General features: G+C 47.0%; 2 long non-coding RNA genes and 1 other non-coding gene across 3 annotated transcripts in view; all 3 read left to right on the plus strand.

Annotated features, from left to right (window-relative positions):
• LOC139279477 (uncharacterized) overlaps positions 1–35,305 on the plus strand; it is a 152,971-nt gene extending 117,666 nt beyond the window's left edge. The window contains exon 4 of the long non-coding RNA XR_011596481.1: positions 35,153–35,305. This is a non-coding gene — a long non-coding RNA (uncharacterized lncRNA). The remainder of the gene's footprint in view (positions 1–35,152) is intronic.
• Positions 35,306–52,961: 17,656 nt separating this feature from the next.
• LOC139279478 (uncharacterized) lies at positions 52,962–184,572 on the plus strand. The gene is made up of 3 exons (XR_011596482.1): positions 52,962–53,228; positions 183,395–183,459; positions 184,027–184,572. It is a non-coding gene; the product is annotated as an uncharacterized lncRNA (long non-coding RNA).
• Positions 184,573–196,090: 11,518 nt separating this feature from the next.
• LOC139280378 (U2 spliceosomal RNA) lies at positions 196,091–196,287 on the plus strand. The gene has a single exon (XR_011596660.1). It is a non-coding gene; the product is annotated as a U2 spliceosomal RNA (small nuclear RNA).
• The last annotated feature ends 92,071 nt before the right edge of the window (positions 196,288–288,358 follow it).

Raw genomic sequence — 288,358 nt, forward strand, 5'->3', positions numbered from 1 at the left:
CACTCTTTTCCGTTTTATATATCTGTAAAAGCTTTTACTATCTGTTTTTATGTTTTGCGCCAGTTTACTTTCGTAATCTATCTTTCCTTTCATTATTGCTTTCTTAGTCATTCTTTGCTGTTGTTTAAAATTTTCCCATTCTTCTAATTTCGCACTAACCTTGGCCACCTTATACGCATTGGTTTTTAATTTGATACTCTCCTTTATCTCCTTGGTTATCCACGGCTGGTTATTCTCTTACCGCCCTTCTTTTTCACTGGAATATATTTTTGTTGCGCATTATGAAAGAGCTCCTTAAAAGTCCTCCACTCTTCCTCAATTGTGCCAACGTTTAGTCCTTGTTTCCAGTCTACTTTAGCCAACTCTGCCCTCATCCCACTGTAGTCCCCTTTGTTTAAGCATAGTACGCTCGTTTCTGACACAACTTCCTCATCCTCAATCTGTATTACAAATTCAACCATATTGTGATCACTCATTCCGAGAGGATCTTTTACGAGGAGATCGTTTATTTTTCCTGTCTCGTTACACAGGACCAGATCCAAAATGGCTTGCTCCCTTGTAGGCTCTGTTACATACTGTTCTAAGAAACAATCCCGTATGCATTCTATGAATTCCTCCTCAAGGCTACCCCGTGCGATTTGATTTGACCAATCGATATGTACGTTAAAATCCCCCATGATTACTGCCGTTCCTTTTTCACATGCCTCCATTATTCCCTGATTATTGCCCGCCCCACCATGAAGTTATTATTTGGGGGCCTATAAACTACGCCGACCAGTGACTTTTTCCCCTTACTATCTCTAATCTCCACCCACAATGATTCAACATTTTGTTCATTGGAGCCAATATCATCCCTCACAACTGCCCTGATATCATCCTTTATTAACATAGCTACCCCACCTCCTTTCCCTTCTTGCCTATCTTTCTGAATCGTCAGATACCCCTGTATGTTTAATTCCCAGTCTTGGCCACCTTGCAACCTTGTTTCTGTAATGGCCACCAAATCATACCCATTTGTAATGATTTGTGCCGTCAACTCATTTACTTTATTTCTAATGCTGCGTGCATTTAGGTAGAGTGTTTTCATCCTAGTTTTTAAACCATGATTTTTAGTTTTTACCCCTCCTGCAGCCCTTTTATATTCAGTGGCCCTTTTTATTTCTTGCCTTTGGTTTCTCTGCCCTCCACTTTTACTCATCTCTTTTCTGTCTTTTGTTTTTGTCTCCTTTTTGTTTCCCTCTGTCTCCCTGTATTGGTTCCCATCCCCCTGCCATATTAGTTTACCTCCTCACCAACAGCACGAGCAAACACTCCCCCTAGGACATTGGTTCCGTTCCTGCCCAAGTGCAGACCGTCCGGTTTGTACTGGTCCCACCTCCCCCAGAACCTGTTCCAATGCCCCACGAATTTGAATCCCTCCCTGGTGCACCACTGCTCAAGCCACGTATTCATCTGTGCTAACCTGCGATTCCTACTCTGACTAGCACGTGGCACTGGTAGCAATCCCGAGATTACTACTTTTGAGGTCCTACTTTTTAATTTAACTCCTAGCTCCTTAAATTCGTCTCGTAGGACCTTATCCCTTTTTTTTACCTATGTCGTTGGTACCAACGTGCACCACGACAACTGGCTGTTCTCCCTCCCTTTTCAGAATGTCCTGCACTTGCTTGGAGACATCTTTGACCCTTGCACTAGGGAGGCAACATACCATCCTGAAGTCTCGATTGCGGCCGCAGAAACGCCTATCTATTCCCCTTATGATTGAATCCCCTATCACTATCGCTCTCCCACTCTTTTTTATGCCCTCCTGTACAACAGAGCCAGCCACGGTGCCATGAACTTGGCTGCTGTTGCTCTCCCCTAATGAGTCATCTCCCTCAACAGCACTCAAAACAGTGTATCTGTTTTGCAGGGGGATGACCAGATAGGACCCCTGCACTACCTTCTTTGTACTATTCTTCCTGCTGGTCTTCCATTCCCTAGCTGGCTGTGGATCCTTCTCATGCAATAAGACCAACTCACTACACGTACCACTTATGTCATTCTCAGCATCGTGGATGCTCCAGAGTGAATCCACCCTCAGCTCCAATTCCGCAACGCGGTCCATCAGCAGATGGAGGCGGACACACTTCTTACACACATAGTCGTCAGGGACACCGGAAGCGTCCCCGAGTTCCCACATGGCACAGGAGGAGTACATCACGTGACCGAGCTCTCCTGCCATGACTTAACCCTTAGATACCATTAAATTGGTAATAACAATGTTACAGTTTACTTACTGATATAAAAATAAAAAGAAAAGCTACTCATCAATCACCAGCCAACCACTTACCTCATTGGCTGTGACGTCACCTTTTGATTCCTTTCTACTTCTTTTTTGCTTTCTCTCCCGCTGTAGCTGCACCGGTACGCCTTTATAGGCTGCTCCGACGCTGCTCCCACCTCTCGCCAACTGCCGCTGACCCTCGAGCTCCCGCTGGGCCTTTATAGGCCGCTCCGACACTGCTCCCGCCTCTCGCCAACTGCCGCTGACTCTCGAGCTCCTGCTGGGCCTTTATAGGCCGCTCCGACGCTGCTCCCACCTCTCGCCAACTGCCGCTGACTCTCAAGCTCCCGCTGGGCCTTTTATAGGCCGCTCCGATGCTGCTCCCACCTCTTGCCAACTGCCGCTGACTCTCAAGCTCCCGCTGGGCCTTTTATAGGCCGCTCCGACGCTGCTCCCACCTCTTGCCAACTGCCGCTGACTCTCGAGCTCCCGCTGGGCCTTTTATAGGCCGCTCCGACGCTGCTCCCACCTCTCGCCAACTGCCGCTGACTCTCGAGCTCCTGCTGGGCCTTTTATGAAGTCCTCCATTATTCCCTTGATTATTGTCCGCCCCACCGTGAAGTTATTATTTGAGGGCTTATAAACTACGCCCACTAGTGACTTTTTCCCCTTACTATCTCTAATCTCCACCCACAATGATTCAACATTTTGTTCATTACAGCCAATATCGTCTCTCACAACTGCCCTGATATCATCCTTTATTAACAGAGCTACCCCACCTCCTTTCCCTTCTTGTCTATCTTGCCGAATTGTCAGATACCCCTGTATGTTTAATTCCCAGTCTTGGCCACCCTGCAACCACGTTTCTATAATGGCCACCAAATCATACCCATTTGTAATGATTTGTGCCGTCAACTCATTTACTTTGTTTTGAATGCTGCGTGCGTTTATGTAAAGTGTTTTAATACTAGGTTTTAAACCATGATTTTTAGTTTTGACCCCTCCTGCAGCCCCTTTATATTCATACATATTGTCCCTGCCTATCACCTTGTGGTTTACACTTACCCCAGTGCTACTCTGCTCTGTTGCCACCTGCCTTTTGCATTCTTTCTTGGGGTTCTGTTCATCTGAGCTCTCACCCACTCTAACTAGCTCAGAGCCCTCTCCTGGGTTCCCATCCCGCTGCCAAGCTAATTTAAAGCCTTCCCAACCGCACTATCAAAACCACCTGCGAGAACATTGGTCCCGTCTCTGTTGAGGTGTAACCTGTCCGACTTGTACAGGTCCCACCTACCCCAGAAGCGGTCCCAATTGTTCAGGAAACTAAAGCCCTCCCTCCTACACCAATGCCCCAGCCACGTATTTATCTGACTTGCCTTCCTATTTCTACCCTCACTAGTGCGTGGCACTGGCAGTAATCCCGAGATTACCACTTTTGAGGCCCTGGCTTTCAATCTTACTCCTAGCTCCCTAAACTCAGCTTTCAGGACCTCACCCCTCTTTCTACCTATGTCGTTGGTACCAATGTGGACCACAACCACTGGCTGTTCCCCTTCCCTCCCCAGAATGCCCTGCAGTCGTTCAGTGACATCATTGACCCTTGCAACACACCATCCTGATGTCATTCTGCGGCGAGTGTCTCACCTCCTGACTCCCCAAAGCCTTTCCACCATCTACAAGGCACAAGCTAGGAGTGTGATGGAATACTCTCCACTTGCCTGGATGAGAACAGCTCCAACAATACTCAAGAAACTCGGCACCATCCAGGACAAAGCAGCGCACTTGATTGGCACCCCATCCACCACCTTAAACATTCACTCTCTCCACCACCGGCCTACCGTGGCTGCAGTGTGTACCATCTACAAGATGCACTGCAGCAACTCATCAAGTCTCCTATGACCGCACCTCCTAAACCTGCCACCTCTACCACCTAGAAGGTCCAGGGCAGCAGAAGCATGGGAGTACCATCACCTGTAATTTCCCCTCCAAGTTACACACCACCCTGACTTGGAAATATATCGGCAACCCTTCTTCGTCGCTGGGTCAAAATTCTGGAACTCGTTCCTTAACAGCACTGTGGGAGTACCACCACCTTCTCAAGGGCAATTAGGGATGGTCAATAAATGCTGACCTTGCCAGCGACGGCAACATCCCAGGAACAAAAAAAAAGACTGATTGGCCTATAGTTACTAGGTTTATCCCTCCCCTTTTTTGAACAGGGGTGTAACATTTGCAATCCTCCAGTCCTCTGGCACCACTCCAATATCCAAGGAGGATTGGAAAATTTTGGTCAGAACTTCTTCTATTTCCACCCTAGCTTCCCTCAGCAACCTAGGATGCATCCCATCTGGACCGGGTGACTTGTTAACTTTTGAGTGTGCCAACCTATTTAGCACCACTTTTCTATGTATTTTTATGCTATCCAATATCTCTATTCCGTATTCCTCTATCGCAACATTAACTTCATCCTCTTGTTTTGTGAAGACAGATGCAAAATACTCATTCAGTACCTCAGTCAAGCCCTCTGCTTTTTGTCCCTAATCCACCATCCCTATGGCTATCCTTTTACTTCATGCTCTACAAACTGACACCAGATTCCTAAGATTGATGGTAGAAAACCTTCTAGTGCTCATTAATCATTTTGTCTCTCTTAGGGTCCAAAATCTGGTCTCTTGATACACGCCGTGCATAAGCACAGCTCTGGTTACTGTGTCTTTATAAGGATTCTCATTAAAAATTGGTTGCTGATATTTAAGAATAATTCATTTGTTACCACAGTCAGGGGATTTGATAACTTAACCACATGGACAGCAGACTGCAGAGTTATATTAATCCTGCCAGAGCTGTGCCTATTACATGGTCATTAGTTCTGCTCAAGCACATTGAGTGTTCTCTTGAGAACTTTTCATAATTGTAAAAATCAAATGATATTTAAAAGAAACAAATACTTATCTCGGCTTATGTACCACACATGGATTATTTTGGAGTGACTATTTTTAACCTGGAGTGTATGATGGTGCCTCATGATTGTATTTTTGACTGACTCAACATTCTGACACAAATATAATAACTTACTTACTTGGGATCTGGCAAATCGCTGCACTTGTGATGTCGAGGTGCTTGCTACCTATGGCTCATAGCCAAGTTCTTGTTCGTGTTACTTGCCGCATTATTTCACCTCTATCACCTTTCCGTATTGGCCACGAGTGTGTGAATCCTGGAGACACAACTGCCAGTGCAGCTGAGCATCGTGTGACATGCAGACTGCACGGGGTGGAGGTGGGGTGGTGAGAGGTTGCAGCGTTCTGATTTCCTGCATTCGCTCGGTTACCTGGAGGATGTTGCTCAAATTCTGGCAGCATGTGAATGGATAAAGCAGCAGAGGCAATATTTGCATTGCCTCATTTGATATTTTACAAAATCTGTAAAAATGCATTGACAATTACTGGCTCGTGATGACTTTGACCAAATCATTTGCTTAAACTACCCACTGATTGATCATACCTGCTCAACATGTGGGACACAATTATAAAGAGGGTTAAACACTATTACGGGTTGGAAATTTGGTCGCGCCTCTGTTGCGGCATTAACCCGGGTAAAGCGGTAAATGTTACGCCGGGAAATGGTTTGCGTCTCCAGCTGCAAAATTCAACAGCTGGGCCCTGAGTGTGGAGCGGAGCGCTAAGGGAGGCGTTCCACACCTCTCTTCAGGTGCTAGGCCCGCTGAGCAAATGAAAATCCCGAGATAGACAGCCGGCCTCGGAGCGCCCTAAGAGAGGCAGCCGTGGGAAAAAAACACCACAAACATTCCCAATACTTTACTGATGCCACATCCGCATTATTCACAAAAATAAAAAAATTAAAAAACAATGACATTTACCTGAGTTTGACATTCCTTCCCTCACTGCGGCTGCTGCAGCTCAGACCGCCAGCTTTCACAGGCGGTCCCACTAGGGCACTAATACAGTCAGGCAGAGTCGGCATGGTTTTATGAAAGGGAAATCATGTTTGACAAATTTGTTGGAGTTCTTTGAGGATGTAATGAGCAGGGTGGATAAGGGGGAACCAGTGGATGTGGTGTATTTGGATTTCCAGAAGGCATTCAGTAAGGTCCCATATAAAAGGCTCCTGCACAAGATGAAAGTTCATGGGGTTGGGGGTAATATATTAGCATGGATAGAGGATTGGCTAACTAACAGAAAACAGAGAGTCGGGATAAATCGGTCATTTTCCGGTTGGAAAACAGTAACTAGTGGGGTGCCGCAGGGATCGGTGCTGGGGCCTCAACTATTTTTCAATCTATATTAATGATTTGGATGAAGGGACCGAGTGTAATGTAGCCAAGTTTTCTGATGATACAAAGATGGGGGGGTGGAAAGCAAGTTGTGAGGAAGACACAAAAAAGCTGCAAAGGGATATAGACAGGCTAAGTGAGTGGGCAAACATTTGGCAGATGGAGTACACTGTGGGAAAATGTGAGGTTTGGCAGGAAAAATAAAGAAGCAAATTAATGGCGCTGAAATTCTGGCCTCCCTAGATCCATACGGAATATGTACGGACCCGGGAAGGCCTCGTAAAAGCCGTTCCTTGGCGCGCAATGTGCATGCGCCGAAAACCGCTTTTTGAATCTGTCAAGTTTCTGGTTTGACAGATCTCACACATCTCGGGGAGAAGGACATTCCCGTGGGAGAGATTGGGCTATTTGCCCATCTCTTGTCCAGCGAATGTCCTTAAAACTTTTGCGCCTGGTAAAAGCAGGCACTTGGCCTACTTTTACCAGCGTAAGAGTTTTAAAACATATAAAAATAAAATTTAAACATACATATTTATGTTAAAAACCCTGCCCGCTCATGTAATTTTATTTTAAATCATAATTAAAACTTTTTTAAAAATCGGCAAATATTTTTTTTTCAAAACCATTTCTATCAACTTTAATTTCTATAATGTATTTATGTGATGTATTTTTTTTAATACTTTATGTAATGTTTGGGTGTTTGGGGGTGTTTCTCATTCATAGTCATAGGAGTTTCGGACTTACAAAACTTGTATAACTATGATTGAGAAATTACTTTACCGTGATTGGGTGTCCAGGCCCACTATGGATGTCTCAACGTAAACGCATGGAATCCTTGGCTTTATAAATAGAGGCATAGAGTACAAAAGCAAGGAAGTTATGTTAAACCATTATAAAGCACTGGTTATGCTTCAGCTGGTGTATTGTGGCCAATTCTGGGCACCACACTTTAGGACTGATGTCGAGGCCTTAGAGAGGGTGTAGAGGAGATTGACAAGAATGGTGCAAGGGATGAAATACTTCAGTTATGCAGAGATTAGACAAACTGGGGTTGTTCTCCTTAGAGTAGAGAAGGTTAAAGGGAGTTTTGATAGAGTTGTTCAAAATCATAAAGGGTTTTGATAGAGTAAATAAGGAGAAACGGTTTCCAGTGGCAGGAGGGTCGGTAACCAGAGGACACAGATTTAAGGTAATTGCCAAAAGAACCAGGGAATCTTTTTTATGCTGCGAGTTGTCATGATCTGGAATGCGCTGCCTGAAAGGGTGGTGGAAGCAGATTCAGTTGTAACTTTTCCAAAGGGAATTGGATAAATACTTGAAAAGGAAAAAATTGCAGGGCTATGGGGAAAGAGCAGGGGAGTGGGGGCTAATTGAACAGCTCTTTCAAAGAGCCAGCACAGGCACGATGGGCCGAATGTATCATTCTATGAATCTGCATTAGACCTACAGTATAGTTGGAGCATATAATAGTGACAAGTTGCTTTTTACATTTGTAATTTATAAGATGATAAATAGCACATACCCATTTGCTGGGAAAAACATTTGATGTCAACATTTTAGTGCGAGAAATACTGAGTGAATACATACTTCAGAAGATAATTTTTTATGCATCAAGTTTTTTTTGTCAGTCTGCTGCTTACGTATCGAAAATAAATCCATCAACTTTTCTTTATTGGCGCACTTTTAGAGCACAACATTGATGAAAGCAGCATCACCCCATGTCTCCTAATAGTTCGTTTGATCCTCCAATAGTGGGGCCTGCCTTAGAAGATCAAAGGATGGACTGATTGCAGCATTAGAAGGACGAGCACTGTATCTGTCAGTGGCCCGTTGCTTTCAATGCAAGAGAGTATGGAAACCTTGTATTCCATCAACCTTCTTTTGTGAAACACTTTCAGCACAATGGAGCGTTGCTGCACTAATGCACATGGCTGAAGAGTCGATAACCAGAGGGCACAGATTTAAGGTGACTGGCAAAAGAACCAGAGGCGACATGAGGAAAAACCTTTTTACGCAACTATTGGTTAGGATAGGGTGGTGGGCACAGATCCAATGGTAGTTCTCAAAAGGGATTGGATAAATATTTGAAGGAAAAAAATTGCAAGGATATTGGAAAAGAATGGGGGAGTGGGACTAACTGGATCGCTCTTCGAAAAAGCGGATTCGATGGGCCGAATGGCCCCTCCTTCTGTGATGTACTATTCTATGATGCTATGGAATGGGTCAGTCAAGGATTGATCCCCCACTCTCCTCACCTCCACAACCTGAGCCATTGTTGGGGGGGAGTGTCGTCTAATAATAGGTTACAATGATAATGTATTACTTCTGGAGGCATGTGACAGCTGTGGCTTAGTGGTAGCACTCTCGCTTCAGAAGGTTGTGGCTTCAAAACCCATCTCTTAGACTTGAGCACAAATTCTAGGCTGACACTTCAGTGCAGTGCTGAGGGAATGGTTCACTGTCGGAGGTGCCGTCTTTTGGATAGGATGCTAAATCGAGGCCCCGTCTGCTCTCTCAGGTGGACATTAAAGATCCCGTGGCACTATTTCGAAGCAGAGCAGTGGAGTTTTCCCCGGTGTCTTGGCCAATATTTACCCCAAACAGATTACCTGACCATTATCTCATTGCTGTTTGTGGGACCTTGCTGGGTTCAAATTTGCTGCTGTGTTTCCCACATTACCACAGTGACTGCACTTCAATAATACTTCTTTGGCTGTAAATGCTCCTCATGCTATCCCTCTGTGTCCCATCCATTTCTCAGTGCCAACTCTACGGGCTGGATTTTTGGCTTTGCCGTTTTCCGGGCGAAAATGGAGGCTGGGCGGGAAATTTAGCGCCTGCTTAACGTTTGCGCTTTGTGGAGCACTCTTGTCATTTGGGCCACGCAGCGCAAAGGGAGGCGTTGCAATAGTTCTGCGGCGCAAAAACAGGAACCTCGGCAACTTTAGTGCCTTGGGAGGGAGAAAAAAAAATTCACAAAAACATTCAAAAACATTGGCAACACTCTTGCCATACAAATCACTGCAAAATAAAACTGCAACTTACCTTTTTTGCAGTTTATGCACCTCACCGCCGCCGGCAGAGCTTTGCGTTTTCCCTGGCAGCCGTTGTGGGGCGCGTTTTGGGACGTACGGGTCGGGTGCGAGTCTAAACTTCTGCCGGTGTCACAATGCGAGCCGTTACACACGGGGCACAGCTCTCCCCAGCGGTGCTTCTAAGTGCCGCAGCAAAACCCGACCCAGGAATCGCGCCCGGACTCAAATCAGCTGACCACCCCATATTTCACCACGGAGGGTCAAAACCCGGCGAAAAGCAGATCGCAAATGACCCGAAAATCCAGCCCATCTTTTAGTTTGCTTTTTAGTTGATTGCCAACAACCAAACCCCTGCCCCCAACAGACCCATCCATACGCAGCCAATGACTGGAGATGGCGTTAAACCCACTCGCTCCCTCCTGGCACATTTCCTTCCCATCCCAGACACCCAGTTTTCCAAAGTTTAAGGATCAACCCCCCACATTTGTATCCTTTGTTCACTTCCCCAGGATAAAGTGATTAAAATAGATTCCAAAAAATTAGCAGAATCAAATAATAATAATAATTAACAGTATCATATTATAGGCGGTCCCTCGAACGAGTTCACAGATGTTTCAATGAAGGACCCGATGTTCCAGTCCTGAACTCCAATTGAGGGGGTGGAAGATGCCTGTGCATGGATTTTTTTAACATGTGGTGACCATTGCACACCAGCCACCACACGGGCTTGACCGAACTAGGCCTTTATCCAGTGGCAAGGGTTAACCAAGACGACTTGAGACCTGCTCTGCTGCACGAACCTAGTGCGCACACATAACGCAGTGTGGGCTGGCCCGTGCTGCCCCTTGGCCCTCGGCTCTTCTGGGCCCCGTACCCTCATTTGCCGCGCCTCTGCCACGATCTCTCGCCGCTCCTCCGCCACAAAAACAATCACCGCAACTACGCCACGATCTCTCACCGCTCCTATGCCACAATCTCTTGCTGCACCTATGTCACAAACTCTCGCTGCTCATTGGCCCTGACCTTCGCACTCCTCTGTACCTGGGCCCCGCCGATGTTCTTGCCCATGCTCCAAAACGGCGACAAATAGATATCAAGAGCAAGGAGCTAAAAGTTAGGAGCTGCTTCATTGATTCTGATGATTCAAGCAAAGTGGCCGGAGAGAGTCTTAGCCCCTTCCTCAATTGGCTGTGCATCATCGACAGGCCCACCCCCCAATCTGATCTAGCTGTCAGTGCCTATTTACACTGGAGCGAGGGAGCCAAGAGGAGATTTCATTGCGGTTTTCAAAATTACGAAGGTGTTCTGGTTGAGGAGTCAATGAAGAGGGGACAACAAATTAAAATGATCACCAGGAGTGAGAAGCGAGGTTGGGAGAAATCCCTAAAGTTGTTTGGAGCATGGACTGCTTTGCCACAGGGAATGGCTGAGGCAGGGACCAGTGCATCTTTTAAGGAAAAGTTGGATAAACATTTGAGACAGAGGAAGACACTTGCTGGTCAGATTGCAGCGGCTCACAGAGGCTGCCTATAGTCTGTGGGCCGGAGATTGGACACTAAGACTACTGGGTCGGTGATCCCAGCCAGCTCTGCCTTAACTTGTTCTGACATGTATTTGTATTATTAATTAAATAATGTTCCCATCCATCATGCCCCCACCCTCTGGGCTGAACCTTCACGTCCAAACATCATGTCCTCGCATCGGCATCAAGAAAGAAAGAAAGAATTTGCATTTTTTTAGCACCTTTCTCGCCCTCAGGCCGTCCCAAAGCGCTTCACAGCCAATTAAGTACTTTTTTAAAAAAGTGTAGTCGCTGTTATAATGTAGGAAATGTGGCAGCCAATTTGAGCACAGCATGCTCCCATAAACAGCAGTAAGATAATGTTTTTTTTAAAGTGATGTTGATTGAAGGATAAATATTGGATGAATTAGAACTTCGCTGCTCTTCTTCCAGTAGTGGCTGTGGGATCTTTCACGTCCATCCCAAGAGAACAGACGTCGCCTCAGTTTAAACGTCCGAAAGACAACTCAATATGTGGCTCACCCATCCACCTGGCTCTTCTTCAAGCACCAACCCTGCTCCAACTCCAGGCTCATTTGGGGGTTTGGCACAACTTGGGCTAACTTCACGTGCACTGGATAGGGCCCAGTCCATACAGTCATCTCTGATCGATGTCGGCCGGTGGTCCGCCTTGTGACTGAAGATGAAAGTCTCAAGCGGGGGACGCTCTGGTTGCTGCCTCGATGGTGTAGAGTGGGTTAAGGGGTTAAGGCCTCTCGCCAACTAGTCCCTGCAATCCCAGTCAACAACATCGGATGAAGCCCCGGTACCAACTTGTACCGAGGCCTCCCAGGATAAAGAAGATGAGTCCTCCTCTGGCACCAGCTGGCTCGGAGGTGTCCGTGCCGACTGGTGCCAGAATCAGGCTGGTTCCCTCAAGCGCCGCCAGCTACTGTTGGTGAGCCCATCACCAGAGGTATCTATCGTCGCTTCTGGTGACACCAACCCAGCCCTGAGACATTGGTCTCCAGTTGGCGCCAGCTCATTTGGGGGCCCCACCCTCGGGGGCCTCGATCCCATTCAGGGTCACCTATGCTGCAGGTGACTTCCACTTTGGTGAGGGCAGTCGCAGGTTTCCATTCACTTTTATAGATCTGTGACCACCACCACCACTGCGGACCCACTTTCAGCCATTCCCTACAACCCCGGGGTGGGGGGGAGGGGGTTGGTGGCATTCAGGTTTAAGGCCTCTCACTCCCGGGGGTGGGGGGGGGAGGGGAGTACCTGTGCCTCAGTGCCCCCTCCCCCAGGATGCAGGGGCTCAGGTCTCGAGGGTTTAACTCGATCGGTGCTTGTATTCATGAGCTCGTAGCTGATATAGCCGCCCTCGTCTCTGTTCCCAGGATCTCGCTTTCAACCTTCCCTGTTGGTTGAGTGCGAGGAAGCTGCCCGGAAGCCTCCCACCTTCGAAAGCTAAATTGGGAGCCGGAGTTGGAGCACAATCTCCAGTTGTTGAGGCTTTCTCGTTTATTCGACACAAGGTTCTGAAACTGTGAGTTCCGGAATTCCCTTTACTTGGGCGGAGGAGGGTGTGGAGGGGAGTTGAGTCTTTTCTTGGGGTTGTGCAAAGACCTCAGGCATCGACCTTTGTTGATTCCTCCTACCAATTCCCAGTTATGGCCAAGGTAGACAGCGTTCATAGTGCCTACACCACCCTGCCTTACACCTTGCATTTTGCAGATCCAGCAGGCGAACTTCAGTCATGAAAGCATCAGAAGGAAGGAACCGGCCCAGGAAACTAGGCTGTTCCACCTACCAGAATCCACGTGTGAGATCTGGCAGACCTTCCTGCAGGGTTTGGCGAATATTCAAATTCCCTGCCACCAAATGCACTGGAGTTAATGGCCCGGAGGCGAGTCCCTGCCACAGACTGAAGACTCCCTTCAGACAGCATCACTGCAGCAGCGGTCTGTGTGCATGTCCTCAATGTAGGAGCAGACTCTATCGTCCAATGGATCTTGTATCATCACTTAGCTTGGCCTCGCACCTTGGGGTTCCTTCTGGAGCTGCAGTAGCAACTACTGGTGCTAAGGGCTTCTTTGGCGAATAAATGGAGGAGCTGCTGCAGGGCTACAAAATCTCCAGCAGAACCTTCAGGAATTCCTGGATTAGCTCCCACCCTCACACTTTGTAGCTTAGCCCGCCCCATATCTACCAGCCCTTCAGGGACTGCAGCTGTTTCATGGCTTTAGAGGACTGCAATGTCCTTTGCACCACGCCAGCACATCATTCCAGATTAGGACCTGGAATGCAGGAAGTTCGCAACAACTAACCTTCGAGACCCTGTCCAGTTCCACCTCTCCAAGCAGCGATGATGCCTGGATAGCCCACCACAGAGTTGGGAGGGTGGGCCATTTCCTGTACTTCCCTGTGGATGCTTGGGTCCAGGAGACCAGAAGTAGTGAGTATCCTCTGCATTTGCATCTTGAGTCTCCATGTTTTTTTTTAACAACATGGTTTGGTTTGACCATCAGAGCAACCATCTACTAGTGGGCATCCTGGCAGGTGACATCATGGTCTTCTACCATCCACACTTTGGCCCCAAGTTTCCACACGCGGCAAAACAGACGCCCCTCCGAGCTGGGCGCCCGTTTTTCGCGCCGAAAACGGTGCCTGAAAAAAAACGCGCTATTCTCGAGCGCTTTGCAGCTCGATGTCTGCTTGGCGCGGCGCCCAGGGGCGGAGCCTACCACTCGCGCCAATTTTGTAAGTAGGAGGGGGCGGGTACCATTTAAATGAGTTTTTTTCGTGCCGGCAACCCTGCGCGTGCGCGTTGGAGCGTTCGCGCACGCGCAGTGTGAAGGAAACATTGGCACTCAGCCATTTTAAAAAGTGCTGCTGAAAAAGTGAAAATTTGTTTATTGAACCCTTGCAAAGGCTTGTATTTTAATTTTCTTGATATTTCTGTGTGTGAGGGTGAGGGAGTGCATTCTGTAATTAAAGATAGACTGTGATAAACGGAACACATGCACTTGTTTGAGACTATTCAAATTCTTTGTAGCTGTTCAATGTTTAACATTTTTTAATAAAACCACATTGCCCTTCCATGATCAGCACTGAGGCTTCTTGCAGCTTTCTCCCCCTGCCGTCGGTTGGGCCTGTCGGGAACGGCTGCCTGAACTTCTGAGGCTTCCTGCAGCCTTCTCACTGCCTCCCCTCTCCCCCCCCGCCGTCGGGAACAGCTGCCTCAACTTCTGAGGCTTCCTGCAGCCTTCTCACTGCCTCCCCTCTCCCCCCTCCTGCCGTCGGGAACGGCTGCTTGAACTTCTGAGGCTTCCTGCAGCCTTCTCACTGCCTCCCTCCCTCCCCCTGCCGTCGGTCCGTCGGGAACGGCTGCCTGAAAGGCCTGCCTGAAGCACTTTCACACAGGTAGGAACATGGTTTATTTAATCTTTTCTTTGCTTATAAATTTTTATTCAGGTTGGATTTATTTGTATAATATTTGTATAAGTATAACTAAGGATTTATTGTAGAATGTAATGACTTCCCTTCCCCTCCCCCCCCCCCCCCCACCTCGTTCCTGACGCCTAATTTGTAACCTGCGCCTGATTTTTTAATGTGTAGACAAGGTTTTTTCAAGCCGACAAAAATCTTCACTTGCTTCATTCTAAGTTAGTTTGGAGTACGTTTTCACTGTGGAAACTTTCAAATCAGGCGTCAGTGGCCGGACACGCCCCCTTTTGAAAAAATAATTCTGTTCAAACGTGAAACTGTTCTACCTGACTCGAACTGCAGAAAACTTAAATGTGGAGAATTCCGATTTCTAAGATACTCCGTTCTCCACCAGTTGCTCCTAAAAATCAGGAGCAAATCATGTGGAAATTTGGGGCCTAAGAGTTAGTGATAATCCAGAAGGCTCAACTGTTGGAACTCCGCCAGTAATGTTTCCAACAGGTCTCCTTTGTCACAGCATCTGAACGAGAGCTGGTGGTCCTGAGAGCACAGTGTTCTCCAGGCATTGGTGCTACAGCCATCAGGCTCTTCAGCTAATGCTTTGACCTATGTGTGGGGGCCACATTCAGGATGAATGGGTTTCTAGGCCAATAGACATGGATGAGTTCACTTGGCATTTCAATAGGCTTGAAGTGTGAACAGTGCAATAGTTCACGTTCAGACTCAGTGCGGGGCATGTCAGTGTGTCTCCAGACAGACAATGGCCCTGAAATCCCGCGGGCGCTCGACAGAAAATGGTTAAAAAGATGCGCACTTACCTGTTCCTGCTGCGCCCACCAGCGATCCCGGTCCTGAGGCCCTCTCTCCCTGCGCATCGGAGCGCGTGCACGTCGGGACGTCCGTAAGCTGGAGCTGGAGTCACATGGCACTGGGCAGCCAATCCAGGTACAGTATAAGTAGGAGTTCTCATTATTATGATTGAGAAACAACCCTCCTAAACACCCAAACACAACTAAAAAATAGAAAAAATACATCACATGGTTAAGATTAATTTAAATTAAAGTTAATAAATGTCTTAGAAAAAATAAATATTTTTCCAATTTTTAAAAAAGTTTTTAAATTATGGTTTAAAATAAACTTACCTTAGTGGGCAGGGTTTTTAACATTAAAATGTGTTTTTAAAATGTTATTTTACTATGTTTTTGTATGTTTTAAAACTCTTATGCTGGTAAAAGTAGGCTATACACCTGCTTTTATCAGGCGCAAGAGTTTTCAGGAAATTTGCTGGGCAAGATATGGATAAATGCCGCAATCTTGCCCATGCAAATGTCCTCGCTCCCGAGATGCGGAGGATCCGTCAAGCCAGAGCTTGACAGATCAGAAAAGCCGGTTTTCGGCGCGTGCGCATTGTGTGCCGATAACCAGTTTTTGCGATGCCTTCCCGGGTCCGTACACACTCCGTACACACTCCGTACGGACCTGGGGAGGCTGGGGTTTCTGCCCCATTATGACAGCATGTCTACAAACAAGGTGGTAATATTTTCTGGTATCTGATCTCCAGTCCTACCATCCGTTCCATTTCAAATAACCACATTGCATCCAATCCCTTCATCATTGAAAAACACATCAATCATATCCCCTCTCAGCCTGCACTTCAGAAAATGAAGATAACCCAACTCTCACGGCTCATCCTCATAACTCCAAGCTCAAAGTTTTGGAATCCTCCTGTCATCATCCCCTTCGACATCCTCTCCAACGCCTCAATATCCTTCATCAAGTGCGGGATCCAAAACAATGGAACAATACAGCACAGAAGGTGGCCATTCGGCCCATCGTGCCTGTGCCAGCTCTTTGAAAGAGCTGTCCAATTAGTCCCGCTCCCCCAGCTCTTATTATTGAATCTGCTTCCACCACCGTTTCAGGCAGGGGCATTCCAGATCACAACAACTCGCGACCTAAAGTTTTATTTCCCCCGTCACCTCTGGTTCTTTTGCCAATTACCTTAAATCTGTGACCTCCGATTATCGACCCTTCTGCTCGTGGAAACAGTTCCTCCTTATTTAGTCTATCAATCAATTAAATATTCAGACAAATTTAACAGAAAAAGAAGAGTCGGGGAGGTTCAACTTAATGAGAAACCTCTTCAATTGTTTAATTCTAGAAAGGATACTAATGATAGTCTGGGAATGACTGCTATTGGATGGACACTGAATGTGTCTGCATTATGATCCATTCTCTGCTATTTTATTTGAACTTGTTTAAAATAAACAGATTAGCACCTAATTAAAATAACGGAGAAAGGATTGTCATCCAAACACGGTCATCATTTCATCCACCAATGTCGCCAACAGTAATTTCTGAGCTGGTGACATACTCTGAGCGAGTGAAATCTAATTGTTATTAAAGAACACCAGCAGAACATTTGTTTCATTCCCAGGTCGTAAAGGTACCAGGCAAACATTGTTTTTGGAACTTTAGTGTAAGATTGCAGTATCATCATCAACATCACCTCAAAGTCCCCCTCCAGGTCACACGCCATCCCAACTTGGACCTGTATCGACCTTCCTTCATCGCCACCGGCCCAGAGTCCTGGAACTCCCTCCCTAACAACATTGCGGGAGCTCCTTTACCCCACGGACTGCAGGGGCTCAAGAAGAAGGCTCACCACCAACATCTCAAGGGGGGCTAGGGATGGGCATCGACTGCCAGCCTTGCCAGCGATGCCCATATATTGAGAAGGAATAGGAAAGCAAAAATATTCCGGGAAAGATCTTTTATCAGACTAGTGGAATTGAAATATAGTTACATATCTCACAGGCTTCCTTTGCATTGCATGCTTTTGAATTCACTAAGTGTTGGGCGCAATTGTATTGCAATTGTTTTATCCGGGATGTAGTTCATGGCGAGTTCTCACTGTTTACAGGAGCTCTGCTTTCGTCCAAAGGTGATGGACGACAAGATGCCAAACCATGTTAAACCCCATCAATCAGTCACACAAGGGACAATGTATCACTTGTACATCACAATATGGTGATGAAAATTGATTGATTTCTGACTCTCCTCTCTTCCGATTAAAGATGTTGGGGTAAGTTTATAACCTTCACCACCTGGGCAGGAAAATGTCTAACTAACGGCACTCGTACAGGGTTAGTTCATCAGCTCCCTTGAATCAGAGTGCACCTTAGTTCAGAAGACTGCTTTTCATTGACAAGGTGCGATGATGTGATGAGAAAGACGGTGCCATCTCTCAAAGATATATATATATATCGGTTATAAATGCCTTATTTTAAAAAAAACCATTCGGTTCAATCTGGCCAACAACCATCAAATGTGCTGCAAGGCAGGCAGTGGAACCTGACTAAAATCAAAGCAAGTAAATACTTTAAACACGAGCATCACCATGACTACACTCGGCAGCATGTCAGTGTCCTGTGCACGTTACAGGAAGAACAGCAGATATAGCAGAGCATCAACAACAACCATGTTGTTATGCCTTTAATGTAGTAAAACGTCCGAAGGTACTTCACAGGAGCGATTATCAAACAAAAACCCGACGCTGAGCCACATAAGGAGATATTAGGACCAAAAGCTTGGCAAAGAGGTAACATCTTCAAGGAGGAGAGAAGGGTTGAGATGCGGAGCGGTTTAGGGAGGGAATTTTAGGGCTTAGGGCCGAGGCAGCTGAAGGCACTGCCGCCAATGGTAAAAATCAGAGAGTTTGTGGCGGGAACCGAAGACAAGGGCTTTGGTTCTTCCAATATTTAGTTGGAGGAAATTTCTGCTCGTCCAGTACTAGATGTCGAACAAGAAGCGTGACAAATCAGAAGCAGTGGCAAGATCGAGAGAGGTGGTGGTGAGGTAGAGCTGGGTGTCATCAGCGTAGAATCATAGAATAGAATCATAGAATGGTTACAGCACAGAAGGAGGCCATTCGGCCCATCGAGCCCGTGCAGTCTCTCTGTAAGAGCACTTCAGTTAATCCCATTCCCCCGCCCTTTCCCTGTCGCACTGCAAATTTTTTTCCGTCAGGTATTTATCTAATTCCCTTTTGAAAGTCACGATTGAATTTGCCTCCACCACCCTTTCAGCCAGTGCATTCCAGATCCTAACCTTTGGTTCTTCTGCCAATCACCTCAAACCTGTGTCCTCTGGTTCTCAACCTTTCCGCCAATGGGAACAGTTTCTCTCTATCTACTCTGTCTAGACCCCTCATGATTTTGAACACCTCTATCAAGTCTCCTCTCAACCCGCTCTGCTCCAAGGAGAACAACCCCAGCTTCTCTCGTCTATCAACGTAACTGAAGTCCCTCATCCCTGGAATCATTCTTGTAAATCTTTTCTGCCCCTTCTCTAAAGCCTTCACATCCTTCCTAAAGTGTGGTGCCCAGAATTGGACACAATACTCCAGTTGTGGTTGAACCAGTGTTTTATAAAGGTTCATCATAACTTCCTTGATTTTGTACTCTATGCCTCTATTTATAAAGCCCAGGATCCCGTATGCTTTTTTAAACACTTTCTCAACCTGCCCTGCCACCTTCAATGATTTGTGCACACATACTCTCTGTACATGTGGAACCTGACATGTTTTTGGATGATGTCGCCGGGGGGTGCGGGGTGGGGGGGGCGGCGGCAGCATGTGGCCGTCAACTGTACCAGATCGCAAGTGTCACTTACTCAGATTCTCCTATTTAGTTCCACAACTTCCACCTGCATGGTTACCTCGCAGCGCTAGTTTGACACTCTCTTGATGTTGCACTGCCTTCTGTGAGATTCCTGGAACATTTCTCACTCCACCATTTACACTAGTATTTTCTGTACCCTTGCTATTTTCCTTCTGGGTAACTGTCATGTCCCAGCATGGTTGGAAGCAGTCGCTAGCGGAGAGGGTGACCTTAGCTGGGCAAGGACTTGGAATGTTCAGTGCTTTGTGATAGTAGAGACACAGTTTTTAGTTAACTCTCGGCATACCCTTGCTAAGCCCATTTGGGGCTTCCTAAACCTTTGCTTTTCCCAACCTACGTGTCTATGTTTTTCTGGGCTTAGCTAAGTGCGCTATAAAGAAAGAAAGATTTGCATTTATATAGCGCCCTTCATGACCACCGAATGTTTCAAAGAGCCTTACAGCGAATTAAGTACTTTTTGGAGTGCAGTCACTGTTGTAATGTGGGAAATACGGCAGCCAACTTACGCACAGCAAGCTCCCACAAACAGTAATATGATAATGACCAGATAATCTGTTTTTGCTATGTTGATTGAAGGATAAATATTGGTCAGGACACCGGGGAGAACTCCCTTGCTCTTCCTCAAAATAGTGCCGTGGGATCTTTTATGCCCATCTGAGAGTGCAGACAAGACCTCGGTTTAATGTCTCATCCACAAGACAGCACTTTCAACAGTGCAGCAGTCCCTCAGCACTGCATGGGAGTGTCAGCCTAGATTTATGTGCTCAAGTCTCTGGAATGGGACTTGAACCCACAACCTTCTGACTCAGAGGTGAATGTGCTACCCACTGAGCCACAGCTGGCATTGTTTGTGTCAAAATGTTGACTCCATGTTCAACGGAGACTCTCGCTGTGTGGATTTTTTGGTTTGGAGACATGGGCCAGGAATTTCCTTCCAGCTGCTCCCGCTGCGGAACTTCATTGGACGCACCATTTACACACGTAAGAAGGGTTTCGCCCTACTTCCTGCGACAGAGCGGGAGTGGCTCCGAGAAGATTCCCAGCCACGGTGATGCATTTCCGCAGCTGTGGATTGTAACCTCGCTGCTGTATTTGAGGCTTTTCAGACCAGCAGGCCGCTTTCGGGTCTTCGGTTGTCACCTTGATGACATTAGCTGGCGAGTTCTTGGTGAACTAGCGCACACAGGAACCACATGTGTAGGTTGTCCAGGTGGACGGATTGGTAGGATGCATCCAACATAAAGGCCCCCATATTAGTGGCCTTACTGCATACTGCCACCTGCTGCCACTGAGTTTTCCTGCCGTTTTCCTCTCGCTCCCAGTTTCCACTTGGGCTGAAGTGGGCGGGAGGGGAGCACCGCCGGGAACTGCCCGCTGATGTCCTCTGGCGGCCAAGTCGTGTAAGTGGCCTCCCGCCCGCCGAGATGCCAGATTGGTGCGGGCGGGAATCGGTGCTAGCAGAGGGAAGGACCGCTGTGTGGAGGCTGTTCTTATCCCAACAGTAGGTATGAAGACCTGCAAAAAAAGGTTAGTGAACATCTTTTATATTTTTTTTACAGCGAATTACCTGGATGGGGTCCCCTGAAGATGTTCGGGTGAGTTTTTTTTTCGTGATGTTTTTACTTTTCAGGTCTTCCACCCTCCTTGGGCCCGACTCCATCCTTGGCGGCACTTGGGCGGCAAGCTCTTTTGCCGCCGAGATTGAGAACTCCCACCCACTGCTGCCCAGACTGACTGCATAAGCCGTTACTTTGCCATCGGGCAGAACTGCCACCTCTTTTAGAGGAATCTTCCTGGCAAAGTACCACCCAGTTAGTAGGCGGTCCTTTGGGCGGCAAATGGGCGGGCCTTACAGCTCATGAAAACTGGGACCAAAGAACCAACAGTTCATCACTGACCCAACAACAGAGTCCTTGGCCTCGACCTCCCTTGAAGACAGTGGACAGTACTCAGCCCAATCTGCACAGGGCACGGATGCTGTGACCACCGGCTCCACCAGTGGAAGGTGAGGTATTACGTATGTAACTATATAATGTTTGCCACCAGAGGGCGCAACTGTTGGAGTCCTAATGGTCACCTGCACACACGTGCAGGGCCAGTATAAAAGGTTGGCTGCCATGTTGTTTAGGCACTCTGGAGTTCTAATAAAGCAGACTAAGGTCACACTAAGTTTAGCTGTACTCAGCCTCGTGAAGTTCTTCTATACATAATATGAGGGACGACCCGAAGTGTGACTGTGGCCCTGAGTCCCAGACCATGGAGCACGTCACATCAACCTATCCACTGAGTTCTGTTGCGGGAGGTCCCTCATTTCTCCATTTGGCATCTCAGGAGGTCATCAAATGGAGAGCGAAACAAGACATCCCATAATAAGCTTTTCCTGTCATATGAAACAACTGTATTTGAGGATCTAATGTGGTGAAAAAAATGTAACTTAAAAATACGTCAGGTTTTTAAAGAAAGAATTTCATCAAAGAAAGTCTGTTGCTTTATTTCTGGTCATTGTATTTCCATTCTGATCCCTCCTTTTTCGGGGGAAGTTGAGTGAAACTTATTTCAGAATTCTCAGTCAGTATCATTAAGCAATGTCTTCAGGTTTAACATCTGGAATGTGAGATCATGAAAGCCTCCTGTGAGTTTATTGAAGGCGGAGGTGTTGAATGAGCACTGTGAGTTCTCAGCACCAATAGGAACACAAGATGGAAAAATACTGTTGAAAAAAATGATAAGTATAATTTATACTCTCATCAGAGATATGCACCAGTGTTCTTCCCATCCTGTGGCACAGTAGAAATAGCCTCCCCTGGATCTTTTTCTAATTAGAAATAAATAAAAAACATAAGAAACATAAGAAATAGGAGCAGGAGTAGGCCATTTGTTCCATCTAGCCTGCTCTGCCATTCAATAAGATCATAGCTGATCTGATCATGGACTCAGCTCCACTTCCCTGCTCGCTCCCGTAACCCTTTATTCCCTTATCTCTCAAAAATCTGTCTATCTCCGCCTTAACTATATTCAATTACCCAGCCTCCACAGCTCTCTGGGGCAGAGAATTCCATAGATTTACAACCCTCTGAGAGAAGAAATGTCTCCTCATCTCAGTTTTAAATGGGTGGTCCCTTATTCTAAGACTATGTCCCCTAGTTTTAGTTACCCCTATGAGTGGAAATATCCTCTCTGCATCCACCTTGTCGAGTCTCCTCATTATCTTACGTTTCAATTAGATCAACTCTCATTCATTTGAACTCCAATGTATATAGATAGGCCCAACCTACTCAACCTATCCTCAAAAGTCAACCCCCTCATCTCTGGAATCAACCTAGTGAACCTTCTCTGAACAGCCTCCAATGCAAGTATATCCTTCCTTAAATACGGAGACCAAAACTGTATGCAGTGCTCCAGGTGTGGCCTCACCAATACCCTGTACAGTTGTAACAGGACTTCTCTGCTTTTATACTCTATCCCCCTTGCAATAAAGGGCAACATTCCATTTGCCTTCCTGATTACTAGCTGTACCTGCATACTAACTTTTTGTGTTTCATGCACAAGGACCCCCAGGTCTCTCTGTACTGCAGCACTTTGCAATTTTTCTCCATTTAAATTATAATTTGCTTTTCTATTTTTTCTGCCAAAGCGGATAACCTCACATTTTCCCACATGGTACTCCCACCTGCCAAACTTTTGCCCACTCATTTAGCCTGTCTATATCCCTTTGCAGATTTTTTATGTCCTCACAATTTGTTTTCCCACCCATCTTTGCATCATCAGCAAACTTGGCTACATTATGCTCTGTCCCTTCATCCAAGTCATTAATATAGATTGAAAATAGTTGAGGACCCAGCACCGATCCTTGCGGCACCCCATTTTTTTACTGTTTGCCAACTGAAAAATGACCCGTTTAACCCAACTCTCCGTTTTCTGTTCGTTAGTCAATCCTCTATCCATGCAATATATTATCCCCAACCCCATGAACTTTTATCTTGTGCAGTAACCTTTTATGTGGCACCTTATCGAATGCCTTTTGGAAATCCAAATACACCACATCCACTGGTTCCCCCTTATTCACCCTGTTCGTTACATCCTCAAAGAACTCCAGCAAATTGGTCAAACATGATTTCCCTTTCAGCAAACCATGCTGACTCTGCTTGATTGAATCTTGCTTTTCCAAATGTCCTGTTACTGCTTCCTCAATAATGGACTCCAGCATTTTCCCAACGACAGATGTTAGGCTAACTGGTCTATAGTCTCCTGCTTTTTGTCTGCTTCCTTTTTTAAATAGGGGCTTTACATTTGCGGTTTTCCAATCTACTGGGACCACTCCAGAATCCAAGGAATTTTGTTAGATTACAACCAATGCATCCACTATCTCTGCAGCCACTTCTCTTAAGACTCTAGGATGTAAGGCATCAGGTCCAGGGGATTTGTCCGCCTTTAATCCCATTATTTTGCCTAGTACTACTTCATTAGTGATAGTGATTGTATTAAGTTCCTCCCTACCCATAGCCCCCTGATTATCCACTATTGGGATATTTTTAATATCTTCTACCGTGAAGACCGATACAAAATATTTGTTCAACGTCTCTGCCATTTCCCCGTTCTCCAATATTAATTCCCCAGCCTCATCCTCCAGGGGACCAACATTTACTTTAGCCACTCTTTTCCTTTTTATGTACCTGTAGAAAATCTTACTATTTGTTTTTATATTTTGTGCTAGTTTACGTTCATAATCTATCTTCCCTCTCTTAATCATTTTTTTAGTCATTCTCTTCTGGCTTAAAAAAATCCCAATCCTCTGGCCTCCCACTATTCTTGGCCACATTGTTTTCAATTTGATACCCTCCCTTATTTCCTTAGTTAGCCACACGATGGTTATCCTGTCTCTTACAGTCTTTCCTTCTCAGTGGGATATATTTTTGTTGCTAGTTATGAAATATCTCCTTAAATGTCTGCCACTGCTCATCAACTGTCCCATTCTTTAGTCTATTTTCCCCATCCACCTTAGCCAATTCTGCCCTCATACTTTTGTAGTCTCCTTTATTTAAGCTTAGGACCCTGGTTTGAGAACCAACTTTCTCACCCTCCAACTGAATTTGAAATTCAATCATATTATGGTCACTCATTCCTAAAGGATCTTTTACTATAAGATCATTTATTAATCCTGCCTCATTACACAGTACTAGATCTAAGATAGCCTGCTCCCTGGTAGGTTTCACAACGTACTGTTCAAGGAAACTATCCCGGATATACTCTATGAACTCCTCCTCAAGGCTACCCTGGCCAATTTGCTTTGTCCAATCAATATGAATGTTAAAATCACCCATGATTATTGCCGTTCCTTTATTATAAGCCTCTATTATTTCTTGATTTATACTCTGTCCAACAGTGTAGCTACTGTTAGGGGCCTATAGACTATGCTCACCTGTGACTTTTTCTCTTTATTATTCATTATCTCCACCCAAACTGATTCAACATCTTGATCCTCTGAGCTAATATCGTTTCTCACTAATGCACTGATCCCATCCTTTATTAACAGTGCTACCCCACCAACTTTTCTTTACTGTCTGTCCTTCTGAATTGTTAAATACCCCTGAATATTTAGTTCCCAGCCTTGGTCACCTTGCAACCATATCTCTGTAATGGCTATCAGATCATACCCATTTGCATCTATTTGTGCCGTTAACTCATCTATTTTGTTACGAATGCTACGTGCATTTAGACAAAGAGCTTTTAAATTTGTTTTTTTACCCTTTTTTCCTGCTTGTTTCCTCTGCTCTTCAAACTCACTTTCTACATTTTTGCTTTCTAATTCCAACTTTACTCCCCTCCCTACTGAATCTATTTTCAGGTCCCCATCCCCCTGCCAAGCTAGTTTAAACCCTCCCCAACAGCACTAGCAACTCCGCCTCACCCCCCCCCCATCCCCCGCCCCTGCAAGGATATTGGTCCTGGCTCTGTTGAGGTGCAACCCGTCTGGCTTGTACAAGTGCCACTGCCCCCAGAAGCAGTTCCAATGCCTCAGGAATATAAAGCCCTCCCTAATGCACCAATTCTCCAGCCACGCATTCACTTGCTCTATCCTCTTATTTCTGTACTCACTAGCTCGTGGCACCGGGAGTAATCCGGAGATTGCTACCTTTGAGGTCCTGCTTTTAATCTCTCTCCTAGCTCCTTAAACTCTGTCTGCAGGACCTCATCCCTCTTTCTACCCATGTCATTGGTCCAGATATGGACCACGACCTCTGGCTATTCACCCTCCCCCCCAGAATGCCCTGCAGCCGCTCGGTGACATCCTTGACCCTGGCACCAGGGAGGCAACATACCATCCTGGAGTCATGTCTGCAGCCGCAGAAACACCTGTCTGCTCCCCTGAGTATTGAATACCCTACCACTATAGCTCTTCCATTCTTCTTCCTCCCGCCCTGTGCAGCTGAGCCACCCATGGTGCCGTGGTCTTGGCTCTGGCTGCACGCCCCAGAGGCACCGTCGCCCCCACCGGAACTCAGAAGAGATTGCTGGTTGGAGAGCGAGATGTATTTGGGGACTCCTGCACTGCTGCCTAGTCCTCCTCTTCTGTCTGGCGGTCACCCACTTCCTCTCTGCCTGCACACTCTTAAGCTGTGGGGTGAGTACCTCTTAGAAACGTGCTATCCACGTAGATCTCAGTCTCGAGGATGCACCGCAGTGACCCCAGGCGCCGCTCAAGCTCCAAAACACGGAGCTTGAGTTGGTGCAGCTGGAGACACCTCCTGCACATATGGTTGTCCCGGCTGCGCGAAGCATCCAGGACTTTCCATATGCCACAGGATGTGCAATCCATGGAACTGAGCTGCTCTGCCACCCTCCAGTCGCACTCGCAACTATCAAGCAAAAATAAACTCTAAACCTTAGCAAACCACACCCAGCAACTGCTCAGCAATCAGCTGATTTAACTAACCTTTATTTAAAGACTAAGTACTAATTTTGTCATGTATCTTACATTATTATATATAACTGTATCCTAACATGCTATACATGACTGTAATAAGATATGACCTGTAACCACCAGCATACCTTACCACCAGGGGTGCACTTGCAAGGGACAGGTATATAAGGACAGGTCTCAGGCAAATGCAGCATTCCAGAGCTGTGAAATAAAGGTGCAGGTCCAGAGTGACCTTGACTTCACTACATGCCTCGTGTGAATCTGTACTGAGGGGACAGGACTTTACAGTGGCGACGAGTTACGGGATTACAGAATCCACAGAATGGCGAACAACGGATCAGATGAAAAGTACAATGCGGGAGACAATTGGGAGGACTTTATAGAAAGGCTCCAGCAAAGCTTTGTAACCAAAGACTGGTTAGAAGACGACAAAGCAGACAAGAGAAGAGCCCATCTCTTTACCAGCTGTGGCTCGAAAACATACGCTTTAATGAAGGATTTGCTGCCACCCGAGAAACCAGCAAGCAAGTCGTTTGAAGAATTGAGCACACTGGTAAGAGACCACCTGAAGCCAGCGAGCAGCCTACACATGGCCAGACACAGGTTCTACAACTGCAGACGCTGTGTGGGCAAGGGCATACTCGATTTCGTGGCGGAACTTCGGAGGTTGGCTAGTTTATGTGAGTTCGCCGATGAACTGAGGAGAGAAATGCTGAGAGACTTTTTCTTTGAAGGAATAGGCCACGCAGGCATATTCCGAAAGCTCATAGAGACCAAGAACCTGACCTTAGAGGCAGCAGCACTGGTTGCACAGACAATCTTGGCAGGGGAAGAAGAAACGAGGTTGATTTACAATGCAGGTACGACAACTAACGAAATATCGGAACAAGGAGTTCACAGCATGAAACAAGCTGCTACCCCCACACACAGACAAAAGCGGGAGAGCAGGCTCTCGACAGCAGGCAGTGGCGCCAGAAGCCATCAAGGGCCACAGGAACGGCCGTTCACACCTCATCAACCCACAATGCGAGCAATCAACTACAAACTGAGAGAAGCTCAAGGGAGATCAGCCAGGCTCAGCTCATTCTTTGGAAACAATGGAAGCAGTCTGTGCTGGAGGTGTGGGGGTGGGCACTCGTCAAGGGGATGTCGATTTCAGGAACTGTGAATATACAGGGCATTTGGCTCGCATGTGCAAAAAAACGGCAGCTCGGTTGGTATATGAATCGGATGGGTCGGAAAGCGGACCAGAAGATGGTGGGGACAGTACCCGGGACACCGATGTACAGCGGGTCAACACGATCAATGGCCGCTGCTCCTACAACAGGACGCCTCCTATAATGATGAGGGTCCTACTCAACGGGATACCTGTCAACATGGAGCTGGATACAGGAGCGCGTCAATCTCTCATGGGTGCTCAACAATTTGAACAACTGTAGCCGCATAAAAGAGACAGACCAAAACGCACAAGGGTCGACACCAAACTAAGGACCTATACCAAAGAAATCGTACCAGTCCTTGGCAGCGCCATGCTCTCCGTCACACACAAAGGGACAGTGAACCGACTTCCCTTGTGGATTGTCCCCGGAGACACCCCAGCACTACTGAGGAGAAGCTGGCTGGCAGAACTAAACTGGAAATGGGATGATGTCCATGCCATGTCGTTAGAGGAATGGACCTCCTGCTCAACAGTTATAAAGCGATTTGAACATCTCTTTCAGCCAGGTGTGGGCACTTTCAAAGGGGCCAAAGTCAAAATCTACATCACACAGGATGCTAGACCGGTCCATCACAAGGCCAGAGCTGTACCCTATGTGATGAGAGAAAAGATTGAACACGAACTAGACAGGCTTCTGCAAGAAGGCATTATATCACCTGTGGAATTAGCGACTAGGCAAGTCCCATCGTCCCAGTCATGAAGCCTGATGGATCCATACGAATCTGTGGGGACTACAAATCTATCATAAACAGAGTCTCCCTATAGGACCAGTATCTGCTGCCCAGAGCGGAGGACTTATTTGCCACATTGGCTGGAGGTAAACTTTTCTCAAAACTAGACCTCACATCTGTGCATATGATGCAAGAATTGACCGAGGAATCCAAGCTACTCATCACCATCAACACACATCGAGGCATTTTCATGTACAATCGATGCCCATTCGGCATCAGGTTGGCAGCTGCCATATTCCAGCGCAACATGGAGAGTCTGCTCAAGTCCATCCCGGGGACGGTTGTATTTCAAGATGGCATACTTATCACGGGCAGGGACACCGACTCCCATCTCCGTAATTTGGAGGAAGTACTAAAGCGGTTGGATCGGGTAGGCCTACGAGTTAATCCAAGTGCCTGTTTCTCGCACCCGAAGTTGAATTTTTGGGCAGAAGGATTGCCGCTGATGGAATCCACCCAACAGAGTCCAAAACAGAAGCAATTTGCCTGGCACCCAGGCCCCGGAATGTCTCAGAACTGCACGCCTTTCTCGGGCTACTCAATTACTTTGGGAACTTTATGCAGAGCTTAAGCACACTGCTGGAGCCTCTCCACATGCTACTCAGGAAGGGCTGCGATTGGTTTTGGGGGGACGCCCAGGAACGCGCCTTCAATAAGGCACGCAACCTTCTGTGTTCCAACAGTGTTTTGACTTTCTTTGATCCAGGTAAAAAGCTAGTTCTCACATGCGATGCGTCAGCATATGGGGTCGGGTGCATTTTACAACATGTCAATAATGCGGGAAAATTACAACCCATAGCTTATGCCACCAGGTCACTTTCGCGGGCGGAGCGCGGGTACGGAATGGTTGAGAAGGAGACGCTCGCGTGCGTGTACGGTATCAAAAAGATGCACCAATACCTTTTCGGGGTCAAGTTCGCGTTAGAAACTGACCACAAGCCCCTCATGTCCCTCCTATCCGAGAGCAAGGCAATAAACGCCAACGTCTTGGTGCGAATTCAACGGTGGGCACTCATGCTGGCGTCCTACGACTATACCATAAGGCACAGACCAGGCACAGACAACTTTGCCAACGCGCTCAGCAGGCTACCCCTGGCGACCACGGAAGGGTCTGACGAACAGGACTGTGAGATAGTAATTGCAATCACTGCCTTTGAGTCCACAGGTTCGCCCATGATGGCTCGCCAAATCAGAGCCTGGACGGCCAGTGACCCCACGTTATCCTTAGTAAAAAGGTGTGTCCTAACCGGTGACTGGGCAGAGGCTCGCGATGCCTGCCCCGAGGAATTCAAACCTTTTCACAGGCGCATGCATGAGCTATCACTACAAGCGGACTGCCTGATGTGGGGCAGCCGAGTAGTCATCCCTCTGCGAGGCAGAGAGGCATTTGTCTGGGAGTTCCACTGCGAGCACCCGGGGATCGTTCTCATGAAGGCCATAGCCAGATCCCACGTCTGGTGGCCTGGTATTGATGCGGACTTGGAGCTCTACGTCCGACGGTGCACCATTTGTGCCCAACTCAGCAATGCCCCCAGGGAGGGTCCCCTGAGCCCCTGGCCCTGGCCTACCAAACCGTGGTCGCAGGTGCACGTAGACTATGCGGGCCCATTCATGGGCAAAATGTTCCTCGTAGTTGTAGATGCATTCCAAAGTGGATCGAATGCACCATTTTAAACTCGCCCACAACCTCCACCACTGTGGAGAGCCTCGCAACCATGTTTGCAATGCACGGAATCCCTGACATATTGGTCAGTGACAATGGTCCGTGCTTCACCAGCGCAGAAGTCCAAGATTTTATAATTGACCACGGCATAAATCACGTCAAGACGGCACCGTTCAAGTCGGCCTCCAACGGCCAGGCGGAGAGAGCAGTGCAAATCATTAAACAAGGCATGCTTAAAATCCAAGGTCCTACGCTGCAGGGTCGCCTGTCGTGACTGCTGCTGGCATACAGATCTCGTCCGCACTCACTGACTGGGATTCCCCCCACGCAACTGTTGATGAAAAGGACTTTAAAAACAAGGCTCTCATTAATCCTCCCAGACATGCACGAAATCATTGAGGCAAAGCGCCGTAAGCTGACTGAGTACCATGACAGAAATTCGAGGGGGAGATGGAATGAGATAGGGGACAAAGTGTTTGTACTAAACTATGGCAGCGGTCCCAAATGGCTTGCAGGGACAGTAACGAGCAAGGAAGGAAACAGGCTACTGGTAGTACAAATGGACAATGGCCAAACCTGCCGGAGGCATGTAGACCAAATCAAAAGCAGATTTACCAACAACACTGCGGAACCAGAGGCAGACCACAATGTGGAACTCACACCACACCACACCACACCTGGTGGACAGACAGAGGGAACAATCTGAGGAAAGGGCAATCCCAACAGACAGCCCAGGTGAGTCAACAACAATCACACCAATCGAAACAGACAGCCCAGGCGAGATACCAGCAACCACACCCAAAGAAAAACAGACACTAAGGCAAACAACTGAACCACAACTCAGACGCTCCATGCGAGAGCGTAGACCACCTGAGAGACTGAACCTATAAAGCCAATAAGACCTTGGGGGAGGGTGATGTCATGTATCTTACATTATTATATATAACTGTATCCTAACATGCTATACATGACTGTAATAAGATATGACCTGTAACCACCAGCATACTTTACCACCAGGGGTGCACTTGCAAGAGACAGGTATATAAGGACAGGTCTCAGGCAAGTGCAGCATTCCAGAGCTGTGAAATAAAGGTGCAGGTCCAGAGTAACCTTGACATGCCTCGTGTGAATCTATACTGAGGGAACAGGACTTTACAACTTTAATAGAGAAAAAAAAAACACGCACCAATCAGCTACTTCCCTTGTGCCAACGCCACTTTTAAACTCGGACGTCTCTTTTGAATGTTGCCTGTTGAGCCTTGCCTTTTAAGCCTCCGCCTCCGTTCCCGCTGCTGTTCCCACGCAGGTCCATTGCCTCTGTGAAATATCACTTACCTATTTTTAATTTTTAAATGAATCTTCCCCTCTTCTCTGAATACCCACTCTTTACAAATGCCCGAATAAACCACTCTGTTTAACTCCACTCTGTTTAAGATCGCTCTGTGCAGATACAGCCTGCTTTAAAATTTGACCTGCCTTCCCCAAACCCGGCTGAATTCCTCTTGGATCCCAGCCTGCGGTCAAAACAAAATGAAGAGAGAAGAGATTTAAAAACTAACAATCACTGAGAGTGCTATGACAGGAGAATGACAGCACAAATTGAGCTTTACTCGCACATACAATGACTGTGAGTTATTCTTATTGGTGTGCAGAAAGCAATTCCACTATTGGTTCTATGAAAACTATGTTAAAATAAATTTTAAAAGACTTTCATTTGTATAGCGCCTTTCATGACCTCAGGACGTCCCAAAGTGCTTTACAGCCTGTGAAGTACTTTTAAAATGTAGTCACTGTTGTAATCCCGATACTAGACTCCTGAAACAAGCACTCTGCTCGTCACGGCAGGCGAGTCCCAGGAGGGCAGAGAAGCGTTTCAAGGACACCCTCAAAGCCTCCTTGAAAAAGTGTAACATCCCCACCGACTCTTGGGAATCCCTGGCCCAAGACCACTCAAACTGGAGGAGAAGCATCCGAGAAGGCACCGATCACTTTGAGTCTCTTCGATGGGAGCACGCAGAACCCAAGTACAAACAGCGGAAGGAGTGTATGACAACCTAAGCACCCGTCCTTCCAATTACTATCTGCTCCACCTGTGACAGAGACTTTAGGTTCTGCATTGGTCTCATCAGCCACCTTAGAACTCATTTTAGTGTGGAAGCAAGTCTTCCTCGACTCCGGGAGACTGCGTAAGAAGAAGAAGTAGGAAGTGTGGTGGCCAATTTGCACACAACAAGTTCCCACACACAGCAATATGATAATGACCAGCTAATCTATTTTTGTTATGTTGATTGAGGGATGAATATTGGCCAGGACACCATCATTAGTGTTGTAGAGATTCATGTTGTATCCAAGGGCTCAGTCCCGGCACTGGCTCACAGCCTCTAGTTAATGGAAGATGTGCTGCAACATCAGCTGTAAACTGGAAATGCTTCAGCATATTCAATAAGGAAGATCAGGCAAATGGAAGGGCAGGGAATCATATCTCCATAAGATGTTGCATAATGAAAAGACCTTATCTTCAGCTCACCAGAAGGACTGGTCTCGATTCTACACCGCACAGTTCTCAGATAGATTCCAACTCTGGTGGAAAATTGTCCATCTTTCTTCCATCAACACCAATCCTGTTGAGAAGGGCAGAGTCCACCATCACGTTTTTGTTAATAAGGCAAGGTTGTTGAGCACCAGATTGGTTGAAAAGCCACCTGAAAAGCGCAATCAAGCACCGAAAGCCTAAGGATACAATCAGCCAAATTCCTGCAAGATATCTCAGAATACCATAAAGAGCCCCTGAAGGGTTTTGGCTAATGTACTTTGCTACAGGGTAGGGATTGGTGCTATTTCAGGCCAGGCCAGGATCCAGGAAATTGGGTAAGGATTCATCGCTTTAGGGAGTGGGTGGGAGCAGGTATTGCGACATGGTGTATCGTCAGGAGAAAAGACTCCTAACTTCAGAAGGAAGAGGGTTGGAAGATTTGATTATTATTACATCCATTTGAGAGAGCAGACATCTCTTGGTTTAACATCTCATCCAAAAGACGGCACCCTGACAGTGCAGCAATTCATCAGCACTGCACTGGAGTATCAGCCTAGATTTTTTGTGCGCAAGTCTCTGGAATGGGACTTGAGCCCACAACATTCTGACTCAGAGGCGAGGGTGCCACCCACTGAGCCACAGCTGACACTGTGCAGGATTTGTTGGATATAATGCCATGATATGGGAACATTGGATTGTGTTTTGCTTTTCGTGTTCTAATCAGCTATTGAGAGATTTGGCTTCTGCTGGCTGGGATCATCACTCATTACAGAACAGTGCAACATTTCATAGAAACATAGAAACATAGAAAATAGGTGCAGGAGCAGGCCATTCAGCCCTTCTAGCCTGCACCGCCATTCAATGAGTTCATGGCTGAACATGAAACTTCAGTACCCCCTTCCTGCTTTCTCGCCATAACCCTTGATCCCCCGAGTAGTAAGGACTTCATCTAACTCCCTTTTGAATATATTTAGTGAATTGGCCTCAACTACTTTCTGTGGTAGAGAATTCCACAGGTTCACCACTCTCTGGGTGAAGAAGTTTCTCCTCATCTCGGTCCTAAATGGCTTACCCCTTATCCTCAGACTGTGACCCCTGGTTCTGGACTTCCCCAACATTGGGAACATTCTTCCTGCATCTAACCTGTCTAAACCCGTCAGAATTTTAAACGTTTCTATGAGGTCCCCTCTCATTCTTCTGAACTCCAGTGAATACAAGCCCAGTTGATCCAGTCTTTCTTGATAGGTCAGGTAAAGGAATGCTCAAGTTCTCCTGATTACAGTAAGGTATTGCAATTGAGCACATAAATCTAGGCTGACACTCCAGTGCAGTGCTGAGGGAGTGTTGCACAGTTGGAGGTGCCGTCTTTCGGATGAGACGTTAAACCGAGGCTCCGTCTGCTCTCTCAGGTGGACGTAAAAGATCCCATGGCAGTATTTCGAAGAAGAACAGGGGAATTATCCACGGTGTCCTGGCCAATATTAATCCCTCAATCAACATAACCAAAACATTTTATCTGGTCATTATATTATTGCTGTTTGTGGGAGCTTTTTGTGCACAAATTGGCTGCCGTGTTTCCTACATTACAGCAGTGATACCACTCCAAAAATACTTCATTGGCTGTAAAGCACTTTGAGACATCGGGTGGTCGTGAAAGGCGCTATATAAATCCAAGTGTTTTTATTTTTCATATTGCACTACAAGATGCCATTTCAAATCAGTCACAAGGATTAAAGATACCTCTTTGACATGTTGCATTCTTGAAGTACTAATCAAATGCAAAAGTTATGTTGCATTCCTTTATGCCGTGCAACATAGAATCATAGAAGTTTACAGCACAGAAGGAAGCCATTCAGCCCACCATGTCTATGTCAGCCCTCTGAAGGAGCTATCCAATTAGTCCCATCCCCCTGATCTTTCCCTGTACCCTTTACTATTTTTCTTTTTCAAATATTTATCAATTTTCTTTTTAAAACTCTTAAGGCTAGAAATTTGGGTATTAGTGATTTCGCCCGTTTCCGGTCGATAATCGTGGAGTCTTTTTTAGCGCCAGGGTAGCGATGTCGCTGGAAAATTTGCCAAACGGTGATCAGCGATAGCGATAGCGTTAATCTGGCCTTTCACGATCGAATTTGTGCGCCGGAGCCGAATTTTGCAGAAAAAAAACGCACCTTCTGCACATGCGCAAATTTTTTCCCCCGATTTTGTTTCCTCCGATTTTTTTCTTCTTCCCGCAATTCTGGTCAGTCAGGGAGTGCTCGTGCATGCACAGTACATTCAGGGCCGAAGGAGGTACTTTTCACACACCAAGCAGCCACGATGGAAGGGGACTCCAACAGGCAGAGAGCCCAAAAGTTTAGCTATGCAGCAAACGAGGCCCTGATTGCAGCTGTGCAAAGCAGATGGGGGTAATTTAATAGGAGGGGTGCTGGTAAACTCCTCCCAGCTATGCAAAGGCGTTTGTTGACCAGTGTGGCTGAGGAGGTTTCCTCAGTCGATAATACCAAGAGGGACCATCAACAATGTAGGAAAATGTTCCATGACCACAGAGGGTCGTGAGAGTATGTAATATTTTTATTCATGTACTCGTTCATTGCGTAAATTGTAAGTTTGACACATGTGTTATAGTGTTGCACCTTATTTGCCATGAATGATCGTTACACATTATTAAGAGTGCTTTTTGACAAATTAAAAGATGTTTATGCACTTTGATGTCTTTCTCATGAATCAGTGCCATTAAACAGAGGACTGTATTAAATGCACACAGTATGGTATAAGTGCTTTGATGGTTATCTATGTGTGCCACAAGAGCAGAAGGGCCGTCTGGTAATTGTCCAATTGTCATCTTTGCAGGCAAAGTTGTCACCTAACCGCAGGGCGCAGCGGCGCACAGACGATGGTCCACCCCGGACAATGCCATTAACGGACCTGGAGGAACGCGTGACAGCTCTGATCAGTGCCTCAGGGAGGTCAGCTACCCATGGGGATGCTGAGCCCCTGTTCGAAACTGAGGGTAAGTCCTGAAATATTCCCGGGCTGCATTGGGGCAATGTGATGCAGTGTCTGTGGGCTAGGGTTGGTGCAATATGATGCAGCGTCTCTGGACTAGGGTTGGGGCAATGTCATGCAGCGTCTACATATAATGCAGTAGTGGCAGTCCTTCAAATGAGCCTGTGAAAAGTGACCTTCCTCATGTCATCCTGTCCCCTCCCTTGTTGCTAACCACTCGTCTGTTGTTTTCTATTTCCAGATGAGGAGACATCCGATCTGCCAATGGAAGCCTCCACCTCAGCCTATCCTGTGGGGGTGCAGGAGGGGACCACGAAGAGAGCGAGGACAAGGAACCTCCATGGGAGGAGGAAATTCAGGAAGCTATTCCAGAGGGGGGAGGGGGGATGCAATCGACACCTCTTTTAGCTGCGGCCAGTAGTTCTGACGAGGAAGAAACATTCTTGGGCTTTGAGCAATCCGAGGCCCCCGGTCCAAGTAGCTTGCAGCAATGCACTCCTAGGGTTGAATCCCATATGGCGTCTCTCCAGTGGGTGAGTTGGCAAAATTGGTCTGCTGACAGACAGGCGGACGCACACCTGGACATGGTGGGACTGTCCAGGGAGAGCATCCAGCTCAGCCGACAGCTCCTGGAGGCCTTGGGTGCTTTTCCCCCAAGCATTGTGGCGGCACTATCGGCGGACACAAGGGAGGACATGTCACAGATTGTCGCGGCTGTCAATGACCATGCCCAATTGAAGGTCTCGACATTTGGCACTGCAGTCCCCAGTATCATAGCACCAGACCCACATCACCTGTGCGTGGCGAGGCCGAGCAAGAGGCTCGCCACTCAGAAGCCAGGCCTTCCACACCCCGAGCTTCTCCAGGGGATCCACATATGCCATTGTCTATCCCCCTTTTAGAGCAGAAGTCTGGCCGTGTTGCTGCACAACGTCTTGGTACCACCTTGGGCATGGTCAGGGCACGAGGGAGAGGAGTTAGGACAGAGTTGGGGGAGGGAGGAGGGGCCGCAGGTAAAAGACGTTCGGTGCAGGGGTTGTTCTTTCATTGTTTTGTTGTTGTTGCTGTTTTATAAAAGTTTCGCAATTCTGTTACGTTATTAAAAGTTCACAATAATGTTTAATACATTTTATTGCAGTTTCAAAATTACATTTACAATGTTTAATAAATCTTATTCAAATTACTGTGTGTTAAACACATTATTTTGTTCACCTTAACCATTCCTGTGTAGTGTCTCATTTGCAGAATAAGTGGGGGAATAATCAACATGGTGGGATAAAGTGGGCAGGCAATGGTGAAGCGTGCCGTTCACTGTTCAAGCAAAGCGATGAATTATGAGCTGCTGATGTAAGGCTTTTGCAGCGGCGAAAGCTCCATGAAGCTTCCCCTGTGGTGGTGGGAGTGGTGGCATGGGTTCACTGCCAGGCTCCTCGTCTTCCTTCTGCTCCTCTGCCCCCGCCCCCCTCCTCTCTCTCCTGAGGTGGTTGTGCAGTCCCCAGTGGCAAATCCTGTCCCCTCATGATGGCTAAGTTGTGTAGCATGCAGGACACCACACTGAACTCAGAGACCCGCTGAGCAGAGTACTGCAGGGGACCTCCAGAGTGATCCAGGCATCGGAAGTGCTTCTTGAGCACTCCAATTGTCTTTTCGACGATGCGTGTGGCTATATGGAGGACAGACGCACCAACGTCAGTGTTCTCGATCAGGCCAACATCCCCAGCATTGAAGCACTGACAACACTCGACCAGCTCTGTTGGGCGGGTCACATTGTTCGCATGCCTGACACAAGACTACCAAAACAAGCGCTCTACTCGGAACACCTACACGGCAAGCGAACCCCAGGTGGGCAGAGGAAACATTTCAAGGACACCCTAAAGCCTCCTTGATTAAGTGCAACATCCCCATCGACACCTGGGAGTCCCTGGCCAAAGACCGCCCTATGTGGAGGATAGAGCATCCGGGAGGGCGCTGAGCACCTCGGGTCTCGTCGTCGTGAGCATGCAGAAATCAAGTGCAGGCTGCGGAAAGAGTGTGCGGCAAACCAGACTCCCCACCCACTCTTTCCTCCAATGACTGTCTGTCCCACCTGTGACAGAGACTGTAGTCCCATATTGGACTGTTCAGTCACCTGAGAACTCACTTTTAGAGTGGAAGCAAGTCTTCCTTGATTTTGAGGGACTGCCTGATGTTGCAAGATGGAGCATATATCCCCTGCTGATGCCTGAAAGGAGCCGGAGGCATAGAAGGAAAGTGCCACAGTCACCTTCACCTCGATGGGCAGTGCAGTACTGTTGCAGCTGGTAGGCTGTAGGTCTGCCTTTATGAGCCGGCATATCTCTGTGACCACCTCTTTTCGGAAGTGCAGCCTTCGAACGCACTGTGCCTCAGACCACTGCAGGTATGAGCGCTGTTCCCTGTAAACTCGTGGGGGGTAAGACCTCCTCCCATATGTCTGCGAGTTCTTCGATTACGCTCAAAATACTCTTGAATAAGCCTTCTTCCAGCGCGATGCTGCATAGAAAAAGCAGCCAGGAATAATGGCAGAGATATTATAGCCCCCATTCTTTTAAATGTCCTTAAATATCCTTAAAAATGAACCATGAACTCACATAAAGCTCACTGTCTAAAACGCAGCCTTCCCTCCAAATCCTTTTATGCAATGAACTTCTGCTCCGTTTTTCAAAATAGCGTCATTAGCACTGCTTGTCCCCTGGATCCGACCTGGTAAGACGTGACTTTTTCGAGCATGATTTTGGGCTGGCCATAAAAATGGCGACATCAGTGAATTTTCTGCCCCCGGTGATAGCTAAGCATTGCACGCCGATTGACGTCATAAAAACGGCAAAAAAAAGGCCGGCAAAACTTTTAGCGCCAGCACAAAACCGCTGTCAAATTTTCTGCCCAGGCGCTAAATTTTGTGAGACGTTTAGCACCAAAAAAAAAACTTTTCAGCTTCGCATGGCGCTAAATGGGCGCAAACCCGCTGCATTTCTAGCCCTTATGTTCCTACCATTGGTTCTGAAAGGGTGTTCGGTGTCTAAAAAACGCTCTCTGCAAATAATTTCTCCCTTTGTCCTTTTGTTGATGATCTTAGATTTATACCTCTCTACTTACTGACCAGTGGTAACAGTTTATCCCTATTTGATTGCAAACCATGACTAATAGGGTGCCACAGGGATCAGTGCTGGGTCCTCAACTATTTACAATCTATATTAATGACTTGGATGAAGGGACTGAGTGTAATGTAGCCAAGTTTGCTGATGATACGAAGATGGGTGGGAAAGCAAATTGTGAAGAGGACACAAAAAATCTGCAAAGAGATATAGACAGACTAAGTGAGTGGGCAAAAATTTGGCAGTTGGAGTATAACGTGAGAAAATATGAGGTTATCCACTTTGACAGAAAAAAATTGAAAAGTAAATTATAATTTAAATGGAGAAAAATTGCAAAGTGCTGCAGTACAGAGGAACCTGGGGGTCCTTATGCATGAAACACAAAAGGTTAGTCTGCAGGTACAGCAAGTGATCAGGAAGGCAAATGGAATGTTGGCCTTTATTGCAAGGATGATAGAATATAAAAGCAGAGAAGTCCTTTTGTGTTTCATGCATAAGGACCCCCAGGTTCCTCTGTACTGCAGCACTTTGCAATTTTTCTCCATTTAAATTATAATTTACTTTTCAATTTTTTTGGTGTCTTGTATTTAAGGAGGGATATACTTGCATTGGAGGCTGTTCAGAGAAGGTTCACTAGATTGATTCTGGAGATGAGGGGGTTGACTTATGAGGGTAGGTTGAGTAGCTTGAGCCTATACTCATTGGAGTTCAGAAGAATGAGAAGTGATCCTATCGAAACATATAAGCTAATGAGGGGGCTCGACAAGGTGGATGCAGAGAGGATATTTCCACTCATAGGGGAAATTAAAACTAGGGGACATAGTCTCAGAATAAGCGGCCACCCATTTAAAACTGAGAAGAGGAGGAATTTCTTCTCTCAGAGGGTTGTAAATCAATGGAATTCTCTGTCTCAGAGAGCTGTGGAGGCTGGGTCATTGAATATATTTAAGGCGGAGATAGACAGATTTTTGAGCAATAAGGGAATAAAGAGTTATGGGGAGTGGGCAGGGAAGTGGAGCTGAGCCCATGATCAGATCAGCCATGATCTTATTAAATGGCGAAGCAGACTCGATGGGCCAAATATCCTACTCCTGCTCCTATTTCTTATGTTCTTATGTTAATTTATCCTACTTTTGAGCACCTCTATCAGCCTGTCTCTGTTCAAAAGCCTCCGGTGAGACAAGTTAAATTGCTATTTGAGTAATAATCAATGAGGAGCGGGATAAATATTTACCATTCAAGCAATTAGTTTAGCAGAGGAATATGCCACTACCTCAGTAATACCATACAACACTGGAAGGCTAAGCATTGATTCCTGTTCTCTGACAGGTGATGCCTGGGCTCCTGAGCCAAGCCAGCATTTTCTTGTTTCCTTGTTTGGCACTCCTGTCAAGCTTTGCTACTTCACATGTTTGAAGCATTTAAGCACTTTTTTCCTTACATCTCAGTGAAGCAACTTGGGTCATTTTTCTATGTTAAAGAAGTATTTGTGATTTAAAAAAAAAATAAGCCTTGGGTTTTTCTTTAAAAAGAAAAAAATAAAGACTTGCATTTAAATAGTGCCTTTCATGACCCCAAAAGCACTCTGGAGTGTAGTCACTGTTGTAATATAGGAAATGCAGCTACCAAGTTGCGCACAGCAAGCTCCCACAAATGGCAATGTGATAACGACCAGATAATTTGTTTTAGTGATATTGATTGAAGGATAAATATTGGTCAGGACACCGGGGATAACTCTCCTGCTCTTCTTTAAAATAGTGCCATAGGATCTTTTATGTCCACGTGAGAGAGCAGTTTAATGTCTCATCCGAAAAATGTTACTCTCCCTCAGCACTGCACTGAAGTGTCAGCCTATATTTATGTGTTCAAGTCTCTGGGGTGAAATTTGAACCCACAACCTTGTGACTGAGAGGCAAGCATGCTACCCACTGAGCCATGGTGACCTAGGGATAATGGTAAAAACCCATGAGAGGTAAAAGGTTAAAACCTACCCTGACTTTGGCATAAAAGAATAAAAACCGTTTGGTTATTGATCTTAAATGTGGCACTGACACATCTTGTTAATTTAGAGCTCGGCTTGTGTGGAGTGACTATAACCCATATCCATTCTGAGCTGCTCAAATTGTAGTTAAATAATTAAAACCCAGACGCTCATTTCCTGATAGGTTTCATTATTTAATCTAAAGCATAGTTGTTGCAGTCTATTGGTTGGTGGTCTATTGACCCTGCAGCCGGAACCTAACCTTGCATACGTGAGTTGCCTCTATCCAAACCCAAAGGTAATCATTTTACACTGTTGTTGGACGTTTGCTATCACTACTTGTTACGTTCGGTCATATATCGTCTTGCCAACAGAGGAAATGGTGTGAATAATCTGCCAAAGAATCGGCCAAACGGATAATTTGATCGGAGGACTGAATCGCGCAATCTGCCTGTGCTCGCATTGAACCCACCCTCGTTGTTCATGTGTACAGATGACACTTGGCACACTTGCTGTTGGAACCAGGGAGTGTAATAAGAAAGCAATTGGCTCTTTAATTACAGTGGCTCAGAATGGACCTGGGCTGCAGTCACTCCGAACACAAGTGGAGAGCAAGCAATTTGATGATGAAACCTGTCAGGAAATGAGCGTCAGGGTTTTAATTATTTTAGCTTTGTGTGGTACTGACAAGTCGATCTCTAAATTAACAAGAGGTGTCGGTGCCACTTTTAACATCAATCACCAAAAGGTTTTTTAATCTTTTATGCCAAAGTCAAGACCCTTTACATCAATCCCCATCCCCTCCTGTCCTCTAGGCATTTTTGTTTGCTAACTTGGGACATTGGAACCGGTTCTGGGGGAGGTGGGACTAGTACAAACCGGACGGTCTGCACCTAGGCAGGACTGGAACCAATGTCCTAGGAGGAGTGTTTGCTACTGCTGTTGGGGATGAGTTACACGAATATGGCAGGGGGATGGGAACCAATGCAGGGAGACAGAGGGAAACAAAATGGAGACAGAAGCAAAAGACAGAAAGGATTTGAGTAAAAGTGGAGGGCAGAGAAACCCAAGGCAAAAAACAAAAAGTGCCACTGTACAGCAAAATTCTAAAGGGTCAAAGTGTAATAAAAAGGCAAGCCTGAAAGCTCAGTGCCTCAATGCGAGGAGTATTCGGAACCCAGGAGAGGGCTCTGAGCTAGTTAGAGTGGGTGAGAGCTCAGATGAACAAGACCCCAAGAAAGAATGCAAAAGGCAGGAGGCAACAGAGCAGAGTAACACTGGATTAAGTGTAAACCACAAGGTGATAGGAAAGGACAATATGTATGAATATAAAGGGGCTGCAGGAGGGGTCAAAACTAAAAATCATGGTTTAAAAACTAGTATTAAAACACTCTACCTAAATGCACGTAAATGAGTTGACGGCTCAAATCATTACAAATGGGTATGATTTGGTGGCCATTACTGAAACGTGGTTGCAGGGTGGCCAAGACTGGGAATTAAACATACAGGGGTATCTGACAATTCGGCAAGATAGACAAGAAGGGAAAGGAGGTGGGGTAGCTCTGTTAATAAAGGATGATATCAGGGCAGTTGTGAGAGACGATATTGGCTCTAATGAACAAAATGTTGAATCATTGTGGGTAGAGATTAGAGATAGTAAGGGGAAAAAGTCACTGGTGAGCGTAGTTTATAGGCCCCCAAATAATAACTTCATGGTGGGGCGGACAATAATCAAGGGAATAATGGAGGCATGTGAAAAAGGAACAGCAGTAATCATGGGGGATCTTAACCTACATATCGATTGGTCAAATCAAATCGCACAGGGTAGCCTTGAGGAGGAATTCATAGAATGCATACGGCATTGTTTCTTAGAACAGTATGTTACAGAACCTACAAGGGAGCAAGCTATCTTAGATCTGGTCCTGTGTAATGAGACAGGAATAATAAAGGATCTCCTAGTAAAAGATCCTCTTGGAATGAGTGATCACAGTATGGTTGAATTTGTAATACAGATTGAGGGTGAGGAAGTAGTGTCTCAAACCAGCGTACTATGCTTAAACAAAGGGGACTACAGTGGGATGAGGGCAGAGTTGGCTAAAGTAGACTGGGAACACAGACTAAACGGTGGCACAATTGAGGAACAGTGGAGGACTTTTAAGGAGCTCTTTCATAGTGCTCAACAAAAATATATTCCAGTGAAAAAGAAGGGTGGTAAGAGAAGGGATAACCAGCCGTGGATAACCAAGGAAATAAAGGAGAGTATCAAATTAAAAACCAATGCGTATAAGGTGGCCAAAGTTAGTGGGAAACTAGAAGATTGGGAAAATTTTAAACGACAGCAAAGAATGACTAAGAAAGCAATAAAGAAAGGAAAGATAGATTACGAAAGTAAACTTGCACAAAACATAAAAACAGATAGTAAAAGCTTTTACCGATATATAAGATGGAAAAGAGTGACTAAAGTAAATGTTGGTCCCTTAGAAGATGAGAAGGGGGATTTATAATGGGAAATGTGGAAATGGCTGAGACCTTAAACAAATATTTTGCTTCGGTCTTCACAGTGGAAGACACAAAAACCATGCCAAAATTGCTGGTCACGGGAATGTGGGAAGAGAGGACCTTGAGATAATCACTATCACTAGGGGGGTAGTGCTGGACAGGCTAATGGGACTCAAGGTAGACAAGTCCCCTGGTCCTGATTAAATGCATCCCAGGGTATTAAAAGAGATGGCGGAAGTTATAGCAGATGCATTTGTTATAATCTACCAAAATTCTCTGGACTCTGGGGAGGTACCAGCGGATTGGAGAGCAGCTAATCTAATGCCTCTGTTTAAAAAATGGGGCAGGCAGAAGGCAGGTAACTATAGGCCGGTTAGTTTAACATCTGTAGTGGGGAAAATGCTTGAAACTATCATTTAGGAAGAAATAGCGGGACATCTAGATAGCAATAGTGCAATCAAGCAGACGCAGCATGGATTCATGAAAGGGAAATCATGTTTAACTAACTTACTAGAATTCTTTGAGGATATAACGAGCATGGTGGATAGAGGTGTACCGATTTCCAAAAGGCATTCGATAAGCTGCCATACAAAAGGTTACTGCAGAAGATAAAGGTACGCGGAGTCAGAGGAAATGTATTAGCATGGATTGTGAATTGGCTGGCTAATAGAAAGCAGAGAGTTGGGATAAATGGGTCCTTTTCGGGTTGGAAATCGGTGGTTAGTGGTGTGCCAGAGGGATCGGTGCTGGGACCACAACTGTTTACAATATACATAGATGACCTGGAAGAGGGGACAGAGTGTAGTGTAACAAAATTTGCAGATGACACAAAGATTAGTGGGAAAGCGAGTTGTGTAGAGGACACAGAGAGGCTGCAAAGAGGTTTAGATAGATTAAGTGAATGGGCTAAGGTGTGGCAGATGGAACTCAATGTCGGAAAATGTGAGGTCATCCACCTTGGAAAAAAAAGCAGTAAAAGGGAATATTATTTGAATGGGGAGAAATTACAACAGTAAAAGGGAATATTATTTGAATGGGGAGAAATTACAACACGCTGCGGTGCAGAGGGACCTGGGGGTCCTTGTGCATGAATCCCCAAAAGTTAGTTTGCAGGTGCAGCAGGTAATCAGGAAGGCGAATGGAATGTTGGCCTTCATTGCGAGAGGGATGGAGTACAAAAGCAGGGAGGTCCTGCTGCAACTGTACAGGGTATTGGTGAGGCCGCACCTGGAGTACTGCGTACAGTTTTGGTCACCTTACTTAAGGAAGGATATACTAGCTTTGGAGGGGGTACAGAGACGATTCACTAGGCTGATTCCGGAGATGAGGGGGTTACCTTATGATGATAGATTGAGTAGACTAGGTCTTTACTCGTTGGAGTTCAGAAGGATGAGGGGTGATCTTATGGAAACATTTAAAATAATGAAAGGGATAGACAAGATAGAGGCAGAGAGGTTGTTTCCACTGGTCGGGGAGACTAGAACTAGGGGGCACAACCTCAAAATACGGGGGAGCCAATTTAAAACCGAGTTGAGAAGGAATTTCTTCTCCCAGAGGGTTGTGAATCTGTGGAATTCTCTGCCCAAGGAAGTAGTTGAGGCTAGCTCATTGAATGTATTCAAATCACAGATAGATAGATTTTTAACCACTAAGGGAATTAAGGGTTATGGGGAGTGGGCGGGTAAGTGGAGCTGAGTCCACGGCCAGATCAGCCATGATCTTGTTGAATGGCAGAGCAGGCTCGAGGGGCGAGATGGCCTACTCCTCCTAATTCTTATGTTCTTATGTTAACTTGCAATAACCCAGAAACAGAGGTCTTTCCTTCAGAATGGACAAGACAAGTTTGGATAGATTGCACTCTCTTCAATATTGAAAAAGAAAAAACTTGCATTTATATCGCACCTTTCATGACCTCGGGATGTCACAAAGCGTTTTACAGCCACTGAAGTACTTTTTCGAACGGTAGTCACTGCTGTAATGTGGGAAACATGGCAGCCAACGTGTGCACAGCAAGCATCCACAAACTGCAATGTGATAATGACTAGATGATCTGTTTTTATGATGTTGGTCGAGGGATAAACATTGGCCCAGGACACCAGGGAGAACTCCCCGGCTTGTCCTCAAAATCCTATCATAGGATCATTAATGACCACCTGAGAAAGTAGACGGGGCCTCGGTTTTAACTTCTCAATATCTCATCCAAAAGGTGGCACCTCCGACAGTGCAGCACTCCCTCAGCATTGCACTGGGAATGTCGGCCTGGATTATATGCTCAAGTCTCTGAAGTGGGACGTGAGCCCACGACCTTCTGACTTCAGAGGCGAGTGAGCCACCCACTGAGCCACGGCTAAATTCTTCCTCGGTGAGACGTTTATATCTGTGAATGAACTGCAATCTTTTGCAAACTCATTATTTTTGGCCTCCTTTTGATGTTATATCCCATCCTGTCAGCACGGCCGGTGCAGACCTGGGCCGGAATGTCTGTCTTCACCAGAGGCTGCTGGCTTTGTTTGCAAAGGCGTGACTACGATCAGTGCCAGATTAAGGCTGTGAGGGGCCTAAGGGTAATAGGAGGGAAGGGCCTACAGGCTCAATTGTCCCCAGTTATCTGCGCCGATTTTTTGGCACGTGCTGCTTTTTTTGGCATAAATTAAAATATCCAAGTTTCCCCAAAGTTTCTGCACCAGTGTAACTCAGTTAGTTACGAATTTTTTAGGTTTGTTTTTTTTGCATCATAGGGGACCTGATGTCTGCGTCAGTTTTTCAGATTTATGCAAGTTTGAATAACGTGCAATTTCCTTTGGATGGCGAATGTGACCCCTCCCAAAAAACCTTCTGGGCACTTAAGAAAAACCAGCGCACGTTAAAAATCGGCACAGAAAGACGCCATTGTTTTTAGGTGAAGTTTTGGAGAGAGTCAAGAAGACATTGGACATCAATCATGAAGCTTAATTTTTTTCAAACTCAAAATGGAGAAAATGGAAGTCTAATGCAATTCTTTAATTTTGGATTGTTTTCAAAGTGCCATGCCACCACCGAACGTCTCCTCACCAGGCTCGAGGGTGGAGTGTCGGCTGGCAGAATCGCTCCCTCGCCTGGACACAGGGTTCAAAAGAAGCCCGGGGAGGTGGGCTGGAAGCCAAATTGAATAGACGAGAAGCCTTACACTATGCAGCAGCTTCAAAAGAAGCCCGGGGGTTGGTGGGGGGTGGGGGGGTGCAGGGTGAGAGATCGGTGTTGGCCGACCCCCTGTAGCCGGGTGAGGGAGCGATTCTGCCTCGAGCCCGGTGAGGAGACGTTCGGTCTGTGGTGTGGTGGTACTTTGAAAAAAATCTAAAATGAAAGAATTGCATTCGACTTCATTGCCCCAAATGTCATTGAATGCCTAGCTTCCCGTTCTAAGCAAGCCAATTGTGCATGCGCAGACCAGGGTGTGGTCCATACTAGGGCGTCAACCTTGGGGAGAGAGACAGAAAGGAGAGACGCTTTAACTCCTTTGTCCTGCTGTTTTGAGCTTCTTGCAAAGGTACAATTTAATCATGGGGGCACTGACAATGCCATATCGTGCAAGCCTTCTGCATGATGGTGCTGCGGAGTATTGGACAGCTTTCTTGCTCTTTTTGCCACATTGCTTTAAACGTTGAATTACACACACTCATTTGTAGTAATGGCAGGATCAGGTTTTATTTAAACATTCATACTATACAAATCCAGTTGAAAGTTACTGAGATACTTCACAAGGCAGCTTTCTGCTTGTTCCAATTTCCAGTGGCTGCTTGTTAGACCTTCCGAATTTCCAGTGTCTCATGTCTAATGTCTAATGTCCCTCTCATCTCTTATATCAAAAAAGCCTTTGAACTCTCGTTCCCTTGCATAGTACATACAGATAATTAACATACAAACGATGTCATGAATTACTGTACACAAACCAGGCGATTGGCAGAGGAGTTTCTTTGATTCCATGATACATACAAATAATGAACATACAGATAAATGATCAGCTACCCATTATCCTGGAACCAAGTCTCACTGCTTCAATCGACTCTCACCATGAAGGACTGTGAACTCACAGGTGATCAGAATGCTCCACCTCACACTCAACAGCTCCCCGCTCAAGTGGAACTAAACTACAGGACCAGTGGGAACCTGTTCAACATTCGCCGTCTCCAGGCCAGGTCCAAGACCACCCCAACCTCTGTTGTCGAGCTACAGTACGCGGACGATGCCTGTATCTGCGCACATACAGAGGCTGAACTCCAGGACATAGTCGACGTATTTACTGAGGCGTACAAAAGCATGGGCTTTACGCTAAACATCCGTAAGACAAAGGTCCTTCACCAGCCTGTCCTCACTGCACAGCACCGCCCCCCCAGTCATCAAGATCCACGGCGCGGCCCTGGACAATGTGGACTATTTCCCATACCTCAGGAGCCTCTTATCAACAAGATCAGCCATTGACGACGAGATTCATCACTGCCTCCTGTGCACCAGTGCAGCCTTTGGGCACCTGAGGAAAAGATTGTTTGAAGACCAGACCCTCAAACTGCCACCAAGCTCATGGTCTACAGGGCTGTAGTAATACCTGCCCTCCTGTATGGCTCAGAGACACGGACCATGTACAGCAGACATCTCAAGTCGCTGGAGAGATACCACCAATGATGTCTCCGCAAGATCCTACAAATCCCCTGGGAGGATAGATGCACCAACAACAGCGTGCTCGGCCAGGCCAACATCCCCAGCATTGAAGCACTGACCACACTTGATCAGCTTTGCTGAGCAGACCACATTGTTCGCATGCCTGACACGAGACTCCCAAAGCAAGTGCTCTACTCGGAACTCCTTCACAGCAAACGAGCCAAAGGTGGGCAGAGGAAACGTTACAAGGACACCCTCAAAGCCTCCCTGATAAAGTGCAACATCCCCACTGACACCTGGGAGTCCCTGGCCATAGACCGCCCTAGGTGGAGAAAGTGGATCCAGGAGGGCACTGAGCACCTCGAGTCTCATCGCCGAGAGTGTGCAGAAATCAAGCGCAGGCAACGGAAAGAGCATGCGGTAAACCAGCCCCACCCACCCCTTCCCTCAACGCCTATCTGCCCCACCTGTGACAGAGACTGTGGTTCTCGTATTGGACTGTTCAGCCACCTAAGAATTCATGTTAAGAGTGGAAACAAATCCTCCTCGATTCTGAGGGACTGCCTATGATGATGATGATCAGATATTTGAATGGCTAAATGGCTCCATACCGTCGAGCAGCCTGTTTTGATCCAAACTTACATCTTCAACTTTGAACGTTTTCGATTTTCCAGACTGCGCTGAAGCAAAGAGTTTCAACAATACGGGCTTTCGTTCCCACATTCCCGCGATTCTTCCCTTTGTCTCTCTCTGCCAGGCCATATCTGGGTAACATTTGTGGGGCCATTTGAGCTCGTTCAACAGCATTTTCCAGTTGTCGTCTTTCTTTTTGAATGTGCCATCCATAGTAAATCAAAATGACCAACACAATCGACTGAAACTGCACCAGCAGAAGGACAGGGTGTATCATTGTGTTCATCACACCAGTAGCCGTCGGGCTCCATCCGAACAATGACTCCCACCAGCTTACATGTCCAATCTGATCCAAAGTTGTGAGAACGTTCTCAATTTCCACAGTGTGATGGTTAATGTCCACAACAATTGCTTGATTCAAACTCAGTAGCTGTTGAAATCTTCTACTCCACTTCTGCAACTCCTTCCAAATAGCAGCACGATTAGGGTCAAAGTAGGGTTGCTGCAGATTCAGATTCTCAGGCTGGCAGTTTAAAGTCCATTGGTCTGTGATCACCTTGTGTCAATAGAATTGTACATTACCACACTTCACAATTAGAAGAGATCATTTAGAGCAATAAGATCCAACCTCCAGACGCATATATATATTTCTAGCTGGTCATTAGTAACAACAAAACCGTTGCAAGGACACACATCATGTACACATAATCGGCCAAACCCCATATCCACAATTAGAGATTTGTTTAACCGCCGAACTTCAACATTGCATGAGATAGATCGTTCCATACAAGATTAATATATCTTTACTATACAGTACAAATGCACACGAGGCCCATACTAGAGAGAAGGTCAGTCTGTGACCTGTCCTTTATTAGCCAGCACTGAAGTGATGAAGGTGGGTGGAGCTTCCCCTTTTATACCTGAAAGTCCAGGTTAGGAGTGTCTCCCACAAGTTCACCACCTAGTGGTCAGTGTTCTCACGGTGTATAACTTAGGTCAGTTTATACCTGGATTACAATGACAGTTGAATACATGACATCAGCTCCCCCCAAAGTCTTATTGGGATCACAGGTTAAGTCTCTCGGGTGGTTTACACTCCCTTGTTGAGCGCCTGATTTGGGGCTCTGGTTGTTGGGCGATGCTCTGAGTGTCTGCTGTTTGCGGTGCCTCAGGCCTGTCCGGACTGCCCACAGTGACTGGGCTGTCCTCCACTTGGCTCCGGTGTTCAGTCACCTGTGGTGGAGTGAACTCTACATCGTGTTCCCCTCTTTGGCAATCACAGTGCCTGCTAGCCATTTGGGCCCTGCAGCGTAGTTGAGGACAAAGACAGGGTCATTGACATCAATACATCATGCCCTCGCATTCCCGTCATGGTAGTCACATTGTGACCGGCGCATATTCTCAACAATTTCTTTCATGGTGGGGTGTATGAGGGATAACCTGGTTTTGAGCGTCCTTTTCATAGCAGCTCTGTGCGTGGAACTCCTGTGAGCGAGTGTGGTCGGGATCTATTGGCCAACAGGAGGCATGATAAGCGGCTTTGTAGGGAACCTCCTTGGATTCTGAGCATCCCCTGTTTGATTATCTGCACTGCTCGTTCCGCCTGGCTGTTTGAGGCCGGCTTGAATGGTGCCGTTCTGACATGGTTGATACCATTTCCTGCCATGAAGTCCTGGAACTCAATGCTTGTAAAGCACGGGCCATTGTCGCTGACCAAGACGTCCGGTAGACCATGGGTAGCGAACATTGCCCGTAGACTTTCTACTGTCGCAGAGGATGTGCTTGAATTGAGAATGTCACATTTGATCCATTTGGAGTAGGCGGCTACTACAACCAAAAACATTTTTCCCATGAAAGGACCTGCGTAGTCCACATGGATGCGTGACCATGGCTTGGCGGGCCAGGACCAGGGGCTAAGGGGGGCTTCCTTGGGCGCATTGCCCAGCTGGGCACATGTGTTGCACCTGGGAACACAAAGTTCTGCATCTATCCCTGGCCACCAAACGTGTGACCTGGCAATTGCCTTCATCATGACAATGCCTGGGTGCTCATTGTGGAGTTCTCTGATGAACATCTCTCTGCCCATCTCAGCAGCATGCTCGGTTGTCCCCTCGATGGTGGCTAGTGAGAGCCTGCTGAGTACATTGGCGCAGTTTTCAGTGCCCGGTCTGTGCTGAATTGTATAGTCATAGGCGGCTAATGTGAGTGCCCACCTCTGTATGCGGGCCGACGCATTTGCATTTATGGCATTGTTGTTGGCCAAAAGGGACGTTAGGGGTTTGTGATCTGTCTCCAGCTCAAATTTCCTGCCATACTGGTGCATTTTTTTTACTGCATATCCACATGCAAGCGCTTCCTTTTCTACCATCCTGTAGCCCCTTTCTGCCTGGGACAGACTTCTGGAGGCATAAGCTACCGGCTGTAACTGACCATTGGCGTTAACATGCTGCAACACACACCCGACCCCATAGGATGACGCATCGCACGTTAAAACAAGTTTCTTACATGGGTCATATAGCGTTAACAGATTGTTGGAGCATAACAAATTGCGTGCTCTATCAAAAGCCCTTTCCTGGCTGTCCCCCCCAGACCCATTCATGGCCTTTGCGTAGGAGCACATGTAGCGGCTCTAACAACGTGCTCAATTTGGGAAGAAAGTTACCAAAATAGTTCAGGAGCCCCAGGAACGAATGCAGCTCCGTCGTGTTACGGGGTCTGGGTGCTCTCTGGATCGCTTCCATTTTGGAAGCAGTAGTTCTGATCCCGTCTGCTGCTACCCTCATCCCCAGGAATTCTACCTCTGGAGCTAGGAAGACGCACTTCGCCTTTTTCAGTTGCAGACCTACCCAGTCCGGTCTGTGTAGCACCTCCTCCAGGTTGTGGAGGTGTTCTTCAGTATCGTAACCCATGATGAGGATGTCATCTTGAAAAACCACCATCCTTGGAATCAACTTGAGGAGACTTTCCATGTTTCGTTGAAAGATCGCGGCAGTCGAGCGAATCCCAAACAGACATCTGTTGTACTCAAACAACCCCTTGTGTGTCGTGATGGTGGTCAGCTTCTTCGACTCACTCGCCAGCTTCTCGGTCATGTAAGCTGAGGTCAGGTCCAATTTTGAAAAAAGTTTGCCACCGGATAGCGTTGCAAAGAGGCCCTCTGCTCTTGGTAGTGGGTACTGGTCTTGAAGTGACACCTGATTGATGGTGGCCTTGTAATTTCCCCCAGTGTCCAATTGGCCTGGTAGGGCTTACATCGGGCCCGTCCTCCTCGTACATGAACTTGGCTGCAGGCTTCCTGCACATACGCGCCAAGTGTCTGCTGACGTTGCAATTTCTGCAGGTATATTGCTGATACCCGTAAGCTCTGGCTGTGTGTTTGCCTCCACACCTCCAACATGAGCCGTTGTTGGAAACAAAAGGTCCATTACCAGTCGATCATCTCTGACTGTCTCTGTAACTGTCCTTAAACGCACCATTGACAGTTGTTGATATGTGGTGTATGTAGCACACAAATCACTAACTCCACACGGTCTGGTGTTAATCTAACTACTGTGACCTTTGTCCTTTATTGTTCAGCTCCAGAGTGCCTCTCAGGTGTGGTGGTCAGCCTTTTATCTTGCCTGTTGCAGGTACTTCCAGGTTTCCTACCACAGTGCCCTCTGTGGTGTACCATTGTGCTTATATTACATTTAAGGTACCAGGACGATACATCAATACATAACATCACACTTGCCCCCCCACCAGGACGCAGGACGACGATACACACATCAATACATAACATCACACTTGTCCAACGGAAGGCAGGTAGGCATAGACAGTGCGTTAGTATGGTACATGTTATCTTGTACATTAAATAGTTATTGACTGGTAATGGATCCCTGATTTCCTTGTTAGCTCTTATCATTAATTGTACTTCATATCTATTATTTTACACAAATACAGTGGCCATTCAGCATTAAAATATTAATTCTTATTATAAATTCGCCATCTCATATTAACATAGCTCATTTTAGATGCGCTCTGCCTTACAGAAGTCCTTTGTGGGGACCACCACATGGTAAGGCCCTTTTAAGACTCCCGGGTGTATTTCCTTTTTAAGGTGCCATCTTTAATGCAGGAGGATTCCACGAGGCTTCTCCTTGGGCGCTGCCATCTTTGATGCTCTGCTGCTCTGAACACGATGCCGCCTCCATCTTGCTCTCCGCCGCTCTGGATGCCCTCCGCCGTCGCAGCCTCCTCTCCCCTCCGCTGCCACCTGACTTGCCGCCTCTCCTGTGGCCGTCGTGGCCTCTCCAGCGGCCGCACTTGCTGTCTCCCCCGCGGCCTCTGTAGCGGCCTCCCCTGCGGTCGCCGTGGCCGCCGACCTCCAGCTGCTGCCGCCACCCGACTCTCCCTCTGCGTGGGCCCCTCCGATCCGCTGGCCATCCTGGATCCCTCGCACCTCGCCGGCTCACTCCCCCTCCCCCACTAGGCCCCTCTCTGCAGGGCTGCTTGCCTGTGGGTGCTGGGGCTGCAGGATCTCGGTGTGAGGTCCAGGCCTGGGACTTCCCTGGGGGGGGATTGAGGCTGCAGCTCCAGCTCGGTCGGCGCTGCTCTCTGGGGACCCGGGGCACGGCAGCACCCCGGGGAGCAGCAGCCTGTGGAGTGGTGAAGTCTTCCCAGCTCCCACGGACCGTCCCCATCCACCTCCGGCCGAGGAGTGTCGGCCCATCGCCTGCGATGACCCACAAAGGTAAACCGTGCGTCTCGTCCCCGTGGGATACCTGCACCTCCGCTCTGCCAAGAACAGGTATTAGTTCCCTGGTGTAGGTACGCAGCTTCACCGTGACTGGGACCAGCTTGGGTCGTGCAGCTGGGTTAATCCACAGTTTATCAAAAGTTCTCCAATTCATTAACGACGGACCCGAGCCCGTGTCCACTTCCATACTCACAGGGACTCCGTTGATTTTTACTTCCCTTATCACTGGGGCCGAATCGACGGTACACGTGTACAGTCCCAACACTTCATCTTCTTCTACCTGCTCCTTGCTGGATCATTCCCCATCTCCTCAGTTACATGGTGAGTCCGATTTCTTTTACACATACGCTGAAGGTGGCCTTTAACGTGGCAGGTATTGCACGTGTAATCCGCAAACCTGCACCGGTGAGCCCCATGGCTTCCTCCACAACGCCAGCATGGTGCTGCTTGATTGGCCCCCCTCGGCGGACTCTGAGTTCCAGGACCCCGAGGTCCGTGCTCTCTGCCCCGGGCAGAGCCACGTTCTGCAGTTTTGTCCGTGGTGGGCGTTATCCTGTGGACAGTGCCTGCCGGGTTCGAGACTGTGTGGATCATTTGCTTGGTGCTGCAAGTCGAGGTCATATATGTCCGGCTGATGGTGATGGCCTTTGTCAGGGTGACTGTGGGTTCCGTGGCTAGCAGCTTGTGAAGGAGGCCCTCGTGGCCAATCCCCATAACAAAAACGTCCCGCAAAGCCTCGTCAAGGTGTGTGCCAAAATCACGCGGCGCCGCGAGTCTCCTGAGGTCCGCAGCATATTTGGTGATATCCTGGCCCTCGGGTCTGCAGTGATGGTAAAATTTGTATCTGGCCGTGAGGATGCTCTCCTTCGGTTTCAATTGGTCACGAATGAGTTCAGTCAGCTCCTCGTATGACTTGTCCCTGACGCTCCCGGGTGCCAGCAAATCCCTGACGAGACAGTAAACCTCATCTCCACAACTGGAGAGCAATATCGCCTTATGCTTCTCTCTCAGTGCGTTCGTGTGCCCCATCAGGTCGTTTGCTGTGAAGTAGTACTCGAACCTTTCCGTAAAGGCTTCCCAATCATTGCCCACGGTAAAATCCTTTAGCGAGCCCAGAGTAGCCATGGTTACGTGGAGTTCGTCCGCTCCCTTGTCGCCAATGTGGAGTATGTAGCACACAAATCACTGACTCCACACGGTCTGGTGTAAGTCTAACTGCTGTGACCTTCGTCCTTTATTGTTCAGCTCCAGAGTGCCTCCCAGGTGTGGTGGTCAGCCTTTTATATTGCCTGTTGCAGGTACTTCCAGGTTTCCTACCACAGCGCCCTCTATGGTGTACCATTGTGCTTATATTACATTTAAGGTACCAGGACGATACACACATCAATACGTAACAGTTGATGGCCCCATTAGTGGCCGCATTGTCCCTTGCGATGGCATGAATCGCCGTTCAATGAGCCATTGTCTCTGTTGAACTCCCCCTTTGGGTTCGACTACATGCTCGGGCACGTCTGTTTGCCTGGAGAACTGTGTGCCACGTTAACAATGTTGACTCCCTGTCCATTTGCTGCATTTAAACCAAGATTTTTGTCAAACATCATTCTGGTCTCTTCCTCCCCCGAGATACATGTCTGGGCCATCAAAGCCGCCGTTTCCAGGGTCAAGTCTTTGGTCTCAATCAGTTTCCTGAAAACCCCAGCGTGCCCAATGCCCTCAATAAAAAAGTCTCGCAGCATCTCCGCTCTGCATGCATCTGGGAACTTACATAGGCTCGCCAGTCGCTGGAGGTCTGCCACGAAGTCTGGAACGCTTTGCCCTTCTCGCCGCCGGTGTGTGTAAAACCAGTGTCTCACCATGTGCATGCTGCTCGCCGGTTTATTGTGTTCCCCGACCAACTTACTGAGCTCTTCAAAAGCCTTGTCCGCCGGCTTCTCTGGTGCTAGAAGGTCCTTCATCAGGGAGTACGTCCTGGATCCACAAACCGTCAGGAGATGAGCCCTGCGGTTGTCGGCCGAATCCTGTCCCAGCCATTTCTTAGTGATGAAACTTTGCTGTAGTCTCTCAATAAAATCGTCCCAATCATCACCAACACAGTACCTCTCATCTGTGCTGCTAGTGGCCATGCTCGCGTGGTTTAAATCCCAGTTTCTCATCGTCAATAATATGTCCTTATTATACAGTACAAATGCATACGAGGCCCATAGTAGAGAGAAGGTCACTCTGTGACCAGTCCTTTATTAGCCAGCACTGAAGTGATGAAGGTGGGTGGAGCTTCCCCTTTTATACCTGAAAGTCCAGGTTAGGAGTGTCTCCCACAAGTTCACCACCTAGTAGTCAGTGTTCTCACGGTGTACAACTTAGGTCAGTTTATACCTGGATTACAATGACAGTTGAATACATGACAAAGATGTTAAATTTCCATATCCAATTTTCCTTAAGCCAACTTTCAATTTTTGATGTTTTCTACTGAATTCCATGTTGTTTACATTCAGAAATTTAAACTCGCAATCGATGTCTTCGACCAAGTCTGTTGCCCTCTGCACAGTTTTTAACTATTTTCTCTGCTTTATGGGAGAAGTGTAACAAATAGAGTAAAAGGTGATGGAAATGCTGAATAGTCAGTCGCGAGTCCTAGTCCTTCTTTCAGTTCACCCTTCGGAACTGCTGTAATTTCCTCTCTCAACATTTGCAATGATCCAACTTCTATTTCGCATCCCTTTAAATCATATTTATTACTCCCACATTTGAGCTTTACACTGACCATCTCATCAGTTGTGAGACAGCCTATTCCTACAGAAACTTTAAATGCTTCGAAACAAGCTTCTCCCACTGCTTTCATCTCTGACTGTTCAGTAACAGCTCCTGGTGCGTCTGGGGTGATGGGGTACTGTCTCTGAAGAGCGGAATCCCCTTCCTCCAGGACCACCTCAACCTTCATGTGTCCGGCAGGCCCTGTGTCAATTTCCCGCTGCCCTTCCACACAGACCTTGATAAGGGTATGGCCACTCCTATCCTGAAATAAGGGTCCTAAAGTGTTGGGGTACAAATCTATGTCAAAGAAAAGACTCGAGACACCTGTCTGCTTTAAGTGGGAAAACACACAAGTTTAATATACGTATTTGTAGACGTGGCCACGTCGGAGATCTGTGCTTAGGTTCTGCAACCCATAACCCCAGATACTCCCTGACTGGCCCAGAGTGGCCCATATTTAAGTTTGCAAACTACAAATGCGTGCGTCATCAAGGTTACAGCAGAAGCATAGGCACATTCTGCAACAAGGTACATGAGACCCTGAGGCCATTGCTTAAACATTCAGTTCCCCTTTATCAGCAGAAAAACAAGCAGATATCAGTAAGAAAAAATGTACAGCTGTGTGCCCCCTCCATCTGTTTCTTAGGGTCAGCGGATGTTGGAGTCTAAATACTTTTTTTTCTCTCTGCCAGGCAGCTGAATTCTGCTTGACCATTTTTCCTTCCCCATAAGGCCTTACATTAGGTTCATAGCAGGAATAGCCAAAAAATCCCACTACAATATCCCTCCTTTTGATCCTTGGCTAGCCCAATTGATCACCTTTGTCACTCCAGTTCTCATTTCCCCCGCCCCTGCTGTGGTGATCAGCCGCTTGGTTGGGGAGAACTGAGATCCAGAAATTTCCGAATTAAATTCCTGTAATCAATCATTTCTTTACCTCCAATGTGGTAGTCCACGCTCGCTTCTTTGCCCTGCGGCGTTGAAAAGAAGTGCAACACATAAACAAGTATCCCAATGCCAGAACCAATTGTATAGCCACTAACATGTGTGAGATTATTCGTATCCATGGGTGTATATTCACATTCAGTTCCCAGTTCCACGCCTTCTCATACCATGGCGTATATTGAAGGCCTTTTGCAATATCTTTGTTCAATATACATAGCTCCTGTTTGATAATGTGGTATCGTTTTATGCTTGCCAGCAGGGGGTCTTTTATATCCTCAGGTCCTCTGGCAGGTGAGGTATTGGGGCAGCCAGTTTACTTTCGTATTGGTATAAATCTTGTTTAATTTCAACGGTCAGGTTCAGGGTAATAGTTTCTCGAGCATGGATATACGTCATTTCCAATCATTACCGGTAGCCACGGGGTGAAACAAAAGTTGGGGTTAGGGATGTTACACTGATAAATACCATAGTCATAAATTAGTTGGTTGGTTACCAGTATTCCCCTTTTCCACGGTAGGCTGAGTGAGTGGGTTCTGACTCTGATGAGCTTATTTCTAAGACACATCCATTTGTCCTATTAAATCCGTACTCGTCCTTACTCCCCCAACCCACTGGATGTGGACATATCATTAGGCTTCCTACCCTGCGGCACCCTGATAATGAGACTCCTCTCATGGTTCTGTTCCGTTTGATCGCATATTGATCCATTGGGTAATACCGCATGTAGTTCTCATGCCGGATTAGCCCCAAGTTCTCTGCCTCATACTGGGGATATGGTCTAGACTCCCCCTTTCCCATTACCGGAATCATTAGGACCATCCCCACCAGGGCAGAATGGGAATCGTTGCATCTGCCTGTGGCTGGAAAGACTCTTGTCATTCCTTTCATAGTGCACACGTCCAGTGATCCTGGGTCCTGTGCTAGGCAGAACAGATTGGTGCTATTAATCCAGTCCGGGACTTCGCCCCTGTGTATTTAGTCCAGGTCTTTCCTGACCTACCCGATCATCCATCCCCCGTAAGCGTGGCAGAGGTCTCACTGAACCTCTTACTTTTCTGTATTATATTCTTGGTCAATCAGGTGATTAATGGTGGCAGCGTGGCCCTCCAGGACTATAATCCCTTTAACTAAGCTCCCCGCTGTCCCATCTCCTTCTCTAGTGAGGTCCTTGGTGTTTCCTGTCCCTTCCTGTAGCAGAACCCTGACTGTGTCTTTGACCCGCTCCGTTTGTTCCTCTAGAGTTTGTATATCTAGGGCATTAACGAAGGACATTCCCGTGTTTACTCCTGTCAGGATATCATTGCCCAAACCCCTTTTAAGCCTACGTGTCTGGCTTGTCTTGAAAGGGTCTCGATACTTGGATGCCCCTGAGGCATCTCGATAGTCTCCCAATATCTCCTGCAGCATAGGGGTGAATAGCGCCCATACTTTTGGGTCACACTTTTCTGGCAGTCCTAAATTGGTTACATTTACTATTATGGGCAAAACTTCATGGTATACATTCTCATACAGCATTATTCCCTCCGATCTCTATACCAGACCGTTTGCGGGCCCTTTCGTTTGGGTGGGGCAATAGTTAGGGAGTGGGTCCCCCAGGGCCCTCCCCCACTGCAGGTATGGATATTCTGGGGTAAATGCTTTGTATCGCTTGACTCTCTACATTTCGAATCTGCTGACTCTACTACCTTGTCCGTACACGATATCTTAACCTCATTCTCCGCATTTCCAGGGTGTAATTGTACTGTTTGCCAGCGCAAGCTCGTATGTACCTTTATTTCAAGCTTATCATCAGTCCACTTTAACCATACTCTTCGGTCCCCACAGAAATGAACTTTCGATTATTTCCAACACAACTCTTCCCCCACCCCCGCTATCATCAACCCATGTAGTCCCAAAAAAACCTTCCGTGTTGTCTCTCTCCCCCGAGGGGGTTACGCCAGTCAATAGTTGTCATATCGTGCGAGTGTTCCTGTGGTTCTGTTTTCGTCGCGTCGTCCGCAGGAGCTGTCGTTGGGCACTGTTTTCGTTTAATATTATTATAAGAGCACAATTGTTTGGTGCGGTGATGTTTCTGGGGTCGTCACATCCATTTGGGCAGTGTTCCTTGCCACACTGGGTAGACACGAGAGGTCCTAAGACCAACATCCCAACGAAGAGTTCTAGCAGGTTCTCCATGATCTAGTTAAACTGAATAAGGTTTTAGTTGGGACCAATGTTTCCACCGTCCTATCCAGTGCATATCTACACAAGCGCACGTATCCCCACTTAATAGGACCTCGTAGAGTCCTGACCACCGCGGTGCAAATCCCGTTCTTCCTGGCAGGTCCTTAACCATTACTCTGTCCCCTACTTGAGGGGGATCCACCGGGGACTCCCACTCCTCTTGTTCGTCTCGACCTGCCTGGCGTTCTCTCACCTCCCGCCGCATCCCTTAAGCTGTTTGCATAACTCCATCACATACCTCCTAATCTGATCCCGCAGAGGGCCCACATCAGATCCTCCTGTAATTATACCTTCCGGTAATCGCATCACTCGCCCAGTCATAAGCTCATATGGGGTTAATCCCATCATTCGGTTAGGAGTTGCCCTTAGTCTCATCAGGCTAGCCGGTAGCAACTCCACCCAGGTCTGTGCAGTCTCTTGGATGGCTTTTGACAGAGCTGTCTTTATCTCTTCCAGCTTATTTATCTTAGCTTCTAACTCTTGAATTTGTTTTGTTTGAGTATCTATCTGTCCTCTGTAGCAGGCGAGTATTATTACATAGACTTTTGTCGTTTTATTTTTATTCTGACTATTTCCTCTGTCTGTCAGGTGAGTCTTCTTTCTTTTATTAAGAAATCCAAATTAATAATATCCAATATAAAACAGCTGTCAATAGAAAGGGTTAACTCCTTTACAGGTTTGTAAGAAGGCCTGACGTCGTTATGTGACTTCGCAAAATCATCCGAAAATTTCTTTCCCATGTCTTTGTGCCTTCAAAACTTGCTTAGAAATTAGGAATCTGTTAAAACAGCAGAAATCATTCATAAAGTTGTCATAATAAAACCTTCTCATCGGGAAAGACAGCATTTTAGATTAAACTCCAATTTCTCTAAACTTCCAATTCAAATACTTGCCAAAGATTTTTTCATTGATTTAAGACGAGACCACACCTTTTTAATAGCTGTTTACTGAAATCCAATTTTCCCACAAGCTATATGCATTCCAGGATTTCGTTTTTACGGCCGCGTCCACTGGGCAAATCTTGTGTTTTATTTCTCTCGGCACAAACTCTAAACTTCCATGCCGGTTCCATCTTTTTTAAGAATTCTCTAATTCCCAGTTTTTTTTCCTTCCTTTGCTGAGTTCACATTAACTTAGATTTATTCCCCTTTTGAATCCGAACTGAATAATTTATTTTTGATGACCTTCCTCTTTTCCACAGGTAAACAGCTTTGTTTCTCTTTCTCGGCACAAAACTTCTGTGTCGAGTTTAACTCATAAGTTTTTATATTTAAACCAATATCTTTTTCACAGCCAATTTAAATTGCCTTTCTTCAAATTAGGTTTTGTATTTTGATGGTCTTCCTCCAGTCCATTTTCCTAAAGATCTTTGTTTCTCTTTCTAGCAGTTGCAGCTTTCAAGGTCACGTTTTTATCTTTTGATAAAAACACGCTGTCCTTTGTAAATTCAATGTGTTATTCCATCATTTTTCTTTTCTTTTATTAATTTTCCATTTCCCTTAGCTTCTTTATTTCTGCCCTTGCCTGTTTTAATTCCTCGATTTTTGGTTTCAATTTACGACTGCGTTGCAGAAATTGCCATACTATTATTACTCCCGCTTTCTGAGCGCGTTTGTTTTTCTGCTTTTGCCACCAGGTCTTTTGGTCGGTGAAATCCTTCTCTGGATCTCATCTGTCCTTCAGCATCTTGTCGATTAAGCCCTTCTCGTCGTCTGCATAGAATCTAATATGGGTGCCTTCTTCACCCCAGTCTAATTCTTTCCCCGACACCATTCTGTGATCCCACTACTGGCGGTCCCACCACACTGACCCCTTCATGCGACTTTCATCCTGCCCCAAGATTTCCCTGTTCATCTAACTTTTGCTTAAAATTACTAACAACAGTGTCTCTAACTTATAATTACTTTATGGTACCAGTTCTTAAAATTGTGTCTTACCTGCTCAGCAGATCTCATTTGATTCGGATCTGTGCCCGAGATTGACCGTTGACTTCCGGGCCACCGAATTTGTGAGTGGTATTTAAAAGTTACTCACTATTGTTGTGACCCCTCCACCGTGGTCTCACCCATGCCACAAAATCCTGCCGACTACGTCAAATGTTGGGGTACAAATCTACGTCAAAGAACAAGACTCGAGACATCCGTCTGCTTTAAGTGGGAAAACACACAAGTAATATACGTATTTGTAGACATGGCCACGTTGGAGATCTGTGCTTAGGTTCTGCAACCCATAATCCCAGATACTCCCCGACTGGCCCAGAGTGGCCAATATTTAAGTTTGCAAACTACAAATGTGTGCGTCATCAAGGTTACAGCCGAAGCATAGGCACATTCTGCAACAAGGTACATGAGACCCTGAGGCCATTGTTTAAACATTCCGTTCCCCTTTATCAGCAGAAAAACAAGCAGATATCAGTAAGAAGAAATGTACAGCTGTGTGCCCCCTCCATCTGTTTCTTATCTGACTCAAGGTCAGCGGATGTTGGAATCTAAATACTTTTTTTCTCTCTGCCAGGCAGCTGAATTCTGCTTGACCAGTTTTCCTTCCCCATAAGGCCTTACATTAGGTTCATAGCAGGAATAGCCAAAAAATCCCACTACATAAAGAAACGACAAGTGTGGTTGAGACGCGGCATCCCGAAAGCAATCCTCCCTCACCTGCGGAATCTACCCCGACTTCACCAATTGAACTGAGGTATCATTCCTGTCTGTGACTCTAGCTTCTCTTTCCTGATTCTTCAATTTTTCTTTCAACTTTTCCAATTCTTTAGCCAAACTATCCCTGTCCTCTATCAACTGATTGTCGGGATCCAGGCGCCATCTGGTCCTGCTCCTTTTATGCGACTCCTCGCGGGATTCATCCACTCAGGCCCGTCTGCCTTCCATCACTGCAACCCCTGTCTCACTTCCATGACTGAAATTCCTACAGCTCTCTGATACAAGCTTTCTACCCTTGCCAACCATTTATCAAAACTATCGTCCCCGCCCCAGGCATCTACTTCCAGAACTACTGAAGTGTATAGAAGAGTCAAAATAATATCTCTATGTATATCATCCCTGTTGTTATATATGTAAACACTACCAATGTGTAAGACTTGCCACCAGGGGGCACACCTGTGGGAGACCCAAGGGTCACCTGCACATCCTGGGCAAGCAGGTATAAAAGGCAGACTACCATACTGCCTTCTGACTCTGGAGTTACAATAAAGAGACCAAGGTCGCACCAGTTTGAGCTGAAGGTGCACAGTCTTGTGGAGTTATTCTAAACGTAACAATTGGCGATGAGTAACAGATCACAAACTTTCACGCAGTTATGGCTGCCGTTGGTATTCTTGAGAGATTTGTTGAGGCTGATGATTGGGAAGCCTTCATTAAGCGTCTTTATCAGTACTTCGTGGTCAACGAGCTGGAAAAGGAAGAAACCACAGTCAAACGCAGGGTGATTCTCCTCACCGTTTGCGGGTTCATGATATATGGCCTCATCAAAAATCTGCCAGCACCGATGGAACCAACGGAGAAGACATATGAAGAGCTGTGCATGCTGGTTCGGGAACACCTCAAGCCAAAGGAGAGCATCTTGATGACTAGGTATCGCTTTTATATGCACCACTGCTCCGAGGGCCAGGACGTGTGAGCTATGTCACCGACCTAAGACGCCTTGCGGGACCATGCGTATTTGCTGGATTTTTGGGGGAAGTGTTGCGGGACTTTGTCGTGCTTGGAATCGGCCATAAGGTCATTCTTCGCAAACTGCTGTCTGCCGAGTCCCTAGATCTGAGCAAGGCCATCACGATAGCCCAGGCTTTTATGTCCACAAAGATAACACAAAACAGATATCATTGCAGCATCGGAACTCATCGGCAAGCACTGTGCATAAAATAATGCCTTCAGCAGGCAGAACTGTACATGGCAGGGCCTACACGCCCGCAGAGGCCAGACCTAGGATGACTCGGAGCCAACCGTGGGGCATGAATGCGAATCCATTAGCACCATGTTGGCATTCCGGGGGTAATCATCGAGCTCATCAATGTCGATTCAAGCACTACGTGTGCAAGGGCTGTGGAACAATGGGGCACCTCCAGCGAATGTGCAAACTTGCTGCGACTCACCACGTGGCAGAGTCGGCAGAAGATGACCGATCCGGCGCGGAGCACGCTGAACGAGCAGGAGAGGCAACTCAACCTGAGGATGAAGAGGAAGTGTGTGGGATATACACCTTCACCACCAAAAGCCCTCCGATAATGTTAAAAGTTAAACTTAATGGCATTCCAGTCTCCATGGAATGGGACATGGGGGCGAGTCAATCAATTATGAACCAGAAGGCTTTCGAAAGGCTGTGGGGCGACAGAGCACAATGACCCAAGCTGATCCCGATTCAGGCAAAGCTGTGCATCTACACCAAGGAACTGATACCAGTTATTAGTAGAGCAGACATAAGAGTATCCCATGTGGGAGTGGTGCACGATTTACCACTGTAGATTGTTTCAGGTGATGGGCCAATGCTGCTTGGTATAAGGTGGATGGAGAAGATTTGATGGAACTGATAAGACCTCTATGTAGCTTCTCCGGTGAATGACGTCTCCCTTGCTCAAAGGCTGAACAAGCCCCCATCTTCAGCTGAACCAGGCATCGAAGTGCAGATCCATTTGCAGATCCCCGGGCACAGGCCGCTCATCACGAGCACGAGGAGGTAAAAATCAACCAAGCAGCAGTACAGGCGCGGTACCCACCACCCAAAGCCAATGACCTCGTCACGACGAGGGAAGAGGCTCCAGGTCGACCAAGCAGAATGGGACTTCAGCCGAAACTATCCAAATGTGTCTTCCCAACTCCAGAAGCAAAATCCCTGAGTCGGCATCACGGACACGGACGAGAGTGCATCCAGACCATGGGATGAGAGTGCATCCAGACCATGGGACGAAAGTGCGTCCAGACCATGGGATGTCGCTGCAACAAAACAGAGGCATGTGTTGCCCAGCAAGGAAGACGACTGGGCTTGGGGCAAAGGTAAAGGGGCGGCCACTGAGAAGGCCAATAAGTTCCAATAAGTTGTTTACACTGTGTAACCGATGTGCGTGTCCATTCGTGGCAAATTATGTATTATCATATGGGGTCGGGGGTACCTTACAACACCAACCGGTCGTATATGTATCTCACAGTTTTTGGAGAGCAGAAGCACCATTATCAATGCTTTGTCTCGAATAGCTCTAACACCGTCTGTGTACTGTAATATGATACACCACGGGCCAGGCACTGAGAACGGCGCTGATGCCTTCAGTTGGCTAACGTTGCCCAGCAGCGGGGTGGAAACGGCGCAGCCCACAGACCTGCTTGTTGTTATGGAAGTGCTAGAAAGCGAGGGGTCAACCGTAATGGCTCTCCAGACTAGGACCTGCACCAGCCAGGATCCCACGTTACTGCCTGCTAACGGCGAACCTCTAGACGGGATGTTGCAGCTTATCTATCGCAAAGACGTAATGCTCATCCCATCAGATTGGCCCCTATGGGGCAACCCTGCAACGTTGCAAAGAAAGGCAGGGAGGCTACCCACAGTTGGTGGTCCCGGGCCTCCATACCATGTCCCAGGATCCACGGGGACCCCGTGGTCTCCCGCCACTACTGAAAGTCTCAAGACCGTATCTGCCATCCTTGGCTTGCCGGATCTTAGAGACTGCGACAATAGTCCGGAGCGGGCAGCTCAAATCATAAAGCCGAGCACTACACGTGACACGGTAGACTCCCCACAGACCCGGCTATCCCGGGTGCTATGCAGTCACCGGGCTGAATCACTCAGAACTGGGCCTTCCGTATGCTATCAGCAGAGAATGCACCATGATCGTACGGCTCCGCCACGCGACATCAGAATAAATGATGTAGACCATGATCATGGCCCCAGATGGGCTGCTAGCACTGTATTAGCCAAAGAGAGGAATGGAGTGTTTGTGTTGAAAATGGAGTGTTTGTTGTGAAACCATGTAATGGGCAAACGTAAAAAGCATTTGGACCAGACCAAACTGCGAACTACAGGTAACCAGGAACCACTGGAAAGGACCTGGCCTCCAGCGACCTACCAACACAATCGACCTCGCTGTCAACCGCGTGGATGAACCCACCATGCTCGACAGTCCGATCAGACCAGCCACGTGGCCATGCAGCAATGATCCGATCGACTCACCCATGCCAGGACTTCAACTCAGGTGATCAACCCGGAATGCAGAGTCCCGGATCACCTCAACTTGTAAATAACTTGTACATAAGACTTTGGGGGTGAATGATGTTATGTATGTAAACACTACCAATGTGTAAGACTTGCCACCAGGGGGCGCACATGTGGGAGACCCAACGGTCACCTGCACACCCTGGGCAAGCAGGTATAAAAGGCAGTCTACCACGCTGCCTCCTGACTCTGGAGTTACAATAAAGAGACCAAGGTCACAACAGTTTGAGCTGAAGATGCACAGTCTTGTGGAGTTATTCTAAAGATAACACCCGTAATGGCTGATATCAGACCAATTACTTCCCAAACATTTACATAACTGGAATATACATTCCCCCACTTCCCCTGGTAATAATGCAAGGCGCTTTATTAACTGTGGCCCTCAGTGAGCACCAAAGATTGCAGCTATTATTCTACCAAGTAGGGACATGGAAGTTGTTTCAAAACCTACTACCTTTCCCTGATGATTCCATAAAACTCGCAGAATCATGTGAACCCTCCGTTTCTCTGATATGTTCCCTGACTGCCACCATCCCAGAATATTACACCACCATTGGGCAAACTTATTAAGATTCTGAAACAGTGCCCACTTTACTAAGGATAGCTCTCATGCCCTGTAACTTTACCCCTCATCGTTCATACCAGGAATCCCCAAAACCACTTAAGGTTGTGTTTCCTTTACGAGCTCCATAGGGAGTAGAGGAATCATGATCCTGCTCTCGCCTTGTCCACCTGAACATGCTTCCTCCACTCTCCGCATTACCGGAAGGTCGTGTGTAATGTTGCGGGGTGTGAAGCGTCTGAGGAACCGAAGACGCATCTAACTGCTCTGCCTCCGTACCCAATGTTGCCATGCCAACCACACTGGTTCAAGGCTCCGAAGTCAGAGAAGACAAAGGAGGTGCGGTAGGCAACGGTGAGCATTCTCCCGGTTCCTTAATCCCCTTTTCAACTCTCAGACCCGGGGATACTGGGAATACCACCTGGCTTTATCAATTGCTGTCCCGAATACCACCATCTGCTGTAGCTTAGATATTCCTTCCTCTAGATCTTGATTACGGTTCTGTTCATCAGCAAGATGCTGATCCAGCGTCAGAACAGTCCTGGCTGCTCCGAATGCCTGAAATCGCCAATTCTCTACTTCTTTACTCACTGCTGTTAGCTGCTCTCTGAGTTCTGAGACTTCCCTATCTCTAGCCTTAGCCTCTTCTCCTAACTTTTGAATCCCCGGCATTAGACACTGCAACACTAATGCTTTTCTCTTTCTATCATTTTTTTACCCAAACACTTCAATCTTTTTTACCTGGACACTCTCCACTAAGGACCACCATGCCTCTCTCCATCCCCCTATCATACTTTCCTGCCCTATCCCGTAAGGTCCTTCTTTCAACTCAATCCACTCATTAAGAAATGACCGGACCTCATCTGGAATATTTCCTGATCCTCCCATTACTAACTGGAGATCCCTTAAGTCACTAAGAGAATGCTCACCCCTTGAACTGATGTGTCGAACAGCTCAGCCAACAAACTTTTGAAAATCATGTCGGGGTCACCAAGTGTTGGACAGCTTTATTGCTCTTTTCGCTTCATTGCTTTAAATGTCGACTTACACACACACTCAGTTGCAGTAATGGCAGGATCAGGTCTTTTATTTAAACATTCCAGCGGCTGCTTGTGAGACACACACCTTCTGAATTTCCAGTGTCTCGTGTCTAGGGTCCCAAACAGCCTTCCCTCTCATCTCTTATATCAAAAAAGCCTTTGAACTCTCGTTTCCTTGTATCATCATCATCATAGGCAGTCCCTCGGAATTAAGGAAGACTTGCTTCCACTCCTGAAGTGAGTTCTTTGTTGGCTGAACAGTCCAATACGAGAGCAACAGACCCTGTCACAGGTGGGACAGATAGTCGTTGAGGGAAGGGGTGGGTGGGACTGGTTTGCCACATAGAAACATAGAAACATAGAAAATAGGTGCAGGAGCAGGCCATTCAGCCCTTCTAGCCTGCATCGCCATTCAATGAGTTCATGGCTGAACATGAAACTTCAGTACCCCCTTCCTGCTTTCTCGCCATAACCCTTGATCCCCCGAGTAGTAAGGACTTCATCGAACTCTCTTTTGAATATATTTAGTGAATTGGCCTCAACTACTTTCTGTGGTAGAGAATTCCACAGGTTCACCACTCTCTGGGTGAAGAAGTTTCTCCTCATCTCGGTCCTAAATGGCTTACCCCTTATCCTCAGACTGTGACCCCTGGTTCTGGACTTCCCCAACATTGGGAACATTCTTCCTGCATCTAATCTAAACCCGTCAGAATTTTAAACGTTTCCATGAGGTCCCCTCTCATTCTTCTGAACTCCAGTGAATACAAGCCCAGTTGATCCAGTCTTTCTTGATAGGTCAGTCCCGCCATCCCGGGAATCAGTCTGGTGAATCTTCGCTGCACTCCCTCAATAGCAAGAATGTCCTTCCTCAAGTTAGGAGACCAAAACTGTACACAATACTCCAGGTGTGGCCTCACCAAGGCCCTGTACAACTGTAGCAACACCTCCCTGCCCCTGTATTCAAATCCCCTCGCTATGAAGGCCAACATGCCATTTGCTTTCTTAACCGCCTGCTGTACTTGCATGCTAACCTTCAATGACTGATGTACCATGACACCCAGGTCTCGTTGCACCTTCCCTTTTCCTAATCTGTCACCATTCAGATAATAGTCTGTCTCTCTGTTTTTACCACCAAAGTGGATAACCTCACATTTATCCACATTATACTTCATCTGCCATGCATTTGCCCACTCACCTAACCTATCCAAGTCACTCTGCAGCCTAATAGCATCCTCCTCGCAGCTCACACTGCCACCCAACTTAGTGTCATCCGCAAATTTGGAGATTCTGCATTTAATCCCCTCGTCTAAATCATTAATGTACAATGTAAACAGCTGGGGCCCCAGCACAGAACCTTGCGGTACCCCACTATTCACTGCCTGCCATTCTGAAAAGTACCCGTTTACTCCTACTCTTTGCTTCCTGTCTGACAACCAGTTCTCAATCCACGTCAGCACACTACCCCCAATCCCATGTGCTTTAACTTTGCACATTAATCTCTTGTGTGGGACCTTGTCGAAAGCCTTCTGAAAGTCCAAATATACCACATCAACTGGTTCTCCTTTGTCCACTTTACTGGAAACATCCTCAAAAAATTCCAGAAGATTTGTCAAGCATGATTTCCCTTTCACAAATCCATGCTGACTTGGACCTATCATGTCACCATTTTCCAGATGCACTGCTATGACATCCTTAATAATTGATTCCATCATTTTACCCACTACTGAGGTCAGGCTGACCGGTCTATAATTCCCTGTTTTCTCTCTGCCTCCTTTTTTAAAAAGTGGGGTTACATTGGCTTCCCTCCACTCCATAGGAACTGATCCAGAGTCAATGGAATGTTGGAAAATGACTGTCAATGCATCCACTATTTCCAAGGCCACCTCCTTAAGTACTCTGGGATGCAGTCCATCAGGCCCTGGGGATTTATCGGCCTTCAATCCCATCAATTTCCCCAACACAATTTCCCAACTAATAAAGATTTCCCTCAGTTCCCCCTCCTTACTAGACCCTCTGACCCTTTTATATCCGGAAGGTTGTTTGTATCCTCCTTAGTGAATACCGAACCAAAGTACTTGTTCAATTGGTCTGCCATTTCTTTGTTCCCCGTTATGACTTCCCCTGATTCTGACTGCAGGGGACCTACGTTTGTCTTTACTAACCTTTTTCTCTTTACATACCTATAGAAACTTTTGCAATCCGCCTTAATGTTCCCTGCAAGCTTCTTCTCGTACTCCATTTTCCCTGCCCTAATCAAACCCTTTGTCCTCCTCTGCTGAGTTCTAAATTTCTCCCAGTCCCCAGGTTCGCTGCTATTTCTGGCCAATTTGTATGCCACTTCCTTGGCTTTAATACTATCCCTGATTTCCCTTGATAGCCACGGTTGAGCCACCTTCCCTTTTTTATTTTTACGCCAGACAGGAATGTACAATTGTTGTAATTCATCCATGCGGTCTCTAAATGTCTGCCATTGCCCATCCACAGTCAACCCCCTAAGTATCATTCGCCAATCTATCCTAGCTAATTCACGCCTCATACCTTCAAAGTTACCCTTCTTTAAGTTCTGGACCATGGTCTCTGAATTTACTGTTTCATTCTCCATCCTAATGCAGAATTCCACCATATTATGGTCACTCTTCCCCGAGGGGCCTCGCACAATGAGATTGCTAATTAATCCTCTCTCATTACACAACACCCAGTCTAAGATGGCCTCCCCCCTAGTTGGTTCCTCAACATATTGGTCTAGAAAACCATCCCTTATGCACTCCAGGAAATCCTCCTCCACCGTATTGCTTCCAGTTTGGCTAGCCCAATCTATGTGCATATTAAAGTCACCCATTATAACTGCTGCACCTTTATTGCATGCACCCCTAATTTCTTGTTTGATGCCCTCCCGAACATCCCTATTACTGTTTGGAGGTCTGTACACAACTCCTCCCAACGTTTTTTGCCCTTTGGTGTTCTGCAGCTCTACCCATATAGATTCCACATCATCCAAGCTAATGTCTTTCCTAACTATTGCATTAATCTCCTCTTTAACCAGCAATGCTACCCCACCTCCTTTTCCTTTTATTCTATCCTTCCTGAATGTTGAATACCCCTGATCATCCTGGAGCCACGTCTCCGTAATCCCAATCACATCACATTTGTTAACATCTATTTGCACAATTAATTCATCCACCTTATTGCGGATAGTCCTTGCATTAAGATACAAAGCCTTCAGGCTTGTTTTTTTAACACCCTTTGTCCTTTTAGAATTTTGCTGTACAGTGGCCCTTTTTGTTCTTTGCCTTGGGTTTCTCTGCCCTCCACTTTTCCTCATCTCCTTTCTGTCTTTTGCTTTTGCCTCCTTTTTGTTTCCCTCTGTCTCCCTGCATTGGTTCCCATCCCCCTGCCATATTAGTTTAAATCCTCCCCAACAGCACTAGCAAACACTCCCCCTAGGACATTGGTTCTGGTCCTGCCCAGGTGCAGACTGTCCGGTTTGTACTGGTCCCACCTCCCCCAGAACCGGTCCCAATGCCCCAGGAATTTGAATCCCTCCCTGCTGCACCACTGCTCAAGCCACGTATTCATCTGCGCTATCCTGCGATTCCTACTCTGACTATCATGTGGCACTGGTAGCAATCCCGAGATTACTACTTTTGAGGTCCTACTTTTTAATTTAGCTCCTAGCTCCTTAAATTCGTTTCGTAGGACCTCATCCCTTTTTTTACCTATGTCGTTGGTACCAATGTGCACCACGACAACTGGCTGTTCTCCCTCCCATTTCAGAATGTCCTGCACCCGCTCCGAGACATCCTTGACCCTTGCACCAGGGAGGCAACATACCATCCTGGAGTCTCGGTCGCGGCCGCAGAAACGCCTATCTATTCCCCTCACCATTGAATCCCCTATCACTATTGCTCTCCCACTCTTTTTCTTGCTCTCCTGTGCAGCAGAGCCACCCACGGTGCCATGAACGTGGTTGCTGCTGCCCTCCCCTGATGAGTCATTCCCCTCAACAGTACTCAAAACGGTGTATCTGTTTTGCAGGGGGATGACCACAGGGGACCCCTGCACTACCTTCCTTGCACTACTCTTCCGGCTGGTCTTCCATTCCCTATCTGGCTGTGGACCCTTTCCCTGCGGTAAGACCAACTCGCTACACGTGATGCTCACGTCATTCTCAGCATCGTGGATGCTCCAGAGTGAATCCACCCTCAGCTCCAATTCCGTAACGCGGACCGTCAGGAGCTTGAGGTGGATACACTTCCCGCACACGTAGTCGTCAGGGACACCGGAAGCGTCCCTGAGTTCCCACATGGTACAGGAGGAGCATAACACCCGACCGAGCTCTCCTGCCATGACTTAACCCTTAGATACACTTAAATTGGTAATAACAATGTTAAACGTTACTGACTAATATAAGAAGAAAAAGAAAAACTACTCACCAATCACCAGCCAATCACTTACCCCCTAGGCTGTGACGTCACCTTTGTTTGTTTCTTTGCCTTCTCCCTGTAGCTGCACCGGCACGCCTCTCGCCGACCCCGGACTCGCGCTGCTCCGAGCTCCCGCCTCCTCGACTGACTGCTCGAACTGCTCGACTCCCGCTGGCCTTTATAGGCCTCTCGCCGACCCCGGACTCGCGCTGCTCCGAGCTCCCGCCTCCTCGACTGACTGCTCTTTCTGCTGTCTGCGCTTGATTTCTGCTTGCTCTCGATGATGAGACTCGAGGTGCTCAGCTCCCTCCCAGATGCACTTCCTCACTTAGGGCGGTCTTTGGCCAGGAACTCCCAGGTGTCAGTAGGGATGTTGCACTTTATCAGGGAGGCTTTGAGGGTGTCCTTGTAATCTTTCCGCTGCCCATCTTTAGCTCGTTTGCCATGAAGGAACTCTGAGTAGAGCACTTGCTTTGGGAGTCTCGTGTCTGGCATGCGAACTATGTGGCCTGCCCAGCGGAGCTGATCAAGTGTGGTCAGTGCTTCAATGCTGGGGATGTTGGCCTGGACGAGGACGCTAATGTTGGTGCACCTGTCCTCTCAGGGGATTTGTAGGATCTTGTGGAGACATCGTTGGTGGTATTTCTCCAGCGACTTGAGGTGTCTACTGTACATGGTCCATGTCTCTGAGCCATACAGGAGGGCGGGTATTACTACAGCCCTGTAGACCATACAGTAGCCCTGTAGAACACAGTATATTCAGATAATTAACATACAGACGATGTCATGAAGTACTGTACACAAACCAGGTGATCGTCAGAGGTGTTTCTTTGATTCCATGCATAGATAGTAGTGATGATACATACAGATAAAGAACATACAGATAAATGACCAGCTACCCATTATCCTGGAATCAAGTCTCACTGCTTCAATTGACTCCCACCATGAAGGACTGTAAACACACAGGTGATCAGATAGACACATTTGAATGACTAAATGGCTCCATATCATCGAGCAGCCTGTTTTGATCCAAACATCCTATGTTTTGAACCAAACTTACATCTTCAACTTTTAACCCTTTGGATTTCTCCAGACTGCGCTGAAGTGTTTCAGAATTACGGGCCTTCACTTCCACACGGAGGAGACGATTGATTTGTGTCATCGCATGAGGAACCTCAGAGCACGTAGGAGGCCTTACCCACGTCGGGTATATCGAGACAGGCGTTCAGACCTGCACCTGAGTGCTGCAGACTGTGTGAGAAGGCTGGGTTTCCGCAAAGAGGTTGTCACCGAGATCTGCGAGTTAGTAAAAGCAGACCTGCAACCTAGAAGCGCCAGAAGGACTTTGTCAGTTGAAGTGAAGGCTACAGCTGCACTTTAATTCTATGCATCTGGATCATTCCAGGCCACAACTGGGGATGTATGCACCATTTCTCAACGTGCAACAACACATCTGCATTCAGCAGATAACTGCTGCACTATATGCCTGGAGGAATGACTACATAAAGTTTCCCATGACCGCACAGGCATTGCGTGAAAGGGCTGTGGGCTTCTCCAGGATTGCTGCCTTCCCAAAGGTACAGGGCTGCATTGATTGTACCCACATCGCCTTGCGAGCACCTTTGGAGGATTCCGAGATGTACAGGAACAGAAAAGGCTTCCACTTCGTGGATGTGCAGCTTGTCTGTGACAACATGTCAGTTGATGCAAGATACCCTGGGAGCACCCATGATGCGTTCATCCTACATGAGAGCACAATATCTGCCATGTTTCAGCAGCAGCCAGAAGGGCCGAGCTGGCTGCTGGGAGACAAAGGGTACGGCCTCGCCACCTGGCTCATGACGCCCCTATGCGTAGCCTGGACTGAAGCTAACCAGGAATACAACATGTCGCAAATTGCGATATGCAGCATAATAGAGAGGACCATTGGCATCTTGAAGCAGCGTTTCTGATACCTGGATCATTCCAGAGGCTCCCCTGAGATTGTTGGTCAGTTCACTGTTGTGTGCTGCATGCTGCATAACTTAGCCATCATGAGGCAGCAGCACCTGGTAGTAGAAGACCCACCTGAGGTGAGAGTGGCTGATGATTAGGAGGAAGATGCAGATGACAAGGAGGAGGGGGAGGACGAGGAAGTCATGCAACTAATGAACCCGGAGCACGACAGCAGAGGAGGGCAGGCCATCGTGCCACTTTAACGATTGCTTGAGCCTTGCTCCAGCAGCTCATCCGTGAGCACTTTACTGCCTGAAGGCTCAGCAGCATCTATCCCAAATGGACCATGTTTACTGTTTGGACCTGTTCCGTAATGTTGTGATGTGTTAATGGAACAAATAATGGAAATGATTCAGTTATAATTTAAAATATATTTTATTCAAAAGTTTAACACTTGTTTGCACTTAACTTTAATAAAAATATTCGTTTTTCAAACTTTAAAATTTTCAGTTAAGATCACTTACAAACCTTAAGCTCGCTTACAAACTTTAAGATCACTTACAAATTCTAAGATCACTTAAAAACTTTTAGATCACTTATAAACTTTTAAACTTGTAAATTTACATAACTTACAAAAAACTTTTAATTTGAGAACAGTTACAACAGTAACAACAATAATAACAACAACAACAGCAGCAGCAAAGAAAGGCTGCACCCATCTCTCCTCCACCTTATTCTAAGACAGCCCGCTGCGCTTGATCTTGGTGATGCCACCCCTGCCCACAGGCAGTAGCACAGCATTTATCGGGTTGGTACCAAGCTTATTCTTTTGAGTATCTCGGGTAATGCGCACTTCTTGATGGGGGGGGGGTGTGGGCAGGCAGTAATGTGGAGGGCCTGGCTTGGGCCTCTTCAGATTGGAGTGGGAGTGGCAGTTGATTGTGTTAATGGCCGTGAGGTCTGGGCGTGTTCCTTTATTGCAGCAGCTACCTGCGACATTTCCTCCCTCATGTGCCCCGACAGTGTGTCAACTACCTGGAACATTCCCTCATGTTCGCCGACAGTATCTCAGCTACCTGTAACATGCCCTCCCTCATGTTCACTGACAGCACATCAGCTACCTGTGACATTCCCTCCTTCATGTGCACCGACATTGTATCTGCTGTCTGCGACATTCCCTCCCTCATGTGCCCAGACAGTGTTCCCATTTCTCATGAGAGTGTTGTTACTTCTCCTGACAGTCCCAATACCTCATCACCCACCCCACTGATGGTGTCCGGGAGTGATCATGTAAGGTCAATGCTCTCCGCACTCATTGCCATCATCTGAACCAAATCTGTTAGATCCTGCACCTCAGGAGAGCACTATCAAGCTCTCCTTCTCTTCCTGACCCTGGATGTGGCTCGCTGCATCGCCTCGGATGGTGGGTCCCTGGATGTGCCTCACTGTACCCCACTGGAATCCCCAGCCTCGGACTGTGAGACACCATGGAATGTCCCAACACTCGTACCAAACAGGAAAGGGCCGCACCTGCAACTCCTCTAGAGTGAGTGCAAGAGTGGGGGCTTCATCCATCCCCTCCCCATGCCACTCCCCCTCCCCCACCCCACCCCCTCACCTCCATGCTCTTGGTCTGGAAGATGGGATTGTAAGATGTTCTCTTCAGACTCGACAAATGGTTAGCAGCAAAGGAGGGGGCAGGGTGGCATGAGTAGGCACACACAGCGCAGGCAGCAGGCTGATTTGAAGGACAACGATGAATGATAGCACATTGAATCAACCGAAGCTTAGTACTTAACATTTAGCAAAGCCAGACTGCTGTGGAATTTGCAGGCTCTACCCTCTCCCTTTAGTGTGGGCCCAGGTTATGCAGTGGCGGTTGTTTTTCTCCAGGCAGGACCCATCAAAGCAGTGACCCTCTCTTCCAAGGGTGTCAGTGGGTCCAGATTTGCCGGGCCTCCTCCTTTTCAAGTTCTTTCCCTTTTGTTGTGTGCCACCTTCCTCTGCAAAAATGAAAATATTACTTTTTAGAGAGCGTGTCTATCTGCTGGGTGGGACATATACAGATGGTCACATTTACGATTGCAATTTCAGTGAATAAATGGAAATATTACTTACACTAACTATTTGACCAAGGTCCTGCCACTTTTTGCACTGGCCTCCAGACCTCGGGGTGGTCACCATTGCACAGTAATCTTCTGCAAGTTGGTTCCAGCATTTCTTCATTTCTTTTGGTGAAACTTTTATATGACCTCTGCTGGTGTCCAGCTCGTGCCATCTGTCCTCAATTACAGTAACCAGTGCCTCCACTTCATCCTGTGAGAAATTCTTGGTCCTTGAGCCGTGTTGCATCTTGTATTGCAGCCCCGATTTTTCCACTGAGAATTAAAGTTCTCACACACAACTGGCTCTTTAAAAATGGCCGAATGCAGACCGGGAGCTGTACTGGGCATGCCCATAGTAGTCACGTAAAAAACGTAATTTTTTTCTGCGCATGTGCAGAAGGAGGGGAAGGGCATAGTTTTTTCGGTGCAGATATTAGGCGCCATCTCCTGAAGCTAAAGGACAGACTGCGCGCGCCAATTTAAAAAATAGAACGGGAAAACTTGCTAGTTATTTTTTTTGAGTAGTCGGGTCCAAAAAAAAACGGTCCTAACTCTTGCAATACGCAAAAAAACAGCATTGAGGAAAATTGAGCCTTATATATGGACTATATATTGCATACAATTCATAAAATCATCAAACAAATATAATTATATATTTATTCAAATTCAACAACAAACAAAAATCAAAGCTACGTACATTAAAAAAACAGCTTACAGTTCAAGCAGAGATTGGTTTCTTCCTTGCTTAAACTGCGGTATCAACCAAAATATTCTCTGACTACGTCTCTTCAAACAAAGATTGTTTTTTTCCTGGCCTTAGATGTGGCAAAGTTCGGAATAATATCATCAAAATTTAAAGGCCTGACAATTTTGCTCTCACTGCTCAAAAGAGACAAAGCAGCGAGAGGCTCCTGATTCATGGTGGATCGTTAAACATTTATTATCCTTTTGAGAAGAGAGAAGGAATGTTCTCCACTACAATTAGTGACCATTAATGACAAATACAGCCGTAATGCAGTTTGTACATTTGGGAAACATTCTGTCACATTGGATTCAATGATTACACGGTACATCCAAATAGACCTACTCTCATCCTCTTTTCTTTCTATATTTGAGAAGGTTGAAAATTCAACAAATTGGAGAAAATCTTTAGTAAAATCTACGGGGAGATCATCTGGATATTTCTGACATAAGCGTCTGATACCTTCACTGACTTGGGAGCTTGACATATTATGTGAATAATTTGCTAGGACACTAAAGGTCTTGTCAATATCGGCATAGGCCTTGATTCGATATTCTGATGCACTCTTCAGTTTGTCAATGATTGTGAGGAATGTATTAACTCTGAAGGCTTCCTTGTCACTGAATATGTGTGAAGTTACTCATCACATGTCTTTCGTTTTTTGCGACGTTTGGCTGATTTATACTCCTGGTTTGCTGTCGTTGCAAACCCCCCGAGCCTCGTACTCATCAAAACTGTCCCGCATTTGTTGACAAACTGTTGCAAGACTCCTCAGTAAGTTTACAGTAGTGGAAAGGTCAATTTAGGCATTTTGCAAACTTAGACTACATCTGTTGAATGGTTGAAGTATAATCACTCCAGACTTCACACACAATACCAGTCTCCAAGTTATGCATTGCATCTCTCAGTATCTTTGCATCTTTTCTTGTTGTTGGCTTCTGAGGTTCATCATCTTTGATTCTCTCCTGATGTCTAACCTAGATCTAGCCTTATACAGCTTAAATTTGTGCCCCCTGATCCTGCCTAATTTATTTAATTGAACTAAACGGTCAGCTGGAACACTGTCTATTCCCTTCATTATCTTATAAACCTCCATCATAACCCCCTAAGTCTATGCTGCTCTAAGATAAAGAGTCCCAACTTTTTTAACCTATCTTGCTAACTAAGATGCTTTAGACTTGGAATTACACTGGTGGCCCTCTTCTGTACCCTTTCCAGAGCCTCAATCTCACCCACCATGTGAGGAGACCAAAACTGGACACAGTATTCCAAGTGCGGCCTGACGAAGGTCTTGTACAGTATGCCTCATCTTATACTCAATTGTCCTATGGATACACCCCAACACCCTATTTGCTCCAGCTATCACTGCATGACATTGCTCATGTACCTTTAAGGATGTATGCACTAGAATGCCCAAATCTCTTTCTACTTCCACCATCTTTAATGGCTTTCCCTGGAGAGGGTATGCATGTTGAGCATTTGCACTTGCTCAAGTATGTGCTCAAGTCTCTGGAATGGGAACAATCTGTTTACTCTTTGAGTTGCTTCTCTCAGTTGGGATGGGTGGACTCTTAGTAGTCAGATTGTAAGATATTAACACTATTTTTGCTGGTTGGTAAGTCTATCCCTATAGCGCTGATCGCAGCAACATGCACACAAAGCGTGCAAGTGCAGAATAGTTTTGCATAGTTTCGGTTTCCTTAATTCACTTCCAAATTTTACTTACAGTGAGCAGAAACAGCAGAGCGGTCAGGTAGAAGGGAAATCTATTGAATGACAATAACTCCACCATTGGCGGTCGTGCCTTCAGCTGCCTAGGTCCTAAACTCTGGAACTCCCTCCCTAAACCTCTCTGCCTCTCTACCTCTCTCTCCTCCTTGAAGACGCTCCTTAAAACCTACCTCTTTGACCAAGCTTTTGGTCACCTTATCCTACTATCTCCTTATGTGGCTCAGTGTAAAATTTTGTCTGATAACGCTCCTATGGATCACTTGGAATGGTAATGGTGCTATATAACTTCATGTTCTTGTTGTTGTTGGAGACATTATCAGTTACGTACGGCCGTGATCAGCTCATTTTGCTTTCTGCCACATGTGTTTCTGGAGTTTTCCTGCAGTACAAAGAAAGATACAAAAAGTTGCATTTCTATAGCACCTTTCACAACCTCAGGACGTCCCAAAAGCATTTCACAGGCAATGAAGAACTTTAAGTTACTGTTGTAATGTAGGAAATGTGGCAGCCATTTTGTGTACAGCAAGTTCCGACAAACAGCAATGTGGTAATGACCGGATAATCTGTTTTTAGTGATGTTGGTTGAGGCATAAATGTTGGCCAGGACACCGGCAAGAACTCCCATGCTCTTTGAAATCGTGGACATGGGGGGCCAGAAACTGCCCTCCACCCGAAACATGGTGGTCGCACCACTGTTGGCCGTCTGTTACCACTGATATGATTGCGGTGGTAATAAGATTGAAATTGCCCTTTTTGTTGTCATAAACGGAGTGGAGTCTTAATTCCTGGTGGTAATGGCTGTTTTCAGTGGTGTGGTGTTGGCACTGCGAAATTCCCCTCTTATCCATTTGATGCAAAATCATCGTGCTCACGATGCAGCTGCACCCTGGCCTTCTTAGAGGGCAGGTTTTGCCACTGTTTCTCGAGTTGGTCTTGCACAGGCTGGCCGCTGCCCTGGAAGCTCAGAATGCTCTCATGCACTCTGGGCCACAGGGCACGGAGCGCCTGACTGCTGCCATCCCTGATTGCTTCCAGAGTGTGGCTGCTGTCATGCAGTGCCAGCTGGAGACTACGCGAGATCTGACTGCTGCCATTGTGGCTGTGTCCACGAAGGTCCACCGGGGGCCTAAGGGTTTCACCACACCCTGCCGACCTGTGCTCCGGTAGCTTGGTGGGGGAGGTGGGGGTCTTGCTCCGGGGGCGGGGGGGGGTGTGTGGCGCTGGCTCCTCATACCAGGATATTGATGTTGGCTCTCCGGCTCACATCAGCCCTGAGCCAATAGGTGCCATTGCATAATTGCTGCCAACCATGGCTTCCCCCCAGCCACTTGCGACTGAAGGCGCATGGGAGGATGTGGCCCAGTCTTCAGCCGGCCCTTCCAGGGCGGGAGCGTCCGAGAAGGACATCTGCAGCTTCACCCGCACACACGCAGCCGCCTTCCCAAAGCCATGAGGCAGCCACAGGGGAGACACTGCGGCGTAGTGTAAGGATAGGTCTGTGTAAGAGGGGTAAGAAGGACTTGGACAAGGGTGATAATGGATAATGTAAGCGTTTTTGAGACCCATTGTTTGGGCTGCAATAAATGTTTATTTAGTGTTTGGAATTTGTGATCAGGTCTCTCATGACAGTGTGCGGGAATGATGTGTGAGCGGGCTCACAGGTTGGGCCATGGAAATAGTCAGCTGCAGGCTGGTGCTGCCCAGTATCTGGCTCCACTGCAGGCTGCCTCCTGGGCTGCTCGCCCTTTATCTGCTGGAGGTGGTTGGTGAACCTGACTCTCCGCCTTGGGGGAAGCCCTTGCTGAGGGGCTTCGTGTGCCAGCTCTCTTGCTTGCCCTCTGTGGCCATCTCCCGCTCCCTCTCCATCATGCTCCACAATGATGCATGCGGCCTTTGCCCACTGCCCCAGCATCCCTTGCCCCTGGCGCCGTCTTCTCATCCATGCCTCGGCGGTACGCACAATACGCAGGAGGCTTTGGCCTGCAAGCACCGCCCCCATCTCAAAACCCTCCACAAGCCCAGCCTCCTCGAAGTGGCCTTCTTGCTCTGCAGGTGGAAGGCACCTCCAGCATTGGCAAAGCAGTGCGCACTGTAGCCTAGCAGTGCGCACTGTAGCCTTGCAATGCTACTTAAAAAACACAACTGAGTTGCTGACAATAAATCTAACTAAATCACCAATCCTTTGAGCCATTCCAACGGTGCTCCACTTGCGAAATCCTACTCTTGGCACCGCCGAGCAGCCGGGCGACTTCTTAAGTGCTTCTGGTCCGGGACCTAGGCGGTGAGCGGAGTGCTGTCAATCACCGCCACGGAAGTGGGGAGGGGAAGAAGTGCGGAGCTGCAGATCGCCGCTAAGACACGTCAGGGTAAAACTATCGCAGTGGCCATTTCACGAAACCTCGGCAGCCGCTGGACCTCGCAGCATGACCGCCGAGGTTGAGGTGCAAACGGGCTTTTCTCAGAGGGGCAATTTCGACCCTGAGATATTTTACATCAAACCTGAGAGAGCAGACAGGGCCCCGGTTTAACATCTCATCAGAAAGACGGCACCTCTGACAGTACAGCGCTCCCTCAGCACTGCGCTGGAATGTTGGCCTGCAGTATGTGCTCAAGTCCCTGGAGTGGGGCTTGAACCCACAACCTTCTGACTCAGAGGGTGAGAGTGCTACCCACTGAGCCACAGCTGGCACAGGGAGGATCGGTGAAGCAGCAGCTGGCAGATTTGAATGTAGAACCTGGACTGGATGCCACCATAAAGCTGGTCTAATGATGAAATTGCTGTTGGTGTTATTTACATTTCAAAGCAGCTTTAACAGTCATTAGGACTGTGTTACTGTGCGGTAATATCTAAGAAGGGATATATTCACAAACGTACACAGACTGCAGTCAACGTCAATGAACCATACACTAATTCACTTGGAATTCGTCAAGATAAATATTTGGACCACATACAGAGGCCAGGTGAGGATTAATTGACATGCTGTCCTGGTTCTCACTCTGAATCTAGTATGCTCAAGGGGGAGTTTACCCCTTGGTCTAATCCATGCTGTCATGCTCAGATAATCCGAGGGCAATTTGAGAAGTTTATGTTAATGTAGCCTTGAAGATCGTCTCTGTCCATTAATTAGCAGATTCAGTGGCAGATGGAAAGGCGCGAGTTTGTTTCTCAGCTGTTCATAATTAACATTTGCATTTCAAAGGGAAAAGGCACATGAAATAATTATGGCTCAGCGCTTTGATGTGATAAGTTTATTGTGTCAACTCACAACCATTTAACTCGTGAAGCTCTCCTGGAACACAGAGCTGAGGTGACATCTCATTGCAGTTGTCAATCCTCCAGGAATGAAAGATTAATCTCCAGGACACTGCCATGAGCAACACCTCAGAGAAAAATTATTGGGACATCTGCATAGAGGGAGTGCAACGAAGGTTCACTGGACTGGTTCCTGGGATAAGGGGATTACTTCATGAGGAGAGATTGAGCAGACTAGGCTGATATTCCCAAGAGTTTGGAAGAATGAGAGGTGATCTCATTGAAACATACAACATTCTTTCAGGGCTTGACAGGGTAGATGCAGGGAGGATGTTTCCCCTGGCTGGGGAGTCTAGAGCCAGGGGTCACAGTCTCAGAATAAGGGGTCGGCCATTTAGGACTGAGATGAGGAGAAATTTCTTCACTTACAGGTTTGTGAATCTTTGGAATTCTCTAGCCCAGAGAGCTGTGGATGCTCAGTCATTTAATATATTCAAGACAGAGATCAATAGCTTTTAGGGCACAAAGTGAATTAAGGGATATAGAGATAGTGCAGGAAGGTGGAATTGAGGTGAAGATCAGCCATGATCTTTGAATGCTTTTGTTTATTAGTTATTAAAATATCGAACATGGGGGAAGAAAAGGCTGCTTGAGTGACGGTCAAGAATCAGGTTGATAATGAAGAAGAAAGCTGCGGGTAATTGGCACTCCGATTGGCCGTGGGACGGCGGTGCGTCATGACGATGAACGTGTCGGTTGACCAATGGCAGGAGCGTGGGGGCGGGGAAGTTGGAGGCAGCAGGTCAAATGGTGACACCACCAACAATAAGTCCAACCAGAGTGACTTGGCAACCAAGGCGGTTTGTTTCTGACATGCTCCAGAGTTTAACCGCCGCAATTGAAATATATAAAAAATAAACCGCACGGGGTAGAAATTTGGTCAGGGCCTGTTTTTTGGGACCAGTTTCGGCGCTAGGCAACCAGTGCCCACCTGATATCGAAAAGCCCAAGGATCGATGGAAATTAGTCCTCAGGCCTCACCATTACGTCTCCACAGCAGCTCGCCCGTGCCAACAGATAAGCAGGTAAGGGGAGAGATTACTATTTTTAAATGGAAAGGCTTGCATTTATATAGTATCTTTCACAACGTCCCAAAGCGCTTTACAATTAAATACTTTTGAAGTGTAGTCACTGTTGTAATGTAGAATACGTGGCAGCCAATTTGTGCACAGCAAGCTCTCACAAACAGTAACGTGATAATAACCAGATAATTTGTTTTTTGTTTAATGATGTCGATTGATAGGTAAATATTGGCGCGGACACCAGGGGGATAACTCCCCTGCTCCTCTTTCAAATAGTGCCATGAGAGAGTAGACAGGGCCTCGGTTTGACATCTCATCAGAAAGACCTCACCTCTGACAGTGCAGCACTCCCAACAATTCAACGCCAGCTCTAACAGCATCGCAGTATTTTGCTTTTGTTTCATTGTTTAATTCACTGGCTCTTCTCTTCCAGGAATGCCCACCTTGAAGAAGTTCTGCTCTTCTCTCCGACAGGGTTTACGTTTGTCTCTTTTACCTTGTTACATCTCTAACTTTTTCCAGTTTTGATGAAAGTTCATCACCTGAAATGTTAACTCTGTTTTTCTCTCCACAGATGTTTCCGGCCCGCTGAGTATTTCCAGCATTTTCTGTTCTTCTTACAAACAATAGTATTTGTTTCATTGGTATAGATATGTGAAGTTTATTTGAAGAGAAGGGCAGTACTAGAAAAGGCATTCTTTTCCTTTGTGGTTTTACATGTTCATGGGATCCAGGGCAAAGTGGCAAGTTGGATCCAAAATTGGCTCAGAGGCAGGAAGCAAAGGGTAATGGTTGATGGGTGTTTTTGTGACTGGAAGGCTGTATCCAGTAGGGTTCTGCAGGGCTCAGTGCTGGGTCCCTTGCTTTTTGTAGTATATATCAGTGACTTGGACTTAAATGTTGGAGGTATGATTAAGAAGTTTGTAGATGACACTAAAATAGTCTATGTGGTTGATAATGAAGGAGAATGCTGCGGACTGCAGGAAGATATCAATGTACTGGTCAGGTGGATCGAACAGTGGCAAATGGAATTCAATCTGGATAAGTGTGAGGTAATGCATTTGGGGAAGTCTAACAAGGCAAGGGAATACACATTAAATGGTACGACACTGAAAAGTGTAGAGGAACAAAGGGACCTTGGAGTGCAGGTCCACAGATCCCTGAAGGTAGCAGGCCAGGTAGATAAAGTGGTCAAGAAGGCATATGGAATACTTGCCTTTACTAGCCGAGGCAAGAAATACAAGAGCAAGGACGTTATGCTTGAACTGTATAAAACACGGGTTAGGCCACAGCTGGAGTACTGTGTGCAGTTCTGGTCACCACATTACAGGAAAGATGTGATTGCACTGGAAAGGGTACAGAGGGGATTTACAAGAATGTTGCCTGGACTGGCGAATTTTAGCTATGAGGAAAGATTGGAGATGCTGGGCCTGTTTTATTTGGAACAAAGGAGGCTGAGGGGAGACCTGATTGAGGTGTATAAAATTATGAGGGGCCTGAATAGAGTGGATTGGAAAAACTTGTTTCCCTTGGCAAGAGGTCAACAACCAGGGGGCATAGATTTAAAGTAATTGGGGGAAGGTATAGAGGAGATATGAAGGGAAATGTCTTCACCCAGAGGTGGGGGTCTGGAACTCACTGCCTGAAAGGGTGGTAAAGGAAGAAAGCCTCACTACATTTAAAAAAATACTGTAACCTACAAGGCTACGGACCAAGAGCTGAAAAGTGGGATTAGGCTGGATAGCTCTTGGTCGGCCGGCATGGACACGATGGGCCGAAATGGCCTCCTTCTGTGCTGTAAATTTCTATGGTTCTATGATCAAATTAATGAACCTCTCTGCACACTCCTTTCAATTTCCAGTGTCAGTATCAAGCTCTCCTGTGTAAATTATAGGAGGAGTTCGGTTTTGGGGTACAACGGGCGTCATTTTAACTTTGGGGGCCAGTGTAAAATGGGCAATACTGGATCAACTGTCCCATTATACACCTCCCCCCATTTTCCTTACTGCTGACTTCAATCAGAAGAGATTTATAACGGGAAGAAGATCATATATAACGGTTTTTCACTGTTGTTAAAAAGTGAAAATTACCCCGATCACCTCCATTCTGCCCCAATAATGTACCTTGACCACAAACTCAGAGGATCATCTCCCAACTAGACCAGTGAAGTTCTCAGTCTCCCGCAGCAGCCATCATCATGGCCTCTCTGAGCGAGGAAGTTCCAATTTAATACCAATTAGCGCAGTCATTTTAGATTCTTATAATAAGTAAATGACACCTCTGTCCCCCCATTAACACATGCATCAGTTGCTTACTCAATTACTGGTAAAACTCAGCAGCCGATATTTTATCACCTTTGCTTTTTGTGGGAGCCTGCTGCTACAAATGAGTTTTTGAAGCAGTTTTTGTACTGCTATTTTATTCTGTTCACTTAACTTGCAGCGGGTTCACTGTGGGGTCATAGAGGGATTTATTGGTCCAAGCGCATCAAGAGCTGAAATGGTATTATCGCAAGGCAATGTCAAAACCCGCGAGGTTCAGTTCAGCAAAGAAAAATTGCCATAAGATATCAGTCTCCTGTGGCTGTACACAGGTGGACTTGAGACCAAGGGTAGTCTTCAGGTGTGTTGAGTTTATATGTAATATGGCCATATATCACTACTGCCCTTACATGAAGGTATTGTAGGATAGTGTCAAGTCAGTGACCCTTTACATCTGGTATATATGAGAACTAGGTAGCAATAATCGTAGAATCATAGAATCATAGAAATTTACCGTACAGAAGGAGGCCATTTCGGCCCATCATGTCAGGGCCGGTCGAACAAGAGCTCTCCAGCCGAATCCAACTTTCCAGCTCTTGATCCGTAGCCGTGTAGGTTACGCATTTCAAGTGCACATCCAAGTATTTTTTAAATGTGGTGAGGGTTTCTGCCTCTACCACCCTTTCAGGCAGTGAGTTCCAGACCCCCACCACCCTCTGGGTGAAGAAATTTCCCCTCATTTCTCCTCTAAACCTACCCCCAATTACTTTAAATCTATGCCTCCTGGTTGTTGACCCCTTTATCTACTCTAACCAGGCCCCTCATAATTTTATACACCTCAATCAGGTCTCCCCTTAGCCTCCTCTCTTCCAAAGAAAATAGACTCAGCATCTCCAATCTTTCTTCATAGCCAAAATTTTCCAGTCCAGGTAACATTTTTGTAAATCTCCTCTGCACCCTTTCCAGTGCAATCACATCCTTCCTGTAATGTGGTGAAAGAACTGCACACAGAACTCCAGCTGTGGCCTAACCAGTGTTTTATACAATTCAAGCATAACCTCCTTGCTCTTGTATTCCATGCCTCGACTAATAAAGGCAAGTATTCCATATGTCTTCTTAACCACCTTATCTACCTGGCCTGCTATCTTCAGAGATCTGTGGACTTGTACTCCAAGGTCCCTTTGTTCCTCTACACTTTTCAGTGTCGTACCATTTAATGTGTACTCCCTTGCCTTGTTAGACCTCCCCAGATGCATTACCTCATATTTATCTGGATTGAATTCCATTTGCCACTGTTCTACCCACCTGATATCTTCCTGTAGTCCGCAGCTTTTTGTTCATTATCAACCACACGGCCTATTTTAGTGTCATCTACAAACTTCTTAACCACACCCCCAACATTTAAGTCATTGCTATTGTAGTGGAGTATTTAAAATAAACACTCGACACCAGGACTGGGTTCGAAGACTCAAACAATCTTTATTTGCACCGGTGGGGAGACCGCCTGCTCTCTGTCTGTAGCCAGGCTTCTCCGCCGATACAAAGTTCCAAGCAATCTTTTATACACTTAATCATGCATGTCCTGTCTCGTGCATGATCCCTTTATGCCGTTTAATTGGTACAAAGCCAGCATGCACAGTTGCTGATTGACTAATTCCCTTTCGCGTCACATAATCATTCGCCTATGTTTCATGCCAGATGGAGTTTCCCCAACATGTTACTTCTGACCCCTTGTTCTGGTTATCTGCCTCTCTGGGCCTCCTGTGGTTCAGCAGTTTGGCTGACCACTACAAAAGCCTAATTAGCTCTTTTGGGGGACACGGGATGTGACCTAAGTCTCAAAATATTCCAGGAAATCTCAGCAGGTCAGGCAGCATCTGTGGAGAGGAAGCAGAGTTAACGTTTCGGGTCAATGACTCTGCTTCGTCTCCACAGATGCTGCCTGACCTGCTGAGATTTCCAATATTTTCTGTTTTTCTTCCAGATTCCAGCATCTGCAGTATTTTGCTTTTGTCTCAAAATATTCCAGGGTGCTCGGATAACAATTTTCGCTGTTCCACAATTAAAGTCTTTGCTTTTCTTTTCCTCTGCTTCTTCCTGTATATCACACATGCCCCAATTCCTCATCCAGCAGCTAACCCTAACTGTATAACCACCAACACATGAGAGAGTATATGAATCAATGGATGGATATTAACATTCATTCCCCAATCCCATACATGTTCCCACCATTGAGTGTCTTTCAGGGTTTCTTCAATGTCCTTCAAATGCTGTATTGAACCTTCCAGAATCTCATGATAGTGTCGTACACTTTTCTCAGTGTCCTTTTTCAATTGCGTCAAGTGTTCTTTGAGACGGGGAATGTCTTGCCAAGTTGGTATCTCATACTGTTCCATTTCATCATCCCATCCTGGGTTGTTTAAAGTGATATTCTTGACACGTTCCTCTCTTTGTGGGAATAGGTATCGATGGCCTATTTTGACCACAGTTTTAGGCGTAAAACAGAAATTAGGTTGTAGGATCGCATATTCAGCACCACCATGCTCGTACTTATTCTCTTTGATAGATATGCAGTATGTCCCGTCATCCCGGGCTGCCACCTCAGTCCCTCCATGACTAAGGGGACTAATCTCCAATGTACAATTAACCGTCTGAGTGAACCCGCACGTTGTGCGTTGCCATCCTTCCATGGGGTGCGCGCACACTATCACATCCAAATATTGAGTGCAACAATCAGTATGCACTCCTTGGAATGTGCCACTTAGTTTTACTGAATAAGGGGGAATATCGTGGAATTGTACCCAGGATTGACCTTGTATTTCGCCTATATTCTGTACTGAGAACAGAGGTTCGGCCTCCGCGCCCTCTATCTGTGGGATAGCTGGAACCATACCTATCAGTTTCAATTCTCTGGTAATACAATTACCAGATTGGAGATAAGAACACTTGTGTTGTCTTCCAACATCGCAGAGGGTAATACCGTCCTGAGTCCATTTGGACAACTGCTCATTACTTATCCAATCGTGTATTATATGATGTTGGATAATCCATAGTAACCACGTGCCGTACATTGCACATGAGTTCTTTATGTGTTTATTGGGTTAAATCATTTAGTCGTGCATTTATCTTATTGATAGTTTGGGCATGAGGCTCTCGGATTTCCTCGACTTGCAACATTTGTCTAGCGACCTCGTTTCCGACAATCAGGAAGTTAGATCATTTCCCTTTTGTAGAAAGATTCTTAAATGTTGGGCTATGTTTGGAATTTCTTGGTCTACACTGGCTATGTCAAATGTGTTAACAGTTGCCACTGCCGCCGCATACCAATAGTGTGTGTCAGTTATTGTTAGACAATAGATAATATGAAAACCACACATCATCCATGGTTCATTGTTGGACTATCTCGATCAAATGTACCGTAAGTTTCACCTCAGCGTCTAGCCATTGTCACTCTCTTCCTCATCTCACTTAATGCCCATTGTACTTGGTCCTCAATTGGCCCAATTGATTATCCAAATTCATTATATCTTCCCTTTGGCAGTTACATTTTTAACTCCTTTTTTACAGTGATATTTACATGCCTATGTAAATAAACACTGAATGAAACTAACGCACCAAGTCTCACAGTTTGGACTGAGGTAAAACAAAACATTCCCGTCAAGGTACAATAAAGCCGATCACTCTCCCTGAATTCAGTGCAGGTTGCACTGACCCTCTGCCAAAATCCCTTGATCATTCTCCCATGTAGCTACACTGTTTTAGGCTTACACCACCCAGGTAGTCCCACTTTGGTCAGATTCAATATTACAGGTACCACTTCGTGATGCACATCATGATACAATATCATCTGAGTTGGGATTATCATTAGCTCATTTGTTGGCCCTGGGATGTGTTTATGACAAACAAATTGCTTTTTCCACAAATCTGTTTATTCATTGGAGAAGGAGCCTTTGGATGAGTCTTTTTTGAACACTACTACTTGTACAACTGCGCTCCCGTCCTTGCATCCCTTGATATAATGGACGGTTACAGAGGTATGATTACTATGCCACTGGAAAAGTACCCCTATCCTGTCCCTACTTCTACCATTCACGATATGTCTCTTACTACTTCGTGAGATTGGAGGGGTTTGCAAGGCATGTCTGTGGACAGGAGATGGTTCCAGGTCTGGGACCAGAGGAAATTCTTCCAGCTCCCGTGTCCTGTCCACTTCCATTTGGATCATACTGTACTTAATTAGGTGGGGGTATCCCATTAGACACCCCTTTTTCTTCCTCCCCCTGGAGAGGACGAATCCAGCTCCCCATGTTCATAACGGTTTCTTCTTGCCTCGGTACCTGCTGGTGAACTAAAAAAACTTAAACTAATTAATATAAAACTATTTATTTCTCTTAGGTAACCGGACTGTGTATACCATGGGGCTAGCTTTCTCAACAAGATTATACGGTCCCTTGTACCAGAGTTCAAAACTTCCACCCTGGCATAGTTTTGTTCCAATACCTGGCTCCCCACCGCCCACTCCTATATCAATCCCCAATTTATAGGGGCCAGATGTAGTCGGTTACGGTGGTGTGCCCTCCTGATCCCTCAGGCACAATCCGCTAACCCCGTTAAACAACATTGCTTCTTCCCGATGGTCACCTACCTAAAACAAAAGAAACAGAGAATCCCTGGTGACTCTGCTTAAGAGCCCAAGGAGTTAATTTGTAACACGATCCTAAAATTCCTTCTACCCCAGGAGCAAATATTCTCTTCAAATTAAGAACATTTCCAATATTCAAAAGGTATCGCCCACTGAATTAAAATAGAGACCACAGCTGCCTGTGAAAAAGTCGACAAAAACAGACACCATCAATCAATGTCAACTTCAGTCATACAGCTTGCAGCCTTTCCAGTTTAACTTTCCAGGTAAAAAAACTTTTACTTTTGTAAAGTCTCTGTGTTTTTACTCTTAAAATAAAAATTCAGGAAAACACCTTTACACACAACAATAGCATTTCATCCTATTCTCCCCAGTTACACATTGGTCAGAATTTTTAAAAACAATACCAAGTCCAATCTTAAACTTCTCAATGCCACCTGAAAAACATAGAAACATAGAAAATAGGTGCAGGAGTAGGCCATTCGGCCCTTCGAGCCTGCACCACCATTCAATAAGATCATGGCTGATCATTCCCTCAGTACCCCTTTCCTGCTTTCTCTCCATACCCCTTGATCCCTTTAGCCGTAAGGGGGGTGGGGGGGTGGGGTGGGGGGATCTACAGTGACACAAAGGAACATGCCTTCCCAAAAATTTTAAACACCAAAGAAAAATACCAGAACAGTAAGAAAGAAACATGATCTTCCCTTTTCTCCTTTTTAATGAGTCATAACTATCCATTATTCCTTAAACCAGTTTCAATATCTGATCCCCGTACACTCTAAGTGCACATCCAAGTATTTTTTAAAGTGGTGAGGGTTTCTGCCACGACCACCCTTTCAGGCAGAGTTCCAGACGCCCACCACTCTCTTGTTGAAAAAAAATCTTCCCTAAACCTCCCCCCCAATTACTTTAAATCTATGCCCCTGTAGGTTCTAGCACTTTTCTCTGCTATATGCCTACAATTTCATTCCAATTAAACATCTCTTTTTTAAAATTCCTTCTTGCTATTTTTAAACAGTCACCATAGCAACTAACTTCCCCTTATCTCTCCTTCAGCACAAAAGAGGAGCCTCTCCACATTCCATCCATCACTTTTGCCCGGGTTTGTTGCAGTTATAACAGACTTTGGGTTTTCCTACCACGCCCACTGTTTCTAATTCCTCTGCAGCAGCTATCTTTATTTTCTGCTGGTTGTCTAGTTCGGTTGCCCATCGCATTAGATAGTCATAACCCTGCATGGTTACTAACCCGGTTTTAAGAATAGCTTGGTGTGTGCTACTGAGCCCATCTTTAAACATATCATCATTGGCAGTCCCTCGGGATCGAGGAAGACTTGCTTCCACTCCTGAAGTGAGTTCTTTGGTGGCTGAACAGTCCAATATGAGAGCCACAGACTCTGTCACAGGTGGGACAGATAGTCATTGAGGGGAGGGGTGGGTGGGACTGGTTTGCTGCACACTCACTCCGTTGCCTGCGCTTGATTTCTGCATGCTCTCAGCGTTGAGACTCGAGGTGCTCAGCGCCCTCTCGGATGCACCTCCTCCACTTAGGGCGGTCCATGGCCAGGGACTCCCAGGTGTCAGTGGGGATGTCACACTTTATCAGGGAGGCTTTGAGGGTGTCCTTGTAGTGTTTCTGCTGCCCACCTTTGGCTCATTTGCAGTGAAGGAGCTCCAAGTAGAGCACTTGCTTTGGGAGTCTTGTGTCTGGCATGCGAACTATGTGGCCTGCCCAGTGGAGCTGATCGAGTGTGGTCAGTGCTTCAATGCTGGGTATGTAAGCCTGAATGAGGATGCTGACGTTGGTGTGCCTGTCCTCCCAGGGGATTTGTAGGATCTTGCGGAGACATCTTTGGTGATATTTCTCCAGAGGTGTCTGCTGTACCTGGTCCATGTCTCTGAGCCATAGAGGAGGGCAGGTATTACTACAGCCCTGTAGACCATGAGCTTGGTGGCAGTTTTGAGGGCCTGGTCTTCAAGCACTCTTTTCCTCAGGAAGCCGAAGGCTGCACTGGCACACTGGAGGCGGTGTTGGATCTCATCGTTGATGCCTGCTCTTGTTGATAGGAGGCTCCTGAGATATGGGAAGTGGTCCACGGTGTCCAGGGCCGCCCCGTGGATCTTGATGACTGGGGGGCAGTGTTGTGCAGTTAGGACAGGCTGGTGGAGGATCTTTGTCTTCCGGATGTTTAGCATAAGGCCCATGCTTTCGTACGCCTCAGTAAATACGTTGACTATGGCCTGGAGTGCAGCCTCTGTATGTGCGCAGACGCAGGCGTCATCCACGCACTGTAGCTCAACGACAGAGATTGGGGTGGTCTTGGATCTGGCCTGGAGACAGTGCAGGTTGAACAGGTTCCTGCTAGTTCTGTCATTTAGTTCCACTCCAGCGGGGAGCTTGTTGACTGTGAGGTGGAGCATGGCGGCGAGAAAGATTGAGAAGAGGGTTGGGGCGATGACGCAGCCCTGTTTGACCCCAGTCCGGACGTGGATTAGGTCTGTGGTGGATCACGGCCTGCATGTCGTCGTGGAGCAGGCGGAGGGTGGTGCCGAACTTTTGGGGGCATCCGAAACGGAGGAGAATGCTCCATAGACCCTCGCGGTTGACAGTGTCAAAGACCTTTGTAAGGTTGAAGAAGGCCATGTATAAGGGCTGGCGCTGTTCCCTGCATTTTTCCTGTAGCTGTCGCGCTGCAAAAATCATGTCCGTTGTGCCCCGTCGGGGACGAAATCCGCACTGCGACTCCGGGAGGGTCTCCTCGGCTACGGGAAGAAGATGGTTGAGGAGGATTCTAGCGACGACTTTCCCAGTGGCTGATAGCAGGGAGATTCCTTTGTAGTTGCCGCAGTTGGACTTGTCCCCTTTTGTAAAGATGGTCACGATTACTGCATGTCTGAGATCCCCCGGCATGCTCTCCTCTCTCTTTAAACATTTTTAGGAAGGCTGCATTATTTCTGTTGGGCTGGGCTATCCCTGAGTATGCGAGTATTTCCTTTCGCCATAGTTGTGTGCGGATTCACCATTATTTTGGGTAACTCCCATTATCAATCCCCGATTTATAGGGACTACTCCCATTACGCGTTTTACTTCATCTCTGATGATGTGTATTCGGCCTCGCATTCTGCGGCCATGGGTGCTACTTCTACGTTCCAGGTTCCGTCCCGGAACCATTGGCCCATCTGTTCTCACATACTTTCCTGCATTTTTGCCTGTACCAGCCCCTCCACATCTCGGTTATGTAGAGAGTGGCAGATAGATATTTCTTTTATTTTTTTGCCAAAATTCGGAATTACTCTGTCTAGATTTTATTTCTGGGAGTAGTTGCAGCAACTTCAACTTGTCGCCAGGGGAAGAACAGTACATACGTAGTCCAGATTAAATCCGGTCCTGCTGCCTTCTTCCCTAAATCTTCCCAGTCTATAGATCCATCATCGTCTTTGTCATGTCTGGTGCTGTCAGCACCGTTGGTGACGATCATACAGTCACATTTACGTACGGTTTCTTAGCATTTGCATGCATTCTTTTTGCGACTGTTTCAGTAATGTTTTTGCTCAATTCATAATATGCGCGAGCAACTATCACGCATGCCTTTTCTTCCTTATGTTTCTTCTTGTTTTTCCACCACTTCCTTTGCTCAGTGGGAATTGCACTGGATCCCATTTATTTTTTTAACATCTTTTCGATAATCTGCTTATTTCTATTGGCTACTTACTTGGTTAGGGATCCCTCGGATCCTCACTCCAGGTCCTCATACCGACTTATTTGTTGTCAGCAGTGTCTCCCTTTCTCTGGCTCCTCTCGAGCGGGACCAACACTTGCAACCTATACTCTATTCTACTGATTCAATTAGTTTTCGATTCTTGTCCACTAGGTACCGTGTCATAGAAACATAGAAAATAGGTGCAGGAGTAGACCATTCGGCCCTTCTAGCCTGCACCGCCATTCAATGAGTTCATGGCTGAACATGCAACTTCAGTACGCCATTCCTGCTTTCTTGCCATACCCCTTGATCGCCCTAGTAGTAAGGACTACATCTAACTCCTTTTTGAATATATTTAGTGAATTGGCCTCAACAACTTTCTGTGGTAGAGAATTCCACAGGTTCACCACTCTCTGGGTGAAGAAGTTTCTCCTCATCTCGGTCCTAAATGGCTTACCCCTTATCCTTAGACTGTGACCCCTGGTTCTGGACTTCCCCAACATTGGGAACATTCTTCCTGCATCTAACCTGTCTAAACCCGTCAGAATTTTAAACGTTTCTTTGAGGTCCCCTCTCATTCTTCTGAACTCCAGTGAATACAAGCCCAGTTGATCCAGTCTTTCTTGATAGGTCAGTCCCACCATCCCGGGAATCAGTCTGGTGAACCTTCACTGCACTCCCTCAATAACAAGAATGTCCTTCCTCAGTTTAGGAGACCACAACTGCACACAATATTCCAGGTGTGGCCTCACCAAGGCCCTGTACAACTGTAGCAACACCTCCCTGCCCCTGTACTCAAATCCCCTCGCTATGAAGGCCAACATGCCATTTGCTTTCTTAACCGCCTGCTGTACCTGCATGCCAACCTTCAATGACTGATGTACCATGTCACCCAGGTCTCGTTGCACCTCCCCTTTTCCTAATCTGTCACCATTCAGATAATAGTCTGTCTCTCTGTTTTTACCACCAAAGTGGACAACCTCACATTTATCCACATTATACTTCATCTGCCATGCATTTGCCCACTCACCTAAGCTATCCAAGTCGCTCTGCAGCATCATAGCATCCTCCTCGCAGCTCACACTGCCACCTAACTTAGTGTCATCCGCAAATTTGGAGATACTACATTTAATCCCCTCGTCTAAATCATTAATGTACAGTGTAAACAGCTGGGGCCCCAGCACAGAACCTTGCGGTACCCCACTAGTCACTGCCTGCCATTCTGAAAAGTACCCATTTACTCCTACTCTTTGCTTCCTGTCTGACAACCATTTCTCAATCCATGTCAGCACACTACCCCCAATCCCATATGCTTTAACTTTGCACATTAATCTCTTGTGTGGAACCTTGTTGAAAGCCTTCTGAAAGTCCAAATATACCACATCAACTGGTTCTCCCTTGTCCACTCTACTGGAAACATCCTCAAAAAATTCCAGAAGATTTGTCAAGCATGATTTCCCTTTCACAAATCCATGCTGACTTGGACCTATCATGTCACCTCTTTCCAAGTGCGCTGCTATGACATCCTTAATAATTGATTCCATCATCTTACCCACTACCGATGTCAGGCTGACCGGTCTATAATTCCCTGTTTTCTCTCTCCCTCATTTTTTTAAAAGTGGGGTTACATTGGCTACCCTCAACTCCATAGGAACTGATCCAGAGTCAATGGAATGTTGGAAAATGACTGTCAATGCATCCGCTATTTCCAAGGTCACCTCCTTAAGTACTCTGGGATGCAGTTCATCAGGCCCTGGAGATTTATCGGCCTTCAATCCCATCAATTTCCTCAACACAATTTCCCGACTAATTAGGATTTCCCTCAGTTCCTCCTCCTTACTAGACCCTCTGAACCTTCTTATATCCGGAATGTTGTTAGTGTCCTCCTTAGTGAATACCGAACCAAAGTACTTGTTCAATTAGTCCGCCATTTCTTTGTTCCCCGTTATGACTTCCCCTGATTCTGACTGCAGGGGACCTACATTTGTCTTTACTAACCTTTTTCTCTTTACATATCTATAGAAACTTTTGCAATCCATCTTAATGGTCCCTGCAAGCTTCTTCTCGTACTCCATTTTCCCTGCCCTAATCAAACCCTTTGTCCTCCTCTGCTGAGTTCTAAATTTCTCCCAGTCTCCGGATTCGCTGCTATTTCTGGCCAATTTGTATGCCACTTCCTTGGCTTTAATACTATCCCTGATTTCCCTTGATAGCCACGGTTGACCCACCTTCGCTTTTTTATTTTTATGCCAGACAGGAATGTACAATTGTTATATGTCATCCATGCGGTCTCTAAATGTCTGCCATTGCCCATCCACAGTCAACCTCTCAAGTATCATTCGCCAATAAATCCTAGCCAATTCACGCCTCATACCTTCAAAGTTAGCCTTCTTTAAGTTCTGGACCATGGTCTCTGAATTAACTTTCATTCTCCATCCTAATGTAGAATTCCACCATATTATGGTCACTCTTCCCCAAGGGGCCTCGCACAACGAGATTGCTAATTAATCCTCTCTCATTACACAACACCCTGTCTAAGATGGCCTCTCCCCTAGTTGGCTCCTCGACATATTGGTCTAGAAAACCATCCCTTATGCACTGCAGGAAATCCTCCTCCACCGTATTGCTTCCAGCTTGGTTAGCCTAATCTATGTGCATATTAAAGTCACCCATTATAACTGCTGCACCCTTATTGCATGCACCCCTAATTTCTTGTTTGATGCCCTCCCCAACATCACTACTACTGTTTGGAGGTCTGTACACAACTCCCACTAACGTTTTTTGCCCTTTGGTGTTCTGCAGCTCTACCCATATAGATTCCACATCATTCAAGCTAATATCATTCCTAACTATTGTATTAATCTCCTCTTTAACCAACAATGCTACCCCACCTCCTTTTCCCTTTATTCTATCCTTCCTGAATGTTGAATACCCCTGGATGTTGAGTTCCCAGCCCTGATCATCCTGGAGCCACATCTTCGTAATCCCAATCACATCATATTTGTTAACATCTATTTGCACAGTTAATTCATCCACTTTATTACGGATACTCCTTGCATTAAGACACAAAGCCTTCAGGCTTGTTTTTTTAACACCCTTTGTTCTTTTAGAATTTTGTTGTACAGTGGCCCTTTTTGTTCTTTGTCTTGCGTTTCTCTGCCCTCCACTTTTTCTCATCTCCTTTCTGTTTTTTGCTTTGGTCTCCTTTTTGTTTCCCTCTGTCTCCCTCTATTGGTTCCCATTCCCCTACCATATTAGTTTAACTCCTCCCCAACAGCACTAGCAAGCACTCCCCCTAGGACATTGGTTCCGGTCCTGCCCAGGTGCAGACCGTCCGGTTTGTACTGGTCCCACCTCCCCCAGAACCGGTCCCAATGCCCCAGGAATTTGAATCCCTCCCTGCTGCACCACTGCTCAAGCCACGTATTCATCTGCGCTATCCTGCGATTCATACTCTGACTAGCACGTGGCACTGGTAGCAATCCCGAAATTACTACTTTTGAGGTCCTACTTTTTAATTTAGAGACCCCTCCGTTCCCCACTCGAGTTTTTCCACTTCCCACGGCTATTTGTTGTCAGCTGTATGTCTCTTACTTGCTCCTTCTGCAACTTACACCAATTATCAATTGCAACGTTACATAGACCTTTCTACATAACCAATCATAATCGTTTTACCTGGAAACTTCTGCTGACCACTTGAAGTCTCGGCCGGACCTGCAGATTCGGATACCTGGGGTGGCTGACACAGGGCGACTTCCGCTCTGTCCTTACTAAGTGGTCATTTCAAGCGTACTCACACCGTGACTCAGTTTCATCCGCCTGTGTCCTCTGTCCGTAGGTATCCTGCCAACTATGCCAATTGTACTGGAGTATTTAAAATAAACACTCAACACCAGGGTTGTGTTCGAAGATTCAAGCAATCTTTATTCGCACCTATGGGGAGACCACCAGCTCTCTATCTGCAGCCAGGCTTCTCCGCCGATACAAAGTTCCAAGCAAACTTTTATACACTTAATCATGCATGTCCTGCCTCATACATGATCCCTTTATGCCGTTTAATTGGCCCAAAGCCAGCGTGATTAACTAATTCCCTTTCATGTCACATAATAATTCGCCTATGTTTCATGCCTGATGGAGTTCTCCATCTGAGATCTTCTGACCCCTTGCTCTGTTTAACTGCCTCTCTGGGCCTCTTGTAGTTCAACAATTTGGCTATTTGTAATTGTCCCCAAGTTACACAGCTGACAGCAGTCAATCATTCTGACATGTTATTCTTAGCGTTATCTCTTCTGCCCGTTAAGCAACTTAAAAAAGCTGACCACTACAAAAGCCTATTTAGCTCTTTTGTGTCCCGAGACCCAATCTTAACCCTTTAATTATAACAGAGCTGGGAAGCCCCACTTCAATATATACCACAAAAAGCAGGGGACCCAGCACTGAGCTCTGTGGGACCCCACTGGATATAGCATTCCAGTCACAAAAACACTCATCGACCATTACCTTTTGCTTCCTGCCTCCAAGCCAATTTTGGATCCAACTTGCCACTTTGCCCTGGATCCCATGGGCTAGTACTTTTGTGGCCAGTCTGCCACGTGGGACCTTATCAAAAGCTTTGCTAAAATCCACATGCACTACATCATACACAGTGCCCTCATCAACCCTCCTTGTTTCCACCTCAAAAAATTCATTCAAGTTAGTCAGGCACGACCTTCCCTTAACAAATCCATGCTGACTGCCCTTGATTAATCCATGTCTTTCCAAATGAAGATTTATCCTGTCCTTCAGGATTTTTTCCAATAATTTTCCCACCACTGAGGTTAGGCTGACTGGCCTGTAATTACTCAGTCTATCCCTTTCTCCCTTTTTAAACAAAGGTACAGCATTAGCAGTCCTCCAGTCCTCTGGCACCTCACCTGCAGCCAGAGAGGATTGAAAAATGATGCTCAGAGCCTCTGCTATTTCCTCTTTTGCTTCTCTTAACAGCCTGGGATATATTTTATCCGGGCTTGGAGATTTATCCACTTTCAAAGCTGCTAAGCCCCTTAATATTTTCTCTCTCTGTGGTTAGAGAAGAAGGGATAATTTGATTTGGGCTCTAGAGTAGGGAGAGATAGGCCAAGGAAAGAGGTTGGGAGGAAGTAGGGGGAAGCGGAGGAGGTGCAGCTCCAGATGAGATTTTGAAGCAGTTTTAGTACTGCCGTTAATTTTATTCTGTTTCCTTAACTTGCAGTGGATTCACTGTGAGGTCATAGAGGGGTTTATTGGTCCAAGGGCAGTATTATCTCAAGGTAATGTCAGTGGGTCAAGGCAGCCGTATTGTGAGCCAGGGCTGACATAGCCAGATGGCAGCAGGAATATGACAGATACTCATAGAATCATACAGCTCAGAAGGAGGCCATTCGGCCCATCATTCCAGTGCCGGCTCTTTGAAAGAGCTGTCCAATTAGTCCCACCTCCTTACATTTCAGATCATAATAACTGACTGCTTAAAAATCTCCTCTTCTCTCCCCTGATTCTTTTGCCAACTACTCACTTAATTAATGGCACCAGATAAACAATTATGTAAATGATATTTGTTGCAATATGCAAAATTCTGAGTTGTATTTTTCCAGTGTAAAAGAGTAGGATGTAGAGGGTGCAATAAAGCCTTTCATGACCTCCGAACAAGCCAAAGAACTTTACAGCCAATTAAGCACTTTTGAAGTGTAGTCACTGTTGTGATGTAGGAAAAACGGCAACTAATTTACACACGGCAAGGCCCCAAAAACGACAGTGAGATACATGACAAGATAATCTGTTTTAATGATGTTGGTTGAGGGTTACATATTGACCAGGACACTGGGAATAACTTCCCTCTTCTTCTTTGAAATAGAGCCATGGGATCTTTTACTCCCACCCAAGAAAGCAGAAGGGGTCTCGATTTAACGTCTCATCTGAAGTACGGATAATTTATAATTTGGTATATTTAGATTTGCATACTTGGATCTGTTTATTAAGCTATATATATTTCTAACTGTATATTGCATGTATTTTAAATAAAGCTGATACGTATTCTGCATGTTTCTGATATCCATCCAATCCATTTCTAATTATAATGAGAAGAAAAGGGACTGGCGAGTAATTCAGATTTATTCATATATGTAAGTGGGTGAGGAACATTGATTTATTTATACATTCAATTATGTTCCTTTTTTTATTTTTATTTATTTATGAGCACAGCATGGGCAGTCTACTGTTGATTCAAAGTCAAATTTCTTTTTGAATTATCCCAACAATTCAAATTCAGAAGTTTTAATAAAACAGTAGAGAAGACTTTTTTTGCACGATTTCTATTTGAAAAAGCAAATAATTCACCTTAAGCAACTTTGAATCAAAAGCAGTAAACTGGATTATTAAGCTGTGTGCCTGTGACAGTGGTGTTGTGGGCTACTTTCAACCAATCAGATAGTGGAATCAGAGATCCCAGAGATTACTGTCTCTTCAACACGCATGTCAATCAATCAGATTCCAATGCCGTGTAACTGGGAACCAAACTGATCCAATAACCATCGTTGTAGTATCATTTCTAGGCATTCTTGTCTTTTACTCAACCAATCAATGACATTTTAGCAAAATATTATTCTGTGGTGTACAGTAGTCATGACAACAACAACAACTTGCATATCTATCGTGCCTTTAATATAGTAAAATGTCACAAAGCACTTCATAGGTTCGCTATCCAACAAAATTTGACACTGAGCCAGATAAGGAGATATTAGTGCAGATGACCAAAAGCTTGGTCCAAGAGGTAGGTTTTAAGGGCCATATTAAAGGAGGAAAGAGAAGTGGAGAGGCGGAGAGATTTAGCGAGGGAATTCCAGAGCTTGGGGTCTTGGCAGCTGAAGGCATGGCCGCCAATGGTGGAGCAACTAAAATTGGGGATGTTCAAGAGGGCAGAATTGCAGGAGCGCAGATATCTCGGAGGGGGTTGTAGGAATGGAGGCGATTACAGAGCTAGGGAGGGGCGGGCCAGAGAGGGATTTGAAAACAATGCTGTGAATTTTTAAATCGAGGCGTTGCTGAATCAGGAACCACTGCAGATCAGTGAGCACAGGGATTTGGTGCGAGTTAGGACATGGGCAGCAGAGTTTGGATGACCTCAAGTTTATGGAGGAAAGAAAATGCGAGGTCGGCTAGGAGTGCTAGCTCTTTGAAAGAGCAATTGTGCTGAGTCCCTCACCCACTGCTAATTGCCCATAACCCTGTAAGTTCCTCATCCTCAAGCATCCGTCCAACTAACTTTTTAAATTATTTATGGAATCAGCTCCCACCACCTTATCAAGTAGAGCGCTTCAGATCCCGACACCTCTCTGAGTGAAAATATTTCTCCTCATCTCCCGTTTAGAGCACTTGCCGATGATTTTAAATCTATGACCTCTGGTTATTGGCCCACTCACCAGAGGGAATGGGTTAGGTTCGATAGAATGGCTGCTCTGTGCCTCTCTGTGCCTGACCTACTTACAGTTAATAAACTGTCAATAAACCCCTGGTGATAAGCAGTCGATACTTAGAAGGTGCTCTAATTAACAATACACAGGAAATAATCACAAATAATTGGAAGCTGTTCTAGCTGTCAACATAACAGAGGAATAGTTGGAGGCAGTCTCTGTTCTAAATTCGCCTAATCTGCTTTTTTTTTGTGAAAAATGCACACGAATTAAGATCAGGAAGCCTGGTGGTTGGTCTGGGATAGTGATCCGACATGAGGCAGATAGAGGGAGGGGAGTTATATTGAAGGTGTGAATTTTCCTCAGCTATTATTGCTAAAGTGGCAGGAAAGAGGAAAATATTAGCCGCTTCACCACACAACCTCATTTTCCCTTTCCTGCCGGTAATGCCACTGGCCACCACTTTCCCACCCACTGTCTGGAAATGCCTGGTGTAATGTATGCCCCTGTGAGTATGCTCACAGGTTTGTCGAGCTGTTGAGTTGGAAGTGGCTTAGCCAGTCACGTGATGCTCACAAGACTCAATAAAACCACAGCCAGTTGGGTTCGGGGAATCCACGATGAGACAGGTGGTTGTGAGCGTGGTGGATGAACTGGTAATGTGTAGTGTGACTGTTAAACCTTTTGCTAATAAACCAACTAGTTTTTAATAACAATTTGTTGCTATGAGATTCTTAAGCAAAAAACCCATGAAGCAAATACATTACACCTGGTAAAGGGGAGGAAGGTAGAATTAGAGGCCAGGTGTCCCAGCAAATTTCCCTATGTCTACCCCAGTTGCTCCCGATCCACATGACCACCAGGTGAAGCTTGCTGGCTGGTCTTGGGTAGTGGCAGGAATGCCTCCACAGGATACAAGTGGAGGGGGTCTTATTCTACTCTAATTTGGCTGAATTACCCGCTGAAGGCCTTGCTCTTTGCTGAGGCCCTCAGTAAGAGGCGAGGCTTTTGACAAGGTCCCACACAAGAGATTAGTGTGCAAAGGTTAAAGCACATGGTATTGGGGGTAATATATTGATGTGGATAGAGAACTGGTTGGCAGACAGGAAGCAGAGAATCGGGATAAACCGGTCCTTTTCAGAATGGCAGGCAGTGACTAGTGGGGTGCCGCAGGGCTCAGATCTGGGATCTCAGCTATTTACAATATACATCAATGATTTAAATGAAGGAATTGAGTGTAATATCTCCAAGTTTGCAGATGACACTAAGCTGGGTGGCGGTGTGAGCAGTGAGGAGGATGCTAAGAGGCTGCAGGGTGACTTGGATAGGTTAGGTGAGTGGGCAAATGCATGGCAGATGCAGTATAATGTGGATAAATGTGAGGTTATCCACTTTGGTGGCAAAAACATGAAGGGAGAATATTATCTAAATGGCGGCAGATTAGGAAAAGGGGAGGTGCAATGAGACCTGGGTGTCATGGTACAGCAGTCATTGAAAGTTGGCATGCAGGTACAGCAGGCGGTGAAAAAGGCAAATGGCATGTTGGCCTTCTTAGCTAGGGGATTTGAGTATAGGAGCAGGAAGGTCTTACTGCAGTTGTACAGGGCCTTGGTGAGGCCGGACCTGGAATATTGTGTTCAGTTTTGGTCTCCTAATCTGAAGAAGGATGTTCTTGCTATTGAGGGAGTACAGCGAAGGTTCACCAGACTGATTCCCGGGATGGCAGGACTGACATATGAGGAGAGACTGGATCGACTAGACCTGTATTCACTGGAGTTTAGAAGGATGAGAGGGGATCTCATAGAAACATATAAAATTCTGACGGGACTGGACAGGTTAGATGCAGGAAGAATGTTCTTGATATTAGGGAAGTCCAGCACCAAGTCTAAGGATAAGGGATAAGCCATTTAGGACCGAGATGAGGAGAAACTTCTTCACTCAGAGAGTTGTTAACCTGTGGAATTCTCTATATGGAGAGTTGTTGATGCCAGTTCGTTGGTTATATTCAAGAGGGAGTTAGATATGGCCCTTTCGGCTAAAGGGATCAAGGGATATGGAGAGAAAGCAGGAAAGGGGTACTGAGGTGATGATCAGCCATGATCTTATTGAATGGTGGTGCAGGCTCGAAGGGCCGAATGGCCTACTCCTGCACCTATTTTCTATGTTTCTATGTTTCTTGTAATGAAATCTCTGGGGCCTCTTATACCTCTCAAATCTGCCTCCCATTTGGAGTCACAGTGCAATATATGCCCCTGTGAGCATACTCACAGGTTTGTAGAGCTGTTGAGTTTTGAGTGGTTTAGCCAGTCACGTGATGTTCACAAGACTCAATAAAACCTCAGCCAGTTGGGTTCAGGGGATCCACGATGAGACAGGTGGTTGTGAGCGTGGTGGATGAACTGTAATGTGTAGTGTGATTGTCAAACCTGTTGCTAATAAACCACCTCGTTCTTAATAGCAATGTGTTGCTATGAGATTCTTACGCAAAGAACCTATGAAGCAAATACATTACACGTAGGGACACAGATATTCTATTGAATTGTGGACCTGGATAGTAGCCAGCCAAGGAAAGACACACTACTCTGCATGTTAATTGACACAACGTTAAAACAGTTTGTACAAGCATAAAGGCAACCTCAAGCAAAACATATGACTTTTAACCTAAGGAATCAACATCAAGGCAGCAGAGCAGTCAAGTAGCACGTGACTCTTCTGGTTGGCGCCGACCTCTCGGCTGAGCTTCGTTAGGTTTTTGTTGACTGCAGTGCTGGAACTGCCATGGTGGCCCATTCTTATATCTTTCTTGCTAGTTGAGGCCTGAGCAAAAGTTAAGAGCAGCCCTATTTTGGCCGCTCGCCCTCTATTGCTGGGCATTAATGCTGGACTGTTGGCTGTTTGTTCGTGCGTCTGTAATGTATTTGCTTTATGGGTTCTTTGCTTAAGAATTCATAGCAACATATTGCTTTTAAGAACTAGTTGGTTTATTAGCAAAAGGTTTGACAATCACACTACACATTACCAGTTCATCCACCAGGCTCACAACCACGGCCTCAGCGTGGAAACCCTGAACCCAACTGGCTGAGGTTTTATTGAGCCTTGTGAACATCACGTGACTGGCTAAGCCACTCCCTACTCAACAGCTCTACCAGCCTGTGAGCATCCTCACCGGTGCATACATTACATTGAGATTGTTGTTAAAACCAGGGGCAACCATCCTCCACTGTCTTGCCCAGACGGTAGTTTATGTTTCTCCCCCAATGATTTAAAACTGTCTCAGCAGTCTTAAACCAAAGTTTGTTTTAAAATGTACTCATTTTGTTCTTATTGGTTGTTTTTTGCAGTGATTTCTGTACAGGTCGTCTTTTCATTTTAAACGCACAATGTCCTAGGGTTGTTAACCCCATCCCTTCAGATATCCCATGGGAGGCTCAGCAGTATTTAAAAATATTTCCACAGTGTTGCAAGTATTCAAGTTATGCTACTGTATGTTATATGCAAAACATTACAACTGTGCCTACACTTCAAAAGTACTTCATTGGCTATAACGCGCTTTCGGACATCTGATGCTTATGAAAGGCTCCATTAGAAGGATTAGAGGGAAGATGAGGAAACATGTTTTCACTTAGAAGGTAGTGGGGGTCTGGAACTCACTGTCTGAAAGGATGGTCGAGGCAGAAACCCTCATCACATTTAAAATGTACTTGGATGTGCATTTAAGGAGCCGTGACCTACAGGGCTACGGACCAAGTGCTGGAAGGTGCGATTAGGCTGAATAGCTCTTTTTCAACTGACACAGACACAATGGGCCGAATGGCCTCCTTCTGTGTCGTAATTTTCTATGATTCTATATAAATGCAAGTCTATCTTCTTTTTCACACCTACTATCCTGTGCACATCCCTACGTTACATAGAATTTAGCCTCTGCTTATGCTTCACATCAGCCTCCTCCCACCTCACTACATCTAACCCTATCAACATATCCTTCTATTCCTTTCTCCCTCATTTGTTTAGTTAGCTTCCTCTTAAACGCATCTACACTATTCGCTTCAACTACTCCTTGTAGCAAGTTCAACATTCTCACCACTCTCTAAATAAAGCAGTTTCTCCTGAATTCCCTATTGGATTTATTGATGACTATTTTATATTTATGACCCCTAGTTTTGGACTCCCCCCCCCAAGTGTAAATACCTTCTCTATGTCTACCCTGTCGAACCCCTTCATAATTTTAAAGACCTCTATCAGGCCACCCTCAGCCTTCTCTTTTCTGGAGAAAAGAGTCCCAGCCCTGTTTGATCTGTGCATGAAACACAAAAGGTTAGTATGCAGGTACAGCAAGTGATCAGGAAGGCCAATGGAATCTTGGCCTTTATTGCAAAGGGGATGGAGTATAAAAGCTGGGAAGTCTTGCTACATCTATATAAGGTATTGGTGAGGCCACACCTGGGGAATACTGCATACAGTTTTGGTTTCCATATTTACGAAAGGATATACTTGCTTTGAAGGCAGTTCAGAGAAGGTTCACTAGGTTGATTCCGGGGATGAGTGGGTTGACTTATGAGGAAAGGTTGAGTAGGTTGGGCCTCTACTCATTGAATCCAGAAGAATGAGAGGTGATCTTATCGAAATGTACACGATTATGAGGGGGCTTGATAAGGTGGATGCAGAGAGGATGTTTCCACTGATGGGGGAGACTAGAACTCGGGGGCATAATCTTAGAATAAGGGGCCGCCCATTTAAAACTGAGATGAGGAGGAATTTCTTCTCTCAGAGGATTGTAAATGTGTGGAATTCGCTGCCTCAGAGAGCTGTGGAAGCATGGACATTGAATAAATTTAAGACAGAGATAGACAGCTTCTTAACTGATAAGGGGATAAGAGGTTATGGGGAGCAGGCAGGTGTAATGTCTGTAGCTTCACACTGTGGACACCTGTGTTACTGCAGCTAGTGCTGTTTAATAAAGAGCAGGTCACCTGACCAGCAGGTCAGAAGATTCTGGAAAGTGCAGCCATCTTACAGGTTGTGTGTTGTATGCTTCCCTGAAGATATCACATTTAGCAACGGGAATGGGATGTAATCGGATAATACAAAGCTGGAATTTTTGTTGGTGAAGGATTCAGCCAGCCGACAGAGAGACTTTGAGAGCTTCTCTGTTTTTGGAAACAGCTACAAATCCGAGGTAAATTATGAGCACACTTGGTTAAACTGTCAGAGTCAAAATGGCTGCCTCTATGGGAGTTATAGGGTATTTTGGAGTATTTCAACGTGACCGTGAAAGTTTCAGCGCATATGTGGATTGGCTAGAAATTTTTTCACTGCAAATAATATCATCGAAATTCCTGGTAATGAAGACAATAATTGGGCAGTGTCGGAACGAAAATGAGCTATATTCTTAACTGAGGCCGGGGCCGAGTTGTATGAAACGCTGATAAATTTGCTTGTGCCTGACAAGCCAATGGATACAACGCTGAAACAGATTCTAACCAAGTTAGAACAACATTACAGCCCCGTTCCGTTAGAAATTGCTGAAAGTTATCGTTTCGGAATACGAAATCAGAAGGCCGAAGAAAATATCAGTGAGTACATTGTAGTATTAAAAATCTATCTAGTCACTGTAATTTCGGAGACTTTCAGAACCGAGCATTGTGAAACTGCTTTGTTTGTGGGATGAAAAATGATGTGATCAGAAGAAAGTTATTGATGACACCTAACTTGACTTTTGATTTAGCGTGTCTGACAGTAGGTCGATGAGCATGGCTGACCAATATTCCCAAGAATTTCATACTAATTTCAGTCATCAGTCAACTGTGGTGAATCGCCTGTAGGGTCAAAGTAAAAGGCGGTGGGGCCCCAAAGTCTCAGAAACTGGAAATAGGAACAGAGCATTGAAGCCCTGCTGTCGGTGCCTGGGACAACACATTGCTCAAAGTTGTCCATATGTGAAGGCAGAGCGTTTCTTCTGCAGGAAAACTGGGCATCTTGTGAAGGGATGCTGACTGAAGGGTAAACCAGCTTTCAAAGCTAGGAGTAGAAATCCCCAGAGACTACATAGCATGGAAGGACAACAACAGGACGAGGAGATGTTAGAGTTAAACGTCATCAGGAGCACAAGGTTAACGGATGGCGATTCAAAAAGTATCATAATCCACATAGATGTTGCAGAATTCAAGATACCCATGGAAATCGACACTGGTGCATCCGTAAGTGTAGTAGTGGAGTTGCTATGCCTCGACAAATTGCGGGATTTCCCATTGAAGAAAGCCAAGATAGAGCTGCGAGGCTACTTAGGAGAGAACATTCCGATGGTAGGTCGTATCACTGTAGCGGTGAAATACAAGGATCAAGTTCAGAGCTTGCCTCTAATAGTAGTGGCAGGAGACAAGCCTGCCTTTCTAGGAAGAAATTGGCTGGGATCACTGAAGCTGGATTGCAGTGAAAATTTTCATGTTGAAACGAGATTTGTGTCAAAAGATGATGTCATCAAGAATTATCCGAAGGTGCTCTGCGAAACGGGGAGTCCGATCCAAGGCTTCAAGGCGAGTGTCAGGGTACAGAAGGATGCTAGATCGGTTTATTGCAAGCCACATTCCATACCTTACGCACTGTAAGGGGAGCTTGGGGTGTGGGTTCAAATCCACATTCCACTCACACACAACCACACCTCCCACTTCCACCCTTCTTACCAATTCCTATCCTACATTGAGTCTGTGAGGGGGTTTGGGCTATATTCACAATCCTATCAACTCCGGGGTTCTGGGGGCACTTATTTCAGCTCGGGGTCCCTCTGGGGTGGGTTTTACGTTGTTGGTCGTTTCGGTTTTCCTCCTCGATGTTGTGTCGGTTTCTTCTCTTTGCCTTTCGGTTGGCTCCTAAGCAAAAAGCTGCTGGAGTTAAGCACACCTTCCCCAGAGCGAGGGCCCTGTGAAAAGCTGACTCAACTCCCAAAAGCTGACTCCAACCTCCAACCTCTGGTTCTGTAGCTCCTATATTTGTATCCAATTTAGTTCTGGCCTTTTCGCGCTCAAACTCAGTTGGTGGTCCATTGTGTAAGTTTGGGCGGGGAGATAGCTTTGAATATTTAATCCGAAGATGTCACAAGTACAGGTAGGTGTGAGGACAGGGGTATTGTTTCAGTGCACATTGGTGCCTCAAAGTCTGCTGGTCCATTGTCCACTGTCCATATTAATTAGATAGATGATGGTCCACATTCATTAGGGGTGAGTCATATTTTCAAACTGGGCCGGGTAGTCCCCATTGGTTGAGGATTTAATCGCTTCAGGCCCGACTCGACCCCTGATTGGCCTGCCAGAATGCACTTTTCCCCCATTGGCCAGTGCCTCTGTCTCGCTTGTGAGCCAGACTCCACATTGTCTGTATCCGCCCACACGTTTCCCAGCCTGCCTGGTCTGAGGATTTTACTTGGCCAAAAATGTTCATTTAAAATGTATAGGACGATCCCATGGTAGTTTTCTTGTCCTTAGGATGTTCCAATAAAATGTGGCCGTGGATTTTCGAACCTTACACTCCCCCATTAAAACACTCTGTCTCAGGGTGTTTTCAAAATGTGAAGCAAAACCTTTTCCCTCTCACAGAGCCAATCTTCCCCAAATCTTACCTAAACCTACAATAAGACATTAAAATACACCAATGGTATTCATACATTTGGAATCAATACAATACTGAAAATGTAAAAATGCTTCTCAACCAACACCCTTCACCAAAATCATAATAGTACATAGTATCACACATCATAGTATTACAGATAGGGAGGTACGGACCTTTGACAAGGTACAGACTTTTCTTTACAGTGCAATACATTCGGCTCATACAATCAGTCCCGTCATACTGCATAGACTTTGCTAGCCCTCCCTTTTCGTTTGGCCTTTGACTTGGTCTCCCGTATAGCTTTCTCAATTTTTAAATGTCAGCCCTTTCTCCTAAGCTGGCAGCGGATTGCCAGCAAATCGGCTACGATGATCAGCTGTGTCACTACCAGGGCGTGAGAGAGGATACGGTCCCAGGCCGGGACCTCTACATCCAACCCCCAATCCCACTAGGGTCTTGAATTTAAGTCAGCTATCCGGGCTCCCAATTTTACTGTTTTTTTGTTGTAGGGTGAAATAATGTTTCTGGGATTTTTGTGCTGCTTTGAACAGATCTGTCAGGTGCCCCGGTAAAAATGAAATGTGGTATCCAAAATGTGCTACATAATTGTCCATGCTGTTAATCATTGATGCCCCGGTGTTGAAACTGGTAAAAACATCATTCCAGATCCCTCTTCTGTGTCTTTTCGGTTTGACGTTGTCTTTGGGTTGTAGACGGTACAGCAAAGTCTTATTCAAATAGCCAAAATCGAGCTCATAGAATGTCCTGAACATCTCTCGAAGGAGAGCCTGGTAGAGGCGTTCTGTCTCTTTTGGGCACCACTCAAATAGGTGCACCTCGGTAAGGTTTAGGATGACGGAGGCCACGGTGTAGTGGACCCCCCGGTATAGCAGCTTGTCCGTGGGAACCAAAACCAAACCGTTCTCTGGTCCCTGGGTGGTGGTAGGGCATCTGTCCGTGTCAGTTGGTTCGGTTGGGGCTGTGGGCAGGGGCTGTCTGGGGTGTGCGCTTAACTCGGTGTCGTGGATGGAGCTGGGGTGGCTTACTATGCATGTGACCATGCTCCGGTCCCATCCCATCCCCTTCCCTTCATCCCGCCACTGTCGGGAGAATGCTATGGAGATGCCTGCCCGGGGATCATAAATCCCACATCCTGTGAGCCTTTCCCCCGCCACCACCGTGCTGGACCCGTCAACATAGATCTCCCGGCCGTGGGGATGGATCCCGCCCGGAGCCCTATGTCCACGTCCCAGACTCCCTCAACGGAGCAACGGTGGGCTTTCCCGGGGTACAGCATGTTGGCTGCCAGTCGGGGCTCACACATCCCTTTTCCTCTCAAATCCATCTGTGAGAGCAGGAGGGTCCAGCGAGCAATGCGTGCGCTGCTCACTGTCCCATCCTTAATTCTCTCATCCAGCAGCATCTGAGTGGGGGTGTGATAAGTGAGGAGGGTGATTGGGGACACTCCTGTAAACACCTGCGACCGCTTCACAGCCCAGTGGGTGGCCAGCAGATGCCTTTCACAGTTTGAGTAACCTCTCTCAACCTCAGTGAGGACCCTGGAGGAGTAGACCACCGGTCTCAGCTGGCCGTGCTGCTGTTGCATCAGCACAGCACTTAAGCTATCCCCGCTGGCTGCTACCTCCAGGAAAAATTCCTTGCCCTCATCTACTGCTGCCAGGGCTGGAGCTTTCTGCAGGTCTCCCTTGAGGCGGGTAAACGCTGCATCACAGTCCTCACCCTGCTCCCATTCCACGCCTTTGCGCAGGAGCCGGAGTAGGGGGGCTGCAATGGCTGCGTAATCCTCAATGAAGTCCCTGCAGTAACTGGTCAGACCCAGGAACGACCTCACCCCTGTAACTGTAGTCGGAGCCAGTAATTCCCGAACTGCCCCCCTCTTAGCCTCATCAATGGCTCTCTCCCCTGCCCGCATAGTCAGCCCCAGGAATTTTACCTCTGTCTGGCCGATCTGTGCTTTCTTAGGGTTTACTTTAAAACCCTCCTCATGCAGCAGTCCCAACAGCTCTGCCAGCAGGGGAACGTGCTCTTCCTCCGAATCGGAGAATAGCAGCAGGTCGTCCACATACTGGACTAGCTGTCTGGTTCTGCTGAACCCTTTCAGGCAGTTGGCCATACACTGATGAAAAATGCTCAGACTGTTGTGGAAGCTCTGGGGAAGACAGTTCCAGGTATACTGCTGTCCTTTGAAGGTAAAGGCGAATTTGTACTGGTCCTCCCACCGCAGCGGGATGGACCAGAACCCATTCGAGATGTCCAGCACCGTAAAGACGGCTGCGGACGCGGGGATGGCTGCGACTAGGTTGGCTACGGCTGCCACTGTGGGCGCACAGGCAGGGATATTTTTATTGAGGACTCGGTAGTCCACCGTGGCCCTCCAAGAATTGCCCTTTTTCCTAACCGGCCAAAGTGGAGAGTTCACATGTGTGGCTATTGGTCTCGACACTCCCTGTCTGACTAGAGATCACAATGTGACCTTTAGGTCTGCCTCAGCCTCCCTGGGAAAATTATACTGCTTCTGGGGCTTAGACATGGGGTCCCCATCTACTCTGACCTCGACCCCATTTACCCGTTCAGAGTTGTGCTTATGCCTGGCAAATGCCGCCAGGTTGGCCCACACAAAAGCCTGATCGATCATCGGGGTGCCGTCTACCAGAGCGCCGAGGTCATATCCCTCCTTCGGCCTTACAGTGCAGAGGGAACCCTTCCCCTGCTTCCCCTGGATGACTGCTGTACCTTCCCTCTCCCCGGAGTCAGCTGTGCCCACAAACAGTGGTTCCTCAGGTCGACCAGAATTTTCTGGCCGCTGAGGAAATCTGCCCCTAGGATGCCTTTACCCACTCCCTCCCACAGCAGAAGGACACACTTCCACATTGTAAAGTCCTGACCCTGCAGTACAGACTTACACGAGGCACATGCTGAAGCCAAGGTCACTCTGGACCTGCACCTTTATTTCACAGCTCTCGAGTGCACACTTGCCTGAGACCTGCCTTTATATACCTGTGTGGAACAGGTATGCAGTGTCTCCTGCAAGTGCACCCCTGGTGGTAAAGTATGCTTGTGGTTACAGGTCATATCTAGTTACAGTCATGTATAGCATGGTAAGATAGTTATATACAGTAGTGTGAGATACATGACATCACCCTCCCCCAAGGTTTTATTGTCTTTATAGATTCAGTCTCTCAGGTGGTCTACGCTCTCGCGTGGAGTGTCTTAGTTGTGGTTCAGTTGTTTGCCTTGGTGCCTGTTTTTCTTTCGGTGTGATTGCTGGTATCTCGCCTGGGCTGTCTGTTTCGTTCAGTATGATTGCTGGTATCTCGCCTGGGCTGTCTGTTGAGACTGCCCTTTCCTCAGGTTGTTCACTCTGTCTGTCCACCAGGTGTGGTGTGAGTTCCACATTGTAGTCTGCCTCTGGTTCTGTAGTGTTGTTGGTGAATCTACTTTTTTACTTGGTCTACATGCCTCCGGCAGGTTTGGCCATTGTGCATTTGTACAACCAGTAGCCTGTTTCCTTCCTTGCCTGTTACTGTCCCTGCAAGCCATTTGGGACCCCTGCCATAGTTTAACACAAACACTTTGTCCCCTATCTCATTCCATCTCCCCCTCGAATTTCGGTCATGGTACTCAGTTAGCTTCCGGCGCTTTGCCTTGACAATTTCATGCATGTCTTGTTTAACGATTTGCACTGCTCGCTCCGCCTGGCCATTGGAGGCCGGCTTGAACGGTGCCGTCTTAACGTGATTTATGCCGTGGTCAACTATAAAATCTTGAAATTCTGCGCTGGTGAAGCATGGACCATTATCACTGACCAATATGTCAGGAATTCCGTGCGTTGTAAACATGGTTCTAAGGCTCTCCACAGTGGTGGAGGTGGTGGCTCGAGTTTAAAATGGTGCACTCGATCCACTTTGAAAATGCATCGACGACTATGAGGAACATTTTGCCCATGAATGGGCCCGCATAGTCTACATGCACCCGTGACCACGGTTTGGTGAGCCAGGGCCAAGGTCTTAGGGGGGCCTCCCTGGGGACATTACTGAGTTGGGCACAAATGGTGCTCCGCCGGACGCAGAGCTCCAAGTATGCGTCAATGCCAGGCCACCAGACATGGGATCTGGCTATGGCCTTCATAAGGACGATCCCCGGGTGCTCGTGGTGGAGCTCCCGGACAAATGCCTCTCTGCCTCGCAGGGGCATAACTACTCGGCTGCCCCACATCAGGCAGTCTGCCTGTAGTGATAGTTCATGCATGCGCCTATGGAAAGGTTTGATCTCCTTGAGGCAGGCATCGCGAGCCTCTGTCATGACACCAGTTAAAACACATCTTTTGACGAAGGATAACGTGGGGTCGCTGGTCGTCCATGCTCTGATTTGGCGAGCCGTCATGGGCGAACCTGTGGATTCAAAGGCATTGATTGCCATGACCATCTCACAGTCTTGTTCGTCGCACCCTTCCGTGGTCGCCAGGGGTTGCCTGCTAAGCGCATCGGCACAGTTGTCTGTGCCTGGTCTGTGCCTTATTGTGCAGTCGTAAGACGCCAGCATGAGTGCCCACCGCTGAATGCGCGCCAAGGCGTTGGCATTTATTGCCTTGCACTCGGATAGCAGGGATGTGAGGGGTTTGTGGTCGGCTTCTAATGCGAACTTGGCCCCGAAAAGGTATTGGTGCATCTTTTTGACACCATACACGCAGGCGAGCACCTCCTTCTCAACCATACCGTACCTGCACTCCGCCCGCGAAAGTGACCTGGAGGCATAAGCCATGGGTTATAATTTACCCGCATCATTGACATGTTGTAAAATGCACCCGACCCCGTACGCTGACGCATCACATGTAAGAACTAGCTTTTTACCTGGGTTAAAAAAGGCTAAAACATTGTTGGAACATAGAAGGTTGCGTGCCTTATTGAAGGTGCGCTCCTGGGTGTCCCCCAAAACCAATCGCACCCCTTTCTGAGTAGCACGTGGAGAGGCTCCAGCAGCGTGCTCAAGTTCTGCATAAAGTTCCCAAAGTAATTGAGTAGCCCGAAAAAGGTGCACAGTTCTGAGACATTCCGGGGCCTGGGTGCCGGACAAATTGCTTCGGTTTTGGATTCTGTTGGGCGGATTCCATCAGCGGCAATCTTTCTGGCCAAAAATTCAACCTCGGGCGTGAGAAACAAACACTTGGATTTCTTAACTCTTAGGCCTACCCAATCCAATCGACTTAGTACTTCCTCCAAATTGCGGAGATGGGAGTCAGTGTCCCTGCCCGTGATGAGTATGTCATCTTGAAACACAACCGTCCCCGGGATGGACTTGAGCAGACTCTCCATGTTGCGCTGGAATATAACAGCTGCCGACCTGATGCCGAACGGGCATCGATTGTACATAAAAAGGCCTCGATGTGTGTTGATGGTGGTGAGTAGCTTAGTCTCTTTGATCAGTTCTTGTGTCATATCCGCAGATGTGAGATCTAGTTTCGAGAAAAGTTTTCCTCCAGCCAATGTGGCAAATAGGTCCTCCGCTCTGGGCAGCGGGTATTGATCCTGTCGGGAGACTCTGTTTATGGTAGATTTGTAATCCCCACAGATTCGTACAGATCCATCAGGCTTCATGACGGGGACGATGGGACTTGCCCAGTCGCTAAATTCCACAGGTGAGATAATGCCTTCCTGCAGAAGCCGGTCCAGTTCGTGTTCAATCTTTTCCCTCATCACATAAGGCACAGCTCTAGCCTTGTGATGGACCGGTCTGGCATCCTGTGTGATGTAGATTTTAACTTTAGTCCCTTTGAAGGTGCCCACACCTGGCTGAAAGAGATGTTCAAAACGACTTAGAACTGTTGAGCAGGAGGTCCGTTCCTCTGATGACATGGCGTGAACATCATCTCATTTCCAATTTAATTTTGCCAGCCAGCTTCTCCCCAACAGTGTTGGGAGATCTCCGGGGACAATCCACAGGGGAAGTCGGTTCACCGTCCCTTTGTGTGTGACTGAGAGCATGGCGCTGCCAAGGACTGGGATGATTTCTTTGGTATAGGTCCTTAGTTTGGTGTCGATCCTTGTGAGTTTTGGTCTGTTGCTTTTGTGCGGCCACAGCTGTTCAAATTGTTGGACGCTTATGAGAGATTGACTAGCTCCCGTGTCCAGTTCCATGTTGACGGGTATCCCGTTGAGTAGGACTCTCATCATTATTGGAGGCGTCTTGTTGTAAGAACAGTGGACATTGATCGTGTTGACCCGCTGTACCTCGGTGTCCCGGGCACTGTCCCCACCATCTTCTGGTCCGCTTTCCGACCCTTCCGATTCCTATACCAGCCGAGCTGCTGTTTTTCTGCACATGCGAGCCAGATGCCCTGTATAGTTGCAGTTTCTGCAAACAGCATGCTGAAATCGACACCCCCTTGTTGAGTACCTTCCCCCACATCTCCAGCACAGACCGCTTCCATTGTTTCCGAAGGATGAGCTGCGTCTGGCTGATCTCTCTTGAGCTTCTCTCACTCTGTAGTTGATTGCTCGCATTGTGGGTTGATGAGGTGTGAATGGCCGTTCATGTGGCCCTTGATGGCTTCTGGCGCCACTGCCTGCTGTTGAAGGCCTGCTCTCCTGCCTTTGTCTGTGTGTGGGGGTAGCGGCTTGTTTCACGTTGTGAACCCCTTGTTCCGATGTTTCGTTCGTTGTCGTACCCGCAGTATAGATCAACCTCGTTTCTTCTTCTCCTGCCAAGAATGTCTGTGCGACCAGTGCTGCTGCCTCTAGGGTCAAGTTCTTGGTCTCTATAAGCTTTCGAAATATGCCTGCGTGGCCTATTCCTTCAATAAAAAAGTCCCTCAGTATTTCTCTCCTCAGTTCATCGATGAACTCACATAAACTAGCCAGCCTCTGAAGTTCCACCACAAAGTCGGGTATGCTCTGGCCCACACAGCGTCTGTAGTTGTAGAACCTGTGTCTGGCAATATGTAGGTTACTCACTGGCTTTAGGTGGTCTCTCACCAGTGTGCTCAACTCCTCAAACGACTTGCTTGCTGGTTTCTCGGTTGCCAGCAGGTCCTTCATTAAGGCGTATGTTTTCGAGCCACAGCTGGTCAAGAGATGGGCTCTTCTCTTGTCTGCCTTATCGTCGCCCAACCAGTCTTTGGTTATAAAGCTTTGCTGGAGCCTTTCTATAAAGTCCTCACAATTGTCTCCAGCATTGTATTTCTCATCTGAGCCGTTGGTAGCCATTCTGTGGATTCTGTGATCCCGTAACTCTTCGCCACTGTAAAGTCCTGACCCTGCAGTAGAGACTTAAACGAGGCACATGCTGAAGTCAAGGTCACTCTGGACCTGCACCTTTATTTCACAGCTCTTGAGTGCCACACTTGCCTGAGACCTACCTTTATATACCTGTGTGAAACAGGTATGCAGTGTCTCCTGCAAGTGTACCCCTGATGGTAAAGTATGCTTATGGTTACAGGTCATATCTAGTTACAGTCATCTATAGCATGGTAAGGTACAATTCTATACAGTAGTGTGAGATACATGACATGCATGGTGTGGAGGGTGCCCATGTGTATCTGCAGTGGTTTGGAGAAGAAGCCCTCGCGTTCTTCTCCAGTGAAGCTGGTTAGGCAGTAGGGGATCCCACTGGATGGGATGAGGTGGTCAGATCGTCTACATGAACCAGGATGCATGAGGCCCCTGTGTCCAGCAGATATTCTCCCCGGACCTCCTCAACCCCCATCATGGCACGTGGTCTGTTCCACGCGTCATAGGTGACCGGGCAGAGGTACATGGGTTCCTTGGGGTCTAGTCATTGGGGGGTGTTGGTCTGGGCCTGAGGGACTTCGCCCCCGGTCATGGTTTTGACCTTCCCAGTCTGGGTAAAGAGTGCCTGCAGAGCCGCAAGGAGACCCTCGAGTGGGGTGGCAGGGCTGGGCACAGCTGGCTTGGGAGGGCTTGGGGCCGTGGGGACTGGGGCTGTGGTTGGGGCCTGTGGACCTCTCTTTTCCTGCCTCGGAGCCCGGCATTCCCTCCTCATGTGTCCTGTCTCCCCGCACCCATAGCAAACCACCTCTCTGCCTGCCTGCCAATTCCTTCTTGCCTCCACTCTCTTATCAGAGCTGGGGCGGATCTCACACACCTTCCCCTTGGTGGGTTTCTCCCCCCCCCGATTCTGCCATTGCGAAAAGAGAGGGTCAGCTGCCTCAGCACCGTCTTCCCTGTGGCTTGGGGGTCTCTGAAATCGAACCACAGGTTGGCCTGGGTGCGCAACTCCGGTAGGCTGTTTGCCACCAGTGCACGCAGCCAGCGACCACGTCGGTGTGCATCCAGCTGGGTTCAGTCCAAATTCCCCCCACTGGCTTCCTCATACACTGGCCACAGTCGATCAGCGAACGCCTGGGGGTCTCCCCGGGTCTCTGGACAGTGGCCTGTACCCAGTCGAATGGACAGCCGTCGTTCAACCCCATGGCCTCCAGGATATCCTCCTGGACAGCGGCCACTGTTCGCTGACCCCTCTTGCTCTCAGCAGAGAGAGCCTGACACAGGGCTGGGTCCAGTGACAACAGGAGCAGTTTGCTCTGTTCAGCCTCATCGCAGTCATTTATGTCTCCTACCTGCTCTACTTCCATAAAGTGGACAGAGGGGTCTCCTTTTCGGGTAAGTTTATTCACATGGGCCACCATCTGCCGCAGCTGGGTCGCACTGTGGAGAAGCACGTATTGGTTCTGTAGTGGACCCTCAGCCTGACCCACTGCGGGTGGTCCGAATCTACTCTGCCTGATGGGGCACATTGGGGCTGGTCCCAGAGGTTTAGATTCCAGCATTTCACCCTGTCTCTCCTCCGGGATCCCCAATGGGGTTGTGGGAGAGGGCCTGTAGGATTCTTCCTCCCTATCCTCCTCCCCACAGCCTGTTTCACTATGCTCCCCCTTCCGCACCTCGGCTGGGCTGATAAGGCACACCACTTCTTTACTGGGTGCCTTGCTTTCAGCCCAGCCAAGGGCTTTTGCCTCAGCTAGGGCCAGAGCTTTGGTGCCGGGCCGGGTGGGGATTCGAGTCTCGGGCACTTCCAGAGCTTTTGCTCCGGCTAGAACAAGGGCTGCTTTGGCTTCAGCCAGAGCCAGGGTGAGCCGATCAATTTGTTCCTGAAAGGAACGATGATCCGCCTCTGCCCTGCTGTGGCACTCCTGAAGCGCAGCCTGTAGCTGGAGACTCTTACCCTCTCCCAACTTTCCCTGGTTCTGAGCCTGGGCAAGTTCCTCCTGCAGTCCCCTGATGTAACCTTTTCCCTCAGTTACCTGGGACTGAAGGTACTCCCTGTGGTTGCGATAGCTTTCCCCATCTCTCTCTCGTTCCTGCCTCTCCCACTTGAAATCCCAATCCAGCTTTTCCCTTTCTTTGCTAGTCTTTACTAGCTCCTCTCTCTGCTCAGCTAACTCTGTCTGCAGGATGTCTACCTGCCTGTCCAAGACCTGTATTTGCTTCCGAAAGCAAATCAGGCACACTGCCTTTTCCACTGATCTTTTATGATCTTTACTCTGGGTCCACCTGGATGCTGCGTCCTCAGGCCATTCAGCCCTCAGCAGCGCCTGCACCCACTTCCTTGAGCAGTTTATCCTTGCTGTTACATACCTAGCAATCCTACCTTCCATTTTATACTCCTCTCCACCAAGACTGACTGTCTCTTCACCCTCACTCAACGCACATCCCTTCTTCGTGGTCACCATTGTAAGGGGAGCTTGGGGTGTGGATTCGAATCCAGACTCCCCTGGTGTTCTGTACGTGTGATTTATGAGGATGGGTGAGGAATGAGGCACCAGACACAGTGGGTAAGAGTACAAAATGGCTAATGCTGTTTATTTAGAATAGTAAACACCAAAATAGAGGGCATAGGAAGAGGTCATAAATAGCAGTAATGGCACAATCTCACTCAACAACACGAAAAATCTCGCAACAGGGAAGGGGAAAATAAGAGGTTAAAACATTCCACTCACATGCAACCACACCTCCCACTTCCACCCTTCTTACCAATTCCTATCCTACATTGAGTCTGTGAGGGGGTTTGGGCTATATTCACAATTCTATCAACTCCGGGGTTCTGGGGGCACTTATTTCAGCTCGGGGTCCCTCTGGGGTGGGTTTTACTTTGTTAGTTGGTTCGGTTTTCCTCCTCGATGTTGTGTCGGTTTCTTCTCTTTGCCTTTTGGTTGGCTCCTAAGCAAAAAGCTGCTGGAGTTAAGCACACCTTCCCCAGAGCGAGAGCCCTGTGAAAAGCTGACTCAACTACCAAAAGCTGACTCCAACCTCCAACCTCTGGTTCTGTAGCTCCTATATTTGTATCCAATTTAGTTCTGGCCTTTTCGTGCTCAAACTCAGTTGGTGGTCCATTGTGTAAGTTTGGGTTGGGAGATAGCTTTGAATATTTAATCAGAAGATGTCACAGGTACAGGTAGGTGTGAGGACAGGGGTATTGTTTCAGTGCTCATTGGTGCCTCAAAGTCTGCTGGTCCATTGTCCACTGTCCATATTAATTAGATAGATGATGGTCCACATTCATTAGGGGTGAGTCATATTTTCAAACTGGGCCGGGTAGTCCCCATTGGTTGAGGATTTAATCGCTTCAGGCCCGACTCGACCCCTGATTGGCCTGCCAGAATGCACTTTTCCCCCATTGGCCAGTGCCTCTGTCTCGCTTGTGAGCCAGACTCCACAATGTCTGTATCCGCCCACACGTTTCCCAGCCTGCCTGGTCTGAGGATTTTACTTGGCCAAAAATGTTCATTTAAAATGTATAGGACGATCCCATGGTAGTTTTCTTGTCCTTAGGATGTTCCAATAAAATGTGGCCGTGGATTTTCGAACCTTACACTCCCCCATTAAAACACTCTGTCTCAGGGTGTTTTCAAAATGTGAAGCAAAACCTTTTCCCTCTCACAGAGCCAATCTTCCCCAAATCTTACCGAAACCTACAATAAGACATTAAAATACACCAATGGTATTCATACATTTGGAATCAATACAATACTGAAAATGTAAAAATGCTTCTCAACCAACACCCTTCACCAAAATCATAATAGTACATAGTATCACACATCATAGTATTACAGATAGGGAGGTACGGACCTTTGACAAGGTACAGACTTTTCTTTACAGTGCAATACATTCGGCTCATACAATCAGTCCCGTCATACTGCATAGACTTTGCTAGCCCTCCCTTTTCGTTTGGCCTTTGACTTGGCCTCCCGCATAGCTTTCTCAATTTTTAAATGTCAGCCCTTTCTCCTAAGCTGGCAGCGGATTGCCAGCAAATCGGCTACGATGATCAGCTGTGTCACTACCAGGGCGTGAGAGAGGATACGGTCCCAGGCCGGGACCTCTACGTCCAACCCCCAATCCCACTAGGGTCTTGAATTTAAGTCAGCTATCCGGGCTCCCAATTTTACTGTTTTTTTGTTGTAGGGTGAAATAATGTTTCTGGGATTTTTGTGCTGCTTTGAACAGATCTGTCAGGTGCCCCGGTAAAAATGAAATGTGGTATCCAAAATGTGCTACACAATTGTCCATGCTGTTAATCATTGATGCCCCGGTGTTGAAACTGGTAAAAACATCATTCCAGATCCCTCTTCTGTGTCTTTTCGGTTTGACGTTGTCTTTGGGTTGTAGACGGTACAGCAAAGTCTTATTCAAATAGCCAAAATCGAGCTCATAGAATGTCCTGAACATCTCTCGAAGGAGAGCCTGGTAGAGGCGTTCTGTCTCTTTTTGGCACCACTCAAATAGGTGCACCTCGGTAAGGTTTAGGATGACGGAGGCCACGGCGTAGTGGACCCCCCGGTATAGCAGCTTGTCCGTGGGAACCAAAACCAAACCGTTCTCTGGTCCCTGGGTGGTGGTAGGGCATCTGTCCGTGTCAGTTGGTTCGGTTGGGGCTGTGGGCAGGGGCTGTCTGGGGTGTGCGCTTAACTCGGTGTCGTGGATGGAGCTGGGGTGGCTTACTATGCATGTGACCATGCTCCGGTCCCATCCCATCCCCTTCCCTTCATCCCGCCACTGTCGGGAGAATGCTATGGAGATGCCTGCCCGGGTATCATAAATCCCACATCCTGTGAGCCTTTCCCCCGCCACCACCGTGCTGGACCCGTCAACATAGATCTCCCGGCCGTGGGGATGGATCCCACCCGGAGCCCTATGTCCACGTCCCAGACTCCCTCAACGGAGCAACGGTGGGCTTTCCCGGGGTACAGCATGTTGGCTGCCAGTCGGGGCTCACACATCTAAGGATAAGGGGTAAGCCATTTAGGACCGAGATGCGGAGGAACTTCTTCACCCAGAGAGTGGTGAACCTGTGGAATTCTCTAGCACAGAAAGTTGTTGAGGCCAATTCACTAAATATATTCAAAAAGGAGTTAGATGAGGTCCTTACTATTAGGGGGATCAAGGGGTATGGCGAGAAAGCAGGAATGGGGTACTGAAGTTAAATGTTCAGCCATGAACTCATTGAATGGCGGTGCAGGCTAGAAGGGCCCAATGGCCTACTCCTGCACCTATTTTCTATGTTTCTATGTTTCAATCCCTTTTACTCTCAAATCCATCTGTGAGAGCAGGAGGGTCCAGCGAGCAATGCGTGCGCTGCTCACTGTCCCATCCTTAATTCTCTCATCCAGCAGCATCTGAGTGGGGGTGTGATAAGTGAGGAGGGTGATTGGGGACACTCCTGTAAACACCTGCGACCGCTTCACAGCCCAGTGGGTGGCCAGCAGATGCCTTTCACAGTTTGAGTAACCTCTCTCAACCTCAGTGAGGACCCTGGAGGAGTAGACCACCGGTCTCAGCTGGCCGTGCTGCTGTTGCATCAGCACAGCACTTAAGCTATCCCCGCTGGCTGCTACCTCCAGGAAAAATTCCTTGCCCTCATCTACTGCTGCCAGGGCCGGAGCTTTCTGCAGGTCTCCCTTGAGGCGGGTAAACGCTGCATCACAGTCCTCATCCTGCTCCCATTCCACGCCTTTGCGCAGGAGCCGGAGTAGGGGGGCTGCAATGGCTGCGTAATCCTCAATGAAGTCCCTGCAGTAACTGGTCAGACCCAGGAACGACCTCACCCCTGTAACTGTAGTCGGAGCCAGTAATTCCCGAACTGCCCCCCTCTTAGCCTCATCAATGGCTCTCTCCCCTGCCCGCACAGTCACCCGCAGGAATTTTACCTCTGTCTGGCCGATCTGTGCTTTCTTAGGGTTTACTTTAAAACCCTCCTCATGCAGCAGTCCCAACAGCTCTGCCAGCAGGGGAACGTGCTCTTCCTCCGAATCGGAGAATAGCAGCAGGTCGTCCACATACTGGACTAGCTGTCTGGTTCTGCTGAACCCTTTCAGGCAGTTGGCCATACACTGATGAAAAATGCTCAGACTGTTGTGGAAGCTCTGGGGAAGACAGTTCCAGGCATACTGCTGTCCTTTGAAGTTAAAGGCGAATTTGTACTGGTCCTCCCACCGCAGCGGGATGGACCAGAACCCATTCGAGATGTCCAGCACCGTAAAGACGGCTGCGGACGCGGGGATGGCTGCGACTAGGTTGGCTACGGCTGCCACTGTGGGCGCATAGGCAGGGATATTTTTATTGAGGACTCGGTAGTCCACCGTGGCCTTCCAAGAATTGCCCTTTTTCCTAACCGACCAAAGTGGAGAGTTCACATGTGTGGCTATTGGTCTCGACACTCCCTGTCTGACTAGAGATCACAATGTGACCTTTAGGTCTGCCTCAGCCTCCCTGGGAAAATTATACTGCTTCTGGGGCTTAGACATGGGGTCCCCATCTACTCTGACCTCGACCCCATTTACCCGTTCAGAGTTGTGCTTATGCCTGGCAAATGCCGCCAGGTTGGCCCACACAAAAGCCTGATCGATCATCGGGGTGCCGTCTACCAGAGCGCCGAGGTCATATCCCTCCTTCGGCCTTACAGTGCAGAGGGAACCCTTCCCCTGCTTCCCCTGGATGACTGCTGTACCTTCCCTCTCCCCGGAGTCAGCTGTGCCCACAAACAGTGGTTCCTCAGGTCGACCAGAATTTTCTGGCCGCTGAGGAAATCTGCCCCTAGGATGCCTTTACCCACTCCCTCCCACAGCAGAAGGACACACTTCCACATTGTAAAGTCCTGACCCTGCAGTACAGACTTACACGAGGCACATGCTGAAGCCAAGGTCACTCTGGACCTGCACCTTTATTTCACAGCTCTCGAGTGCACACTTGCCTGAGACCTGCCTTTATATACCTGTGTGGAACAGGTATGCAGTGTCTCCTGCAAGTGCACCCCTGGTGGTAAAGTATGCTTGTGGTTACAGGTCATATCTAGTTACAGTCATGTATAGCATGGTAAGATAGTTATATAGAGTAGTGTGAGATACATGACATCACCCTCCCCCAAGGTTTTATTGTCTTTATAGATTCAGTCTCTCAGGTGGTCTACGCTCTCGCGTGGAGTGTCTTAGTTGTGGTTCAGTTGTTTGCCTTGGTGCCTGTTTTTCTTTCGGTGTGATTGCTGGTATCTCGCCTGGGCTGTCTGTTGAGACTGCCCTTTCCTCAGGTTGTTCACTCTGTCTGTCCACCGGGTGTGGTGTGAGTTCCACATTGTAGTCTGCCTCTGGTTCTGCAGTGTTGTTGCTGAATCTACTTTTTTACTTGGTCTACATGCCTCCGGCAGGTTTGGCCATTGTGCATTTGTACAACCAGTAGCCTGGTTCCTTCCTTGCCTGTTACTGTCCCATTTGGGACCCCTGCCATAGTTTAACACAAACACTTTGTCCCCTATCTCATTCCATCTCCCCCTCGAATTTCGGTCATGGTACTCAGTTAGCTTCTGGCGCTTTGCCTTGACAATTTCATGCATGTCTTGTTTAACGATTTGCACTGCTCGCTCCGCCTGGCCATTGGAGGCCGGCTTGAATGGTGCCGTCTTAACGTGATTTATGCCGTGGTCAACTATAAAATCTTGAAATTCTGCGCTGGTGAAGCATGGACCATTATCACTGACCAATATGTCAGGAATTCTGTGCGTTGTAAACATGGTTCTAAGGCTCTCCACAGTGGTGGAGGTGGTGGCTCGAGTTTAAAATGGTGCACTCGATCCACTTTGAAAATGCATCGACGACTATGAGGAACATTTTGCCCATGAATGGGCGCGCATAGTCTACATGCACCCGTGACCACGGTTTGGTGAGCCAGGGCCAAGGTCTTAGGGGGGCCTCCCTGGGGGCATTACTGAGTTGGGCACAAATGGTGCACCGCCGGACGCAGAGCTCCAAGTCCGCGTCAATGCCAGGCCACCAGACGTGGGAACTGGCTATGGCCTTCATAAGGACAATCCCCGGGTGCTCGTGGTGGAGCTCCCGGACAAATGCCTCGCAGGGGCATAACTACTCGGCTGCCCCACATCAGGCAGTCTGCCTGTAGTGATAGTTCATGCATGCGCCTATGGAAAGGTTTGATCTCCTCAAGGCAGGCATTGCGAGCCTCTGCCCAGACACCAGTTAAAACACATCTTTTGACGAAGGATAACGTGGGGTCGCTGGTCGTCCATGCTCTGATTTGGCGAGCCGTCATGGGCGAACCTGTGGATTCAAAGGCATTGATTGCCATGACCATCTCACAGTCTTGTTCGTCGCACCCTTCCGTGGTCGCCAGGGGTAGCCTGCTAAGCGCATCGGCACAGTTGTCTGTGCCTGGTCTGTGCCTTATTGTGTAGTCGTAAGACGCCAGCATGAGTGCCCACCGCTGAATGCGCGCCAAGGCGTTGGCATTTATTGCCTTGCACTCGGATAGCAGGGATGTGAGGGGTTTGTGGTCGGCTTCTAATGCGAACTTGGCCCCAAAAAGGTATTGGTGCATCTTTTTGACACCATACACGCACGCGAGCACCTCCTTCTCAACCATACCGTACCTGCACTCCGCCCGCGAAAGTGACCTGGAGGCATAAGCCATGGGTTATAATTTACCCGCATCATTGACATGTTGTAAAACGCACCCGACCCCGTACGCTGACGCATCACATGTAAGAATTAGCTTTTTACCTGGGTTAAAAAAGGCTAAAACATTGTTGGAACATAGAAGGTTGCGTGCCTTATTGAAGGTGCGCTCCTGGGCGTCCCCCCAAAACCAATCACACCCCTTTCTGAGTAGCACGTGGAGAGGCTCCAGCAGCGTGCTCAAGTTCTGCATAAAGTTCCCAAAGTAATTGAGTAGCCCGAAAAAGGCGCACAGTTCTGAGACATTCTGGGGCCTGGGTGCCGGACGAATTGCTTCGGTTTTGGATTCTGTTGGGCGGATTCCATCAGCGGCAATCTTTCTGGCCAAAACTTCAACCTCGGGCGTGAGAAACAAACACTTGGATTTCTTAACTCTTAGGCCTACCCAATCCAATCGACTTAGTACTTCCTCCAAATTGCGGAGATGGGAGTCAGTGTCCCTGCCCGTGATGAGTATGTCATCTTGAAACACAACCGTCCCCGGGATGGACTTGAGCAGACTCTCCATGTTGCGCTGGAATATAACAGCTGCCGACCTGATGCCGAACGGGCATCGATTGTACATAAAAAGGCCTCGATGTGTGTTGATGGTGGTGAGTAGCTTAGACTCTTCGGTCAGTTCTTGCGTCATATCCGCAGATGTGAGATCTAGTTTCGAGAAAAGTTTTCCTCCAGCCAATGTGGCAAATAGGTCCTCCGCTCTGGGCAGCGGGTATTGATCCTGTCGGGAGACTCTGTTTATGGTAGATTTGTAATCCCCACAGATTCGTACAGATCCATCAGGCTTCATGACGGGGACGATGGGACTTGCCCAGTCGCTAAATTCCACAGGTGAGATAATGCCTTCCTGCAGAAGCCGGTCCAGTTCGTGTTCAATCTTTTCCCTCATCACATAAGGCACAGCTCTAGCCTTGTGATGGACTGGTCTGGCATCCTGTGTGATGTAGATTTTAACTTTAGTCCCTTTGAAGGTGCCCACACCTGGCTGAAAGAGATGTTCAAAACGACTTAGAACTGTTGAGCAGGAGGTCCGTTCCTCTGATGACATGGCGTGAACATCATCTCATTTCCAATTTAATTTTGCCAGCCAGCTTCTCCCCAACAGTGTTGGGAGATCTCCGGGGACAATCCACAGGGGAAGTCGGTTCACCGTCCCTTTGTGTGTGACTGAGAGCATGGCGCTGCCAAGGACTGGGATGATTTCTTTGGTATAGGTCCTTAGTTTGGTGTCGATCCTTGTGAGTTTTGGTCTGTTGCTTTTGTGCGGCCACAGCTGTTCAAATTGTTGGACGCTTATGAGAGATTGACTAGCTCCCGTGTCCAGTTCCATGTTGACGGGTATCCCGTTGAGTAGGACTCTCATCATTATTGGAGGCGTCTTGTTGTAAGAACAGTGGACATTGATCGTGTTGACCCACTGTACCTCGGTGTCCCGGGCACTGTCCCCACCATCTTCTGGTCCGCTTTCCGACCCTTCCGATTCCTATACCAGTCGAGCTGCTGTTTTTCTGCACATGCGAGCCAGATGCCCTGTATAGTTGCAGTTTCTGCAAACAGCATGCTGAAATCGACACCCCCTTGTTGAGTGCCTTCCCCCACATCTCCAGCACAGACTGCTTCCATTGTTTCCGAAGGATGAGCTGCGTCTGGCTGATCTCTCTTGAGCTTCTCTCACTCTGTAGTTGATTGCTCGCATTGTGGGTTGATGAGGTGTGAATGGCCGTTCATGTGGCCCTTGATGGCTTCTGGCGCCACTGCCTGCTGTTGAAGGCCTGCTTGCCTGCCTTTGTCTGTGTGTGGGGGTAGCGGCTTGTTTCACGTTGTGAACCCCTTGTTCCGATGTTTCGTTAGTTGTCATACCCGCAGTATAGATCAACCTCGTTTCTTCTTCTCCTGCCAAGAATGTCTGTGCGACCAGTGCTGCTGCCTCTAGGGTCAAGTTCTTGGTCTCTATAAGCTTTCGAAATATGCCTGTGTGGCCTATTCCTTCAATAAAAAAGTCCCTCAGTACTTCTCTCCTCAGTTCATCGATGAACTCACATAAACTAGCCAGCCTCTGAAGTTCCACCACAAAGTCGGGTATGCTCTGGCCCACACAGCGTCTGTAGTTGTAGAACCTGTGTCTGGCAATATGTAGGTTACTCACTGGCTTTAGGTGGTCTCTCACCAGTGTGCTCAACTCCTCAAACGACTTGCTTGCTGGTTTCTCGGTTGCCAGCAGGTCCTTCATTAAGGCGTATGTTTTCGAGCCACAGCTGGTCAAGAGATGGGCTCTTCTCTTGTCTGCCTTATCGTCGCCCAACCAGTCTTTGGTTATAAAGCTTTGCTGGAGCCTTTCTATAAAGTCCTCACAATTGTCTCCAGCATTGTATTTCTCATCTGAGCCGTTAGTAGCCATTCTGTGGATTCTGTGATCCCGTAACTCTTCGCCACTGTAAAGTCCTGACCCTGCAGTAGAGACTTAAACGAGGCACATGCTGAAGTCAAGGTCACTCTGGACCTGCACCTTTATTTCACAGCTCTCGAGTGCCACACTTGCCTGAGACCTACCTTTATATACCTGTGTGAAACAGGTATGCAGTGTCTCCTGCAAGTGTACCCCTGATGGTAAAGTATGCTTATGGTTACAGGTCATATCTAGTTACAGTCATCTATAGCATGGTAAGGTACAGTTCTATACAGTAGTGTGAGATACATGACATGCATGGTGTGGAGGGTGCCCATGTGTATCTGCAGTGGTTTGGAGAAGAAGCCCTCGCGTTCTTCTCCAGTGAAGCTGGTTAGGCAGTAGGGGATGCCACTGGATGGGATGAGGTGGTCAGGTCGTCTACATGAACCAGGATGCATGAGGCCCCTGTGTCCAGCAGATATTCTCCCGGACCCCCTCAACCCCCATCATGACACGTGGTCTGCTCCACGCGTCATAGGTGACCGGGCAGAGGTACATGGGTTCCTTGGGGTCTAGTCATTGGGGGGTGTTGGTCTGGGCCTGAGGGACTTCGCCCCCGGTCATGGTTTTGACCTTCCCAGTCTGGGTAAAGAGTGCCTGCAGAGCCGCAAGGAGACCCTCGAGTGGGGTGGCAGGGCTGGGCACAGCTGGCTTGGGAGGGCTTGCGGCCGTGGGGACTGGGGCTGAGGTTGGGGCCTGTGGACCTCTCTTTTCCTGCCTCGGAGCCCGGCATTCCCTCCTCATGTGTCCTGTCTCCCCGCACCCATAGCAAACCACCTCTCTGCCTGCCTGCCAATTCCTTCTTGCCTCCACTCTCTTATCAGAGCTGGGGCGGATCTCACACACCTTCCCCTTGGTCGGTTTCTCCCCCCCCCGATTCTGCCATTGCGAAAAGAGAGGGTCAGCTGCCTCAGCACCGTCTTCTCTGTGGCTTGGGGGTCTCTGAAATCGAACCACAGGTTGGCCTGGGTGCGCAACTCCGGTCGGCTGTTTGCCACCAGTGCATGCAGCCAGCGACCACGTCGGTGTACATCCAGCTGGGTTCAGTCCAAATTCCCCCCACTGGCTTCCTCATACACTGGCCACAGTCGATCAGCGAACGCCTGGGGGTCTCCCCGGGTCTCTGGACAGTGGCCTGTACCCGGTCGAGTGGACAGCCGTCGTTCAACCCCATGGCCTCCAGGATATCCTCCTGGACAGCGGCCACTGTTCGCTGACCCCTCTTGCTCTCAGCAGAGAGAGCCTGACACAGGGCTGGGTCCAGTGACAACAGGAGCAGTTTGCTCCGTTCAGCCTCATCGCAGTCATTTATGTCTCCTACCTGCTCTACTTCCATAAAGTGGACAGAGGGGTCTCCTTTTCGGGTAAGTTTATTCACATGGGCCACCATCTGCCGCAGCTGGGTCGCACTGTGGAGAAGCACGTATTGGTTCTGTAGTGGACCCTCAGCCTGACCCACTGCGGGTGGTCCGAATCTACTCTGCCTGATGGGGCACATTGGGGCTGGTCCCAGAGGTTTAGATTCCAGCATTTCACCCTGCCTCTCCTCCGGGATCCCCAATGGGGTTGTGGGAGAGGGCCTGTAGGATTCTTCCTCCCTATCCTCCTCCCCACAGCCTGTTTCACTATGCTCCCCCTTCCGCACCTCGGCTGGGCTGATAAGGCACACCACTTCTTTACTGGGTGCCTTGCTTTCAGCCCAGCCAAGGGCTTTTGCCTCAGCTAGGGCCAGAGCTTTGGTGCCGGGCCGGGTGGGGATTCGAGTCTCGGGCACTTCCAGAGCTTTTGCTCCGGCTAGAACAAGGGCTGCTTTGGCTTCAGCCAGAGCCAGGGTGAGCCGATCAATTTGTTCCTGAAAGGAACGATGATCCGCCTCTGCCCTGCTGTGGCACTCCTGAAGCGCAGCCTGTAGCTGGAGACTCTTACCCTCTCCCAACTTTCCCTGGTTCTGAGCCTGGGCAAGTTCCTCCTGCAGTCCCCTGATGTAACCTTTTCCCTCAGTTACCTGGGACTGAAGGTACTCCCTGTGGTTGCGATAGCTTTCCCCATCTCTCTCTCGTTCCTGCCTCTCCCACTTGAAATCCTAATCCAGCTTTTCCCTTTCTTTGCTAGTCTTTACTAGCTCCTCTCTCTGCTCAGCTAACTCTGTCTGCAGGATGTCTACCTGCCTGTCCAAGACCTGTATTTGCTTCCGAAAGCAAATCAGGCACACTGCCTTTTCCACTGATCTTTTATGATCTTTACTCTGGGTCCACCTGGATGCTGCGTCCTCAGGCCATTCAGCCCTCAGCAGCGCCTGCACCCACTTCCTTGAGCAGTTTATCCTTGCTGTTACATACCTAGCAATCCTACCCTCCATTTTATACTCCTCTCCACCAAGACTGACTGTCTCTTCACCCTCACTCAACGCACATCCCTTCTTCGTGGTCACCATTGTAAGGGGAGCTTGGGGTGTGGATTCGAATCCAGACTCCCCTGGGGTTCTGTACGTGTGATTTATGAGGATGGGTGAGGAATGAGGCACCAGACACAGTGGGTAAGAGTACAAAATGGCTAATGCTGTTTATTTAGAATAGTAAACACCAAAATAGAGGGCATAGGAAGAGGTCATAAATAGCAGTAATGGCACAATCTCACTCAACAACACGAAAAATCTCGCAACAGGGAAGGGGAAAATAAGAGGTTAAAACATTCCACTCACATGCAACCACACCTCCCACTTCCACCCTTCTTACCAATTCCTATCCTACATTGAGTCTGTGAGGGGGTTTGGGCTATATTCACAATTCTATCAACTCCGGGGTTCTGGGGGCACTTATTTCAGCTCGGTGTCCCTCTGGGGTGGGTTTTACTTTGTTGGTTGGTTCGGTTTTCCTCCTCGATGTTGTGTCGGTTTCTTCTCTTTGCCTTTTGGTTGGCTCCTAAGCAAAAAGCTGCTGGAGTTAAGCACACCTTCCCCAGAGCGAGAGCCCTGTGAAAAGCTGACTCAACTACCAAAAGCTGACTCCAACCTCCAACCTCTGGTTCTGTAGCTCCTATATTTGTATCCAATTTAGTTCTGGCCTTTTCGTGCTCAAACTCAGTTGGTGGTCCATTGTGTAAGTTTGGGTTGGGAGATAGCTTTGAATATTTAATCAGGAGATGTCACAGGTACAGGTAGGTGTGAGGACAGGGGTATTGTTTCAGTGCTCATTGGTGCCTCAAAGTCTGCTGGTCCATTGTCCACTGTCCATATTAATTAGATAGATGATGGTCCACATTCATTAGGGGTGAGTCATATTTTCAAACTGGGCCGGGTAGTCCCCATTGGTTGAGGATTTAATCGCTTCAGGCCCGACTCGACCCCTGATTGGCCTGCCAGAATGCACTTTTCCCCCATTGGCCAGTGCCTCTGTCTCGCTTGTGAGCCAGACTCCACATTGTCTGTATCCGCCCACACGTTTCCCAGCCTGCCTGGTCTGAGGATTTTACTTGGCCAAAAATGTTCATTTAAAATGTATAGGACGATCCCATGGTAGTTTTCTTGTCCTTAGGATGTTCCAATAAAATGTGGCCGTGGATTTTCGAACCTTACACTCCCCCATTAAAACACTCTGTCTCAGGGTGTTTTCAAAATGTGAAGCAAAACCTTTTCCCTCTCACAGAGCCAATCTTCCCCAAATCTTACCGAAACCTACAATAAGACATTAAAATACACCAATGGTATTCATACATTTGGAATCAATACAATACTGAAAATGTAAAAATGCTTCTCAACCAACACCCTTCACCAAAATCATAATAGTACATAGTATCACACATCATAGTATTACAGATAGGGAGGTACGGACCTTTGACAAGGTACAGACTTTTCTTTACAGTGCAATACATTCGGCTCATACAATCAGTCCCGTCATACTGCATAGACTTTGCTAGCCCTCCCTTTTCGTTTGGCCTTTGACTTGGCCTCCCGCATAGCTTTCTCAATTTTTAAATATCAGCCCTTTCTCCTAAGCTGGCAGCGGATTGCCAGCAAATCGGCTACGATGATCAGCTGTGTCACTACCAGGGCGTGAGAGAGGATACGGTCCCAGGCCGGGACCTCTACGTCCAACCCCCAATCCCACTAGGGTCTTGAATTTAAGTCAGCTATCCGGGCTCCCAATTTTACTGTTTTTTTGTTGTAGGGTGAAATAATGTTTCTGGGATTTTTGTGCTGCTTTGAACAGATCTGTCAGGTGCCCCGGTAAAAATGAAATGTGGTATCCAAAATGTGCTACACAATTGTCCATGCTGTTAATCATTGATGCCCCGGTGTTGAAACTGGTAAAAACATCATTCCAGATCCCTCTTCTGTGTCTTTTCGGTTTGACGTTGTCTTTGGGTTGTAGACGGTACAGCAAAGTCTTATTCAAATAGCCAAAATCGAGCTCATAGAATGTCCTGAACATCTCTCGAAGGAGAGCCTGGTAGAGGCGTTCTGTCTCTTTTGGGCACCACTCAAATAGGTGCACCTCGGTAAGGTTTAGGATGACGGAGGCCACGGCGTAGTGGACCCCCCGGTATAGCAGCTTGTCCGTGGGAACCAAAACCAAACCGTTCTCTGGTCCCTGGGTGGTGGTAGGGCATCTGTCCGTGTCAGTTGGTTCGGTTGGGGCTGTGGGCAGGGGCTGTCTGGGGTGTGCGCTTAACTCGGTGTCGTGGATGGAGCTGGGGTGGCTTACTATGCATGTGACCATGCTCCGGTCCCATCCCATCCCCTTCCCTTCATCCCGCCACTGTCGGGAGAATGCTATGGAGATGCCTGCCTGGGGATCATAAATCCCACATCCTGTGAGCCTTTCCCCCGCCACCACCGTGCTGGACCCGTCAACATAGATCTCCCGGCCGTGGGGATGGATCCCGCCCGGAGCCCTATGTCCACGTCCCAGACTCCCTCAACGGAGCAACGGTGGGCTTTCCCGGGGTACAGCATGTTGGCTGCCAGTCGGGGCTCACACATCTAAGGATAAGGGGTAAGCCATTTAGGACCGAGATGCGGAGGAACTTCTTCACCCAGAGAGTGGTGAACCTGTGGAATTCTCTAGCACAGAAAGTTGTTGAGGCCAATTCACTAAATATATTCAAAAAGGAGTTAGATGAGGTCCTTACTACTAGGGGGATCAAGGGGTATGGCGAGAAAGCAGGAATGGGGTACTGAAGTTAAATGTTCAGCCATGAACTCATTGAATGGCGGTGCAGGCTAGAAGGGCCGAATGGCCTACTCCTGCACCTATTTTCTATGTTTCTATGTTTCTATCCCTTTTACTCTCAAATCCATCTGTGAGAGCAGGAGGGTCCAGCGAGCAATGCGTGCGCTGCTCACTGTCCCATCCTTAATTCTCTCATCCAGCAGCATCTGAGTGGGGGTGTGATAAGTGAGGAGGGTGATTGGGGACACTCCTGTAAACACCTGCGACCGCTTCACAGCCCAGTGGGTGGCCAGCAGATGCCTTTCACAGTTTGAGTAACCTCTCTCAACCTCAGTGAGGACCCTGGAGGAGTAGACCACCGGTCTCAGCTGGCCGTGCTGCTGTTGCATCAGCACAGCACTTAAGCTATCCCCGCTGGCTGCTACCTCCAGGAAAAATTCCTTGCCCTCATCTACTGCTGCCAGGGCCGGAGCTTTCTGCAGGTCTCCCTTGAGGCGGGTAAACGCTGCATCACAGTCCTCATCCTGCTCCCATTCCACGCCTTTGCGCAGGAGCCGGAGTAGGGGGGCTGCAATGGCTGCGTAATCCTCAATGAAGTCCCTGCAGTAACTGGTCAGACCCAGGAACGACCTCACCCCTGTAACTGTAGTCGGAGCCAGTAATTCCCGAACTGCCCCCCTCTTAGCCTCATCAATGGCTCTCTCCCCTGCCCGCATAGTCAGCCCCAGGAATTTTACCTCTGTCTGGCCGATCTGTGCTTTCTTAGGGTTTACTTTAAAACCCTTCTCATGCAGCAGTCCCAACAGCTCTGCCAGCAGGGGAACGTGCTCTTCCTCCGAATCGGAGAATAGCAGCAGGTCTGGTTCTGCTGAACCCTTTCAGGCAGTTGGCCATACACTGATGAAAAATGCTCGGACTGTTGTGGAAGCTCTGGGGAAGACAGTTCCAGGTATACTGCTGTCCTTTGAAGGTAAAGGCGAATTTGTACTGGTCCTCCCACCGCAGCGGGATGGACCAGAACCCATTCGAGATGTCCAGCACCGTAAAGACGGCTGCGGACGCGGGGATGGCTGCGACTAGGTTGGCTACGGCTGCCACTGTGGGCGCACAGGCAGGGATATTTTTATTGAGGACTCGGTAGTCCACCGTGGCCCTCCAAGAATTGCCCTTTTTCCTAACCGGCCAAAGTGGAGAGTTCACATGTGTGGCTATTGGTCTCGACACTCCCTGTCTGACTAGAGATCACAATGTGACCTTTAGGTCTGCCTCAGCCTCCCTGGGAAAATTATACTGCTTCTGGGGCTTAGACATGGGGTCCCCATCTACTCTGACCTCGACCCCATTTACCCGTTCAGAGTTGTGCTTATGCCTGGCAAATGCCGCCAGGTTGGCCCACACAAAAGCCTGATCGATCATCGGGGTGCCGTCTACCAGAGCGCCGAGGTCATATCCCTCCTTCGGCCTTACAGTGCAGAGGGAACCCTTCCCCTGCTTCCCCTGGATGACTGCTGTACCTTCCCCCTCCCCGGTGTCAGCTGTGCCCACAAACAGTGGTTCCTCAGGTCGACCAGAATTTTCTGGCCGCTGAGGAAATCTGCCCCTAGGATGCCTTTACCCACTCCCTCCCACAGCAGAAGGACACACTTCCACATTGTAAAGTCCTGACCCTGCAGTACAGACTTACACGAGGCACATGCTGAAGCCAAGGTCACTCTGGACCTGCACCTTTATTTCACAGCTCTCGAGTGCACACTTGCCTGAGACCTGCCTTTATATACCTGTGTGGAACAGGTATGCAGTGTCTCCTGCAAGTGCACCCCTGGTGGTAAAGTATGCTTGTGGTTACAGGTCATATCTAGTTACAGTCATGTATAGCATGGTAAGATAGTTATATACAGTAGTGTGAGATACATGACATCACCCTCCCCCAAGGTTTTATTGTCTTTATAGATTCAGTCTCTCAGATGGTCTACGCTCTCGCGTGGAGTGTCTTAGTTGTGGTTCAGTTGTTTGCCTTGGTGCCTGTTTTTCTTTCGGTGTGATTGCTGGTATCTCGCCTGGGCTGTCTGTTTCGTTCAGTATGATTGCTGGTATCTCGCCTGGGCTGTCTGTTGAGATTGCCCTTTCCTCAGGTTGTTCACTCTGTCTGTCCACCAGGTGTGGTGTGAGTTCCACATTGTAGTCTGCCTCTGGTTCTGTAGTGTTGTTGGTGAATCTACTTTTTTACTTGGTCTACATGCCTCCGGCAGGTTTGGCCATTGTGCATTTGTACAACCAGTAGCCTGTTTCCTTCCTTGCCTGTTACTGTCCCATTTGGGACCCCTGCCATAGTTTAACACAAACACTTTGTCCCCTATCTCATTCCATCTCCCCCTCGAATTTCGGTCATGTTACTCAGTTAGCTTCCGGCGCTTTGCCTTGACAATTTCATGCATGTCTTGTTTAACGATTTGCACTGCTCGCTCCGCCTGGCCATTGGAGGCCGGCTTGAATGGTGCCGTCTTAACGTGATTTATGCCGTGGTCAACTATAAAATCTTGAAATTCTGCGCTGGTGAAGCATGGACCATTATCACTGACCAATATGTCAGGAATTCCGTGCGTTGTAAACATGGTTCTAAGGCTCTCCACAGTGGTGGAGGTGGTGGCTCGAGTTTAAAATGGTGCACTCGATCCACTTTGAAAATCCATCGACGACTATGAGGAACATTTTGCCCATGAATGGGCCCGCATAGTCTACATGCACCCGTGACCACGGTTTGGTGAGCCAGGGCCAAGGTCTTAGGGGGGCCTCCCTGGGGGCATTACTGAGTTGGGCACAAATGGTGCACCGCCGGACGCAGAGCTCCAAGTCCGCGTCAATGCCAGGCCACCAGACGTGGGAACTGGCTATGGCCTTCATAAGGACAATCCCCGGGTGCTCGTGGTGGAGCTCCCGGACAAATGCCTCGCAGGGGCATAACTACTCGGCTGCCCCACATCAGGCAGTCTGCCTGTAGTGATAGTTCATGCATGCGCCTATGGAAAGGTTTGATCTCCTCAAGGCAGGCATTGCGAGCCTCTGCCCAGACACCAGTTAAAACACATCTTTTGACGAAGGATAACGTGGGGTCGCTGGTCGTCCATGCTCTGATTTGGCGAGCCGTCATGGGCGAACCTGTGGATTCAAAGGCATTGATTGCCATGACCATCTCACAGTCTTGTTCGTCGCACCCTTCCGTGGTCGCCAGGGGTAGCCTGCTAAGCGCATTGGCACAGTTGTCTGTGCCTGGTCTGTGCCTTATTGTGTAGTCGTAAGACGCCAGCATGAGTGCCCACCGCTGAATGCGCGCCAAGGCGTTGGCATTTATTGCCTTGCACTCGGATAGCAGGGATGTGAGGGGTTTGTGGTCGGCTTCTAATGCGAACTTGGCCCCGAAAAGGTATTGGTGCATCTTTTTGACACCATACACGCACGCGAGCACCTCCTTCTCAACCATACCGTACCTGCACTCCGCCCGCGAAAGTGACCTGGAGGCATAAGCCATGGGTTATAATTTACCCGCATCATTGACATGTTGTAAAACGCACCCGACCCCGTACGCTGACGCATCACATGTAAGAACTAGCTTTTTACCTGGGTTAAAAAAGGCTAAAACATTGTTGGAACATAGAAGGTTGCGTGCCTTATTGAAGGTGCGCTCCTGGGCGTCCCCCCAAAACCAATCGCACCCCTTTCTGAGTAGCACGTGGAGAGGCTCCAGCAGCGTGCTCAAGTTCTGCATAAAGTTCCCAAAGTAATTGAGTAGCCCGAAAAAGGCGCACAGTTCTGAGACATTCTGGGGCCTGGGTGCCGGACGAATTGCTTCGGTTTTGGATTCTGTTGGGCGGATTCCATCAGCGGCAATCTTTCTGGCCAAAAATTCAACCTCGGGCGTGAGAAACAAACACTTGGATTTCTTAACTCTTAGGCCTACCCAATCCAATCGACTTAGTACTTCCTCCAAATTGCGGAGATGGGAGTCAGTGTCCCTGCCCGTGATGAGTATGTCATCTTGAAACACAACCGTCCCCGGGATGGACTTGAGCAGACTCTCCATGTTGCGCTGGAATATAACAGCTGCCGACCTGATGCCGAACGGGCATCGATTGTACATAAAAAGGCCTCGATGTGTGTTGATGGTGGTGAGTAGCTTAGACTCTTCGGTCAGTTCTTGCGTCATATCCGCAGATGTGAGATCTAGTTTCGAGAAAAGTTTTCCTCCAGCCAATGTGGCAAATAGGTCCTCCGCTCTGGGCAGCGGGTATTGATCCTGTCGGGAGACTCTGTTTATGGTAGATTTGTAATCCCCACAGATTCGTACAGATCCATCAGGCTTCATGACGGGGACGATGGGACTTGCCCAGTCGCTAAATTCCACAGGTGAGATAATGCCTTCCTGCAGAAGCCGGTCCAGTTCGTGTTCAATCTTTTCCCTCATCACATAAGGCACAGCTCTAGCCTTGTGATGGACCGGTCTGGCATCCTGTGTGATGTAGATTTTAACTTTAGTCCCTTTGAAGGTGCCCACACCTGGCTGAAAGAGATGTTCAAAACGACTTAGAACTGTTGAGCAGGAGGTCCGTTCCTCTGATGACATGGCGTGAACATCATCTCATTTCCAATTTAATTTTGCCAGCCAGCTTCTCCCCAACAGTGTTGGGAGATCTCCGGGGACAATCCACAGGGGAAGTCGGTTCACCGTCCCTTTGTGTGTGACTGAGAGCATGGCGCTGCCAAGGACTGGGATGATTTCTTTGGTATAGGTCCTTAGTTTGGTGTCGATCCTTGTGAGTTTTGGTCTGTTGCTTTTGTGCGGCCACAGCTGTTCAAATTGTTGGACGCTTATGAGAGATTGACTAGCTCCCGTGTCCAGTTCCATGTTGACGGGTATCCCGTTGAGTAGGACTCTCATCATTATTGGAGGCGTCTTGTTGTAAGAACAGTGGACATTGATCGTGTTGACCCGCTGTACCTCGGTGTCCCGGGCACTGTCCCCACCATCTTCTGGTCCGCTTTCCGACCCTTCCGATTCCTATACCAGCCGAGCTGCTGTTTTTCTGCACATGCGAGCCAGATGCCCTGTATAGTTGCAGTTTCTGCAAACAGCATGCTGAAATCGACACCCCCTTGTTGAGTGCCTTCCCCCACATCTCCAGCACAGACTGCTTCCATTGTTTCCGAAGGATGAGCTGCGTCTGGCTGATCTCTCTTGAGCTTCTCTCACTCTGTAGTTGATTGCTCGCATTGTGGGTTGATGAGGTGTGAATGGCCGTTCATGTGGCCCTTGATGGCTTCTGGCGCCACTGCCTGCTGTTGAAGGCCTGCTCTCCTGCCTTTGTCTGTGTGTGGGGGTAGCGGCTTGTTTCACGTTGTGAACCCCTTGTTCCGATGTTTCGTTAGTTGTCGTACCTGCAGTATAGATCAACCTCGTTTCTTCTTCTCCTGCCAAGAATGTCTGTGCGACCAGTGCTGCTGCCTCTAGGGTCAAGTTCTTGGTCTCTATAAGCTTTCGAAATATGCCTGTGTGGCCTATTCCTTCAATAAAAAAGTCCCTCAGTACTTCTCTCCTCAGTTCATCGATGAACTCACATAAACTAGCCAGCCTCTGAAGTTCCACCACAAAGTCGGGTATGCTCTGGCCCACACAGCGTCTGTAGTTGTAGAACCTGTGTCTGGCAATATGTAGGTTACTCACTGGCTTTAGGTGGTCTCTCACCAGTGTGCTCAACTCCTCAAACGACTTGCTTGCTGGTTTCTCGGTTGCCAGCAGGTCCTTCATTAAGGCGTATGTTTTCGAGCCACAGCTGGTCAAGAGATGGGCTCTTCTCTTGTCTGCCTTATCGTCGCCCAACCAGTCTTTGGTTATAAAGCTTTGCTGGAGCCTTTCTATAAAGTCCTCACAATTGTCTCCAGCATTGTATTTCTCATCTGAGCCGTTGGTAGCCATTCTGTGGATTCTGTGATCCCGTAACTCTTCGCCACTGTAAAGTCCTGACCCTGCAGTAGAGACTTAAACGAGGCACATGCTGAAGTCAAGGTCACTCTGGACCTGCACCTTTATTTCACAGCTCTCGAGTGCCACACTTGCCTGAGACCTACCTTTATATACCTGTGTGAAACAGGTATGCAGTGTCTCCTGCAAGTGTACCCCTGATGGTAAAGTATGCTTATGGTTACAGGTCATATCTAGTTACAGTCATCTATAGCATGGTAAGGTACAGTTCTATACAGTAGTGTGAGATACATGACATGCATGGTGTGGAGGGTGCCCATGTGTATCTGCAGTGGTTTGGAGAAGAAGCCCTCGCGTTCTTCTCCAGTGAAGCTGGTTAGGCAGTAGGGGATCCCACTGGATGGGATGAGGTGGTCAGGCCGTCTACATGAACCAGGATGCATGAGGCCCCTGTGTCCAGCAGATATTCTCCCCGGACCCCCTCAACCCCCATCATGACACGTGGTCTGCTCCACGCGTCATAGGTGACCGGGCAGAGGTACATGGGTTCCTTGGGGTCTAGTCATTGGGGGGTGTTGGTCTGGGCCTGAGGGACTTCGCCCCCGGTCATGGTTTTGACCTTCCCAGTCTGGGTAAAGAGTGCCTGCAGAGCCGCAAGGAGACCCTCGAGTGGGGTGGCAGGGCTGGGCACAGCTGGCTTGGGAGGGCTTGGGGCCGTGGGGACTGGGGCTGAGGTTGGGGCCTGTGGACCTCTCTTTTCCTGCCTCGGAGCCCAGCATTCCCTCCTCATGTGTCCTGTCTCCCCGCACCCATAGCAAACCACCTCGCTGCCTGCCTGCCAATTCCTTCTTGCCTCCACTCTCTTATCAGAGCTGGGGCGGATCTCACACACCTTCCCCTTGGTGGGTTTCTCCCCCCCCCCCGATTCTGCCATTGCGAAAAGAGAGGGTCAGCTGCCTCAGCACCGTCTTCTCTGTGGCTTGGGGTTCTCTGAAATCGAACCACAGGTTGGCCTGGGTGCGCAACTCCGGTAGGCTGTTTGCCACCAGTGCACGCAGCCAGCGACCACGTTGGTGTGCATCCAGCTGGGTTCAGTCCAAATTCCCCCCACTGGCTTCCTCATACACTGGTCACAGTCGATCAGCGAACGCCTGGGGGTCTCCCCGGGTCTCTGGACAGTGGCCTGTACCCAGTCGAATGGACAGCCGTCGTTCAGGGGGATGGGAACCAATGCAGGGAGATAGAGGGAAACAAAAAGGAGGTAAAAACAAAAGACAGAAAGGAGATGAGGAAAAGTGGAGGGCAGAGAAACCCAAGGCAAAGAACAAAAAGGGCCATTGTACAGCAAAATTCTAAAAGGACAGAGGGTGTTAAAAAAACAAGCCTAAAGGCTTTGTGTCTTAATGCAAGGAGTATCCGCAATAAGGTGGATGAATTAACTGTGCAAATAGATGTTAACAAATATGATGTGATTGGGATTACGGAGACGTGGCTCCAGGATGAGCAGGGCTGGGAACTCAACATCCAGGGGTATTCAACATTCAGGAAGGATAGAATAAAAGGAAAAGGAGGTGGGGTAGCATTGCTGGTTAAGGAGGAGATTAAGGCAATAGTTAGGAAGGACATTAGCTTGGATGATGTGGAATCTATATGGGTAGAGCTGCAGAACACCAAAGGGCAAAAAACGTTAGTGGGAGTTGTGTGCAGACCTCCAAACAGTAGTAGTGATGTTGGGGAGGGCATCAAACAGGAAATTAGGGGTGCGTGCAATAAAGGTGCAGCAGTTATAATGGGTGACTTTAATATGCACATAGATTGGGCTAACCAAACTGGAAGCAATACGGTGGAGGAGGATTTTCTGGAGTGCATAAGGGATGGTTTTTTAGACCAATATGTCGAGGAACCAACTAGGGGGGAGGCCATCTTAGACTGGGTGTTATGTAATGAGAAAGGATTAATTAGCAATCTCGTTGTGCGAGGCCCCTTGGGGAAGAGTGACCATAATATGGTGGAATTCTGCATTAGGATGGAGAATGAAACAGTTAATTCAGAGACCATGGTCCAGAACTTAAAAAAGGCTAACTTTGAAGGTATGAGGCGTGAATTGGCTGAGATGGATTGGCGAATGATACTTAAGGGGTTGACTGTGGATGGGCAATGGCAGACATTTAGAGACCGCATGGATGAACTACAACAATTGTACATTCCTGTCTGGCATAGAAATAAAAAAGGGAAGGTGGCTCAACCGTGGCTATCAAGGGAAATCAGGGATAGTATTAAAGCCAAGGAAGTGGCATACAAATTGGCCAGAAATAGCAGCGAACCTGGGGACTGGGAGAAATTTAGAACTCAGCAGAGGAGGACAAAGGGTTTGATTAGGGCAGGGAAAATGGAGTATGAGAAGAAGCTTGCAGGGAACATTAAGACGGATTGCAAAAGTTTCTATAGATATGTAAAGAGAAAAAGGTTAGTAAAGACAAACGTAGGTCCCCTGCAGTCAGAATCAGGGGAAGTCATAACGGGGAACAAAGAAATGGCGGACCAATTGAACAAGTACTTTGGTTCGGTATTCACGAAGGAGGACACGAACAACCTTCCGGTTATAAAAGGGGTCGGGGGGTCTAGTAAGGAGGAGGAACTGAGGGAAATCCTTATTAGCCGGGAAATTGTGTTGGGGAAATTGATGGGATTGAAGGCCGATAAATCCCCAGGGCCTGATGGACTGCATCCCAGAGTACTTAAGGAGGTGGCCTTGGAAATAGTGGATGCGTTGACAGTCATTTTCCAACATTCCATTGACTCTGGATCAGTTCCTATGGAGTGGAGGGTAGCCAATGTAACCCCACTTTTTAAAAAAGGAGGGAGAGAGAAAACAGGGAATTATAGACCGGTCAGCCTGACATCGGTAGTGGGTAAAATGATGGAATCAATTATTAAGGATGTCATAGCAGTGCATTTGGAAAGAGGTGACATGATAGGTCCAAGTCAGCATGGATTTGTGAAAGGGAAATCATGCTTGACAAATCTTCTGGAATTTTTTGAGGATGTTTCCAGTAGAGTGGATAAGGGAGAACCAGTTGATATGGTATATTTGGACTTTCAGAAGGCGTTCGACAAGGTCCCACACAAGAGATTGATGTGCAAAGTTAGAGCACATGGGATTGGGGGTAGTGTACTGACATGGATTGAGAACTGGTTGTCAGACAGGAAGCAAAGAGTAGGAGTAAATGGGTACTTTTCAGAATGGCAGGCAGTGACTAGTGGGGTACCGCAAGGTTCTGTGCTGGGGCCCCAGCTGTTTACACTGTACATTAATGATTTAGATGAGGGGATTAAATGTAGTATCTCCAAATTTGCGGATGACACTAAGTTGGGTGGCAGTGTGAGCTGCGAGGAGGATGCTGTGAGGCTGCAGAGCGACTTGGATAGGTTAGATGAGTGGGCAAATGCATGGCAGATGAAGTATAATGTGGATAAATGTGAGGTTATCCACTTTGGTGGTAAAAACAGAGAGACAGACTATTATCTGAATGGTGACAGATTCGGAAAAGGGGAGGTGCAAAGAGACCTGGGTGTCATGGTACATCAGTCATTGAAGGTTGGCATGCAGGTGCAGCAGGCGGTTAAGAAAGCAAATGGCATGTTGGCCTTCATAGCAAGGGGATTTGAGTACAGGGGCAGGGAGGTGTTGCTACAGTTGTACAGGGCATTGGTGAGGCCACACCTGGAGTATTGTGTACAGTTTTGGTCTCCTAACCTGAGGAAGGACATTCTTGCTATTGAGGGAGTGCAGCGAAGGTTCACCAGACTGATTCCCGGGATGGCGGGACTGACCTATCAAGAAAGACTGGATCAACTGGGCTTGTATTCACTGGAGTTCAGAAGAATGAGAGGGGACCTCATAGAAACATATAAAATTCTGACGGGGTTAGACAGGTTAGATGCAGGAAGAATGTTCCCAATGTTGGGGAAGTCCAGAACCAGGGGTCACAGTCTAAGGATAAGGGGTAAGCCATTTCGGACCGAGATGCGGAGGAACTTCTTCACCCAGAGAGTGGTGAACCTGTGGAATTCTCTACCACAGAAAGTTGTTGAGGCCAATTCACTAAATATATTCAAAAAGGAGTTAGATGAGGTCCTTACTGCTAGGGGGATCAAGGGGTATGGCGAGAAAGCAGGAATGGGGTACTGAAGTTGAATGTTCAGCCATGAACTCATTGAATGGCGGTGCAGGCTAGAAGGGCCGAATGGCCTACTCCTGCACCTATTTTCTATGTTTCCATGTTTCTATGTTTCAACCCCATGGCCTTCAGGATATCCTCCTGGACAGCGGCCACTGTTCGCTGACCCCTCTTGCTCTCAGCAGAGAGAGCCTGACACAGGGCTGGGTCCAGTGACAACAGGAGCAGTTTGCTCTGTTCAGCCTCATCGCAGTCATTTATGTCTCCTACCTGCTCTACTTCCATAAAGTGGACAGAGGGGTCTCCTTTTCGGGTAAGTTTATTCACATGGGCCACCATCTGCCGCAGCTGGGTCGCACTGTGGAGAAGCACGTATTGGTTCTGTAGTGGACCCTCAGCCTGACCCACTGCGGGTGGTCCGAATCTACTCTGCCTGATGGGGCACATTGGGGCTGGTCCCAGAGGTTTAGATTCCAGCATTTCACCCTGCCTCTCCTCCGGGATCCCCAATGGGGTTGTGGGAGAGGGCCTGTAGGATTCTTCCTCCCTATCCTCCTCCCCACAGCCTGTTTCACTATGCTCCCCCTTCCGCACCTCGGCTGGGCTGATAAGGCACACCACTTCTTTACTGGGTGCCTTGCTTTCAGCCCAGCCAAGGGCTTTTGCCTCAGCTAGGGCCAGAGCTTTGGTGCCGGGCCGGGTGGGGATTCGAGTCTCGGGCACTTCCAGAGCTTTTGCTCCGGCTAGAACAAGGGCTGCTTTGGCTTCAGCCAGAGCCAGGGTGAGCCGATCAATTTGTTCCTGAAAGGAACGATGATCCGCCTCTGCCCTGCTGTGGCACTCCTGAAGCGCAGCCTGTAGCTGGAGACTCTTACCCTCTCCCAACTTTCCCTGGTTCTGAGCCTGGGCAAGTTCCTCCTGCAGTCCCCTGATGTAACCTTTTCCCTCAGTTACCTGGGACTGAAGGTACTCCCTGTGGTTGCGATAGCTTTCCCCATCTCTCTCTCGTTCCTGCCTCTCCCACTTGAAATCCTAATCCAGCTTTTCCCTTTCTTTGCTAGTCTTTACTAGCTCCTCTCTCTGCTCAGCTAACTCTGTCTGCAGGATGTCTACCTGCCTGTCCAAGACCTGTATTTGCTTCCGAAAGCAAATCAGGCACACTGCCTTTTCCACTGATCTTTTATGATCTTTACTCTGGGTCCACCTGGATGCTGCGTCCTCAGGCCATTCAGCCCTCAGCAGCGCCTGCACCCACTTCCTTGAGCAGTTTATCCTTGCTGTTACATACCTAGCAATCCTACCCTCCATTTTATACTCCTCTCCACCAAGACTGACTGTCTCTTCACCCTCACTCAACGCACATCCCTTCTTCGTGGTCACCATTGTAAGGGGAGCTTGGGGTGTGGATTCGAATCCACACTCCCCTGGGGTTCTGTACGTGTGATTTATGAGGATGGGTGAGGAATGAGGCACCAGACACAGTGGGTAAGAGTACAAAATGGCTAATGCTGTTTATTTAGAATAGTAAACACCAAAATAGAGGGCATAGGAAGAGGTCATAAATAGCAGTAATGGCACAATCTCACTCAACAACACGAAAAATCTCGCAACAGGGAAGGGGAAAATAAGAGGTTAAAACATTCCACTCACATGCAACCACACCTCCCACTTCCACCCTTCTTACCAATTCCTATCCTACATTGAGTCTGTGAGGGGGTTTGGGCTATATTCACAATTCTATCAACTCCGGGGTTCTGGGGGCACTTATTTCAGCTCGGTGTCCCTCTGGGGTGGGTTTTACTTTGTTGGTTGGTTCGGTTTTCCTCCTCGATGTTGTGTCGGTTTCTTCTCTTTGCCTTTTGGTTGGCTCCTAAGCAAAAAGCTGCTGGAGTTAAGCACACCTTCCCCAGAGCGAGAGCCCTGTGAAAAGCTGACTCAACTACCAAAAGCTGACTCCAACCTCCAACCTCTGGTTCTGTAGCTCCTATATTTGTATCCAATTTAGTTCTGGCCTTTTCGTGCTCAAACTCAGTTGGTGGTCCATTGTGTAAGTTTGGGTTGGGAGATAGCTTTGAATATTTACATAGAAACATAGAAACATAGAAAATAGGTGCAGGAGCAGGCCATTCAGCCCTTCTAGCCTGCACCGCCATTCAATGAGTTCATGGCTGAACATGAAACTTCAGTACCCCCTTCCTGCTTTCTCGCCATAACCCTTGATCCCCCGAGTAGTAAGGACTTCATCTAACTCCCTTTTGAATATATTTAGTGAATTGGCCTCAACTACTTTCTGTGGTAGAGAATTCCACAGGTTCACCACTCTCTGGGTGAAGAAGTTTCTCCTCATCTCGGTCCTAAATGGCTTACCCCTTATCCTCAGACTGTGACCCCTGGTTCTGGACTTCCCCAACATTGGGAACATTCTTTCTGCATCTAACCTGTCTAAACCCGTCAGAATTTTAAACGTTTCTATGAGGTCCCCTCTCATTCTTCTGAACTCCAGTGAATACAAGCCCAATTGATCCAATCTTTCTTGATAGGTCAGTCCCGCCATCCCGGGAATCAGTCTGGTGAACCTTCGCTGCACTCCCTCAATAGCAAGAATGTCCTTCCTCAAGTTAGGAGACCAAAACTGTACACAATACTCCAGGTGTGGCCTCACCAAGGCCCTGTACAACTGTAGCAACACCTCCCTGCCCCTGTATTCAAATCCCCTCGCTATGAAGGCCAACATGCCATTTGCTTTCTTAACCGCCTGCTGTACCTGCATGCCAACCTTCAATGACTGATGTACCATGACACCCAGGTCTCGTTGCACCTTCCCTTTTCCTAATCTGTCACCATTCAGATAATAGTCTGTCTCTCTGTTTTTACCACCAAAGTGGATAACCTCACATTTATCCACATTATACTTCATCTGCCATGCATTTGCCCACTCACCTAACCTATCCAAGTCACTCTGCAGCCTAATAGCATCCTCCTCGCAGCTCACACTGCCACCCAACTTAGTATCATCCGCAAATTTGGAGATACTGCATTTAATCCCCTCGTCTAAATCATTAATGTACAATGTAAACAGCTGGGGCCCCAGCACAGAACCTTGCGGCACTCCACTAGTCACTGCCTGCCATTCTGAAAAGTACCCGTTTACTCCTACTCTTTGCTTCCTGTCTGACAACCAGTTCTCAATCCACGTCAGCACACTACCCCCAATCCCATGTGCTTTAACTTTGCACATTAATCTCTTGTGTGGGACCTTGTCGAAAGCCTTCTGAAAGTCCAAATATACCACATCAACTGGTTCTCCTTTGTCCACTTTACTGGAAACATCCTCAAAAAATTCCAGAAGATTTGTCAAGCATGATTTCCCTTTCACAAATCCATGCTGACTTGGACCTATCATGTCACCATTTTCCAGATGCACTGCTATGACATCCTTAATAATTGATTCCATCATTTTACCCACTACTGAGGTCAGGCTGACCGGTCTATAATTCCCTGTTTTCTCTCTCCCTCCTTTTTTAAAAAGTGGGGTTACATTGGCTACCCTCCACTCCATAGGAACTGATCCAGAGTCAATGGAATGTTGGAAAATGACTGTCAATGCATCCGCTATTTCCAAGGCCACCTCCTTAAGTACTCTAGGATGCAGGCCATCAGGCCCTGGGGATTTATCTGCCTTCAATCCCATCAATTTCCCCAACACAATTTCCCGACTAATAAAGATTTCCCTCAGTTCCTCTTCCTTACTAGACCCTCTGACCCCTTTTATATCCGGAAGGTTGTTTGTATCCTCCTTAGTGAATACCGAACCAAAGTACTTGTTCAATTGATCCGCCATTTCTTTGTTCCCCGTTATGACTTCCCCTGATTCTGACTGCAGGGGACCTACGTTTGTCTTCACCAACCTTTTTCTCTTTACATACCTATAGAAACTTTTGCAATCCGCCTTAATGTTCCCTGCAAGCTTCTTCTCGTACTCCATTTTCCCTGTCCTAATCAAACCCTTTGTCCTCCTCTGCTGAGTTCTAAATTTCTCCCAGTCCCCAGGTTCGCTGCTATTTCTGGCCAATTTGTATGCCACTTCCTTGGCTTTAATACTATCCCTGATTTCCCTAGATAGCCACGGTTGAGCCACCTTCCCCTTTTTATTTTTACGCCAGACAGGAATGTACAATTGTTGTACTTCATCCATGCGGTCTCTAAATGTCTGCCATTGCCCATCCACAGTCAACCCCCTAAGTATCATTCGCCAATCTATCCTAGCCAATTCTCGCCTCATACCTTCAAAGTTACCCTTCTTTAAGTTCTGGACCATGGTCTCTGAATTTACTGTTTCATTCTCCATCCTAATGCAGAATTCCACCATATTATGGTCACTCTTCCCCAAGGGGCCTCGCACAATGAGATTGCTAATTAATCCTCTCTCATTACACAACACCCAGTCTAAGATGGCCTCCCCCCTAGTTGGTTCCTCAACATATTGGTCTAGAAAACCATCCCTTATGCACTCCAGGAAATCCTCCTCCACCGTATTGCTTCCAGTTTGGCTAGCCCAATCTATGTGCATATTAAAGTCACCCATTATAACTGCTACACCTTTATTGCATGCACCCCTAATTTCCTGTTTGATGCCCTCCCCAACATCCCTATTACTGTTTGGAGGTCTGTACACAACTCCTACTAACGTTTTTTGCCCTTTGGTGTTCTGCAGCTCTACCCATATAGATTCCACATCATCCAAGCTAATGTCTTTCCTAACTATTGCATTAATCTCCTCTTTAACCAGCAATGCTACCCCACCTCCTTTTCCTTTTATTCTATCCTTCCTGAATGTTGAATACCCCTGAATGTTGAGTTCCCAGCCCTGATCATCCTGGAGCCACGTCTCCGTAATCCCAATCACATCATATTTGTTAACATCTATTTGCACAATTAATTCATCCACCTTATTGCGGATACTCCTTGCATTAAGACACAAAGCCTTCAGGCTTGTTTTATTAACACCCTTTGTCCTTTTAGAATTTTGCTGTACAGTGGCCCTTTTTGTTCTTTGCCTTGGGTTTCTCTGCCCTACACTTTTCCTCATCTCCTTTCTGTCTTTTGCTTTTGGCTCCTTTTTGTTTCCCTCTGTCTCCCTGCATTGGTTCCCATCCCCCTGCCATATTAGTTTAAATCCTCCCCAACAGCACTAGCAAACACTCCCCCGAGGACATTGGTTCCAGTCCTGCCCAGGTGCAGACCGTCCGGTTTGTACTGGTCCCACCTCCCCCAGAACCGGTCCCAATGCCCCAGGAATTTGAATCCCTCCCTGCTGCACCACTGCTCAAGCCACGTATTCATCTGCGCTATCCTGCGATTCCTACTCTGACTATCACGTGGCACTGGTAGCAATCCCGAGATTACTACTTTTGAGGTCCTACTTTTTAATTTAGCTCCTAGCTCCTTAAATTCGTTTCGTAGGACCTCATCCCTTTTTTTGCCTATGTCGTTGGTACCAATGTGCACCACGACAACTGGCTGTTCTCCCTCCCATTTCAGAATGTCCTGCACCCGCTCCGAGACATCCTTGACCCTTGCACCAGGGAGGCAACATACCATCCTGGAGTCTCGGTTGCGGCCGCAGAAACGCCTATCTATTCCCCTCACAATTGAATCCCCTATCACTATCGCTCTCCCACTCTTTTTCTTGCCCTCCTGTGCAGCAGAGCCAGCCACGGTGCCATGAACTTGGCTGCTGCTGCCCTCCCCTGATGAGTCATTCCCCTCAACAGTACCCAAAGCAGTGTATCTGTTTTGCAGGGGGATGACCGCAGGGGACCCCTGCACTACCTTCCTTGCTCTACTCTTCCTGTTGGTCTTCCATTCCCTATCTGGCTGTGGACCCTTTCCCTGCGGTAAGACCAACTCACTACACGTGATACTCACGTCATTCTCAGCATCGTGGATGCTCCAGAGTGAATCCACCCTCAGCTCCAATTCCGTAACGCGGACCGTCAGGAGCTGGAGGCGGATACACTTCCCGCACACGTAGTCGTCAGGGACACCGGAAGCGTCCCTGAGTTCCCACATGGTACAGGAGGAGCATAACACCCGACCGAGCTCTCCTGCCATGTCTTAACCTTAGATACACTTAAACTGGTAATAACAATGTTAAAAGTTACTGACCAATATAAGAAGAAAAAGAAAAACTACTCACCAATCACCAGCCAATCACTTACCCCCTAGGCTGTGACGTCACCTTTGTTTTTTTGCCTTCTCCCTGTAGCTGCACCGGTACGCCTCTCGCCGACCCCGGACTCACGCTGCTCCGAGCTCCCGCCTCCTCGACTGACTGCTCCGAGCTCCCGCTGGCCTTTATAGGCCTCTCGCCGACCCCGGACTCGCGCTGCTCCGAGCTCCCGCCTCCTCGACTGACTGCTCCGAGCTCCCGCTGGCCTTTATAGGCCTCTCGCCGACCCCGGACTCACGCTGCTCCGAGCTCCCGCCTCCTCGACTGACTGCTCCGAGCTCCCGCTGGCCTTTATAGGCCTCTCGCCGACCCCGGACTCGCGCTGCTCCGAGCTCCCGCCTCCTCGACTGACTGCTCCGAGCTCCCGCTGGCCTTTATAGGCCTCTCGCCGACCCCGGACTCGCGCTGCTCCGAGCTCCCGCCTCCTCGACTGACTGCTCCGAGCTCCCGCTGGCCTTTATAGGCCTCTCGCCGACCCCGGACTCGCGCTGCTCCGAGCTCCCGCCTCCTCGACTGACTGCTCCGAGCTCCCGCTGGCCTTAGGAGATGTCACTGGTACAGGTAGGTGTGAGGACAGGGGTATTGTTTCAGTGCTCATTGGTGCCTCAAAGTCTGCTGGTCCATTGTCCACCGTCCATATTAATTAGATAGATGATGGTCCACATTCATTAGGGGTGAGTCATATTTTCAAACTGGGCCGGGTAGTCCCCATTGGTTGAGGATTTAATCGCTTCAGGCCCGACTCGACCCCTGATTGGCCTGCCAGAATGCACTTTTCCCCCATTGGCCAGTGCCTCTGTCTCGCTTGTGAGCCAGACTCCACAATGTCTGTATCCGCCCACACGTTTCCCAGCCTGCCTGGTCTGAGGATTTTACTTGGCCAAAAATGTTCATTTAAAATGTATAGGACGATCCCATGGTAGTTTTCTTGTCCTTAGGATGTTCCAATAAAATGTGGCCGTGGATTTTCGAACCTTACACTCCCCCATTAAAACACTCTGTCTCAGGGTGTTTTCAAAATGTGAAGCAAAACCTTTTCCCTCTCACAGAGCCAATCTTCCCCAAATCTTACCGAAACCTACAATAAGACATTAAAATACACCAATGGTATTCATACATTTGGAATCAATACAATACTGAAAATGTAAAAATGCTTCTCAACCAACACCCTTCACCAAAATCATAATAGTACATAGTATCACACATCATAGTATTACAGATAGGGAGGTACGGACCTTTGACAAGGTACAGACTTTTCTTTACAGTGCAATACATTCGGCTCATACAATCAGTCCCGTCATACTGCATAGACTTTGCTAGCCCTCCCTTTTCGTTTGGCCTTTGACTTGGCCTCCCGCATAGCTTTCTCAATTTTTAAATGTCAGCCCTTTCTCCTAAGCTGGCAGCGGATTGCCAGCAAATCGGCTACGATGATCAGCTGTGTCACTACCAGGGCGTGAGAGAGGATACGGTCCCAGGCCGGGACCTCTACGTCCAACCCCCAATCCCACTAGGGTCTTGAATTTAAGTCAGCTATCCGGGCTCCCAATTTTACTGTTTTTTTGTTGTAGGGTGAAATAATGTTTCTGGGATTTTTGTGCTGCTTTGAACAGATCTGTCAGGTGCCCCGGTAAAAATGAAATGTGGTATCCAAAATGTGCTACACAATTGTCCATGCTGTTAATCATTGATGCCCCGGTGTTGAAACTGGTAAAAACATCATTCCAGATCCCTCTTCTGTGTCTTTTCGGTTTGACGTTGTCTTTGGGTTGTAGACGGTACAGCAAAGTCTTATTCAAATAGCCAAAATCGAGCTCATAGAATGTCCTGAACATCTCTCGAAGGAGAGCCTGGTAGAGGCGTTCTGTCTCTTTTGGGCACCACTCAAATAGGTGCACCTCGGTAAGGTTTAGGATGACGGAGGCCACGGCGTAGTGGACCCCCCGGTATAGCAGCTTGTCCGTGGGAACCAAAACCAAACCGTTCTCTGGTCCCTGGGTGGTGGTAGGGCATCTGTCCGTGTCAGTTGGTTCGGTTGGGGCTGTGGGCAGGGGCTGTCTGGGGTGTGCGCTTAACTCGGTGTCGTGGATGGAGCTGGGGTGGCTTACTATGCATGTGACCATGCTCCGGTCCCATCCCATCCCCTTCCCTTCATCCCGCCACTGTCGGGAGAATGCTATGGAGATGCCTGCCTGGGGATCATAAATCCCACATCCTGTGAGCCTTTCCCCCGCCACCACCGTGCTGGACCCGTCAACATAGATCTCCCGGCCGTGGGGGTGGATCCCGCCCGGAGCCCTATGTCCACGTCCCAGACTCCCTCAACGGAGCAACGGTGGGCTTTCCCGGGGTACAGCATGTTGGCTGCCAGTCGGGGCTCACACATCTAAGGATAAGGGGTAAGCCATTTAGGACCGAGATGCGGAGGAACTTCTTCACCCAGAGAGTGGTGAACCTGTGGAATTCTCTACCACAGAAAGTTGTTGAGGCCAATTCACTAAATATATTCAAAAAGGAGTTAGATGAGGTCCTTACTACTAGGGGGATCAAGGGGTATGGCGAGAAAGCAGGAATGGGGTACTGAAGTTAAATGTTCAGCCATGAACTCATTGAATGGCGGTGCAGGCTAGAAGGGCCGAATGGCCTACTCCTGCACCTATTTTCTATGTTTCTATGTTTCTATCCCTTTTACTCTCAAATCCATCTGTGAGAGCAGGAGGGTCCAGCGAGCAATGCGTGCGCTGCTCACTGTCCCATCCTTAATTCTCTCATCCAGCAGCATCTGAGTGGGGGTGTGATAAGTGAGGAGGGCGATTGGGGACACTCCTGTAAACACCTGCGACCGCTTCACAGCCCAGTGGGTGGCCAGCAGATGCCTTTCACAGTTTGAGTAACCTCTCTCAACCTCAGTGAGGACCCTGGAGGAGTAGACCACCGGTCTCAGCTGGCCGTGCTGCTGTTGCATCAGCACAGCACTTAAGCTATCCCCGCTGGCTGCTACCTCCAGGAAAAATTCCTTGCCCTCATCTACTGCTGCCAGGGCCGGAGCTTTCTGCAGGTCTCCCTTGAGGCGGGTAAACGCTGCATCACAGTCCTCATCCTGCTCCCATTCCACGCCTTTGCGCAGGAGCCGGAGTAGGGGGGCTGCAATGGCTGCGTAATCCTCAATGAAGTCCCTGCAGTAACTGGTCAGACCCAGGAACGACCTCACCCCTGTAACTGTAGTCGGAGCCAGTAATTCCCGAACTGCCCCCCTCTTAGCCTCATCAATGGCTCTCTCCCCTGCCCGCACAGTCACCCGCAGGAATTTTACCTCTGTCTGGCCGATCTGTGCTTTCTTAGGGTTTACTTTAAAACCCTCCTCATGCAGCAGTCCCAACAGCTCTGCCAGCAGGGGAACATGCTCTTCCTCCGAATCGGAGAATAGCAGCAGGTCGTCCACATACTGGACTAGCTGTCTGGTTCTGCTGAACCCTTTCAGGCAGTTGGCCATACACTGATGAAAAATGCTCGGACTGTTGTGGAAGCTCTGGGGAAGACAGTTCCAGGTATACTGCTGTCCTTTGAAGGTAAAGGCGAATTTGTACTGGTCCTCCCACCGCAGCGGGATGGACCAGAACCCATTCGAGATGTCCAGCACCGTAAAGACGGCTGCGGACGCGGGGATGGCTGCGACTAGGTTGGCTACGGCTGCCACTGTGGGCGCATAGGCAGGGATATTTTTATTGAGGACTCGGTAGTCCACCGTGGCCCTCCAAGAATTGCCCTTTTTCCTAACCGACCAAAGTGGAGAGTTCACATGCGTGGCTATTGGTCTCGACACTCCCTGTCTGACTAGAGATCACAATGTGACCTTTAGGTCTGCCTCAGCCTCCCTGGGAAAATTATACTGCTTCTGGGGCTTAGACATGGGGTCCCCATCTACTCTGACCTCGACCCCATTTACCCGTTCAGAGTTGTGCTTATGCCTGGCAAATGCCGCCAGGTTGGCCCACACAAAAGCCTGATCGATCATCGGGGTGCCGTCTACCAGAGCGCCGAGGTCATATCCCTCCTTCGGCCTTACAGTGCAGAGGGAACCCTTCCCCTGCTTCCCCTGGATGACTGCTGTACCTTCCCTCTCCCCGGAGTCAGCTGTGCCCACAAACAGTGGTTCCTCAGGTCGACCAGAATTTTCTGGCCGCTGAGGAAATCTGCCCCTAGGATGCCTTTACCCACTCCCTCCCACAGCAGAAGGACACACTTCCACATTGTAAAGTCCTGACCCTGCAGTACAGACTTACACGAGGCACATGCTGAAGCCAAGGTCACTCTGGACCTGCACCTTTATTTCACAGCTCTCGAGTGCACACTTGCCTGAGACCTGCCTTTATATACCTGTGTGGAACAGGTATGCAGTGTCTCCTGCAAGTGCACCCCTGGTGGTAAAGTATGCTTGTGGTTACAGGTCATATCTAGTTACAGTCATGTATAGCATGGTAAGATAGTTATATACAGTAGTGTGAGATACATGACATCACCCTCCCCCAAGGTTTTATTGTCTTTATAGATTCAGTCTCTCAGGTGGTCTACGCTCTCGCGTGGAGTGTCTTAGTTGTGGTTCAGTTGTTTGCCTTGGTGCCTGTTTTTCTTTCGGTGTGATTGCTGGTATCTCGCCTGGGCTGTCTGTTGAGACTGCCCTTTCCTCAGGTTGTTCACTCTGTCTGTCCACCGGGTGTGGTGTGAGTTCCACATTGTAGTCTGCCTCTGGTTCTGCAGTGTTGTTGCTGAATCTACTTTTTTACTTGGTCTACATGCCTCCGGCAGGTTTGGCCATTGTGCATTTGTACAACCAGTAGCCTGGTTCCTTCCTTGCCTGTTACTGTCCCATTTGGGACCCCTGCCATAGTTTAACACAAACACTTTGTCCCCTATCTCATTCCATCTCCCCCTCGAATTTCGGTCATGGTACTCAGTTAGCTTCTGGCGCTTTGCCTTGACAATTTCATGCATGTCTTGTTTAACGATTTGCACTGCTCGCTCCGCCTGGCCATTGGAGACCGGCTTGAATGGTGCCGTCTTAACGTGATTTATGCCGTGGTCAACTATAAAATCTTGAAATTCTGCGCTGGTGAAGCATGGACCATTATCACTGACCAATATGTCAGGAATTCCGTGCGTTGTAAACATGGTTCTAAGGCTCTCCACAGTGGTGGAGGTGGTGGCTCGAGTTTAAAATGGTGCACTCGATCCACTTTGAAAATGCATCGACGACTATGAGGAACATTTTGCCCATGAATGGGCGCGCATAGTCTACATGCACCCGTGACCACGGTTTGGTGAGCCAGGGCCAAGGTCTTAGGGGGGCCTCCCTGGGGGCATTACTGAGTTGGGCACAAATGGTGCACCGCCGGACGCAGAGCTCCAAGTCCGCGTCAATGCCAGGCCACCAGACGTGGGAACTGGCTATGGCCTTCATAAGGACAATCCCCGGGTGCTCGTGGTGGAGCTCCCGGACAAATGCCTCGCAGGGGCATAACTACTCGGCTGCCCCACATCAGGCAGTCTGCCTGTAGTGATAGTTCATGCATGCGCCTATGGAAAGGTTTGATCTCCTCAAGGCAGGCATTGCGAGCCTCTGCCCAGACACCAGTTAAAACACATCTTTTGACGAAGGATAACGTGGGGTCGCTGGTCGTCCATGCTCTGATTTGGCGAGCCGTCATGGGCGAACCTGTGGATTCAAAGGCATTGATTGCCATGACCATCTCACAGTCTTGTTCGTCGCACCCTTCCGTGGTCGCCAGGGGTAGCCTGCTAAGCGCATCGGCACAGTTGTCTGTGCCTGGTCTGTGCCTTATTGTGTAGTCGTAAGACGCCAGCATGAGTGCCCACCGCTGAATGCGCGCCAAGGCGTTGGCATTTATTGCCTTGCACTCGGATAGCAGGGATGTGAGGGGTTTGTGGTCGGCTTCTAATGCGAACTTGGCCCCGAAAAGGTATTGGTGCATCTTTTTGACACCATACACGCACGCGAGCACCTCCTTCTCAACCATACCGTACCTGCACTCCGCCCGCGAAAGTGACCTGGAGGCATAAGCCATGGGTTATAATTTACCCGCATCATTGATATGTTGTAAAACGCACCCGACCCCGTACGCTGACGCATCACATGTAAGAATTAGCTTTTTACCTGGGTTAAAAAAGGCTAAAACATTGTTGGAACATAGAAGGTTGCGTGCCTTATTGAAGGTGCGCTCCTGGGCGTCCCCCCAAAACCAATCGCACCCCTTTCTGAGTAGCACGTGGAGAGGCTCCAGCAGCGTGCTCAAGTTCTGCATAAAGTTCCCAAAGTAATTGAGTAGCCCGAAAAAGGCGCACAGTTCTGAGACATTCCGGGGCCTGGGTGCCGGACGAATTGCTTCGGTTTTGGATTCTGTTGGGCGGATTCCATCAGCGGCAATCTTTCTGGCCAAAAATTCAACCTCGGGCGTGAGAAACAAACACTTGGATTTCTTAACTCTTAGGCCTACCCAATCCAATCGACTTAGTACTTCCTCCAAATTGCGGAGATGGGAGTCAGTGTCCCTGCCCGTGATGAGTATGTCATCTTGAAACACAACCGTCCCCGGGATGGACTTGAGCAGACTCTCCATGTTGCGCTGGAATATAACAGCTGCCGACCTGATGCCGAACGGGCATCGATTGTACATAAAAAGGCCTCGATGTGTGTTGATGGTGGTGAGTAGCTTAGACTCTTCGGTCAGTTCTTGCGTCATATCCGCAGATGTGAGATCTAGTTTCGAGAAAAGTTTTCCTCCAGCCAATGTGGCAAATAGGTCCTCCGCTCTGGGCAGCGGGTATTGATCCTGTCGGGAGACTCTGTTTATGGTAGATTTGTAATCCCCACAGATTCGTACAGATCCATCAGGCTTCATGACGGGGACGATGGGACTTGCCCAGTCGCTAAATTCCACAGGTGAGATAATGCCTTCCTGCAGAAGCCGGTCCAGTTCGTGTTCAATCTTTTCCCTCATCACATAAGGCACAGCTCTAGCCTTGTGATGGACTGGTCTGGCATCCTGTGTGATGTAGATTTTAACTTTAGTCCCTTTGAAGGTGCCCACACCTGGCTGAAAGAGATGTTCAAAACGACTTAGAACTGTTGAGCAGGAGGTCCGTTCCTCTGATGACATGGCGTGAACATCATCTCATTTCCAATTTAATTTTGCCAGCCAGCTTCTCCCCAACAGTGTTGGGAGATCTCCGGGGACAATCCACAGGGGAAGTCGGTTCACCGTCCCTTTGTGTGTGACTGAGAGCATGGCGCTGCCAAGGACTGGGATGATTTCTTTGGTATAGGTCCTTAGTTTGGTGTCGATCCTTGTGAGTTTTGGTCTGTTGCTTTTGTGCGGCCACAGCTGTTCAAATTGTTGGACGCTTATGAGAGATTGACTAGCTCCCGTGTCCAGTTCCATGTTGACGGGTATCCCGTTGAGTAGGACTCTCATCATTATTGGAGGCGTCTTGTTGTAAGAACAGTGGACATTGATCGTGTTGACCCGCTGTACCTCGGTGTCCCGGGCACTGTCCCCACCATCTTCTGGTCCGCTTTCCGACCCTTCCGATTCCTATACCAGCCGAGCTGCTGTTTTTCTGCACATGCGAGCCAGATGCCCTGTATAGTTGCAGTTTCTGCAAACAGCATGCTGAAATCGACACCCCCTTGTTGAGTGCCTTCCCCCACATCTCCAGCACAGACTGCTTCCATTGTTTCCGAAGGATGAACTACGTCTGGCTGATCTCTCTTGAGCTTCTCTCACTCTGTAGTTGATTGCTCGCATTGTGGGTTGATGAGGTGTGAATGGCCGTTCATGTGGCCCTTGATGGCTTCTGGCGCCACTGCCTGCTGTTGAAGGCCTGCTTGCCTGCCTTTGTCTGTGTGTGGGGGTAGCGGCTTGTTTCACGTTGTGAACCCCTTGTTCCGATGTTTCGTTAGTTGTCGTACCTGCAGTGTAGATCAACCTCGTTTCTTCTTCTCCTGCCAAGAATGTCTGTGCGACCAGTGCTGCTGCCTCTAGGGTCAAGTTCTTGGTCTCTATAAGCTTTCGAAATATGCCTGTGTGGCCTATTCCTTCAATAAAAAAGTCCCTCAGTATTTCTCTCCTCAGTTCATCGATGAACTCACATAAACTAGCCAGCCTCTGAAGTTCCACCACAAAGTCGGGTATGCTCTGGCCCACACAGCGTCTGTAGTTGTAGAACCTGTGTCTGGCAATATGTAGGTTACTCACTGGCTTTAGGTGGTCTCTCACCAGTGTGCTCAACTCCTCAAACGACTTGCTTGCTGGTTTCTCGGTTGCCAGCAGGTCCTTCATTAAGGCGTATGTTTTCGAGCCACAGCTGGTCAAGAGATGGGCTCTTCTCTTGTCTGCCTTATCGTCGCCCAACCAGTCTTTGGTTATAAAGCTTTGCTGGAGCCTTTCTATAAAGTCCTCACAATTGTCTCCAGCATTGTATTTCTCATCTGAGCCGTTGGTAGCCATTCTGTGGATTCTGTGATCCCGTAACTCTTCGCCACTGTAAAGTCCTGACCCTGCAGTAGAGACTTAAACGAGGCACATGCTGAAGTCAAGGTCACAGCTCTCGAGTGCCACACTTGCCTGAGACCTACCTTTATATACCTGTGTGAAACAGGTATGCAGTGTCTCCTGCAAGTGTACCCCTGATGGTAAAGTATGCTTATGGTTACAGGTCATATCTAGTTACAGTCATCTATAGCATGGTAAGGTACAGTTCTATACAGTAGTGTGAGATACATGACATGCATGGTGTGGAGGGTGCCCATGTGTATCTGCAGTGGTTTGGAAAAGAAGCCCTCGCGTTCTTCTCCAGTGAAGCTGGTTAGGCAGTAGGGGATCCCACTGGATGGGATGAGGTGGTCAGGTCGTCTACATGAACCAGGATGCATGAGGCCCCTGTGTCCAGCAGATATTCTCCCCGGACCCCCTCAACCCCCATCATGACACGTGGTCTGCTCCACGCGTCATAGGTGACCGGGCAGAGGTACATGGGTTCCTTGGGGTCTAGTCATTGGGGGGTGTTGGTCTGGGCCTGAGGGACTTCGCCCCCGGTCATGGTTTTGACCTTCCCAGTCTGGGTAAAGAGTGCCTGCAGAGCCGCAAGGAGACCCTCGAGTGGGGTGGCAGGGCTGGGCACAGCTGGCTTGGGAGGGCTTGCGGCCGTGGGGACTGGGGCTGAGGTTGGGGCCTGTGGACCTCTCTTTTCCTGCCTCGGAGCCCGGCATTCCCTCCTCATGTGTCCTGTCTCCCCGCACCCATAGCAAACCACCTCTCTGCCTGCCTGCCAATTCCTTCTTGCCTCCACTCTCTTATCAGAGCTGGGGCGGATCTCACACACCTTCCCCTTGGTGGGTTTCTCCCCCTCCCGATTCTGCCATTGCGAAAAGAGAGGGTCAGCTGCCTCAGCACCGTCTTCTCTGTGGCTTGGGGGTCTCTGAAATCGAACCACAGGTTGGCCTGGGTGCGCAACTCCGGTAGGCTGTTGGCCACCAGTGCATGCAGCCAGCGACCACGTCGGTGTGCATCCAGCTGGGTTCAGTCCAAATTCCCCCCACTGGCTTCCTCATACACTGGCCACAGTCGATCAGCGAACGCCTGGGGGGTCTCCCCGGGTCTCTGGACAGTGGCCTGTACCCGGTCGAATGGACAGCCGTCGTTCAACCCCATGGCCTCCAGGATATCCTCCTGGACAGCGGCCACTGTTCGCTGACCCCTCTTGCTCTCAGCAGAGAGAGCCTGACACAGGGCTGGGTCCAGTGACAACAGGAGCAGTTTGCTCCGTTCAGCCTCATCGCAGTCATTTATGTCTCCTACCTGCTCTACTTCCATAAAGTGGACAGAGGGGTCTCCTTTTCGGGTAAGTTTATTCACATGGGCCACCATCTGCCGCAGCTGGGTCGCACTGTGGAGAAGCACGTATTGGTTCTGTAGAGGACCCTCAGCCTGACCCACTGCGGGTGGTCCGAATCTACTCTGCCTGATGGGGCACATTGGGGCTGGTCCCAGAGGTTTAGATTCCAGCATTTCACCCTGCCTCTCCTCCGGGATCCCCAATGGGGTTGTAGGAGAGGGCCTGTAGGATTCTTCCTCCCTATCCTCCTCCCCACAGCCTGTTTCACTATGCTCCCCCTTCCGCACCTCGGCTGGGCTGATAAGGCACACCACTTCTTTACTGGGTGCCTTGCTTTCAGCCCAGCCAAGGGCTTTTGCCTCAGCTAGGGCCAGAGCTTTGGTGCCGGGCCGGGTGGGGATTCGAGTCTCGGGCACTTCCAGAGCTTTTGCTCCGGCTAGAACAAGGGCTGCTTTGGCTTCAGCCAGAGCCAGGGTGAGCCGATCAATTTGTTCCTGAAAGGAACGATGATCCGCCTCTGCCCTGCTGTGGCACTCCTGAAGCGCAGCCTGTAGCTGGAGACTCTTACCCTCTCCCAACTTTCCCTGGTTCTGAGCCTGGGCAAGTTCCTCCTGCAGTCCCCTGATGTAACCTTTTCCCTCAGTTACCTGGGACTGAAGGTACTCCCTGTGGTTGCGATAGCTTTCCCCATCTCTCTCTCGTTCCTGCCTCTCCCACTTGAAATCCTAATCCAGCTTTTCCCTTTCTTTGCTAGTCTTTACTAGCTCCTCTCTCTGCTCAGCTAACTCTGTTTGCAGGATGTCTACCTGCCTGTCCAAGACCTGTATTTGCTTCCGAAAGCAAATCAGGCACACTGCCTTTTCCACTGATCTTTTATGATCTTTACTCTGGGTCCACCTGGATGCTGCGTCCTCAGGCCTTTCAGCCCTCAGCAGCGCCTGCACCCACTTCCTTGAGCAGTTTATCCTTGCTGTTACATACCTAGCAATCCTACCCTCCATTTTATACTCCTCTCCACCAAGACTGACTGTCTCTTCACCCTCACTCAATGCACATCCCTTTTTCGTGGTCACCATTGTAAGGGGAGCTTGGGGTGTGGATTCGAATCCAGACTCCCCTGGGGTTCTGTACGTGTGATTTATGAGGATGGATGAGGCACCAGACACAGTGGGTAAGAGTACAAAATGGCTAATGCTGTTTATTTAGAATAGTAAACACCAAAATAGAGGGCATAGGAAGAGGTCATAAATAGCAGTAATGGCACAATCTCACTCAACAACACGAAAAATCTCGCAACAGGGAAGGGGAAAATAAGAGGTTAAAACATTCCACTCACATGCAACCACACCTCCCACTTCCACCCTTCTTACCAATTCCTACCCTACATTGAGTCTGTGAGGGGGTTTGGGCTATATTCACAATTCTATCAACTCCGGGGTTCTGGGGGCACTTATTTCAGCTCGGGGTCCCTCTGGGGTGGGTTTTACTTTGTTGGTTGGTTCGGTTTTCCTCCTCGATGTTGTGTCGGTTTCTTCTCTTTGCCTTTTGGTTGGCTCCTAAGCAAAAAGCTGCTGGAGTTAAGCACACCTTCCCCAGAGCGAGAGCCCTGTGAAAAGCTGACTCAACTACCAAAAGCTGACTCCAACCTCCAACCTCTGGTTCTGTAGCTCCTATATTTGTATCCAATTTAGTTCTGGCCTTTTCGCGCTCAAACTCAGTTGGTGGTCCATTGTGTAAGTTTGGGTTGGGAGATAGCTTTGAATATTTAATCAGAAGATGTCACAAGTACAGGTAGGTGTGAGGACAGGGGTATTGTTTCAGTGCTCATTGGTGCCTCAAAGTCTGCTGGTCCATTGTCCACTGTCCATATTAATTAGATAGATGATGGTCCACATTCATTAGGGGTGAGTCATATTTTCAAACTGGGCCGGGTAGTCCCCATTGGTTGAGGATTTAATCGCTTCAGGCCCGACTCGACCCCTGATTGGCCTGCCAGAATGCACTTTTCCCCCATTGGCTAGTGCCTCTGTCTCGCTTGTGAGCCAGACTCCACATTGTCTGTATCCGCCCACACGTTCCCCAGCCTGCCTGGTCTGAAGATTTTACTTGGCCAAAAATGTTCATTTAAAATGTATAGGAAGATCCCATGGTAGTTTTCTTGTCCTTAGGATGTTCCAATAAAATGCGGCCATGGATTTTCGAACCTTACAGCACTCAAGGAGAAAGTTGAGCAAGATCTCAAAAGACTAGAGACTGAGAACATTATTTCTAAGATTGATCGATGTAATTGGGCTACTCCCATTGTTGTTGTACCTAAATCCGATGGTAAGGTAAGATTGTGTGGTGATTATAAAGTAACCGTAAACCAGGTTCTAGAGCGTAATGTCCCAATACATTGCCAAATAAAGAAGATTTGTTCACAATACTGACAGGGGGTCAGATTTTCTCAAAGTTGGATCTTACGAACGCCTACTTACAGCTTGAACTAGATGAGGAGTCCAAGTCATGCTTGACTATAAATACCCATCAAGGCCTATATCAATTTAATAGACTACCATTTGGAGTGTCTTCCGCCCCTGCCATATTCCAAGAGTAATGAACCAGATTTTGCAAGGTATTGAAGGGGTAGTATGTAATTTAGATGACATACTAATTTCAGTACCAAATAGGCAAATTCATAATAACATATTGAATGAACTCCTCAAACGGCTAGAGAAGCACAGAATATAAGTGTCTGCTTGCAAGTGTGAGTTAATTCAAAACTCAGTGGAGTGCTTAGGGTATAGAGTAGAAAAAGTTTACATCCAACCAAGGAAAAACTGAATGCAATCAGAAATGCACCCACTCCCAAGAATGTCACTGAACTTCGATCATTTTGGGGTCTTTTGAACTATTATGGGATGTTCCTACCAAATTTGGCTACAGTATTACATCCACTGAATGAACTATTGAAAAAACAGGTCAATTGGAAGTGATCAAAAGAATGTAATACAGCATTCAAGGAGTGTAAAAGCAACTTGGTAGAGAGCACCATGTTAGTTCACTATGATGTATCTCAGGAGATCAAGCTAGCATGTGATGCCTCTCTGTATGGAGTTGGGGCAGTAATCTCTTGTGTATTATGTAGTGGGGAGGAGAGACCAATTGCTTTTGCTTCATGCACTCTCAGTGCCTGTGAGCATAATTATGTACAAATCGAAAGGGAAGCTTTGGCATTAATTTTTGGGGTCAAGAAGTCGTTATGGACGATAAGCCCCTGACAGCAATCCTCCATCCAAAGACCCCAGTTCCAACATTAGCTGCAGCCCGAATGCAGAGATGGTCTTTGATTTTGTCAGCATATACATATGATATTGAATACAGATGATCAGCTGATCACAGTAATGCTGATGCTATGTCTAGATTGCCTTCCCCATCACAAGTTACAAGGGAAGAGGTGTTGTATTTTTCATACATTGATGAATTGCCAGTCACAGCTGAAGAGATTGGTAGAGCAACCAAATGTGACACAGTTATGTCAAAGGTGTATGATTATATTGCAAACAGATGGCCAAACCAGGTAACAGACAAAGATATTCATCCATTCTTCATTTGTAGGAATTAATTATCAGTAGATAAAGATTGTTTCATGTAGGGTGCAAGAATGGTTATACTAAATAAATTCAGGTCCAAATTATTAGGAGACCTCCATGACCAGCCCCTGGGAATGTGCTTGACCAAGAGTTTTGCACGCAGTTACTTATGGTGGCCAGGTCTTGATAAAGATATAGAGTACATCGTAAGTCAGTGTACGACATGTCAATCGGTAAGCAAGCAACCACCATCAGTACAATTACAGCACTGGAAATGGCTTCCCAAGGTGTGACAAAGGCTACATATTGATTTTGATGAGCTAGAAGGACAACAATTGTTCATTGTGATTAATAGCCATTCGAAGTGGGTCAAGGTGTTTCCAATGTGGAAAATAACAACAAGTAAAAGATTAGACATTTTGTGAAGATTATTTTCTTCATTTGGCCTCCCAGAAGAAATTGTTTCGGATAATGGACCACAATTTCGTTCAGAAGAATTTACACAGTTCACAAGCAAAAATGGTGTGAAACGTACCAAGATTCCACCGTACCACCCTGCTTCAAATGGTGCAGCAGAGCACACTGTACAAATTGTAAAACGTGCCCTCATAAAACAAATATGCGAACCAAATCCAAAGAAATGACAGTTGTCATTGGACCACAAATTGGCTAATTTTCTAATAACATTTTTGAATACTCCTCACACAATTACTGGTAGAACACTAGCAGAGTTGTTTCTCAAACGACAGCCACAAACCAGATTCTCATTGTTAAAACCAAACTTGGCACAGTCCGTAGAAGAGACACAATTAAGACAGAAAGAGAATCATAATGGAGGTAGAGTAAAAGAGAGAAATGTGAAATTAAATCAGAAGGTGAGAATGAAGAACCATCACCATAAATGGGTAAAGTGGTTACCAGGAAGAGTGGTGAAAATATGTGGTCCTCGCACATATTTGGTCAAGATGTTTGATAATGGACAGGTTAGGTTTGTTCACATTGATCACATTTTACCCAGAGACATGGAAGTAGTTGAGAGTGGGAGTGATTCAATTATTTCTGACTCATCAGATAGTTTTGATACACAATAGCATATCCGACATCTAATGTACTGGAAACAAATCCAAGAGGAAGTCAGAATTTAAGTCTGAGTCCGAGTCAGGAAAACAAGCAGTCTGAAGTTAAGAGAGATTTCAAACAGAAATCAAGGGCATTCCTTGGAGGAAAATTTTCCTCAGGATCTGCCTCAAATGAGTTTAACTTCAACACCAGCTTTGGAAGGTTCTGTTTCGAAGAGGTATCCTCTTCGAAACAGAAAACAAGTGGTTAAGCTTGATTTGCAAACATGGCAAAATAAGTTCATACCCTTTGTTATGTATAACCATGCAAGTTATGTATGATGATTGTTTGTGATAATAACTTCTTCATTAAGGAGGGAGAAGTGTAATGTCTGTAACTCCACACTGTGAACGCCTGTGTTACTTCAGCTAGTGCTGTTTAATAAAGAGCAGGTTACCTGACCAACAGGTCAGAAGATTCCGGAAACTGCAGCCATCATACAGGTTGTGTGTTGTGTGCTTCCCTGAAGATATCACAGCAGGGAAGTGGACCTGAGTCCATGATCTTATTGAATGGCATAGCAGGCTCGAGGGGCCATATAGCTTACTCCTGCTCCTATTTCTTATGTTCTTATGTTATCTTTCCTGATAGTTATCACCTCTCCGTTCTGGTATTGTCCTTGTAAATCTTTTTCAAAACTTCTCCAGTACCTCTATTAAATTAAATTAAAAATGTACTACTATTGAATGGCAACAATACAAAGTGTTCATAGAGGATATTAAACCTGTGGAGAGAGGGGTGTGAGACCATCAAAAACAGCAGTAGACAAAACGGTATCATCTAAGGAGACCCAGGAGTGAGCAAGAGGAGGTAATTTCAGGGATCCAGTCTTCATTGGCCTAGAGAAAAGTGCCCAGCCTGTTCAGTCTTAATGTTAATGTTTACTCTCCCCACATCCCTACTCAATTACATAAAAAAACATCTGATGTTGCTTGGAAAGCTGATCTTGGAGCTAAAGCATTCATTGCCGTGGATACTCGCAAATTGAAGACGTGTTTCATTATAGAACTCAATAACAGAACACATCTCTAAACCAAAACTAATCCTTAAAGATAGTTGTTATTGCTAGCTCAGTGCAGGTCTTCAACATTACAGTGTTTCACCGGGGAATGAAGACAATAAGGTTAAACAGCTGTCTGTCAGTGTGAAGCTAATGAATGGCTTGAGGCACTTTCCATGTGATATCGAGTTAATACATCAATTTGCAGGCTGAATCAGCTCCTCCGTCTGAATTAAATCTTCGTTTGCTGGCTCTGCCCTTAAAGAACAATTTTGTGATTCAATTTGAAGCAAATAAAGGGTTTCTTACATTAGATTATCCTAGGCTTGGATTTAACATCTTAAAAAGTAGTGTCTGGATGGGCAGATTAAATTATCAATCAGATGGATCACAACCGACTGTTGTTAAAGGGACTGAATCCTTTGTTAAGATTTGTGTGGTGGAGATTCGACTTCATTTTGATCCAATCTTTTGGAGGGATATTTGGATCTGATCACGTGGCACGGACATGATGGGCCGAATGGCGTCATTTTTCTATGATTCTGTGATTCATCTGATGTGATCACTACAAGGTGTCAGCCAGTGGCTCAGTGGGTAGCACTCTGAGGCGAAAGGTTGAGGGTTCATAATCCCACTCCCGACACTTGAGCACAAAATCTTGGCTGACTCTTCAGTGCAGTGCTGAGGGAGCGCTGCACTGTCCGAGGTGCCGTCTTTCGATGCTACGCTAAACCGAGGTCCTGTCTGCCCTCTCAGGTGGACCTAAGTGATCCCATGGCACTATTTTGAAGAGGAGCAGGGGAGTTCGCCCCGGATGTCCTGGCCAATATTTATCATACAACCAACATCACTAAAACAGATTATCTGGTCATTAACACAAATTGTTGTTTGTGGGAGCTTGCTGTGCACTAATTGGCTGCTGCGTTTCTCACATTACAACAGTGGCTACACTTTAAAAGTACTTCTTTGGCGCTAGATAAATGCAAGCTGTTTATTTTCTTTTACGTGACACAGCTGAACTGACATCTAACTTGAAAACCTCGAGAAAATGTACGATTGCAATTTTGTTTATTTATCACGGAATAAGTAGTGCCATTTTGGTTGAATTTTGTAAACATAACAAGGTGCAGAGGAACAGACCTCGTTAATTCTTAATGTCACCCTTGCACTTCCCATACTCTTCCAGGCTTTCTGCAGTATTGAGTTCACGATATCTGATATAGGCTTCCCTTTTTTGCCTCAAGGAGATCTTTTTTTTTCTCTTTCCCACGGCAGTTGTTGATGATTCTGCCATCTCCATTTACGCCCTAACTAGACTCATCATTTGTTTCTTTACTTGTCCCAGTAGCATCTCCCTTTGTCTTGCACCATCATCCCTTTTGTCTCCTCATCCTTTCTGCCTTCCACCCTGTCACCGACTTTCCCTTTTGTTCTTTCCTTCCCTTCCGCTTTTCCTTGCCCCTACACTTGCTTAAAAACCTGTTATAGCTCTAACTTTTTTCCAGTTCTGATGAAGGATCACCGACCTGAAACGTTAGCTCTGTTTCTCGCTCCACAGATGCTGCCGGACCAGCTGAGTATTTCCAGCATTTTCTGTTTTTATTTCAGATTCCAGCATCCACAGTATTTTGCTTTTGTGTTATATGTGTAATGTTGCGCTTTACATAAGAACATAAGAACATAAGAAATAAGAGCAGGAACAGGCCATACGGCCCCTCAAGTCTGCTCCGCCTTTCAATAAAATCATGGCCGATCTGATCTTGGCCTCAACTCCATTTCCCAGCCTGCTCCCCATAACCCTTGACTCCCTTATAGTTAAAAAATCTGTCTATCTCCGCCTTGAATATATTCTCCACAGCTCTCCGGGGTAGAGAATCCTATAGATTCACGACCCTCTAAGAGAAAAAACTCCTCCTCCTCTCCGTCTTAAATGGGCGTCCCCTTATTCTGAAACTGTGCCCCCTAGTTCTAGATTCCCCCACTACGGGAAACATCCTCTCTGCCCTGTCGAGCCCCCTCAGAATCTTATGGGGCTGAAATTGCTCCTTCCGATGAGGCCACTGGCCACCTGACTGGTAAAATTGCCCCTCAGGAAATGCCCCATGGGAGCCGCCTCGCCGCCGGTCGCTGCCCCCGACAGTTTGTGCTGTCGGTTTACTCTCTGTGCCATGGCGGTGTGGCCACTCTATAAGGGGAGGGCGCACTGCTGTGGCCGTCATGTTAATTTTTTTTGTCGGCCGACTGCCAGGTCAGGCCGATAACTATGGCTGCGGGTTTGGCAGCCTGGTACCTACTCCTGGGTGCCAGGCCACTGGCCCGGCTGAAACCCTCCCTGATGGCTCGGTGTTTGCCACTAACGTGGCTGCAGAGTTCGCAGCAGCCCTCCCCTTTAACTGATGGGGAGAGCCGTTGTGACGTGCCAGCACGGTGCTGATGGCTGACGCCTCGGCTACTCCACCTCGCCCCCACTTCCGCCTCGCTAGTGATGGCCACACTATCCCGCCCCCACTTCTGCCTCGCGAGTGACGGCCACTCTGCCTTACCCCCACTCACGCCCCCATGATGAGGCCATTTCCGCCCCGCTCGGAAAAAATTCCTGCTGTGCTGAATTTCAATGACCAGAACACATCGAAAATGGTAGGTACACTTCGTTTCCAGCGGTGGGCAACTTTGGCCCCTGTATGTTTCAATAAGATCACCTCTCATTCTTCTAAACTCCAATGAGTATAGACCCAACCTGCTCAACCTTTCCTCAAAAGACAACCCATTTTTCCCAGGAATTAACCTAGTGAACCTTCTCTGAACTGTCTCCAATGCAAGTATATCCCTCCTTAAATAAAAAGACAAAAACTGTCCACAGTACTCTAGGGGGCCAAAATTCACTTCCGCAAGAAAGCTGGCCCACCTACCCTTTCTGGAACGTTTTTTAGGTTGGGATCGTTAAGGCGGCCTCTCCGTTGATGTTCAGCACTTAGTTTTTTTTTGACGTTGGACCAGAAGTCGGTCATAGTTGGGGCAGGAGCTCGGCGGTAAGGCAGGCTGAGGGGCTGAATTTAAAGCGGGACCGGGACTCCGCCGCTGTCACTCAGCGGTGGAGCGGTGGTGATGTCACAGTACGTGTACGTCACCACAATCTCTCCCCTCCGTTACAGGGGAGAGAATCAGTCATTTTAAATCTTTGGCCACTGGGCCACCAGGGAGGGTTTTTACTGATCCAGCGGCCTGGCACCGAAGAGGGTCGCAGACTCTTGGGGGCCGAAAATGCCCCCGGCCTGAAAGGGTGCGCAGCTGTGGTTGAGGTCGCTGTTTGAGCGAAATTCCGCTCTTTGTTGGGCTTTTTATTCTGATCCGGAAGTCGCGCTTAATAGGGACGGTGAGTACATGTGAGGGGCAGATATGCAGCGGTGGCAACACCTGAGGGGCGGAAATTGGGGGTGGTGCAAAGTGACAGCCGCGATGACATCATCATGGCACCGCGTCACCACGGCTCTCCCCTTCACTTAAAGGGGAGAGCCTTCGCGATTTTAAAACTTCGGCCCACTGGGCCACCAGGGAGAGTTTTGGCCGGGCCAGCGGCCTGGTACCCAAGAGGGGGTGTTGGCACCCCGGCCGAACCCGGGGGCATATTTGTCGGGTCGATATGGCAGTCGGCTGACAAAAAAAAACATGGTGGCAGCAACAGTAGGTCCTCCCATTTTGCAGACGGCCACAGCCTCACTGGACCACCAGGATAAAGCTTGTTTTGGCACTGCAGAGCGGGCCGAAGATTTTCCATGGGGAATGTTCCCGTCGGGGAAGGGGGCGGTGTGTAGATCGGCGGTGTGCATGGTGATGACCCACTTAACACGGATTGGTAGCAGCAGAGCGGCAGTGGGGGATCGAGGCACTGCCAGGAAACCTCGGAAGGGCACTTGGGCTATCAGCAGCCATTCCACGAAAAGTCAGTGGCCTCTCCACTCCATAGCATAGTCACCGATTTGCAGTGGTAACAGGCCTTAAGGAGAGGAACAATTTCAGCCCCTTTGTGTCCTCCTCACAACTTGCTTTCCCACCTATCTTTGTATCGTCAAAAAATGTGGCTGCAATACACTCGGTCCCTTCATCCAAGTCATTAATATAGATTGTAAATAGTTGAGGCGCCAGCACTGATCTCTGTACACCTCACTAGTTACAGTTTGCCAACCTGTAAATGATCCATTTATCCCGACTCTCTTTTTTCTGTCAGTTAGCCAATCCACTATCAATATAACCTTTTATGTGGCACCTTATCGAATGCCTTTTGGAAATCCAAATACACTACATCTACTGGTTCCTCTTTATCCACCCTGCCTGCTACATCCTCAAAGAACTCTAATAAAGTATGTCAAACACGATTACCTTTCATAAAACCATGTTGACTCTGCTTGATTGTATTATGATTTTCTAAATGTCCTGCTACTACTTCCTTAATAATAGATCCCAGCATTTTTCCAATGACAGAGGTTAAGCTAACTCCCTCCTTTCTTGAATAGGGGTGTTACATTTGCGGTTTTCTAATCCATTGGGACCTCCCCAAAATCCAGGGAATTTTGATAGATTATAACCAATGCATCCACTATCTCTGCAGCCACTTCTTTTAAGACCCTAGGATTCAGGTCATTAGGTCCAGGGGACTTGTCCACCTTTAGTCTCATTAGTTTGCCTCGTACTTTTTTTCTAGTGATAATGATTGTTTTAATTTCCTCCCTCCCATTTGCCCCCTGATTTTCTACTATTTTTGGGATGCTTTTAGTGTCCTCTACCATGAAGACAGATACAAAATATTTGTTCAAAGTTTCTGTCATTTCCTTGTTTCCCATTATTAATTCCCCAGTCTCATTCTCTATGGGACCAACATTTATTTTAGCTACTCTCTTCCTTTTTATATACTCTTTCTGTCTGTTTTTATATTTCTTGCTAGTTTACTCTCATAATCTATTTTCTCCCTCGTTATTTTTTAAGTCATCCTTTGTTGGTTTTAAAAATTTTCCCAATCTTCTAGCCTGCCACTAATCTTCGCAACATTGTATGCCTTTATTTTCAATTTGCTACCATCCTTAACTTCCTTAGTTAGCCACGGATGGTTCATCCTTCTCATAGAGTCTTTCTTTCTCAATGGAATATATCTTTGTTGAGAATTATGAACTATCTCCTTAAACGTCTACCACTGCTTATCTACCATCTGACCTTTTAATCTATTTTCCCAGATCATTTTAGCCAACTCTTTCTTCATACCTTTGTAGTTGACTTTAATAAGGTTTAAGACTCTAGTTTCAGACCCAAGTTTCTCACCCTCAAACAGAATTTGAAATTCTATCATGTTATGATCACTCTTCCCTAGAGGATCCTTTACTATGAGATCATTAATTAATCCTGACTCATTACACATTACCAGATCTAAACTAGCCTGTTCCCTGGTTGGTTCCACAATGTATTGTTCTAAGAAACTGTCCCGTATACACTTAATGAACTCGTCCTCAAGGTTACCTTTGCCAATTTGATTTGTCCAGTCTATATGAAGATTAAAGTTGCCCACGATTATTGCAGTACCTCTCTTACAAGCCTCCATTATTTCCTGATTTATACGCTGTCCTACAGTGTAGCTACTGTTGGGGGGCCTATAGAATACTTCCACCAGTGACTTCTTTCCCTTGCTATTTCTTATCTCCACCCAAACTGATTCTACACCTTGATCTTACGAGCCAAGATCATTTCTCACTACTGCACTGATCCTTTATTAACAGAGCTACCCCAGCTTCTTTTCCTTTCTGTCTATCCTTCTGAAATGTCAAGCAACCCTGATTATTCAGTTCCCAGCCTTGGTCACCTTGCAACCAAGTCTCTGTAATGGCTATCATATCATATCCATTTATTTCTAATTGTGCCATCAATTCATCTATCTTGTTATGAATGCTGCATGCATTCAGATAAAGAGACTTTAATTTTGTCTTTTTACCATTACCATTTCCCCCTACTCTGACCCTATTTACTGGTGCACTCTTGTGATTGTACACTCTATCCCTTCCTGTCACACTCTGGTGATCATTACCTATATCGCTACCCTGCACTATTGCCTTGATCTTTCTCTTTAACTTTCTAAATTTCCCTTCTCCTGACCCCTCCCCCATTTTTTAGTTTAAAGCCCTATCTACTGCCCTAGTTATTTGATTCACCAGGACACTGGTCACAGCCCGGTTTAAGTGGAGTCCATCTAGATATAACAGCTCCACTGAATTAAAATGGTACAGATCGATATGAAATAAAAACTTCTGATCTTATAGAATCATAGATTCACATAGCACAGAAGGAGGCTATTTTCCCCATCGTTACTCTTTGAAAGAGCGATCCAATTGGTCCCACTCCCCTGCCCTGCAAACATTTGCCTTTTCAAGTATATATCCAATTCCCTTTTATCTGAAACTGATTGCTTATGTGCCATAACAGTGCCACTGAATCACTACACTGATATAAATTGCCCATGGGTACACATTTGATAGATGTTTGTTAACATGACCTTTGTCATGCTGATTGGATATTAAGTGAGAAAATAAGCACATGATGGGTTGAATTGATCCACACTACTGTTGGCATCACCCTCAGGCACTTTCTTCACCCTTCCCAAACTATGGGCTCAATTTTGCCCAAGCTCGCTTTCTGGCATATTGTCAGAGTTACGCCTGTTTTTCTAGGCCAGAAATACACCAGAAATATTTTGTCATAGTTTCCCTGATGTATATTTCAAATTTGGCACTGCGCAGCGTGTCCCATCGCCTCGGGGGATTGAAGCCTTCTGTCTGTGCTAAAAAACGATGCCGCACCTTCTGCGCATGCGTGGGAAAAAAAGTGACGTTTTTGACATTATTTCAATGGACACGCATGCGCATTACAGCTCCGGGTTGGCAATCGGCCATTTTTAAAGAGCCAGTTGTGTGTGTCAAAACTTTGAGTGCTGTCATTGCAGTCTTGTGACTTCTCCCTTTCTCGCCCATTCCCCCAAACTCATTACAGTCTTGTGTCTTCTCCCCCCCCTCCCCCAAACTCATTGCAGCCTTGTGCCTAGTGCAGCAGCCTTCCGATCAGCACCTCCCTCCCCGGGCTCAGTGCAGAAGCTTTCCGATCGCCACCTCTCCCCCCGGGATTTGTTTTCCAGCCGAGCCCCGAGCTCCGAGCCCCTGTGTCCTGGCGCGGGGCCGATTCTGACGGCTGACGCTATGACCCCCTTCCAGCCCTGCTTGAAGACATTCGGTGGTTTGTGAGTAAAAAAAAATCAAAACTTCAGAAATCCAAGAAACTTCCATGTACTCCATTGAAAGGTAAAAAAAAGTTGAACTTTATTATGGATATTTCAAATGTTAGAGACTTCCTCCAAAAACTTTGATGAAAAACAATGGCGTCTTTCAGCGCTGATTTCTCAACGTGCGCTGCTTTCTGTTAACTCGCCAGATACGCCGACCTAGGATAAAAAATGTTTGGGCAAACTGCGAAAAATGCTGAAAACTGATGCAGAAATGAGGGAACATCAAAAAAACGTAACGTAGAAAACTCGTAACTAAAGCAGTTACGCCGGTGCAGATTCCAGGGGGAAACTTTGAATTAAATACTTACGCCAGAAAAAATGGCGCACACCAAATAAACGGGGCAAATGACCCAGGAAAATTGAGCCCAGAGCCTGTGTTAGTTCCAGTATTTTTGGAAGTATTTCAATCTGACATACTGGATTCCATAATATAAGACTGCAGGGATGGGGCGGATGGTGGGGGAAGGGATAATGGACTCTCTCTGGGAATCAAGCTACTTGCCGCATTCATCTTTTATATTACTGGCATTGTACAATGATTAACATTGAAGAAAGAGACTGTGAACTGAAGAATACAGGGTGTGATAGGGTTATTGAACAGGAGACGGGAATCAAACAGCACAGGGTGTAATAGGGTTATTGATCAGGAGACGGGAAGCAAAGAGCACAGGGTGTAATAGGGTTATTGATCAGGAGATGGGAATCAAAATACAGTGTTATAGGGTTATTATAAAGCAGCGGCAGTGGTGAAAGGATAAAGAGTGGCCCGAGAGCGGACCTGACTTAAAGCAGCAGTGCGGCTCAGTTTCATAAACAACAAAAAAAATCAAAGAGTGATGTCGCAGGAGAGCAGTTCGGTGACTGGTTGGTAAGTATTACACCTTTTCTTTGTTTGTTCTCCAAGTTAGGGAAGGGGGTTAAATTAAGAGTTGAGAAACTGTAACTTGCTAGTACCTATTAAATTCATAACTTAAGCTAAATAAAATAATCAAACAATAAAACTAAAATATCAATTGAATAAAAGCTTTAGTTAATTAATTAATAAATAAAACTAGGAGGGCAGGTGGTGTGTAATAACTGCAGCATGTGGAGAGCATTGCAATCCCAAGCAACCACATCTGTAGTAAGTGTCTGCAACTTGAGGAACTTCAGCTTAGAGTTGTTGAGCTGGAGTACGAGCGTAGACATTACGATGCGTCAGGGAGGTGGAGAGTTACATGGACTCATTGTTCCAGGTGGCAGTCACACCCTATAGGTTAAGCAGTACTTTAGAGTTAGTCAATGGTCAGGGACAGGAGGGTGTGACTATGAGTCAGGCAGGTATGGGGACTCAGGATGTAGTGAAGGAGGAACCTCAGCCTTTGACCTTGTCCAAGGTACTTGCTGCCTGTATGGATGTGAACAAGGACTGTAGGGAGGATGGGCAAACTGACCCCGCACCATGGTATAGAGGGCCACCCAAGTGGGGGGAGAAAGAAGGAATGTGGTAGTGGTAGGGGACAGTATAGTCAGCGGGATAGATACTGTTCTTTGCAGCCACGAAAGAGAGTCCCGAAGGCTGTTCTGCCTGCCTGGTGCCAGGGTTAAGGATACCTTCTCGCGGCTGGAAAAGAACTTGGAATGGGAGGGGGAGAATCCAGTTGTCGTGGTCCATGTCAGAACCAATGACATAGGTAGAACTAAGAATGAGGTTCTGCTGAGGGAATTTGAGGATCTAGGGTCTAAATTAAAAGCAGAACCTCAAGGGTAATAATCTTTGGATTACTACCTGTGCCTCATGCAAATTGGCATAGAGTGAATCAGATCAGAGAGTTAAATGCGTGGCTAAAAGAGTGGTGTAGGAAGAAGGGATTACAATTCATGGGGCACTGGCACCAGTACTGGGGAAAGAGGGAGCTGTTTCGCGGGGATGGGCTCCACTTAAATTGGGCTGGGATCAGCATCCTGGCAAATCAAATAACTAGGGCTGTAGATAGGGCTTTAAACTAAAAAAAGGGAGGGCAGGAGTCAGATGAAGGGAAATTTAGAAATCTAAAGAGAAAGGTCAAGGCAATAGAGCAGTGTAGAGATTTGGGTAAAAATAAGCAGAGTGTGACAGGAAGGGACAGATGGCTAGATTTTACACTTTTGTGCAGATCGTCCAAAAATGGGCGTTATTTCCAGCGTGGGCGATAAAAATGGGTTTTCAAATCTCCGGCTTGTCGCCCATTCTCAAAGCCCCTAGACTCCATTTTTGAAATTGGGCGTTACCATGAGCGATATGAAATGGGCGGTAGCGTTAAATCTCTCTGACCTTCTGCCGTAAAGTGTCACTGTCCTTAGAAACAGCATGGCAACGCTCGTTTCCCGCGATTCAGCAGGTCAAGGGTCATCATGACATGTACAGGAGAGGAGACAGAGAGAGAGGGAGCTGAGAGGGACTGAAAGCGTATGTGGCTGTGGTGTGTGCTTGTTTGGCTGTTGTGGGAGGCACGAGGGAGATCCACCAGCAGCAAAAAGCCTACTAAGTACCAAGAACATAGTTGGCACCAAGTTTTTGTCCAGCAAATAATATATAACATGGAAGGGATGGAGAAGGCCCTGGAGCTGGTAGCCAAGGTGCCGCACCCTCATTGCCAACCACACGTGTGAGCTAGGAGCAACATCTTCCTTCTGGCTCGGAGCACGTTCCCACCTCAGGACCATCCTCTCCCATATCTGTCCATGCAGCGGTTCAGCTGTCATCCACCCCCCCCCCACCCCCGAATGAAACATTGCTTGAGGAGCTCCTCGGCCAGACGGCTTGGAGTCAGGAGGGGAAGGGGTAGAGATGGGGAGGAGAAACGGGGGGAGGGGGGGGGGTGGTGCGGCGGCGGGAAGGGCTGGCTTGTACAGAAATACTGTTGATTTCAGACAAATGTTTGGTTTAAATGATTTTTATTTAACAAAACCTTGTTGCGCATTGGCTCAGCTAGCTGCACCATTACACGTGGTGATTCCTTAACATCAAAGTGTATAATCACACTTAACTTCAATCAACTTAAACTTTAACTGCCACCAAGGTAATGCCCACCATTGATGTATGACCTGCACACCCAGCAGTGTGTCAGCCTTGTAAATACCACCAATGTTCTTTCAGGCAAAGCGCTCATTTATGAGCTCCTGAAGTAAGAGTCTTGCAGCTATCATGCCACCACGGGCCTGTTCATGCAGTCTACAGGGGGGTGGGGGCATGGCTTCAGCGTCAGCCTGATTGTCTGAGCTGGTGTCAGCGTCCACCTCCTCGTCTTCCTCTTCCTCTCTCTGGTGAGGTGAACTGTCAGACTCATCAGGCAATTCTTGTCCCCACCTGATAGCCAAATTATGCAGCATGGAGCACACGACCACAAATTGAGCTACCTGCTTAGGGTGGTATTGGAGGTCGCCTCCTGAGTGGTCCAGATATCAAAAGCGCTGCTTAAGCACTCAAATGGTTTTCTCCACGATATTGCGAGTGGCTCTGTGGCTCTCATTGTATCGTCTCTCGGCTTCGGTGAGGGTGTCAGGTAGGGGGGTCATCAGCCAGGTGGCGAGGCCATATCCTTTGTCACCAAGCATCCAGCATTGACCTTGTGGCTGATTGTTAAACAAGTCAGATACAGTGCTCTCATGCAGGATGTGAGCATCATGGATGCTGCCTGGAATTGTAGCAATCACTGCTATAATAATTTGCTGGTGGTCAACAATGAGTTACACATTCAGGGAGTGGAATCCCTTGCAGTTCCTGAAAACTTCTGCATCCTGAAAAGGTGCCCATATTGCGATGTGCATACAGTCTATTGCTCCCTGCACCTTGGGGAAGTTAGCAATTCAGTAGAATCCTAGAGCCCTCACAGGCTGAACCTTCCTGGCCATAGGGAAGCTGATAAAGTCCCTCCTGTGTGCGTACAGGGCTTCAGTGACCTGTCTAATGCAATAATGTGTGTCATGCTGAGACAGACCGCAAATGTCGCCAGCTGAGGCCTGAAAAGTACCCGAGGCATAGAACGACAGTGCCGCGGTGACTTTGACCTCGATGGACAGTGCAGTACTGATGGTGCTGGCAGGCTGCAGATCTCGCCTTATGAGCTGGCATACCTCGGTGCTAACCTCTTTGTGGAAGCGCAGCCTCCGAAGGCAGATGGTGTAGGGCAAGTTGAGGTAAGACTGCTTCTCCCTGTACTTGCGGGGGGTGTAACGTCTGATCCTCCTAATCAGTCTGGCACGTCTTACATTAGGCACATAATGCTGTGGAGCGTACCTTCTGGCTAACGAACAGAAAACAGAGAATAGGGATAAATGGTTCATTCTCGGTTGGCAATCAGTAACTAGTGGGGTGCCGCAGGGAACAGTGCTGGGACCCCAACTATTTACAATCTATAGTTACGACTTGGAGGAAGGGACTGAGTGTGCCATAGCCAAGTTGGCCGACGACACAACAATGAGAGGAAAAGCAATGTGTGAGGAGGACACAAAAAATCTGCAAAAGGACATAGTCAGACTCAGTCAGTGGGCAAAAATTTGGCAGATGGAGTATAATGTTGGAAAGTGTGAGGTCATGCACTTTGGCAGAAAAAAAATCAAAGAGCAAGTTATTATTTAAATGGAGAAAGATTGCAAAGTGCTGCAGTACAGCAGGACCTGGGGGTACTTGTGCATGAAACACAAAAGGTTAGTATGCATAGTTGCATATAGTTAGCAAGTGGTCAGGAAGGCCAATGGAATCTTGGCCTTTATTGCAAAGGGGATGGAGTATAAAAGCAGGGAAGTCTTGCTACAGTTGTACAAGGTATTGGGGAAGCCACACCTGGAATACTGTGTGCAGTTTTGGTTTCCATATTTACGAAAGGATATACTTGCTTTGGAGGCAGTTCAGAGAAGGTGCACAAGGTTGATTGCAGAGATGAGGGGGTTGATTTATGAGGAAAGGTTGAGTAGGTTGAGCCTCATTGGAATTCAAAAGAATGAGAGGTGATCTTATCGAAACGTATAAGATTGAGGGGTCTTGACAAGCTGGATGCAGAGAGGATGTTTCCACTGAGGAGAAATTTCTTCTCTCAGAGGATTGTGGATCTGTGGAATTCACTGCCTCAGAGAGCTGTGGAAGGTGGGACATTGAATAAATTTAAGACAGAAATAGACAGTTTCTTAAACGATAAGGGAATAAGGGGTTATGGAGAGCGGGCAGGGAAGTGGACCTGAGTCCATGATCGGATCAATCATGATCGTATTAAATGGTGGAGCAGGCTCGGGGGCTGTAAGGCCTTCTCCAGCTCCTAGTTCTTATGTTCTTATGGTCTTATGTTTTGCTATCTCGAGTCTGCTGCATGTAATTGGTCATCAAGAGAGGGTGAGAAAGGACAGGCCCCATTCCAATAGCAATCTGTTTTCCACCGATTGGTCACAAAGAATGAATGTCCTGACGAAGACACCTATTCAATTCCAATCGTTCACAGTACGATAAAGATGTTTGGAAAGATGTTCACATCACCTCCAAAGACCTCCAGAGTACATCCGAACTCCCCCGAGATTGAAGCAGAGCAGCCTTTTAAATGATGCGACATGTGATTGAGAACATGGCGTCCATAACGCTGTGATTCGTTCAGAACAGTTCCACTTTTTCCTGGCGGTGTTTTGGGCGAGCGATATTGTGGGCGAGATGTGTGCGAGGTAGTGAAAGTGACGCTGGGCGACCTCATGACCTTTAGTTTCGGCAAATATGATCTTTACAACAAAAAACAGTGGCCGGTCGATATTATTGAATCTCAGCGTTAATTACGTGCGGAAGGTAATGCTGGGCGATATGGGCGTTGGTTTCACCCATTCTGAAATTCCGCCCAAAAAAGTGGGCGGGTGATATTATTTTCCCTGGCATTACACACATGGGGAAAGTAACGCTCAGCGCTAAGTGTCTGAAAAATGGGCATCAGTTTCCATTTTGTGGCTAAATGGGCGATATCTGACCGTTATATGTCATTTCAGCGTTAAAATGGATGTTAAGTGGGCATGCAAAATAAGTGGAAAATCTAGCCCAGAGAGTTTAATGGTAGCAGTGCAGCAGAGAATCAGGTCAAAGCAGGGATAATGGTAAAAAAATTTAATTAAAGGCTCTTTATCTGAATGCACAAAGCATTCGTTACAAGACAAAATAATGGCACAAATAGAGATAAATGGGGTTGATCTAATAGCCATTACAGAGACATGGTTGCAAGGTGACCAAGGTTGGGAACGAAGGGCCTGAAATCGGTGAAACTCAAGGCCCGCCCGGTGCCGCCCAAAGGGCCGCCGATGTCCACTAAGAGACCGGGCGGTACTTTGCCAGGAAGATTCCTCTAAAAGAGGTGGCAGTACCACCCGACGTCAAGATAACTGCTTCTGCCGTCAATCTGGGCGGCAGCGGGCGGGAGCTCTCAATTTCGGCAGCAAATATGCTTCCCGCCCAAGTGCCGCCGAGTATGTAGTCAGGCCCAGGGAGGGTGGAGGAGCTGAAAATAAAAACCATTACCAAAAAGAAATAAACACCGGAACGCCTTCAGGGGACCACATCAAGGTAAGTCGCTGTAAAAAAAAATGTAAAAATATGTTCACTAACCTTTTTTTTCCGTTCTTTGTACTTACCATTGGGGTTAGACCTGCCTCCACGCAGTGGTCCTTCCCCCTGCGCCGACTCCTGCCCGCACCAATCTGGCAGCTCTGTGGGTGGGAGATCACTTACGCTACTTGGCCGTCAGCAGCTGTCAGCGGGCGGTTCCCAGTAGTACTCCCCCCCGCCCTCTCCAGCCCAAGTGGAAACTGGCACAGAGGGGAGACCGAAGGCAAAACTTGGCAGTAGTCGGTGGCAGTGGGCGGTACGGCCACCAATATCGGGGCCATAATGTTCCAGGGTCCTTTATGTTTCAAAAGGACAGACAGATTGGAAGAGGTTTGAGGCGGGGGGGGAGGGGGTGTGGCGGGGAGGTAGCTCTGATAATAAAGGACGACATAAGGACAGTAGAGAGAAAGGATCTTGGTTCGGAAGATTAGGAAGTAGAATCAGAATGGGTGGAGATATGGAATAACAAGGGGCAGAAAACACTGATGGGAGTAATATATAGGCCCCCTAATAGTAACTGTACCATTGGACAGAATATTAATCAAGAACTAGTAGGAGCTTTTAACAAAGGTAATGCAATAATCGTGGGCGACTTTAGTCTTCATAAAGACTAGACAAATCAAATTGGCAAAAGTAATGTGGAGGACGAGTTCATGGAATGCATTCAGAACAGTTTCTTAGAACATGTCATGGAACCAATCAAGGAACAGGCTATTTTAGATCTTGTATTGTGTAATGAGAAAGGTTAATTAGCAATCTCATAGTAAAGGATCCTCTGGTGCAGAGTGATCATAATATGATAGAATATCACATTAAGCTTGACAGTGACTTGCCTAAGTCTAAAACTAGAGTCTTAAACTTTAATAAATCCAATTACAAAGGTATGAGGGGCGAGTTAGCTAAGGTAGCTTGAAAAAATAGATTAAAAGGTATGGCAGTAGATAAGCAGTGGCTAGCATTAAAAAAATATTTCATAATTCTCAACAAAGATACATTCCATTGAGCAACAAAAACTCCACCCATGGCGAACTAAAGGAGTTAAAAATAGCATTAGATTGAAAGAAGAGGCTTATAATGTTGCGAAGAATGCTGTGTAAGCCTAAGGATTGGAAGAGTTTCAGATACCAGCAAAGGATGACCAAAAAATTGCTAAAAAGGGAAAAAATAGAATATGAGAGAAAACTGGCAAGAAATACAAAAACAGATTGTAAGAGCTTCGATAAGTATATAAAAAGGAAGAGAGTAGCAAAAGTAAACTTTGGTCCCTTAGAGTTTGACACAGGAGAAATTATTATGGGTAATAAGGAAATAGCAGAAACGTTAAACAAATATTTTGTATCCGACTTCACAGTAGAAGACACAAAAAGCATAATAAAAATGGTGGGAACCAAGGGTCTAATAAGGGTGAGGAACTTAATGTAATTAATATAAATAGAGAAAAAGTACTAGAGAAACTAATGGGACTAAAAGCAAACAAATCCTCTGGACCTGATGGACTATATCCTAGCGTTCTAAAAGAGGTGGCTGCAGAGATCGTGGATGCATTGGTTTTGATCTTCCAAAATTCCTTAGATTCTAGAACGGACCCAGTGGATTGGAAGATAGCAAATGTAACACCGCTATTCAAGAAAGGAGGGAGAGAGAAAACAGGGAACTACAGGCTAGCTATCCTAACATCAGTTACCGGGAAAATAGTGGAATCCATTGTTAAGGAAGTGGTATCAGGGTACTTAGAAAATCATCACATAATTAGGCAGAGTCAACATGGTTTTATGAAAGGGAAATTGTGCTTGACAAATTTATTAGAGTTTTTTGAGGATGTAACTAGCAGGTAAAAGGGAACCAGTGGATGTAGTATATTTGGATTTCCAAAAGGTATTCGATAAGGTGCCACATAAAAGGTTATTGCACAAGATAAGGACTCATGGGGTTGGGAGTAATGCATTAGCATGGATAGAGAATTGGTTAACAGACAGGAAACAGAGAGTAGGGATAAACGGATCTTTTCCAGGTTGGCAGGCTGTAACTAGTGGGGTGCTTGGACCTCAGCTATTTACAATCTATATTAATGACCTAGATGAAGGGACCGAGTGTAATGTATCCAAATTTGCTGACGATACAAAGCTAGGTGGGACAGTAAGCTGTGAGGATAACACAAAGCGTCTGCAAAGGGCTATAGATAGACTGAGTGAGTGGGCAGTAAGGTGATAGATGGAGTATAATGTTGGGAAATTTGAGGTTATTCATTTTGGTAGAAAGAATAGAAAAACAGAATATTTTTTAAATGGTGAGAAACTTTTAAATGTTGGTGTTCAGAGAGATTTGAGTGTCCTTGTGCAAGAAACACAGGTACAGCAAGCAATAAGGAAGGCAAATGGCATGTTGTCCTTTATTGCAAGGGGGTTGGAGTATAAGGATGTCTTGCTACAATTGTACAGGGCCTTGGTGAGACCACACCTGGAGTACTGTGCACAGTTTCAATCTCCTTATCAAGGAAGGATATACTTGCCTTGGAGGCAGTGCAACGAAGGTTCACTAGATTGATTTCTGGGATGAGAGGGTTGTCCTATGATGAGAGATTGTGTAGAAAGGACCTATACCCTCTGGGGTTTAAAAGAAGGACGCGCTTATTTGTACTACAAAAATGGCCAACAGGCTTCACCCCTTATTTCTGATTGTTTCCCTTAGAAGATAAGCCACATCCTGAAGTTTCACAGGAATGTGTCACTGGATCCGCCAATCCCAAAGTCTCACTGACTTTGCAAATTGTAACTCGATCCACGTTGACTTCCTGAAGCGACAGAGGACAGAGCTCCCCAGAAGACAGCAAGGGCTGGCCAAAGTGCCTTACCCCAGTCCAAGTGTATGCCTCCCTCAGCCAAAGTGCCCTACTCCAGTCCAAGTACATGCGTCCCCCAGCCAAAGTGCCTTACCCCAGTCCAAGTGTATGCCTCCCCCAGCCAAAGTGCCCAACCCCAGTCCAAGTACATGCCTCCCCCAGCCGAAGTGCCTTACCCCAGTCCAAGTTCATGTCTCACCCAGCCAAAGTGCCCAACCCCAGTCCAAATACATGCCTCCCCCAGCCGAAATGCCTTACCTCAGTCCAAGTTCATGTCTCACCCAGCCGAAGTGCCTTACCCAAGTGCAAGTGCATTCTCGCCGCCCCCTCCCCATAGATGGGGCAGGCATTGTGTATGGATTAACAGGTTTATTGGGTATGAAGTGAATAGTGACATTGTCGTGAGTTCTGGATATCATACACTCCAACGATGTCCCTTGTAGGAGTGAAAGAATGTGATCCGTCTTTCCTGAGTTCCCTCCGATCCCCCCCCTGCCCCGTGTCTCTCTCCCACCACCCCCCCACTCAGCCTCTCTCTCCCACCAGCCTCTCTCTCTCCCACCAGCCTCTCACTCTCCCCCCAGCCTTTCTCACTCTCTCCCCAGCCTCTCTCTCTCCTCAGCCTCTCTCTCTCCCCCCCAGCCTCTCTCTCTCTCCCCCCAGCCTTTCTCATTCTCTCCCCAGTCTCTCTCCCCACAACCCCCCCAGCCTCTCTCACTCTCTCCCTAGCCTCTCTCTCTCCCCCCACCCCCAGCCTCTCTCTCTCCCCCTCCCCCAGTCTTTATCACTCTCCCCCCAGCCTCTCTCACTCTCCTTCCAGCCTCTCTCACTCTCCGCCCCCCCAGCTTCTCTCTCTGCCCCCCAGCCTCTCTCTCTTCCCCCCAGCCTCTCTCTCTCTCCCAGTCTCTCTCTCTCTACCCCTCCCCCCAGCCTCTCTCACTCTTCCCCCAGCCTCTCTCACTCTCCTCCCAGCCTCTCACTCTCCTCCCAGCCTCTCACTCTCCTCCCAGCCTCTCTCACTCTCCCGCATCCCCCCAGTCTCTCTCTCTCCTTCAGCCTCTCTCACTCGTGGCCCTAAGGCCCTCCTACTCCCAACCCCAGCACCCTGGCCGCTCGCCACCGCTCTCCCCCCGCCGCCACTTGGGACTCGCGGTTCACGGGAGGCTCAGGGCCTAGTTGGCCGGAGAAGCAGGCTCGTAGAGGAGCAGTAGCCCATTGGGCGCAGGCCGGCCCGGGGGGGGGGGGAGGGGGGAAGGGCGGGGCGGGCGGAGAGAGAGTTGGAGCCTCAGGTCCTGCTTTTGGTACCACGTGGATGGGATGATGCGACTGGGAGAGGGGCAGAGTTTGACAGGGGGCGGGGCTTGTCGTCTGTCGGTCAAAAAAGTGCAACACGGGCAGAGGTGGGGTGGTGGGGGGAGGGGCGGCGGGGGGCTGGACAGACGACTGTCTGTCAAAAAAAGTGCAGTACAAATAGTTAGTCCCTTCGAAGAATGAGAGGTGATCTAATAGAAACATACAAGATTCTGAAGGGGATTGACAGGGTAGATGCTGAGAGGGTGTTTCCCCTGGCTGGAGTGGCTAGAACTAGGGGGCACAGTCTCAGGATAAGAGGTAGGCCATTTAAAACCGAGATGAGGAGGAATTTCTTCACTCAGAGAGTTGTGAATCTTTGGAATTCTCTGCCCCAGAGGGCTGTGGATGCTGAGTCTCTGAATATATTCAAGGCTGAGATCGATAGATTTTTGGACTCTCGGGGAATCAAGGGATATGGAGATCGGGCGGGAAAGTGAAGTTGAGGTCGATGATCAGCCATCGAATGGCGGACCAGGCTCGAGGGACCATGTGGTCTACTCCTACACCTCGTTCTTATGTTCTTATGTAGGAGACTGGACTCAAAGAATATAGGGTATAATTGAGCTATTGAACATGGTGTAATTTGGCTACAGCATCTAAATTGGATGACTGTTCCGACTAAAACTGTTCAAAGTCTACAACGCATCTAAATTCTATTCCAACTGGAACAGTTGTAAGCGGGGAAAAAAACTAATTAGTACTTTTCTATCTGATTGTGTCCTGGCCCGGGGCCATTCCCTCCGATTTTATGTTATTCTCACATTTAATTTTAAAATCAAGCAGCTGTGTGCAGATGAACTAAATGAGACAGTGTGATAAGTTTAAGGAGCTGCTACTTAAATCTTTAATGTGAAATTAATGAAGGCAGTAGGAATGGCTTAGTTTCGTGGCAGAACCGATATGAGGTCGCCTTGCTGAAATTCTGCTGAAAATGGTTTCAAAGCTCCCACCTTTGCATATTTATCAGGTTATTATATTTGCAAATTGAGGCTGCGGGATCTGAATTTGAGAATTAGTATTCAGTTTAAAAAAAATAATTCCTGGAAATAAAAAGCTGGTACAGGTTGAACCTCCTTTCTCCAGAACCCTTGGGACCTGGCCTGTTCTGGATAAGGGACTTTTCCGGATGAGGGGTGGTCACGTTAAATTGGATGGTGCAAGTGCTGAGCAAGGGGATATTGAGGCTGACTGGCTTGGGGCTGGGAGTGCGGCAGAGAGATCATAGTGGGGGTGGGGGTGGGGTGGGGAGTCAGGCCAGCGATTGTGGGAGTCGTCAGCGAGGAAGGACTTCAATTTGTCCATGCCGGAGCTTTGGGCATGCGCCACCCGGTGGCTGGGAACAGTTCTGGACGAGGGTGGTTCCGGATAAGGGAGTTCTGGATAAGGGAGGTTCAACCTATATCAGTTAAAGTGGCCGCAAAGTTGTCGGATTGCCGTAAAACCCACAGGATCACTTTTATGGCAGGGAACCTGCCGTCCTCGAGGGTGAATTGAGGGATATGGGCATCGGGCAGGAAAAGTGGAGCTGAGATCGAAGTTCAGCTATGATTTTATTGAATGGCGGAGCAGGCTCGAGGGGTCGTGTGGCCTACTCCTGCTCCTATTTCTTATATTCTTATGTCCTTACTCATTCTGAAATGTACACGACTCCAGTCCCACACCAAATGTTGTTGATCCTTAACTTCCCTCTGAAGTGGCCTCGCAAGCCACTCAGCCATACCAAAACAACCACAAATAATACCAGACGTACTGCAGTGGTTCGGGCAGGTGGCCCATCGCCATCTTCTCGGGGCAGCTAGGGATGGGCAGTGAATGCCGGCCTTGCCAGCAACGCACTGATCTTGGGTCGCCAACCCTGGTTGGATGTACTCCTGGAGATTTTATCACATAACCTCCTGCCCCCATGCCCCCGCCACTGCTTACCTCACGCATCCATCCTCACAGGTCATCGCATTCCTGTGCCAATTGGAAAGCCAACAAATTTCATTACACAATTGTATAATTTTTGACTCTCGGTCAAACAATCTTTATTCTCCATTCCGAATAATTTTATAACTAAGAAACAAAAGTATTCAAAGTAAATGTTTTTTTTTATAATGCCCCTATGATTTTCGCCACTTCACCCTTTCGTTTCTCTCTGCAGAGTGGAGTTATCACCGGTTGCCTGCCCTGCGTGGGCATATAAGATCCATTGGCACTATTTCTCAGGTGAGTTCTCCCTGGATTCCTGGCCAAAAACTATCCCTCTACCGACATCACTAAAGCAGTTTATCCGCAAATTATCTCATCGTTGTTTGTGGGAGCTTGCTGTGCGCACAATGGCTGCCGTGTTTCCCGACATTACGACAGTGACTACATTTCAAAAAATGCTTCATTGGCGGTTGTAATGTATTTGCTTCATGGGTTCTTTGCTTAAGAATTCATAGCAACACATTGCTATTAAGAACTAAGTGGTTTATTAGCAAAAGGTTTAACAGTCACACTACACATTACCAATTCATCCACCACGCTCACAACCACCTGCCTCATCCTGGATCCCCTGAACCCAACTAGCTGGGGTTTTATTGAGTCTTGTGAATGTCACGTGACTGGCTAAGCCACTCCTAACTCAACAGCTCTGCAAACCTGTGAGCATCCTCACAGGGGCATACATTGCAACGGTAAAATGCTTTGGGATGTTCTGAGGTTGTGAATGTTGCTGTATAAATCTCCCTTCCCTTCCCTTACTTATTTCCTTCCTTGTCTTCCCTTTCTTCTCTTCCTTTTCTTTTCCAGGTGAATTAGCTGGTTGAGAAACAAACACAGGAAATGATGCACCATGAGCCTGTAGCCCTGAGTAATGTGACTGCCCAGTGGGAGAGGAACAGGATAGAAGGTATTGGGGTCGAACAGAGAGAGGGACCAAGGAGTGAACTTCTGTTCCACACCTCATCGAGACAGGCTTATCAGCAGCACTAATGGAAACGTATGAGGAGATTGTCTGCCTGCACTCTCTATTGAGGAATGGAGCATGGCATTGAAAGAAAATACGCAACAAAGGGCCAACTTTAACCTTGCCTGCCCGTTGGATTGTCGTAAAAAAACCAACAGGTCCACCTTCATCCCATAGGGTACAATGCCGGTTTTACAGCCCCGTCCAATTTTACTCACCATCGAAGTCAACCAAGAGTGACATTGGGCGGGTGCAAAAACCCTCCGTTCCACCCGATCCCGTGGATTTCCCGCCTGACGAATTAGAAGAAAGAAGAAAGAAATATTCCATTTATATAGTGCCTTTCATGACCACTGGACGTCTCAAAACACTTTACAACCAATGAAGAACTTTTGGAGTGTAGTCACGGTTGTAATGTGGGAAATGCGGCAGCCAATTTGCGCACAAGCAAGCTCCCACAAACAGCAATGTGATAATGACCAGATAATCTGTTTTTTTTGTTATGTTGATTGAGGGGTAAATATTGGCCAAGACACTGGGGATAACTCCCCTGCTCTTCTTCAAAATAGTACCATGGGATCTTTTACGTCACCTGAGAAAGACGGCACCACCAACACTCCCTCAGCACTGCACTGGAGTGTCAGCCTAGGTTTTTGTGCTCAAGTCCGTGAAGTGGGCTTTGAACCCATGACCTTCTGACTCAGAGGCGAGAGCGCTACCCACTAAGCCATGGCAGTTAATATTTCAGCAAAATATGCAGTTTTGCACTCGATAAAAGACAATAACAGTGATCAGCAATCCATACTTCACTAGCCTCCACTGACCAAAACTGGCCATAAATTTCCATTGCAATGACCGCTGAATACTCCTGAAATGTTTTTTTTGGGAAGGGTTTAGTTTGAGAATCACCTTACTATAGATTTGTAAACAGGAATTTAAAATGCCACGGCCCTTCCAATAATCAACAAAGAAAAGATTTAATTCAAAGGAGCTGTTAAATTTTAATGACCATTAATGATAACGTCTCCAACAGAGTATATCGTGTAATTGCAAATTGGCAGTACAAAGCTATTAAAATTCATCATGGGATTATCAAGATGCAGAATACGGCAGATAGAAATTCAAATGGTAGCAAATAAAGTGGAACATCACAATGGTTTCTGAGACTATTGGGGCAGATTTTGCTGGAGTGGGGCATCTCATGGCGTTCCCCATCAATTAGACTTGTGTGTGCATGTTTAACGTTTTTTACCTTGTATGTTGCTGGAGGTGCGAGCAGACAAAGGCACAATGAGGGGCAATGGGGCATCAGGGACCTTGGTGAATGGCGGGGATCAGGGCTGTCTCCTTAACCCATGAGATTAAAGGCTTGAGAAATAAAGAGGTACGATTGAGAAGGAAGGTGAATTCAATGTCAAATCAGATACAGAAAGAGAAATAAAGGGAGGGAAAGAAAGATTGGATGAAGAGAGAGAGTGAGAGAAAAAAAAGAGACTGCAAGGAAAAGTAAGAAAAACACATAAAATTCAAAATTTGGTATTTTAAAATCACCCAGAACAATTCACAACACGAAGGAATGGGATTCCACACTTCTAATTGTTTACTTTCTGCGACAGAGAGATTGATTGGCAGTCATTAACAATTATCATGTCATTAAAAGGGTACTTAAGCTATTAATTACTAGACTTAACTTTAACAAGTTTAACGGACAATTAATTCCACAACCTTCTGACTCAGAGACGAGAGTGCTACCCACTAAGCCACAGCTGACACGAGAGCAGACGAGTTAGCATCATTGCTACTAATTGGCAGTAGGAAACATCATCAGACGTGAGGGCTGATCATGGGTGAGTGGAAGACACTGACTTAAAGATCAATGAGGAATGGGGGTGCTTTGAGAGTGGGACTTAGACCTGGATGGGATAGGTGTGGCAGTGTCTTGACCATATTGGAGTTTATTGAGGGTGAAGAATGAAAGGCCAGCAAGAAGACCGTTAAAGAAGTTGGGCCAGAATTTCATCTCTTCTGCTTTCCATTATGCCTGTGGGATTTTTCTGCATCGAAGCACTGACCAGACTCGATCAGCGCTGTTGGGCAGTCCACATTGTCCGCATGCCCGACACAACACTCCCAAAGCAAGTGCTCTACTTGAAACTCCTACACGCAAGCGAGCCCCAGCTAGGCAGAGGAAACATTTCAAGTACATCCTCAAAGCCCCTTTGATAAAGTGCAACATCCCTATCGACACCTGGGAGTCCCTGGCCAAAGACTGCCCTAAGTGGAGGAAGAGCATCCGGGAGGGCGCTGAGCACCTCGAGTCTCGTCGCCGAGAGCATGCAGAAAACAAGCACAGGCAGCGGAAGGAGCGTGCGGCAAACCAGACTCCCCACCCACCCTTTCCTTCAACCACTGTCTGTCCCACCTGTGACAGAGACTGTAATTCCCATATTGGACGGTACAGTTACCTAAGAATTCACTTTTAGAGTGGAAGCAAGTTTTCCCCAATTTCGATGGGATTTTTCTGCCACATTTTCCAAAGAAGAGGAATATCTGCTATCAAATCCCGAAGTAATGTAGGCACCTATTAGGATTTCTGCAGCAGAAGGGTTTTTAGTAAGGTTGGAGGCGGGGCAAGGTTGGGGATGTGGAAGCAAGTGATCTCAGTGACCTAAGAAGATCTCGATGGGGTTGAAAGCTCAGCTCAGGGTCGAACACTGACTTATTTGCCACCTGGTAGCTAAGATATATAATGCTGAGTTAGAGTATCATAGCCCGTCAACTACAGTTTCATCAAACAGTATTTACCTTTATCACAAAGCCCACAAGTAAGTAAGACAGTATTGAATGAGCCCATCAACTCCCCGGAAAATCAATACAATAGTATATTAATTGTAAAAGCCATTGGGAAAAGGAAGAGACTGGTCAGGAAGAGGCAGTTTTTCCAGCTTAGTATTTCAAAGGCTTTTGAAAGTTAACAATAAATAATCGCATTTGTTTTCCTCTTTTCTTTCTGTTTCTCAGTTAGGAAACCCTGGGGTAGAATATAAAACACACACAGGACCATGAAACCTACATCAGCAGCAGCTTTTGTTGATATTGATTTGCAAAAATTCCTGTAGCGTTAAGTCAAACTTTATCTCTTCCTGTCATGCTGTGGCCTTTCCTAGGGGACCTGACTGTGTTTCTCACAGAAATGAGGATGATTTCCTGTCAAGCATTATCTTTCACTTGCTTATTGTACAAGGGTTTTGAGCAATGGTGTCTTGAGACTCTGTCCCTTGCCAGATGGCATTTTACGTAGGGAGCTGCTAAATATGACAAGGACTTTAAAGTGTCCACCCTTTCAATGTGTTACAAAAGCAGTTTATTAACTTCAGCAAGAACAGTTTATCCTAAAATGCTGTTTTGTTTTCCTTTCTCAGATGATTGAAGAGAGTTTGGACCGTTCTGTGAATTCTGGCTGCGATCACTAACAGTGCTGTGCCAATCTCAAGATGGTTCTTACATCCCATTTTTGTCGGGCTTAATTTAGAGTCCAATAAATAACAAGTATCAGACTCAAAAACACCGATGTGCTTGTTTCTAAAGCAATCGTATCAAAAACAAAAGTAAGTGCCGATTGCTGATATCCACACGCAAAGCAGAAGGGCTGTGATAGCTCCATAGAATCAATCCAAAGCCCACTTGGTTCTAAAATCCAGAGGTAAACAATATTGGGCAGGCAATATTGGCAGAAAATTGTGGCCTCTCTGAGTGTGTATGAAGTGTAGCACGGACCCAGCGAGGCCTCGCAAAAGCCGGTTCACGGGGCGCGATGCACATACGCCAAACACCGGCTTTTCTGATCTGTCAAAATTTCTTCCGACAGATTCTAATTAAACTGAGGACAAACCGGTTATATCATTCATAGAATCACAGAATGAAACAGTACATCGTGCCAGTGCCGGCTCTTTGATAGAACTATCCAATTAGTCCCACTTTCCCCATAGCCCTGTAGATTTTTTCCCTTCAACTATTTATCCAATTTCCTTTCGAAAGTTATTATCGAATCTGCTTCCACCGCCCTTTAAGCCAGTGCATTCCAGATCACAACAATTGGCTGTGAAAAAATTAAACTCTCCTCTGGTTCTTTTGCCAATTATCTTAAATCTGTGTGCTCTGGTTACCGACGCTTCTGCCACTGGAAACGATTTCTCCTTATTTGATCTATCAAAACCCTTCATGATTTTGATCACCTCTTAACCTTCTCCGCTCTAAGGAGAGCTTCTCCAGTCTCTCTATGTAACTGAAGTACCTCTTCCCCTGTTACCAGCTTCTCCAGTCAATTCACATAACTGAAGTCCCTCATCCCCTGGTACCTTTTAAAATGTAAGACTTTATTTTTGAGGAGCGGAGGTCGGGACGGGTGAGGTCTGGAGGTCAGCACCGGCAAGGTCCGAAGGTCAGGACCAGCAAGGTCCGGAGATCGGAAGAAACATAGAAATATAGAAAATAGGTGCAGGAGTAGGCCATTCGGCCCTTCGAGCCTGCACCACCATTCAATAAGATCATGGCTGATCATTCACCTCAGTACCCCTTTCCTGCTTTCTCTCCATACCCCTTGATCCCTTTAGCTGTAAGGGCCATATCTAGCTCCCTCTTGAATATATCCAATGAATTGGCATCAACAACTCTCTGCGGTAGGGAATTCCACAGGTTAACAACTCTCTGAGTGAAGAAGTTTCTCCTCATCTCAGTCCTAAATGGCTTACCCCTTATCCTTAGACTGTGTCCTCTGGTTCTGGACTTCCCTAACATCGGGAACATTCTTCCTGCATCTAACCTGTCCAGTCCCGTCAGAATTTTATATGTTTCTATGAGATCCCTTCTCATCCTTCTAAACTCCAGTGAATACAGGCCCAGTCGATCCAGTCTCTCCTCATATGTCAGTCCTGCCATCCCGGGAATCAGTCTGGTGAACCTTCGCAGAGAGGAGAGGATGGACGAGGCATGGAGGAGTGGAGAGGTCAGAGCCCAGAGGTGGAGCAGCGTGGATAAGACCAAGGGAAGGCGCAGCACGGGCCAATAGCGAGGCTGTGAGGTCGTGAGGCTCACATTGTGTACCATGAATTCCACGTAGAGAGAGGTCCTATGGAAAGGAGGAAGGAGGACAGTGGGAGTATGTTTGAGTTTGTGTGTATGTATTGGCACATGCGGCGGAGCCTGGTCTCCAGTTGTCTTGGATCCCCTTTGCCACTGGACCAAGATTTTGCTCCATCAAGCCCGTGCAATGGCCACCCCACGTTAAAAGAATTCACGCACAGGCAACTTCCACCATTTAAAATGAGTTCATCAGTCAGCTGAGTACTCATTTTTAGTGTGGAAGCAAGTCATCCTCGACCCCGAGGGACTGCCTATGATGATGATGATGTTTGTACAGTACTTTGTAAATTGTGATATTCACAGGTAGAACTGGTAACAATTATAGCGCAATTTGAGGAGCTGTTGGGGTTGAAATCACCGAGGATGTTAGTGTTAAAAGTGAATCAGTCGCCCGTTTAACACTCCGCCCAATTTTCTTTTCCATTGGCTTTAACTTTAATAGAAAACGGGAGAAAACTTTATTACATAGAGGGTCATGAGGCTGTTGAATGCACCACCAAAGTAGAAAAGACTTCTATCGGCGTATTAACAGTAAATGGCAGTCAGAGGAGCGGTTAGATGCATCCTAGGTTGCTGAGGGAGGTAAGAGTGGAGGTAACGGGTTCTTATGAAAGGTTATCGACTTGAAACATTAACTCTGTTTCTCTCCACAGATGCTGCCTGACCTGCTGAGTAATTCCAGTATTTTCTGTTTTTTTGGTGGTGATAGCGGAGGCTCTGGCCATAATATGTCAATCCTCCTTGGATGTGGGGAGTCTAGGACTCGGGAACATTGTCTAAAAATTAGAGCCAGCCCTTTCAGGGGTGAAATTAGGCAGTACCTCTACACACCTGGGCCAGAATCTTCCCAGCGCTGCGAGTGTGGGTTTGGAGTCGGACCTGCTGTCAAAATGGCCCTGATTGACAGTGGGGCGGGATCCCGCTATGGACCTGCCTCCGTGTGAGTTTCTGACCTATCAGATCTGTGTGCGGGCTGCAGATCCGACAGCAAGTGGCGGGACAGGTAATTAACATTATTAAAAGGTACTTAAATCCTAGTTATGAGGCTTAAAAGCAGGCACTTACAATTTTGCCAGCCTTTTGATGGGTTTGCCGTGCCTCGGAGAACACGCCAGGTAAGTGGAGTTGGGTTCTCAGTGACTCTCTATTGATTTGGCTAGTTGACACCTGCGGAAGTGGTATAAAAGCTACCATTTCACAGCTGTTCATTTTCCCATGTCAGAAGCCGAGGCCTTCAGGTTTTGGAAGAGACTTTTGAGCTGTATGCAGTTTGGAAGTGTTTGCAGTGAACTGTATTCTCTGTCACCTCCTTGGAGCAACCTCTCTCACCATTGACAGATCGCTTCTGTCATCTCAACCTCACCTGCCATCTATTTCAGCAGCATCGGTGCAGTTGAAAAAATCTCACCTTGGTCCTCAGAATCCCACTATGATCAGCCCCAACACCAACATCACTAAACACACCAGCATTACCACCAACAACACCAACCTTCTCGGCAATCACCTAATGCTGCACAGTACACAAGGCATCAGCACCCGACCCCATTACTGCCTGAGAGGCCAGTGATGGCCTCACCATGGCCACATTTATTTCACTTCACACTGTATTTCACAGCACCATAAAGCAACCTTGCAATGTCCAACCCATTCCTTTCACACATGATCATTGTGGGGGGTATCCTTGTGTCTCACCATTCACTACAACTCACTAAGCCACTTCTAAAGGTGCACACAAATCTGTCAAAGAAAGCAAAATGCTGAAAATAAAGATTTCAATATTTGACAAACACATCAACTATACATGAATATTGGCTAAAGGACCCAAGTGCCTATCCTTGTGTGTTGATAGTTGGTGTGATTGGATAAGGATGAGGGTGAGTGTGAGGGGTGACTAGTGAAATGGGGAACTGATAATGTAGACAGGGAGCGAGAGAAAGGGATGAGTGAGGTGCAAGGTAAGTTGGTGTGAGTAAAGATGTGCAGGGGTAGAGTACGGAAGGCAGAGTGATGGGGGTGTGATGAATGGCACAGCAGGATGAGGTTGAGTGTTAACATAGTAAAACGTCCCAAGGTGCTTCACAGGAATGTTTATCAAACAGAATTTGACACCGAGCCACAGAAGGAGATATTTGGGCAGATTGCTCAAAGAGGTAGGTTTTAAGGAGCGTCTTAAAGGAGGAGAGCGAGGTAGAGAGGCAGAGAGGTTTAGGGAGGGACTTCTAGAGCTTCGGGCCGAGGCAGCTGGAGTCATGGCTGCCAATGGTGGAGTGATTAAAATGGGGGATGCTCAAGTGACCAGAATTGGAGGAGAGCAAAGATCTCTGAGGGTTGTAGGGCTGGAGAAGGTTACAGAGATAGGGCACTCATTTTGTTAAGTCAATCTACTTAGAATATTACTGATTATATTAATGATTTATCACAACATTAGAAGTGCATGTTGAAAACAATCAGTGCTAAATAATTCAGAAGTTTTGATGTGCCATCACCCGTATGAACGTTTATCATCACTTGTGTATGTTTTGAGTAGAAAATGTCAACAACAACTTGTATTTATATAGCGCCTTTAACATAGTGATGCATCACAAGGTGCTTTGCAGGAGAATTATGAGGTAAGAAATGACACCGAGCTGCACAAAGAGAAATTAGGGCAGGTAACCAAAAGCTTGGTCAAATAGGTAGGTTTTAAGGAGCATCTTGAAGGAGGAAAGAGAGGCAGAGAGGCGGAGAGGTTTAGGGAGGGAATTCCAGAGATTGGGGCCTAGGCAACAGAAGGCACAGCCACCAGTGGTTGAGTGATTATAATCAGGGATGCTCAAGAGGGCAGAATTAGAGGAGCGCAGACATCTCAGAGGGTAATGGGGCTGGAGGAGGTTACAGAGATAGGGAAGGATTTGAAAACAAGGATGAGAATTTTTAAATCGAGGTGTTGCTTAACCAGGAGCCAATGTAGGTCAGCGAGCACAGAGGTGATGGGTGAGTCTATAGGGCATGCAGCATAATGTTAGGACAGGCGACCAAATGCTTGGTCAAAGAGATAGATTTTCAGGAACGTTTCAAAGGAGGAGAGAGAGGCGGAGAGGTTTAGGAAGGGAATTTCAGAGTTTAGGGCCTAGGTAGCTGGAAGCACGGCGGCCAATGGTGGGGCAATTAAAATGGGGGATGCGCAAGAGACCAGAATTCTTTTTATCAAATAAATGTATACAATATTAAACAGTTCCAGGAGAAAGGAATCAATATATGAATATACTTATCCATGTTATCTTATAAATGCCTCCAACAAGTTCCCCCGACCTGAGCCTTGACTTGGTTTTTGCTTTTTTTATTGAATCTCCCTGGTTTTCTGAGCCTTGGCAAGCTTTCTGGTTTGTGCCAATGTGATCTCCATCTCCTGCTCAAACTTTGAGGAGAATTGTCTCATAATAATTGATTTAGTCAGCCCGATAGTAATGCTGCATCTTTTATTCCTCGTGAGGCATTTCTGCATCCTAATAATTCATTGTAAGTGGGAATATTGCTGACAACACCTGTCAGAAACTGAGTATCACTGTGACTTTGGTTTTATCATGCAATTTTCTTCATAAAATCATAGAATCGCAGAAATGTACAGCTCAGCAGGAGGCCATTTGGCCCATCGTGTCCACGCCGGCCGACACAGAGCTATCCAACCTAATCCCACTTTCCAGCTCTAGGTCCGTAGCCCTGTAGGTTACGGTACTTCAAGTGCACATCCAAGTACTTTTTACATGCTATGAGGGTTTCTGCCTCTATCACACTTTCAGGCTGTGAGTAAAAATTTATCTTCATATAGTGTCAGAAACTGCTTTCAGTACTTCACTGGCTGTAAAGTGCTTTGGGACATTCGGTGATCATGAAAGGCGCTATATAAATGCAAGTCTTTCTTTCATTTTAAGCTGGGTATTGTTTTCCTTGGAGGAGGAGGCTAAGAGGAGAGTTGATAGAGGTGTTTAAAATCATAAAGCGTTTCGATGGTGTAAATAAAGAGAGAAATTGTTTCCAATGGCATGAAGGGTCGATAACCAGAGGGGACAGATTTAAGGCAATTGGCAAAAGAACCAGAGGCGACATGAGGAAAAACCATTTTACGCAACGAGTGGTTAGGATTGGGACTGCATTGCCTGATAGGATGGTGGATACAGATTCAATAATAGCCTTCAGAAGGGAATTGGATAAATACTTGATGGAGAAGAAATTGCAGGGATCTGGGGAAAGAGTGAGGCAGTGGTCCTAACTGGATTGCTCGTCGAAAGAGCCAGTGCAGACTCGCTGGGCCGAATGGGCTCCTTCTGTGCAGTACTATTCTATGATTCTAACCCACTAATGACCATTCTTTAACCATTAATGCCATTTCTTTAGGGTTACCCCAATCATTAAACAAAGTTACGGCAGTAGATCAGGAGAATCCCAATGGAAATTCCAATTGTACAAGTTTAGGATGATTCCTGAGCGGTTTCTGACACCAAGGCTGGAATCTCAGCAGCCCTGCATGTGCGGGTTTGAAGGCGGACCTTCTGTCAAAATGACCGTGATTGATAGCAGGGCGGGATCCCGCTCTGAACCCGCCTCCTTGTCCGTTCCAAAGTGCAGGGTCTGGCTGCGGTTCACAGACCCGACTCCAAGCTGTGGGCCAGCCAATTAATATCATTAAGAGGTACTTTAAAGGTATTTAAAAATCATTTTACCAGGTACTTACCATTCTTCCAAGTTTTTAATGAGGTTCTCACCCTCAGGGAACACGTCAGGTAAGTGTGTCGGGCACTCAATGATTATCCATTGATTTGACTAGCTGACAGCTGCAGAAGTGGTATAAAAGCTACCATTTCACAGCTGTTCACTTTCCAGTGTCAGAAGCTGAAGCCTTCGGGATTTGGAAGACACTTTTGAGTTGAATTGAATGCAAGTTGGAAGTGTTTGCAGTGAATTCTCCATCCACTGTCACCTCCTTGGAGCAACCTTTCTCACCACTGACAGATCGCTTCTGTCATCTCAACTTCAACTGCCATCTATTCCATCAACGTCGGTGCCCTTGAACAAATCCCACCTTGGTCCTCAGAATCCCATCACGATCAACCCCAACACCAACATCTCCAGGCACACCAGCATCACCAACTCCACCACCCTTCTCCGCAATTACCAGATGCTCCATAGGACACAGGGCATCAGTGTTGTGTATAGAGAAAGAGTCAGACTGAACACTGTGAGCTCAAAGTAAAGTGTGACCGTAGTCTTTTATTGTAGGTCTCCAGAGTGCCTCCCCAACTTGTGAAGCCTCTTTAAATACCTGTGCTCCCAAGGGATTATGGGATCCCCCCGTCAAAGTCAATAGTGTAACTACAATGTGAGTCGATCTGGGGCCCTTCTTGCCCTGGTTGATCGTCTCGGTGTGAAAGCTGGTGTTATTGAAGCATTTGTTGGGCCCTCGCTAGGCTGCTGTGCAGCTGGCCTTGCTGGGCTGCCTGGTGTGTTGGGCCCTGCTGGGCTGCTGTGGATGATGGGTTCGGTTGCCACTGGTGTGTATGTTGGGGGAATCAAAAAAAAGTAGGGTCCAAGGTGGGTTGCTCAGGATAGTCCGTGAATCTGAGTTTGATTTGGTCCAATTGTTTCCGGTGAATGAGTCCATTTGAAAGTTTGACCCGAAACACCCTGCTCCCCTCTTTGGCCACGAATGTGCCGGGAAGCCACTTCGGACCTTGTCCATAATTTAGTACAAATACGGGATCATTGATTTCAATCTCGCGTGACACATTTGCACTATCATGGTATGCACTTTGTTGAAGCCGCCTGCTCTCTACCTGTTCATGTAGATCAGGGTGAACTAACGAGAGCCTTGTCTTAAGTGCTCTTTTCATGAGCAGTTCAGCAGGTGGGATCCCACTGAGTGAGTGTGGTCTCGTGCGGTAGCTAAGTAGGACTCGGGATAGGCGAGTCGGCAGTGAGCTTTTAGTTACCCTCTTCAAGCCCTGCTTGATGGTTTGCACTGCTCTCTCTGCCTGACCATTGGATGCTGGTTTAAACGGGGCAGATGTGACATGTTTGATCCTGTTACGGGTCATGAATTCTTTGAACTCAGCACTGGTAAAACATGGCCCGTTGTCGCTCACCAGGACATCGGGTAGGCCGTGTGTGGCAAACATGGCCTGCAGGCTTTCAGTAGTGGCAGCGGATGTGCTAGCCGACATTATCTCACATTCAATCCACTGGGAGTACGCGTCGACAACCACAAGGAACATTTTACCCCAAATCGGGCCTGCATAGTCGACGTGTACCCTAGACCACATTTTGGAGGGCCAAGACCATAAACTTAGCGGCGCCTCCCTGGGTACATTGCTTAACTGCAAGCATGTATTACATCTGTGGACGCAGGACTCTAAGTCCGCATCGATACCTGGCTACCACACGTGGGATCTGGCTATCGCCTTCATCATTACGATGCCTGGGTGAGTACTGTGGAGGTCATTGATGAAGGTGCCTTTGCTCTTCTTGGGGACCACTACTCGATTGCCCCACAGAAAGCAGCCTGCCTGTATAGACATTTCATCTTTGCGCCGCTGGAACGACTTTATCTCTTCCTGCATTTCCACTGGGACACTGGACCGGCTCCCGTGAATCTCACAGCTTTTGACTAGAGATAATATGGGGTCCTGGCTTGTCCAGGTTTTGATCTGCCGGGCAGTGACGGGTGATTGCTCACATAATGCTCCCATAACCATGGCTAGATCTGCAGGCTGCACCATTTCCACCCTCATGAGCACTTCTCGGCCTTTTGGCTAAGATCATGCATAACTGACCTGACAGGGGAGTAACCATGACCAGAAAGTGGTTCTCCCTGGATCAGGAAGGTGGTTCTCCTATACTTTTTGGAAATAGGAGGTGGGTGGGGGGCACACATCCACCTTCATGGCACGAACCTGGTATTGCAGTACTTCCAGGAACGTGCAGTGGCTCTAGGCCTTTTGGCTAAGAGCAAAAACATTGGCGCAGAGTGATCCTTGAATGGGCCCAAGGTGACCTCTGGTGTTTGTGATCTGACAAAGAATTGGAAAGATTGGCAACGAATAAATAAAAAAAATAAAAAATGTGAGCACCCATCTCTGGATGCGGGCTGATTCATTGGTATTTATCCCTTTACTCTCGGAGAACACGTATATAAGTGGCTTATGGTCAGTTTCCAATTCAAATTTTAGCCCAAACTTTTCTTTATCCCATAGACACACGCTAACGCTTCTTTCTCAATCATGCTGTAGGCTCTCTCAGCCTTAGACAGACTCCTGGATGCATAAGCAACCGGTTGCAGTGTCCCGAAATCATTAGCTTGTTACAAGACACACCCGACACCATATGACGACGCTAGTACCAAACGCTTACATGGATCATACAACACAAGCAATTTATTTGAGCATAACAATTTTCTCGCTTTTACAAAGGCATTTTCTTGGCTTTTGCCCAAAACCTATTCATCCCCTTTTCATAGTGAGACATGCAATGGTTCTAACAGTGTGCTGAGACCCGATAAGAAGTTACCAAAGTAGTTCAAGAGTTCCAGAAACGATTGCAGCTCCATCACGTTCTGTGGCCTCGGTGCGTTCTCGATTGCCTCCGACTTCACATTGGGTAGGCCTGATGCCGTCCGCCACCAATCCTCCTTCCCAGGAACTCCACTTCAGGCACCAGGAAAACGCATTTTGAGCATTTTAACCTGAGCCCCACGCGGATTAGTCGACTAAGAACCTCCTCCAGGTTCTGCAGATGCTCGACTGTGTTCCGACCTGTGACCAAGATGTCATTCTGGAAGACCACGGTGTGCAGGACCGACTTCAGTAAGCTTTCCATGTTTCTCTGGAATATCGCCATCGCCGATCGGATTCCAAGCGGGCATCTGTTATAAACAAAAAGGTCTTTGTGCATGTTGATGCAAGTGAGGGCCTTCGATGATTCCTCCAGTTCCTGCGTCATGTAGGCTGAAGTCAGATCTAGCTTCGTGAACGTCTTTCCTCCCGCCAGTGTTGCAAAGAGGTCGTCAGCCTTTGGTAGTGGGTATTGGTCCTGCAGGGAGAAACGATTGACAGTTACTTTGTAATCGCCACAGATTCTGATGGTGCCGTCTCCCTTGAGGACTGGGATGATAGGACTGGCCCACTCGTTGAACTTGATCGGGGAAATGATGCCCTCTCTTTGCAGTCGGTCTAACTCGATCTCTATCCTTTCTCTCATCATGTATGGTACTGCTCTCACCTTGTGATGGATAGGTCGCGCCCCCGGAATTAGGTGGATCTGCACTTTTGTTCCTTGGAATTTCCCGATGCCTGGTTCGAACAGCGAAGGAAATTTGTTTAAGACTTGGGCACACGAAGTGTCATCAGTGGGTGTTAGCGCTCGGATGTCGTCCCAGTTCCAGCGTATCTTTCCCAGCTAGCTCCTGCCGAGCAGTGTGGGACCATCGCTCGGTACCACCCAGAGTGGTAGCTTGTGCACCGCTCCATCGTAGGAGACCTTTACGGTAGCACTGCCGATTACAGGAATCAGTTCTTTCATGTAAGTTCTTAGTTTCGTGTGAACTGGAGTTAAGACTGGCCTTGAGGCCTTGTTGCATCACAACCTTTCGAAAGTCTTTTTGCCCATGATAGACTGGCTCGAGCCCATGTCCAGCTCCATTGACACCGGGAGTCCATTTAGTTCAACATTCAGCATTATCAAGGGACAATTCGTGGTGAATGTGTGCACCCCATGTACCTCTGCCTCCTCGGTCTGAGGCTCTGGTTCGTCATGATCCTCCATGGATCTGTCCTCCTCTGCAACATGGTGGTTTGCAGGTTTAACAGGCTTTCCAGCTCACCTGCACACTCATTGGAAGTGTCGCATTGTTCCACGGCCCTTGCAAACATACCCTTTGAATCGGCATGAATGGAAACAGTGATCACCCCCGCAGCGCCAACAAGGTGTTAATGGCCTTGCATTCATCACCCTTGATGGTGGACTCTGAGACATCTGAGGACGTGTAGCTGCAGGTATGTGTGACCTGCCCTGTACGTTACGATTCGAAAACAACATCACTTTGTTCACAGTACTTGTAGCAGCACTTGTGTGCTGAGATTTGCGTCATGTTGTCACTGGTGGCAACGAACGCCTGGGCTATCGCTATGGCCTTACTCAAGGTTGGGGTCCCTACAGTCAAAAGTTTGCGAAGTATGGTTTCGTGGCCAATGCCAAGTATGAAAAAGTCTCTGAGCATGTGCTCCAAATGTCCTTCAAATTCGCAATGTCCTGCAAGGCGTCTTAGCTCGGCGACATAACTCGCCACTTCCTGGCCTTCAGACCTTTTGTAGGTGTAGAACTGGTACCTCGCCATCAGAACGCTTTCCTTCGGGTTCAAATGCTCTCGGACCAGTGTGCACAAATCATCATACGATTTCTCCGTGGGTTTCGCTGACATGAGCAGATTCTTCATGAGGCCATACGTTGGTGCCCACAGACTGTGAGGAGGATTGCCCTTCGTTTGGCAGCGCTCTCTTCCCCATCTAGCTCGTTGGCCACGAAGTATTGGTCAAGTCGCTCCACAAAAGTTTCCCAATCATCTCCCTCCGAGAACTTCTCCAGGGTGTCCACTGTTCTCTGCATCTTTGGGTTCGCTATCTGTATCTTGTCAGTTGTTGTGTATGGAGAAAGAGTCAGACTGAACACTGTGAGCTCAAAGATGTGTGTGACCTTAGTCTTTTATTACAGGTCTCCAACCTGTGAAGCCTCCTTAAATACCTGTGCTCCCATGGCATTATGGGATCCCTTGGGACTCCAGGGGATGAGCCCTCTGGAGACTGTACAGAGTAAATACAAGTTTACATATATAACACATCAGCACCCGACCACATTGCTGCCCGGGACATAGAAACATAGAAACATAGAAAATAGGAGCAGTAGTAGGCCATTCTGCCCTTTGTGTCTGCACTGCCATTCAATATGATCATGGCTGATCCTCTATCTCAACCAATGCATCTATTATTTCCATGGCTACCTCTTTTAGTACTCTGGGATGCAGATCATCAGGACGTCAGGGACGGTCTCATCATGGTCACATTTATTTCACTTCACGCTGTACTTCACTGCCACATGATGTGCCAGGTTGGCACCACCCCACAACAGCACCATAAAGCATCCCTACAGTGCCCAACCCATTCCTTTCACACTCATCACCATTGTGGGGGGTACCGTTATGTCTCACCATTCACTACAACTCACTAAGCCACTTCCAAAGGTGCACACAAATCTGTCCAAGAAAGAAAAGTGCTGAAAATAAAGATTTCAATGTTTGACAACACATCAACATTAACTATACATGAACATTATCTAGAGGACCCAAGTGCCCACTTTTGTGTGTTGATAGTTGTTATGATTGCACAAGGATGAGGGCGAGTGTGAAGGGTGGTTAATGAAATGGGAAACTAATAATGTAGATAGAGAGAGAGAGGGATTGGTGGAGGTGCAAGGTCAGTTGGTGTGAGTAAGAATGTGCATGAGGGAACACAGAGTGATAGGGATGTGATGAGTGGCACAACCGGATGAGAACATAAGAACATAAGAAATAGGAGCAGGAGTAGGCCATTTGTCCTCTTGAGCCTGCTCAGCCATTCAATAAGATCATGGCTGATCTGATCTTGGCCTCAACTCCACTTCCCTGCCTGCTCCCCATAACCCTTGACTCCCTTATCATTCAAAAATCTGTCTATGTCCACCTTAAATATATTCAAAGACCCAACCTCCACAGCTCTCTGGGGTAGAGAATTCCAAAGATTCACGACGCTCTGAGAGAAGAAATTCCTCCTCATTTCTGTTTTAAATGGGTGACCCCTTATTCTGAAACTGTGCCCCCTAGTTCTAGATTCCTCCATGAGGGGAACTATCCTCTCTGCATTTACCCTGTCAAGCCACCTCAGAATCTTATTTGATTCAATAAGATCACCTCTCATTCTTCTAAACTTATAGGCCTAACCTGCTCAACCTTTCTTCATATGACAACCCCTTCATCTCCGGAATCAACCTCGTGAACCTTCTCTGAACTGCCTCCAATGCAAGTATATCCTTCCTTAAATAAGGAGACCAAAACTATACACAGTACTCCAGGTGTGGTCTTACCAACACCCTATACAGTTGGAGTAGGACTTCCCTACTTTTATATTCCATCCCCCTTGCAATAAAGGTCAGCATTCCATTTGCTTTCCTGATTACTTGCTGTACCTGCATGCTAACTTTTTTGCGTTTCATGTACCTACAGATCCCTCTGTACGACAGAATTTTGTAATCGCTCCCCATTTAAATAATAATTAGCTTTTTTATTTTTCCTATCTAACCTCACATTTTCCCACATTATAGTCCGTCTGCCAAATTTTTGCCCACTCACTGAGCCTATCTATATCCCTTGGTAGTTTCTTTGCATCTTCCTCACAACTTACTTTCCCAACTATCTTTGCATCATCAGCAAATTTGGCTACATTACACTCGGTCCCTTTATCCAAGTCATTAATATAAATTGTAAATAGTTGAGGTTGAGTGTGACTTTGCAGTAACATTTCGTGATTTACTGAGATCATTGAAAGGTTTGTGCCACTGTAGCCAGCTCCTCCAGACGACATCCCTGCTTGTGCCCTCCTGTGCAATGTGCAACTAGACTGCGTTAGTCTCCTCGAGAGGTCACTTCTGTTCTTTGGAATGGAAGAGAACCTCCCTACGTTCTGTGACTCCCTCCATAAACATCTGGAGGGAACCATGCAAGAACCTGGGTGCAGCCGTGCACCTTTGTGCAATGTTTGTCAGTGTTTGCAGCAGCTCAATGCTGAAAGACACTGACAGAAGAACTGTCAAAAAAAAGTTGAGAATGGTCCCTTTTAGGAAATCGGCTGATGACACGTCATCAGATGATGCTTTTAGTTAATTGGCCGGGAAACCTGCAGGGTGGGCTTAACAAGCCCCAGCCATAGAAGATTGAAGGAGAGTGCGGGCTGCACTTCGGGGCGGGTTTCCCATGCTGCACCAGTGCCACCCGCATCAAACTCGCCTCCATTGGCGAAATCCCGGCCATAGGGTGGTAGAGGTTTGGAACTCTCTTCCTCAAACTGCAATTAATGCTAGATCCATTATTAATTTTTAAGCTGAGATTGATAGCTTTTTGTTAACCAAAAGTATTAAGGGATATGGGCCGAAGGCTTAGTTAGGTTAGGTCGCAGATCAGCCATGATCTAATTGAATGGCAGAACAGGCTCGGGGGACTGTTCCTATGTTCCTATGAGTAGGAACCAAAATGGAGAACCACTGGTGGAGGCAGAAGACTTGGCTGAGGTGCTAAATGAATGCTTTGCATTGGTGTTTACCAAGAAAGTGGACTTTGCCAAAGTTATGGTAAATGAGGAAGTTGCTGGGATACTGGGTGAGATAACAATAGATAAAGAGGAGATACTAGAAAGGCTGGCAGTACTTAAAGTGGATAAATCACCCAGTCCGGATGGGATGCATCCTCGGTTGCAGTTTCATCGACCTGAAACATTAACTCTGTTTCTCTCTCCACAGATGCTGCCGAACCTGCTGAATGTTTCCAGCACTTTCTCTTTTTATTTTGGAGTCGTGGAGGCCCTGGCCACAGTATTCCAATCCTTGGAAAAATCGAGCCCGATGATTCTAATTTGTGATTGAAGCAACGACCATGTCAATATTTAAGAAGAACTTAGATAATACAGTTAAAGGAAAGCAAGATAAAGCTCCTGGGAAGAGGGAGGGCACTTTGGATTAAGACAACCGTTCATGTGGAGGATAAACACCAACATGGACTGGTTGAGCTGGCTGGTTTCCGTATTGTGATTTCTATGCAACTCTATGTGAAACAAAGATGCTTACCTTCTTTGGGTATATCAGTTGCTTGGGACGTTGTACTATGTGAAAGGTGCTGTATAAATGCAATTTGTTGTTGTATACATGTTCCCCTTTTAAGGAATGGACCTTGGATCATGTCGAACTCATTCCCGATATCCTGCTGAAGTCATCTCATCATATTCATGCCGTGTGAGTCTGGGTCCTTCTCGTTCTCAGTGCCTGTTAGTTTTCATAATACATGCTGCAAACTGTCGATTACTGAGATGAGATCCTACAGGAAGAGTAATATTTTTATTTTCTGCTGGGCGAGCTTTCAGATTTTTATATGTTCACAGGGAACACTTCAAAGACTCACAGGGCTAGAACCTCCATTTTTGGGCTTATCGCCCAAAAATGGGCATTATTTCCGGCGTGGGCGTTAAAAAAGAGTTTTCACATTGCCGGCTTCTCGCCCATTCTCAAAACACCTAGTTACCATTTTTGAAAATGGGCGTTACCGCAAGCGATATCAGATGGGCGGTAGCGTAAAATTTTTTTGAACTTCTGCCGTAAAGTGTGGCCGTCCTTAGTAACGGCATGGCAACGCTCGATTCCCGCGATTCAGGAGGTCAAGGGTCATCATGACATGCGCAGAAGAGGAGACAGAGAGAGAGGGAGCTCAGAGGCACTGAAAGCATGTGTGGCTGTGGTGTGTGCTTGTCTGGCTGTTGTGGGAGGAATTCACCAGTAATAAAACGCCTACTAAGCACCAAGAACATAGTTGCCACCGAGTTTTTGTCCAATAAATAAGATATAACATGGAAGGGATGGAGGAGGCCCTGGAGCTGGTAGCCAGGAACACTGGTGGCAGGAGGCTCCCAGTGGTCCCGGAGTGCCGCACTACACCCCAAGGTGCCGCACCCCCATTGTCAACCACACATGAGAGCCAGCAGCAACATCTTGTTTCTGGCTTGGAGCATGTACCCACCTTGGGACCATCCTATCCCGTATCCATCCAAGCAGTGCTTCGACTGTCACCCCACCCCCAACTCCCCCCCCCAATGAAGCATCGCCCGAGGACCTCCTCGGCCAGGTCGCTTGGAGTCAGGAGGGGAAGGGGAAGGGGTAGAGGTGGGGAGGAGAAGCTGGGGTGGGGGGCGTGGGGAAGGGTTGGTTTTTACAGAAATACTGATGATTTCAGACTAATGTTCGGTTTAAATGTTTTTTAATTAACAAATCCTTGTAGCACATTGGCTCAGATAGCTGCACCGTTACACGCTGGTGATTCCTTTACATCAAAAGGTATTAACACATTTAACTTCAATCAACTTAAACTTTAACTGTTACCAAGGTGATGCCCACCATTGATGTATGGATTGCACACCCAGCAGTATGTCAGCCTTGTAAATAACACCAATGTTCTTTCAGGCAAAGCGTTCATTGATGAGCTCCTGACGTAAGGCTCTTGCAGCTATCATGCCCCCATGGGCTCTTTCATGTGGTCTACAGGGGTGCGGGAGCATGCCTTCAGCCTCAGCCTGATTGCCTGGCCCGATGTCAGTGTTCGCCTCCTCGTCCTCCTCTTCCTCTCTCTGGTGAGGTGGGCTGTCAGATCCATCAAACAATTCTTGTCCCCTCCTGATAGCCAAGTTGTGCAGCATAGAGCACACCACTATGAATTTAGCTACCTGCTCAGGGTGGTATTGGAGCTCACTTCCTGAGTGGTCCAGGCATCTAAAGCACGGCATCAGCACTCCAATGGTTTTCTCCACGATATTGCGAGTTGCTCTGTGGCTCTTGTATCGCCTCTCAGCCTCGGTGTGGGTGTCACACAGGGGGGTCATCAGCCAGTGGCGAGGCCATTTTCTTTGTCACCAAGCATTCAGCATTGACCTTGTGGCTCATTGTTAAACAAGTCAGATACAGTGCTCTCACGCAGGATGTGAGCATCATGGATGCTGCCCGGAAATTGAGCATTCACTGCCAGTATAATTTTCTGGTGGTCGACAACCAGTTGAACATTCAGGGAGTGGAATCCCTTGCGGTTCCTGAAAACCTCAGCATCCTGAAAAGGTGCCTGCATCACGATGTGCATACAGTCTATTGCTCCCTGCACCTTGGGGAAGTTTGAAATTTTGGAGAATCCTAGACCCCTCTGTGCCTCCCTGGTCATAGGAAAGCTGATCAAGTCCCTCCTGCATGCACACAGGGCTTCAGTGACCTGTCTAATGCAGCGATGTGTGGCATGCTGAGAAAGTCCGCAAATGTCTCCAGCTGTTGCCTGAAAAGAACCCGAGGCATAGAACGACAGTGCCGCGGTGACTTTGACCTCGACGGACAGTGCAGTGCTGATGGTGCTGACAGGCTGCAGATCTGCCCTTATCAGTTTAACGATAACCTCTTTATGGAAGCGCAGTCTCCGAAGGCAGGTGGTGTCGGGCAAGTCGAGGTAAGAATGATTCTCCTTGTACTTGCGGGAGGTGTAACATCTGGTCCTTCTCATCAGTCTGTCATGTCTTACATTGGGCACATAATGCAGTGGAGCGTTCCTTCGGTGATGTCGAGTCTGCTGCATGTAATTGGTCAGCAAGAGAGGGTGAGAAAGGACAGGCTCTCTGTTTTCCACTGATTGGTCACAAAGAAGGAATGCCCTGACGAAGACACCTCTTCAATTCCAATCGGTCACAGCGTGGTCAAGATGTTTTTACAGATGTTCACATCAACTCCAACGACCTGCAGAGTACATCCGAACTCCGCCGAGGTTGAAGCACAGCAGCCTTTTAAAGGACGCGACATGTGATCTCGAGCTCTATTACAGTCACTGTTGTGTAGGAAATGCGGCAGCCAATTTGTACATGGCAAGCTCCCACACACAGCAATGTGATAATGATCAAATAATCTGTTTTCATTATATTGGTTGAGGGATTAAAAATTGGCCAGGACAACGGGGAGAAAGAACTCCCCTGCTCTTCTTTGAAATAGGACCATGGGATCTTTTACATCCATCTGAGAGGGCAGACGGGGCCTCGGTTTAACATCCTATCCGCAAGACGGCACCTCCGACAGTGCAGCACTCCCTCAGTACTGCACAGGAGTGTCAGCCTAGGCTTTGTGTTCAAGTTTCTGGAGTGGGCCATGACCCCCTTGACCACCTGACTTGGTGGGCGCAAGTTCCGCCCACTGAGCAATAACCGATGCTAAAAGTCAAAGGCAGATTCGGCCTGTTATTCTGATCAGCTCATTACCACGGAATCTTTCACATAAATAAACAATGTGCATCACATTTGAGACAGATCCCGGTTATAGAATATTAACAAGTACACTACTTCTGTGTCAAAGGCAGAGCAGAGCAAGATTTCCTTTGAATTCTAAATCTTACTTGATTAATTCAGGGGCTATTTAATTTACCATGAGATTAGAAGCCTGCTGCAAATGAAAGTAAATGCACAGTAACTGATGAAAAGGGCCCTTGAGTATTATATCATAAGATTCGGACTTTAATACCACGGCTTACTTTTAACAATAGCGCTATTTTGCTTAGAGCCTCTGAAAGTGCTTCTTTTGAATTGCTTAGAAAAAATAAATCTTTCCAACAGTAGAGAGACTGATGTATTAAATTTCTCCATGTGGGAACATATTTTGCACAGCACTCAAGAGAAGGCATCAAGTGCAGGGATTTCAAATCCTCAGGACAATATGGAGCATCACGTTTAACTGGCTACTCTCTGCAAAGTCCAGTTTTCTGCACTTTGTTTGCAAAACATTATATGCAGCAATTAATCCAGTGTGGCTTTCAGTCTTCAGTGTACTGTAATAGACCGAGAGATTGCAAGATAAAGTCATGCTTCAAATAGGAGGCTCCAACAGAATCACTTTCTTGCTTTAATGTATTGGCTTCATGGGTTCTTTGCTTAAGATTTCATCGCAACACATTACTATTAAGAACTAGTTGGTTTATTAACAAACGTTTAACAATCACACTACACATTACCAGTTCATCCACTAGGCTCATAACTGCATACCTCATCATGGATGACCTAGACCCAACTGATTGGGGTTTTATTGCGTTTTGTGAACATCACGTGACTGGCTAAGCCATTGACAGTGCAACAGCTCTACAACTATATTGTTGCAAACTAATAATCAAGTGCCCCCTGGTTAAAGGGGGGTGGGGGTGGGGGTGGGGGGCACACTCCAAAAACTTTTCAAGTGCCCCCTTGTTTCTTTTTGTTTTTTGGGGGGGGATATTTTGAGGGCACCAAAAACGCATATTATACAAGTGCCCCTTGGTTAAAAGGAGGGGGCATTAATCCCGACACAATAAACAAATTAAACTTTGGCAGTAACTTAAATCAAATCAAAATTTGATTGCCAGGGGTGATGATGCACTCCAGTCCCTCTGGCGCCCATCTCTCGCGGAAGGTGGACACCGCGTGCTCCATCTCCAGGGACACCCTGGCTCGGATGTAACCGCGGAAGAGAGGCAGGCAGATGGACTGAATGACCCCCTTGACCGCCCGCTGCCTGGACCGGCTGATGGCCCCCTTGGCCATGCCCAGGAACAGTCCTATGAGGAGGCCTTCCGACCTGCCCGCTCCCCTCCGCACAGGGTGCCCAAAGATCAGGAGTGTGGGGCTGAAGTGCAACCAGAATTTGAAAAGGAGCTGCAACCTCGCACACTCAACATATATGTGTAACACGGACTCCTCTAGACCGGCGACCTGGGAGCCCATGAACCGACTTAAAATCTTATTGCATGGGACTACTCCATGCAACACCCTTCAGGCCAATTCCCCAATAAATAGAGGGAGGACTCCCGCATAGAGAGCACTCCATTGGGGACCCTCGCTGTTGCGTATGCGATAACGCAATAGGCTTAGTACCGTGAACTCAATCGGGTGCGACCTGACTCTACTTCATTAGCTCTCAAAGTGAGGATTAAACATGGAGGCTTTCTTTATATACAAAGGGCTGCATGTGTGTGTCTGTGGCCCAATGACCTCCGACGGTTGCTCCTCCTGGTGGCAGGTAAACCCAAGCATACATACATTACATTATTTCCCCCTCCAAGATCTTGGTACCAGTCCTATTTACAAATTGAGACGGTCCGGGGCTTTCCGCTCCCTAGCTGATCGTCTCAGTTCAATTCCAGATCTGGGTGAGCTCTCCGAGTCATTCATGACTTGAGGCTGTGTAGCCGATCTAATGGGAGTGGCAGTATCCATGTCGGGGATTGAAGGTCCAGATTCATTGACAACAGCAGGGTCTTCTGATGGCTGAATATGAATCGGTTGGTCATTGATGGTTTTTTCTTCAAGCTGTTCAGGTTCAACTGTGTGCCACAATTTCATCTGATCAATGTACCTCCTGCACGTTTGCCCATTAGTGAGCCTGACAATAAGCACCCTGTTACCCTCCTTGGCCGTAACAGTGCCAGTGTTGGGGCCTTGACCATAATTTAGCACATACACAGGATCATTAATATAGATGTCGCGTGATACGGCAGGGCGATCATGATACCACTGCAGATGCTGATGTCTGTTTTCGACATGATCATTAAGATCAGGGTGGACAAGCGAGAGCCTGGTCTTGAGACCTCTCTTCATCAACAGTTCAGCAGAGGCAACGCTGCTAAGCGTGTGGGGTCTCGTCCTGTAACTAAGCAGTATGTGTGACAAGCGAGTCTGCAAAGAACTGTGAGTTACGCGTTTCAGGCTCTCCTTGATGGTTTGGATGGCCCGCTCTGCTTGACCATTGGACGCGGGTTTGAATGGTGCTGACCTTACGTGCTTGATACCATTGAGTCTCATAAACTCTTGAAACTCCAAACTCGTGAAGCACGATCCGTTGTCGCTCACAACAATGTCGGGCAGACCATGAGTGGTGAACATGGCACGAAGGCTCTCAATGGTGGCTGTGGATGTGCTGGATGACATGATTACACATTCTATCCATTTGGAATACGCATCCACCACCACCAAATACATTTTGCCCAGGAAAGGACCCGCATAGTCGATGTGGATCCTCGACCACGGTTTGGAATGGCCATGACCACAGACTTAGCGAAGATTCCACTGGTGCATTGCTTAACTGCATGCAAGTGTTGCACTGATGCACACATGACTCCAAATCAGAGTCAATGCCAGGCCACCAAACGTGAGACTTGGCAATAGTCGTCATCATCACAGTACCGGGATGGGTACTGTGTAAATCCCGTACAAATCTCTCCTTGCCTTTCTTGGGTATAACAACACGATTACCCCATAGCAAACAATCAGATTGAATGGATTGTTTGCGATGGTTGCAAGGTTTGGTCTCATCACACACTTCCCTGGGAATGGCCGACCAATCACCACTAAGGACACAACGTTTTACAACTGATAAGATCGGATCCTGGCTGGTCCAGGTCCTAACTTGTTGAGCAGTGACAGGCGACCCTTCACTCTTAAAAAGCATCCATGACCAACAGTAGGTCTGCGGGCTGTGGCGTTTCCACCTCCAGCGAGGGCAACGGTAAATGGCTCAATGCATCGACACAATTCTCGGTGCCAGGTCTATGGTGAATTATGTAATCATAGGCAGATAGTGCCAGCGCACACCTCTGGATGTGGGACGACGCGTTGGTATTGATACCTCTATGCTCTGAAAACAAAGATATGAGCGGCTTGTGATATGTTTCAAGCTCGAAACGAAGCCCAAACAGATACTGGTGCATCTTTTTAACTCCATATATGCAGGCTAAAGCTTCTTTCTCTACCATGCCATAGGCTCTTTCCGCTTTAGACATGCTTCTTGATACGTACACAATGGGTTGGAGTTTGCCCGACTCATTGGATTGTTGGAGCATGCAAGTGATGAAGTGTCACAGGCCAATACTAAACGCTTGCACGGGTCATAATGTACCAGTAATTTGTTGGAACAAAGCAGATTTCTAGCCTTCTTGAAGGCCCTGTCTTGAGATACACCCCAAACCCAGTTGTCGCCTTTTCTGAGCAGCATGTGCAGTGGCTCTAATAATGTGCTAAATTTAGGTAATAAATTATCGACGTAGTTGAGAAGACCAAGGAACGAACACAGCTCCGTCACATTCTGGGGTATGGGTGCATTTTTGATGGCCTCTGTTTTCGAGTCCATAGGCCTGATGCTGTCTGCAGCAATCTTCCTTCCCAGGAATTCGACTTCCAGTGCCATAAAGATGCACTTTGAACGTTTCAGCCTGAGCCCCACTTTGTCCAGACAACATAGAACCTCTTCCAGGTTGTGCAGGTGTTCGGCAGTGTCACGACCTGTGACCAGAATGTCGATTCAGAACACCATGGTTCTAGGGACAGACTTCAGTAAACTCTGCATTTTTTTCTGAAATATGGCTGCAGCCGAGCGAATTCTGAAAGGACACCTGTTGTAAATGAACAGCCCTTTATTCGTATTGGTGCACGTAAGTTTCATTGATGATTCGACAAGCTCCTGTGTCATATAGACCGACGTCAGATCCAATTTGGTGAATGACTGTCCCCCGGCTAGCATTGCAAACAGGTCATCAGCCTTTGGTAATAGGTACTGATCCTGTTTCGAAACTCAGTTGATCGTAACCTTGTAGTCTCCACAAATTCTGACAGTGCCATCACTCTTCAGCACAGGAACAATGGGACTAGCCCATTCATTAAATTCGACCGGTGAAGTGACCCCTTCACGTTAGAGTCTGTCCAGTTCGATTTCGACCTTCTCCCTCATCATGTACGGGACCGTCCGGGCTTTGTGATGGATGGGTCTTGCATCCGAGGCCAGGTAGATCTGCACCTTGGCTCCTGTGAAGTTGCCGATGCCCGGTTCAAATAGCAAGGGAAATTTGCTCAGTGCTTGAACACGCGAAGCGTCATCCACCAATGACAAAATTTTAATATCGTTCCAGTTCCACTTTACTTTTTTGAGCCAACTCCTGCTGAACAGCGTTGGACCATTGCCTGGAACGATCCACAGCGATAGATCATGAACCGCCGCATCGTACGACACCTTGACTGCTGCACTGCCAATCACTGGTATGAGCTCTTTGGTGTAGGTACACAATTTTGCATTTACTGGCGTCCCACAGCTTTTCAAAAGTCCTTTGGCTCATAATTGACTGACTCGCACCCATGCCCAATTCCATAAATACCGGCACGCCGTTCAATTTTACTTCAATCATTATCGGTTGGCTCTTTGTCAGGAACGAATGTACACTATACCCTTCCTCCTCGAGTATCTCGGGTTGCATTGCCGGATCCGCTCCAGATCGGTCATCATCATCTACGTGGTGTGTCGCAGCACGCTTGCTGAGCTGTGGACACATCCGTTGAAGATGCCCCATTTTCGCACAGCCTCTACAAATATACTGCCTGAAACGGCACTGATGAGGCCAATGATTGCCCCCACAACACCAACAGGGTGAAATCGGATTTGTGCCCAATGGCGGACTTCGAGCAGCTACAGGTTTCACAAACACAGTCGGGTAGGCCCTGCCAAGTGCAGCTCTGCCGACCGACGACACAATCTGGTGCACAGTACTTGTCGTGGAGTTCCGACTCTGCGAGGATATCTGCTTTGTACAATCGACCGTGGTCAGGCAAGCCTGGGCGATCGTGATAGCCCTGCTCAGATCCAGCATCTCCGCAGCCAGGATCACCTCGTGGTTTATGCCTATTACAAAGACGTCGTGCAGCAAGTCTTCCAACGCGGTTTCAAACTTACACGGCCCCGCGAGATGTCTCAGGTCGGCAACAAATTTCACCACGTCCTGGCCCTCAGAACGAACATGCTTGTAAAAGCGATATCTCGAGATAATGATGCCTTCTTTATGTTTGAGATGGTCCCGAATCAGAGCACACAATTCCTCATAGGTCTTTTCCATTGGACATGCAGGTACGAGCAGATTTTTTACGAAACCATAGATTTTTGGACCACAATTCATGAGGAAAACCGCCCTGCGCCTAACTGCGGCAGCGTCTTCATCCATCTTGTTGGCTGTAAAATCCTCCCAGTCTTCTCCCTCCACGAATCGCTCCAGGATTCCAACGGTGCTCATTTTTTCTTTGTGCGAGAAAGTTCGTATTGTGCCTCGTCGCCAAATGTTGCATATGCAATAACTCACTAGGCTTATTACCGTGAACTCAATCAGGTGCGACCTGACTCTACTTTATTAGCTCTCAAACTGAGGATTAAACATGGAGGTTTTCTTTATATACAAGGGCTGCACGTGTGTGCCTGTGGCCCAATGACCTCTGACAATCGCTCCCCCTGGTGGCAGGTAAACCCAGGATTACATACATTACACTTGCCTCCTCCGGACGGCAAGATGGTGTGCCATGGCGTGTGTGGGCGGCAGTCGAGGATGGAAAAGCGGAGAGTGTGCCAGAGCAGCCCGTACAGGAACCCCCTCCACGCAGAACTGAAAGGCACAGAGGGGATTTCCCGGAGGGGGCTCAAGTTGTGAGGTGCCGGGCAACAGCTCTACAACTACTTTAGTTGTATCATTAATCAAGTGCCCCCCTGATTAAAGGGGGGGGGCACACTCTAAAAACTTTTCAAGTGCGCCCTTGTTTTTTTTTTGAGGGCACTAGAAACACAAATTATACAAGTGCCCCCTGGCTAAAAGGAAGGGGGAGAGGGGGAATAAAACTGAAAACTTAAACAAATTAAACTTTAGACATTAAAATCAAATTAAAATTTGGTTGCCGGGGATGATGATGCACTCCAGTCCCTCCGGCGCCCACCTCTCGCGGAAGGCCGCGAGCGTACCGGTGGACACCGCGTGCTTCATCTCCAGGGACACCCTGGCTCGGATGTAACTACGGAAGAGAGGCAGGCAGTCAGGCTGAACGACCCCCTTGACTGCCCGCTGCCTGGACCGGCTGATGGCCCCCTTGACCATGCCCAGGAGCAGTCCTACGAGGGGACCTTCTGACCTGCCCGCTCCCCTCCGCACAGGGTGCCCAAAGATCAGGAGTGTGGGACTGAAGTGCAACCAGAATTTGAGGAGCAGCCCCTTCAGATATTGGAAGAGGGGCTGCAACCTCACACACTCAACATACACATGGAGCACGGACTCCTCTCGGCTGCAGAAATTGTAGGCGGCCTTGGAGCCAGTGAACTGGCTTGAAAACTTATTGCATGGGACTGCTCCGTGCACCAACCTCCAGGCCAAGTCCCCAATAAATAGTGGGAGGACTCCCGCGTAGAGTGCACGCCATTGGGGAACCCCGCCTCCTCCGGACGGCAAGATGGTATACCATGGAGTGTCCGGACGGCAGATGAGGATGGCAACGTGGAGAGTGCGCAAGAGCAGCCCGTACAGGAATCCCTTCCGCGCAGAACTGAAGGGCACGGAGGGGATTTCCCGGAGGAGGCTCATGTTGTGAGATGCCGGGCAACAGCTCTACAACTATTGTAGTTGAAGACAATAATCAAGTGCACCCCTGGGGAGGGCACTCTCCAAAAACTTGTCAGGTGTCCCCTTGTTTTTATTTATTTATTTATTTATTTTTCCGAGGGCACCAAAACACAATTTTAACAAGTGCCCCCGGCTAAAAGGTGGCGGGGGGGGAACACGAAAACCGACAAACATAGAAACATAGAAACATAGAAAATAGGTGCAGGAGTAGGCCATTCGGCCCTTCTAGCCTGCACCGCCATTCAATGAGTTCATGGCTGAACATTCAACTTCAGTACCCCATTCCTGCTTTCTCGCCATACCCCTTGATCCCCCTAGTAGTAAGGACCTCATCTAACTCCTTTTTGAATATATTTAGTGAATTGGCCTCAACAACTTTCTGTGGTAGAGAATTCCACAGGTTCACCACTCTCTGGGTGAAGAAGTTCCTCCGCATCTCGGTCCTAAATGGCTTACCCCTTATCCTTAGACTGTGACCCCTGGTTCTGGACTTCCCCAACATTGGGAACATTCTTCCTGCATCTAACCTGTCTAACCCCGTCAGAATTTTAAATGTTTCTATGAGGTCCCCTCTCATTCTTCTGAACTCCAGTGAATACAAGCCCAGTTGATCCAGTCTTTCTTGATAGGTCAGTCCCGCCATCCCGGGAATCAGTCTGGTGAACCTTCGCTGCACTCCCTCAATAGCAAGAATGTCCTTCCTCAGGTTAGGAGACCAAAACTGTACACAATACTCCAGGTGTGGCCTCACCAATGCCCTGTACAACTGTAGCAACACCTCCCTGCCCCTGTACTCAAATCCCCTTGCTATGAAGGCCAACATGCCATTTGCTTTCTTAACCGCCTGCTGCACCTGCATGCCAACCTTCAATGACTGATGTACCATGACACCCAGGTCTCTTTGCACCTCCCCTTTTCCTAATCTGTCACCATTCAGATAATAGTCTGTCTCTCTGTTTTTACCACCAAAGTGGATAACCTCACATTTATCCACATTATACTTCATAGACAAGTTAAACTTTAAACAATAGTAATCAAATTAAAATTTGTTTGTCGGGGGTGATGATGCACTCCAATCCCTCCGGCACCCACCTCTCGTGGAAGGCCACGAGCGTACCGGTGGACACCCTGGCTCGGATGCAACGTGGAAGAGAGGCAGGCAGTCGAGCTGAATGACCCCCTCGACCGCCCGCTGCCTGGACCGGCTGATGGCACCCTTGCCCAGGAGCAGTCCTACGAGGAGACCTTCCGACCTGCCCGCTCCCCTCCGCACAGGGTGCCCAAAGATCAGGAGTGTGGGACTGAAGTGCAGCCAGAATTTGAGGAGCAGCCCCTTCAGATAATGGAATAAGGGCTGCAACCTCGCACATTCCATAAAAACTTGGAACACGGACTTCTGCAGAACGCAGAAATTGCAAGCAGCCTGGGAGCCCGTGAACCGACTTAAAAACTTATTGCATGGGACTGCTCCGTGCACCACCCTCCAGCTCTATAACTCTTTTTGGTTGAAAACAAATTAAACAATTAATTCAAGTGCCCCCTGATTAAAGGGGGCAGGGGACACACCTAATATTTTCAAACAGTGCCCTTTTTTTTTAGGGCACTAAAAAACACAAATTTTACAAGTGCCCCTGGCTAAAAGGGGGGAGGGGCACTAAAACCCGGCAATAAAACAAATTAAACTTTAAAACATATAAAATCAAATTAAAATTTGGTTGCCAGGTGTGATGATGTACTCCAGTCCCTCCGGTGCCCACCTCTCACGGAAGGCCGCGAGCGTACCGGTGGACACCGCGTGCTCCATCTCCAGGGACACCCTGGCCCGGATATAACTGCGGAAGAGAGGCAGGCAGTCAGGCTGAACGACCCCCTCGACCGCCCGCTACCTGGACCGGCTGATGGCCTCCTTGACCGTGCTTAGGAGCAGTCCTATGAGGAGGCCTTCGGACCTACCCGCTCCCTTCTGCACAGGGTGCCCAAAGATCAGGAGTGTGGGACTGAAATGCAGCCAGAAATTATGGAGCAGCCCCTTCAAATAATGGAACAGGGGCTGCAACCTCGCACATTCCATAAAAACTTGGAACACGGACTCCTCCAGATCGCAGAAATTGTAGGCGGCCTGGGAGCCCGTGAACTGACTTAAAAACTTATTGCATGGGACTGCTCCAAGCATCACCCTCCAGCACTACAACTCTTTTGGAGTAAACAATATTAAACATTAAATCATGCCCCCCGATCTGGGGGACACTCCAAACATTTCCCAAAGCCCTTTTTTTTTGTATTTTTGTAGTTATTTTTTGGACTCTAAAACCATAATTTACAAGTGCCCCCTATAAAAGGGGAGGAGGACACTAAAAACCCGGCAATTAAAACAAATTAAACTTTAAAACATATAAAATCAAATTAAAAAATTTAGTTGCCGGGGGTGACAATGCACTCCAGTCCCTCCAGCGCCCACCTCTCGCGGAAGGCCGCGAGCATACAGGTGGACACCGCGTGCTCCATCTCTAAGGACACCCTGGCCCGGATGTAGGCGCGGAAGAGAGGCAGGTAGTCAGGCTGAACGACCCCCTCGACCGCCCGCTGCCTGGACCGGCTGATGGCACCCTTGGCCGTGCCCAGGAGCAGTCCTACGAGGAGGCCCTCGGACCTACCCACTCCCCTCCACACAGGGTGCCCAAAGATCAGGAGTGTGGGACTGAAGTGCAGCCAGAAATTGAGGAGCAGCCCCTTCAAATAATGGAACAGGGGCTGCAACCTCGTACATTCGATAAAAATGTGGAACATGGACTCTTCCAGACCGCAGAAATTGTAGGCGGCCTGGGAGCCCGTGAACCGACTTAAAAACTTATTGCACGGGACTGCTCCGTGCACCACCAAATCTGTGAGCAAAGTCACAGGTGCATATATTACACTTGCCATCTATAGTTAAAGTTTGTCTGCACAGGGTAGGATATCAGTCATTACTTTATAGAAAAGTTTGCACCACTGGCGAAAGCATGAGCCCTTTTCAAAATATAAAATTACATCGACTTTACAGCACAGAAACAGGCCTTTCAGCCCACCTGATCTGAGCCGGTGTTTATGCTCCACACAAGCCTCGTCCCACCCTACCTCATCGCACCGTATCAGCATATTCTTCTATTCCTTTCTCCCTTATCTACCTGTCTAGCTTCCCCTTAATTGCATCCATGTCATTCACTTCAACTACTCCATGTGGTAGCACATTCCACAGTCTAACCACTCTCTGGGTCACTGTCAGCTGTGGTTTAGTGGGTAGCACACTCGCCTTTGAGGTCAGAAGATTGTAGGTTCAAGTCCCGCTCCAGTGACTTGAGCACATAAATCTAGGCTGGCACTCCAGTGCAGTGTTAAGTAAGTGCTGCACTGTTGGGGGTGAGTTTTTCAGATGATATGTTAAAATGAGATCCTGTCTGTTCTCTCAGGTGGATGTAAAAGACCCCATGGCACTATTTCGAAGAAGAACAGGGGAGTTATCCCTGGTGTCCTGGCCAATATTTATCCCTCAATAAACAGAACAAAACAGATTACCTAGTCATTATTACATTGCCGTTTGTGGGAGTTTGCTGTGCGCAAATTGGCTGTCACGTTTCCCACATTACAATATTGACTATACTTCAAAAAGTACTTCATTGGCTGTGCTTTAAGACATCCGGTGGTCGTGAAAGGCGCTATATAAATGCAAGTCTTTTAAAGAAATTTCTCCTGAATTCTTTGTTACATTTATTAGTGACTATCTTATATTGATGGTCCCTAGTTTTGGCTTCCCCCCATTCCAACCATCTCTACAGCTACCCTCTCGATCATTTTCATATTGTTAAAGACCTCTATTTTTAGAAAAACGCAATTTATTTCCAAGAGGATTATTAATCACCTCAAGAGCTCTCAGAAATTAATCAATAGCAAATGCAAATTTGCTATCAATGTCCAAAATTAATGAATAAAACTCTCACAGAAAGCTACAACTATTTGACTGCAGCTATTCACTTGTGTCTAAAGCAATGCTTTGTAGGGACATAGGGCAGAATGTTCGGCGTTGCTCATTTTGGGGCAGTAAAAGCGGCGGGGCGGTAAAGTTTGCGCCCGGGAACAATTTGCGCCTCAGTCAGCAGAATTCGGCAGCTGGGCCCTGAGTGTGGGACGGAGCCCCAAGGGAAGCATTGCACACCTCTCTCAGGGCGCTAGGCCGGCAACGCATGGGAAAATCCCAAGCTAAAGAGCTGGCCTGGGAGCGCTCTGAGAGAGGCCTGGGGAGAAAAAAACCACCAAAAACATTCCCAATAAATAACTCATGTCACCACAACATAAATCGCAGAAAAATAAAATAAAAAACAATGACACATACCTGAGGTGGACATTACTTACCTCACTGTGGCCGCTACAGGTTGGACTGCCCGCTTTCACAGGCGATCCCATCACAGCACTCTATGCAGCTCTGAGGGTCGGGCGGGAGCCAGAAATCGAGCCAGTGTCGCAACCAGGGGCATTGCACACTGGCTCGCCTCTTCCGGGTGGTAATGCTCCATGTCCCGCCAAAACCAACCGCGGAAACCCCAGCGGGGCACTGAAAGCTGACTGCCCGCCTGCCCGGAAGAGCTCACCGCCGCTATTGCTGCCCCTCCGGGGCGAAAACAGAGGCGGCAACATACGGAAAATACAGCCCTGAATGTCGGATACAGTTTTCTATAGAAATTATTTGAACGTAGAGGAAGCAGACGATTGAAAAGAATAGAATACAAGGACCTATTCTGCGCTCCTAAACTCTCAGGGTGTGGTGTTTGCAGGGGGCTTGACATGGGCGCAGAACCTGTGATTTTCCCACAAATCGTTCCCTGCAAACACATCTCCTCCCTAGGAGGGGAGGAGCGCAGAATCAGCTCTGTAAGTTATTCTGCTGACGATAAGATGCCTCGGAAGCATTTTCTCGCTAGTGAAAGACATTCTGCTTTTGCAACAGGCATACATAAATGTAACTGCTCTCATTGGAATTTGTAAGCAACAGCAGAGCTACAGACTTTCAGCATTAAAATATCTGTATGCTGCACACTTTGTAGAGCTTACCTCTACTCGGGGAGCTGATGAGTTGTAAGCAAAGCCTTATTCGAAATATTGCAAATTAATAATTGAAATCACGGTGAACTGAACTGTCGACTAAATCCTAGTTATTAAATGGAAGTCTATTTGATTCCACTCCTCTATTTGTCGGAGGGATGCTGGAGAAGGAACAAAAGAGGAAAATTTGCAACAAATAAAAGGCCACCTGGGTTAAAAGCCAATTCAGATGCACCAGCTCGATTTGTTTGAGTCTGACTTTGTTCTGAGACTGCCTGCTCTCCTGAGGAAGGTACTCATAGGCAGTTGAGGAGCAGGAGTGCAGATTCTAAAGTTTACCACGGGTCCACAGTTCGCAAGTGTGACACCGAACTTCCGATCGTCTATCACTTTAATTCCCTGCTCCACTCCCACTCTGACCTCTCTGTCCTCGGGCTCCTGCACCGTTCCAATAAAGCTCAAGACAAGCTCGTGGAGCACTTTACAGCCTTCTGGACTCAACATCGAGTTCAACAATTTCAGACCATAATCTCTGCCCATATTTTGCTCTGATGTATTTTTTCTGTCTCTTTGTTTCTGATGGCAGCTGATAATTATCCTGCCATTCACACCCTATATAGACTAATCTTTTTCTAACTTCTGCCATTACCATCTCAATTTGACCCATCATCCCCTTTTTGCCTCTCAAATCTCTCCTGCCTTCCACCCTATCACAGACCTTCCCTTTTGTTCTTTCCTCCCTTTCCCCTTTCAGTGCTCCTTAAGAATTTGTTCATTTCAAACACTCGCCAGTTCTGACGAAGGATCATCGACCTGAACCGTTAACTCTGCTTCTCTCTCCACAGCTGCCGGATCTGCTGAGTGTTTCCAGAATATTCTGTTTTTATCTACCCCACCCACCCATCCCTGCAACCACCGTCTGCCCTACCTGTGACCGAGACTGTAGATCGTGCAATGGTCTCATCAGTCACTTTAGAACTCATTTTAGTGTGGAAGCAAGTCATCCTCGACTCTGGGGAACTGCCTAAGAAGAAGACTGTAGACTGTCCACTCTTGTAACGCAGCAAATGATACTGAAGCAATGTATCGCATGACCAGCAAGAGGTGACACACCTTACTGATACTCAAAAGATATTTTTAATCAGCTTTTTGGTTTCCATATTACAAAAAGTATATAGAGGCACTGGGGAAGGTCTGACAAAGATTTACAAGAATAATAGCAGAACTGAGAGGTTATACCTATCAGGATAGTCTGAACAGGCTGGGGCTCCTTTCTCTAGAAAGGAGAAGGCTGCGGCTGTGACCTAATAGATTTATGAAAGGGTTTGATAGGTAGACGTAGAGAAGATGTTTCCACTTGTGGGAGAGACCAAAACTAGGGGCCATCAATATAAGATAGTCACTAATAAATCCAATAGGGAATTCAGGAGAAACTTCTTTACCCAGGGAGCAGTTAGAATGTGGAACTTGCCACAATATGGAATAGTTGCGGCGAATAGCATAGATGCATTTTCGGGGAAGCTAGAGAAGCACATGAAGGAGAAAGGAATGGAAGGATATACTGATGGGGTGAGATGAAGAGGGTGGGAGGAGGTTCGTGTGGAACATTAACCAGGTGGGCCAAAAGGCCTGTTTCTAATCTTCGAGGATGACATTATCATCAATCGAAATCAAATTAGCAAAAGTTCCCTTTTCAAAGGGGCATAAATGGTAAACTTCAAATTATAATTTCAACAAAAGAGAACTTAACAACTCAAAATGTTGTTCCCTGTGTCTACTATGCACTACAGTCTCTCCGGTGCCCTCCGATTGTGGAAGGCCTCAAGTTTACCAATGGATGCCGCAAAGCGCGTACCCGGCACTTGCGATCTGTCAAATATTCTTTTGTCAGATTGCGCGCATCCCCAGGAGAAGGGACTTTGTGGGTGGAGATTTGGGCTATTTGCCCAGTGAATGTCCTTAAAACTGGGGCCTGCTTTTACCAGAGTAAGAGTTTTAAAAGATAGAAAAATGTAATTTTATCACTAATTTTTATATTAAAAACACTGTCCATTAAGGTAAGTTTATTTTTAACCCACATTAAAAGAAATTAAAATTTGTTTTTTTCTGAAACATTGGCGCTGAAATTCCTGCCTCCCCGGGTCCGTACGGAGTGTGTACGGACCTGGGAAGGCATCACAAAAGCTGGTTTTCTGCACGCAATGTGCACGCACCGAAAACCAGCTTTCCCGATCTCTGAAGCTCTGGCTTCAGAGATTGCACATATCCCCACAACCAGGACATTCGAATGAGCAAGATTGCGATATTTGCCCATCTCTTGCCCAGCGAATGTCCTGAAAACTCTTGCGCCTGGTAAAAGCAGGCGCATAGCCTACTTTTACCAGTGTAAGAGTTTTAAGACATACAAAAACATGCAAAAATAAAATTTAAAAAACATATTTTAATGTTAGAAACTCTGTCTACTAAGGTAAGTTTATTTTAAACAATAATTTAAAAACTTTTTTAAAAATCGGAAAAATATATATTTCTTCTAAGACATTTATTAACTTTAATTTAAAATTAATGTTAAATATGTGACTTTTTTCCCTATATTTTATTGGTGTTTTGGGGGATGTTTCTCAATCATAATAATGAGAACTCCTACTTACGGAATTCCCATTATTATGAATGAGAAAATACTGTCCCTGGATTGGCTGCCCAGTGCCATGTGACTCCAGCTCCAGCTTACGGACGTCCCGACATGCACGCGCTCTGATGCGCAGGGAGAGGAGGTCTCAGGACCGGGATCGCTGATGGGCACAGCAGGAACAGGTAGGTGCACATCTTTTTAACCATTTTCTGTCGAGCGCCCGCGGGATGCAGAGGAGTGGGATTCCAGGGCCATTTAATTTAATTCAATATCAATTCATTTTAAATATGTGAGGTGTTTTTTTAAATTTATGTATTATATTTCTGTGTTTTGGGAGATATTCTCATTGATAGTAATGTGAGCTCCATACAAACAGAACTCACCATTCTTCTTCTTAGGCAGTCCATCAATGGGAATATTACATGTTCATTGGTGGTTCAGGCCCAAGTGATCCCAGGAAGTGTGTACGCTCCTAGGATGTGTTGGGCCATATGCTGGGCTGTGCATCTAAGCCTCGGAATGGGAAGTGTTCGTTCCTCCGGGACCAACAGGTACTTTCGTCAATTTTTTTTTGGTTGAAGTCGTCCGCCCATGGGAATTTCTGGCCCAGTGTTATCCTCTTCCCCAACCCTCTTCTCAATCTTCCTCACTGTCATGCTCCACCACACAGTCAACAAGCTCCCCGCTGGAGTGGAACTAAACTACACAACCAGTGGGAAGCTGTTCAACCTTTGCCGTCTCCAGGCCAGGTCCAAGACCACCCCAACCTCTGTCGTCGAGCTACAGTACGCGGACGACGCCTGCGTCTGCGCACATACAGAGGCTGCACTCCAGGACATAGTTGACGCATTTACTGAGGCATATGAAAGCAAGGGCCTTACGCTAAACATCCGTATGACAAAGGTCCTCCACCAGCCTGTCCTCGCCGCACAGCACTGCCCCCCCAGTCATCAAGGTTCACGGTGCGGCCCTGGACAACATTTCCCAAAGCTCAGGAACCTCTTATCAACAAGAGCAGACATTGACGACGAGATTCAACATCACCTCCAGTGTGCCAGTGCAGCCATCGGCTGCCTGAGGAAAAGAGTTTTTGAAGACCGGGCCTTCAAAACTGCCACCAAGCTCATGGTCTACAGGCTGTAGTAATACCCACCCTCCTGTATGGCTCAGAGACATGGACCATGTACAGTACACACCTCAAGTCGTTGGAGAAATACCACCAATGATGTCTCCGCAAAATCCTACAAATCCACTGGGAGGACAGATGCACCAACATTAGCGTCTTCGACCAGGCCAACATCTCCAGCATTGAAGCACTGACCACACTTGATCAGCTCCGCTGGGCAGGCCACATAGTCCGCATGCCTGACACGAGACTCCCAAAGCAAGTGCTCTACTCTGAGCTCCTTCTCAGCAAACGAGCCAAAGGTGGGCAGAGGAAACGTTACAAGGACACCCTCAGAGCCTCTCTGATAAAGTGTGACATCCCCACTGACACCTGGGAGTCCCTGGCCAAAGACCGCCCTAAGTGGAGGAAGTGCATCCGGGAGGGCGTTGAGCACCTCGAGTCTCATCGCCGACAGCATGCAGAAATCAAGCGCAGGCAGTGGAAGGAGCGTGCAGAAAAACAGTCCCCACCCACTCCTTCCCTCAACCATTACCTGTGACAGAGACTGTGGTTCTCGCATTGGACTGAGCAGCTATCAAAGAACTCATTTTAAGAGTGGAAGCAAGTCTTCCTTGATCCCGAGGGACTGCCTACGATGATGAGGTTTTCACATTTAATTATTTTGTGAAACAAGAGATATTTGCTTTTGCCTCTCATTTATATCTTATTAATGAACTATTTTCCATTCAGTTCTCTTGTAATCTAATGATTATTATAGAAGTGACAATTTATTGTGATTGTGTACAGACAGCCTGGTAATTGTCTTTTCAGAATCTGAGAGGGTTCTGTAGAGTCCTGGCAGCTCATCTTTTGATAAAGCACTTTACACCCTTCAGGACTCAACACTGAGTTTAACAATTTCAGACCATAACCTCTGCCTCCATTTGTTCGTGCTGTTGATGAGTCTGCGTGCCCTATTTACACCCTCTCTAGACCCATTTTGTGTTTCTTTACTTACCCCATTACCATCATCTGTTTTGTCTCTTAATCTCTCCTGCCTTCCACTCTATCACAAACCTTCCCGTTTGTTCTTTCCTCCCCTCCCCCTACTTTCCCCGCCCCTGCACTTGCTTAAAACCCATTACATCCCTAACTTTTCCCCAGTTCTGGCGAAGGGTCATCGACCTGAAACATTAACTCTGTTTCTCTCTCTTGCCACAGATGCTGCCTGACCTGATGAGTATTTCCAATATTTTCTGTTTTTATTTCAGCCGAGCAAACTGTGGGCTGCTACTTATTCCACTGCAGTTACTAAGCAAGCACTTTAATGCGATGTAAGCTTGCATCTGTGCTGAATCTGCCTGAATTCATCATCCTAACACTTGACACTTTGGGCATTTCAGTGAAAGATGAGGTACTTCCCGGCGTCGCCCAGTAAATAACCCTGGCACTTGTCGGCTTGTGAATAAACATGAGCTATTAAATATTGCAGAAAGACTTCACGTAACTCCCGAGTATCAATGTGACTCATAAAAGTTGAAGTGAAAGAGCTTTATATTTAAATTAAAATATGTCAATCTGAAAAGAAGTTAGACTGTTTAGGATCACAATGCATACTCAAGAAGTCCTCCATATAAATAGCTTGAATTATTTTTTTATCGGGTAATTGCCCCATGACTTATTTATAAAGGATTTTAGAAGCTAATTTTTCAAAATCAAAATATCGATAAAATGAATTGTTTGCTTTATGTATGCAGCCAAATAGCAAAGTTCTCTTTAATTATTAACAGTTTTTCTTACTTTTTTTGTGTGAAAAAGCACATCAGAAAATAAAGAACAAATTGATCTTAACTAAGTCGGTTCAGATTTTATCGATATTTTGATTTTCCCACCCTCATCTCACCCTCAACAAGCTCCACACTGGAGTGGAACTAATCTATAGAACCAACAGGAACCTGTTCAACGTTCGTCGCTTCCAGGCTAGATCCAAGGTCGTCCCATTCTCTGTCATCGAACTACAGTACGCGGACGCGCTTGTGTCTGCGCATATTCAGAGGCCAAACTCCAAGCCATCGTCAACAACTTTACCAAGGCTTACGAAAACATGGGCCTTACACTAAACAAAGATCCTCCACCAACCTGACCCTGCCACACAGCACTGCCCCCCGCTCATCAAAATCCACGGTGTGGCCTTGGACAACGTGAACCATTTTCCATACCTCAGGAGCTTTCTATCAGCAAGGACAGACATCGATGACGAGGTCCAACACTGCCTCCAGTGTGCCAGCGCAGCCTTCGGTCACCTGAGGAAGAGAGTGTTTGAAGACCAATACCTCAAATCTGGCACCAAGCTTAAGGTCTACAGGGCAGTAGTAATACCCACCCTCCTATATGGCTCAGAGACGTGGACCATATACAGAAGAAACCTCAAAATGCTGGAGAAGTACCACCAGCACTGCCTCCACAAGATCCTGCAAATCCACTGGTAGGATAGACGCAACAACATCCCCAGCATCATCATCATCATCATCATCATAGGCAGTTCCTCGGAGTCGAGGATGACTTGCCTCCACATTAGAAATGAGTTCTCAGATGACTGAAGAGTCCAATGTGGGACCTACAGTCTCTGTCACTGGTGGGGCAGACGGTTGTTGAAGGAACGGGTGGGTGGGGTGCCTGGGTGCCGTGTGTTCATTCTGTTGTCGACGCTTGGCTCAGCTTGCTCTCAGCGTAGAGACTTGAGGTGTTCAGCGCCTTCCTGGATGCTTTTTTTCCACTTTGGACGGTCTTGGGCCAGGGATTCCCAGGTGTTGGTGGGGATGTTAAATTTTTTCAAGGAGTCTTTCAGGGTGTCCTTGAAGTGTTTCCTCTGCCCACCTGGGGCTCACTTGCCGTGTTGGAGGTCGGAGTAGAGTGCTTGTTTTGGGAGTCTCCTATCAGGCATGCAAACAATGTGGCCCTGCAGCGGAGCTGATCGAGCGTTGTCAATGCTTCGATGCTAGGGATATTGGCCTGAGTGAGGACACTAACGTTGGTACATCTATCCTGCCAATGGATCTGCAGGATCTTGCGGTGGCAGCATTGGTGGTACTTCTCCAGTGTTTTGAGTTGCCTGCTGTACATAGTCCACATCTCTGAGACATAAAGGAGGAGAGCCCCAGGACCTAGCGTGGCGTCGGCAGAAGCCAGCCGCTGCAGCGAGCAGCGCGAGCCAGCTCGAGAGTGCGACGAAGGTAAAGCGAGCGACAAACCAGATGTCACAGCATCCCAGGTAGCGGATTGGTTGGCGACTCTTGGTGCGAGGTGGAGCCCAACATCACCAGCATCGAAGCACTGACCACACTCAACCAGCTCCGTTCGGCGGGCCACATCATCCGCATGCCCGACAAGAGACTCCTAAAGCAAGTGCTCTACTCGGAACTCCTACACGGCAAGCAAGCCCCAGATGGACAGAGGAAATGCTTCAAGGACACCCTCAAAGCCTCCTTGATAAAGTGCAACATCCTCACCGACACCTGGGAATCCCTGGCCCAAGACCGCCCTAAGTGAAGGAAGAGCATCCGGGAGGGCACTGAGCACCTCGAGTCTTGTCGCCAAGAGTATGCAGAAACCAAACGGCGGAAGGAACGTGTGGCAAACTATCTCCCCGACCACACCTTTCCTTCAACCACTGTCTGTCCCACCGATGACAGAGACTGTAATTCTCATATTGGACTGTTCAGTCACCTGAGAACTCACTTTTAGAATGGAAGCAAGTCTTCCTCGATTTCGAGGGATTGCCTGTGATGATGATATAGAAATGCAAGTCTTTCTTTTTTTTCTTCTTGAATTCAAACTCCTTCTCCTCATTTACAAACCTATCCATGGCCTCACTCTGCCTTATCTCTGCAACCTCCATCCGGCCCTTCGCCTACCTTGGGATGGATATGTACTAAAGGCAGATGGGATGTTGGTGATTTGTGGCTTCAATTGCCAACTGAGGCTGTGAGTGCTTGCCAGGGAAATTGGCCCTTGCTTGAGTTTAATTAGGCATGATATGAATTAAACAACTTGGTGAGGTATTAACAACAGTGAAGGTTGCAATGCAGATATGGCAAGATTTAAATCACTTATCGGGAGAGTGGTGCAGCTACGGGTAGACAGCTGAACACTGTTGCGACAAAAATAGATTCAACAGCAGATGGTAGATGGTAAACTGTAGTCAAAAGGATCTATGACATTGATAACCTCTTCTGTTTGAAGGTCTTCAGCACTTGCTTGCAAGAGGTTGCCAATCCATGCTTCGAATTTATGGCAACTCTGCAACCATCTGCGATATGGTCTTGCCAAAGGTGATCATAGCAAGTGATGAATATAGGTTAATTGACCACTTATTTCATTAAGAATGAAAGAAAGAAAGAAAGACTTGCATTTATATAGTGCTTTTCACAATCACCAGACGTCTCAAAGCGCATTACAGCCAATGAAGTACTTTTGAAGTGTAGTCACTGCTGTAATGTGGATATGTGTAATGATTCATACTTGGCTTGTATTTCAGGACTGTCGGAAACTACCTCATCTGGAGAGGCTCAGTTGCCTTGAAGGAGCATCAGTGTTGGAAAATGTGAAATAACTTTGCAATCCATGTTCCTGAACAATTGCCAATTTACATTTAATCAAAAACGTCATCTCTGATGCCTAGATTGAACGGTAGGGGACTTTCTGACTGCTTCCCTTCTTCGCTACACTACAATCTTGAGAATGTCCTTGGGCTAGTCACATATGCTTTACCCCCAAATTGACCTATGCAATTCCTGAAAGACAGTTTTCCTTAGCTGACCAGATTAGAAGCACATCTTCCTGCTTCTGCACTGCAGAGTGTGGAGGAGGGCACGTGCTGTCAGTTAGGTGTTTAATGAGATGGGCACAGTCAGTGTGTTTAATGGACAGACTATATAACTTACACCCATACTTCTTCTCTGTTGTCCTGTCACCAACTGAACATGATTCTGGGTGACCCAGTGGAGAGGAGAGGTTCGCTGATGAAGACCGCTGAGGAAGGGCTCGTTCTTTAGCCTTAAGGAAGAGTACTGAGAAGATCAAGGACATTTAAGTTTGGAAAAATTGGCAAGAATTCTTTTACATTCTAGTATTAGGTTCTCAAACTCTAGATCAGAAAAATACTCTGACCGTTGTGCCTGGCTTCTCTTCTCCACACCTTTGCTTAGGCAGTGGTTTTGTTGTATGACCTGAGACCTTGGGTTTTCAAACTGGGGTCCCTGGGTCCTCATGGTTGGGGGGCGGGGGGTGCGGGTGGGGATTGTGAAGAGTTCTGAGGAGATTCTTGAAGTCATCAGATTTTTGTCTGTCTATTGTTGGATATCTGTATTTTTATATTATTATACTACGTGACACCAAAAATTCACAATCGATCTTGCACATTCCTGCTGGATTTCTAGTGAAGAGCACGAGAACATTTGGAAAATTGTCATGTATGCCCAGTCCTGGTCTCATGGGTCCTGTAATGGGTGGACCCTCCACCTGCCCTTTACAAAGCCAGCAGCAATGGAGGGGTTGTGGCTAGAGGTGGGAACTTCCAACACTGGGATTCCCATGTTTCCCTCAGCCTCTCAGGAAAGGGGAAAGATCGGGGTCAGTAAGCCTGGTCAGACACTGGGTTACATCCCTCTGTAGAATTTCAGTTGTGGCTCAGTGGGCAGCATGCTTACCTCTGAGTTAGAAGGTCGTGGGTTCAAGTCCCACTCCAGGTACTTGAGCACAAAAATCTAGGCTGACACTTCAATGCAGTGCTGAGAGAGTACTGCACTGTTGGAGGTGTTTTCTTTTGGATGAGATGTTAAACTGAGGCTCCCTCAGGTGGTTGTAAAAGATCCCATGGCACTATTTTGAAGAAGAGCAGGGGAGTTGTCCCCGGTGGCCTGGCCAATATTTATCCCTCAGTCAACATAACAAAATCACATTGGGCCGAAAATTGCGATGCACACATGCACCCGGCGAGGCCTCGCAAAAGCCAATTCTCGGGATGCAATGCGCATGCGCTGAGTACCAGCTTTTCCGATCTGTCAAGATTTCTTTAGACAGATCCAACACATACCCACAGGAGGGACAACCACGGGGCAGAGATTGGACTATTTTCCCAACTCTTGCCCAGTGAATGTCCTTCAAACTCTTATGCATAAAAGTTTTAAAACATAGAAAAATACATTTAATCACAAATTTTTATATTAAAAACTCTGTCCATTAAGGTAAGTTTATTTTTAACTCTATAAAAACACATTAAACAACATTTAAAAAAAAAATGTTTTTCATTTAGTGCTAGAAGTTCCCCAAAGCCCGTCAGCGCCCGATTGCCGCCCAAAAAACTGCTAAGTCTGGGAAGATAATCACCGGCGAAAACTTCACGAAAAAAATATTTGCCCAGCGAAAAATATGGGCCTTGCACACCCAATCTGGGCGGAAAAGTGAAATTTCAGCTAGATTGGGCGGTGCCTAAAGATAAAGAAAAACTTAAAAAATTTATCTCGGGGCTGCGGGTTGGGTCTAGCACCAAAAAAATAATTAAAATAATTTTTCAAAAAACCTAACTAAAAAATCCCCAAAACATTCCCAAGACATTTTTTAAATGAAATCACCCCAACGGATTTTGAAAATAAATAGTAAAAAACCAATCACTTACCTTTTTCTTGTAGACCTACTTACCTGCCGCCCAGCTCCGCTGATCCTCATGGGCGGTTTAAAAACATTTATTTTAGACTTACCTACGGGACACCGCTGAGCCAAATATTGCCCCAAGGTGATCTGTGGACGTTGCACGTCGGCGCTCTGCTCCCCAGCGGTACCTCGAAACCGTCGGCGTGCTTCAGCTGGGGAATTTTTCGCCGACTTGGTTCTCGCCCAAAACGGCCAATATCGCCGAGAAACCAGGCGACAATAGAATGCAAATTCTAGCCTATAATTACATTCCATTTCAATTAATTTTAAATATGTGAGGTGTTTTTTTTTAATTTATTGTGCTGTGTTTCTTGTTTTAGGGGTTTTACTCATTGATAGTAATGGGAGCCCGTACAAACAGTGCTCCCATTATTATCAATGAGAATACTCCATACTGATTGGCGGTCCTATAAAACTAGAGTTGTCTCAAAATTCAAAGATTCCCCCTCTGTGTGAAGAAACCCCTAAGGAAGGATTATTTTTGGACTCGCTTAAAATAAACTTTGGGATTTTAAAAGATACATGGGCCTGCAAGAAAAAAGGGCTGCAAACCAGGAGACCATTAACCTCTAAAAAGCCAGTTTTTGGGTATTGGAGCTGTCTGGGATATTGGAGCTAAACTGGGATATTGGAACTGTGTAAACTCCAAAACTCTGTTCCCTAGGAGACATTAACATAGCAACAATCGACCAAGAGATAGTCAGCCATAGCTCTAAGCATGAAACCCATCCAGCACATGCATAATGTTAATCACCTATCCGGCCTGCATGGAAAACCCAGGCCTAGGCAGACAACGTAAACACCAAAAATAATTGTCGCAATCGCAACTTGAATTCAACAGATCGACACATCCTAAACAACTTACCGTTAACGAGCCCGCTAAAATCCAACAAAGAATTATCAAGCCCGCCAAAACTAAGACAAAGAATCGGGTTTGATTTGGCGCGCAGATTAGAAAGACTCTCAAGGTATAACTGAGGCCCTGTTTTACGGGTTAGGCAGAGCTTGCTACACAGCCTTCTACGCAGCCTTCTGGAGCCTTCTGAGCATCAGCATCTTCAACCTCGACGGCACGCCTGGGTTACATTGCTCTGCTACCGAAGAAGAAGGAAGAACATCATCAAAATGGCAGAGAAAGCAGTTCCCAGTGACTTCGGACCTCACCAACATCATCGCGGCAACAACTGACCACAGAACCACCTTGATCGACAAATTCTAAGAAAGAAACTCCTCGAGAAGAAACCGAGGATTCAAAAGTTTTCCACTCTACAATCTGTTCCTAGTTACCAACAGGTGAAACATTACCTAAAAGAACTTTAAAACCTACTGCTGAAGGAAGAAAGTGGGTACTCACCCCATAAATCCAAACCGTGCCTTACCGCATCAGCAGACTCAACCCAACTGAAGGCTATGCAGCAAGAAGTCTTCCACAACGTTCATGATACAGCAAGCAGAACCTACAGGGTCCAGCGAACCCCGAAACCGCGAACCACCGCCAACTGTCAATAAGAGGATTGGTGAGCATTATCCCTGTTGCCCTAGAGTTTAACCTAGTCAGATTTAGGCATTGGGAGGTGGGAGGTGTATTATTGTCTGTAACCCCTTTTGAATGTGTGATAAAGTGTCCCTTATTCTAGAGATTGTAAGTTTTGACATTGTACTTTCTTTCCTGAATAAAATCAAAGCTTCCTGCACCAAAACCAGTTGTCTGCTGCACTTTGTCACATCCCCAAATAAATCCAAAGTCTAGAACCCAGGGAGTGGGAGCGATTCGAACCGCTCAGAAGTCCGGAAGAGAACCTGACCCCGAGACCACCCCCTACATCCAGGCCCACGTGACTCCAGCATATGCGTACGTACCACAAAGACATCTTCCCGTGCGCTGCACAGCGAATGAAGGCCTCCGACCGGAATCCTACGTTCCTCTGGGACTGCCAGTATTTTTGTAGATTTTTTGGGGATTGGAGATGTTCATCCGAAGGAAGCCTCTGACCAAAATTTTCCCCCCATTATCTGGTTGTTATCACATTGCTGTTTGTGGGAGCATGCTGAGCGCAATTTGGCTGTTGCATTTCCCATATTACAACAGTGACTACACTTCAATAGTACTTAATTAGCTGTAAAGTGTCTTGAGATGTCCGATGGTCATGAAAGGCGCTATATAAATCCAAGTCTTTTTTTATATATATATGTATATACACACAAAACCGAATAAAATATCACTGTGTGAAATGATAGCTCTGCTTTTGGGTTGTAGCTGATAATGTCTTTCAGAGGATTGGGGCAGGACTTCCTGGGAATGTGCTAATATTTGTAGAATCATCCCCAATATTTGCAGGGGATCAATGGAAGAGTATCAGTCTATTCAGGGGGTCCCTGTGAGTGTGTCAGTATATTCAGAGGGTTCCTGTGAGTGTGTCAGTATATTGAGGGTCCCTTTGAGTGTGTCAGTATATTCACGGGGTCCCTGTGAGTGTGTCAGTATATTCAGAGGGTTCCTGTGAGTGTGTCAGTGTTTTCAGGGGGTCCCTTTGAGTGTGTCAGTATATTCAGAGGGTTTCTGTGAGTGTGTCAGTATTTTCCGGGGGTCCCTTTGAGTGTGTCAGTATATTCAGAGGGTTCCTGTGAGTGTGTCAGTATTTTCAGGGGGTCCCTTTGAGTGTGTCAGTATATTCAGAGGGTTCCTGTGAGTGTGTCAGTATTTTCAGGGGGTCCCTTTGAGTGTGTCAGTATTTTCAGGGGATCCCTGAGAGTATGTCAGTATTTTCAGGGGATCCCTGTGAGTGTGTCAGTATATTCAGAGGGTCCCTGTGAGTGTGTCTGTATTTTCAGGGGGTCCCTTTGAGTGTGTCAGTATATTCAGAGGGTCCTTGTGAGTGTGTCAGTATATTCAGAGGGTTCCTGTGAGTGTGTCAGTATTTTCAGGGGGTCCCTTTGAGTGTGTCAGTATATTCAGAGGGTTCCTGTGAGTGTGTCAGTATTTTCAGGGGGTCCCTTTGAGTGTGTCAGTATATTCAGAGGGTTCCTGTGAGTGTGTCAGTATTTTCAGGGGGTTCCTTTGAGTGTGTCAGTATTTTCAGGGGATCCCTGTGAGTATGTCAGTATTTTCAGGGGATCCCTGTGAGTGTGTCAGTATATTCAGAGGGTCCCTGTGAGTGTGTCTGTATTTTCAGGGGGTCCCTTTGAGTGTGTCAGTATATTCAGAGGGTCCCTGTGAGTGTGTCAGTATTTTCAGGGGATCCCTGTGAGTGTGTCAGTATTTTCAGGGTGTCGCTTTGAGTGTGTCAGTATTTTCAGGGGGTCCCTTTGAGTGTGTCAGTATATTCAGAGGGTTCCTGTGAGTGTGTCTGTATTTTCCGGGGGTCCCTTTGAGTGTGTCAGTATATTCAGAGGGTTCCTGTGAGTGTGTCAGTATTTTCAGGGGATCCCTTTGAGTGTGTCAGTATATTCAGAGGGTTCCTGTGAGTGTGTCAGTATTTTCAGGGGGTCCCTTTGAGTGTGTCAGTATATTCAGGGGATCCCTGTGAGTATGTCAGTATTTTCAGGGGATCCCTGTGAGTGTGTCAGTATATTCAGAGGGTCCCTGTGAGTGTGTCTGTATTTTCAGGGGGTCCCTTTGAGTGTGTCAGTATATTCAGAGGGTCCCTGTGAGTGTGTCAGTATATTCAGAGGGTTCCTGTGAGTGTGTCAGTATTTTCAGGGGGTCCCTTTGAGTGTGTCAGTATTTTCAGGGGGTCCCTTTGAGTGTGTCAGTATATTCAGAGGGTTCCTGTGAGTGTGTCAGTATTTTCAGGGGGTCCCTTTGAGTGTGTCAGTATATTCAGAGGGTTCCTGTGAGTGTCAGTATTTTCAGGGGGTCCCTTTGAGTGTGTCAGTATTTTCAGGGGATCCCTGTGAGTATGTCAGTATTTTCAGGGGATCCCTGTGAGTGTGTCAGTATATTCAGAGGGTCCCTGTGAGTGTGTCTGTATTTTCAGGGGGTCCCTTTGAGTGTGTCAGTATATTCAGAGAGTCCCTGTGAGTGTGTCAGTATTTTCAGGGGATCCCTGTGAGTGTGTCAGTATTTTCAGGGGGTCCCTTTGAGTGTGTCAGTATATTCAGAGGGTCCCTGTGAGTGTGTCAGTATTTTCAGGGGATCCCTGTGAGTGTGTCAGTATTTTCAGGGTGTCGCTTTGAGTGTGTCAGTATTTTCAGGGGGTCCCTTTGAGTGTGTCAGTATATTCAGAGGGTTCCTGTGAGTGTGTCTGTATTTTCCGGGGGTCCCTTTGAGTGTGTCAGTATATTCAGAGGGTTCCTGTGAGTGTGTCAGTATTTTCAGGGGATCCCTTTGAGTGTGTCAGTATATTCAGAGGGTTCCTGTGAGTGTGTCAGTATTTTCAGGGGGTCCCTTTGAGTGTGTCAGTATATTCAGGGGATCCCTGTGAGTATGTCAGTATTTTCAGGGGATCCCTGTGAGTGTGTCAGTATATTCAGAGGGTCCCTGTGAGTGTGTCTGTATTTTCAGGGGGTCCCTTTGAGTGTGTCAGTATATTCAGAGGGTCCCTGTGAGTGTGTCAGTATATTCAGAGGGTTCCTGTGAGTGTGTCAGTATTTTCAGGGGGTCCCTTTGAGTGTGTCAGTATTTTCAGGGGGTCCCTTTGAGTGTGTCAGTATATTCAGAGGGTTCCTGTGAGTGTGTCAGTATTTTCAGGGGGTCCCTTTGAGTGTGTCAGTATATTCAGAGGGTTCCTGTGAGTGTGTCAGTATTTTCAGGGGGTCCCTTTGAGTGTGTCAGTATTTTCAGGGGATCCCTGTGAGTATGTCAGTATTTTCAGGGGATCCCTGTGAGTGTGTCAGTATATTCAGAGGGTCCCTGTGAGTGTGTCTGTATTTTCAGGGGGTCCCTTTGAGTGTGTCAGTATATTCAGAGGGTCCCTGTGAGTGTGTCTGTATTTTCAGGGGGTCCCTTTGAGTGTGTCAGTATATTCAGAGGGTCCCTGTGAGTGTGTCAGTATTTTCAGGGGATCCCTGTGAGTGTGTCAGTATTTTCAGGGTGTCGCTTTGAGTGTGTCAGTATATTCAGAGGGTTCCTGTGAGTGTGTCAGTATTTTCAGGGGATCCCTTTGAGTGTGTCAGTATATTCAGAGGGTTCCTGTGAGTGTGTCAGTATTTTCAGGGGGTCCCTTTGAGTGTGTCAGTATATTCAGGGGATCCCTGTGAGTATGTCAGTATTTTCAGGGGATCCCTGTGAGTGTGTCAGTATATTCAGAGGGTCCCTGTGAGTGTGTCTGTATTTTCAGGGGGTCCCTTTGAGTGTGTCAGTATATTCAGAGGGTCCCTGTGAGTGTGTCAGTATATTCAGAGGGTTCCTGTGAGTGTGTCAGTATTTTCAGGGGGTCCCTTTGAGTGTGTCAGTATTTTCAGGGGGTCCCTTTGAGTGTGTCAGTATATTCAGAGGGTTCCTGTGAGTGTGTCAGTATTTTCAGGGGATCCCTTTGAGTGTGTCAGTATATTCAGAGGGTTCCTGTGAGTGTGTCAGTATTTTCAGGGGGTCCCTTTGAGTGTGTCAGTATTTTCAGGGGATCCCTGTGAGTATGTCAGTATTTTCAGGGGATCCCTGTGAGTGTGTCAGTATATTCAGAGGGTCCCTGTGAGTGTGTCTGTATTTTCAGGGGGTCCCTTTGAGTGTGTCAGTATATTCAGAGAGTCCCTGTGAGTGTGTCAGTATTTTCAGGGGATCCCTGTGAGTGTGTCAGTATTTTCAGGGGGTCGCTTTGAGTGTGTCAGTATTTTCAGGGGGTCCCTGTGAGTGTGTCAGTATTTTCCGGGGGTCCCTTTGAGTGTGTCAGTATATTCAGAGGGTTCCTGTGAGTGTGTCAGTATTTTCAGGGGATCCCTTTGAGTGTGTCAGTATATTCAGAGGGTTCCTGTGAGTGTGTCAGTATTTTCAGGGGGTCCCTTTGAGTGTGTCAGTATATTCAGGGGATCCCTGTGAGTATGTCAGTATTTTCAGGGGATCCCTGTGAGTGTGTCAGTATATTCAGAGGGTCCCTGTGAGTGTGTCTGTATTTTCAGGGGGTCCCTTTGAGTGTGTCAGTATATTCAGAGGGTCCCTGTGAGTGTGTCAGTATATTCAGAGGGTTCCTGTGAGTGTGTCAGTATTTTCAGGGGGTCCCTTTGAGTGTGTCAGTATTTTCAGGGGGTCCCTTTGAGTGTGTCAGTATATTCAGAGGGTTCCTGTGAGTGTGTCAGTATTTTCAGGGGATCCCTTTGAGTGTGTCAGTATATTCAGAGGGTTCCTGTGAGTGTGTCAGTATTTTCAGGGGGTCCCTTTGAGTGTGTCAGTATTTTCAGGGGATCCCTGTGAGTATGTCAGTATTTTCAGGGGATCACTGTGAGTGTGTCAGTATATTTAGAGGGTCCCTGTGAGTGTGTCTGTATTTTCAGGGGGTCCCTTTGAGTGTGTCAGTATATTCAGAGGGTTCCTGTGAGTGTGTCAGTATTTTCAGGGGGTCCCTTTGAGTGTGTCAGTATATTCAGAGGGTTCCTGTGAGTGTGTCAGTATTTTCAGGGGGTCCCTTTGAGTGTGTCAGTATATTCAGAGGGTTCCTGTGAGTGTGTCAGTATTTTCAGGGGGTCCCTTTGAGTGTGTCAGTATTTTCAGGGGATCCCTGTGAGTATGTCAGTATTTTCAGGGGATCACTGTGAGTGTGTCAGTATATTTAGAGGGTCCCTGTGAGTGTGTCTGTATTTTCAGGGGGTCCCTTTGAGTGTGTCAGTATATTCAGAGGGTTCCTGTGAGTGTGTCAGTATTTTCAGGGGGTCCCTTTGAGTGTGTCAGTATATTCAGAGGGTTCCTGTGAGTGTGTCAGTATTTTCAGGGGGTCCCTTTGAGTGTGTCAGTATTTTCAGGGGATCCCTGTGAGTATGTCAGTATTTTCAGGGGATCCCTGTGAGTGTGTCAGTATATTTAGAGGGTCCCTGTGAGTGTGTCTGTATTTTCAGGGGGTCCCTTTGAGTGTGTCAGTATATTCAGAGGGTCCCTGTGAGTGTGTCTGTATTTTCAGAGTGTTCTTGTGAGTGTGTCAGTATTTACGGGGTTTCCCTGGGAGCTTTTTTTATTCGTTCTTGGGATGTGGGCGTTGTTGGCAAGGCCAACATTTATTGCTCATCTGTAATTGCCTTTTGAGAAGTTGGTGGTGAGCCGCCTTCTTGAACCGCTGCAGTCCTTGTGGTGAAGGTACTCCCACAGTGCTGTTAGGGAGGGAGTTCCAAGATGTAAACCCAGCGACGATGAAGGAACAGCGATATATTTCCAAGTCAGGATGGTGTGTGACTTGGAGGGGAATTTGCAGGTGATGGTGTTCCCATGCGCCCGTTGCCCTTATCCTTCTAGGTGGTAGAGGTCACGGGTTTGGGAGATGCTGCCGGAGAAGCCATGATGAATTGCTGCAGTGCAACTTTTGGATGGTACACACTGCAGCCATGGTGCGCCAGTGGTGGAGGGAGTGAATGTTAAAAGTGGTGGTTGGGATGCCAATCAAGTGGGCTACTTTGTCATGGATGGTGAGAATTGTTGGAGCTGCACTCATCCAGGCAAGTGGAGAGTATTCCATCACACACCTGACTTGTGCCTTGTAGATGGTGGAAGGGCTTTGGGGAGTCAGGAGGTAAGACACTCGCCGCAGAATACCCAGCCTCTGACCCGCTCTTGTTGCCACAATATTTATGTGGCTGGTTCAGTTAAGTTTCTGGTCAATGGTGACACCCAAGATGTTAATGGTGGGGGATACGGTGATGGCAATGCCATTGAATATCATGGGGAGGTGGTTAGACTCTCATTTGTTGGAGAGGTTCATTGCCTGGCACTTATGTGGCACGAATGTAACTTGCCACTCATCAGCCCAAACCTGAATGTCATCCAGGTCTTGCTGCATGCGGGCATGGACTGCTCTGTTTTCTGAGGAGTTGCAAATGGAACTGAGCACTGACATAGACACCTTCCATCACTTTGCTGGTGATTGAGACTATTCCAAGGCTCTTCTGGCTGGTCTCCCACCTACCACCCTCTGTAAACTTGTGCTCATCCAAAACTCTGCTGCCTGTATCCTAACTCGCACCAAGTCCCGTTCACCCAATATCCCTGTGCTCACTGACCTACATTGGCTCCCAGTCCGGCAACACTTCGGGGCCGAAATTCAGGCATGCCAGAAACTTGGGCGCACCTATGATTTTTTTACTTGTTTTTACCGCTGTATGGGAAGAGCATTATCGATATTCAGGTCTTTGTCGTTATTTTTCGACAAGACCGGAAGTCTGTCATAATGGGGGCGGAAGTGCAGCGGTAAGTGCTGGTGAGGGGCGGAAGTTGGGGTGTGTGCATCACCACGTCTCTCCCCTGATTTAAAGGGGAGCGAATCGACAATTTTGTAGGTTCGGCCACTGGGCCACCAGGGAGTATTTCGGCCGGGCCAGCGGCCTGGCACCCAATAGGGTGTGCCAGGCTGCCTGTTGGTGGCCCGGCCGAACCTGGGGCAATACTTGGCCGGCCGATCGGGAAGTCAGCTGGCAAAAAATAAAGCATGGCGGCCGCAGCAGTGCGCCCTCCCCTTGAAGGGCCGTGGTGCTGCTGTGCCTCACATACACAAAACAAGGTACACCGACTGAAAAATCTGTAGGGGGCACCACGTGACGGAGCAAAGATTTTCGGAGGTAAATTTGGGGCGGAGTATGCTGGAGGTGTGGGAGATCGGTGATGCGTGCTTTGATGACGCGCTTGTGGCGGTCGGCAGCAGTGGGACGGAAGTGGGGACCGCCCGAAAAATCCCCGAGCTGAATTTGGGTTGTGGCGGCCAATCGACTGCAACATGGCGGCCACGAGATTCCGCCGCATGACTGCCGCAAAATGGCGGTAACGGGCCTTATCCCGACCTTGAATTTTGGCGTCTTCGAATTTAAAATTCTCATCCTTATTTTTAAATCCCTCCATGGCCTCACCTCCTCCAGTGCTACAACCCTCCAAGATCTCTGAGCTCCTCCAATTCTGGCCTCTTGCACATCCACAATTTTAATCGCTCCATCATTAGTGGCCGTGCCTTCAGCTTCCTGGGCCCTAAGCTCTGGAATTCCCTCCTTAAACCTCTCCGCCTCTCCACCTCGCTCTCCTCCTTGAAGACACTCCTTAAAACCTACCTCTTTGACCAAGCTTTTGGTCACTTGTGCTAATATTGCCTTATGTGGCTCGGTGTCAAATTTTGTTTGATAATTGCTCTTGTGAAAAGGCTTAGGGTGTTTTACTACGTTAACTATGCTATCTAAATGCAAATTGTTGTTGTCTGATTCTATGAAGACGGCAGTGGTTCAGGGATGGGCAATATATACAAGCTTGCCATCAACAAATATCAAAAAAATGATTTTGGTAATATTTTAGTTGCTAATCAAAACACTGCCCTAGCCCTCCCTCTGCCCAAGGATGCTTACTGTGGTGATGAATTCAAGCAGTTACACATTAAACACACTGAATGTGAGATGATGCTTTCTGAAGCTCAATAATGCATTGAAGCCTAATTTCCAGGAAACCTACTAATTAAGTCTAAATTTCAATAAACATGTACTCAAAAATTAAATCACCCTGCATAGAGGATGCAGCGTGATACGTGTTGGAATAAATTTGAGTTGTTATTGTACCGTTCCAATTGCTTCCAATAAACTAGACATAGTTTAAATTACGACAGTAAAATAAGTGGTTGGAAATTAAATGGATTTTCAGATTATGCCGCACTCACCAATAATGTCAGGGCATAATTTCAAAGTTTGCAGATGACGCGAAACTTGGAAATGTAGTAAACCATGGTGCCTGTGCGAGAGTTCTTTTAACGTGGGGTGGCTGTTGCACACCGGTTACCACACGGGCTTGGCAGAGCGAGGTCTTGGTCCAGTGGCAAGAGGGTACAAGACGACTGGAGACCAGGCACTGCTGTATGAGCCTAGTTGCTATGGCAAGATGCAAGCCATAAGCTCGGTGCTGAGCAGCACCCTTCGGTGAGATGGTGAGAAAACCGAGGCCTGGTTGAGGGCAGGCATTGGGAAGGTCAGAGGTCCATTTTGGGAGGGATTTCTCCCTCAAACCTTCCCCTCCTCACTGTCTAAGCCCCCGCTGACCCTAACTTTGATCCCCCCCCAAAGTATAAACAATGAGGAGGATAATAACAGACTTCAGGAGGACAGACGGGTGAAATGGGCAGACGTATGGCAGATAAAGTTTAACAGGGATAGGTGAAGTGGTACATTTTAGTAGGAAGAATGAGGAGAGGCAATATGAACTAAATGGTGCAATTTTAAATGGCATGCAGGAACAGAGAGACCTAGGGGTGTATACACAAATCTTTGAAAATGGCAGGACAAATTGAGAAGGCTGTTCATAAAGTGTATGGCTTTATTAATAGAGGAATAGAGTACAAAAGCAAGGAGGTTATGCTAAAGCTTTATAAAACACTGTTTAGGCCTCAGTTGGAGTATGGTGTTCAATTATGGGCACCGCACTTTAAGAAGGATGTCACGTCCTGCCGAAAAACTTTACGAGAATGATTCCAGGGATGAGGGACTTTAGCTTTGTGGAGAGACTGGAGAAGCTGGGGTTGTTCTCATTAGAGCAGAAATGGTTACGAGGAGTTTTGATAGAGGTGTTCAAAATCATGAAGGGTTTTGGTGGAGTAAATAAGGAGATACTGTTTCCAGTGGCAGAAGAGTCAGGAACCAAAGGACACAGATTTAAGGTGATTGGCAAAAGAGCCAGAGGCAACCTGAGAAATGTTTTTACACAAATACAAAAGTAAAATACTGCAGATGCTGGAATCTGAAATAAAAACAGAAAATGCTGGAAATCTCACTGGGTCAGGCAGCATCTGTGGAGAGAAACAGAGTTAACGTTTCAGGTCGATGACCCTTCGTCAGAAATGTTTTTACACAGCGAGTTGTGATTTGGAATACCATGTCTATTGTGGTGGTAGAAACAGTTTCAATAATAACTTTCGCAAGGGAATTGGATAAATACTTGAAGGAAAAATAATGCACTGGGCTATGGAGAAAAAGCAGTGGAGTGGGATTAATTGGATAGCTCTGCCAAAGAGCCAGCACAGGCACGAAGGGCCCAATGGCCTCCTTCTGTGCCGTATCGTTCTATGATTCTATGGGCTAGAAATTGGCCAGGATTGCGTCCTTTTTAACATCATTTTTTGTCGTTAAAAAATTTACCGTAATGTTCCGATATTGGCCAGTGGTTTAACACCGGCATTAAAAAATAACAACGGGCTTTTTTCAAACCGTTTTTGTGACGTCACTCAGCGTCAAATATTCCGACATCGCCATTTTTGAAAAATTGGCCAATAACGCCATTCTTAAATACCGCCAAAATACCATCCAAAAAATGCAGGTCTTACCAGGTCGGATTCACAATAAAACCGCCGCTAATGTCGCCATCTTGAAAAATGGAGCTACAGTTCAGTGAATGAAAGCATTTGGAGGGAAGGCTGCGTTTTACACTTTGAGGTTTTATGAGTTTACACTTCGTTTTTAAGGCCATTTAAGGACATCTAATGACATTGAAAAAAATGGGGCCTGTGCTGTCTCTGCCATTATTATTGACTGCTTTTGCTATCGAGCAAAGACCTGGAAGAAGGCTTACTCGACAGCATTAGTAGCATAATCAAAGATGTCGCAGACTTATGGGGAGAGCTCATACCTACACCTGTCTGAGGCACAGTGTGTTAGAAGACTGCGCTTTCGAAAAGAGGTGATCACAGAGATATGCCAGCTCATAAAGGCAGACATACAGCCTACAAGTGTGAGGAGGACTGCACTGACCGTCGAGGTCAAGGTGACTGCGGCACTTGCCTTCTATGCCTCCGGCTCCTTTCAAGTATCAGCAGGGGACATATGTTCCATCTCGCAGCACGCTACACATTGCTGCAGTCGCCAGGTGACTACTGCACTGTACGTATGCAGATGGACTTCATAAACTTATCAATGACCAGGGATGCACAGAATGAGAGGAGTATAGGCTTTGCATGAATTGCGGGCTTCCCCAAGATACAGGCTGCCATTGACTGTATGCACATCACCCTGCGAGCACCTTTTCAGGATCCGGAGGTTTATCGAAACTGAAAGGGATTCCACTCGCTGAACGTACACATCGTCTGTGACCATACTCAGCGCATCATGGCAGTAAATGCAAAATTTACTGGGGGGAGGGGGGAGGGAGGAGGAGGAGGAAGAGGAGGACGAGGACGAGGAACCCATGCCATCACCACCACCCCCAGGACGACAAGGGAGGAAGCCTCATGGAGCTTTCACCACTGCAAGAGCCTTGTGTCAGCAGCTGATAATTCACCGCTTTGCATGAAGACTGAACGGCACGTTTCATCATTGACTGCCCACTGTATCCCACCATGTTGACTATTGCCCCCTGTTATTCTGCAAATTGCACAAGTTTCGTCTAGCTGAAAAAAATAAGTTGAAATTTATTAAACATTTGTACAGTTGTACTTTTATGCAACTTTCTAATAGTTCGTTTTGTAACTTTAATAAAATTTTTGAATATTAGACTTTTTAATTGTAAATGTCACTTAAATAACAACAAACCAACAACAACAACAACAAAAGAACAAAAGAACAGCAAACATCCTTCAGTTCCAGCCACCTTTCCCCGCGCCCCTCGAATTTGAAACCCCCCACCCCCGTCCATTGTTGCCCTTGGCCTTGCCCCTACTCTGCCCCTACCCCCGGTGGTCCCAAGAGCGCTGCTGTTGTTGGGGGACAGACGTAGGAGACGCCAATGGAAACCCTGGAGAAGCTGGGGCTGCGGAAGGCCCTGCTTCTGAGTGTTGAGCCTGTTGCTCAGCCTCAACACTGGTTTGGTTAGTCTGGGTGTCATGACTCTGGGGACAGGAGTGCCATTAGTCGAGACGCTCAATTACCGCTGGGCATTGACAGCCTCGGTGTTTTCCCGCGTTGCAGCTACCACCTGCGAAAAACCCTCCCTCGTGTCTGCAGATAGTGCTGCAATGTTTCCCGAGAGCCCACCCATGACCTCGAGGGGCTGTTTGCTGAGCTGGATGCTCTCCCCAGACATTGCCCCCAAATCAATCTCCCTGTTTGCCTGCATTTCAGCAGAGCGGTCTTGCTAACTCAGCTTCTGCACAGACGGCAGACGGACTTCTGCCCTGGGTGTGCTTTGCTGCAACCCACTGGGACCCGGGACCTCGGATGCTGGATAACCAGGGAATGTCCCGCTTTCCTCCTCTGACGGACTGCGGCTGCAGCTGAAGCCCTTTGTGCCTGCGTGGCCTCCCCCACCCCCACCAACACCCCCACCCCCATGTAAATTTCTTCCTCCTCCCCCTGTGGAGATTCCTCAGTAGGGCTGAGGTTGGTGTCCTCAACTACGGCATCCATCGAGCTGGGGGCGTCCTCTGCCATCTCCAATGAGTCTGAATCTACATTGCAAAATATAAAAGAACAGACTGGTTAGCAGCAGCGGAGGGGGCATGGTAACATATGTAGGCTCACATAGCGCAGGCTTGAAGGACCACCACTACTGCATTACATGTCGACAACTGACAGTACAGTGCATTAACTGAACCCTAGCCCGATCACAGTACAGTACATCGCATAAACTGAAGCCTCAACCACAGACAGTACTTAACATTGAGCCAAACCAGACCGTGGATTTTGCAGGACTTGCCCTCAGTGTCCACCGTGGGCTCAGCACCCCCATGGGTAGTCGATCTCTGCAACGCACCCATCAGTCCTGCCACAGAACTTTCAAGGTGGCTGAGTGGGACCAGTGTTGCCGGACCACCACCTGTTTTACGCTGCTGTCAGCGGTTGTGCGACAACTTTTCCTGCAAAGATAGCAATAGAAATTTTTAACAGAGGATCCTTCTGCTCTTGTGCTATACACAGATAGACATCAAAGCATTTATACCATACTGTGTGCATTTAATACAGTGCTCTATTTAATGGCCCTGGTACTTTACTTGCACGTTGTTCATCACAAAAACATCGAAATGCAGAAACATCTTTCAATATGTCAAAAAGCAGCCTTTATAATGTATGACAATCAGAAGCCATGCAGTACCAACATGTGTCACATTTACAATTTAAATAACTGGAGCGCATAAATATAAATTATTTCTTACTCTGACTACCTCGCCCTGCACTGGAGATAGGTCCTCTTGATGGAGTTCGCTGCGGAAACCTGTTCTGCCACACCTTTCCACACTTCTTTCACAGCAGATGGGTACAGTTTTCACAACCCTTCCTTGCAATCTCCCCCCATCTGCTCTCCACAGCTCTGATCAGGGCCTCGTTTGCATCCTGTGTGAATTTCCCGGCCCTCTTCCTATGTGAATCACCCTGTATTTTTAGTTTTTGGAACAGCTGTATTGAACTATGGTGAACTCTGCTGAAGTTTAAATGCACATGGAAATGTCTGGTTCAGCCCTGGCTGTACTGCGCATGCGCGAGCGCAACCATCACGTGACCTGGAAGGTACCAGGAAGATCGAAAGAAAAAAAACGGGGCAAAACATTTTTTTATTTTTAGCGCTGAAAAATTCAGTTTCATTGCACAAAAACGCCGCACTTTTATCGCTTCACCAAATGTTACAAAACATTTGGCCAATTTTTGCCGTTTATTTTTTGCCGTTATTTCGGTTAAAAAAAAGTTATTTCGGTTAAAAATAAGCGAATAGCACCAAAAAATAGTGCTATCACAATTTGGCCAATTTCTAGCCCATTTATGAATGTGTGGGGGAAAAAAAGAAAGAACTCGCAATTATACAGCGCCTTTCACAACCTCAGGGTGTCCCAAAACACGGTAAAGCCAATTCAATACTTTTTGAAGCGTAGTCACTTCTAATGTAGGAAACGCTTCAGCTAATCTGCACACAGCAAGGTTCCACAAACAGCAATGAGATAAATTTTTGACCTGTTTTTAGGTGTTGGTATGTGTAACAGATTTTTCTGATGAGATTAAGAAAAAAGGAACATTGTAGAACTGCTGGGGAAAGGTGGTGGTGTAATATATTGGGCAGAATTTTAACCTAACATGACATGAGTGCCAAAGGGCAGAAACAAGTAGCATGAAGCACATTGTCTTTGTGACATCGAGCAAAACCAATACTTTTACCTCCCACTGCTGACTGACATTTAAAGTATATTCAAAAATAAACTCATTGCACAGAAGGAGCCCTTTTGCAGTAGCAGGAGGTATTGTGAAGCAGCACCAATATCCTCCTGTGCCAAAAATGTTGCTGGTCTTTCAAAAATTAATTCTCGGGATGGATGGGGCATTTCTGGCAAGGCCGACATTTATTGCCCATCCCTAATTGCCCTGAGAAGGTGGTGGTTAGCTGTCACCTTGAACTGTGGCATGTAGTGCTTTGATACAACGGATTGACTTGCTAGTCTCCTCAGAGGGCAGTTAAGAATAAACCATATTGGTATGGGCCTGGGGTCACATGTAGGCTCAGACCAGGTAAGGGTGGCAGGTTTCCTTCCCAAAAGAGCATTAGTCAACCGATTGGTTTTGTTTACAATTGACCAACAGCTTCATGGTCACCATTACTGAAATCTGCTTTTCATTCCTGATATTTTAAACTCACATTCTACAGATTATTAGTCCAGTAACAGGGACTGTGGTTTTCGTATTGGACTGTTCAGCCACCGAAGGACTCATTTTTAGAGTGGAAGTAAGTCTTCCGCGATTCCGTGGGACTGCCTATGATGATGATGACACTACTGTGCTGATATAAATACTGCACTATGGCCAAACATTTTTAGAAACTGTTGGCCGTGGGACATTGCGACTCTGTAACATAATAAAGTGTCAGCTGGAGCTCAGTGGATAGCACACTCGCCTCTGAGTCAGAAGGCTGTGAGTTCAAGTCCCACTCCAGGAACTCTAGGCTGACGGTCCAGTACAGTACTGCACAGTCGGAGGTGCCGTCATTCAGATGAAACGTTAAACCGAGGTCCCGTCTGCCCTCTCAGCAGGAAGTAAAAGATCCTGTGGCACTATTTTAAAGAAGAGCTGGGGAGTTATCCCTGATGTACTGGCCAATATTTATCCCTCAACCAACATAACAAAAACAGATTAACTGGTCATTATCACATTGCAGTTTGTGGGAGCTCGCTAAATCGTCAACTTCATAGAGCCAAGGTGCAGATCCACGTGGACTCAGATGCAAGACCCGTCCATCATAAAGCTCGGGCAATCATGTATATGATGAGGAAGAAGTCAAAATTGAACTGGACTCCAGCGTGGAGGGATCATATCACCGGTCGAATTTAATGAATGGGCCAGCCCCATTGTTCCTGTGCTGAAAAGTGATGGCACAGTCAGAATCTGTGGAGACTACAAGGCTACGATCAACAGGGTTTTGAAACAAGATCAGTACCCGTTACCGAAGGCTGATGACTTGTTTGCGACACTAGCCGGAAGGAAGTCGTTCACAAAACTGGACTTGATGTCAGCCTATATGACGCAGGAGTTGGTCGAGACGTCGAAGAGACTTACGTGTATTAACATGCACAAAGGACTGTTTATTTACCACAGGTGCCCGTTTGGAATTCGCTCGGCTGCAGCAATATTCCAGAGGGATATGGAAAGTCTACTGAAGTCCGTTCCCAGAACCGTCGTGTTCCAAGATGAAATCCTGATCACCTGTCGTGACTCCAAGGAACACCTGAACATCCTGGAAGAGGTTCTACTGCGTTTGGACATTGTGGGACTCATCTTAAACGCTCAAAGTGCATCTTCATGGCACCGGAGGTCGAATTCCTCGGGAGGAAAATCGCTGCTGATGGCATCAGACCTACTAATGTGAAAACCAAAGTCATCAAGAATGCACCCAAACCATAGAACGTGACGGAGCTGCGTTCGTTTCTGGGTCTACTCAACTACTTTGGCAACTTCCTACCTAAATTGAGCACCTTACTTGAACCACTGCACATGCAATTGAGAAAAGGCAACAACTGGGTGTGGGGCGCATTGCAAAACAGAGCTTTTGAGAAAGCCACCAATCTGCTTTGCTCAAAAAAGCTGCTGGTACATTATGAACCATGTAAACAATTGGTTTTGGCCTGTGATGCATCGTCATATGGAATTGGTTGCATGTTACAACAAGCCAATGAGTCGGGGAAACTTCAACCTGTCATGTATGCATCCAAAAGTTTGTCTAAAGCAGAAAGAGCCTACAGTATGGTAGAAAAAGAAGCTTTAGCATGTGTGTACAGTGTTAAAAAGATACATCAATCCTTGTTCGGTCTGAAGTTCGAATTAGAGACCGATCACAAGCCGCTCATTTCGTTGTTTTCCGAGAGCAAAGGTATCAATAGCAACGCTTCATCCCGCATCCAAAGGTGAGCGCTGACATTATCTGCCTATGATTATGTCATTCACCACAGACCTGGCACAGAGAATTGTGCCGATGCTTTGAGCCGGTTGCCGTTGCCCACACCGGAGGTGGAAACGTCACAACCGACGGATCTAATGTTAATCATGGATACTTCTGAGAGTGAAGGTACTCCTCTCACGGCTCAACAAGTGAAGACCTGGACCAGCCAGAACCCAATATTATCGGTGGTAAAGGGTTGCATCCTCAAACGGGATACCTAAGCAAATGTGCGAGGAGGCTAAACCTTCGTCGCAAGGACGAACTGTTTATTCAAACAGATTGCATATTGTGGGGCAATCGAGTTGTAATGCCTATGAAAGGGAGAGAGAAGTTTGTGCGTGAGTTACACAGCACACATCCTGGTATAATGATGATGAAGGCCATCGCCAGGTCCCACGTAAGATGGCCAGGAATTGATTCTGAGCTGGAAGCATGCGTGCATCAGCGCAACACCTGCATGCAGCTCAGCAAAGCACCAATGGAATCGCCGCTGAGTCTGTGGTCATGGCCATCCAAATTTTGGTCCAGGATCCATGTAGATTTTGCAGGTCCTTTCCTGGGCAAGATGTTTTTAGTGGTGGTGGATGTTTATTCGAAGTGGATAGAATGCATAATCATGTCATCCAGTACGTCCACGGCATAGAGAATCTCAATGTCATGTTCGCGACACATGGTCTGCCTGACATAGTGGTGAGCGACAATGGGTCGTGCTTCACCAGTCAGGAGTTTCAGGAGTTTGTAAAACTTCACAGCATAAAACATGTAAGGTCAGCACCGTTCAAGCCTGCGTCCAATGGGCAAGCAGATCGTGCAGTACAAATTATCAAGCAAAGCATGAGGAGAGTAACCCAAGGGTCACTGCAGACCTGCTTGTCTTGCATACTGCTGAGCTACAGGACAAGGCCCCACACACTCACAGGGGTCTCGCCTGCTGAACTCATGATGAAAAGAGGTCTTCAGACCAAATTATCTCTTGTACACCCAGATTTAAGTAATCATGTTGAATACAGAAGACAGAGTCAACAAGGATACCACGATCGCGCAACTGTGTCACGCGAGATTTCTGTTAATGATCCTGTGTATATGTTGAATTATGGTCAAGGTCCCAAATGGATCGCTGGTATGGTCATGGCCAAGGAGGGCAACAGAGTATTTGTTAGTAAGCTCAAGAATGGGCAAACTTGCAGGAAACACATGGATCAAACAAAGCTGAGGCACACAGACGAGCCAGAGCAGTCGGACAATGAAACCGTCGACGACCAACCAACCTACCAGCAGTCTTTAGTGGACTCAAGAGTCATCAGTGAACCTGGAATTTCCATCATGGGCTTGTTCAATAAAAATGGACTTGCAATTCCTGACATGGACACTGCCACCTCCAATAAGTCAGCCATCCAGCCACCAGCCACAACAGACTCCGCACATTCACCCAAGGCCGGAATCGAACTGAGACGGTCAACCCAGGAGTGTAAAGCACCGGACTATCTCAACCTGTGAAAGACTGTGATTAGATCTCAGAGGAGGGTATTGTCATGTATGTACATGCTGTTTGTAGCCACCAGATGGTGTCATTATTGGAGGCCACTGAGCAGCACACACATGGTGCTGCTCAGGTACAAAAGGCCAACCATTTTGTGAGTCAGACACTTTGGGCCTAAATAAAGCAGAGCAAGGTTGTACCTTGCTTAGTTAAACAGTACTCAGCTTGAACCTTTATTGCATACATAACACTATCCCTTCTGCCAAAATGCATCACTTCACACTTCTCTGTATTAAATTCCATTCTGCCAGCCTATGTCCTGTTGCAGTCGATTGGTATCATCCTCACTGTTTGCCACACCTCCAAGTTTGGTATCATTGGCAAAGAGATTTAATGATTTCTTGAGATCATGAAAGGTAAGAACAATGTTACATTCTGATGTGCGTATCACCCTTACCCCATCACTCTGCCTTCCCAAACCAACTCCTGCACATCACTCCTCACATCAACATACCTTGCAGGTGCACTCATCCCTCACTGTCTATGCATCTACTCACATCCCCATCTGACTGATGCTCACCCTCAGCCTAATGCAATCCACAGAAGGAGGCCAATTGGCAATGTCATGCCACTCCCTCATCGTCATCCTCTACAGATGTAGCCCATTCATCCCTTACACTCGTTCCATCACTCGCATTCAAAGTTCCCTTCTTTCCCTCCTTGCAGGAAAAGAGAGCACAGAACAGAAGCGAAAGAGAGAGAACCGGAGATGACTGCAATTTATAGAAAGTTGACGCCTGCAGAAGAGGAGGCTCTGGAAATAAGTGGAGTGACTGAGGTGCTGGCAGTGGGAGACGGAGAGAGGGGGACTCCCCAGCAACCGAGTGACAGAGTTAAATATCCCACATGGCATACAACAGTCACTCATGGTGACTGATGTCAGCAGCCAGTGAAATATCACCATGTGCATAATGATAATGTTATCCATTCTTAATATAACTTTTCTAAATCATCTCTTTACTCTCCCACAGGTCCATCAAGTGCCCCCCCTCCCCCCCGCCCCCCAACCGCCGACAGCCCAGCCAGAGGAGTAAGGTAACTTCTCAGAGGAAGTTCCATTCTCTGAGGATGCACCGTCAGCAGACCCATGCTCACTCAGCATCAATACAGATACGCACACCTCGGTGGGGCCAAGATTCATCGAGTAATAATGGTGGAGACTAATGTATTTGCTTCATGGGTTCTTTGCTTAAGAATTCATAGCAACACATTGCTATTAAGAAATAGTTGGTTTATTAACAAAGGTTTAACAATCACACTACACATTACCTGCTCATCCACCAGGCTCACAACTACCTGCTTCATCGTGGATCTCCCGAACCCAACTGGCTGGGGTTTTATTGAGTCTTGTGAACATCTAGTAATTGGCGAAGCCACTCACAACTCAACAGCTCTACAAACCTGTGAGCATATTCACAGGGGCATACAATACAGAGACAGGGATGGGCGTGGGGAGTCCTCGCCATAGGGCGCATGACTGTTGCGTTCTGCTCAGCTGGATGCAGACGCTGAACCTCGGAGGCCATTGAGATAGCGGGTAATTCTGGAGAAGCAGCCACAAATGTGCGAGGCTCTGGCAGCTTTTCCAGCTGTGATGGACACGATGGTCCAGAGAATGGCAGAGTCCATCTCTAACCTGAGCACCACCATCTCGCAGACGATGGCGACGTTGTGCTGTTCCATGGAAAGGATGGTCACCAGCATGGAACAGCATGTGCGCCACTCGAACAAGAACATGCTTGGTGTGAACAATACATTGCAGACTCTGATTGACCTCCACTCTAGGAAGGATATCAGCATAGACATGGGTTCTCATGGCCCCACTTCTCTCCAGCTCCTTGCTAGCAGGGAAGTGCCGACGGCCCATGAGTGGGATTATGGTGACAGAGGACATGGAAGTGGGGTCTCTGCTCAAAGCACTCCCACTTCTTCCCCGTTGCCTCCCCCTCAGTCAGAGCCCCACATGCTGCCTTGAATCCCGATGGCCAAGTCAGTTGCAGGAAGGGCAGTCTTTGGCGGGGCCCTCAAGAGCCGTAAAACCCAGACGACGGTTGCCAAAAGTGTTGAAACTGTCACAGCAGGGAAGTGAGCAGGCTGCCTCTACCTCTGCTGAAGTCACAGGGGCTGCACCTCGTAGAAGCATTCGGAAAAGAAAAAGGACACAATCCTAGATGTACATTGGTGTTTGTCAAAATACTAGTGTTAAGTTTCAGTTCTATTTATGACAACATAAATGTATTTCTTCGCACTACTTTCCATCTTGTCCATTTTTGCCTCCTGCCTGGGAAGTGGCTTTGTCACTTGGAGTGAATGGTGAGACATTAATTAACGGTGAGCAATGGGTGATTGGTTGACAGGAATGGTTTGATCACTTTTGGACTGCTTTCTGGTGTTTGTGGCAGGGGGGAGTTGGTACAGCATCTGCTAGGTATATGGGTGCACTGGTGCAACGTAACTAAATCATGCCATTATGAAGCCATCCTGGGCCTCCTGCTGGTGCCATCACCACCTCAGTTCCTCCTGCCCGTGTTCCACCTGTTCCTCCTCCTCCTCTGAAGAGGCTCTATGCTCTGTGTCTTGCTCCTCCTGCAGCTCCAATCCTTGCTGCTACGCTATGTTATGCAACGATGATTCTGGAGACCCTAGCTGGTGAATATTGAAGGGCTCCTCCAGATCTGTCAAGGCATCTGAAGCGCCTTTTCAACATGCCGATTTCTTGCTTTGTGACACATCTAGTGGACATGTGGCTTTCATTACATTGCTGTTGGGACTCATTGCTTGGCGTCCTCAAAGGTGTCATCAGCCACGTTTTCAATAGATAGCCTTTGTCTGCAAGCAGCCGGTAAGTGTGTTTGGAGGTGCAAAGAGATGAGGGAGGGTTGACTGGCGCAGGAGGAAAGAGTCACAACTGCTCACAACAGGGACATCTCCTGGGGAATCTGGCGCACACATGCATGATGATTTTTTTTTATTGTTGCAGACGAGCTGCACATTGAGGGAGTGGAAGCCTTTGCGGTTCACAAACACTCCTGAGTAATGGCTACATGTGTGCAGTCAATGATGCTCTGCATCTATGGGAAGCCAGGTAGGGCAGCAAAGCCAAGCGCCCACTCAGTAACACTGCCTTCATCAGTGGCAAAGTTCAGATAATTGGCTGACTTGTGAAACATGGTATCGGTCCGCTGGGTGATGCATCTGTGGGCAGTGACTGCGTTATCCCGCAAATGACTGCTGCAGATCCCTGGAAGGATCCTGAGCTGAAGATGTTGCGGGCGCTAGTAACTTTGACAGCCACTAGTAAGGAGTGTTCACCAGGACCTCTTGGCAGCAGCTCTTGTTCCAGCAAGATTCCAAAATTCGTGGAAACCCCCCAGTGTTTGTACTCACTGAAAAGGAAATTCGATTTGGGACTATTAAACAGAAAGTTTGGGATCCTAAAATGCACATGGAAGAAACCTATGAGTTTTAACCAAGTTTGGGATTTTAAAAGGCATGTTTGGGCCTGTGGAAAAGCTGCAGAGACAGAGGGGTGGGATCAACCTTTACCTTTAGAATTTGGATATCATAGCTAATCAGTATGTCTGGGGGAGCTGTTTAACCATAGTCAGGCTCCCAGAAAACATCAGCATTTAAACAATCGACCACGGAAAAAACATTATCCATCCCACCCACAGGACCCAAATATCACATACATATTCAACACCTTTTTCAATATGCATAGAAATATCTGGCTCAGCCCAGACTTCCCGAAGCCAAAGCAGTGCTATCACAATGGACAAGAGTTCATCAGCTCATAAATAAGGGGTATCGCAATCCCAAGGTCTATCAACGCCAGATTAAAACATTTAATCAAGTTTCAGTTAGCTAGCAAAACTTATACAAAGAAGGCCACTTAAAATCAATTGGGCAGCAAAACTCAAACAAAAGAAACGTTAGATTTGGCGCGAAGATTAAGCAGCCTCTCAGAGTATAATTGAGGGCCTATCATACCAAGAGAACTACCTTCTATTCTGACAATCACAGGAAGAACTAGTTCTGACCATCAGAGGAAAACTTTTCTGACCAAGTACTTTGGAACAACAAGATCAAAATCGAGAGCACACGGCGAGAAACCACAGGAAGAAACATCGCGACATCAGAGAAAAGAACTTCAAAAACCAATCAGTGGAACATCAATACCAACTGACTTGGTAGGCCTAGACTATCCAGCGGGTAAAAATTACCTAAAGAACTTAAAACCCTATTGCTAACAAAGGAAATTGGGTACTCACCAAAGATAAATCTAAAACGCGTCTATGCACATCAGCGGACTCAACCCAACTGGCTTCAATACGCAGCAGAGGTCTTCTACACATCCGGAATACGGCAAGGCAAATCGCCGATAACCAAGGAACCCCGAAACTGTGAAACAACCCTAGCTGTGAAAGGAAGGATCTGGTGAGCATGAATCCCTGGAACCCTAGAGTTTGACCGAGTTAGAGAGCAAGTGGGAGGTGTGGTGTTTATTACCTGTAATAAAGTATTCCCCATTGTTTAGAACCTTTTTGTAAGATTTTACAGTTTTATTGGAGTGTATTTGTGTTATTTGCTTTCTTGAATAAAATCCATACCTTCTTTGTACAAAACAGTTGTCTGCTGCACTTTATCACACCCTGATTAATAAATCCAAGCTCGAGAAGTCGGGAGTGGGAGTGACTCGCAACCGCTCTGGTCAGGAAGGCACGCTGACAGACCCACCACCCCCTACAGAATGGCGAGCCAGGTAGGAGCTTGGTCAAAAGGGTGTGATGCAGTAGACACTGTTTTTGAGGAAAGAAGCAAAATGGAAGAGAGGATTTCCTCTTACATATTCACGAAAGTCAATATAACAAAGAAATGAATACTGAACCTATTGCCCGCTGAGCGTCCTGTGGACACTGCAGCCAAATGGACTGAGAGTAAGGACCATAAGCACTCTGTGGAGAAAGCAATATGGTTAGTCTGCCTACACCGACAGGTCCAGTAGTTGGACAAGAAAGTCGAGTCGCTGGAGGCAGACCAGGGAATCCGAGGAACACTCGACTGCTAGAGCTATCATGGGGGAGAGATTATTTGAGGAGTTAGGCAAGCAAAAACAAGAGAAACTATGGTTAGTGGAAACACATAGAAACCGCCAAGATTACTTTCAGTGCCAGGTCACCGAAGCGAAGGGTCAAGAAGTGGTGTTGCGGGAAGAAAACGCCCACCTCACCAGGATAATTAAAGAGCAGGAGGAGAGGTTGAGAGATGTGCAGGCAGCTTGCAAAGTAGCAAGCACTAGGGGGTTTGAGTCAGGAGACCACGGCCCCTGCCAGCAACAAATAAATAGTCTGAACCTTACACTGTCCAAGGCTAAAGGCATGGTATGCCTAATAAGCCCGGGTGCGGCCCGGGTGGACCTGGAAGAGCAGGGGGAAACCGTTCGGTTGCCACCTGTGGCTCCAGGGAACGACCCGGTTGGGCAGCAGGAGGGGCGAGTCGGGGAGAGACTTTCGACCACTACCTGTGGCGCTGGGATTGGACCCGGTTCGGCAGCAGGAGGGGCAAATGATTTGTGAGGCGGGCAGGGATTGCGGACCACCACCATCTGTGGCGCCGGGTTTTAGCTCGGATTGGCAGCAGGGAGAGGTGGGTGAGCCAATGCGAGAAGGACCGGGACCAGGGCCGATGTGCCCGATCCGGCAGCAAAAATTTGGCCCACCCAACGGTGGTGGGGGCCAGGGGCCCCTTGAAAGTCACTTCGTGATTCCCCGCGGCATCCAACAGCTTAGGGCTATGGTAAGCCACTTGGGTAAGCTCACTCACAAAGGGGACCCCTCGGTCCACTTCATGGAAGTGGAACAGGCGGGGGGGATAAACGGTTGCGACAACTCCGAAATGGCAAAATTGCTCCTATTCTCCCTAGACAGTAGAGTATACCAGTCTCTGCGGAAAGCAAGAGAGGGCAGAGTACAAACGCTGCAGTCAAGGAAGAAGTCTTAGAAATTATGGACCTAAATGACGAGAGTCCCTTCTCCCGAGTGGAGAAGACGATGCAACAGGCAGGGGAAACCCCACAAGCTTTCACAGACCGGCTGTGGCCCATCTATGAGAGTGCCTGCAGTGGGACCCTCACCCGGGATCACTTGACCCGGGATGAGAGGGCCCACTGGTTTCGGAGCCTGGTGGCAAACAGTTTGCCACGGGTGAAGGCCAAAGCCGAGCTGTGGTTCGATCCTAAGGATCCCAACGCTACCGAGGAGTCAGTGATTAGGCAACTAACCCTGGCTTTTAGGAGCGGTCGAGGGACGGAGGAGAACCCACCCAAGGGGAGGGTACATGAGTTAAGGCCCCATCAAGCAAAGCGGGAATGGCACCAGGAAGGGGGTATCTCTTCCGACACCAAGCATAACTGCTTTGGGTGCGGGAAAAGTGGGCATTGGAGAAAGGATTGTAGGAACCCTTGGAAGGATAACGTAGCTAAGGAACCCCCAGCACCTGCCCAAAAGGCCGGACCCTTACCCGGAGCGCAGAACTCTCCCTCTTCCTTCGAGGAGTTCGTGGCCGCGCTCCGGTCTGTATTGGATGGCCCAGGGAAAGTAGCTACAGCCATCAAAAGGGAAACCCCATCCGCCCCGCCAAATCCCGACCCATGACTAGAACCGGCACTGCCTGTGTACCTGAGTCCCCTAGAATACGATGCACACAAGAGATCGTGCATTAAGATGGCGGTGGAGAAGATGACAGGGACCTATCTGCTAGATGCTGGAACTTCATGCACCATTGTATACGCAGATAACCCAGCCACCTCACCTCTATCTAACGGGGTCCCATACAGTCTAATGGGTTTCACAGGGAACGAGCAGGCTGGGTCATTCTCCGTCCGCTACCATTGGGGGCAGTGAATCGTCTTCAGGACAGGGATCCTCAGCCAGCAGCCTCCGACTGTGGAAGGCCCACAGGGGATGTTGCAGACTCACAGACTGTACAGATGGGGGCGGTGAATTGTATTACTGGAGGGGCTACCTCCCAATTGTTTGGGACTCCGACGCACCCCTAGTAGCCGGAGCCCTAAGAAGGACTCCCCGTACACCACGGCCAAAGACATCGTGGTCACCAGCACCCCAGTTTCACTGATTCAGCCCTGGGAGGGTTGCAGCCCGTAAAAGAATGCCCAAGGTCAAGGGTCATTCTAGGGATAGGGATCTCCAGCCTGCAGCCTTCAACGATGAGGGACTCACAGGAGAGGTAGCGATGGGCCAAGAGAACGACAAGAGTCCCCAGCCAGCAGCCTCCGGCTGAGCGGAACCCACAGAAGAAGTAGCGGACTCACCGGCCCCACAGCAAGGGGTGGTGAACTGTAGTACAGGAGGGGCCATTCCCCCTATCATCTGGGACTCAGGGAAACCCCTAGTTACATTAAGAAGAACTCTCTGGGTCCTACGGTACAGACCACCTTACACCCAGGCGTACAAGCTGCCCAGAGACCGGAAAAGACAGAAGCTGAACAGGAATTAGCCTGGCCGCCCGGAGATGGGCGGCAGGGCAGATGTACATAGCGTTTCTGATGACTTAAGTGTGTTTTAAGATTTTTGGTAGTTTAATTTTAGAATTTAATTATTTTAGAAGTAAGTTTAAGATTATAGAACGGATCACCTTTGCCAAGTCAGAGAACTGTTTTTCTCAAGGGCAAGGCTATCTATTTTGTGTCCCTACTGGGAAGGAACCGAATGATGAGAGGGGCCTTGCTCTTGCTCGCCCTAATGGGGGCGAGTACGGGTCACAGAGGTGACATCGATACCAGGGTGTACACTATGCAGTAGCTTCAGTCATCTTCAACCTTACAGAAGTACACTTACCTGCATGGTGCCCGAAGGAGACAGAGCAGCTATACCAAGCCTACTCAGAGAAATGTTCAGGAAATTTTACGAATTAGATTTTGGCAACGTAGACAAAGCAGATTTATATACGCTATATGCTAGGAACACTATCGGCACGGGGAGACAAAGGAGGGGAACATGGAACGACATTTTCACTTCATATAATACAGGATCCTCTGTGATAAATAGCACAGACGATGTGGAACTGCAAATGCAAATAAATGGTCTAAAAAACCAACTACGGAAGATCCTAAGGGAAGAGAACACAGTGGTAGGCTCAGAGTTACACGAGAATCAGGCTAGGACGGTCCATTTAAAGGAGATTATTGCTGAGCTATAAAGACATGCAAAAACAGTAAATGCACTTATACGGGAGGATAGGAATGCCTTGGATCAGGCTGTGAGGAATGAGGTGTGTGTGCTGTATGGGGCATGGTTGCTGGGCGAAGGCCGTAGCAACCTGGAGGATTTAAAGCAAGGTTTAGTCCCCTTCTGGATCAGCAACAAGCACCTCGCAGCCCTCCACCCGTGTAGTAATTCGCTAAGCCCGTGTCAGCTCCGTCTAGCTTCTGAAGTCTACCCTGTCCCAGTAGATTGTGAGCGGTCCAACGAGACCATCATGGGGATAGTTGTAAGGATGCCGGTTATGGGTGGGTCAGCCCGACCCGCGCCGGTGTACAGGGTGGAGAATATTGGGATCATTCAAAGAGGTGCATATGTTCTTTTCACAGCGGTCCCACCCTATGTCATGCTATGACAGGTACTGACCTCTCCAGGTGCCGGAGCCGGGGCGCACACGTAATACTCTGTCCCCAGCACTTGAATGCCTACTCCAGACCACAGTGTGGGTTTAAAGCTGCTGGTGCACAGCCTATTAACTGCACCATGGAAGTAATGACACAAGACCAGGTCCCTCCACAGGTAACATACATAGGGGCTGGGACATATTGTGTCACCACCAGTGCACCCCACTACCAACATGTACAACACATTTGATGTCCGGTGAGTGAAAGCAGTTTTGGTTTTAAACCCGAGGCGGAAGTTCCAGTGGCACAAGAACGCATTGTTCCCATTCCTGAACCCTCCACTTTTCACCTTACTGCAAATAACAATTTCACATATTTACGATATTACGTTGCACATTTCGGATATGAAATCCCTCCTCTACCCGAACATCTTACCGCCCTAATGAAAGCTGTAGAGGTATCACAAAAACATTTCTATACTCTAGAACAAAAAACATTTGAGATAGGGGGCGAAATTTCGGATATCACTGTTCCACCCTGGTAGGATATTGTCAGAAATATAGAGGTCCCTCCCTGGATCAGAATAGCATCCCATGTTTTAGTTATCTGCCAGCTCGTGATTATTTTTTATTTATGGTGTACTACCTGCAGGGTGAGGGGCAGAAGTCATCGATCCAGGCACCAGAGGGTGCTGGACGAGCCCTAGCTGAAGTTAAGTATTGTATCAGAGAGGGAAACACAAAATATGATAGAACACTGCAGAAAAATCGCAGTCACCTAGTGATGTCCGGTTTAGATTCCACCTGCTGTAAAAACGCAGAGGTCAAGTGTTGTAAAAAGTTTGTACTATATGTGTTTTACTGTGTATTTTTGTGAAACTGGAGTAATGGAGGGTCGTTGGAACCCCTCTATGCTGTAATGTAATTGGAATGACAGAATTTACCTTTAAATAGCAATACATTTCAAAGGGGAATATATGTTTGGGTTTAGTTAGATAAATGTCAGGGGAAGGTTTTTAGCTCTCGGGTTCCAAGAATTTTGTTCACTTGGGATGACACTCTGTGATGGAGAGTGTCAAATGGGGGACTATAAGATTCCAAAATTTGTGGAAAGCCCCCAGTGTTTGGATTCACTGAAAAGGAAATTCGATTTGGGACTATTAAACAGAAAGTTTGGGATCGTAAAATGCACATGGAAGAAATCTATGAGATTTAACCAAGTTTGGGATTTTAAAAGGCATGTTGGGGCCTGTGGGGAAAGTGCAGAGACAGAGGAGTGGGATCAACCTTTACCTTTAGAAATTGGATATCATAGCTAATCAGTATGTCTGGGGGAGCTGCTTAACCATTGTCAGACTCCCAGAAAATATTAGCATTTAAACAATCGACCACGGAAGAAACATTATCCACCCCACCCACAGGACCCAAGTATCATACACTTATTCCAACACCTTTTTCAAAATGCATAGAAATATCTGGCTCAGCCCAGACTTCCCGAAGCCAAAGCAGTGCTTTCACAATGGACAAGAGTTCATCAGCTCATAAATAAGGGGTATCGCAATCCCAAGGTCTATCAACGCCAGATTAAAACATTTAATCAAGTTTCAGTTAGCTAGCCAAAACTTATACAAAGAAGGCCACTTAAAATCAATTGGGCAGCAAAACTCAAACAAAAGAAACGTTAGATTTGGCGCGAAGATTAAGCAGCCTCTCAGAGTATAATTGAGGGCCTATCATACCAAGAGAACTACCTTCTATTCTGACAATCACAGGAAGAACTAGTTCTGACCATCAGAGGAAAACTTTTCTGACCAAGCACTTTGGAACAACAAGATCAAAATCGAGAGCACACGGCGAGAAACCACAGGAAGAAACATCGCGACATCAGAGAAAAGAACTTCAAAAACCAATCAGTGGAACATCAATACCAACTGACTTGGTAGGCCTAGACTATCCAGCGGGTAAAAATTACCTAAAGAACTTAAAACCCTATTGCTAACAAAGGAAATTGGGTACTCACCAGAGATAAATCTAAAACGCGTCTAAGCGCATCAGCGGACTCAACCCAACTGGCTTCAATACGCAGCAGAGGTCTTCTACCACATCTGGAATACAGCAAGGCAAACCGTCTATAACCAAAGGACCCCGAAACCATGAAACAGCCCTAGCTGTGAAAGGAAGGATCTGGTGAGCATGAATCCCTGGAACCCTAGAGTTTGACCTAGTTAGAGAGTAAGTGGGAGGTGGGAGGTATTTCTGTGGTGTTTATTACCTGTAATAAAGTATTCCCCATTGTTTAGAACCTTTTTGTAAGATTTTACAGTTTTATTGGAGTGTATTTGTGTTATTTGCTTCCTTGAATAAAACCCATACCTTCTTTGTACAGAACAGTTGTCTGCTGCACTTTATCACACCCTGATTAATAAATCCAAGCTCGAGAAGCAGGGAGTGGGAGTGACTCGCAACTGCTCTGGTCAGGAAGGCACGCTGACAGACACACCACCCCCTGCACTACAAATGTCTGCGACAAACTAGCGCGATAGCATGAGCCTCCTGAGGCACTGCCATTCAGGAAGCTCATCCTCTGATATAAAAACAGAAAATGCTGGAAATCTCAGCAGGTCCGGCAGCATCTGTGGAGAGAAACAGAGTTAACGTTTCGGTCTGTGACCCTTCATCAGAAGTGCTCAACCTCTGCCTGTATACCCTGTGTTGGAGGTGCCGCCTCCGGCCCGCTGCACACCTGTGCTGATCCCCTTTTTTTTCTGGAGCATTAGGTCGCTGAGGAGAAGCTGGTGTTCCTGCTGCTGGTGTGCCTGGTGTTGTTGATGCTGGAGCTCATCTATGTCCGAATCTGAGGTCCAAGGTGAATCGGCATAAGCGGCACCCATGCTGATGTGCTAGATGGCAGATAAAGTGGAGATCAGAGGCACAATCCTCTAGTGTAGTGAGAGTGACTAGCAATGTAGTGAGAGTGGCTTCCGAGGTTGCAGAAATCATCTGCAAACCCTGAAAGCAAAATTTCTGCACAAAATGGCGTCAGCAAGAACCTTTCCTGAGGCAAGTGAGCAGGTGTCATGTACTTAATGAAGTAGCACAATGGCCACTAAGCTTCTGCCTCCCCTTCAGAGTCGAGCTTCCTGACCTTCCTGAATCCGGTGCACAACCAGTTAAAGTTCAAACCCCACATTAAAAAGGCTGTTAAGGGACGTGAAATCAGCAACGAAGCTCCTCAATGAGGTTGCCTTCCTCTACTGAGCGGGTCCGTGGCGCACTTCGAAACCGTGCCCCAGTTAAACGCGAATGTCGTCGGGTTCCGACGTGCTGTCAATTTCAGTGCTTTTTACCGCCGATCCGCTCCCAAATCCACCGCTCTCTAATGTGAAAATTCCAGCCAGATTATCGTCGTCATTATCACATCCAGGGTGACCAAGGCTGGGAACTCAACATCCAGGGGCATTCAATATTCAGGAAGGATAGACAGAAAGGAATAGGAGGTGGGGTAGCGTTACTGGTTAAAGAAGAGGTTCACACAATAGTAAAGAAGGACATTAGCTTGGATGATGTGGAATCTATATGGGTAGAGCGGCGAAACACCAAAGGGCAGAAAATGTTAGTGGGCTTTGTGTAAAGACCACCAAACAGTAGTAGTGAGGTTGGGGATGGCATCGAACAGAATATTAGGGATGCGTGCAATAAAGGTACAGCAGTTATCATGGGTAATTTTAATCTACATATAGATTGGGCTAACCAAACTGGTAGCAATACTGTGGAGGAGGATTTCCTGGAGTGTATAAGGGATAGTTTTCTAGACCAATATGTCGAAGAACCAACTAGAGAGCAGGCCATCCTAGACTGGGTCTTGTGTAATGAGAGAGGATTAATTAGCAATCTTGTCGTGCGAGGCCCCTTGGGGAAGAGTGAATATAATATAGTAGAATTCTTCATTAAGATGGAGAGTGACACAATTAATTCAGAGACTAGGGTCCTGAACTTAAAGAAAGGTAACTTTGATGGTATGAGATGTGAATTGGCTAGGATAGACTGTCGAATGATACTTAAAGGGTTGACAATAGATAGGCAATGGCAGACATTTAAAGATCACATGGATGAACTTCAACAATTGTACATCCCTGTCTGGCGTAAAAATAAAATGGGGAAGGTGGCTCAACTGTGGCTAACAAGGGAAATTAGGGATAGTGTTAAATCCAAGGAAGAGGCATATAAATTAGCCAGAAAAAGCAGCAAACCTGAGAACTGGGAGAAATTTAGAATTCAGCAAAGGAGGACTAAGGGTTTAATTAGGCGGGGGAAAATAGAGTAAGCTTGCAGGGAACGTAAAAACTGACTGCAAAAGCTTCTGTAGATATGTGAAGAGAAAAAGATTAGTGAAGACTAATGTAATTCCCTTGCAGTCAGAATCAGGTGAATTCATAATGGGGAACAAGGACATGGCAGACCAATTGAACAAATACTTTGGTTCTGGCTTCACTAAGGAAGACACAAATAACCTCCCAAAAATACTAGGGGACCGAGGCTCTAACGAGAAGGAGGAACTGAGGAAACTGAGGGTAATCCTTAATAGTCAGGAAATGGTGTTAGGGAAATTAATGGGATTGAAGGCCGATAAATCCCCACGGCCTGATAGTCTGCATCCCAGAGTACTTAAGGAAGTGGCCCTAGAAATAATAGATGCATTGGTGGTCATTTTCCAACATTCTATAGACTCTGGATCAGTTCCTATGGATTGGAGGGTAGCTAATGTAACCCCACTTTAAAAAAAAAGAAGAGAGAGAAAACAGGGAATTATAGACCAGTTAGCCTGACATCGGTGGTGGGGAAAATGCTGGAATCAATTATTAAAGATGTAATAGCAGTGCATTTTGAAAGCAGTGACAGGAGCGGTCTGAGTCTTCATGGATTTATGAAAGGGAAATCATGCTTGATAAATCTTCTAGAATTTTTTGAGGATGTAACTAGTAGAGTGGATAAGGGAGAACCAGTGGATGTGGTGTATTTGGACTATCAAAAGGCTTTTGACAAGGTCCCACACAAGAGATTAGTGTGCAAAATTAAAGCACATGGTATTGGGGGTAACGCACTGACGTGGATAGAGAACTGACTGGCAGACAAGAAGCAGAGAGTCGGGATAAACGGGTCCTTTTCAGAATGGCAGGCAGTGATTAGTGAGGTGCCGCAGGGCTCAGTGCTGGGCCCCCAGCTATTTACAATATATATTAATGATTTAGACGAAGGAATTGAATGTAATATCTCCAAGTTTGCAGATGACACTAAGCTGGGTGGCAGTGTGAGCTGTGAGGTGGATGCTAAGAGGCTGCAGGGTGACTTGGACAGGTTAGGTGAGTGGGCAAATGCAGTATAATGTGTATAAGTGTGAGGTTATCCACTTTGGTGGCAAAAACAGGAAGACAGATTATTATCTGAATGGTGACAGATTAGTAAAAGGGGAGGTGCAACGAGACCTGGGTGTCATGGTACATCAGTCATTGAAAGTAGGCATGCAGGCACAGCAGACAGTTAAGAAAGCAAATGGCATGTTGGCCTTCATAGCGAGAGGATTTGAGTATAGGAGCAGGGAGGTCTTGCTGCAGTTGTACAGGGTCTTGGTGAGACCACACCTTGAGTATTGTGTGTAGTTTTGGTTCTCCTAATCTGAGGAACGATATTGTTGCTTTTTAGGGAGTGCAGCAAAGGTTCACCAGACTGATTCCCAGGATGGCAGGACTGACATATGAAGAAAGACTGGATTGACTAGGCTTATATTCACTGGAACAGGTTAGATGCAGGTTAGATGCAGGAAGAATGTTCCCGATGTTGGGGAAGTCTAGAACCAGGGGTCACAGTCTAAAGATAAGGGGTAAGCCATATAGGACCGAGATGAGGAGAAACTTTTTCACCCAGAGAATTGTGAATCTATGGAATTCTCTACCACAGAAAGTTGTTGAGTCCAGTTTGTTGGGTATATTCAAAAAGGAGTTAGATGTGGCCCTTACGGCTAAAGGGATCAGGGGGTATGGAGAGAAGGCAGGAGCGGGGTACTGAAGTTGCATGATCAGCCATGATCATATTGAATGGTGGTGCAGGCTTGAAGGGCCGAATGGCCTGCTCCTGCACCTATTTTCTATATTTCTATGTGTCTATGTTTGTGGGAGCTTGCTGTGCACAAATTGGCTGCCGTGTTTCCCACATTACAACAGTGTCTACACTTCAAAAACTACTTTGTTGGCCATAAAGTGCTTTCGGAACATCCATAGGTCGTGAAAGGCACTATTTGGATGCAAGTCTTTCCTTCTTTCTTTGATCGATCGTGTTCACGGCTGTGAATAATGGGCATCTGGGGTTTCTGCAGAATTAGCCATGAGTATCTGTATAATGATGCTGTAGTTTGAAAGCCATTTGCAGTCTATCCTCTTTCTGTTTACATGCTGGCTCTTGGGTTTTCCTGAGGCACTGTTCTAAATGTATTTTGTTTTGCTCCAAGCATCTTTAGTGGCACCAATAGGAACTCTTCGGCCTGAGGTATTTGGAAGAAAAAGAGCAGAGAAAGTTAAGGGAAGATTTAAGAAAGCTTTTTCTCATCTCCCTCCTGGTCCTTTTGCCAATTATCTTAAATCTGACTGTAAGACTACAGCATTTTCTTTCTTTCTCTCGGCTCGTTTTTCTGCTAATAACTGCTTGCAAACTGATCTTGACCATTTTTAATGACCCGAAATGCCCTGAGCAAAAAGGAAATTTTGGGAGATCCCATGACTGTAAAGAAACATTCTCACAGACAGTAAGAGACATTTTTGAATTGTCTACAAGCTGTGAAAAAAGCTATGGCGATAAGAAATGAAAAAATTTCTATTCACGGGAAGAATTTGTTTAAGAACATTTCCTTTGTTTTAAACTCTACAATAACGTACACACATTTGGCACACTTCCAGAAAAACTGTATAATGGATGGGACATGGGAGGTGGTCAGGTACTGCTGCAGTCTCAGAGAAGCAGTAACCTAATCAGTTACTGAAGGGAATCAGGGAGTTATCTTCCCATTGCTGATCACGGCTGTAATTCACTCTGCGTGACTATCGTTGCCTTTTTATGAATCACTTAGAGGATAGGCAATTGCAACCGTTATAAGGATTTAACGGGATAGGTTGGTGCGAGCAGATAATTAAGAAATTATTGTGCATTTGATGCTATTGTGGATTGCTTGTATTTCTTTTGATTATTCTAAGTAAAAGATTGAACCACTGCATTGGGGTGCTTGAAGAAACATCCTGTGTCTGCATCGTTTTGTCTCACAAGTTCGAGCTCTGCAAGTGTAGAGATAAGCTTTGACTCTGTCTTAATTAAGACAAGTGTTACATTGATCAAATCATAAATAAGAATTGACCCTGAATGACCTTTACACAAGTCAAGTCGTAAATAAGTCTTGACCTGTCTTTATTAAGGAGAGAAGTCTTACATTGATCCAACCATCAGTGGAAACAGTTTTTTTCCATTTCTCTTACAAATCCCTTCATAAGTTTGAACACATCTAGTAAACCTCTCCTTAACCTTCTCTGCTCCAAGGAGAACACTCCCAGCTTCTCCAGTCGCTCCACCTGACTGAAGTCCCGCATCCCTGGTACATTCTAGTAATCTTCTCTGCACCCTCTCCAAGGCCCTGATATCCTATGTCATAAGCAAATGATGTTCCCGCCTATCTCAGATGGGAGCTTCCTTTTTCTTGTCCCTGGCCCAAGTTATAGGCTGTACAGGAACTTGTCATGTGACCTGGTCACATGATTCTTTTATTGTATTTAAATCAGTGATTGCATTACCACAATAGTCCACTAGGTGGAGCAGTAGTGCACTAGGGGAGCTCTATATTACACTTCTCCCTCCTTAATGAAGAAGTAATCATAACAAAATAATCATTTTACATAACTTGCATGGTTATACACACCAAAAGATATGGCCTTATTTTGCCATATTTACAAATCAATCTTAATCTCTTGATTTCTGCTTCGAAGAGGATACCTTCGCTCTTGAACAGAACTTTCCAAACTTGGTGTCGAACTTAGACTCATTCTAGGCTGATCCTGATGAGAGTTTTTCTCCAAGGGCAACCCTTGATCTGCATTTGAACTCTCTACAACTTCAGATTGTTTGTCTGCCTGACTCGGACTCAGACTTAAATTTTGACTTTCTATTGGACTTGTTTCTAGCACGTCTAATGTACTGGAACTGGCTGGTACGCTACTTGTAACAAGACTATCTGACTCATCAGAAATAATCAAATCATTCCAACTTTCAACTCCTTCCACATCTGTAAGTAAAATATGATCAATGTGAACAAACCTAACCTTTCCATGATCAAACATCTTGAATAAATATGTGTGAGGGCAACATATCTTCACTATTTTTCCTGGTACCCACTTTAACTATTTATGGTGATGGTTCTTCAGTCTAACATTCTGATTCAATGTCACACTTCTCTCTCTTACACTACCTCTATCATGATTCTCTTTCTGTCTTAATTGTTTCTCTTCTACTGACTGTACCAAGTTTGACTTTAACAACGAGTACCTGGCTCAAGGCTGTCATTTGAGAAACAACTCTGCTGGTGATCTACCAGTAGTTGTATGAGGAGAACTATGATAAGTAATTAGAAAATTTGTTAGTTTGTGGTCCAACAGCCATTTCTTTGGATTTGGATGCAACATTTGCTTGATGAGGGAAAGTTTTACAATTTGTACTGTGTGCTCTGCTGCACCATTTAAAGCAGGATGGTACAGTGGAACCTTGGTATGTTTCACATAATTTCTGCTCATGAACTGTGCAAATTCTTCTGAACAAAATTGCAGCCCATTATCAGACACAATTTCTTCTGGATGGCCATATGAAGAAAACAATCTTTGCAAATTGTCCAGTGTTTTACTTGTTGTTATTTTCCGCATTGGAAACCCTCTACCCACTTCGCATGGCTATCACTCACAATGAACAATTATCCTTCTAACTCAACAAAATCTACATGTAACCTTTGCCACAATCTGGGAGGCCATTTCCATGGCAGTAATGGTACTGATGGTGGTTTCTCATTTACCGATTGACATGTTGTACATTGAGTAACGATGTACTCTATGGGCTAGAAATTGGTCTTTTGGTGATAATGGTGTTTTTTCGGCATTTTTCGCCAAAAATACCATTAAAAATACTGCTATTTTTTAAAGGCCTAAAATTGGCAAAAAAAATGTGCCTGATGACAAAAAACAAAAAATCACAAATCACAAACATTCACAAGACACTTATCTAGCGAATCGCTGAAAAATAATTAAAAAATAAAAACTTTAACTTACCTTTTTTGCTGGTCTTCATACTTACCGCTGTTTCTGGGGCTTGTAAGGTTACTAATCTTCAGAAAGGCACAGAAGGAGACCATGAACTAAAAATTGATTATTGCAAGCTTTTGGAATTAACTGGACAATGGGAGCAAAAAGGCACCTCACCCCAATTAAAGACATTCTGTGGTCAGGAACCAAAACTGACTTCATGCATAACAACAATGGAGTTGGTACATGAGGCCCTGAACTTGATTGGCCAAGGGTGGGGAAAAACAAGCTCACCGGAGATGCCAAGTCTGCAAAAGGAATCACCACAGGTGCACATTTTTGGGGAACAAGCTGTTAAGATGGGGAGTCATTTTGAGTCTCGCAGACTCCATGTGCAAATTGGGAACACTAGAGTCCATTATTGCAGTCAAATCAACCAGGACCACACAAAGCAACGTATCGATACAAACACATTCTCAGAAACCGCAATGGCGGGAGATCAGTCAACATAGATATAAATATGTGAGCTAGAAGCAGCTCAGCAGACAGAAGAAGTAGAAGGACACATGCACGGAGAGACGAACAGATGGAAGGAACAGATGGGCACAGAAGGGTACACGTACAGGTACACGTACACCCACCACCAATCGTCTATCATCATTCGGCAGGGTAACGGAAGCGTGGTACTGAAGCGAGGTACAGAACATACACAGAAGGAACAGCACTGCAGAGAACAGCCAGAAGAATAACCAACCGGTCATTGAACCAATGACCACGAACTTACAAGTCACAACCAGAAAGAGTGATTGTATGTCTCTAGTCGATTTCTCTCAGAAGTCTATTTCTGTAGTTTTGGTTAGTTTTGCTGCGTAATAAATAAAACTGACATTGGGTTAAGCCTAAATTTTGTGCCATGTGTTGTCATTTTCCCCTATAAATTCCAAGGTCAAAGAATCAGGGTAGAGTGTAAAACAAATACACGCTCTACAGGCTGCAATGCAGGCTTTTCTCAGGTGTTTTTTTTCACCCAGAATACCGGTGCACCGAAGGGCCAATTTAAAGCAATATCGCTTTTTTTCGTCTTGCATGACGACGGTCCACTTTTCAGCGGTATTTCAAAACCACCGGCGCACAACTTTGGCCAATTTAGGTAAACATTTTTTTCCATCAAATATCGCTGAAAAAACGGGTGGAAGGCTGGCCAATTTCACTATCTTTATCTAAACCTGCCTACCATAAGTAACTGCGTACATAACTCTTGCTCAAGCACATTCCCAGGTGCTGGTCATGAAGTCTCCTTATAATTTGGACCTGAATATATTTGGAATAACTACTCTTGCATCCCACATGATACAATCTTTATCCACTGATAATTCATTCCTACGAACAAAGTATGGATGAATATTTTTCTGATACCTGGTATGGCCAGTCAATTGCTATGTAATCATACACCTTTGATGTAACTGGGTCACGTTTGGTTGCTCTACCAATCTCTTCAGCTGTGACTGGCAGTTCATCAATGCATGAGAAATAGAACACTTCTTCCCGATTGGGTGTAACTTGTGATGGGGGTGGCAATCTGAACATAGCATCAGCATTACCATCTGACTTAGGTACAACAACAATGGATGCAGCCCAATTACTTAGATCTATCTTAGAAATAATGTTCTTAGCTTCAAGTCTTTTGAGTTCTTGCTCAACTTTCTCCTTGAGTGCATATGGTACGGGATGTGGCTTGCAGTAAATTGGTCTAGCGTCCTTTTGTACCCTGACACCTTGGATCGGACTGCCTGTTTTGTGGAACACCTACGGATACTTCTTGATGACATCATCTTTCGATGCAAATCTCGTTTCAACACGAAAAATCTAATTAAATCCAGCTTTAGTGATCCCAACCAATTTCTACCTATCAAGGCAGACTTCCTCCTGATACTACTAAGAGAGGTAAACTCTGAAATTGATCCTTGTATTTCACCGATATGTCCTCGCAGCTCTATCTTCGATTTCTCCAGTGGAAAATCACTCAACTTGTCGAGATATAGCGATTCCAGTACTCGGCTCACGATGCACCAGTGTCGGTTTCCATGGGTATCCTGGTTCCTGCAATGTCTACTTGGATGATGATATATTGCGAATCGATTTCAGGTACCCTTGTGCTCCTGATGACGTGTATCTCCAGAACCTTGTCATCCTGTTGCTTCTCTTCAATGCTATGTAGTCTCTGGCGATTGCTACTTCTAGCATTGACCATCAGTTTATTCTTCAGTTAGAACGTCTTCGCAAGATGCCCTGTTTTCTTGCAGAAGAAATACTCTGCCTTCACATATGGACAACTTTGAACAATGTGTTATCCCAAGTACCGATAGCAGGACTTCAATGTGCTGTTACCTTAACCAGTTGCTGAGGCCTTGGGGCCCAACTGCCTTTTACTTCTAACCTGCAGGCAATTCATCTCGGTTGTCTGATGACTAGAAATGGTGCAAAATTGTCGAGAGTATTGGTCGGCCATATCCATTGATATAGCTCTCTGACAAGCAAAATCAAAAGTCAAATTAGGAGTTGTCAACAACTTTCTTCTGATTGCTTCATTTTTCATCCCGAAAACAAAGCGGTCACGCAATGCTTGGTCCCGAAAGTCTCCAAAATGACAGTGAATGGATAGCTTTAATATGCTACAATGTACTCACTGATACTCTTATCATGTAATTGGTCTCATGTTCCAAAACGATAACTTTCAGCAATTTCCAGGGACTCAGGCCTGTAGAAACATAGAAACATAGAAAATAGCTGCAGAAGTAGGCCATTCGGCCCCTCGAGCCTGCACCGCCATTCAATATGATCATGGCTGATCCTGCAACTTCAGTACCCCATTCCTGCTTTCTCTCCATACCCCTTGATCCCTTTAGCCGTAAGGGCCACATCTAACTCCCTTTAGAATATATCTAACGACTGGCCTCAACAACTTTCTGTGTAGAGAATTCCACAGGTTCACAATTCTCTGAGTGAAGAAGTTTAGAAACATAGAAACATAGAAAATAGGTGCAGGAGTAGGCCATTCGGCCCTTCTAGCCTGCACCGCCATTCAATGAGTTCATGGCTGAACATGCAACTTCAGTACCCCATTCCTGCTTTCTCGCCATACCCCTTGATCCCCCTAGTAGTAAGGACTTCATCTAACTCCTTTTTGAATATATTTAGTGAATTGGCCTCAACAACTTTCTGGGGTAGAGAATTCCACAGGTTCACCACTCTCTGGGTGAAGAAGTATCTCCTCATCTCGGTCCTAAATGGCTTACCCCTTATCCTTAGACTGTGACCCCTGGTTCTGGACTTCCCCAACATTGGGAACATTCTTCCTGCATCTAACCTGTCTAAACCCATCAGAATTTTAAACGTTTCTATGAGGTCCCCTCTCATTCTTCTGAACTCCAGTGAATACAAGCCCAGTTGATCCAGTCTTTCTTGATAGGTCAGTCCCGCCATCCCGGGAATCAGTCTGGTGAACCTTCGCTGCACTCCCTCAATAGCAAGAATGTCCTTCCTCAGGTTAGGAGACCAAAACTGTACACAATACTCCAGGTGTGGCCTCACCAAGGTCCTGTACAACTGTAGCAACACCTCCCTGCCCCTGTACTCAAATCCCCTCGCTATGAAGGCCAAAATGCCATTTGCTTTCTTAACCGCCTGCTGTACCTGCATGCCAACCTTCAATGACTGATGTACCATGACACCCAGGTCTCGTTGTACCTCCCCTTTTCCTAATCTGTCACCATTCAGATAATAGTCTGTCTCTCTGTTTTTACCACCAAAGTGGATAACCTCACATTTATCCACATTATATTTCATCTGCCATGCATTTGCCCACTCACCTAACCTATCCAAGTTGCTCTGCAGCCTCATAGCATCCTCCTCGCAGCTCACACTGCCACCCAACTTAGTGTCATCCGCAAATTTGGAGATACTACATTTAATCCCCTCGTCTAAATCATTAATGTACAGTGTAAACAGCTGGGGCCCCAGCACAGAACCTTGCGGTACCCCACTAGTCACTGCCTGCCATTCTGAAAAGTCCCCATTTACTCCTACTCTTTGCTTCCTGTCTGACAACCAGTTCTCAATCCATGTCAGCACACTACCCCCAATCCTATTTGCTTTAACTTTGCATGTTAATCTCTTGTGTGGGACCTTGTCAAAAGCCTTCTGAAAGTCCAAATATACCACATCAACTGGTTCTCCCTTGTCCACTCTACTGGAAACGTTCTCAAAAAATTCCAGAAGATTTGTCAAGCATGATTTCCCTTTCACAAATCCATGCTGACTTGGACCTATCATGTCACCTCTTTCCAAATGCGCTGCTATGACATCTTTAATAATTGATTCCAACATTTTCCCCACCACCAATGTCAGGCTAACCTGTCTATAATTCCCTGTTTTGTCTCTTTCTCCTTTTTTAAAATGTGGGGTTACATTAGCTACCCTCCAATCCATAGGAACTGATCCAGAGTCTATAGAATGTTGGAAAATGACCACCAATGCATCCACTATTTCTAGGGCCACTTCCTTAAGTACTCTGGGATGCAGACTATCAGGCCCTGGGGATTTATCATCCTTCATTCCCATCAATTTCTCTAACCTGTAGTGCTGTCCTAACTTGGTTAGAATCTCAGTCAGTGGCATGGCCATTGGCTTGACGGGCACAAGCATATTTTTCAGGGTTTCATACACCTCAGGGCCTGCTTCAATCATGAAATTAGCCTGTTTTCTTTCTAAAACCACCCGGATATGGTTTTCATTATTGGGGACTTCAACGATAGTATTTGCGGTGAAAAATATTTCTAGCTACTCTACATATGCTCCGAAAGTCTCTCGATCGCGATGGAATTTACCCAAGTGCCCTATTATTCTCATAGGCACGGCCATCTAGACTCTTCAGTTCAACCAAGTGCGCTTGAAATTTACCTTGGATTTTTCGCTGTGCTGCAAAACAAAGAATCTCTCAAAGTCTCTCTTTTGGTTGGCTGGAACATCCACCAACATAAATTTCAGCTAGGGAATGCAGAAATCTGATCCTACGTTGCCAAATGTAATATATTCTTTACGACATCACTAACAAACACATGCACAAGATGGCTCTACAGGAACTTGTCATGTGACTTTGCCACATGATCCTTTTATTGTTTTTACATCAGCAGTTGCATTACCACAGTAGTGCACTAGGGGAGCTCTATATTACAGGTCTAACATGAAATATTCCTTAGAAATCTGATGGATCTTGTAGGTGGACAAAGTGCGAGAGAAAACAGAACTCTACTCAGCGCTTCTAATTTGTTAGGGGCCAATGTAAACAAGTATCATATCAGAAAAATTGAAAGGATCAGAGAAAAAAGATTAAATGGAATGAGAAGGACAGGAATAAGAGAACAATAGAAATGGAACAACTGGTTGGTTCAAGGACCAGATACTGTCCTTTCACTTTGGATTGGGGTTCAAGTACAATCCAAAATATAGGATCAAAATCTCCTCTATATGCTGGGTGTAAGGATTCAATGTGAAAGGAGTTTTTTGTGAGTTGATGCACACAATGCAAAGCCGTGAACTCAGCACTAATTGGCATCACACATTAACTTGCCCCAGGGATGACCGATCTCGCAGATGAAAAGACTAAGGGGTCAAAATTCCGTGTCTACTACCACCCGTTACTGCCGGAGAGGGGCGGCTAATGTGTGGCAAAGGCCTACCGTAGGTGGAGAGCGGCGTTCATGCCTTGAGAAATTCAGTTGGGTCTTTGGTGGAGGTGCCGAGAGGTAATGCTACGCCCTCTAACACCACCCACGTGGTGACGTCATCCAGCATGCAATATCACCATGGCGCCACTGTCACGATATCTGGTTTCAATGGCGGCCTTCCCGGCAGCCGTTCTGCCAGCCCGAAAAAAGTGGTGAGTGCACAGCGGATCTCGGGCGCAACCGCCCAGAGAGCAAGGGAAGTTTTTTTCTTTATTTATTTCTGCATTTTTCTATTAGTTGTAACAGTGGGGAAGTGTGTGTGTGTGTGTGGGTCGGAGAAGTTTTAGTGTTTTTTTTCTTCCCGTTGTTTCAGCTAGCATGCTGGCAGCCTCCCGGTGCGAAATTCAGTCGGCCTCCTGAGCTCCTGCCTGAGGATGCGTGAGCAACGCCACTTTTTAGCACTCCTCCCTCATTTTTGGGCGTAAGAACTCAATTTGGCAGTTTGAGGCTGCGCCTAACGCCTCGCGGTAAAATCAGCGTTCAGGTGGTGACACCGCCTTAAAAATGGCGGTACCAAATTTCTACCCCTTAATATTGGTGCGTGCTATTATGAGGTTGAAGCACATTGATGAGTTGCTCTGCAACTAGCTGTCCCATATTCAACTTCAGGAGTAACAGGTCCCACAAAATGTTCTGTTCCCGATTTAACAAAAAAAAGATAGAAATAAAGCAGAAGAATAAATTAGGAAAAGAGTGAGAAAAAAATTGAAAGACACTGCAACTAATAAGCTGAGCAGTTTAAAAAGTGCTCAATCAGAACTGAGACGCATGTGGTAGTTATATGTCTAAACGCAACAAGTATATGAGTTGGATCGTGGAAGTAAAACTTGCTGATTTATACAAATTGCTTTTAGAGGCAAAGTTAGGAAAAGTTACAACCCACCATTAACAGAAGTAGATTAAAAATGCTTACACTAACTATTAGACAATGAATTGTGGGAAAGCACAGCAGGGAATTAACTTCTGCACATCATTAATACATTATATTCTGCATGCGTGGAAACTATTTGACATTTAGGAGCTCTTTATTTCAAAGAGCTTGTGTGCATAATTTTAAATCTAGTAAAACTGTCCTAATCCAGGTGTCCTGGCCGATATTTATTCCTCCATCAACATCACAAAAAACAGATTATTTGATCATTCATCGTCATAGGCAGTTTCTCGGAATTGAGGAAGACTTGCTTCCACTCTAAAAATGAATCCTTAGGTGACTGAACAGTCCAATACGAAAATCACAGTCCCTGTCACAAGTGGGACAGACAGTCATTAAGGGAAAGGGTGGGTGGGACAGGTTTGCCGCACACTCCTTCCGCTGCCTGCGCTTGATTTCTGCATGCTCTCAGTGATGAGACTCGAGGTGCTCAGCGCCCTCCCGGATATACTTCCTCCACTTAGGGCGGTCTTTGGCCAAGGACTCCCAGGTGTCGGTGGGGATGTTGCACTTTATCAGCGAGGCTTTGAGGGTGTCCTTGAAACGTTTCCCCTGCCCACTGTAATGTCTATAAGCTTGTAATGTTTATAGCTCCACACTGTGGATGTGGACGTATTGTGTACTGCAACTACAGAGTTAATAATTAAACAGAACCAGGCATGCTCCGGAGGCTTCCGACAGAATGCCCGAAGTGGAGGAAGTATATCCAGGAGGGCGCTGAGCACCTTGAGTCTCATCGGCGAGAGCGTGCAGAAATCAAGCGCAGGCAGCGGAAGGAGTGTGCGGCAAACCTATCCCACCCACCCTTTCCCTTAATGACTGTCTGTCCCACTTGTGACAGGGACTGTGATTTTGGTCGTTATAATCTACCAAAATTCTCTGGACTCTGGGGAGGTACCAGCGGATTGGAAAGCAGCTAATGTAACACCTCTGTTTAAAAAAGGGGGCAGACAAAACAGATAACTATAGGCCGGTTAGTTTAACATCTGTAGTGGGGAAAATGCTTGAAACTATCATTAAGGAAGAAATAGCGGGACATCTAGATAGGAATAGTGCAATCAAGCAGACGCAGCATGAATTCATGAAGGGAAATCATGTTCAACTAATTTACTAGAATTCTTTGAGGATATAACGAGCATGGTGGATAGAGGTGTACCGATGGATGTGGTGTATTTAGATTTCCAAAAGGCATTCGATAAGGTGACACACAAAAGGTTACTGCAGAAGATAGAGGTACGCGGAGTCAGAGGAAATGTATTAGCATGGATAGAGAATTGGCTGGCGAACAGAAAGCAGAGAGTCGGGATAAATGGGTCCTTTTCGGGTTGGAAATCGGTAGTTAGTGGTGTGCCACAGGGATCGGTGCTGGGACCACAATTGTTTACAATATACATAGATGACCTGGAAGAGGGGATAGAGTGTAATGTAACAAAATTTGCAGATGATACTAAGATTAGTGGGAAAGCGGGTTGTGTAGAGGACACAGAGAGGCTGCAAAGAGATTTGGATAGGTTAAGCGAATAGCCGAAGGTTTGGCAGATGGAATACAATGTCGGAAAGTGTGAGGTCATCCACCTTGGAAAAAAAAACAGTAAAAGGGAATATTATTTGAATGGGGAGAAATTACAACATGCTGCGGTGCAGAGGGACCTGGGGGTCCTTGGGCATGAATCCCAAAAAGTTAGTTTGCAGGTGCAGCAGGTAATCAGGAAGGCGAATGGAATGTTAGCCTTCATTGCGAGAGGGATGGAGTACAAAAGCAGAGAGTTCCTGCTGCAACTGTATAGGGTATTGGTGAGGCCGCACCTGGAGTACTGCATGCAGTTTTGGTCACCTTACTTAAGGAAGGATATACTGGCTTTGGAGAAGGTACAGAGACGATTCACTAGGCTGATTCCGGAGATGAGGGGGTTACCTTATGATGATAGATTGAGTAGACTGGGTCTTTACTCCTTGGAGTTCAGAAGGATGAGGGGTGATCTTATAGAAACATTTAAAATCATGAAAGGAATAGACAAGATAGAGGCAGAGAGGTTGTTTCCATTGGTAGGGGAGGCTAGATCTAGGGGGCACAGCCTCAAAATATGGGGGAGCCAATTTAAAACCGAGTTGAGAAGGAATTTCTTCTCCCAGAGGGTTGTGAATCTGTGGAATTCTCTGCCCAAGGAAGCAGTTGAGGCTAGCTCATTGAAAATATTCAAGTCACAGATAGATAGATTTTTAACCAATAAGGGAATTAAGGGTTACGGGAAGAGGGCGGTTAAGTGGAGCTGAGTCCACAGCCAGATCAGCCATGATCTTATTGAACGGCGGAGCAGGCTCGAGGGGCTAGATGGCCGACTCCTGTTCCTAATTCTTATGTTCTTATGTAACTTCCTGCCATGTTAGAAGCTGTATGCGCTTGTGCTCTGTGAATATATCATGTTTGGCAATGAGATGGGATTTTTCGGATGATTTAAAGATGAAATTTTGTTGGTGACTTTGGGAGCTTCTCTGTCTTTGGAAAAAGCTACAAAATCTGAGGTAAAATACAGCACACTGTGTGAACAGCTAGAAATTAAAATGGCAGCACCCGCAGGTGTAATGGGACATTTGGATGAATATAGACACAACCAGGAACGTTTTAAAGCATATGTGGATCGGCTAGAAATGTATTTCACTGCAAATAACATAATCGAAGTTCCAGAGAATGCAGTCCAGAATCAGGTGATATTGGAACGTAAGAGAGCAATCTTCTTATCGGAAGCTGATCCGGCATTGTATGAAACATTGATAAATCTGCTTGTGCCTGATGAGCCAAAGGACACAATGCTTAAAGAGATTTTAACGATGCTGGAGCAGCATTATAAATCCAAACCGTTAGAAATTGCTGAAAGCTATCATTTTGGGATTCGGAATCAAAAGTCTGATGAATGTATCAGTGATTACATTGTGGCATTAAAAAAGCTATCGATTCACTTTAATTTCAAAACCGAGCATTATGGGATCATTTTGTTTGTGGGGTGAAAAATAATGCGATCAGAAGAAAGTTATTGATGACGGATGACTTGATGTTTGAGATTGCTTGTCAGACAGCGAGGTCAATGGGCATGGCCGATTAATATTCCCGAGAATTGCATAATAATTACGGTCGTCAGTCAACTGAAGTAAATCGCCTGCAGGTTCAAAGTAAAAGGTGGTGGGGCCCAACGTCTCAGAAACTGAAAATTCTAACAGAGCATCGAAGTCGTGTTCTAGGTGCCTGGGAAAATACATTGCTCAAAGTTGTCCATATGTGAAGGCAGAATGTTTCTTCTGCAGAAAGACTGGGCATCTTGCGAAGGCATGCCGACTGAAGGGTAAACCAATTTTCAAAGTTATGAGTCCAGCATTAAAAGCTATGAGTAGAAATCCCCAGAGACTAAATAGCATAGAAGAAGAACAACAGGACGTGGAGATGTTAGAGTTACACGTCATCAGGAGCACGAGGTTAATGGACAGTGATTCAAAAAATATCAAAATCCACATAGAGGTTGCAGGATTCAAGATACCAATGGAAATCGACACGGGTGCATCTGTGAGTGTAGTACCAGAGTCGTTATACCTCGACAAATTGCGTGATTTCCAACTGGAGAAATCCAAGATAGAGCTGCGAGGCTACTCGGAGAGAACATTCCTGTGGTAGGTCACATTACCATACCGGTGAAATACAAGGATCAATTTCAGAACTTGCCTCTAATGGTATTGAAAGGAGACAAGTCTGCCTTACTTGGAAGAAATTGGTTGAGATCACTGAAGCTGGATTGGAGTGAGATTTTCTGTGTGGAAACGAGATTTGCATCAATGGATGATGATATTAAGAAGTATCCGAAGGTGTTCTGCGAAACGGGCAGTCCGATCCAAGGCTTCAAGGCGAGTGTCAGGGTACAGAAGGACGCTAGATCGGTTTACTACAAGCCACGTTCCATACCATATGCACTCAAGGAAATAATTGAGAAAAAATTCAAACGACTAGAGACTGAGAACATTATTTGTAAGATAGCTCGATGTAATTGGGCTACACCCATTGTTGTTGTACCTAATTCTGATGGTAAGGTAAGATTGTGTGGTGATTATAAAGTAACCGTAAACCAGGTTCTAGAGGGTAATGTCCCCAAGACATTGCCGAATATAGAAGATTTGTTCACAACACTGACAGGTGGTCAGATCTTCTCAAAACTGGATCTTACGAATGCCTACTTACAGCTTGAACTAGATGAGGAGTCCAAGTCATGTTTGACTATAAATACTCACCGAGGCCTATATGAATTTAATAGGCTACCATTTGGAGTGTCTTCTGCCCCTGCCATATTCCAAGGGGTGATGAACCAGATTTTGCAAGGTATTGAAGGGATAGTATATTATTTGGATGACATACTAATTTCAGCACCAAATAGGCAAATTCATAATAACATACTGAATGAAATCCTTAAATGGCTAGAGAAGCACACAGAGTGCGAGTATCTGCTCGTAAGTGTGAGTTATTTAAAAACTCAGTGGTGTACTTAGGGTACAGAGTAGACAAAGATGGTTTAGATCCAACCATGGGAAAGCAGGATGCAATTAGAAATGTACCCACTCCCAGGAATGTCATTGAACTTCATTCATTCTTGGGTCTTTTGAACTATTATGGGAAGTTCCTACCAAATTTAGCTACAGTATTACATCCACTGAATGAACTTTTGAAAAAACAGGTCCATTGGAAGTGGTCAAAAGAATGCGATACAGCATTCAAGGAGTGTAAAAGCAAATTGGTAGAGAGCACCATGTTAATTCACTATAACAGATCTAAGGAGATTAAACTAGCATGTAATGCCTCTCCGTATGGAGTTGGGGTGGTAATCTCTCATGTATTACGTAGTGGGGAGGAGAGACCAATTGTTTTTGCTTCACGTACTCTCAGTGTCAGTGAGAGTAATTATGCGCAAATCGAAGGGGAAGCTTTGGCATTAATTTTTGGGGTCAAGAAGTCCCACAAATACTTGTATGGTCGTAAGTTTACCATCGTTACGGACCATAAGCCCCTAACAGCAATCCTCCATCCAAAGTCCCCTGTTCCAACCTTAGCTGCAGCCCGAATGCAGAGATGGGCTTTGATTTTTTTCAGCATACACATATTATATTGAATATAGATGATCAGCTGATTGCAGTAATGCTGATGTAATGCCTAGATTGCCTTCCCCATCACAAGTTACACCGGATAGGGAAGAAGTGTTCTATTTTTCATACATTGATGAACTACCAGTCATAGCTGAAGAGATTGGTAAAGCAACCAAATGTGACCCAGTTATGTCAAAGGTGTATGATTATATTGCAACTGGATGGCCAAAGCAGGTATCAGACAAAGATATTCATCCATTCTTCATTTGAAGGAATGAATTATCAGTCGATAAAGATTGTATCATGTTGGGTACAACAGTGGCTATACCAAATAAATTTAGGTCCAAATTATTAGGAGACCTCCATGTCCAGCACCTGGGAATGTGCTCGACCAAGAGTTTTGCACGCAGTTATTTATGGTGGCCAGGTCTTAATAAAGATATAGAGTACATCGTGAGTCAGTGTACGACATGTCAATCGGTAAGCAAGTGACCACCATCAGTACCATTACAGGCATGGAAATAGCTTCCCAGAGTGTAGCAAAGGCTACATATTGATTTTGCTGCGTTAGAAGGACAATAATTGTTCATTGTGATTGATAGCCATTCGAAGTGGGTTGAGGTGTTTCCAATGTGGAAAATAACAACAAGTAAAAGATTGGACATTTTGTGAAGATTATTTTCTTCATTTGGCCTCCCAGAAGAAATTGTTTCGGATAATGGACCACAATTTCGTTCAGAAGAATTTGCACAATCCACAAGCAAAAATGGGGTGAAACATATCAAGGTTTCACCGTACCACCTTGCTTCGAATGGTGCAGCAGAGTGCACTGTACAAATTGTTAAACATGCCCGCATAAAACAAAAGTTAGATACAAATCCAAGGAAACGACAGTTGTCATTGGATCACAAATTGGCTAATTTTTTGATTACATATCGTAATGCTCCTCACACAACTACTGGTAGAACACCAGCAAAGTTGTTTCTCAAACGACAGGCACGAACCAGATTCTCATTGTTAAAACCAAATTTGGCACAGTCCGTAGAAGAGACACAATTAAGACAAAAAGAGAATCATGATAGAGGTATAGTAAAAGAGAGAAGTATGAAATTAACTCAGAAGGTGAGAGTGAAGAACCATCACCATAAATGGTTAAAGTGGTTACTAGGAAGAGTGGTGATGATATGTGGTCCTCGCACATATTTGGTAAAGATGTTTGATAATGGACAGGTTAGGTTTGTTCATATTGATCATATTTTACCTACAGACATGGAAGGAGTTGAAGGTGGGAATGATTCAATTATTTCTGACTCATCAGATAGTTGTGATATACCAGTAGCATATCCTACATCTAGTGTACTGGAAACAAATCCAAGAGAAAATCAGAATGTAAGTCTGAGTCTGAGACAGGAAAACAAACAGCCTGAAGTTAGTGTGAGTTCAAACTAAAATCAAGGAAATTCCGTGGAGGAAAACATTCCTCAGGATGAGCCTTGAAGGAGTTTAGATTCGACACCATGTTTACAAGGTTCTGTTTGAGAGCGAAGGTATCCTCTTTGAAACAGAAATCAAGTGGTTAAGTTAAATTTGTAAATATGGAAAAAATAAGTCTATATCCTGTGTTATGTATAAAAATGCAAGTTATGTATGATGTTTGTTATAATAACTTCTTCGTTAAGGAGGGAGAAGTGTAATGTCTGCAAGCTTGTAATGTTTGTAGCTCCACACTGTGAATGTGGATGTATTGTGTACTGCAACTACAGAGTTAATAATTAAACAGAACCAGGCAGATTCTGGAGGCTTCTGACAGAGCTGCCTGCCATGTTAGAAGCTGCGTGTGCTTATGCTCTGTGAATATATCACACCCACCTTTGGCTCATTTGCCGTGAAGGAGTTACATCACAAAAAACAGATTATTTGGTCATTATCACATTGATGTTTGTGGGACCTTGCTATGCGCAAATTGGCTGTGGCGTTTCCCATGTTACAACAGTGAATAGACATCAAAAGCACTTCATTGGCTGTAAAGCTTGTTGGACGTCCTGAGGTCATGAAAGGCACTATAGAAATATGAGTTCTTTCTTTCCAATGTACTTCATATGATTCTGAGTATCACCCAGAACTTTGCTGCTCAAGTCCTATCTTGCGACAAAACCTTGCTCACGTAGCACCCGAATCTTTTTCGGCCCCGACTGACTCTCCTTCTTCCATCATATTAAGATCTTTGTCCTTGTCATCAAATGCTCGCACAACCACTTCTTCCTTTTCCAACTATCTGCAGCTCTTTAAATCCCTCTGTGGTTATTCCCCAGTTACATTTACAATGGGCCTGAAATTCCGGTTTCTTCATCCCGTGGGCGTTCGACTAAAAATAGGAGAAAAGATGCGCACTTACCTTTTGTCGAACGTTTACCAGAGATTCCGGACTCGAGGCCTCCTCTTCTTGTGCAACGGAGCACGTTCACGTTGGGACGTCCGTAGGAGTCACGTGAGCTTGGACACTCAATCAGGTTAAAGTATTTTCTCATTCATAGTAATAGGAGTTTTGTAAGTCCGAATCTCCTATTACTATTAATGAGAAACACCCCCAAACACTCAAACATTACATAAAAAATAAAAAAACACCTCACATAAATATATTATAGAAATTAAAGTTGATAGAAATGTTTTTGAAAAAAAAATATTTGCCAATTTTTTAAAGTTTTAATTATGGTTTAAAATAAAATTACCTGAGTGGGCAGGGTTTAACATAAATATGTATTTTTAAATTTTATTTTTATATGTTTTAAAACTCTTATGCTGTTAAAAGTAGGCTATGTGCCTGCTTTTACCAGGGGCAAGAGTTTTAAGGACATTCACTGGGCAAGAGATGGGTAAATAGCCCAATCTCTGCCATGGGAATGGTCTTCTCCCCAAGATGCGTGCGATCCATCAAGACAGAAGCTTGATCGATTGGAAAAGCTGGTTTTTGGTGCATATGCATTGCGCACCGCAAACAGGCTTTTGTAATGCCTTCCCAGGTCCATCCACACTCCGTGCACGCTCCGTACATACTCCGTACACATTCCGTACACACTCCATACGGACCCGGGGAGGCCGGGATTTCAGGGCCAACATTCTCAAATCCCGGGGGTCGAAATTCGGTTTCTTACGCTGCCCGTTACCGCCAGAGAGGAGCGGCTAATGGGCGGCTAATTACTTACCGTCGGCCCCGACTGGGTTCCTGGCCTCACGTTAAATTTAGTTGGGCAGTGGAGGCGTCGGCAAGAAGTACCGCTGCGCACTCGGCAATCATCCAGTATCCATGTGGTGACGTCATCGAGCGTGCAATGCCTATTTGTCGCCGCAGCTTGAAATTTGGTGAGTACGGTGGCCTTACCGGCAGGCGTCCATACAGCCTGGGAAAGGTGGTGGGACATCAGGGATCCCGGGGCGGGAGCGCCCAGCAATCAAGGTAAGTGATTATGTTTGTTTTTTTAGCATTTCTGTAATAATGGGAGCAGCGGGGAAATGTGGGTGTGGGTGAGTTGAAGTGTCGGAAACTCTTTTTGTTAATTTTTTTTCCTCTCACACGCTGGCAGCTGACCGTGGGGAAATTCCACAGGCCTCCTGCGCTCCCGCTCTGTTGGCGCCCGAGGATGAGCATGCAACACCACTTTTAACGCTGCCCTCTCACCTTTGGGCGGCAAAACTGAATTTTGCAGTTTGAGGCAGCGCCCACCGTCTGGCTTTAAAATGAGTACTCAGCCGGTGACAAGGCCTCAAAAACGGTGGGACCCAATTTCGATCCCTTAACCACATCCTCCTTTTTTCTAACTCTGGTCTACTGTGTTCCTGCTGCCCTCCTTCTTCCGTCAGCAGCGCAGATTTCAGCCATCCTGAGTAAACGAGGAAGAGACGTGAGGGCAGTCCCACTGAGCTGGATTACAGAGGAGAGGTGTTGGAGGAGGATATTGTGGTCAAACCATCTCAAAGGATGCAGAAAGGTGGAGGATGAAGAGGAAGGAAAATTCACCCCAGTTACAGTCAGAGGATATAATTTCTGACTTTGGATTAGGCCCGATTCCGTGCTGTGCCAGGGGCAAAAACCTGGTCGGAAATGTTCAAATATGGAGTTATGGGGAAAATGGGCACAGATCTGGGAGGTGACAGCACATTCTAGTGGGTTGAAATTTGGTCTTCTGCCGCCCCTTTTAATGCCCTGGCGAGGTGGCAATGGCAGAGAAAAGCACTTGCGCCCGCGCAGCCAGCTTCCAGCGCCCCATTGGGACATTTGGTGCCGGTATCGACAGGGTGGGGTGGGGGGGTGTGGGGGGGAGGGAGCGGAGCATTACCATCAGGAGAGGCGAGCTGGTGTGCAATGACCCTGGTTGCGACACTGGCTCGATTTTTGGTTGCCGCTCAACCCATAGCACTCCGTAGCACGCTCTGGTGGGAACCCCTGTGAAAGTGGGCATTCCAAGCTGTAGCGGCCGCAATGAGGTAAGTAATACTGACCTCAGATAATTAGGTGAGATTTATGTTGTGGTGGCGTGAGCGATGTATTGGGAATGTTTTTGGTGTTTTTTTATCTGTTTTCCCCTCCCCCCCCAGACCTCCGTCATGGCGCTCTGAGGCCGGCTCTTTAGCTCGGGACTTTCCCTTGCTAAGCCGGCCTAGTGCACTAAAAGAGGTGCACAACGCCTCCCTTTAGCACCCCGGTCCAAACTCCGAGCCCGGCTGATGAATTTTTGGTGGCAGACGCAAACCATTTGCTGGCACAAAATTTACCACTCCACCCGGGACACCACCACATCCGAGGTGTGACCCTAGGACTGTGAAGAGGAAAGGTAGGTTGAAGATGGATGGCGGGTTGTAGGGCAGAGGGATCGAAGGTGCGAGTTTTCGAGGAGGAGCTTAGTTTTGGTGATTTTGAAAGCGAGGGTGACAGTACCTGAGAAAAGGCTGCCATTTACAATGTCAGCATGGGGCCAGGAAGAGAGGTTTGATGGTCAGCAGTTTAGTGGAGATTAAGGGGGAAGGAGATGGATCTCATGGACAAGCTGAGCTCAGGCAGGGCATGATGGCAGATAGGAGAGAAACATGAGCCATTTCAGGTTGCCTACAAAGCTCTGGATGCTGTTTCCCATAATATGTACAACTTACTTCATATTTTGGAGTATATTGTGAGTGATGCTGTCAAGCGGACATCAATATTACAAATGCACATAAGTTTTGAAATACAACTTTTGAGGCTAGAAATTACTGTTGGGATATTAGTTGGTAAATGCTGAACACTTTGTATGAGAATTCTCTTTGTATTATTTTAATGGAGGGACTAAGCGGTTTAAATTAATTATCGTCTCCTTTTAAAATATCAGATACAGGTGTTAAATGAACACATTAAGCGGTCGAAGGAGAGCAGGGGAGTTCTCCCCGGTGTTTTGGCCAATATTTATCTCTCAAGTAACATCACTAAAATAATATCTGGTCATTAACGCATTACTGTTTGTGAGAGCTTGCTGTGCGCTAATTGGCTTCTGTGTTTCAACGCATTACAACAGTGACTGCACTTCAAAAGCATTTCATTGGCTGTAAAGCGCTTTAACAGAAGAACATGTGAATTAGGAATAGGTGTAGGCCATTCAGCCCCTCGAGCCTGCTCCGCCATTCAATGAGATCATGACTGACCTTCTATCTCAACTCCACTTTCCTGCACTATCCCCAGATCCCTTGATTCCCTTAATATCAAAAAAATCTATCGATTTCTGTCTTGAATATACTCAAAGTCTGAGCCTCCACAGTCCTCTGGGGCAGAGAATTCCAAAGATTCACCACCATTGCTCCTCATCTCAGTCCTAAATGGCCGACCCCTTATTCTGAGACTGTGACCCCTGGTTTTAGCCAGCCAGACTCCCCAGCCAGAGGAAACATCCTCCCTGCATCTACCCTGTATGAATTTTGTATGTTTCAATGAGATCCCCTCTCATTCTTCTAAACTCTAGAGAATATAGGCCTAGTCTACTCAATTTTTCCTCATAGGACAATCCCCCCATCCCAGGAATCAGTCTGGTGAACCTTCGTTGCACTCCCTCAATGGCAAATATATCCTTCCTTCGGTAAGAAGACCAAAACTGTACACAATACTCCAGGTGCGGTCTCATCAGGGCCCTATATAATTGCAGTAAGACGTCTTTACTCTTATACTCAAATCATCTTGTAATAAAGGCCAACATACCATTTGCTTTCTTAATTGCTTACTGTACCTGCATGTTAACTTTCAGTGATTTGTGTACAAGGATACCCAGGTCCCTCTGAACACCAACATTTCCCAATCTCTCACTATTTAAAAGATACTCTGTTTTTCTATTTTTCCTACCAAAGTGGACAACTTCACATTTCTCCACATTGTATTCAATTTGCCATGTTCTTGCCCACTCACTTAGCCTGTCTATATCCCTTGACGTCTCTTTGCATCCTCCTCACAACTTACATTCCCACCTAGCTTTGTATCATCAGCAAACTTAGATATATTACATTTGAACCCCTCATCCAAATCATTGATATAGATTGTGAATAGTTGAGGCCCAAGCACTGATCCTTACGGCACCCCACTAGAAAAAGACCCCGTTTATTCCTACTCTCTGTTTTCTGTCCATTCACCAATCCTCAATTCATTCTAATATATTACCCCCAATCCCATGAGCTCTAATTTTGTTTAATAACCTCTTGTGTGGCACCTTATCAAATGCCTTCTGAAAATCCAAATACATCACATCCACTGGTCCCCCATTATCTATTCTGTTAGTTACAACCTCAAAAATCTCTAACAGATTTGCAAAACATGATTTCCCTTTCATAAATCCATGTTGACTCTGCCCAATCCTATTATTATTTTTCAAGTGCCCTGTTACCACGTCCTTAAAATCGATTCTAGCATTTTCCCTACTACTGATGTCAGGCTAACTGGTCTGTAGTTCCCCGTTTTCTCTCTCCCCCCTTCCTTAAATAGCGAGGTTACATTAGCTATCTTCCAATCTGCAGGAACCATTCTAGAATCTATAGAATTTTGGAAGTTGACAACCAATACACCCACTATCTCGATAGCCACCTCTTTCAAATCCCTAGGATGTAGGCCATCAGGACCAGGGGATTTATCGGCTTTCAGTTCCATTAATTTCTCCAATTCTATTTTTTTACAAATACTAATTTCTTTCAGTTCCTCATTCTCACTAGACCCTAGGTTCTCCACAATTTCCGGGAGGTTTTTTCGTGCCTTCTTCCATGAAGACAGATACAAATTATTTATTTAATTTCTCTGCCATTTCCTTACTCCCCATTATAATTTGGCGTCGAGAAAGATTGCGAAGAGGGTTGGGGTGATGATGCAGCCTGTTTGACCCCGGTCCGGATGTGGATTGAGTCTGTGATGGATCCGTTGGTAAGGATCACGGCTTGCATGTCGTCGTGGAGCAGGTAGAGGATGGTGACGAACTTTTGGGGGCATCCGAAACGGAGGAGGACGCTCCATAGACCCTCGCGGTTGACAGTGTTAAAGGCCTTTGTAAGGTCAAAGAAGGCCTAGTATAAGGGCCCTGCATTTTTCCTGTAGTAGAGGCTGCACCTCACAGTCAACAAGCTCCCCGCTGGAGTGGAACTAAACTACAGAACTAGTAGGAACCTGTTCAACCTTCGCCGTCTCCAGGCCAGATCCGAGACCACCCCAACCTCTGTCGTTGAGCTACAGTACGCAGACGGCGCCTGCGTCTGTGCACATACAGAGGCTGCACTCCATGACATAGTCGATGTATTTACTGAGGCGTATGAAAGCATGGGCCTTACACTAAACATCCGTAAGACAAAGGTCCTCCAGCAGCCTGTCCTCACCGCAAAGCACTGCCCCCCAGTCATCAAGAGCCACGGCGCGGCCCTGGACACCGTGGACCACTTCCCATATCTCGGGAGCCTCCTATCAACAAGAGTAGGCACTGATGACGAGATCCAACACCGCCTCCAGTGTGCCAGTGCAGCCTTCGGCCGGCTGAGGAAAAGAGTGTTTGAATGCGTCCTTACTATACAGTATAAATGCACACGAGGCCCATGCTTGAGAGAAGGTCAGTCTGTGACCTGTCCTTTATTCCTTAGCACTCAAGTGATGAAGGTGGGTGGAGCTTCCCCTTTTATACCTGAAGGTCCAGGTTAGGAGTGTCTCCCACCTAGTGGGAAACTGTTGCAATTTCTGTCTTGGTGTACCACCTCTCCAAACCTATATCACTTAGTTAGAGCATAGAAACATAGAAATTAGGTGCAGGAGCAGGCCATTCAGCCGTTCGAGCCTGCACCGCCATTCAATAAGATCATGGCTGATCATTCAACGTCAGTACCCCTTTCCTGCTTTTTCTCCATACCCCTTAATGCATTTGGCCGAAAGGGCCATATCTAACTCCCTTTTGAATATATCTAACGAACTGGCCTCAACAACTTACTGCTGTAGGGAATTCCATAGGTTAAACACTCTCTGAGTGAAGAAGTTTCTCCTCATCTCGGTTCTAAATGGCTTAACCCTTATTCTTAGACTATGAGCCCTGGTTCTGGAACTCCCCAGCAATGGGAACATTCTTTCTGTCTCTAACCTGTCCAATCCCATCAGAATTTTATCTGTTTCTATGAGATCCCCTCTCATTCTTCTAAACTTACAGAGTCTGACTCTACACTGGGAGAGACACACTGTACACAGGGACACTTGTTACAGAGTCTGACTCCACACTGGGAGAGGCACACTGTACACAGGGACACTTGTTACAGAGTCTGACTCCTCACTGGGAGAGACACCCTGGAACACTGAGCACAATAGCCAGTGTCCCACTGCAGCCCAGACTGAGACCCACCCTGGGCCCTTCCTGTCTGTGCATTTCCCCAGTGCCCCATTGGGGAACATTCAGCCCCGGATATCCTGCAGAAGCAGCTCTATAACAATTGCGGCAGTTGGCGAGAGGTGGGAGCAGTGTCGGAGCGGCCTATAAAAGGCCCAGCGGGAGCTCGAGAGTCAGCGGCAGTTGGCGAGAGGTGGGAGCCGCGTCGGAGCGGCCTATAAAAGGCCCAGCGGGAGCTCGAGAGTCAGCGGCAGTTGGCGAGAGGTGGGAGCAGCGTCGGAGCGGCCTATAAAGGCTCAGCGGGAGCTCGAGAGTCAGCGGCAGTTGGCGAGAGGCGGGAGCAGTGTCGGAGCGGCCTATAAAAGGCCCAGTGGGAGCTCGAGAGTCAGCGGCAGTTGGTGAGAGGCGAGAGCAGCGTCGGAGCGGCCTATAAAGGCCCAGTGGGAGCTCGAGGGTCAGCGGCAATTGGTGAGAGGTGAGAGCAGCGTCGGAGCGGCCTATAAAAGGCGTACCGGTGCAGCTACAGCGGGAGAGAAAGCAAAAAAGAAGTAGAAAGAAATCAAAAGGTGACGTCACAGCCAATGGGGTAAGTGATTGGCTGGTGATTGGTGAGTAGCTTTTCTTTTAATTTTTATATCAGTAAGTAAACTGTAACATTGTTATTACCAATTTAAGGGTATCTAAGGGTTAAGGCATGGCAGGATAGATCGGTCACGTGATATGCTCCTCCTGTGCCATGTGGGAACTCAGGGACGCTTCCGGTGTCCCTTACAACTACATGTGTAAGAAGTGTATCTGCCTCCATCTCCTGATGGACCGCGTTGTGGAATTGGAGCTGAGGGTGGATTCACTCTGGAGCATTCACGATGCTGAGAATGACATAAGTGGCACGTGTAGTGAGTTGGTCTTACCGCATGAGAAGGATCCACAGCCAGCTAGGGAATGAAAGACCAGCAGGAAGAGTAGTACAAAGAAGGTAGTGCAGGGGTCCCCTGTGGTCATCCCCCTGCAAAACAGATACACTGTTTTGAGTGCTGTTGAGGGAGATGACTCATTAGGGGAGAGCAACAGCAGCCAAGTTCATGACACCATGGCTGGCTCTGTTGTACAGGAGGGCATAAAAAAGAGTGGGAGAGCGATAGTGATAGGGGATTCAATCATAAGGGGAATAGGTAGGCGTTTCTGCGGCCGCAATCGAGAGTCCGGGATGGTATGTTGCCTCCCTGGTGCAAGGGTCAAGGATGTCTCCGAGCGAGTGCAAGACATTCTGAAAAGGGAGGGAGAACAGCCAGTTGTCATGGTGCACATTGGTACCAACGACATAGGTAAAAAAAGGGATAAGGTCCTACGAGACGAATTTAAGGAGCTAGAAGTTAAATTAAAAAGTAGGACCTCAAAAGTAGTAATCTCGGGATTGCTACCAGTGCCACATGCTAGTCAGAGTAGGAATCGCAGGATAGCTCAGATGAATACGTGGCTTGAGCAGTGGTGCAACAGGGAGGGATTCAAATTCGTGGGGCATTGGAACAGGTTCTGGGGGAGGTGGGACCAGTTCAAACCGGACGGTCTGCACTTGGGCAGGAATGGAACCAATGTCCTAGGGGGAGTGTTTGCTAGTGCTGTTGGTGAGGAGTTAAACTAATATGGCAGGGGGATGGGAACCAATACAGGGAGACAGAGGGAAACAAAAAGGAGACAAAAACAAAAGACAGAAAAGAGATGAGTAAAAGTGGAGGGCAGAGAAACCAAAGGCAAGAAACAAAAAGGACCACTGAATATAAAAGGGCTGCAGGAGGGGTAAAAACTAAAAATCATGGTTTAAAAACTAGGATGAAAACACTCTACCTAAATGCACGCAGCATTAGAAATAAAGTAAATGAGTTGATGGCACAAATCATTACAAATGGGTATGATTTGGTGGCCATTACAGAGACATGGTTGCAAGGTGGCCAGGACTGGGAATTAAACGTACAGGGGTATCTGATGATTCGGAAAGATAGGCAGGAAGGGAAGGGAGGTGGGGTAGCTCTGTTAATAAAGGATGATATCAGGGCAGTTGTGAGGGATGATATTGGCTCCAATGAACAAAATGTTGAATCATTGTGGGTGGAGATTAGAGATAGTAAGGGGAAAAAGTCACTGGTCGGCGTAGTTTATAGGCCCCCAAATAATAACTTCATGGTGGGGCGGGCAATAATCAAGGGAATAACGGAGGCATGTGAAAAAGGAACGGCAGTAGTTATGGGGGATTTTAACCTACATATCGATTGGTCAAATCAAATCGCAGGGGGTAGCCTGGAGGAGGAATTCATAGAATGCATACGGGATTGTTTCTTAGAACAGTATGTAACAGAGCCTACAAGGGAGCAAGCCATTTTGGATCTGGTCCTGTGTAACGAGACAGGAAAAATAAACGATCTCCTCGTAAAAGATCCTCTCGGAATGAGTGATCACAATATGGTTGAATTTGTAATACAGATTGAGGATGAGGAAGTTGTGTCAGAAACGAGAGTACTATGCTTAAACAAAGGGGACTACAGTGGGATGAGGGCAGAGTTGGCTAAAGTAGACTGGAAACAAGGACTAAACGTTGGCACAATTGAGGAACAGTGGAGGACTTTTAAGGAGCTCTTT

This window comes from Pristiophorus japonicus, chromosome 14 (genome assembly GCF_044704955.1).
Source record: "Pristiophorus japonicus isolate sPriJap1 chromosome 14, sPriJap1.hap1, whole genome shotgun sequence".
Classification (NCBI taxonomy): domain Eukaryota; kingdom Metazoa; phylum Chordata; class Chondrichthyes; family Pristiophoridae; genus Pristiophorus; species Pristiophorus japonicus.